Below are 264381 nucleotides of genomic sequence, written 5' to 3'. Positions count from 1 at the left end.
TCTCACTCTCATGTGTCACCCCCATGCCTTCATCCATTCACTCATGTGCCACCCCCTATGCCTTCACCCATTCACTCTCATATACCACTTCCTGTGCCTTCACCCATTCTTATCTCTCTCATGTGCCCCCATGCCTTCACCCATTCTCTCTCTCTCATGTGCCCCCATGCCTTCACCCGTTTTCTCTCTTTCCCTCATCTGCCCCCCCCCCCGTGCTTTCACCTATTCTCTCTCTCTCTTTCACTCTCTCTCTAATGTGCCACGCCTCCCCTCCCGTGGCTCTCTCTCAAAGTCTTCCCCCACTCACCCTTCTGGTTGGTCCAGCATCTCTCCCTCCCCTCCCGGACCAACAGTGGTTCTCTCTGTCCCCTCCCCTCCCTGTTTACCTTTTTTATATTTTCAGTAAATCTTTGCTTGGCAGCAGTGTTGAAATGCTGCCTCGGCCTGCATCAGGCCTTTCCTTCTGACCTGTCCTGACCCTTCTGAAAACAGGAAGCTGCGTCAGAAGGGTGCAGGATGGGTCAGGGGGAAAGGCCCGGTGCAGGCTGAGGCAGCGTTGCAATAACACTGCCATTGCAAGGCGAAATATTTACTGAAAACAAAAGATAAATGAGGAGGGGAGGGGAAGGAAGAGAGAGCCACTGGCGGACTAGGAGGGGAGGGAGAGATGCCAGACTGACCATGCTTGCATGAGTTTGGGCGGGCAGGGCAGTTAATAATTAACCATGATTAAAAATTTTAATCGCAGTTAATGATTAACTCGTTAATCATAATTAACATGCAGCCCTAGTAAAATTGAATCAATTTTTTACTCTTTCATAAAGTACAAAGACTAGGGAACACTCAATGAAATTACATGGAAATATTTTTTCACTCAAAGAATTGTTGGGCTTTTTCCACTGAATTTGTCCAAATAGCAGGGGGGCCTGTCGAAGAGGTGTTTTGGGTGGGACTAGGGCAGGCCCTAAATTAGAACATCTTTCTCTCTCTCATCCAACAAAAAGGTGCACTGATTGACCAGCTGACCACTGGAGGGATTTATTTCATTTACTTTATTTGTATCCCACCTTTTTCTAAAGCAGGTAACAAAATCAACATACATAATCAATAAAAACATAATTAAAAATAAAAAACAATCATCAATAAAATTATTTCAGAATGAGAAAAAAAACACTTCTTATAATACTCTTCATTCCTCCAAGAAAGCGTTTACAAAAAAAAATACATCTTCAAAAAGCGTTTAAACTGTTGAACACATGACCATAGATAAGCAGGCAAGGCATTCCATGCAAATGGACTGGCAATCGAAAAAGCTCACATCTTTGTCTCTACATAATGATATGAGTAATGATACGATTTTGGTAGAGGAAAACAAAGTTGAGTAGATGTCTCAGATCTTAATACTCGTCCTGGTTTATATAATTGTAAAGTATTACGAAAATATAATGAATTCTATAATTTACTGGAAGCCAATGTAATGTTTTCAAAATTGGAGTAATATGTTCAGTAACTCCAGTAAGTCAAGTGGCTGCATGTTGGACAACCTGCAGAGCTTGGAGCTGGGTAGATGACATACCCAAAAATAATTACAAAAATCTATTTTAGTTAATACCAACTCTGCAGTATCGTACGAAAGTCATAAAATGTTACCATATCTTTCAGTTTACTCAAAACTCGAATTAAAAAAAAAATGTAGAGATAATGTGATCTACATGTTTTTGCACTGTCAAATTGTTATCCAAAAACACTCCTAGATAAATGGTTTTACAATAACTTTTTCTCCTTGATATTCAACTGTAGTCAACAAAGATGAATCAAGAGTTCTACCCACATACATTATTTCTGTCTTTGCAACATTCAGGGGTCCTTTTACAATGCCGCAGTAAAAAGTGGCCTGCAGTAGTGTGGGCATGTCTATTAGGTGCATGCTGGGACATTTTTACAGCGGCTGGGAAAAAGGCTATTTTTTAATAGGTTGGGAAATGGGCCTGCGCTAATATTAAAACTAGGGCATGCCTATTTACAGCCTGAGCCAGTATTGCCATCCATTGAACTAGTGGTAAGGGCTCACATGCTATCCACAGAGTAACCGTGCAGCATGTGCCAAATGGGCATGCTGCCGGTTAGTGCCAGGTACGCCCAGCGCACACCAAACTAGAATTACCGCCAGGCGCACACACTACCCCAGCAGTAATGCCAATTGGGTGCATGCTACCCGTGCGTTAGCCCTCCTGCGCCTTTGTAAAAGGGCCCCTCAATGACATATTATGTTCTCTCATCTAATCTACAATTTTGTGCAGAAACATCTTTAACTGCAAAACTAAATCATGACTATGTTTTTTAATTGGAAAAAAGAATTTTGGACGTTTTCAGTGCAAGTACATCCTTCTCATGTATTTTTGAACATGGAACCCGACATGTTTCCTGTTCTAAAATAGATGAGAGATGGATGGGTTTTTTGGACATAATGAGCGTCCCAATTCTGACTTTGTTTTGAAAATGCCCCTCCACCTGTATTCTGCAGGAGTGATAAAAGTGAGGTATTCTGATAGTGCTTAGTTTCTGTGTAGGGATCTGTAGCAGTCTGACTTGTTCTGTTCTTCTAGCAGCAAGTATATTGGTATTCTAGGATGCTGCCCTTTAAAGGTAGAATTGTTGCTATTTGATTCCTGGATATTAGAGCTGTTTTATTATGTCACTTTTGCTATGTAGGTCTGGAATGTTTGTTTATTACGACTTTCTATACCATCTGGAGGTCACACAGTTTACACTTAAACAAAATGACATAAAACTAGTAAAAGAGGCCCGTTTCCAACAGAAAGGAAGCGGGCATTAGCAAGGTTCCAGGGCCCCCCCTCCTCACACACCCCCTCTCTCGTCTCAGGACCCCCTCCCCCCTCTTATCTCAGGACCCCGTCTTGTCTCAGGATCCCCTCCCACCTCCAGTCTCCCCTCCCCCCTAGTCCCCCCTCCCCACTCCAGTCTGACGGCCCCAGTGCCATCTGAGTTCTAGGCCCCCCCTTTCCTCCGATATCTGCACCCCCCTCTCCTCCGATTTCCGCCTCCCTCCCTCTGTCTCTGTGGCCTCCAAGTGCAAGGAGGACGTGTGCGGGTGCCCCAGACCTTCGTAAGTGGCAGCTGCGGTTTAAAAAGTTTTATCTCCTGAAACAGAAGCGAAACCACAGCCTGTCTGAAGCGGCGTCTGTACTTGCTGGACTTCAGTGTTGCCGGCGGAGCAAGAGGTAAAACGTTTTAAACCGCAGCTGCCACTTACGAAGGGCTGGGGCACCCGCACACGACCTCCTTGCACTCAGAGGCCACAGAGACAGAGGGAGGGAGGCGCTGGGCAGCGGAATGGGAGGAGGGGGGGCGTGGAACTCGAACGGGGCTGGGGCCATCGCGTGACATTATCCCCAGGGCGGACCAATAGGAACTGTAATACGAACCCAGGCAGCCAGACGGAGGTGCAACTTATTATATAAGATAAAATAAAACATAGGAAAGGAACTACAATAAAAATAGGAAAGACCTATGCATTCTTTCAAAAAAAAGGGAAGAAAACAAATTATAGTAAAACCAATAAAATTACATCAGTAATTAAATAGTTAGGTAATTATAGATACAACCCAACAAGCGACCTCAACCTCCTGGAGTCCAAAATGCTCCTGAAAAATAATGTGTTATGCAGGGATTGGTAACTGGAGTTTTGAAGGGGTCCCTCACCCTACCCTCATTAACGGGAAAGATGGAGTTACAGGGGCCAATCTTAATTTTTCCACCTGGGTCCCATTCAGTCCTAGATACACCAATACATGTGGTCACCTCAAGTCATGAAAATGTTGAATTAGTCACTGAAAATGTTGTTTTCACTGGCAAAATGCTATAATGGCTCAAAATCCCCCAAAGCAGGTGAAGAGACCGAAATGCTTTTTGTTTTGTGTAGGCGTCAGGTGTTCGAGCCAACTTTGAAGCACTGGAGTTTATATGTTTGTCAAGCTAAGTGGTCACTATTTTCATTCTTTAAACATTACTATGAAGTTTGAAGTTTAAAGTTTGTTGTGTTAACAACTCTTTCATCTTTTGAGCACACAAGAAAAAACAATAGGAACACTGAGGCAAATGATTGATGATTACTATAAAAAGCTTGGACTTGAAATAGCTATGCGCTATAAGAGGTTCGATAACTTGCCTTGTTGGCCATCTGATGCCTCTTTGTCCTTTTTTTTAATAATAAGTTAACAGAAATATATAATAAGAACATAAGAGTAGCCATACTGGGTCAAACCAATGTCTATCTAGCCCAGTATCCTGTATTCAACAGTGGCTAAGCCAAATGATAAGTACCTGGCAGAAACCCAAATCATGGCAACATTCCATGCTACCAGTTGCTTCCCCATGTCTATCTCAGTAGCAGACTATGGACGTTTCCTCCAGGAACTTGTCCAAACCTCTTTTAAACCCAGATATGCTAACTGCTGTTACTACAACCTCTGGCAAAGAGTTCCAGAGCTTAACTATTCATTGAGTGAACAAATATTTCCTCCTATTTGTTTTAAACGTATTTCCATGTAACTTCCTCTAGTGTCCCCTAGTCTTTGTACTTTTGGAAAGAGTAAAAAATTGATTTACTTCTACTCGTTCTACACCACTCAGGATTTTGTAGACCTCAATCATATCTCCCCTCATCCATCTCTTTTCCAAGCTGAACAGCCCTAACCTCTTTAGCCTTTTCTCATATGAGAGAAGTTCATCTCCTTTATCATTTTGGTTGCTGTTCTGCTTTAGGTTCTTTCAAATATATCTCTGTCAGACATAGACTATAGAGGCAATCAAAGGTTATTAAATAAACTTTATTCAAGTAAGTAAATTATAAACCATACATTACCCGCTTGAGGTGACAACATCTCCGTCAGTTGCTGGGGAGGCTTGAATTGCAGCCAGGCAGAAAGTCTCAGCGGGCACAAAGGGCCTGGGTAACATATCTGCTCCCATTCTGAAAACTTCCGCATGGCCACCCCTTAGCTCCCAGCTTTTATCCAGACCAATAAACACGATCTCATCCAATTGAATAAGGCTGACGTGTAGCTAAGGAGTGACAGTTTCTTAATGCATCCCTAGGAACTGGCCAGGTTTCCAGAGAGTCCTATGAAACATCATCCCTAGCCCTGAGCATGTTGTCATTCCATTTAGTTTAATATGATAACAATACTTAGGCAGAACTCAATATCAAGCACAAACATTTCCATTAGAGTCGCTCTTTTTGAACCTTTTCTAATTCTGCTATATCATTTTTAAAATACGGTGACCAGAACTGAACACAGTACTCAAGGTGAGGTTGCACCATAGAGTGATATAAAGGCATTATAGTATTTTCAGTCTTATTCACCATCCCTTTCCTAATAATTCCTAGCATCCTGTTTGCTTTTTTGGCTGCTGCCGCCACACACTGAGCAAAGATTTCAGCGTATTATCTACAACGACACCTAGATCTTTTTCTCGGGTGCTGACCCCCAAGGTGGACCCTAGCATCAGGTAACTATGATTCAGATTATTCTTTCCAATGTGCATCACTTTGCATTTGTCCACATTAAATTTCATCTGCCATTTGGATGCCCAGTCTTCCAATTTCCTAAGGTCTTCCTGCAATATTTCACATTTCACACATGTTTTAACAACCTTGAATAGTTTTGTGTCATCTGCAAATTTAATCACCTCATTCGTCGTTCCGATTTCCATATCATTTATAAATATGTTAAATAGCATCGGTCCCAGTACTGATCCCTGCAGCATTCCACTGTTCACTCTTCTCCATTGAGAGAAATGACCATTTAACCCTACTCTTTGTTTTCTGTCCAATTCCTAATCCACACTAGAACACTGCCTCCTATCCCATGACTCTTTAATTTTCTCTTGACTTTCAGCAGAGCTCACGGTCAAGATGGCCACCAGCGATTAGAGCTCCGCTTTTCTTCCTCCTGCTACTCGCCCCCAGCAGCCCCCTTGGGCAGATTTCACTTGCTCCGAGTGATGGCCACTCCCAGAATACCGGTGCTCCAGTGGCAGGGCGCAGGTGAGAATCCCGGATGCCATGCAGAGCAGGAGAACAGCCTGGGACCGTGTGGGGTGGGCGTGGCCGCTGAGCCGCAAATGCACAAGGCCGGAACGGTGTGGCGGTGTAGTCTGGATCTGGTACTGGAGAGAATGGTAGACAGTGGTGAGCAGAGAGTGCAAAGACCTCAGCCCTTGCAGCTGCAGGAAGTGTGGGAGACCTGCTGTGGCAGATAGTTTAGAAGCAGTGCTGCACAAGGCAGCTATAGTCTCTCTGCTCACCTCCTGAACAGTGAGCCCAGCCTAAAATCAGCAGAACTGTAATTTACAAAGTACTGTGTGAGGTCCGGTGCCAGCAGTCTGCATTGTATAAACTTTTTTTTTCAACTACACTGGATTGCTGCACTATTCGCACAGGCAAGGGTCCAGTAGTAAAGAAAACAGTCTGAGAAGCTATAAGTCAACCTTTCAGAGTATTGACTAGAGGGCACTGCTTATAACCTTAATCTTGCCAGTGAAGTAGAGCAGACACAGTTGAAAGGAGGCAGGGAAGCTCCTTCCCATCACAGTGAAGGGGACCTCGGTTTGTGCTTCCAGCTGCCTGAACCCGGAGTACCACCTGAACCAAGGGCTCTGCAGAGACACCAGGCAGATGTGGCCTTTCTCCAGGAGACCCATCTCTCGACATCTGAACACAAGAAATGTAAAACTAGATGAGTGGGGGACCTGTGTTGCAACCCCAGCCAGGAGAAAGAAGAAGGGGTGACAATTTTGTTGCAGAAGGGGAAGGTTATGATGATGTCACGATATACATCCCGTTCAAGCATGACCTAACAGAAATTGCAAAAGAAATCCAACATAGCCTCCAAATAATGAATTCATGGGCGGATGCATTTCAATTGAAACTAAACGCAGAAAAGACACAATCCAGCTTATAATCGAAAGAGAAAAACGCCTATATTTCGACCCAAATCGGGAGATGGGCGTTTTTCTCGCAAAGCCGCCAAAATCAGTATAATCAAAAGCCGATTTTGGGCGTTTCCAACTGTACTCCGTCGCGGAAACGAATAAAGTTGACGGGGGCGTGTCGGAGGCGTGGTGGAGGCGGGACTGGGGCGTGATTATCAGCCGAGGAGAGATGGGCGTCTTTATCTGATAATCGAAAAAAAAGGCATTTTTACCGCGATTTTGGGTCACTTTTTTTGGACCCATTTTTTTCACGAATAAGTCTCAAAAAAGTGCCCCAACTGCCCAGATGACCACTGAAGGGAATTGAGGATGACCTCCCCGGACTCCCCCAGTGGTCACTAACCCCCTCCCACCAAAAAAAACCCCACTTTAAAAACTATTTTTCCAGCCTCTATGCCAGCCTCAAATGACAGCAGAATATGTTCGATCCTGTCACAGCCTTTCCCTGGGTCAGCTGTGGCTCTCGGGTGCACTATAGGGTCACATCAGCATTACATTGTGGTGGGTGTAGGGTATTGGGCTCCGTGATTTCATTAGCTTCTGTTACAGTCTCACGATGTTGGTAGTTGGTAGGCTCTTCTCCCATGGTGCTTTTCCCCCTGCCCTGTTGTGTTTCCGGTAGTCCATGAGGTAGTGGCCATTTTTGTAAGCCAGTTTTAGATCCCTTCCATGTGTTAGCCACGTTAGAGAACTTAGTTCTTACCTTGAATGTGGCTGAAAGAGGGCATTGTACAACATTCTGCCAGCTCTGACCTGCTAATCTCACTACTAGGGAGACTCGTTGCCAGTGGTGGGGCACAACCTCTGATCTGCAGTTAACTGTGAGTAAGCGTGCTTATTCCAATAAAGGACGTTTTCAGAGAGATTAGTCTTCAGGTGTAAACTGGTGTGCCAATGTTATACAGCAGTAACAAGTCCTAGAGGCCTGCGTGTATGCAGGTCCCTGGAGCACTTTTAGTGGGTACCGCAGTGCACTTCAGCCAGGTGGACCCAGGCCCATCCCCCCCACCTGTAACACTTGTGCTGGTAAAGGGGAGGCCTCCAAAACTCACTGTACCCACATGTAGGTGCTCCCTTCACCCCTAAGAGCTATGGTAGTGTTGTACATTTGTGGGTTTTGAGGGAGGGGGGTTGGGAGCTCAGCACCCGTGGTAAAGGAGCTATGCATGTGGGAGCTTTTTCTGAAGTCCACCGCACTGACCTAGGGTGCCCAGTTAGTGTCCTGGCATATCAGGGGGGTGAGTGTACTACGAATCGTGGCCCCTCCCATGACCAAATGGCTCGGATTAGGATGTTTTTGAGCTGGGCATTTTTAGTTTCCATTATCGCTAAAAAAAAGAAACGCCCAGCTGAAAAACGTCCATTTTTTTTCGAAAATACGGTTCAGCCCGCCCCTTCATGGACCCGTTCTCGGAGATAAACGCCCATGGAGATAGGCGTTTCCGTTCGATTATGCCCCTCAAAGTCTCATCATATTCTCACAATACAACTCAAACAAAAACAATACTATATACACCCCAGACTATGCTCTTACGGTCTCCGATAGCTTGAAAATTCTGGGAGTTATGATTGATCGAAATCTCACACTAGAAGACCATGCGAAAAATACAACAAAGAAAATGTTTCTACGCCATGTGGAAACTTAAAAGAATCAAATCCTACTTCCCAAGAGACATATTCCGCAGCCTAGTACAGTCAATGATATTAAGCCACCTAGACTACTGTAACGCAATATACGCGGGTTGTAAAGAACAAATCATTAAGAAGCTTCAGACAGCCCAAAATACGGCAGCCAGACTCATATTCGGGAAAGCAAAATACGAAAGCGCCAAACCGCTAAGAGAGAAACTACACTGGCTTCCACTAAAGGAACGAATTGTGTTCAAAGTATGCACCATGGTCCACAAAATTATACATGGAGAAGCTCCAGCCTACATGACAGACCTTATAGACCTACCTGCTAGGAACGCTAAAAGATCAGCACGTACATTCCTCAACCTCCATTACCCCAACTGCAAAGGATTAAAATATAAGTCCATTTACGCAACCAGCTTCTCTTACATTTGCTCACAGCTATGGAACGCGCTCCCGAAGACCATAAAGACAACGCAAGATTTAACCATCTTTCGTAAACTACTGAAAACGGACTTATTCAAAAAAGCATACAACAAACAATTGTCCTAACTTCTAAACAACAACAATGAAGAATAAGATTGAAACGACCTAATCACTGCCCAACACTATTACTCTCACCATAATACCGTCACATGAGCAACTACATAAAGCTGACACCTACACAAGACCACAATGTATTCTTCTACCACATATATACGCACTTGATTGTAAAACCATGTGTTAACAATTATGCAAGTACACAATGCATTCTTCCACCATGTATGTACGCACTTGATTGCAAAATCATGTGCATATCTGAAGTCCAGAAATGGCAATCGCCATAACGGCAAATGTAAGCCACATTGAGCCTGCAAATAGGTGGGATATAAATGCTACAAAATAAATAAAAATAAATAAATATATCAGGTACAGAAGGACACGGAGGGGTGGCTCATTCTTTGCAAACTCTTTCTTGACAGGTAAGAGCAGGTGTTGTGCAATGTTTATGCTCCCAATCATTATGATGCTCATTTTTATCAGAACCAGTGGAATACTTTGTTGCAGTATGGTAACCTTCCCATTCTTTTGGCTGGGGTTTTTAATAGCCCCTCTGTTGATAAGTCGGCTCCAGTTGGCCATGTATGTTTCAACACTAACAGAGGTCTCCTACCCCTCTGTCAGGTTCTAGATCTTTTAGACATTTGGAGAGTTTTACACCCTCAGGAAAGGGATTATACCCACTTGTCCTGGACGCATGGAACACACTCTCGAATCGACTATATTTTATTGTCTTCCTCCTTAATGTTATTCGTTCAGGGGGCAGAGATAGGTTCATGCAAAATCTATGACCATGCAGTACTCTGGATGGATTGGGTGGATGCAAGCAACAAGAAGAGGCCTTTCATGTGGAAATTTCCCTTAGATCTATATGGCGATGTTAGGTTTCTTGACTATTTAATAGAATATTGGCATAGATATAAGACCAATAATACAGAGCACGAGGCTAACCCAATCCTTTTTTGGGAAGCGGTGAAAGTGGTACTTTGGGGAGATATAACTAGTTATTCTAGTTTAAAAAAGAAATCAAGAGATCAGGACATTAGCCGTCTTGAACAAGTCAGGACTGCTCGCCATCACCTGGGGCTTTAGCTACCAATGTCACGAAGCAAAATTTATTCACTTTGCAGGCCGCTTTAAATGAACTGTGGAGGAGTGGCCTAGTGGTTAGTGTGGTGGACTTTGGTCCTGGGGAACTGGGTTCATTTCCCACTTCAGGCACAGGCAGCTCCTTGTGACTCTGGGCAAGTCACTTAACCCTCCATTGCCCCAGGTACAAATAAGTACCTGTATATAATATGTAAGCCACATTGAACCTGCTATGAGTGGGAAAAGCACAGGGTACAAATGTAACAAAACCAAAGGGCCAAAAAGTCACTGAATTATTAAAATTACCGCCTATATAAACATGGCAACAGAGGGGAAGGTTATTGGCCCAGTTGGTATCTACTCACAAAGGACCCAGGCGGGTGGTTGGACTTAGGGATGGAAGGGGGAAGCTCCTACATAACGAGGCTGAGATTTATAAAATTTTCAAAAACTATTATGCTGCACTGTCTGCCACCTCTTCTGAGGAGGGACTTTGGAATTCCATTTATTTAGACAATATAGCTACTCCTCGATTATCTCAAATGGATAAGGAGTTTCTGAATTCCCCTTTAACATCAGATAAAATAGCTTGGGCAATTAAGCAGTCATTTGTTAAAGGCCCCGGGCTCTGACGGATATAGGGCAGAATTTTATAAACTTATGGGGGAGCATGTTATTCCGCCCTCAGTGCTATGTACAGAGCCAGCTTGGATTCCCAGAAGTTACCGGGAGAGTTAAATTTGGCCCAAGTAGTGGTTCTCCATAATCCTGGCAAAGATCCCCTGCTTCCGGAGTCGTACTGCCCAATATCGCTTAAACTTTGAAACCAAACTATTGGCGAAGGTGATGGTGAATAGATTAGCCAGAGTCCTCCCTGCACTAGTGCACAAAACCCAGGTGGGTTTCGTCAGGGTCTGGAACATAGCCATAAACATTAGGAAAATATTGACTTCTTTAGAACTGAGGGAGCGTACTGCAGTTCCATCGCTCTTGATCAGCTTTCATGCTGAAAAGCATTTGACAGAGTCAAATGGGACTTCATGTATGCCACGTTACACCATTATTGTTTTGTGGATTGGTTTTTAGATGCAGTTTGCATGCTCTATTCAGCCTCTCATGCCAAAGTGTGGGTTACTGGAAAATACTCAGAGGACTTCGTTATACATAGGGGGACCCATCAGGGCTGTCCCTTTTCTCCACTATTGTTTGTTTTGATCCTGGATCCTCTTTAAGAGATGTCCTTTCTGCCCCAGTGGTGAAGGGGATGGGGATGGGCAAGCATATTTTTTTTAAATAGCAGCCTTCATGGATGATTTGTTATTACACCTCACTGACCTTTAGAATTCTTTTGAATGGTTACTGAATATTTTCTGGGAATATGGGGATTACTCTGGCTTTAAATTAAACCTTTTCAAATTGGAGGCTCTGGCCACCGAGGCCTCGGTGCACCGGACATGGAGAGGGACCTTTCCTTTGAGGTGGGCCAAGGAATCCTTTAGGCATTTGGGGATTCTATTGCCACATTCGACCGAGTTGGTGTGCTCCCTTAATGTGGGAGAGCTCCTGGATGCAATGAGGCAACAGTTGGAGGGGTGGTCAGCATGTCCTTATCTGCCCGGATTAGCCTTTATCGAATTATTGTTTTCCCCAAGTGGTTTTATGTGCTCCAAGTTTTGTCAATATGACTCCTCAAGAGAGAACCATTGCAGATGACCAAAATGCTGACTAGATATTCCTGGCATGGGAAAAGGGCGAAAATACGCTTATCATACTTGTATGGTAATTGGCAAAATGAGGGCTTGTGCTTGCCAGATTTACAGCTATATAATTACACCTGCCTTTTACGAAATCTGGGTAATTGGTTATTAGATGGATCAGATTATACTCCTATTTTGTATGAACAGCTGCTCTATGCACCCTATAGCATTAGATCTCTCTTGCAGGTTCCTAATTGTACTTTGTCTTATTCACTGGGGAAAAGTGCACTATTCATCAGTGGCGTAGCTAGGTGGGGCGCCAGGGGAGCGGCCGTGCCCCCAAACGGAGTTCTGCTGGCACCGGCGCCTATTTTTTTCATTGTGTAGCACTGAAAATGTGTGCACCGGCGCCAGCGGAAGTCCGCTCTTGCTCCCCCTGCGTCGTCAACATGGCTCAACCTAGCTACGCTTCTGCTATTCATGACCCTAAAAGATACTTGGAATAAGTTGACTCAGTTGGGTAGTGCTCCCACAGATACAAGTCAATTGCCGATTAGGGGAAACCTGCAGTTCCCACCTGGTATGGAAAATATTGTATTTGAACATTGGGAAGTCTGGGGTTATAATTTGGTAGCAGATGTGCTCAAGGGAGAGAGTGCATTGATGAACTTTGAGGCATTCCACTGCAATGCAATGGGGGGACCAATTTGAATTTTGTCAATTCAAACATTATGTTAAATCCCTTGACCCCAAATCGAAATTGGGAACCAAATTAAGGATTTTTGTTGAATTGGTGGAGCAGTCCGGCGGGAGGGAAAGACTACTGGGGAGTTAAAGCTAGACGGAAATCTGACCTGGAGAGATCATTGTTAGAGTGGAATGTAGCCAGTTCCATTCATAGATTGCCCCAGTTGGTCCAGGGGACCGATTTGAGACAGTGTGCTTTCCAGATGATCCATCAGGCATATTTCACCCAGGTACAGATGCATAAAGCAGGAAGATTGGCTTCTTTGACATGTGTTAGGTGCAATGGTTGTGACAATATCTTTTTATCACGCAGTGTGGAACTGTCCTGTCATCCAGCAATTTTGGTCTGCCATTGCTCTATATTTGGGTACTCTATTTCATACTCATATTTATTTTACAGTGGACTTGGTTTTATTTGTTATTTATACTGTTATTTGAATATTTTTACTGCTGTAATTGCCTATTGCTCATATTTGATTTATTCTTACTGTATACCGCCTTGAGTGAAATCCTTCAAAAAGCCGGTAAATAAATTCTAATAAATTAAATAAATATTTGATCTAATGGGGGGGGGGGGGGGGGATGGGCAGCTTGGGCAAGACACAGAAGGCACTAATTCAAAAGTTTATTATAGTGGGGAAAGATTCCTTGGTGACTCCAGAGCCTCCAACTATTTGGTCATGGTGTGCAGGGGTTCATTGCCTGGCATTGTGGGAGGTGAGAGATGCAGCACTTTCTGCAAAACAGAGAAGAATTATCTTTCTGTTTGGGATCCGTACTTACAGTCTCTCACCCAGGTAGCAAGGAGCTTGATTCTGAATCACATCTACTCACCTAGTAGAGGATAGGAGAGTTTGGTGTTGTTTTATAGTTTCCACTTAATTGGACTATTATAATCTTTGGGTTTTGGGAGGGGTTCAGGGGGAGGGAAAGAGGGGGTTCAGTTGGGGTAATGATTGTATTGTTTGTACTTCTAATAAGGGGCTATAGGAAACCAAGTTTTTTCCTTCTTTTGATTTTGTCTTGTCCTCTCAATAAATAGATTTGCAATAAAATTTAGTACTCCTAAGTTTTTCATTGAGATATTTCCAAAAGTGTGACACTTATTAGTTGTTTTGATTTTTTTTTTTTTTTTTGTTGTTGTTGCCACATTGGCATCATTCCTGAGGAGTAGCCTTTTTTTCCCTCTTATGTATTTTCAATAGTATAGCAAATGTTAACAAAGCATAATACATATACATTTTAAGGACTGTCCAAACCATACTTCTTTTATTTGTGATGTTTTAGACTCCTGATGCAGGCACTTTGCAGAAACACGGTGCTGTGTCCATTTTCAGTATTGAATAAAGATACTACTTCCTCATCACTCTCCTTGATTTTTTGGAAGAGTCCTGTTGATCACGCTACTTTCTCTGCTTCTACAAACCATACCTAGAACACATCTCTTCGGATCTACATAGGAATTCATGAGTTAAGTGGCAATTCTTTCAAAATTGTTATAATAACTTACACTTATAATCAACTTTTTATATGTGTATGTAGAATGCGCTCAGGTTCTGCAATCTAAAAACAGCACAACAGAGACCTCTGGTGACTCTATTAGGAACAAATATGTGACCTTTTGATTCTCACAGCTTCTGGAATGAGGGATGATCCTTCCACCTGTGACTGACAGTGGTGACAAGAGCCACCTTTTGGAAGGAAATTGTATTAGTATAAATACCAAGCCTGAATGAGGTAGCTCTGTCCTATTCCCTGGCCATTGTACTGCTTTTCCTATGGGATGAGGTTTGGCTCTTACCTCCCTCTCCAAAATACACCTACTAAAGGGAGGAGGGTCTCTGGCTACCAAAGCCACTGCATCTAGATAGAGTAAGAAGAAAGTGCAACTTGCAGAGCACATGCAACTGTTGTATTTGTACCAAATGATAGCTAGAATGGGGAACCAGCTCAACACCCTCCTTAAACAAAAGAGGAGAAAGAGTAGAAAAGGAAGCCTAAAAGAACGGGAGGATACCAGAGGAGGGTCTCAGGAGAAACAATAGGACAAAGAACCTCAGAGCCCATCAGGGAAGGAACCACCTACAAGGATTTTGTTCCTGAAGGCTCAGAGAGCCCTACAACTACATGTAGACTTACAGGAGCACCTCTTCTCTGGAGGAAGATCCAGCTGTAAAGGACTTTTACCAAGAACATTCACCAAGATAAAGTGTTCTTAAGGCAACCTACTAAAGACTGTGAGGGTACTTCATTCTACTACTGCTTGTATATAGTTAATGCTGAGAAGTTATCCTATGTTTTTCCTGCATCATCCCAGTTTAAGTGAACCTTTTGATTCAGAACTGCAACTTCTGGCCTGGACTGACTTATTAGATGAAAGCAGAGTGCTGAGCAGTAGCATAGCCATGAGTGGGCACAGGCCTACCAGCTTTGGGCTCAGGTCCACCCAGCAGTGGCGCACCTCTGATGTGGCTGGGAGGGCTCCCCAAGCCCCCTCACCCCCCGCTGAAGACTCCCAGCATCTCTCTGTCCCCTCCCTTGCAGGCATTCTGGTGTCCGTCAACCCCTCCCCCCCCAACCCCTCTGTACCTTTTAAAGCTTTCATTTCTTTGCCGCAATGAACAGCGACTTATACCAGCTGCTCATGTCGACTTTGAGTCTTCCCTCTGATGCAACTTCCTATTTCTGCATAGGCAGGACCAGGTCACAGAGGGGGCTCGGGGCTGGCGAGCGCAGTAAGTAGTAATCACTGTTCGCTGCCGGCAAAGAAATGAAGACTTTAAAGGTACAGAGGGGCTGGGGGAGGGGAAGAGTCAGATTCGCCGAGACGAGAGGCTGGGGGGGGGGGGGGGCAAAATTCCCCGGGCCCTGCAAGCTTCTTTCTGCCTGCTTCTGGGTCTGTCCTCTCCTGCTTCAGTGTGCCGCCCAGGACCTGGATGATTACATTAACACAATATCGCATTCATGCAATCATCCGGGTCCCGACTCACGGCACACAGGAGCACTGGACTGGAGCAGGAGAGGACAGAGCGAGGGAAGAGCACAACAGTGACTGAGAGACAGAAAGGTGTGGGGGTGGGCCGGGGGGGGGGCGTGCATGCAACGGTCCAGTCCTGCCCCAGGCCCGGCTGTGTCTCTCAGGAGCCCTGGGGAGAGTTGAGACACCTAGTTGCCTGGTGGGGGGGGGGGGGGGGGCAGAGGAGGGAGAGATGCTGGTGGGGTAGGGGTGTCTGGCTATGCCCCTGGTGCTGAGTGAGTGGATTAGTGTGCCAACTAGTCTCCCAGCTCTTGTTGGTTTTGCCATCTCCCCACCAATAAACTTAAAAAATACTAAAAGTAACTAGCCTGATGCTCACTGGGCAAACAAGGGTTACATTTAAGTGGCAGCTAACCCTTCTAAAATGACCTCCTAATAGTATTGCTGAAAAAACATGTATAAATTTATACAGAACATATGCATCCCTGTGCTGATCAAAAATTACTTCTAGGTTTACAGTAAACTTTTTTAGCTAATTCTTGATCATTCCATGCATGTGCTACACTCCAAACTCTCAGGGTGAAAATGAGGATAAGGTTGGCATGGTCCTCAAGGGTGCTTTAGTATTAGAACATAGTACTGCACACCCTTAAACAGAGAAAATGCTACTCAAATGTTATTTTCTTCTTTAATACTAAGGTTATATTGAGGGCCAGCTTAAGGGGTTGTGGCACCCTGAGCCAGCTTTTGCTTTGGTGTCTCCCACCTCCATCTTTGGACAATGAACCATGCAGATAGCAGGACTTAGTGGCAGCTCAAGACAATCTGTTGTCTTAGTCAAGGGATGAACTGTCATAACATCCTCCCCCACCAAGGCTTCCAAAATTGAGAGGGCCTCGTCCCCTCACTAATGTCAAGTGGTTGTTCTAAGAAAAAAGAAAGCAACATAGCGGAAGTGACATCACCCGAAGAAAATGGTCACTTGACAGTAGAGCTCCTTTGGGGCAGTGCAAAAATGTATCCTGGTTTGATATTTAGCACTTCCACGATGACAAGAGACTGAGAAGTGTGTACCAGATGGCATCTTGAAAATGCCTAAAAAAGTTTAATTATGTACCCGGTGGCAATCAGTGGCGTTGCTCGCATGCAGGAATGGTCGACTCGGGCACTCTCAATTTGGCGCAGAAACAGACAGATTTGGAGGAGGATGACCTCATGGCAAGCACCAGGGTGATGGAGAAATCATAAAGCAAGATGTGGCGCACTGGTTTTAAGCATTAAAGGAGGAGATGAAAGCTGTTTGTTGATATGTGCAGGCTTATTTATCCAACTTCAAAAGTGATGTGTGAGAGATTGGGCACTGAATTGAGAAGCAAATTGATGATCAGGAGGTTCAGGATCTCCGAAAGACTCGGCAACATCATCAGCAGGGGCACTTTGACTGCTTGAGGATCTTGAAACTAGATCTAGATGGTGCAACCTGTGTGCCTGAAACAGAACAGTGCAAGGGTTGTGTACAGGTGGTTACTTGCATTTGTGAGTTTCTTTTGGGGGACAATGGCAGTGAGTTAGCTAGGAGCGGCCCGCGGAAGATTCAGATAAACTATGCGCATCGAAGTTTGGCTCTGTGCAAAGACGCTGTTCCCAGGGTCATTATTGTATGCTTCCATAATTATGTATTGAAAGGAGAGATTTTGCATAAAGCTCAAAGTCAGAAAGTCATTGTTTGGCAGAACTGTTAAGTTTCAATATATTTATTATTATTTATTTAGATTTTGCTCACACCTTTTTCAGTAGTAGCTCAAGGTAATTTACATTCAGGTACTCTGGATATTTCTCTGTCCCAGGAGGGCTCACAATCTAAGTTTGTACTTGAAGCAATGGAGGGTTAAGTGACTTGCCCAAGATCACAAGGAGCAGCAGTGGGATTTGAATCAGCCACCTCTAGATTGCAAGATTGGTGCTCTAACCACTAGACCACTCCTCCAATATGCCAGAACTTGGCATGCACGACGTTGCTCAATTGCAAGGCCCTGAGTGAGGTGATGAGCACTTGCAATCCGGGAGTATGCTGTACAAATGGTTGTTTCCATTTGACATGTTGGTCGCTGTACATAAACACTGCCACGCTGGGAAAAGACCAAAGGTCCATCAAGCCCAGCACTTTGTCTCCAACAGTGGCCAATCCAGGCCCCAAGAACCTGGCAAAAACCCAAACTTTAATAATGGTCAATGGACTTTTCCTTCAGGAGTCTGTCCAGACCCCCTTTAAACTCAGCAAGGCCAGCTGCCGTCACTACCTTCTCCGGCAATGAGTTCCAGAGTCTAACTATGCGCTGAGAAAAGAAAAACTTTCTCTGATTTTTTTTAAACCTACCACATTCTAATTTCATCTTGTGTCCCCCTGGTTCTATTATTGTTAGAAAGTGTAAACAAATGCTTCGCTTCACATCTGTCTGCTCTACCCCATTCATTATTTTGTAGACCTCTATCATATCACACCTCAGCCACCTTTTCTCCAGGCTAAAGAGTCCTAGCCGTCTTAACCTCTCCTCATAGGGTAGGTGTCCCATCCATTTTATCATTTTTGTCGCCCTTCTCTGCACCTTCTCTAATTCCTTCATATGAGATGAGGCGACCAGAGCTGAACACAATATTCCAGGTGCGGTCGCACCATGGAGTGATATAACAGCATTATAACATCCTCATGTTTGTTTTCCATCCCTTTTCTAATAATACTCAACATTCTGTTCACCTTCTTAGCCGCCGCAGCACATTGAGCTGAAGATTTCAACGTCTTATCCATGATGACTCCCAGATCCCTTTCTTGGTCCGTAACTCCTAAAGCAGAACCTTGCATGACATAGCTGTAATTAGGGTTCCTCCTTCCCACATGCATCACTTTGCACTTGTCAACATTGAACTTCATCTGCCATTTGGATGCCCAATCCCCCAGTCTCATGAGGTCTTCTTGCAATCTTTCACACTCCTCCTGCGACGAGACGACTCTGGATAACTTTGTGTCATCTGTGAATTTAATTACCTCACTAGTTACTCCCATCTCAAGGTCATTTATAAATATGTTAAAAAGCAGCAGTCCCAGCACAGACCCTTGAGGGACCCCACTAACTACCCTTCTCCATCAAAAATAATGACCATTCAACCCTATTCTCTGCTTCCTATCTTTTAACCAGCTTTTAATCCATAATAATACACTGCCTCCGATCCCATGACTCTCCAGTTTCCTTTGGAGTCTTTCATGAGGCACTTTGTCAAACGCCTTCTGAAAATCTAGATACATAATATCCACCGGCTCCCCTTTGTCCACGTGCTTGTTCACCCCCTCGAAAAAATGCAGTAGATTTGTGAGGCAAGACTTCCCTTCACTAAATCCGTGCTGACTTTGTCTCAGTAGCCCATGCTTTTGTATGTGCTCTGTAATTGTATCTAAGAGGGTCCAAACAGTGGCTGTACTGATTTGCCTGCAGTTCACGATAACCCTCAGCCGTCATTGGTGGCAGTGTCACTTACCACATAGAGAAAAGTTCCATACATATGTTCCAAATCCGAAGTTTTAAAGAACAAACTGGGCACCTGAATGCTAGTGTAACTTTTGATCATTCTGTTCTGCGTGCTCTCTTGTTTGATTACTGGATGGAGGGGGATAGAGGGCAGGAGTGGGGTTGGTTTGGGGCTACTGTTTTTTGATATTACTAGTCTTTTAGGCAGGTGTAAAACTGTAAAACCGTGTTTAGAGGAAATGAAGAAGAGGTCAAAGGTGATCCTGCCTCTGTGTTGGGTGTCTTCCTCAGTATGAAGGGATGACTGAGCAGGTGGGCAGCCAGCATGATGGGGGGGGGGGGGGGGTTGGAGCAGGAGGAGGGGGATCCTTGGGTCAAGGGCGTAGGGTGGATGTTTGGAGAAATGGGGGGAGGTATTGATCAGTTTAAGGTGGGAACTTGAACTGTTAAATGCCTTAACGATCCTGGTAAAAGCTTTGGAAGCTGCACTGAGACATAGTGCTGCTGAGGGAAACACATTTGCACCACCAAGATTTTCATTTGTTGCAGCATGGGCATTAAGCAGTAGCAGTAGCTCATGGTCCATCAGGAGAGGGGCGTTCAGGTGGAGTGGCAATCTTGGTTCATGCTAGATACCCCTATGGAGAGATGTGCAGCATTGCGGGGCTTATTGGGTGGTTGGGAAGTCATGATTATAAATGTTTATGCCCATAATCATCAGCAGGGAGACTGTTTTCGTGCACTCCAACAGCCATTGCTGGATTTTGTTAAAGGAATGCCTATTTTGGGTAGAGATTTTAATTTTGTGCCAGATCCTGTTTTGGACCGTTCCAAGGGGGTCTGAGGATTATAGTAGGGTACATCGATGAACTCTATTGGCTTTGATTAAAAGTTTAGACCTCATAGATGTGTGGAGGTTATATCATCCGCACCAGAAGAATTACACTTTTTAGTCTTTCCCTCGGGATACCTACACTAGATTGGATATACTTTGATCCCTTCGAAATTTATGGGGACAGGTAGAGAATGCGCAGATTGAAGCAATTGAGGAGTATGGGGCAGGGTACATTTTGAAGGCTCAATAAAAATGTATTGGGGGATCAACATGTATGTGAGGATATCAAATGGGTTATTCAAAATGTCTTAGCAATCAATGATATGGGGGGAGTGTCAGATGGTCTCTAATGGGATACATTAAAAGCAGTTGTTAGAGGTCACTTGATAAAATGGTGGGCCCGTTGGAAGAGAGAAAGGGATCAGTACACTTTACGGTTATAGGAAAAATTGGTAATCTCTCTTTCTCTTTTTCTCCTAGAAGCTCCTGTTATTGAACCTGAAGATTTGCATTTTGCTATAATATGTATTAGATTAACACTGTTACTTGTTGTTACTTTCGCTTTTATAACAAAACCAATAAAATATTTAAACATAAAAATAAATAAATAATCCCTGTTTTTATGTTGTGGCACCCACTCTCTGGAATGGCCTTCTACTCTCATTTAGATCAGAATCCTCATTTTAGAGATTTAAAAGTGTCGAAAAACATATCTTTTTACCCAAACATTTCCTCATTTTTTTGTACATCCCCTTCATTTGGTCTCTATTACTTTTCTAAGTATAGCACTGCATCACCTCTTGTTTCTCCCTCCTCCTTTCATTCCTTTGTAGATAAAATTTATACATTGTAACCAGGTGCTTTTCCTATTTTTGTGTTCCTCCCCCTTTCCCCTCATTTTTCTATTGTCTTGTACTTTATTTATTTTTCCTTTTATTAACTATGTGAACCACTTAGATAGTTTTTATGACTTTGTGGTATATCAAAAATAAAATGACTTTTTGACTATGCTGCAGTGACCCAAAGAAATAGCATAGCAGCAGCTGGAAGAAGAAACATCAAGGATGGTCAGGTAGGCTCAGAAGAGTCTACTAGGACATGGGGGGGACACCTCTAGTTGGGGGGATTGAGTCCTGTTGGGAGGGTGGTCTGGATGGAGGGGCGGAGAGGTTGGAAGGGGGTAGTGTCCTGTTAAGTGCAAGGTACAAATCAATCACAGATCCTCTTTACTTCAAAAAATATGAAACAACTCAAAGCTTACAAGTGAATATTAGAGCAAGCACTCACATTTTTTTGCAAAAATAAAGGAGAAAAAAGACCTCATAATACTGTGACAAATCACCATAAAGAATTGGCGGTTATATTTGCCCACAGTAAAAAATTGTTAATCATGAGGACTGATAAATACATGGCATTAATGTTTTTTGTCAATGAAGTTTTTTGACCCATGATTAACAATTTTTTACTGTGGGCAAATATAACCGCTGATTCTTTATGGTGATTTGTCACAGTATTATGAGGTCTTTTTTTTTTTTTTTTTTGTAACAAAATGTGAGTGCAAGGTACAAGCCAGTACCCAGAAGCTGTGCAGGTATCAGTAAATATTCAGTGCCAGCACCTGCATAGTTAAGCAGACATAGTTAGGACTGTTTTTTGTGTGGTTCTATCTGCCTGCTTAGCTATATGGGTATGACCCTGAATATTGCTGATACCCACATAACTGCCGGCTCCTCCTGGACTCTGTCCCCACAATGCCCTTCTTCTTCCCAGTTTCTAGATGGCCAATTAGTGCCGATATTCAGTGGCACTGCCCAATTAAGTGCCGCTGAATATTGGCACCTTGCCCACTGAGCATGATTTAAGCCAGTAGGAGTCTCTCCTGCTTGCTTAAATCACTTTGAATATTGACACTTTAGTGTATAGTTTTATATACTTGCCAGAGAATGTGGTAAAGGCAGTTAGCTTAGCAGAGTTTTAAAAAGGTTTGGACGGCTTCCTAAAGGAAAAGTCCATAGACCATTATTAAATGGACTTGGGGAAAATCCACTATTTCTGGGATAAGCAGTATAAAATGTTTTGTACTTTTTTGGGATCTTGCCAGGTATTTGTGACCTGGATTGGCCACTGTTGGAAACAGGATGCTGGACTTGATGGATCTTTGGTCTTTCCCAGTGTGGCAATACTTATATTGCTTGCTTTTTAATGTTTTGTACATTTTTTTGATGCTTGATCAAATCCAATAAACAGATAGGTTTAGATTCGGTAAATGGTGCTCAAAAATCGGAGCACAATGCTATTCTAGAATGGGCACTCAAAGATAAGTTCTCATTACAGAATAGCACTGGGTGCCAATGTCAGACCTCAAATTTTGGCACCAGGATTTGCATTTGCTGAAACCAGGTGTAATTCCTGGCGCCCAATTTGAGTGCACATCCCTAGTATTCTATAATACTGCGTGCAAATATTAGGAATGTCCCTGTCCTGCCCATGGCCACAACCCCATTTTGGATTGAGCACTATAGAATTTGGCCACACATTGTTACAGAATAGCGTGTAACAAGATGTGCGCAGAAATCCAGATTAGTGCCCGTTAGCCCCCAATTACTGGCACTAATTGGCTCATGAGCCAGTGTAGTTGGGTGCGTGTCTTGGATCAGTGCCCAAATATCAACCAAGGGTGTAGCTACTTGGGGCCACGGGGGCCTAGGCCCCCGTAGATTTGGCCCTGGACCCCCCTGCCGACAACCCTCTCGACCCCTCCACCGTTAACCCGCCGTCGCCGTCTGCTACCTTTGCTGGCGGGGGACCCCAACCCCCGCCAGCCGAGGTCCTCTTCTTCCTTCGTTCTATTTCTGAGTCTGATGTCCTGCATGTACAACATGCAGGACATCAGACTCAGAAACAGAACGAAGGAAGAAGAGGACCTCGGCTGATGGGGGTTGGGGTCCCCCGCCAGTAAAGGTAGGCGACGGTGACGGCGGGGGAGGGTTGGCGGCGGGAGGGGGGTTGAGCGGGTCATCGGCAGGGGGGGGGGTCAAAGTTGGTGGTGGCAGCGGCGGGGGGGTCAGCGGCGCCGGGTGGGGGCTAAAATGTGCCCCCTCACCTTGGGCTCTGGACCCCCCTCCCGCCGAAGTCTGGCTACGCCCCTGATATCAACACCCAATTTTGGGCAGAATACTAGTGTAAGTCCACATTTACATTCATAACTTTAGGCACAACCACATATGCCATGTCAAAGGCTGATGTAAGTGCTAGTGCCTAAATGCATAACTGGCAACAGGGGTGGCCCAAGGCAGGGATGAGATGCCACCCCTGCTCCCTTCCCTCCTCAACCTCCTTCCCCAAGTTTACCTTATTTGTTTCTTTTCCAAAAGGCGTGAGCGGCAGAAAATTCCATAGACTGTCCTTCCACGGTGCCTCTGGCACAAGCCTCTTCGCTCTACTGTGTCCCGCCTCTGAGAAAACAGGAAGTTACATCAAGAGGCGGGCTGCAATAGGGAGGAGAGGCTGGAGGCAGGGCAACCTATAGGAATCACTGCCGCTGCTGCATTTTGGAAAAGAAAAAAATAAGGTAAACATGGGGAAGAGGGTTGAGGAAGGAAGGGGAGACTGCCGCTCCTGGAGAGTACCGCCTGAGGCCCCCGTCTCAGTTGGCCTAATGGTAGGGCTGCCACTGACTGGCAGTATTATATAACCTCAGCATGACAGTGCTGGGCACACCCCTGACCCACCCATGCCCCTCCCATATCCACACCCCCTTGTAGTTGTGCGCTACAGAAATTGCCAACTAAGTGCAGTTACGTGTATAACTGCAAATAATTGTCAATTAGTACCAATTATTACCGATTGGCTGTTAGTGCCAATTAGCAGCTAATATGTCAGTTAAGTTACGCATGTAACTATAGGTATTCTATAAACTATGCACTTGATTGCAAGAAATCTTTTCACTCAGGGGCTGTGAATGCAGCATTCGCAGGCAGCCCAAGGAGCAGAAGCTGGATTACCATATGGCAGTGCACATTAGCCTGCCTTGAGTCAGGTAGTAGTAGTACTTTTGGGTGTCTTTTACTAAGCCACAGTAGCGTGTTTAGCTTGTGGTAGAAATCAGCTGGCAGTAAATGCCGAGATGCCCATTAAATTCTTATGGGTGTCTCAGCGTTTACCGCCAGATGATTTCTACCTTGAGCTAAAAACACTACCGCAGCTTACTAGGAGACCCCTTTTGACATTAGGATGTAGGACCCAGAGAAGGTGTCTTGCTACTTGGGTTAAGTGCAGACCCATGAAGATGCCTGCACAGGAGGAACATTAAGGGGTAAATGGCAGAGAGAAGAAATTATTAGAAGATGGAAGTCTTAACAGTAACCATAGAGAAAATAATCTTAAGTGTTTTCATTTGGATTTTTTTCAGGTGATCTACACCCATCCAATTATATGGAAGAAACTTTGGCTAATGATATAAATGAAATCCCTAGCTCCTGTAGTGACAGCCCAGCTAATGGTGCAGAAGGATTGCCTGTAACACAACCTACAGCAACATGGCGTATTAAATCCAGAAAGAAAGATCCAGCTGGTGTTACCGGTACATCTGCCTTAAATCATCTAGAAGCAGGAAGACCTTCTCGTTCCAGCAGCAATGACCCAGCTGGCAGAATGAATGCATCTCTTATAAGACCACCAACCTTCACTTTTGATAGGGAAAACCTGCCTCTCAATAGCAAGCTGCCTGAAAGTCCATAGGCCCCTAGTAGCGTCTCCTTACATCTCAGCTTCAGTTGTAGTGACATACGTCAGACCTTGTTAAAAAATTTTTGGGATCTAGGAGCCAGATTAGAAATATAGAAGCCTATGGCTGAGACCTCTTTCATTATCCCCCAACACCCCCCATTATCTCCATCAAAATTAAAAGGCGTGTGGTAAGGAGACAGTGGGACATTTCTTCCAAAGCCCATTGCAACTCCCCCTAGGGCCAGTTTCCTATTCTGTGTCTATGGGAAAAGAAAGCTTAGTAAATCAGGAACTTACTATAGAAGCCAGCAGCTTCCCTTTTCCCCCACCTTGAGCATCACCTCAATAGCCTTCAGGCTTGCAGGTATAGTAGATATATCTCTGTTTCTGGAGAACTAATGATGGTAAAAAAAAAAAAAAAAGTATTGGAATAGGGTTTGAACCTGGGTCCCCTGGTCTACAGTCCACAGCCCCTAGGCTACCCTTCAGACCTGCATATAGCTATGTTCAGAATGTTACATAAGTATTGCCACACTGGGACAGACCAAAGGTCCATCAAGCCCAGTATCCTGTTTCCAACAGTGGCCAATCCAGGTCGCAGATACCTGGCAAGATCCCAGAAAGCTCAATACATTTTATGATTTTATGATGCTTACCCCAGAAATAAGCAGTGGATTTTCCCAAGTCAATTTAATAATGGTCTATGGACTTTTCCTTTAGGAAGCCGTCCAGACCCTTTTTAAACCCCGGTAAGCCAACTGCCTTTACCACATTCTCTGGCAACGAATTCCAGAGTTTAATTACACTTTGAGTGAAGAAACATTTTCTCCGATTCGTATTAAATTTACTACGTTGTAACTTCATTGCATGCCCCCTAGTCCAAGTGTTTTTGGAAAAAGTAAACAAACGATTCACATCCACCCGTTCCACTCCACTCATTATTTTATAAACCTCTATCATATCTCCCCTCAGCTGTATTTTCTCCAAGCTGAAGAGCTCTAGATGCTTCAGCCTTTCCTCATAGGGAAGTCGTCCCATCCCCTTTATCATTTTCGTCACCCTTCTCTGTACCTTTTCTAATTCCACTATCTCTTTTTTGAGATGCGTCGACCAGAATTGAACAAAATATTCAAGGTGCAGTCGCACCATGGACCGATACAAAGGCATTATAATATCCTCACTTTTGTTTTCCATTTCTTTCCTAATAATACCCAACATTCTATTTGCTTTCTTAGCCGCCACAGCACACTGAGCAGAGCATTTCAACGTATCAACAACGACGCCGAGATCCCCTTCTTGGTCGGTGACTCCTAACATGGAACCTTGCATTACGTAGCTATAGTTCGGTTTCCCACATGCATCACTTTGCACTTGCTCACATTAAACATCATCTGCCATTTAGACACCCAGTCTCCCAGTCTCGTAAGGTCCTCTTGCAGTGGTGTAGGAAGGGGGGGCGGTGGGGCGGTCCGCCCTGGGTGCGCACCACTGGGGGGGGGGTCGGGGGTGGTCCACCCTGGGTGCACGCCGCTGGGGGGGTGTCGGCTTCCTGTTCCGGGGCAGAGAGAGCAGGGAACCAGCGGAGCCAACGCAGCTCCCAGCGACATGCACTAGGGGCAGTTCGGCCCTCCCGCCCATCCCTTGCCGCTTTCCCTCGTAAGTATGCACTCCGGGGGGGTGCGCTCCGGAGGGGGGAGGGTGCGCAGCGGCGACCCGCCCCGGGTGTCAGCTGCCCTCACTACGGCATTGTCCTCTAGTAATTTTTCACAATCCTCTCTCAATTTAACAACTTTGAATAACTTTGTGTTATCAGCAACTTCAACTACCTCACTAGTTACTCCCATCTCTAAATCATTTATAAATATGTTAAAAAGCAGTGGTCCCAGCACAGACCCCTGAGGAACCCCACTATCTACCCTTCTCCATTGAGAATATGACCATTTAACCCTACTCTCTGTTTTCTATCCTTTAACCAGTTTTTAATCCACAATAGAACACTACCTCCTATCCCATGACTCTCCAATTCCCTCTGGAGTCTTTCATGAGGTAGTTTGTCAAATGCCTTTTGAATATCCAGATACACAATATCAACTGACTTGCCTTTATCCATGTTTGTTCACCCCTTCAAAGAAATGTGATAGATTGGTGAGGCATGATTTCCCTTCACTAAATCCATGCTGGCTTTGTCTCATTAATCCATGCTTTTTAATATGCTCTGTAATTTTGTTCTTTATAATAGTCTCTACCATTTTGCCTGGCACCGACGTCAGACTCACCGGTCTATAATTTCCCGGATCCCCTCTGGAACCTTTTTTAAATATTGGAGTTACTTGGGCTACCCTCCAATCTTCCGGTACCACACTCGATTTTAAAGATAATTTACATATTACTAACAGTAGTTCTGCCAGTTCATTTTTTAATTCTATCAGTACTCTGGGATGAATACCATCTGGTCCAGGAGATTAGTTACTCTTCAATTTGTCAAATTACCCCATTACATCCTCTAGGTTTATAGAGATTTCATTCAGTTTCTCTGACTCGTCAGCTTCGAATACCATTTCTGGCACCACTATCACTCCCAAATCTTCCTCGGTGAAGACCGAAGCAAAGAATTAATTTAATCTCTCCGCTATGGCTTTGTCTTCCCTGATCACCCCTTTTACCCCTCGGTCATCTAGCGGCCCAACCGATTCTTTTGACGGCTTCTTGCTTTTAATATACCTAAAAAAATTCTTACTATATGTTTTTGCCTCCAATGCAATCTTTTTTTCAAAGTCCCTCTTTGCCTTCCTTATCAGTGCTTTGCATTTGACTTGACATTCCTTATGCTGTTTCTTGTTATTTTCAGTCGGTTCCTTCTTCCATTTTCTGAAGGATTTTCTTTTAGCTCTAATAGCTTCCTTCATCTCACTTTTTAACCATGCCGGCTGTCGTTCATTCTTCCTCCCTCCTTTTTTAATACACATAATATATTTGGCCTGGGCTTCCAGGATGGTGTTTTTGAACAGCATCCAAGCCTGATGTAAATTTTTGACCCTCACAGCTGCTCTGTTCTTCTCATTTTATCATAGTCTCCTTTTTGAAAGTTAAATGCTAATGTATTGGATATCCTGTATATACTTACTCCAAAGCTAATATCAAATCTAATATTATGATCACTGTTGTCAAGCGGCCCCATCACCATTACCTCCTGCACTAGATCATGCGCTCCACTAAGGACTAGGTCTAGAATTTTTCCTTCTCTTGTCAGCTCCTTGTCAAGGAATTTTACCTTCCTAGCATGCCCCGATGTTTCATTTTCCCAGTCAATATCGGGGTAATTGAAATCACCCATTATTATCGTGTTGCCCAATTTGTTAGCCTCCCTAATTTCCAATAACATTTCTACATCCCTCTGTTCATCCTGGCCAGGTGGACGGTAGTACACTCCTATCACTATCCTTTTCCCGTTTACACATGGAATTTCAATCCACAGTGATTCCAAGAAGTGTTTTGTTTCCTGCAGAATTTTCAATCTATTTGATTCAAGGCTCTCCTTAATATACCATGCTACCCTTCCACCAATTCTTTCCACCCTATCACTACGATATAATTTGTGCCCCGATATGACAGTGTCCCACTGGTTATCCTCCTTCCACCAGGTCTCAGAGATTCCTATTATATCTAATTGTTCATTTAGTGCAATATATTCTAACTCTCCCATCTTATTTCTTAGGCATCTGGCATATGCATATAGACATTTCAAACTATGTTTGCTGTTCCTATTTACATCATGCTCAGTACTTGACTGTATTAAATTGCAATCTTTTGTCTAATTTTTTGTTTTTATTTAAGGACACCCGATTTACTACGGTCTCCTTTGCAACCTTACTGTTGTGAGGGAGCCTAGTTTTGATTTCTGGTGTCACTTTCAGGGGTGAGGGAGAGAGGCAATAACCACTGAGATATTAAGGAGGGGTCATGCCTTAATCCTTCCTGTGGTCAGCTACTCAATCCGGGCACCTTTTTATATCTTGGATGTGATTGAAACAGGTCTAACTGACACCCTTCTGTTCTGACTTGGATGTTTCTTCTCATTCGATTATCACCATTGGACATCCTATATTTGAGCCCTCCGTAGTCTCGCCCTAAACACCCCCACAACACATCCCCTTGCTAGTTGGACAAACTGCAGCGTAGGATGTCCAAATTCTGCCTTTTGAAAATTGCAGTTTAGACAGTTGTGGCAGATGAATGTTTTGTAAGCATTTTGAGATGTCCATCTGTTTCAAAAATGTGCACCATAACATCCCAGTTCAATCAGCTCCTTCATGACAGTGAAGAGTATAGATGCATTACAGCAGAAAAGGCTTGGAAAGAGGTAGGATGTCGGTTTTCCCCTTACCAATGGGAGTGTATTTGGAAATTCCCTAATCAGAATTTCCCAGTTGGCCTGTTTGAGGTTTTTGTTTTGTTTGTTTGCTTTTGTGGGGGGGGGGGGGGGGGGGCGTTGTCCAAAGGGCACTTTGGACACTAGTGGAAGCAGTTAAGACCACTAAAGATGGCAGCCTCAATTGCTGGTCCTGTAGAATGAAGAAGGGTATAATGACACATGACCTGGAGGAGAGGAGAAACAGGGGTGATATGATACAGACGTTCAAATATTTGAAAGGTATAAATTTGCAAACAAACCTTTTCCGGAGAGTGGAAGGCGGTAAAACGAGAGGACATGAAATGAGATTGAAGGGGGGCAGACTCAAGAAAAATGTCAGGAAGTATTTTTTCACGGAGAGAGTAGTGGATGCTTGGAATGCCCTCCCACGGGAGGTGGTGGAAATGAAAACGGTAACGGAATTCAAAAATGCGTGGGATAAACATAAAGGAATCCTGTTTGGAAGGAAGGGATCCTCAGAAGCTTAGCCGAGATTGGGTGGCAGAGCCGTAGGGGGAGGCGGGGCTGGTGGTTGGGAGGTGGGCCTTGTTCTGGGCAGACTTCTACGGTCTGTGCCCTGAAAATGGCAGAAACAAATCAAGGTCAGGTATACACATAAAGTAGCAAATATGAGTTTAAATTGTTGGGCAGACTAGATGGACCGTGCAGGTCTTTTTCTGCCATCATCTACTATGTTACTATCCAGCTCATAATCGAAAGTGATCGTCGGCCATCTTCCGACACAAATCGGGAGATGGCCGGCGATCTCGGAAAAGTAGCAAAATCGGTATAATCAAAAGCTGCTTTTTTTGACAGCATCACCGCTTTCCCGTCGCCTCACTGGTGAAAGTTCAAAGGGGCGTGTTGGCGGCAAAGCGAAGGCGGGACATGGGCGGGTATGGGCGTGGCTACCAGATAGCCTGCTTTCGCCGATAATGGAAAAAAAATACGGCGTTAAGCAGTATTTTGCCAGGTTTACTTGGTTCTTTTATTTTCATGACCAAGCCTCAAAAAGGTGCCCAAACTGACCATATGACCACTGGAAGGAAGCGGAGATGACCTCCCCGTACTCCCCCAGTGGTCACTAACCCCCTCCCACCAAAAAACCCCCACTTTAAACACTTTTTTTCCAGCCTGTATGCCAGCCTCAAATGCCATACCCACCTCCATGACAGCAGGATGTGTTCTGTCCTCCGACAGCCTTTTCCTGCTTGTGATGTGGCTCTGGGGTGAGTGTGACACCTTTTTTGTTATTTGCACTGCAGAGTCACATCAGCAATGCATTGTGGTGGGTGTAGGTATTGGTAGTTGGTAGGCTCTACTCCCCTGGTGCTTTCCCCCTGTTTACTGGGTCAGAGTGTGCCCTTATTTGTTTCCTGTTGTAGTCCATGCGGTAGTGGCCATTTTTGTAAGCCAGTTTTAGTTCCCTTTCCTGTGTTACCCACGTTAGTGAACATAGTTCTTACCTTGAATGGTGCTGAAAGAGGGCATTGTACACCATTGTGCCAGCTCTGACCTACTGCTAATCTTAGTACCAGGGGACTCTTTGCCAGTGGGGCACAGCCTCTGATCTGCAGTTAACTGTGAGTAAACGTGCTTATTCAAATAAAGGACTTTTTCATAGAGATTAGTCTTCAGGTGTCAACTGGTGTGCCAAAGTTATACAGCAGCAATAAGTCCTAGAGGCTGTATGCAGGGCCCTGGAGCAGTTTTAGTGGGTGCAGTACATTTGTGGGTAGTGAGTTTTGTGGGGGGTTTGGGGGTCTCAGCTCCCAAAGTAAGGGAGCTATGCATGTGGGAGCTTTTCTGAAGTCCACCACAGTGACCCCTAAGGAGCCCGGTTGGTGTCCTGCCATGTCAGGGGGGCCAGTGCACTAAAAATGCTGGCTCCTCCCACAGCCAAATGCCTTGGATTTGGCCGGGGTTTGAGATGGCCGACATAACTTTCCATTATTGCTAAAAAATGAAGCCGCCCATCTCAAACCCCGGCCAAATCCAAGGCATTTGGCTGGCCGGAACCGTATTATCGAAACAAAAGATGGCCAGCCATCTTTTTCGAAAATACGGGTCTGGCCAGCTGTTTACAGCACCGCCAAAATACATCGCCGGCCATGTATTTCGCCAGCGCCGTTCGATTATTCCCCTCTATGTTACTAACGGGCTCATTTTCAAAGCACTTAGCCTCCCAAAGTTCCATAGGTTTCTATGGAACTTTGGAAGGCTAAGTGCTTTGAAAATATGCCTCCATGTATGATCTTTTTTTGTGGTAAACTTACATCTCACTGGTAGGGGATGTGGCAGCATGGCAGCTCCATTTTTAAGCTGGATGTGTCTCTCAGTTACAAGTTAGTCCTATTCATATCCTTTAGAAGGTATTCTCAGATGTATGAGTGTCAGGCAAACTTTCTAGATATGTTGCTGTCTTTAGCATTAAAAATGTAAAATATCTGAAGGATAATTCCATACTAAATTTCAATATGTAGTAGATTTTGGTTAATTTAATATAATGCAGGCTTGGGGAGGGCTTTGATGGCCCACTAGACAATGGGTGGGTGGGGAGAGGAATCTGACAGAGGTACTTGGTCCCTTTAGGAGGAAGCTGCTGTATTTTTTCACGGAGAGAGTGGTGGATACTTGGAATGCTCTCCCGTGGGAGGTGGTGGAGATGGAAACGGTAACGGAATTCAAGAATGCGTGGGATAAACATAAAGGAATCCTGTTCAGAAGGAATGGATCCTCAGAAGCTTAGCGGAGATTGGGTGGCAGAGCCGGTGGAGGGAGGCGGGGCTAGTGGTTGGGAGGAGGGGCTAGTGCTGGGCAGACTTCTACGGTCTGTGCCCTGAAAATGGCAGATACAAATCAAACAATCACACTGGCTCCCTTAACTGTATATTGACTGTGGGGCCTCAGGTAGTATCCACTTATATTATAGATGAGCTCCCAGTATCTCCTCCTTCTGTCAGTCCAATTCAGACATTCATTTAGATAGTATATTTATCTTGGTGACCTCAGCTGTGCACATTGCCAATTTTACTGAATGGCAATGAGTTCTGCACACCTTTCTTCATTGGTTCACACTATTAGTGAATTTATTTTTATCATTATTATTATCGTTTAATTTTTGGAATCAAATACTCATCTTATATAGATGTATCGGACCCAGGGGTTGATGTTACTGTCCGACATGCATGTTTCGCCCTTATCAGGGCTGTTTCAAGGACTGCCCCCCTTTGCCGTTTAGCGCCAGCTCTGCTTCCAAATTATAGGGTCATATAATTTGGCGCTAAAATTGTAATACAGATATAATCTTTAGCACACTGAAACCATGCTCAAAACACATCTGGGCATCTACTTGTTTAAATAGTGGCATTCTGAGAACAGTAGTATATAATCTATACATGCAAATGCCACTGTTTACACATGCGGATGCCACACAAGGCTTCTAAAATGAGCTCCATACTTTACCAGCAAACTAATGCTCACAATCCTGTTCCCCCTCCAGCTGATACAACATCCACTGTCAGTAGTTCATCTTTCAAGGGTCTTTTTTCACAGTGGTATTTATTTTAACCTCCTAATTTTGTTGGATTCGTGTAGATAGATATGAACAGAGAATTTAATGCCTATATTTACCAGTGATATGATCAATGGAAGAGTTCTCTCCTGTATGCCAATGCTGTGACTGAGAAATCCCAGAAAATATGCCTATTTTCCATCATATTCAAGTGATTTATGTGACCAATATGAAGCCTGTTATTGAAAACACTTTAAAATGGGTGTGCATGATAAGTTTATGTGACCACTAAGGAGCCTCCTGAGATTTATCTACTTACCTCTCCATCACCAAAATCCACCATCAAATAATTCTAATAGATCAGAGATGAACTTTCTTCAAAATTCATAATGGCTCTTCCTCATTAAGCCACATTTATCCATATAGAACCAGAATCTGGCAACTGAAAAATCAGTACAGAAAAATAGGCACATTCTATAAACCGTGCCTAAATCTAGGCACAGTTTATAGAATACACCTAGGGGGTTTATAGAATACACCTTTCGGCCATGACACTGCCAAACTCTAGGCACATCCATTTACAACAAGTAAAACACCCAATTTAGGCTCAGAACAGGTGTATTGTATAACCCTGCGTCAGGGGTGTGCTGGTAAATTTTTAACAACGGGCTCTCTCTCCGGGCATAGCTGGCCCTGAAATTTGGGGGGGGGGGGGGGAATACATGCCTCTCCTCTCCCTTGTGCGGGCACGCTAGGCATACCTTTGCTGAGCCCCACTAGCCAATAAATGGACTGCCACCATTCTCTGCTGCTTGTTTCCGGCTCTCAGCAGCGTGATGGAACCTTCTTGCACTTGCATGAAAAGTCCCAGCCTGATGCTCAGAGTCAGAAACAAGGAGCAGGGAGCAGCAGCAGTCTATTTACTTGGCTGGTGGGGCCAGCATCACTGCCAACAAAGTAAAAGAGAATTCAGGAGGGGGCCCAAGCCCACATTTTGGGAGTCAGTTGTTAAAGTAGCCATGGGGAGGCCTACTTTAACAACCGGCTCCTAAAATTCTTAAAAACGTAACAAACGGCTCTCGCGAGCCCGTGAGAGCCCGCTCCAGCACACCACTGCCCTGCGTATAGTTTTTAGGAACACCACAACCTGCTCATAGACCTTTTGGGCAGTGCGCATTAGAATTTATGCTCACCACTTTGCAGAATATGCTTAGCAAGTAGTGCGTATAAATTAAGTAATGCCAATTAGTGCTGATAATTGTTTAACATCCAATTATTTGCACTGATTAGCTTGTTAACCAATTAGGTTATGAGCATTGTAATAGAATACACTTCAATTTCTGCACAGAAATCTCGGCACGATATATTGAATTGGGATAACCAGCAATATGTTCTTAGAAATTGCTTCCACCTTTTTTACTCATCGCTTATATCATACTTATAGTCTGTAGTTACTTGAGTTACTTCTGGAAACTCTTTTGAAAACTGATGTTACATTCATTACCTTCCAATCTTCAGCTTCAGAAGCAAGATTTGAATGATAGGTTACAGATGACCAGTAGCTGGTTTGAAATGTTATATTTGAGTTCCTTTAATACTTTGGAGTGAAAACTATCATGGCCCAGTGATTTGCTACTATTTCTTTGCTTTTGTTCTTTTATCTTTTGCAATTTCACACTGTTTTGTTTCAGTTCCTCTGAATTATCACCTACAAGTTTATTGTACTTTGTTTTGGGATGTTGATTTAAACCAAAAAAATAAAATTTAATAAATAAAATTAACGAATAAAGTAAAGTAGGGTTTGAGGATGTGTATCTTCCCAACATTCATCACCATTAAGCCAGAAGCAAAGATTTAATTTAGGGGCCCTTTAACTAAACAGCACTAAAAATTTGCAGTGTGCACATCAAGTCAAATTGACATGCTCTAACCACAAAATGAGAATGTCTACAAGTATCATGTGGAGGGGAGTGTGTTGTTATAGAGGTTTCTGCCTTCCTGTAGGCTGTGCTACTATTAACGCCACATTGGATAACACGTTTGATGATCCCCTGCACTAAATATATCTTTTCCCAAGCACAAAAGACATCTATTGCCACATGGTAATATTACCATGCACTAAATGAAAGGTTCTTGTTCATAGGAGTGGAGAACTGGGTGTGCTGCATGTGAATGATGATGGTTTGGAAACAAAAGACAGTGTAGCACAATGGCCATGCGCTGTCCGGTTACCACCAGGTTAGCATGTGAGCCCTTACCGCCACCTCAGTGGGTGGTGGTAAGTACTCCCCCACAAGGCCACATGGTAAGTGTAATCTTGGCCATTTCTTTTTTTCAGCCTTTTTACCCGCTGTGGTAAAAAAGGCCTCAGTGTGCGGCAAAAATGTCCACTGCCACTAGCGCAGGGCCTTTTTTTACCGTTGCGTAGTAGACGTGCCCCTTAGGGGCATACACATGGGCAGAGCCTGGACAAGGTCATAAATGTGTCCCCAGCAACATGCACAATTTAAACAATAATATTGGTTGCATGTATTCCATGGTGAACCCACATATGTCAGCTATTGACCTGTCATAAGTAGGCGCGCCTAACTTTTGGCATAGCATTGCATCTTTGCATTAGCATTCTAGAATGGCTTAGACACTTTGTCAAAAAAGAGTGAGAAAATAAAGCCTTGAATCTAACAGACTTAATAGAAGGAAAAGCCAGAAGTTGTTGATTGCAACGCCTAGTAGTCACGGTGGAATTTAGAATTATCAATAATTGAGACAATCCATCTGAATAGTTACCTTCCAAAAAGTTAAAGACTAAGCATTATACCTTAAAATGAATCCTAGCTTGTACTGGCAACCAATGCAGCTCCCTCAATAGAGGGGTCACATGGTCACTTATGGGACTTACAGAAGATATGTCTAGCAGCTGAATTTTGAATCAGTTGAATTTTATGAATCAGCCTAGCAGTTATAGCCAGATATAGTGAATTACAGAAATCCAGAATGATTGAATCAGTAACACCATATTTTTATAAACTTCATTGGTTGCCAGTGCTGGCGAGGTCTCATTTTGAGTTTTGTACCCCTAGCTCAACTCTTCATTTATAGTCAATTATTCTAATTAGGACAAGAGGGGAGTTTTCATTAGAGTTTTAATTACGTTTAATTAGTTTCTAAGAAGCAAACCCTAAATAAATTACAAATTACACCAATCTTAAGGCTCATTATATTCATCTGATATCCCTAGTACCTTAAGAAATTGTAATAAAACAACTCTATAATACTAAGATACAGATAGCAGTCCAGCAGTGAGAGGGGTGCTATCCAGACTTTTCCATTGAGTGTCGCATGTATGATTATCTCCCATTTGGTGATGTCATATGGTTGTGTACTTGAGACCTGTATTGGCCACTGTTGGAAACAGGATGCTGGGCTTCATGGACCTTGTTTTTCAGTCTTTGTATGGTAATACTCCTCTGTATTTGGCAGGGTTTCTTCCTCTTTTAAACAGAGTTATTGCAAGGCCAGGTTTTATTAAGATTTCCATCAGCAAGTTTGGTTAGACTTATTAGACAGTCGCCTTGGTCCTTGCTTTATCAGGCAGCTTCAGTTTGGAACTCTCTTCCCACTTTGTTGCGTTCTTTGAGTGATTACGAACTTAGAGCTTTTTTATTTAAGAAATGTGTGAGATGATTTATAGTCTAGAATTGGAAATCTGTTGTAATTCCTGGATAATTTGATTTAGTTATTTCTTTTGCGATCTGCATGGAACTGTAGAGGTCTTTGCGGAATATAAGACAAGAATGTAATGCAATTTATAGAATTGCCGCCATGATTTAATGGGTCAAAGTCAACATGGATTTAGCCAGGGGAGTGTTGCTGCATCAATATACTACATTTTTCTGATGAAGTGAATAATAATTTGAATGAAGGTGAACCAGTTGATATAATGTATCTGGATTATCAGAAGACATTTGACAAAGTTCCTCATGAGAAGCTCCCAATTTTCACTACTTCCACATACAACTGCTGACAACTCTATGTATACATAGGAACCAACTTTTCAAAATTATTAGGGGTGTTCAACACAACAAAAAACAAATTACTCTGGACAAAGTTAAGGAGTTAGCTCAATATTAAGGGTGCTCAAACATCCACTGCACCCACAGAGCTGGCACCTATGTATGTATAAGAACCATATTCCAGACAATTATACCTATAAATACAGCCAATTAAAAAGTAAAACGCTAAAAGGTTGATTTTTACATTTTAAAAGGTTATACAAAGTACTGGAGGCTAAGATAATTGCCCACTAAATCACTCATTTCAAACTCTGGATGAAGAAAGGAAAGGGGATGGGACTTGATATACTACTGTCTATCAAGTCAATCAAAGTGGTTATTATATACAGTCAATGGGGGGGGGGGGGGGGTTAAATGACTTGTCCAGAAGAATCACACGGAACTACAGTGGGAATTGAACCCAGTTCCCCTTGTTCTTGGGCCACTGCCCTAACCATTAGGCTGCTAAATATACACTGTGAAAGTAGCTCCGGATTTTTATCTTGTTGCCATTTTTGCAGTCTTAAAGAAAATGCTCAAGAGGAAGGGAAAGGTCAAAAAAACCTTCTCTGGCCTCAAATCCTACCTTGGCAGCTGGTCAGACTCTGACCTGGAGCTTTCTTGCTTCAAGCAATGTGGGTGTCCTGGCTTTGAGCAGCAAGCCAGAGACTAGCTCCTCTAAGGACAGCAAAGCGATGCCAAGCCCTGAGTTCTCTAATTCGCTGCCTGCGTAGTGCATCATGGCAGGACTATAGACATCAAATGCCTCTCTAGGTGGTTTTATTGCTGGGTGTGAGGGGAGGGGGCGCCCTGTCAAGAACATCCCACAAAGTATGCTGCAGGTCAGGGAGAGCCTTCCTAGCAGTTGGACACTCCCCCAGAAGAACTTGTGACTCAAGGGGAGAAAGAGTAACCGTGAGGAGTAGTATGGTTGAGTTTCCCCCTGTACCAGCAATACCTCATTGATCTGACAGAGATTACAATGGAAAATATTTGGTCCACAGTGGACTCAATTCACAATTTTCTTCTCACTTAGGGGGGCTTTTACTAAAGCTTAGCTCAGGTTATCTGCAGCAGGGCCCCTTTTATTCCTATGCGCCCTGCTGCAGAGAACTCAAGCTAAGCTTTAGTAAAAGACCCCCTTATTGGCAAGATCTTAAGCTGAAGAGAGAGTCTCAAGCTGTGGAAGTTAAAGTGGATAGTTTAGAGAAGGAACTGAACAGCATGAAGAATGTCCAAGTTAGTTTAATTTTGGACAAAACTGTGGTACATCATAAACTTGAGAATATGGAAAACACTTTAAGGTGTTTAAATATTCGTATTCTGAATTTTCCTCAAGTTTTGTCCATATCACCAAAGGATCTGTTTTACAGATATCTGAAGGCAACTGAGTTTTCCTGAATCCACAATGCCCCCTCTGAACAATGTACCCTTTTAAAAAAAGCACAGGGAGCAAATAGAATATCTGACGACTCATTGTTTGTTACATCCTATATAATAAAAAGCACCTCCAACATTCTGAAGCTGACTTCGTGGCACTGTGGCAGTGTAGGGTTCGTAAGTCTGTCATTCAGCGTTTCATTGGCTCTCACTGTCCCCGCCCTCACATCGAGGAAACGGAACACTGCATAGTTGCCAAGCAAACAAACGCGACATCACAGGAACAAAGAACCAATCAGACAGAACGGAACTTGGAGGAGGGAAGTGGAGTGGATTGAATCTCTAACAAACAATCATGTACAGGGAGGTACGAACATCAGTGGAGGCAAGTGCACAGAACGGAAGGGAAGACAAACATTTAATCACTTTGTCACTCACACACATCACACACACACACACACACACAATCACTCTGTGTATCTCTCTCTTACACTGTCTGTAAAACACACTGTCACTCTCAGTCTCTCACATGGGCAACTGTATGTTGCATTCTCACGAGTAAGGAGCTCTTCTGATGTGATTGTTAAACTGATTGAAGGGCCTGAACAAGGAAAACTTTTACCACATTGTAACACAGTTTACACAAAAACTATTGTATATAAAGAAATCTTACATATGTAAACAACAATTATATTCAGAATACAACCTTGGAAACAATGGCAGGAACTCATTACATTGCTAGCGCCCCTTTCATTGCGTTAAGAAACAGGCCTTTTTTACTAGTAGTAACATAATAGATGATGGCAGATAAAGACCTGTATGGTCCATCCAGTCTGCCAATAAGACAAACTCATAAACACATAGCATAAGGTATAATATGATACTAGATATGTATACTTGATTTTTATTTGTCCTTGCCATTTTCAGGGCACAGACCAAAGATTTATTATTCTGCAGGCTTCTTTGAGTCAAGATGAACCTCCTTCAGGTAGAATGCTATTTGACTTAATGGTCCTATCACGGTGAATAAAACAACTATCTCCTGGAAATCTTTTCAGGGAAAATAAAAAGACTGAGTTGTTAGACAGTTAACCGCTTGAGAATATTTTAAAACCTTTTGCAATTTGCAAACTGAATTCGGTTTTCAAAAATGTGTTTTTCCCTCAATATTTCCAACTAATCAACTGCCTTGGAGCTAATAAAATTCTTCCTGGTAATCTCACAGAGTACTGGGACCTGGAGGCATGCTGTAACAGAATCAGTTCAAGAGGCCATGTGGAGGGGCATTTTCAATATGATGCCCAAGTCTAATTGTAGACACTTTGCTGAAAACATCTACAAAACTCACTCCAAACATAACAATTTTTGAACTGGAAAAACATTTTTTAATTTCAAAAATCACTATTTTCTAGACATTTTGTGCTCTCTCTCTCTCTCTCTCTCTCTCTCTTTAGGTATCATTTTCAAAGAAAAAAAGTCCTAGGGAAAAACGAGCAAAAACAAACCATAGGGATGGTTGTGTGGCACTATTTCTAGTAATCTGGCCACACAGACATCCCAGCAAAGCAGAGGGGCAGCCTAGTGGTCTGTGCAGTGGACTTCACATAAAGGGACCAAGGTACAAATTCTATCTTCACATCTTTATTTTATGTTGTGAACCCTCCAGGAACACCTAAAAACCCATTGTACCTAACTGTACACCCCTACAAATGTACTAAGGTCTGGTGTACAGCACTGCATATGCCTTATAGCGCTATAGAAATGATAAATAGTAGTAGTAGTGCAGGTGTCTTCTATCTATAGGTACAGTTGGTATTTTGTGGGTTTTGGAAGGCTGACAATCTCCACCACAAGTGTACTAGTTAGAGTGGAATATGGACCTGGTTCCTTTCTTTGCAGTCCACTGCACTGACCACTAGCCTACTCCTGGGACCAGCTTGCTGCTCTAATAGGAATGGCCATAATATCTGAAGCTGTCACAGACAGTGTTCTGTACTGTGACTGTCACATCTTTGGGGGGTGTTAGGGGGTCAGTGACCACTGGGGAATTAACAGGGGTTATGTCTTAATCGCTCCAGTGGTCAGTTAGGGTACCTTTTGTGACTTGTCATGATTGAAATAGGTCTAGATAAAAACATCCCAATCTGGGCTCTAGACAGTTTTAATTTTGTTTCATTATCATTGAAACACATTCACATTGTGGGCAAGCCCAAAACACATCTTCAACACCCCCCCCCCCCCCAAGCGATTTAGACAAACTGCAGAGAAAAGTGTCTCAAATCTGAATTTCAAGAATCGTGACTTGGATGTTTTCCCATGAATACCACCCATCTGCCACTTTGTACCACTTACGGGTTGTTTTTCTCTTTTGAAAATGAGCTCCATAGCTTCACAGTTCAATTGGCTCCTTTATGACAGTAAAGGGTACAAATGCACTGGAGTGGAAAAGGCTTGGAAAAAGAGGCAGGATGTCAATGAGTGCATTTGTTTTAGGGGGGGGGGTGTCTCTAACCAGAATTTCCCATTCAGCTTCTATAATTCATCTATGGTGGGGGGGGGGGGGGCTTCCAGCCACTTTGGACACTAGTGATAGTATTTTTAACCTAGATTACTAGTCCTATTTAAATCCTTTGGAAGGAATTCTCAGATGTATGCGTTTCAGGCAAAACTATTAGATAAATTACCAATTTTAATACTAAAGGCAGAAACATATGTCTGAAGGATAATTCAGTACTAAATGTTAATATGTGGTAGAATTATGTTTGTCAAATATTTCAGTAGAGGTGGAACGTAAATGGGCATTAAAATCATTTTTGGATACGTGGGCTTTGTTGGAGGAACATTTCTTTCATATGTAGGTAGAGATGCGTATAATAACAAAAGGAATGTGGCAAAATGATGCGACACATAACAATAGTTTCTCTACAAATCTTAATGTGCAAGAAGGGCAATAAATTTGAAGAGACATTGCCAGTGACACCGAAACATTATTGTTTATAGCTCTATGAATTGAAGTTAATACTTTGATTTGTATACATCATTGAATTGCGAACCAGTGTCATCTTTTTAGCACTGAAACGCGAACGCCTATCTCCATGGGCGTCTATGTCCGAAAACGGGTACGTGAAGAGGCGGGACAGACCGTATTTTTGAAAAATTGGACGTTTTTCAGCTGGGCATTTGTTTTTTTTAGCGATAATGGAAACTAAAAACTCCCAGCTCAAAAACGTCCTAATCCGAGCCATTTGGTCATGGGAGGGGCCACGATTCGTAGTACACTCGCCCCCTGACATGCCAGGACACCAACTGGGCACCCTAGAGGTCAGTGCGGTGGACTTCAGACAATGCTCCCACATGCATAGCTCCCTTACCATGGGTGCTGAGCACCCAACCCCCCTCCCCCAAAACCCACTACCCACAAATGTACAACACTACCATAGCTCTTAGGGATGAAGGGGGCACCTACATGTGGGTACAGTGGGTTTTGGAGACCTCCCATTTACCAGCACAAGTGTTACAGGTAGGGGGTTGGGCCTGGGTCCACCTGGCTGAAGTGCACTGCGGTACCCACTAACCTGTAGCCACTAACCTTCTACATTCTGAACAGGAAAGGTCATTTTCAACAGACAAAAACATCTATCTTTTCCTTTTGAAAATACTGTTTGGAAAAATGTTTTGTGATTTGGACATTTTATTTATTTGGTCCATTTTCAAACAAATAAAGCATCCAAATGCAAAACGTACAAAATTCACAAGAATATCCACAATAGAGTGAAACCATTCACATGTTCTAGGTGTGGTAAAAGCTTTGGTTGTAATGTAAATCTCAAAGTGCATCAGAGAGTCCACACAGGAGAGAAACCATTTGCATGTATAGAGTGTGGTAAAACCTTTGGTCAGAAGGTAAACCTCACAATGCACCAAAGAATACACAGAGGAGTAAAACCATTTGCATGTTCTGAGAGTGGTAAAAGCTTTGGTTGGAAAGAAAGCCTCACATAGCATCAGAGAAGCCACACAGGTATGAAACCATTTACGTGCACTGAGGAGGTAAAAGCTTCAGTTGCATTGGGACAGATAATTAGGGAATGTACACTCTTGCTATGAAGTATGGAAAAAATAGCACTGATATTTAGATATATTGTAAAAGGTTGCTGGGTGTCGCTCAGCCTCTAGGGCTCTCCGCCCTTCTCAGCAGCCTCTCGCATACAAGTCTTTTCCAACAAAACAACATCAGGATCAACCACAAACTTTTCCCTTTTATTGTTCTCCCAGGCAGCTTGGTAGAACACAGCCCAGGCTTCAGCCGCTGGTTCCCCTTTCCCGGTTTCCTTGGGCGGAGCGGCTCCAAAAGAAAGAAAGTCTTATTTAGCCCCACCCAGGATTGTTATAACACAGTCCCCCATACCGCCTGGGTTCAAAACACAGAAAAAAAAACAGCTCAATACAGCTTGGCTTTTGAATTCACCATTCAGGTAGCCAAGCTCTCAAAAATAGCACTATAACTTGGGGTTTTTACTCCACAGTTCATGTAGCCCCAAGCTCCCAAAATCAGCAATATAACTTGGGGTTTTAAATCCACCGTTCATGTAGCCCCAAGCTCCCAAAATCAGCAATATAACTTGGGGTTTTAAATCCACAGTTCATGTAGCCCCAAGCTCCCAAAATCAGCAATATAACTTGGGGTTTTAAATCCACAGTTCATGTAGCCCCAAGCTCTCAAAATCAGCAATATAACTTGGGGTTTTAAATCCACAGTTCATCTGGCTTTGTGCGGGCTCAAAGCCTGGGATCCCACCCTCTTGGTCAGACTTCCTCTTACTCTTCTGACCTCCTCCCGCTTGATCCCTTTTCCTCTGGCCCGGGTCCCCTCTGAGCCAGAGACTGTCTTACTTTTGTGTCTTTCTTTGGGCCAGGGCTGAAATATCCATGGGCTCCTCCAGGGCCTGCTCCGGTACTGTCAGCTCCATGGGCCAAGACCCTAACTCCCCTTTCTCCCTCTCAGGAGCCCACTCCATACTCTCTTCGCCCCACCCTCTTCCCAGCTGCTCCTCATTTTCCTCATTAACCTTTTCGGGTTTTTTCTCTTCTTTTTCCCACCTGTTCCACCTCTCCTTCCCCCAGGTTGGAGAATTAGTATTTCTCCTTCTCCGGCAGCCCCCTTCTGGTGACTCCTGTGAATGCACCCTGGTTTGTCTCTCTTTTTCCCAAGGTGGCTGCTGGGATTTGTAGTTCCTGATCCTAAGGTGGCTCTTGGGAAAAAGCGGCCTGTAAGGGATAGACTCCTCTGTAGCTTTTTGGGTTTGTAGGATCTGTTTCCCTTTGTTTCCCCCAGGTTCCTATGGTTTTCCACATTTCCTTTACAATATGTAATGAGACCTCCTTTTTATCTATAGATCTGAATTCAAAGCCCAAATCTACTGATAAACAATAGACACAAGGCTCGGATGTTATAAAAAAATAAAAAGCTTGCCATCAGATAGGATAGTGGAAAAGTGCCATCCCAGGAAAGCAATAGGGCATCCTTAGGGGCACTGTAGTGGACTTTATAAAATGCTCCCAGGTACACATCTCACCATTGCTCCCTTACCTTGTCTGCTGACCCCCCAAAAGACACTACCCCCAACTGTACACCACTATCTTAGCCCTTACAGGTGAAGGGAGCACCAATATATGGGTACAGTGGGTTTCTGGTGGGCTCACAGTTTCCTCCACAAGTGTAACAGGTAAGGGGAGGTAGAAGCCTGGGTCCACCTATCTGCAGTGCATAGCACTACTACTAGACTACTCCAGGGACCTGCATGCTAGTCTAATGGACCTGAGTATAACATTTGAGGCTGGCATAGAGCCTGGCAAGTAATATTTCAATGGTTCAATGGTTTTGATTGAAGAGTTTTTGCACTATAAAAGTAATACATTGACCAGGAAGTTATATTAAGTGAATGATACACACCAAGCAACAGCAACTACATCACATCTACTGCCTAAGCTAAGTAACAGCTTTATTTATATAAACAATTTGTTTTGAAGAAAGTTTTGAGCTACAATTTTATTAGGAGGAGGCAGGGCGTGCTATGATGTCTGCAAAGGTGTTATAATATCTCAATCCCTGAGTCTGTGTATACACACCAAAAAAACTGAGCACATATCATTTAATTTAATTTATTATTTGGGGGGTTTGGTTTGTTTTATTTTTGAGTCAATATAGTTTCTGGTTTACATATATTTGATACAAGAGAAACTGAACTTAAAGAATACCTAGTGTTTGAATTAGTATAAGACTATCAAGGGTTAAGATGGCAACTGGTTGGAACTCCAAATCTGGTCTACCTGTTGAACGCATTCAGGAGTTAATGACTGGAGACAGATTATTCGCATCCACTGAAGAAAGTTTAACCCTAGACTGGTCAGATATAAGCAGAGCCAGTAAGCTCGCTATTCGCACAGAATTTCACATGAAAACCCTGGTGGAATATTGCCATGCTCAGCGGGTTCCTAGAGGACTGCGATGGAATAAAAAGCCGCGGTTCCTTGTGGACAAAGATTTTGTTACTCAGTGGAATGAGATCATAACACGCTGCTCATTAGACTTGATGCTCCTGACAATAGATAAACTGCAAAATGAACTTGTTAAGCAACAACAGGAAGTACAAGAGAAACTTGAAACTATGAAAGCTGTGAGCAGTGGTTCCAATTATGATTCTCAACTCCAAGTACATCTTAATAGTATGGATAAATATAAACTTGAAATATGTGGCCAAAAGATTGTGAAATACAAACGCGATGAAAGAGATTACACTAAGGGTTATATATACCCGTGGATGGATGTGACTAAAAGATCAAAAAGATTCTGCAAGATGAAGCGTGTTGGTTTTGTGAACACATCAAGTGATTCTTCTGGTGATGAAACAACTAGTGTCAATAAGAAGCCTCATTATAGTACAGCAATAGCTAGCACTTCAACTGACCCGTCATCTGGGGAATCTTTTTTACCAACAGAGCCTGCCAGTCAACTCACTGCGCAACAAAATCTGGGCAAATCAGGCAGGAGTCAGCGGCCAAAGAGGGGAGCGAAAGAGTAGTTTTCAATATATCTAATAGATCACTGAGTGAATCTGAATTGAGTGTTCTGGAATTAGGGTTGTCTTTTGTCCCTACATCCTGGTATGATGGGTTTACTAACCGCAAACAACTATATAGATTTTTTCATAAATTAAAATTACGTTCTAAAGGGGGGGGTGGGAAGGGAAGGGGAGGGAAGGGAAGGTTAAGTTCTATTTGTTGGGGTAGAAGTACTATGTGTTAGTTTAGCCACATGGGGGGAAAATATCAGAAGTTCATACATGATGATGTTAATTTTTCTTCTTAAGTTTTGAATAAAAATGATTGAAACATAAAATTACGTTCTTTTTTTGATCAACAAGATCAAGAAAAGGAGAATGCTGAAGAAGAATTTCAAACGTTCATGTCTTTTCATCGGTTACCATCTTCTTGGATGCCTCCGGGACCCCCTGATTCATTGCTTGATGCATTTCAGCGACTTGTTCTACAGGACCTTGATATGATGGAAAAGAAATTGGAATATGTACCTTCCAATCTGTCTAATATTCAACGGAAAGCAATACAGGATTTGAAATCTGATGAGAGCATTATGATCTTGCGAGCAGATAAAGGGGGAGGGGTGGTGGTTCAAAATACTGAAGACTATCGTTTGGAAGCATATCGTCAGTTATCTGACTCTAAATACTATCATAGTTTGGATCAGGATCCTGGACCTGATTTTCAACAAATGGTATATAACATCTTGTATACATCTGCTCAGGCAGGAGTAATAACAAATAAGGAATAACCACACCCCCGTACACCATTCATATATTTTCTCCCGAAGATTCATAAAACCTTAATTCAACCCCTGGGTCGTCCGATTGTCTCGGGATGTGAATCTCTTAATGAGCCTCTTTCTCAATATCTGGATTTTTATTTACAGCCAAAAGTACATCAGACACCTTCCTATCTTAGAGACTCTACTCATTTGCTACAAATTCTGCAAGAGAATCAACCTTTACCCAGTTCAGCTATTTTAGTATCTCTAGATGTTATATCTTTATACACAAGCATCCCTCATTTGGAAGCTTGTGCTCTTGTGGATTGGCATCTTCAACAACTGGGAGATCTCTTCAGAAAAAATAGCTTTACTGAATAACTTAACTGAGATTGTCATCAAGAAAAATTATTTTCAATACGAAGAAAGATTCTACCTGCAAATCCACGGTATAGTGATGGGTGCTGCTACCGTGGCGCCTACCATTGCCTGTTTAAGCAGAAGTTTCTATACTCATCTGAATATGCTTCTAAGATGTTGCTATGGAAATGTTACATTGATGACGTTTTCTTAGTTTGGACGGGGTCTTTGGATGAGTTACAACATTGTTTACAATATTTGAATTCAGTAGATCCATATATTAAGTATGAATCTATGATAGGTGATCAATCCATCAATTTTTTTGGACATTATGTTTCACTAGTAAAAAAGGCCCGTTCCTGTAGGCAAGGAAACGGGCCTTAGGCAGGCAATTCCCCCCCCCCCCCCCCCGTGCTACGGCCCCCTTGAACCCCCCTTCCGCGAACCTGTCGTTCCCCCCCCGTGCCAGCGAAAACTGCCGCCACCGCCGCCGTTGTTGTGCTACCTTCCCTTCCCGTAGGTTCTTCAATCATCTTCTTAGAAAGTTTAACTCCGTGCGCAGACGCACGGAGTTAAACTTTCTAAGAAGATGATTGAAGAACCTACGGGAAGGGAAGGTAGCACAATAACGGCGGCGGCGGTGGCGGCAGTTTTCGGCGTTCCAGGGGAGATCGACAGGTTCGTGGGAGGGGGTGGGTTTCGAGGGGGCCATAGCGCGGGGGGGTGACAGCTGATTCCGAGGCAGTAGGAGGAGTAGGGAAACACGCTGTGCGTGTTTCCCTACTCCTCCCCTTGCCTTGGAATCAGCTGTGTTGACGTCAGTGACGTCCGTGCGTGTCTACCTCGCAGACCACTTGCAGCCAGGGAGCCACGGTCCCAGGCATAGAACGTTGGAGGTGAGAATTATTATATAGGATATCCAAGAAGGCAAGTTTGTGACAGAAGTCTTTCGGAAAAAGACTGACTCTAATACTTTATTGCATTATCACAGCTTTCATCCAATTGCTTCCAAAAATGGGATCCCAATAGGACAATTTTTACGCATGAAAAAACTTTCAACATCTAAAGAGCTTTTTAACAATTCAGCGATGGATTTATACAGCAGATTTAAGACTCGTGCGTATCCTAATAAAGTGATTAAGAAAGCTTTAAGAGAGCTACCAATTTTGACCGTCAATGGCTGTTGAATTCGCCCCCTAAGTTTTCTGAAAAAAACGATCGGCTTGTATGTGTTCTGCCTCAATCTCGTCAAAGCAACTACTATTAGGAAAATTATTATCAAACATTGAGGTATGCTAGCAGAACTTGGTTTCGATCAAACCCCTACTTTTGCCTATACACGGGATCCTAATCTAGGAGAAATTTTTTCATTTACTAAACCATTTTCTCGATGTCATAGTAATCCTGGATTGGGTGAACATAAGAGCTGTGGCAAATGTGTTTATTGTCAATATGCTTGGCAGACTTCTGAGGTTACTAATCCTAAAACTGGCAAGGTGTTCCATTTAAAGGGCTGCACAGATTGCAATTCTGTGGTCTATGGTATTACTAGCCGTTAAGCCCGTTAAAACGGGCGCGTATTGGAATGTTTTTTTTCCCAAGGCCCCCCTCCCGTTGCAGCTGCAAGGCCCCCTGCCATCCTCCTTCCCTGCCAGCTCCAAGGCCCCCTCTGTCCCTCCCTCCCTCCCAGCTCCAAGGCTCCAGTCCTCCCCCCTTCCCAGCTGCAAGGTCCCCTGCCCTCCCTCCCTCCCTCCCAGTTCCAAGGCCCTCCCCCCAGCTCCCAAGGCCCCCTTCCCTCCCTCCCGCCCAGTTCCAAGGCACCCTGCTCTCCCTCACAACTGTAAGGGGCCCCCTGCCCTCCCTCCCAGCTCCAAGGCTCCAGTCGTCCCCACTTCCCAGCTGCAAGGCCCCCCGCCCTCCCAGTTCCAAGGCCCCAGGCCCTCCCCCCCAGCTCCCAAGGCCCCCTTCCCTCCCTCCCTCCCTCCCAGTTCCAAGGCCCCAGGCCCTCCCCCCAGCTCCCAAGGCCCCCTTCCCTCCCTCCCTCCCAGTTCCAAGGCCCCAGGCCCTCCCCCCCAGCTCCCAAGGCCCCCTTCCCTCCCTCCCGCCCAGTTCCAAGGCCCCCTGCTCTCCCTCACAACTGTAAGGGCCCCCCTGCCCTCCCTCCCAGCTCCAAGGCTCCAGTCCTCCCCCCTTCCCAGCTGCAAGGCCCCCTGCCCTCCCTCCCTCCCTCCCAGTTCCAAGGCCCCAGGCCCTCCCCCCCAGCTCCCAAGGCCCCCGGCCCTCCCTCCCTCCCAGTTCCAAGGCCCCCTGCTCTCCCTCACAACTGTAAGGGCCCCCCTGCTCTCCCTCACAACTGTAAGGGCCCCCCTGCCCTCCCTCCCAGCTCCAAGGCTCCAGTCCTCCCCCCTTCCCAGCTGCAAGGCCCCCCCACCCTCCCTCCCAGTTCCAAGACCCCAGGCCCCCCAACTCCCAAGGCCCCCCAGGCCCCCCAGCTCCCAAGGCCCCCTTCCCTCCCTCCCAGTTCCAAGGCCCCCCCGTGCCTTCTTCCCAGCCAGCTGGAAGGCCCCCTTCAGTCCAGCCCTCCCAGCTCCAAGGCCCCCCTCCTTCTGAGACCTCCCATGTCCCCTCCCCCCCCCCAAGGTAGCCGCTACCGCCCCCCCCCCCACCCCGGAGTCGCCACCACCCCCCCTTCACCCGGCCCGGGCCCTCTCTTCATTATTCAACTCACAGCAGTGCCAAAACAGCAGCAAGCAGCAGCTCCCGTTGGCCTTCCTTCACTGCCTATGCCTCGCCCTCGTGTGACGTCACGTCGGCGAGGGCGGGGCACAGGCAGGGAAGGAAGGCCGACGGGAGCTGAAGCTGAGCTGCTTGCTGCTGTAAGTTGAATAACGAAGAGAGGGCCCGGGCCGGGTGAAGGGGGGGTGGTGGCGACTCCGGGGGGGGGGCGGGTAGCGGCTACCTTGGGGGGGAGCGGGTAGCGACGTCAGCGGTTCCCTCCCTCCCCTTCCGCGCAGTTTCCCTCTCTGTCCCGCCCCCCTCCCCCGTCATCACGTCTTGACGCGGGGGCGGGACAGAGAGGGAAGTCTCTACTGCGCATTTGCAGGTGAGTCGGTCACTTGCCATTTATAGGTTTGATGTGTCCTTGCACTAAGTGGTACATAGGACACACAAATAGACGAATTAAGCAAAGAATTGCAGAACATTTGAGTAATCTGAGAATTAACAAACTTGAAGCACCTCTTGTAGATCACTGGCAGCAGATGCAACACAAACTTACAGATTTAAAGTTCGTGGTGCTGTTTCAGATTAATTTGCCTCTTGGGGGAGATGCCTCAGGTATTCTGCTTAGAAAGGAACAGGAATTTATTTTTCGCTGGCAAACAGTGACCCCTAGTGGCTTAAATCGAGAAAATGAATGGCAGGCATTTGTATAACTGGAGCATCGGGGGCTAGGCAATCAGCTGTTTTTTGCTGGCTCTGCTCTATATACTGCATGTGTGAGCGTTTTTTCATAGGACTGAGATCAATTTGGAATGGTTTCCTTCCAAAGCTGCTGCACTGTGAGTAATGAAAACTTAAAGTATGAAGAAAAATTGAGAGACACCTTAATGATTTTTGTGAAAAATAAGAATGCTGTAGTTTTATTGAATGTTGGATGTTTTTTGTTTTGTAGTTTAGTTCCCCTGAAGACGCCATTATGCTGGCAAAACATGGTCCATGTAGGGAACTTGGGAATTTGTTTTGTTCGTTTTGATTGAAGATCTTTTTCAACTATAAAAGTAATACATTGACCAGGAAGTTATATTAAGTGAATGATACACACCAAGCAACAGCAACTACATCACATCTACTGCCTAAGCTAAGTAACAGCTTTATTTATATAAACAATTTGTTTTGAAGAAAGTTTTGAGCTACAATTTTATTAGGAGGAGGCAGGGCGTGCTATGATGTCTGCAAAGGTGTTATAACATCTCAATCCCTGGGTCTGTATATACACACCAAAAAAAGTGAGCACATATCATTTAATTTAATTTATTATTTTGGGGGTTTGTTTTGTTTTATTTTTGAGTCAATATAGTTTCTGGTTTACATATAAGTAATATTTTTAATCAGAATTTTTGGGGGTGGGAGGGGGTTAGTGACCACTGGGGCAGTAAGGGGAGGTGATCCCTGATTCCCTCCAGTGGTCATCTGGTCATTTGAGGCACCTTTATGTGTGGAGTAGAGGAGTAGCCTAGTGGTTAGTGCAGTGGACTTTGATCCTGGGGTAGTGGGTTCAATTCCCACTGCAGCTATTCATCATAAAAACAGGTCTGGCTCAAAACGTCTATGTTTTTGTCCTGGGCATTTTTGTTTTGTTCCATTATGGCTGAAAAATGTCTAAGTCATAGGAACACCCAAGTCCTGCCTTGAACACGCCCCTGGCATACACCCTTGAGACTTAGACATACTTCTGACAGACTTCAGAGAAAAACATCTAAATAGAGGTTTCAAAAATACTGGATTTGGATGATTTGGATGTCCAAATGCAGACTTATGTCACTTTTTGGATGTTTCTCTCTTTTGAAAATGAGCTTGAAAGTCTAGCAGCCTTGCTCAACTTATTTCTGAATTCCCTTCTCAGCTCTGGCTTTTTATTAGCAACAATCAGCATGATAGCACATTCCATCACATGATCACACATTTGGTAAAAAATGTACTCCTTTCTCACAAATTGCTTGTACCATTTACAGCGCACCTTATTTTCTTTGGTTAGACTACACACATTTCTTCCCTTATGCCTGGTTTCATGTCGCGTCTAAAAGTCCTGTATAATACAATTTACCCCCCCCCCCCCCCCCCATTTACATGGCTTAGCGGCTACTGCACGGCATTGCCGACACAGCCCATTCAAAGTGAATAGGCTGTGTCGGCAGTACCGCACTGCCAGCATGGCTTTGTAAACAGGGGCCTTACTTTCAAGCAGTTACAGGTAACAGATAATATTCACAGCTCATTAAGGTTATAGCTCTCATTAGAAGAGCCTAATAATTCTTTTTCATATAACCGACACAAACTCTTCACTTTTCCTTGGTCCCCTGTGGACCCCTTCCACAGTCCCATGCCCCCTCTTATTTGCAATTGCCATTGAACCCTTAGCAGCCTGAATTAGGTTCTCACCCGACGTAGCCCTAATTTTAGTCCATGGCGAAGATCACAAAATCTTACTTCATGCTGATATGCTTTATTTATGTCTAACCCACTATATTCCTTACCATGTTTGCTGCAGGAGCTGACACAATTTAGGCAGGTATCAGGATTTATCATAAATACAGATAAAGCTTAAGTATTATTTTTTTAATATTGCTCCTGCAGATTTTCAGTAGTTTCCTTTCAGAGTAGCAGTGGATGGTTTTCAGTATTTGGGAATTAACATGTCTAACCGTTTGGCAGATTTATATCAGCTCAACTATGATCATCTTACAAAACAGGTCCCATATGATCTGTATGAGTGGAAAGTGCTTACATTAACTTGTTCGGATAGAATTGCTATGTTGCAAATGATTCTTCCCAAATTCCTTTTTCAATTTGCTCAATTACCAAAAAAAATTTTTTTTAATTAAAGCCTAGGATAGGATGCTTTTGTCCTTTGTATGGGGGAAAGACAACGTAAAATGCAATGAAACCTCCTAAAGAATAGTAAAATAACATGGGGGAGGGCTTCTCAATTTATGGAGATACTACCAAGCAGCAGTACTTAGAGCATTAGAGGGAACACCCCTCTGTACATTGGGTCTACCTGGAGAAGCATTTCATCTACCCAAATTTGGTCTTTGAAATATGCTTTGAGTGATGGCAGATAGAGACCATACAGCCTATCCACTCTGCCCATTCCATCATCTATTAAACTCTATGGGGTCTTTTACAAAAGTAAGCTAGTGTTTTAAGCATGTGCTAAACATATAGATGCTCAGTCAGGGGTGTGCTGGTAAGTTTTAACAATGGGCTTTCTCTCCAGGCGTAGCCAGCCTTGCAATCTGGGGGAGGGGCCAGGGGTGGACTGCAGGGACAACACCTGCACCTCTCCTTCTCCCCCTCCTGCAGGCACACTAGGCATACCTTGCTGGCAGGGATGCTGAGCCCCACCAGTCAAATGGACTGCCACCACGCCCTGCTGCTGGTTTCTGGCTCTAAGCAGAATGCTGGGACTTCTCTCACATGCAAGGGAAGTCCCAGCCTGCTGCTCAGAGCTGGAAACAAGAAGGGAGCGGGAGCCATCTATTTACTTGGAGGGCACAGCTCAGCATTCCCACCAGCAAAATAAAGAGAATTCAGGCAGGGGCCCAAGCCCTCATTTTGGGAACCAGTTGTTAAAGTAGCCATGGGGTGGCCTACTTTAACAACTAGCTTCCAAAATTCAAAACAAACAGCTCTCGCAACCTATGAGAGCCTGCTCCAGCACACCATTGCCCATAATATTCCTATGGGCGTCTACACATTTAGCACGCACTAAAAAAACTGCTAGTACACCTTTGTAAAAAAAAAAGGCCCCATGTGTTCCCCCCCCCCCCCCCCCCCCCCAACTTCTGATTCTCAGTGCTTGTCCCTAGTACTTTATTGAATTCAGATACTGTGCTCACCTCTACCATCTCTAATTAGATATTGTTCCACCCATTATTCTTTCCATGAAGAAGTAACATAGTAAATGATGGTAGATAAAGACCTGAATGGTTCATCCTGTCTGCAACAGTCACACTCATTATCAAATCATGATTAAACCAACAATGAATGTGATATAAAAAAATACTTGATCACTATCTCTTTGCCATTTCTGGGACATAGACCTTTGAAGTGTGCCCAGCCTTGTCCTTAGATTCCAGCTACTAAAGTTGCTGTTGAAGCCCACCCCCACAACCTCAATTCATGTGCTCTAATTTTATCGTTTTCACCTGTCTGGAAAATATTTGTTTCTATCTTAATACCTTTCAAGTATTTAAATGTTTGTATCACATCTCCCCTATCCCTCCTCTCCTCTAGGGTATACATAATCAGGTCTGCCAAACTCTCATTCATCTTGTGGGGCAAGCCCCATACCATTTTTGTCAACTTCCTCTGGACTGCTTCAAGTTTTATATCTTTATGATTCCCTAGTGTCACAGTCTCAGGCTCTAAGCAAACAGTCACACACTTAGGAATGTGAGCTCTTGGGCTGCTGTTGAACAGCGGCAGCAGACAAAACCCTCCAACCAGGACTGGACTGAACAAGCAGGACTAGAACAGACAGAGTGCAATAAGCACACAGACACTAAGACACAAACCAGGACTGGACTAGGAAGGGCTCAGGGCAAGGCAGACTAGGCAGAACACAAAGCTGGGCCACACAAACAGAACAAACAGGCAATAACTAAGACAGACGTACTAACCATAGCACACAAGTAGAACTAAAGCAGAAGTGCTAACCCTAGCACACAGACAGAAGAACCAAGGCAGAAGTGGTACATTAACTAGAAAACAGGACCAAAGTGCTATACAAGCACAACTAGGAAACAGGGCAGAAGTGCTAACAAGCACATCGACAAAGCTGGAGACCTTTGGCTTTGCAAAGGTCCTGAATGAATGTCCTCACCTTCCTTATGAGGGCCTTCACTGATGATGTCACAACTACATCATGAGTGCGGAAGCACAAAACTCAAAGTACTGGATTTCAGACATACCGATTTTGATAAAATGGGGGAATACCTGAAGAAGGAGCTGTTGGTGTGGGAAGGCTGCTATAAATATAGCGACTGATCTTTTTGTGAAGAAAGTAAACAAACATAAGAGAAGCAGGAAGCCTATATGGTTCTCCAAACAAGTAGCTGAAAACATAAGAGCAAAAGAGGCTTTGTTCAAGAAATACAAAAGAACGCAACGAGAGGATCACAGAAAAGATTATCAGATTAAACTGAAATAAGCGAAGAGGGAAATACGGCTAGCAAAAGCGCAAGCAGAAGAAAAAAATGGCTAAACATGTAAAGAGAGGTGACAAGACTTTTTTCAGATATATTGGAGAAAGAAGAAGAGATAGGAATGGAATTGCGAGACTGAAAGATAATGAGAACGGCTATGTGGAGAGTGATGAAGATAATTGTTTAGCACGTTCGCTTTTTCTCTTCGGGATTCACAGAGGAAAATCCTGGAGAAGGACCATGGTTGGCTGTTGAGGGAACATTGGGGAATGGAGTGGATACTGTGCTGTTTATGGAAGAAAGAGTTTATAAACAGCTGGAGAATCTGAAGGTGAACAAAGCTATGGGGCCGGATGGGATACATCCCAGGATACTGAAGGAGCTCAGAGAGGTCCTGGCAGGACTTCTTAAAGATTTAATAGATCTTTAGAGACGGGAGAGGTTCCGTGAGATTGGAGATGAGTGGATGTGGTCCCTCTTCACAAAAGTGGAGACAGGGAAGAAGTGGGAAACTACAGACCGGTAGGTCTCACGTAGGTGGTAGGAAAAATAATGGAGTCGCTGCTGAAAGAAAGGATAGTTAACTTTCTAGAAGCTGACGGGTTACAGGACCCGAGGCAACATGGCTTTACCAAAGGAAAATCCTGCCAAACAAATCTTATTGACTTTTTTGACTGGGTAACCAAAGACTTCAGCAAAGCCTTTGATACGGTCCCCCATAGAAGACTCATGAATACGCTGAAAGGGTTGAACTTAGGATCGAAAATGGTGAACTGGATAAGAAACTGGTTGGCCGACAGGCGGCAGAGGGTGGTGGTAAATGGAATCCGCTCGGAGGAAAGGAAGGTGAGCAGTGGAGTTCCTCAGGGGTCGGTGCTGGGGCCTATTCTGTTTAATATATTTGTGGGAGATATTGCTGAAGGGTTGGAAGGAAAGGTGTGCCTGTTTGCGGATGACACGAAAATAGCCAATAGAGTGGATACCCTGGAGGGAGTAGAAATGATGAGAAGGGATCTCCGAACGTTAGAAGAATGGTTGAGTGTCTGGCAGTTAAAATTTAATCTACTATCGGGAATATTTCAATTAACCGGAGTATCAATATTACAGATAATGGCCCATCAAGTACTCATATTACAATTGCATTATTTTTAATAAAAATTACTTTTTATTGTGCTTTTTTATTGTGGAGGACCAGGATGAGATAAGAAGAAACTGATGTTTGAATTTTCACCGGTTTCTCCAGTAGCCTAGCTTTGGCCCAACGCTGTGGCTCTGTTGTAGAGCAACCAGTTTATTGGCGAGAGGAATGTAATGTCTTCTTTATCCAGCATCTCATTGCACTGTTCATTACATTGAAGGTATTATGATCGGTGTTATACAGAGGACATGGACAATTAAGTGTTTTTTGGAACACAAGCTATAGAGTCTTGTTTGGCTCTATAGGGATTTAAAGTTACCATATCAAGATTGAATGTTAAAACTCTGAATATTATTTGTTAACATCATTGTGATCACTATTAATTAGGATTGAATGTATGAATATGGTAGTTGCGAGTGTGAGCATCTGTTGGACTAGTATGTAAGGATTTCTGGGGTTACCTGTTGTGGGATAGGGTAAGTGGATTTATTGATATAGCACAATAAAAAGTAATTTTTATTAAAAACTAGTAAAAAAAAGGCCCATTTCTGACACAAATGAAACAGGCACTAGCAAGGTTTTCCTCAGAGTGTGTATGTTTGTGAGAGTTTTGTTTTGTTACATTTGTACCCCGCGCTTTCCCACTCATGGCAGGCTCAGTGCAGCTTACATGGGGCAATGGAGGGTTAAGTGACTTGCCCAGAGTCACAAGGGAGCTGCCTGTGCCTGAAGTGGGAATCAAACTCAGTTCCTCAGGACCAAAGTCCACCACCCTAACCACTAGGCCACTCCTCCACTCAGAGTGACTGTGTGAGAGAGTGAGTGTGTTTCACACACAGTGTGTGCGAGAGAGTGTGTACAGACTCTGTGAGACAGAGTGTATGAGACCAAAAGTGTGAGTGACTGTGTGACACATAGAGTGAATGTGATACAGTGTGAGACAGAGTGTGTGAGAGAAAGACATTGACTGCAAGAGAGAGAGAGAGAGAGAGTGTGTGTGTGTGTGTGTCTCAGAGATACTTCCCCCTCCCTCTCTCTGGTGTCTGAGCATTACTGTGCAGGACGCTGAGCTCTGGCTGTGCTTCAAGGAACTGACCAATCCTATTTAATAGAATGCACCTCCAACATTCTGAAGCAGAGAAACCTCGTGCGGTTGGTCACTTCTGCTTGTGACGAACCCGGAAGTACGTGATGTCAATTCAGGAGATGGATACAGACAGCAGGAATGCCTCAGCCATGCAGTCAGCTTCAGAATGTGTGTGTTTTATTATATAGGGTAATGCAAGTACTTGATGGACCATTATTAGTTAAAATTTAATGCCAAGTGTAGAGTGATGCACTTGGGGTGTGCAAACCCAAAAGAGAGATACTGGATAGGAGGGGAGAGATTAGTAAAGCTCGACTCAGGAAAGAGACCTTGGGGTGTTGGTGTCGGAGGATCTGAAGGTGAAGAAACAATGCGACAAGGCGAAGGCCGTGGCCAGAAAGATGCTAGGCTGCATAGAGAGGGCATAACCAGCAGAAGGAGGTGTTGATGCCCCTCTACAAGTCATTGGTGAGGCCCCACTTGGAGTATTGTGTTGTTTTGGAGGCCATATCTTGCTAAAGATGTTAAAAAGACTGGAAGCGGTGCAAAGAAAAGCTACGAAAATGGTATGGGATTTGTGTTGCAAACTTTACCTTTACGAGGAGAGACTTGCTGACCTGAACAAGTATACCTTGGAGGAAAGGAGAAATAGGGGTGATATGATACAGATGTTCAAATATTTGAAAGGTATTAATCCGCAAATGAAGCTTTTCCGGAGACGGGAAGGCGGTAGAACTAGAGGACATGAATTGAGGTTGAAGGGGGCAGACTCAGGACTAATGTCAGGAAGTATTTTTTCACGGAGAGGGTGGTGGATATGTGGAATGTCCTCCCGTGGGAGGTGGTAGAGATGAAACCGGTAATGGAATTCAAACAGGCGTGGGCTAAACACAAAGGAATCCTGTTTAGAAGGAATGGTTCCATGGAATCTTAGCGAATATTGGGTGGCGATGCCGGTAATTGGAAACAAAATGGGAGCTGGACAGACCAACGGTCTACGCCCTGATCGTGACTGAATAGATAGGGATGGGCTGGAGTGTAAATTTTAAGGGGCTTCGCTGTTAGCTTCAGAACTTAGTACAAGCACAGTACTGGGCAGACTTCTATGGTCTATGCCCTGAGAAAGGCAAGGACAAATCAAACTCTGGTATACATATAAAGTGTCATATACCATGTACAGTGGGGGAAATAAGTATTTGATCCCTTGCTGATTTTGTAAGTTTGCCCACTGACAAAGACATGAGCAGCCCATAATTGAAGGGTAGGTTATTGGTAACAGTGAGAGATAGCACATCACAAATTAAATCCGGAAAATCACATTGTGGAAAGTATATGAATTTATTTGCATTCTGCAGAGGGAAATAAGTATTTGATCCCCCACCAACCAGTAAGAGATCTGGCCCCTACAGACCAGGTAGATGCTCCAAATCAACTCGTTACCTGCATGACAGACAGCTGTCGGCAATGGTCACCTGTATGAAAGACACCTGTCCACAGACTCAGTGAATCAGTCAGACTCTAACCTCTACAAAATGGCCAAGAGCAAGGAGCTGTCTAAGGATGTCAGGGACAAGATCATACACCTGCACAAGGCTGGAATGGGCTACAAAACCATCAGTAAGACGCTGGGCGAGAAGGAGACAACTGTTGGTGCCATAGTAAGAAAATGGAAGAAGTACAAAATGACTGTCAATCGACAAAGATCTGGGGCTCCACGCAAAATCTCACCTCGTGGGGTATCCTTGATCATGAGGAAGGTTAGAAATCAGCCTACAACTACAAGGGGGGAACTTGTCAATGATCTCAAGGCAGCTGGGACCACTGTCACCACGAAAACCATTGGTAACACATTACGACATAACGGATTGCAATCCTGCAGTGCCCGCAAGGTCCCCCTGCTCCGGAAGGCACATGTGACGGCCCGTCTGAAGTTTGCCAGTGAACACCTGGATGATGCCGAGAGTGATTGGGAGAAGGTGCTGTGGTCAGATGAGACAAAAATTGAGCTCTTTGGCATGAACTCAACTCGCCGTGTTTGGAGGAAGAGAAATGCTGCCTATGACCCAAAGAACACCGTCCCCACTGTCAAGCATGGAGGTGGAAATGTTATGTTTTGGGGGTGTTTCTCTGCTAAGGGCACAGGACTACTTCACCGCATCAATGGGAGAATGGATGGGGCCATGTACCGTACAATTCTGAGTGACAACCTCCTTCCCTCCGCCAGGGCCTTAAAAATGGGTCGTGGCTGGGTCTTCCAGCACGACAATGACCCAAAACATACAGCCAAGGCAACAAAGGAGTGGCTCAGGAAGAAGCACATTAGGGTCATGGAGTGGCCTAGCCAGTCACCAGACCTTAATCCCATTGAAAACTTATGGAGGGAGCTGAAGCTGCGAGTTGCCAAGTGACAGCCCAGAACTCTTAATGATTTAGAGATGATCTGCAAAGAGGAGTGGACCAAAATTCCTCCTGACATGTGTGCAAACCTCATCATCAACTACAGAAGACGTCTGACCGCTGTGCTTGCCAACAAGGGTTTTGCCACCAAGTATTAGGTCTTGTTTGCCAGAGGGATCAAATACTTATTTCCCTCTGCAGAATGCAAATAAATTCATATACTTTCCACAATGTGATTTTCCGGATTTAATTTGTGATGTGCTATCTCTCACTGTTACCAATAACCTACCCTTCAATTATGGGCTGCTCATGTCTTTGTCAGTGGGCAAACTTACAAAATCAGCAAGGGATCAAATACTTATTTCCCCCACTGTATCTTGTTGAGCAGACTGGATGGACCATACAGGTCTTTATCTGTTGTCATTTACTATGTTACAGGAAAGGTGCTTGAAACTCACAGGAAGTGGAAGTACCACAGGAAAGAGGCTTGAAACACACTGAACATCAAAGTGAGGCTTGGAACACACAGGAAGTGGCAGCAGAAGCAACAATGCAAAGAAAAGAACAGACTAGAGCCACCTGTAAAGCTGACCACCGGAAGAAAAGGCGAGACTGAAAAGTGGAGTCATGACGACAGTCATGACACCTAGTTCCCCCCTCATCTCATGAACAGTTGGATTAGAGCTTCCTTTCCACTGATAGCAGCGCTCCTCCCATGCATTATATCTTCAGATGTATTTTAAGATCACAATTTAATTGAATTTTAAGAAATGCCAATGACAAAATTTTACCCTCTCAAAACATCAAGCAATACAGGGATGGTCAACATATCCTCCCTCAATACAAGGTTTTGATACAAAGAAAATAGGTGTTTTATCCAATATTCCATTCCCTACCTTCCTCCACAAGTTCGCATGTCCTCCAAAATCTTGAGCCCTTTTAGGCTTTTATTTTTTTTTGCAGCTTCATACATAAAGTACAGGCAAACCATACTCCACCACATTTTCATACATGCTTACTAATCAGAAAGATATAGCTAGTTATCTCCCCTATTCTGCCTCTTCAACTATAGTTTTTATGACTTAGGATGGCTACATCAGCATAATACATTGTACATTACTTTCCAATTCCAGTGCAATCAATATGTAGTCTGGTACAGTTCACATTAACAGCATTGCTCCTATCCCATGTCTCTTGCTTTTACCCCCTCTCACACTTTGCTCAAACATTCCTCAGGCTTCTTTACCATACAGCTTCCAGCTTTGACTTCAACCATTAGTCCATACTTGCACCCCTCCCCACACACACAGAGTTAAGTGTTCACAATCTGCCCCAACTTAGAATGTCATTGCAGCTACCAGGGCAACCCCCCCCCCCCCCCAAAACCAAGTCATTGCAGCTGAAAGTGTGCCAATTCAGCAACATGGACTGCAGTACACTCTAGGGCTCAGTACAAGTGCAGTCTTATGCCAGCTTGTAGGTGTTGCTGTTCTGCAAGAGTGGCACTGCCTCTCACTTGAGAAGCTGCAACCAAACCCAGGTGTCAGATGCTGCTCCTTATAGGCTGGTCCTCTTTGATGCTTTCTTGGGATATTTGATGTCCTTTGTGGTTCTCTTTCCCTAAATAAGCCATATACTGCTTCCTAGGAGCAGTTCATCGTTCAGTCAACTGGAATTACATATACACAGTAAATAAAAGAAAGCAGATACAGTTTATATTAATATGTTTAATTTGCTGATAGAAACAGATCATGGTACAACCTTAAAAAAAAAAGAGTAGCAATATTGTTTTCTTTTCCCTTCTCCCCCTACTCAGTTATGGTACTAAAGTTTATTTCCTTTCATTCCTCATATGTAGCTAGTTAAAAAAGTAATTACAAAATATTTGTACAGAATGATACTGTGCATATAAAATTAAAAGCTTCAATTGTTAAGGACAAACTGATTCAGATTCACCATCTCTGTACTTGAAGAAATACGCCTATGGGGAAATACTGACTTTTTTGGCCACTGTGTAAACTGTAAGGGTATTTCTCCAATGCATAACTCAAGTGGTTCAGCAGAATTATTTTTTAAAGACTCACATATTTAATTTTGAAATGATTCTTAAAAAGCAGGACAGCTTTGGAAGAAGCCATCAACCTTCTTCATTATTGGAACCGTTACCAAGATTTAACTATTTCTTTCAATGAAAAAAAGAGGCAGTAATTTAGAATCAGTTATGTCCATCAGCATTGGTTTTCTTACTGTAAATCAAGTTTGCATTTCAGTTCAAATGCTGCATGTTAACAGCAAGCTTTTCCTTCTTAAGAAGCCCTTCTACTAAGCTGCGGTATAAGGGCCCCCTTTTACTACAGTGGGTGAAAATAACCAAAAATGAAATGGCCATGTGGTATGTTTGCACTTGCCATGCAGCCATTTCAGGGGGAGCACTTATCCCCACCCATTGAGGCGGCAGTAAGGGCTCCTGCGCTAACCCAGCAGTAACCCTCTGTTGAAATATTCAGGGCCGCCGAGAGACTGGGCCGGGCCCCCCCCCCCCCCCCCCGAGGTCGCCGCCACTCCCCCCTCCACCCCCCCCCCCCCCGAGGTCACCACCGCTCCCCCCTCCACCCTCCGTCTGACACCGGGCCAGGCCCCCTGCATTGAAATCACAGCACCTCTCACCTCAGTGTGAAAGCGCTGCAGGCAGTAGATCGCCTCCCTTCGGCCTTCCTTCCCTCCTTGTGTCCCGCCCTCGCGGCAGTTACATCAGATGAGGGCGGGACACAGGGAGGGAAGGAGGGCCAAAGGGAGGCGATCTGCTGCCTGCAGCGCTTTCACACGGAGGTGAGAGATGCTGTGATTTCAATGCAGGGGGCCCAGCCCAGTGGCAGACGATCGATGACTGAGGGCAGGTGGGACTGTGGCGCCGGGGCCCCCTTGGAGGCCCAGGCCCAGGGAATTTTGTCCCTCCTGCACCCCCCTCTCGGCGGCCCTGTAAATATTTCTTCAATATTTCCACTAGCGCTAGAAATGGCACGCACTGGGGGTGGAACGGCCGGCAGTAGTTCTAGGTTGTCATGCGACAACCCATTAGTAAAAGGGCCCCTAAGTTAACAGTACTACCGACATCATAAAAAAATAAATATAACTAGCAGCAGCCAGAGGAGACTAAAAACACCTACATGCTCCCTTCTCTGTCAGTCTTTCAGCATCATCCCTGAGGAATAATAGTGTTTGAAAACTCTCCATTTTCACTTCTACATTATGGCTTTCATGGAACCGAGGCATTTCTATGCTGTTCAAACTGAGAAACCTGCATTACTCCCATCTTGAGCTAGCCAAAGTATTGACATCGCTCAAGTTCAGCCTCAGAAGAGGAGTGATTTTAAACCAGACTACTACAAATCATAGTAAAAATGTGCAATTGTTTTTAAAGTCACAAAAGAATGTCAAGTCTTCAGAAATTAAATAATTCTCTTAAAAAAAAAATACAACACTTATATTGGTAAAACATGAAGAACCAGCGCCAGAAAAGCAGATGTGTGGGGAACTTTGAGGTTGCTTGGTAATCTTAGAAAAGCAGGACATCATGGATCCTGAGGTACTTGTGTAGCAAAATGCGGGCAGATGGTTAGTGCTCTTCATGGGAGCAGTATGAAGATGAATACCAAGGCGCAACCAATAGGAGGATCAGTGCTGAGTTATCGCCTCTACATCTCCACCTGAAACTTTACTTTTGTAATAGTGCTTACAGGCTGCGTTCTAAGATCACTAGTTACCCATAACAAGAAACACTAATGGTTAACTTTCTGTCCCGGTAGTATAGGTACAAGCTTCTCAAACCTCACCAGCAAGCAAGCATACATGGAGGGGCATAATCGAATGCGAACGCCCATCTCCATGGGCGTCTTATCTCCAAGAACGGATGGGTACGTGAAGGGGCGGGACAAACCGTATTTAAAAAAAAAAAAAATGGGCGTCCATCTTTTTTCCGATAATATGGTTTGTGCCAGCCAAATGCATCGGATTTGTGCGGATTTGAGCTGGGCGGTATCGTTTTTCAGCGATAATGGAAACCAAAGGTGCTCAGCTCAAAAACGACCAAATCCAAGGCATTGGGTTGTGGGAGGGGCCAGGATTCGTAGTGCACTGGTCCCCCCTGATATGCCAGGACACCAACCGAGCACCCTAGGGTTTTTAATTAAAAAAACAAAGCAAACTACCTCTGAAGGCCATAGCTCCCTTCCCTTGGGTGCTGAGCCCTCCAAATCCCCCCCCCCAAACCCACTCCCCACAACTCTACACCATTACCATAGCACTTATGGCTGAAGGGGGGGGGGCATCAAGATGTGGGTACAGTGGGTTTTGGGGGCAGTTTGGAGGGCTCCCGTTTACCACCACAAGTGTAACAGGTAGGAGGGGGATGGGCCTGGGTCCACCTGCCTGAAGTCCACTGCACTCACTAACAACTGCTCCAGGGACCTGCATACTGCTGTGATGGAGCTGGGTATGACATTTGAGGCTGGCATACAGGCTGGGGAAAAAAAAAAAAGTTTTTAAAGTTTTTTTTGGGTGGGAGGGGGTTAGTGACCACTGGGGGAGTCAGGGGTGGTCATCCCCGATTTCCTCCGGTGGTCATCTGGTGGTCATTTAGGGCACTTTTTTGGGACTTGTTCGTGAAAAAATAGGGTCCCAAAAAAGTGACCCAAATTCGCGCTAAAAACGCCTTTCTTTTTTCAATTATCTGCCGAGGACGCCCATCTCTTCTCGGCCGATAAACACGCCCCAGTCCCGCCTTCACCACGACTCAGACACCCCCCCGTCAACTTCGGCCGTTTCTGTGACAGATTGCAGTTGAAGATGCCCAAAATCGGCTTTCGATTATACCGATTTGGACACCCACGTGAGAAAGACGCCCATCTCCTGATTTGGGTCGAAATTTGGGTGTCTCTCTCTTTCGAAAATAAGCTGGATAACCAATCAGTTTTGCAGGATTACCACAATGTATATGCCTGAGATAGATCTGCATTCAGTAAAGACCTTTGTATACAAATCTCACTAATGCGTATTCATTGTGGTAATTCTGAAAACCCAACGGGATAGGTGTGCCTCCAGGAGAGGATTGAAAAGTAGTGGGCTAGTAGCTTGTGGTATTCCTTTCTGTTGTTCTAACTAGAAGTACTGTACTGCAACTACTTTTGGAACTGCACCAGTGTGACTGCAGGACCATGTGATCTCAAAAAACACCAAACACACACATCGTACAGCAGGGGTCCTCAAATCCAGGCTGAGGTCCACAATCCAGCCTGGTTCTCAGGATTTCCACAATGAATATGTTATGAGAACCAAACACACAATAGTAGTAGTGAATGCAAATAGATAAACATATTCGTTGTGGAAATCGTGAAAACCAGGCTGGGTTGTGGACTTCAAGGCCTGGACTTGAAGACCCTTATCCTATAGTGTCATCTTAAGGGGTACCATGCCCTTCTAGGATTCTAGTTTTCTCTGCGACAAAGACAGTTATCAGTCCTGCTCATCTGTCTCAGGTAACTAAGCATATCACTAATTTGTATGTAAAAGCCCCAAAATCTTCTATGCCTAGCAATACACAGAATAGATGGGTGAAACATAAGCAAATTGAATTTTTGAATTAAAAAAAAAAAAGATTTTAGCACTAAAAATTGGATCTTAGCATTAAAAACTGTTTCCAATGCATAACAATTTATGAGCAAACCAGGTGCAATAGCTTCCAGTAATAGCTCATAAGCAGGGTATTGGTGATGGGGAAGCAATGTGGAGACTGGTAAAAAGAAAACTAGCAACATATTTAGACTTATGGAGTGATTATCCTTAACTATCATGAGTTTTCCTGAAGAAAGGACCTTCAGTGAACCTGAAATGATTTATTTGACTTTTGATATACTAACATACTACTCTGATTTCTTTTGAAAGAAACTAAACTAGATCATCTTATTACGCATTTTTCTGTTAAGATTCAAAGCGGGTTACAATGAAAAAGACCTCCCACAAATGGAGTGAATTACAGCTCAAACCAAAACTACTCCATACCTTTACAGAAAATAAGTTTTTAAATTTTTACACAACAGCAGGTAAGAGCTAGATCTTTTCATTTGAATGGGCAAACTATTCCAAAGTTTTGTACAGTTCCAGATATTTTTTTTCATCTGACCCCTCTAAAACTTGGAAAAGCCAAAAGGTACATTTTGTGCAGGACGGGAATCATTACATTTATTAAGCAGCACGCAATATTTTGCCAATCTGTCCAAATTCTGACCCGTCAATATGATTTATCAACCATGGACGCTATCTTAAAATCTATTTTGGAATTTACTGACAGCTAATGAATGTTCCTTAATAAAGGAGAAAATTTCTCAAACATATTAACCCTAAAAAAAAAAATCAATCTGGCTACAGTGTTTTTTAAGCAGTTGTAATTTTGAAGCAGTTGTAAGTAACTTAACAACTTTACAGAAATTCCACCATATAATGAATTACAGTAATTCAAATAAGGCAATAATACTGCTTGAGCAACACTTCTGAAACTCTGAGGACTTAAAGAGTATTGAACAGCCCTCAACTGTCATAACCGGAATTTTATTTTATTTATTTATTTTACCAAAGCATTAACTTGATTCTTCAATGTCATCCTAGAATCAAGAATCACACCTAAAACTTTCTATCTGCAAAATTTCTCCTTTATCCAATATAAAATTGTGCTGCGGAATAGACTCAAAATCAAACGTTATTTTCTGTCTATTCAGTTTTAGAAAATTATTCTTAGTCCAGGAGTTTACTAAAGACTGTTTAATAGTTCAATGGTCTATCAAAATACTGGACATAGAAGAAAAATATCTTCTGCATATAATATCACTAAAATACCAAGTTTGATCAATAACTCTCCCAAAGATTTCATATAGATATTAAAAAGCAAAGGGGAGAGTGGTGAACCCTGTGGGACTCCACACAGAAATTGCCAAAGGACTGAAATAAATTCATTCTTCAGGACCCTATGTGATGATGATAACCAAAGAAAATTTTTCCAACAGTATCTAGTATTAATTACAACAATATGCACACAGCAGGGACCCAGGTAAACCTTTGATCTTCTGACCAGGCATCCACTAGAAAAATCACACCTCATCAGAAACAAATCTGGAGGGCAAAATTAACACAGGATCACAACTTTGCTGTTGTGGCCACAAATGCACCCTAGCTTGTCGGTTTCACATTTTTTAAAATTCTGATTTTATCTGAAGTCTGCAGTAATCATCCTGTGGTCTCTAAAGTTGATATCCTACAGAAGCCATTTGATGCTTGGCTAATCACTGGTATCACGACCTTTGTTCAGGGTTGATTTACTTACTACTACTACTACTTTGTAGACTCAATTTATTTCAGGTATTGCCTGCCTTGGACCCTGAACACTTTATAGTATTCTAGTTTTCTGCCTTGGACCCTGAACACCTTATAGTATTCTAGTTTTCTGTAGGACCAAGACAGTTACCAACCTTCTTCTCCACTACCCCAGGTATCTAGGCATGTCACTAATGATGAGCAATTTGAAACTGAAGCACAAAAATCTCCTATGCTTGGTAAAACAAACTCTGAACAGATGGGTGTAATATAAGAAAGTGGCATTTTTGCACTAAAAAGTGAGATTTTAACATTAAAAGATGGATTTTAACATTAGAAGACTGCTTTCTAGCACAAAAACAGCCTGTGAGCAGAGACTGAGCCCTTATTTAGGGTATAAGGCACTGCAGACTGTGGGTTTTTCTTTGGTGGTCTTCCACTTAGATTAAGGCAATGTAGATTACCGTTAGCAGGTTTACCATCTAAAGTACTACACAAATTACAGCTTGTACAGAATATGACAAGGATCATCTTGGGTAAGGCCTACAGTCATGTCAAAAACTGTACCCCCAATTCTTTGGAATTTATATACATCTATTTAAAGTAGTGTACCATAATCTGCGTTAGTGGTACAAAAGATTATTTAATTAAATTGGCTGTTGGCCAGTGAAAGTTACAGCACCAGTTGCAACGTCTCAACCTGCTGCAGGCCTCTTCCTGATTGATACAGACATCCCACCCCACCTGTTCCTACAGGATCAATATGCATACAAAGCACTGTCCAATCCTAAAATGATCATACCCTGTTTTTTTTTTAACCCATTCTTGACCTCTTTTTGATTATGATCCAAATGCAAGGTCTCAGCCATAAGCAGCAGACATCCCTTTCTGACCTGCTGGCTGAGACTCAGAACCTGCATAATATAGGGGAAGGGTTCAGCCCTCTGCTACCTGACTCTCTCAATGAGACTGTTCCAACCATTACCAAAAAAACAGGAGGATTCTTTCATTACTTTTTGACTTGTATTTCTGGATAAATCAGAAATACAAGTCAAAAAGTAATAAAAAAGAAGCCTACAAAACTAAAACTGTAAAAGAAATGCTATCTTATGCTTTGCTGCTGCTCTGTCAGTTGGGCTGGGGGATGTCATGTACAGGAAGATACACTTCACAGTGCTGTTCTGTTCATCTTAGCTTAAATTTAAAAAAAAAAAAAAGTATTTGAGCAAAACGAACTTCAGCTTCAAATGCAAAATTAATTCTGAACAAAGGAAATTACTCCATTTTACACAATTCTCTTTTACCTAACCTCCCAAACAAAGAAGCCATTAGTGTGTACTGGTCAATCCAGTGAGCTATTCCACTATGGTTAACAAATGAGTGCTAAATCTGGAGCAGCCTGAAATGGTCTTGATTTTACCCAACTGCATCTTTGGATTCAAAGCCCTGCTTCTTCTAGTTACACTAAGCCCATTATTCGGTCAGCAGAGGGTTTGCTGTCCACCGTTGGTGTTAAACCTAAATATGTAATGCTGGGCCGTTTCCAGCAACCGGCACTGAATATCCAGGTTTATTTTGGCCACTAAAATGTTAACCGGCTATGCCGATATTCAGTGCTAACCAGTTAACTTTTTAAGCAGTCAAAGACAGGCCTGCTATTTAAGCAGCCTATTTTGACCACTCAACATAGCTGGTTTGGTGCTGAATATTCACACCTAACCAGCTAGTAGCTAACTGGGATATTCAGCGGTTAGGCGCTTACACTCTACTTAACCATCCAGGAGTCGTTCCTGGTCAGTTAAATAATTTTAAATATTGGGGAAGAGGACTATGTTTCAGCTTGCAATGGGGCATAAGAAAAGCAGCTTCCTGATGACCCCACATCCTCCTATAAACCTGCTTTCTAAGACCTGCAACAGTGTGATAGAGGAAAACCTCAAGTTAGATCTAGTTTCTGAATCTTCAGATAAATGAACCGTGAAATCAGTGATTTCTCTCAGCATTACAGATACCATATCAGGAAGAAAAGGTGTGTCACAAAAAAAAAAAATAATAATAAAATCAGAGGCTTAACCAAAAGCCTCCGCTCCAGCATCTGGATCCCATTCCATCCATGATCTATACCCCATATACAAAAGGTGCATTTGTTCTGTTAATATTCTAATGTAAAAAGGACCCTTTGTTCATATTCTACCACTGGGGACTTAAAGCCTTCACTTTTGGATACCCCACAGTTCTTTGTACAATTTCATCTTACACAGTATTTTAACAGACAGCTCTTGGTTTCCTCATATATTATTTAAAATAAATCTTATAAAAATTTGCAAACCATCCTCTCAAGGTAAAAATTTGATGAAACAGAGTCCTGTGGTCAAAGCAGGTCAGCAGCATGAACTAAAATGTTATAAAATTTTGTTTTTAGTCAATAAAAAATGTAAAAACCTTAAAATGCTACTGTCAGAAAATGTGATCAGTATAATTTGTAAAAGCCTTGGAAAATTGTAGAAAGTCACACATTAAAGATCAGCAGCCTTTGGAAATGAGGCCAGTGTCAAAAATTCTTCACATCCAGCTTCATCTGTTTGCCTATTAAAATGGGAAGAAATGCAGATTAGTTTTAGCCACCCATGTAGAAAATAAGACAGATAATATCATAGAAGAGTACAGAGTGTAGCACAGCAAAGTTAGTTACAGATACCATAGGCATTTCCCTGTCCCTTAAGAGCTTGCATTTTAACTGGAGCTTCAACCTCCATTATCAGCACTTTTTCTTGCTGTGGCAATCAAATAATCTCTAAATATTCAGTGCCACGATGTGGACAGTGACTGGTGGCGAATATCCAAATAATGTGGTCTTTGATAGAACTTATCGGCAATATTCATATTGCTATCCAGCAGTGGCGTAGCCAGACAGCCAGTTTTGGGTGGGCCTAAGCCCAAAGTGGGTGGGCACAAAATTTTCTCTGCTCCGCCCTCCCTCCACCACTATACCCACCATTTCTCCCTCCTCTCCATAACCCCTGACTTCTCTGCTTTTGAGCTCACTGTATTAACCCTTAGGCTGCTTTTCCTCCTACAATATTCAAAAGGCTTTCTGCAGCTGGTGATAACCATATTAGTCCTTGTGACTGATTTTCCCATTCATGAGATGTCAAATGGGGGATGAACAACGCAATTGAGGAAATTTCAGATAGCTGTCTGGAGATTCCTGTCTGCTTAACGATTGGCTGCTCTGCGCATGCTCAGCTGACCAACTAGCTGGAAGGAAATCACTTGCAAATGAGCTAACAGTGAGCAGCTCATTTGCATGTGATTTCCTTCATGCATGCCTGTTTTCAAAATCGGTAAACAGCAACCTGGGATCGGTAAGGGAAGGGCTTTTAATGTGGAGTTAGTGCATCTGGGCCTAGGTGGTATTAGAAGGTGAATTGATTCTTTACTATGTGGATTTGCTGACTGCCAATTTTAATGTAGGTGAATCTCTTGCTAATATGCTTAACTGTATCAGAAAGGTAGAACACCAGGCCACATCTAATATGCTAAAACCAAATACTACTAAAACTAAAATTATAATGGCTGGATAACACCCTAGGCTAATTAGCAATACTATTGATTCACTTCAGTGCCATAGCGAGGGCGGCTGACACCCGGGGCGGTTCGCTGCTGCGCACCCCCCCCCCCCCCCCCCCCCCCGGAGCACTTACCACTACCATAGAAAATGCGGCAGGCGGGCGGGAGGGCCATTCCACCCGGCGTGCACATCGCTGGGAGCTGCAACGGCTCCGCTGGTTCCCTGCTCTCTCTGCCCTGGAACAGGAAGTAACCTGTTCCAGGGCAGAGAGAGCAGGGAACCAGCGGAGCCGACACCCCCCCCCCCAGCGGCGTGCACCCGGGGTGAACCGCCCCACTGCCCTCCCCCCCCTTCCTACGCCACTGATTCACTTAAAATTGAACATCCACCAAAGTATTAGAATTCATAGTAGACTCCTCTGACTTGACTCTCAGGTTAAGAATTTATATACAAGATGTTTCTTTTAAAATTAACTTGATTTTTTTTTTTATAATCAATTTGCTATATTGATGCAGGTACTCTCAGCTGGATTATTGCAGTGATCTCTATGCTGGCAATTCTGCTACTTTAAAGGTTAAACTAGGTCCCGATGATCAAAAGTAAATGCAGGAACTAGAGGCCACTAGTACCAGCATTTATCCAGCACCCATGATCAGAGGGTGTCTGAGGTGAGTGAGCAGGGAATACCACAGAGCTCATTTAAAATATATTTACATGAGCTCTCCAGGATTCCGCTTGTATGATCAGAGCGCTGTGCTCTGATCTTGCGGGTGTTAACCCTAAGCCAGTTGGAGCTGGTATTAGGGTTAAGGCTCTTCTTCCTTCCTCTCCCCCCCCCCCCCCCCCGCCCAAGTCCATGCCAGGCAGCCCAGGCTGTCACTCACTTGACACAAGGGCATAGAGACTGGAGGTCTGGTCAACCTCTAGGGCCCCCTGTCCCAAGGGTACAGGGGCTGGAGGTTCAATGGACCTCTAGGCCCCCTAACCCCCCCCCCCCCCCCCCCCGACACAAAAAGTAATTCCTGGTGGCCCAGTGGGCTACATACCCTCACCTCCCATTTGCCCTGGTGGTCTAGCAGCCCCTCACGCTCTGTACCTTGGTTGTGATGAGAAGGGAGTAGCATTCCCTCCACCTTCAGTGCTGCCTCCTGGGATGTGCTGGGCAGGAATTCCCTACTACATAAGGGAGAAACTATCAAACAAGTGCGGGACGATTATGCCTGAGTGCATGTTCAGGCACAATCCTCCCGCACTTTCCCCCAATGATAAACAGTAATAACGTGACTAAATTTTCATGTTATTAGCATTGATCATTGGGGAGTTAGTTCCCCGCACTGTTCTGGTGCTATTTTTAAGGAGCAGTTTCGGAACAGCATGGGGAATTGATCAGAGCCCTAGTGCTGTGTTTTGTAGTAGTTGGAGACAAAAAATATATATATATTACACCTCTTGTGTTCCCTTCATTGGCTGCCATTGAGAGCCCATGTGGAGTTTAAATTATCTTGTTTTGTTTTTAAGATTAAGGATGGTACAGCTGCCGAGCTTCTCTCTAATCTGATCTTTCATTAGTCTAGATTAAAAGAATTCTATATTACATTTTCCATCATTCAAACCTATTCAATATAAAAGGATTATGAAAGGTCTTTTTTAAAAATCAAGCGGTTCATATTTGGAAAGCTTTGCCATCTTTTCTAAATCAGGCATCTTCTTATGTCATTTTTCATAAACAATTAAAAATGTATTTGGTTCAAAAATATCTAATCTATGCAGCGGGAGCTTGAAGACTTATCTAATCAGCTGAGACGGAATAATATTCGCATATTAGGGGTGCTTGAGCAGTCTGAAGGAAAGGACAGTTCAATTTTAAGCTCGTTCCTTGTACAGATCGCTGCTTTGCCAACTGACACCAGCTTTCAAATTGAGCATGCTTACTGTATCGCACTGAAGCTGGTTCCTGGGAAAAACTATCCACGGCCCATAATTGTTAAGTTTCTCAGACATGATCAACTGATGTTCCTAATGAGCGCTGTTCACGCGAGATCTCCTTTGATGTTTGCTGGAACAAAATTTTTTAATGCCAGATTTCTGTAAGCCGACTGCTAAGAAAAGGAAAATGTTTCATGATATGCGCCCTAAGCTCAAAGCTCCTGGCGCTCAATATGGTGTTCTGTACCCTGCAGTCATGAGGGTTACTTTTCAAAATAATACCAAGCACTATAATGATCCTGCTGAATTACAGAAATTGTTGGACATGGGACTTTCCGACTTCATGGGGTAATATGCTTGTTTCAGCACTGCTCTGTTCCTGTTGAATTTCGCCTCAGTCTCCTGTGTCAGCTGATTATAACAGCCTCCTCAAGTTAGCTCATATGTTGCTGTTTTTTTTTTCTTTTTTACTGCTTATGCTGGCTTAGGCTCTCTCTGTGTCCGATCTGGCGCATGTGCCCCGCAGTTGTCTCTCACTTTTCTCCACTCCGGATTCTATCCTCTTTTTCTGCTTTTTCTTACCCACTTTATTTTTCAATGTGATAAGCTCATTGGGTTTTTTGTCACTTTTGAGGATTCTCGATCTGTTTGCTATTTGTCAGCTTATCAACATGCATTTTTACGCTACATCGCTTGTCTGGAAGAAGAGCTTATTTAGTATAAACGCTGAAGCTACGTATGTTATCTCTCAATATTAAAGGGATTACCAATCCCATCAAGCGTAGGAAGCTCCTGCTGTACCTGGAGGAAAAAGTCTGATATTTGTTTCCTGCAAAAGTCTCATCTGGATGCGCAAGAAGGTTCCAAACTTTCCGGTAAATGGTTTGATCAATGCTTTACAAGCCCAGCTAATGGCCACAAGAATGGTGTTATTTCGCTCATCAGGAAGTCCTTGCCCTTCCAGCTTGTTTCTCAGGCCAATGATAGTGCTGGTAGGTGGTTGCGCTGGAAGGTACTCTAGAGGGCAAACCTTTAATATTAATTAATGTCTATGCTCCGAATGTCGATGAACCCAGCTTCTTTCATGGCATTAACGCTGCTGGACCTTGTGCTCTTAACTGCCACACTATTATTGGAGGTGACTTCAATTTCCCAATTGATCCTTGCCTAGACAGGTCTTCAAACTGCAGACCCGCTAAACAAAGTTCAGAACTCACTGAATAGTCTTATGCAGTCCAATGGATGATCTGACCTATGGAGGTTAATTTACCCAACTTCTAGGGAATACTCCTCCGCCCCGCATCACATATATTCAAGAACTGATTATCTACTAGGTACCAAAGACTTGATTCCTATGCTTAATGCTGTGCAGGTGCATGAAATATCGATCTCTGACCATGCAGCAATATCCTATGACTTTAACTGGTCCCTTGGCAAAGCAAATTGTTCTTTTTGGAGGCTTAATAATTCTTTGCTTTCAGACTTAACTTTTCTGCAGCACCTCACTTAAAAGTCAGCTGAATTCTTCACCGCTAACAACGACTCTGTGCCATCATACGTAACAATATGGGAGGCGTACAAATCTTGGCTAAGAGGTGAAGTAATTAGTTACACATCTCATCTTCGCAAAACCAACCATGCTAAAGCCGTCAAGCTTGAAGAAGAAATCCGCCAACTTGAAATGAAATGACTTTATATGCGTCTTCATCTACATCCACGCTTCGAAAACTCAGGCATCTTAAAATGCAATATAATTTGATCCTGTCCAATATTGCCAACATCATCGCCTTTAAGCAAAGTGCCACATATTATGCAGAATCCAACAAAGCTAGTAAATTACTGGCATCTTATCTCAAAGGCAAAAGAACGAAGCAACACAGTCACAATTGTGTCACCTGCTGGAGCGATCTTGACTTCGTCTTCTCAAATATTAGAAGCCTTTGAATCATTTTATACGTTGTTATACTCTGAGTGTGCAGCTTCTAACTCTGACATCTCTACCTTTCTCTCCTCATTGAATCTCCCCTGCCTCTCTGAGCAACAAGCATGTCAGCTCAATCAGCCCATTTCCCAGGGCGAGATACTCTCGCAATCAATCAAGATGCTACCCTCGTCAAAGGCGCCTGGCCCTGGTGGCTTCCCAGCTGAGTTTTATAAGTCATTTCTGACCCTCGTTTTAACACCTTTGATACTCTATTACCAAGACTTACTAAATTCAACTTTTGCAGGACACTTTCTGGATGCTGTCATTGTAGAGCTTCCTAAAGCTAACAGAGACTGCACGCTTGTGGATAACTATAGACCAATTTCACTGTTAAAAGCAGATTACAAAATCTTTGCAAAAATATGCTGCAGGTTGGACACCATTATACAATCTCTTATCCACAGAGATCAAGCTGGTTTTGTTAAGTCCAGATATGGTGCTGACAACATTAGATTACTGCGTCACCTTATCCACTCCGCTCGGTCTATGGCTCAACCTATCTTGTCTGTTTCTCTAGATGCTGAAAAAGCCTTTGACTGGGTGGAGTGGAAATATCTATTCATTGTGCTTAAGCATTTTGGTTTTCCAGACTTCTTTATACATATGTTGCATCTCTTTTATTCTTCGCCGACTGCACGCATTGCCGCCAATGGTGAGCTTTCCGCTCCACTCATGCTGCACAGAGGCAATAGTCAAGGCTGCCCTATGTCTCCTTTACTATTTAATTTAGCGCTGGCACCCCTCCTGACAGCTATACGAAATTCAAATGAGGTTGCTGGTGTCCTCATAGGCAGCAATGAGTTCAAGCTTTCAGCGTATGTGGACAACATCGTGTTATACCTTGCTAAGCCTCAGGCCTCCATGGATGCATTTATTAAGCTAATCTCCTGTTTTTCAAAATTATCTGGCTATAAAGTTAATTGGGACAAAACTGAGCTGATGCCCCTAAATGTCGTTTGCATCCCCTTCACTATCCCAGGATACCCCCCTTCAATAGGTAGTTTCCTCCATAAAATATCTAGGTGTCTTTTTTGATAGGGATCTCCCCACCACCATCAAAATCAACTCAGATAAAGTCATAGCCAAGGTTGAAAATTCTCTTTCGTTTTGGTCCCCACTTAATATAACTTGGTGGGGCACACTTGACACTATCAAAATGATGATAGTGCCTAAAATCACATATGTTTTAAACATTATCTCCCTCCTCTTTTCTGGCACTTTTTACAAAAAGTTGGAAAAAATGCTCTCTAGCTTTCTGTGGAACTCCAAGTCGCCAAGAATCTCTTTAGGTAAGTTAAAATGATCAAAGTTACAGGGTGGGGTAAGATTTCCTGATCTTTTATCCTATCATAAAGCGTTTATTATTCGTCAAGGTTTGGACTGGTTTGCTGCTACACATATGCCAATATGAAACAACTAAGTTTTTAATCAACAAAAAGCAAGTCTCTTGGTCACATTGGCAACGCATAGGGATATGGTATCTTAGCAATTTTATTGATTCGGGTGACCATGGCTGGAAAACCTTTTCTGTCACGAAAACTAAATTTTCTTTAATGGACACTCAATTCTTCCAGTGGTTACAGATTAGTTCTATGCTTAAAAAAAAAAAAAAAAAAAAGCAAGTGCTATCCCGCATAATGCATTGTATTCCCGATATCCTCGAATTAGCTAAGAAGTTACATTCTGTAGGGCATGTCACATCTCATATCTATTCTTTCCTCATAAGTAAATCTTCTGTTAGATGTGCTGGCCTACGCAGATGCTGGGAAGAAGATATCCAGCAAGCTATCACAGACCCAAGTTGGGAGAAATTATGGTGTTCTTTATTAACTCTTCTTCGATAACAGAATCCCTCTATTTCTTAACACACGTCTCTTTGGACTCCTCTCAGGTCGCACACAATTGACCCTCACATCTCCAGCCTGTGCTGGTCTTGTCATGCGCAGCAGGGTACCCTTAAGCATCTCATTTTTGACTGTATGTGTATTCAAGAATTTTAGAGAGATGTATGGCTCACTTTGACAGATGTCTTTCATTTTACTGGTCCAATGTTATATAAGTATCTGCTGCTCAAGGGTCAATGTTTTAGTAATATGCTAAATCCTGATGAATGTGTGCTTGTCAATACTATGCTTTCTTTAGCTTTGAAAGTAGTTTTTTCACACTGGAAACTGGAAAACTTTGCATCTAGCTTCTCGTCAAGAATGGTGGTATTTGTTATTTCAAACTTACAAATTTGAAATGTATCTGGCTAAAAAAAAAAAATCACCACGCTTTGTCAGATATAAGAAAAAATGGTTTGCACTAGTATCATATCTGTCAACAGCAAGATGAGCAGTTTTTCTGTTGCAGACTGCTTTGTATTTGTGTTATATGCATGAATTATTCTGTGTGCTAAATATATCCTCAATTAATATATATTTTTTTTCTCTCTCTCTTCTCCTCCTATAAGCTCCTGTTAATGTACCTGAAGACTTGTATTTTACCACACTATGTATTAGATTAGCATTGTTACTTGTTGCTTTCTCTTTTATAACAAAACCAATAAAAATATTTAGACACAAATAGATTCAGACAACATTACGAAAACTTATTTAAGATTCAGTAAAAGGAAATTGTGAAGTCTAAGCTCTATGATTAAATTTTGCAAATAAAAAAAAAAAAGATTCAGGATGGTACAGCTGCCGAGCTTCTCTCTAATCTATCTTTCATTAGTCTAGATTAAAAGAATTATATATTACATTTTCCATCATTCAAACCTATTCAATATAAAAGGATTATGAAAGGTCTTTTTTAAAAAAATCAAGCGGTTCATATTTGGAAAGCTTTGCCATCTTTTCTAAATCAGGCATCTTCTTATGTCATTTTTCATAAACAATTAAAAATGTATTTGGTTCAAAAATATCTAATCTAAATTTAGCTTTTTAATATTTTTTTTCTTTAGTGTTGGGATTAAGTGGTCTATAAGTAGATTACATTAGATGTCACTATTGGAGTCACTCTAAAGTAGGTGCCCACAATTACAGAGGGTCCCATATATTGCTCTCGCCTTCGTGAAAAATCTGGGGACTTTACTTTATTTGGACTTCCATTAAACAGCAGAAATACCAATTCTGCTTTTAATGTCCTTTTAAAACATGCAACCTCCTCTTGGAATCTGTCATTGGAAGAGATTATAGGGTGGCTATAATGTAGAACAGTGGTTCTTAACCTTTTTTCAGTTGGGACACACATGACAGACGATGCTCAAGTGTGACACACTGTGCCAGGATCCAAGATGGCGCTGGCTTGAGTTGCTACGCCAGACGTGTTCCCGTGACTCACCTTAGTTGGAGCTGAGTAAGGTAGCTGATCTCCCTTGGACATGGGGAAACAGCGAGGCAAGGTGAGGGAGGCTCCTGTTACCCCCGCTAGTGCCGCCTTATCGAGGCAAATGACTTTGGAAAGTTGCGGTATATCGCTGGGCCCTAGGGCTACATCTTCTCCTGCTACCCGACCGGGTCTTAATAACTCGGCCAGCAGTGTAGACGGGGCTTCCTTGAGCCCTGACCTCCGCACAGCTCCACCACAACCAGGAAGTGCCCGAGAGGCTAGAGATTCGCGAGCCCCGGAGCCTGAAATGGAAGGGACTACCGAAGAAAGGAGCCCAGCCGAACGTGGAGAGAGTGAAAGAAATCTGGTAGGACAGGAGTTTACAAATTTTTCCTTAACAATGAAAGAAAGTTTACAACGGATTTCCGACACCCCCCTTCCTGAGATTAATATCATAGCGGTGAAACCAGCTGTAGTGACTGTTGAATCACTATGGGATCTGACTTTTTCAATGCATTCCTCGCTTCAGACAGTTTTGAAAAATAATGCAGCAGAGATTAAGGTATTGTCTGAAGCCCTGTTAACTCAGGAGCAAATTAATGCCCAGCAGTTGTCCGAAATTAAAACATTTCACAGTAAAATTACAAAACTGGAGAATTTGAATAAAGCCACAGTTAAGGATAGTAATTTCGTTAAAAAGAAGTTGGAATATCTTGAAAATCAACAGAGGAAACTTAATTTGAGACTTGTCAACTTCCCCAGATCTCCTGTTATATCAGCGGTTGAAATGGTTAAAAGATATCTGAGAGAGGTTCTGGGGATGCCGGGCGAAGCCCTGCCACCTATTACAAGAGTGATATACCTCCAGCAAATAATACCATCTAAAATTGGAGGAGAACAGGAGGTTGTAGATGGAGGACTGAACCTAACATCCTTTTTGGAGTCCTCTCTAGAAATTGTTACGCAAAGGACAACAGCGGTAGTGACTTTTGCACTTGAGATTGATAGGGAGATGGTGTTAAAATTATTCTTTAAACATATGGACTCGATGTTTTTTGGTGCAAAAATTAGGATTTTTCCAGATTTAGCTAAAGAAACTCAGGTTAGACGCAGAGCTTTTTTGGCTCTGCGCCAAAGAGTATTAAATTTAGGGGCAACATTCACTCTTAAATTTCCTTGTATTTGTCGTTTTATTTATTTACAAAATAATTATCAATTTTCTGATCCAAAACAACTCGAGGATTTTATTAATGCTAGAGAAGCTGAGAATGTTATTGTAAAAATTTAAATTCCATGCGGACACTGTATGGTAGATTGAGAATGCACCTAGTGCAAGTAACAATTTATTATTATTTTCCTTTAAGTATATAATTATATCTTGGATCCATTTAAGTATTTCCAATTTTTGTGGTCGATGTTAAAGCAAAATTATTTCTGTTATTGTGACAAATGGTTGTCCCAACAATGTGTTTATTTTTCTTGTTTTTTTTTTATTGTTTCCTTATACTTCTTTGAAAAGATGTGTAATTTTGAAATTATAAATAAATAAATAAATAAATAAAAAAAAGTGTGACACACTACATACATGACTCTCACGGACATTTGGTCTAATACAGTATAGCATTTTTTTCTTTTTAGTAAAATGTAAACATGCTCTGCATCCATAAAACCCATACTTCCCCCCTTATCTCATGTCATCTGATATAACAGCAACATAAGTCTTTCCACATTGTTAAAATACAAAATCTGAAAAAATCCTAAGATACATGTAGAAAACCTGCCATAAAAAGTAGACTAATTCCTACGATTCAAACAACTTGAACCCTACCTTTGAATAGGTAGCACTACAAATATTACATGGGCCCTAGAACATCCATACACCTACTACAGTACTGGTAGAACACAACATGCAAACATAACACAGACAGACCCTCACCAAATACAAAGCAAGGGATCACAAATGAGAAATAGAAAAATAAAGACAAAAGCTGAACTAAGCTTGTACCACATCATGGGAAAAACAACAAAAATGCATTTATTATTGAACAAAATAGAAATATCTATGATACACATTTCCAAAAGCTAACGTATTCCACTTAAATTCAAAATAAAGCACTTTGTTCTACCTTTGCTGTCTGGTCAATTTGTTTTTCCAATTATGGTGGTCCCAGTTTCTCTTTTCTGCTTTCCTGTCTTCTCTTTTTTTCCAGGAATGTGCTATCCATTTGTCCTTTCTCCAATTTCCGCCTGTCTTCTTCCAGTCCCTCACTTCCCCTCCATCCATATGGTTCAGCATTTTCCTATCTCTTCTCTCTTCCCCTCCACCCTTATGGTCCAGCATTTTCCTATCTCTTCTCTCTTCCCCTCCACCCTTATGGTCCAGCATTTTACTGTCACTTCTCTCTTCCCCTCCACCCCTATAATCTAGCATCACACTGTCTATTCTACATCCTATGGTCTAAATGGTCCTGCAGCTTTGTGTCCCCCTCCCCCCCCCATAGAGTCCAGCAGTGCCCTGTCCTCTATAACTTATGATGCAGCAGCTCTGTGTCCCTTCACCCCTCCAACCCATGATCCAGCAGTTCAGTGTCTCCCTCTTCCCCCACCTACTATAATCCAGCAGCTCCATCGTCTCTTCCCACCCCATCCCTATGGTCCATCAACCCTGTCCCCGCTCCCTTAAGGTCCTGCAGCTTCATGTCCCCCTCCCTCCCCTATAGTCCAGCAGCTCCATGTCTCCTCTCTCTCTCTTTCCTTCCCACCCCCATTTGTGTCCCCTATACCTTTTGGCACAAAAACTGTGTCCTCCCTCCCCTCCAACTCAAATCTAGCAGCTGTGCCCCCTTTCTTCCCCCACCACTATAATCCAGCAGCTCCCTGTCCCCTCTCTCAAGGCCCTACAGCTTCATATCCCTCCCCCCCCCCCCCACCCCTATAGCCCAGCAGTTCTATGTCTCCTTCCCCACACCACCCTTATAGTCCAGCAACTCCCTGTCCTCTCTCCCTTCCCCTTTGAGTCCAGAAACTACGTGAACTCTCTCCCCCACACCCCAGTAGTCCAGCAGCTCTGTGTCCCCTCCCCCCTCTCCACAGTCTAGCAGCTCCATATCCCCCCTCCCACACACACCACAAGTGCAGCCTCAGTTCTCAGGGCAGTGGCTGGGAGAAGAGTGCAGGCAGCAGGAAATAGCTCAGTGGAGACATGGTTACACTAACCCTAATCCCTTGCTCCTTTCCGGGCTGTGCAGGCAGCAAATTGCACTTAGTAGGGTTTTCAGTTCAAGTGAAAGCCTATAAGAGCAGTTTGCTGACTGCACAGCCCAGGAAGGAGTGCGGTATTAGGGTTAGTGTAGCCGTGTCTCCTCCGTCAGGCTGTTTCTTGCTGCCTGCACTCTCCTCTCCCAGCTGCTGTTTCTGCTGGCACACCAACCAGATGCCTCGTTGAGAACTACTGATCTAGAATGATAGAACACTCATAACTACATAAGTATTGCCATACTGGGACAGACCAAAGGTCCATCAAGCCCAGCATCCTGTTTCCAACAGTGGCCAATCCAGGTCACAAATACATGGCAAGATCTCAAAATAGTACTAAACATTTTATACTGCTTATCCCAGAAATAGTGGATTCTCCCCAAGTCCAATTTAATAATGGTCTATGGACTTTTCCTTTAGGAAACTGTCCAAACCTTTTTAAAACTCCGCTAAGCTAACCACCTTTACTACATTCTCCGGCAATGAATTCCAGAGTTTAATTACACGTTGAGTGAAGCAAAATATTCTCTGATTTGTTTTAAATTTACTACTTTGTAGCTTCATTGCATATCTAGTCCTAGCATTTTTGGAAAGCATAAACAGACGCTTCACATCTACCCGTTCAACTCCACTCATTATTTTATAGACCTCTATCGTATCTCCCCTCAGCCGCCTTTTCTCCAAGCTGAAGAGCCCTAGCTGCTTTAGCCTCTCCTCATAGGGAAGTCGTCCCATCCCCTTTATCATTTTCATCGCCCTTCTCTGCACCTTTTCTAATTCCACTATATCTTTTTTGAGATGCGGCGACCAGAATTGAATACTGGATTTGGCGCATCTTTCTCCTAAATGATCTTTTGCCTTAAGAGGGTAAGGGTAAGAAATTTTACATCTAGGGTGCTGGAAACACTGTACCATGGAAATATCCATGCGTTTTGGAGAACATCTGCTTCGTGCATATCTCTGAGATCCACCTCTCAGAAAGAAGCAAAGCTACAAGGATGGTGGAAAGGGGCAGAGTTGCAATGTAGCTCATACTGTGTTTTTCCAATATAAGGCAGGCCTATATCAAGTTATTTGTGTTCATTAGGATTTATTTACCACCTTTTTAAAGAAATTCAACCAAGGTAGTGTACACCAATATTAAGCCAGATCTAGGAAACAGACAATTATAGCAGTAAAAAATATGCAAATAGTACACATTGGCAAAGTGTATTACAATACACGTTGAACCATCTTAAAATACAGCATACAGAAGAAATGTCAAACTCATGACTAGTGATTGGCCACAATGGCAGCAGCAAATTTACATTATGTAATTAAGCAGATGTTAAATTTAGAATGTTCATTACATACTATGACGCAGGGCTCATGTTTGACACACCTGGCATGCAAGGTAAGTGGAGGTGGAATATATAGACAGATGGGATAGAGCAATATTAATTTGGTAGAAAATAAGAGTGACTGACTAACTTAAGGAAAAATTGCACATGAACTTTAAAAAAATGAATGAAATGACCTCAAGTAAAGTAGGAGTGGATAAGCAAGCCCTGCTACAGTATGTGCAGCTGGTGTTGGTGTGCAACTTGCTACATAATTGCCTCTTCCATTAAAGCTTTCACTTGCTTCTTCAAGTAGAAAGTCTTGCATTAAGCAAAGCCTTTCTGAGAGTTAGTTCTAGAGAATGATATGGGGATGGGGAACCGCAGTAACCGCAGGGGTGGGGACGGGGACAAACTTTGTCCCCATGTCATTTTCTACATTGAAGCCTGTTAATGAACTGGACTGTTATTTATGTTTAAGTGATGCCTACAAAGATATTTTGAGTTTTTGGGAAAACAAGCAAACATACTGGCCACAACTAGCAAAATTTGCATGAGGAATCCTGTACATCCTGGTACCAGCACATTTTCTAAGAAGACAATTTCTATTCCAGGAACAACTGTGATTGTTGTTGACTTCTTATTTATCCACAGATTAAAAAACCATAACAGTGCTTCATAGGGCATATTTTTCCCCTCTAGGGCGTATAGAGCGGGTTATATTTTATACCCCTGGACTTTTAACAGTGTGAATTAGGATTCCTTGATGTAGCAGAATCACCTATTGTTGCGGTTGGAAGAGTAGAGGGTGGTGGTGGGAAGGAGAGTTATTATAGCTGCTCATTGTTATTATTGTTTTCTATTTGTAATTTATACACAACAGTTGCACAGCATATTGTTCCTTTTTATACTTTAATAACAAAATTTAAATATAAAATAATAAGTGTTCAAGGCTTCTGCAGATGAGGACAGAGCCCACGGGGCGGGGACAGAACCTGCGGGGACAGGGCAGGGACAAAGACAGAACCACGGGGATGGGGCGGGGACAAACTTCCCCGTGTCATTCTCTAGTCAGTTCCACAGTGTTGGTCTAGTCTGGAGAAGGCTTGTTGATAGGTGCCTTAAAGGAACCTCTGGAATGAGAAGTCACAGGATAGACTTTGCAGTAATTTAAGGAAATATTTCTTTTATGGAAAGGGTGGTGGGTGAATGGAACAGCCTTCCTGCGTATGCCTTGTAGCGCTTTAGAAGTGATAAGTAGTAGTAGTAGTAGAAGGTCACAGAAATGAGACCCGTAGCTGGGGAAATGGATTGTAGAGCTTAGTAGTTGGTATGGATGGGCAGACTGGTTATGTAGTCATGTTTTTTTTTAATTGAAAAACAAAACAAAATCACAATCAAGAACATTTTTCTCTAATGTAAAAAGGGATTTTAGATGTAATCCTTATCAGGAGATGTTAAAGAGACAAGCTTACCTGCATCTGTTCATAAATCCAGCTCAAAAAGTATGTCACATTGCCATAAACGCCAGGCTTGTTTACATTGGCACAGCCAATTCCCCAGCTGGTGTCACCTACCAGCCACCACAAGGAGTTCAGATCTGTAACCAGGGGCCCTCCACTATCACCCTAGGCAAAGCAAGAGAGAGGAATTAAAGGCACTTGTCAGTAAAAGAGTGACCAGGACAAACATATCTAAAGCTGATTTCCAGTCTAATGGATATGAGCATCCTGACTCCCTCTCCACCCAACAGAAGACAATTTGGAGAACTAATACTGGCAAAAGCAAAGTTGTTGTCTAAATCCTTTTTAAACCCAGCTATGCTAATTGCTTTGACCACATCTTCTGGCAACAAATTACAGGACTAATGTAAAGTACCTCCAGTGGCTGGATCCCATTCCATCCCTGTACCTCATACAGGTTCCACTTGATGAGTTGATCTCTGTTTTGTTAATGTTTCACCACTGGAGACTTAAAAGCCTTCACTTCTGGATGTCCCACAATTCTTTGTCAAAATACTATGTAAGATGAAATTGTGCAGACAGCTCTTGGTTTCCTCATACACTAAACAGCATGTACTGAGTAAAATAAAAGATACTTTCTCTAAATGCACTACCTGTTAAGTTTCATTGAGTGTTTCCTTGTCACACATTTAAAAGGGTACACAATCATGCAAGCCCATCACTTTCATTAGGCAAATTAGACGGTTGACTAAAATGCTGAGATTCTGGGGGATAGCAAAAGTCAACAACACACAAGCAATTCTACCTCGTGCACAATTAGTTTGAGGGCAAAAGTCCACAGGCAGGTCAGACAAGTATTTACGTTCTCCCCCTCCCAGTTTGCAACATATGAAACAGCCAAAGCTGAGCAGATAGATCAGCAGCTCAACAACTAAGTGTGGAGCCTTAGCCCCATACATGCTGAAGGTCTGCCATGTCCCTCCCTCACCCACCCACTCCAAAGCTGACTTCCTGTTATAGAGAAGGTGAGGATGTGGCAGGTTTTCAGCATACGTGTACTGAAGCCCTGTGCTTCCTTGTTGTTTAGCTGCTGCTGTGCCCACAGTGGCACTGACTCAGCAGCAAGAGACTGGGGCAGGGAAAGGAGAAAGGGGAGCTGACCACCAGATGAAGAGATAGGGTATGATGGACTATGGGAAGGTGTTCAAGTTTAGCGATTGTCTAGAGTGCCTTGTATTACCAGTCCTACAACCACGCCCTTTTTACCTGTTGCACCTCATTCATACTTTTATAAAATTTGATCATATATACTTTCAAGCCTACCCTTGCACTGACCCTGCAACCATGCCCTTTTTACCTGTTACACCTTACTCATGCTTTTATAAACCTTCAATCATATACACTTCCAACCATCTCTTCTCTAAACTAAGAGCGTAACCTTAATAGGCCTTTTTTCATTTACCATTTTGGTTTACCTCTCTCCCCATACCTTTCCTAATTTTGCCATTCATTTGTTCAGTTGAGGTGACCAAAACTGCACACAGTAGTTGAGGTGTGGTCACATGGAATGATACAGAAATATTACAATAGTTTCCATTCCATTTCTAATACTACATAAACTTGACTACAGACCAAGATTTTTTGGCTAAAAAAAAATGGCAAAAAAATTGTCTCTCAGTTTATATTCAAGCCTTCCTGTGGATTCCGGCATTTCTCCCTTCCCCCTCCCTATGTGGTGTCTAACATTCCTCCCAACCCCCATGGTGTCTCTCCTCTGCTGCCCCCCCAAACCAAAAGAGCACTCACTTCCTCTCTCCTCCTGAACTGAGAAGGCCCCACTCCTGGACCCACCCGTAGACCCCCCTCAGACCTACCATATAGTCCTGGAGCTCTAGTGGAAGATCGGGGCAGGAACAATCCTCACTCACTCATGCCCATGCTATCTTCCTTAGTCAAAACAGCTGCTATGACCTCCAGCAGCAATCTTGCGAGACTGCTGCTGAAGGTTACAGCAGCCATTCTGGTTAAGGATCACGGCATGGGCAGGAGCGAGTTAGACCAACAAAACTATATACAGTAGGCCCCGGGAGACCTACTGGTAGGTCTACGAGGGGGCTTCCTCAGTTCAGGGGGAAGAAAGGGAGTGCTCTTTTGGTTTGAATGGGGGGGGGGGGGGGAGAAGAAAGACAGCATAAGGGAGGGAGGGAAGAGAAGTCAGACACCACAGGTGGGGGGAAAATCCTTGAATATAAGCCCCCAGTTTATATTAGACTTAACATTGTCCCCCTTTTTTATGTTTAAATCTTTTTATTGAAGTTTCAAAACAGAACAAGAGCAAGCAGTAACACAATGTGTATTACAACTTATTATCCAACTCCCCCCTCCCCCCCCCCCCAGCTCACCAACCCCCTCATCCCATCCCTCCAGTGTCTCCTGTTGAGGTCCAATTCTAGATATTTAATAGATAGCTCTTGGCTTTAGAAGGCAAAGTGAGCCAAAAAGGCTCCCAAGTCTCCCAAAAAAGGGCGCCCAGCACACTATCCAAAATCATAATCCCTTGTCTGTCTAAGCGCATTTGGACCAGTAGAAGTGATCTCCAGCGTGACACTGTTGGGCCAGAGTCCATCAGCCAAGTTAATAAAATTGACTTGATTCCAAAAAGAACAACTTGCTGAAAGAGAATCTTAAAACTCACAGATGGTGGACCTGTGTAAGTACAACAGTTAAAAAGAAGCCCGTAGAACCTGTTTCCAAAAATTGCTTATTACAGGTCAAGCCCAAAACATATGGCCAAGTGTAGCTAAAGAAACTCCACATTTAACACAATTGGCACTGTGTACTAGGGTTGCCTTGTACGCCCGGAGCACTGAGAAATGGAGTCATAGCATGAATTTATAAAGCATTTCTCTCTGTTGCACTGACAATTGTTGGGAGTGGAGTTACTGTATGTAACGTTACAATGTTCTGCTGTTACCACGCACTGAAGATCCCGAGACCAGCAGATCGCCAAGAAATGATAGTCTAGATCAGGTGTGGTGTCTTTCAAATAGTGATGGCGGTATTTTAGAGGCACAGATTGTTGTGAACCTAGAGTGTAAGGCTCTGACAACGTGTCTGCCACATCTTCAGTTAGATCAGTCCAAGTTAGGGAAAAAAAAAAAACATAATGCCAAAGTAAGTAGGCAAAGTAATGATCAGGAGGTAACCTGCGAGTTGGAGAGCTTCAAATGACTGAAGCTTCCCCTCCTTAGTTACGGCTTGAGCCAGGTATTTAAGTCCACTCATAGCCCACTGGGCAAACACACTTTTACCCTGTCCCGGGGGGAAGGCTGGGTTATTACAAAGGGATAAGTATGGCATTACTTTAGATAAGAAATGATACCTCCTGCAAATCCACCGCCACACATCTCCCTTAAAGTTTTGAGCATGGGGTAACTCTTGAAAACATCAGACGGTTACTTACTTGATATATGTAAAATATGGCTAAAGTGTACCCCAGGAATGAGCGCTGTCTCTACAGAGGTAATGGAAAACTCCTCCATACCTCGAAACCAGTCATTGACATGACGCATGCCACAGGCAACTGTCAGATATTTTAGGTTCAGGAGACCCATCTCACTGTGGCTTTTAGGGGTTTGTATCAATGCCAGTGACAACTTAGGCTTTCTACCTTTCCATAAATAATTTTGTAACTCACTGTGGCTTTTAGGGGTTTGTATCAATGCCAGTGACAACTTAGGCTTTCTACCTTTCCATAAATAATTTCGTAAAAAAAAAAAAAAATTTAACATTTGTTCTTCCCTAACTCTTAAATATAAGGGTAACTGCTGAAATAGGTAAAGCCATTAAGGGGCGAGAATCATATTAAATAGATAAATCTGACCCCACATGGAGAGTGGATAAACTTGCCAAAGAGTGAGCTTTTTTTTTTCATCTTTAAATTTTTTATTATGTCTTTAAATAAACAGTATAAAACATCCAATTCAGCTTCCAACCAGCCTCAATTTCTTTGAAAATGCACAAAATGTCCTAACAGGGTTATATCCTTACAGGTCTTAGGAACAACATCTGCTAGATTAATTATTACATCAACATCATGGATTCATCTTTTCCTCTATATATCCCACGAAGCTACCTTTAAGCATACATTCCACTGTATTCCAAACTATTTATAACTGCCTATCTTTTATCCCAATAAGAAAAGAAAAAAAAAAAAGGGAAAAAGAAAAAAGAAACCCCCCCCCCCCCATGTCTCAATTGTCCCTCTTCCCCTCCCCCCCTCAATCCCCCCCAACCCCTATACCCCCCCCCCCCCCCTTTTCCTTAAGGCTTAATTTTCTCCAGGCTATTCAGCAGTCTAGACCAACTCCGCCTACGTCTCAACTCCCCATCTCGGCGATATGCCGTGAGGCGTTCCATATTTATAAGTGATTCCAACCTGTTCTTCCAATCTCCCATTGCTGGTGGGTCAGGAGTTCGCCATCCGCGTGCTATAAGGCATTTTGCCGCGGCCAGTCCCCATCGGAGTAACTTGCTCCGTTCCCAGGAGGTGCCCTCATTGTACAATCCCAACAAACACGCTTGAGGACTACACACTAGGGACTCCCCCGTCATTTTTACTAAATTTTTCATCACTGTCTGCCAAAATATTCCCAATTTGGGGCAGAACCACCAGATATGAATAAAAGATCCCTTCTTCTGCCTACATCTCCAACAAAGATCAGAGGCATTGGGAAACATGCGTTTTAGTCTCTCCGGTGTATAATACCACCTGGTCAAGACTTTGTATGCATTTTCTTGTACCAAAGCACACGTGGACGCTTTTTGTACCTCTCTGCAAATCTTCTCCCATTCCTGCTCATCAAAGCTACATCCCAAGTCTTTTTCCCACGCCGCCTGAAATCCATAAGGGGCAGGGTCATTACCCCTCATAAATCTATAAATCACTGATATGTGCCTAGGTACTTTCTGTAACAACCCCCACAAATTCTCCAGACTCTCTCTCTCCTGTGGGTTCTCTCCTTTCCACCCCTTTGTCTCCAAATAAGACTTAATCTGCAAATATGAGAAGAAATCTTCTTTTGGGAGCCCATGTTTATCCCTCAACTCCTCAAAATTTTTAACTCTGTCCCCCAGTAATACATCCCGGAAACTCACGAGGCCTAAGTGTGCCCACCTCTTGAAGACCCCGCTCTCCCTCCCCGCTCTGAAACTCGGTTCCCATCGTATCTCTGCCCTTGTGGATACGCCCTTACCCTGTCCCATCTGAGCCCGGAAGTCTCTCCAAGTCCCCAACAGATGTCTAAGATAAGGGTTTTCTATCCCCTCCAACACCCTCCCTGCCCCCTCAGTTGTCCATAATAATGATTTTAATGCTCTTTGTGGGAAATAGGATTGCTCCACTTGACCCGCTGGTTTTAACCTATCTCGTTGCCATTCCGCAACCATCTTAATTTGCGCTGCCATATAATACCACTCGATCCGTGGCACTGCCCTTCCCCCCCTTTCTACCTCACCCCACATCACTCTGCCTGCCAAACGTGGATGTTTATCTCCCCATACAAATTGTAAAACCTGTCTTTGTAACTGTCTTAATTTTTTCCTGGGGACTGCAACAGGTAAACACTGAAAGAGAAATAGTAACCTGGGCAACACATTCATTTTTATCACTGATATTTTCCCCCACCAGGATAACCACATCCCCTTCCACCTAGAAAGGTCCATCTTAATCTTATCCACTGTCTTCCCGTAATTAAGATTGTATATCCTACTCAGATCTTTAGGGATCTGAACCCCCAGATATCTAATGTGAGACTTAGCCCACCTAAAACCGAACAACCGTTCCAAGAGAGCCTCCTCTTCCTGGGAGACAGATACCCCCATCCCTACACTCTTATCCATGTTTACCCGCAACCCCGCAAATTGCTCATACTCCCCCAATACCTCTACCACCACCGTCAGCGTAATCTCTGGTTCCCTGACATAGAGTAATAAGTCATCTGCATAGAGTGACAAACGATGTTCTCTCCGTCCCGCCACTATACCCCGATATTCGGGGTGAGTTCGCAAAAGTTCTGCTAAGGGCTCTACATATAAGGCAAATAATAAGGGCGACAGGGGACATCCCTGTCTTGTCCCTCTTCCTATTGGGAAAAAGGAAGTGTATTGGCCATTAACGCACAGACATGCCCTGGGCGAGGCATATAACGCCATGACCCACTTGCAAAAATTTTCCCCAAGGCCCATTCTCTGCATCACGGCCTTCAGAAAACCCCATTCGACTCTGTCGAAGGCCTTCTCCGCATCAACTGCCAAAAACACCACCCCTGGACATCTATGTTGCGCCTCCCACTGTAAATGTAATGTGCGACGTATATTGTCTCCCACCTGCCGGCCTGGAATAAATCCTGACTGGTCGTCTCCTATCAATTTCTGTAAAACCCCCCCCAGCCTATTGGCCAAAACCTTGGCCAAAATCTTGACATCAGTATTTAAAAGGGAAATGGGTCTGTAAGAACCACAAGATGTAGGATCCTTACCTGGTTTGGGCAACAAGGAAATACCTGCCTCCATCATTGAGCTCGTACATCCCCCCCCCTCTAATATTCCATTCCCTAAGCTAAGAAGCCGGGGCCCTAGTTCTTCTATGAAGCACTTATAAAACCGGGCCGTATACCCATCCAAACCCGGGGCTTTCCCGTTCGGTAGATTCTTAATGACCCTCTGCACCTCTCCCAATCTTAGCGGCTCTCCCAAACGGGCCTTTTCAGCCTCATTTAAACATTTCAATTCTATCTTGTCAAGATATTGGGCAATTTCCCCCATTGTCTTACTCCCCTCCTTTTTATATAGCTCCTTATAGTAGGCCTCAAAGCACCCCGCAATATCAGTATCAGTATGGTGCCATCCACCACTACCATCCCTCAATTGTTGAATCAGCGCCTTGGATCTTCTAGCTCTTAACATCCGAGCCAGATAGGCCCCTGCCTTATTGGCAGATTCAAAGGTCTGCTGTTTCAGTCTGGCTCGCATATGATCTATTTCAATCATCTGCCACTGAGCCAGTGCTCCTCTTATCCTTTTAAGTTCCTCTCCCAACTGTAGCGTAGGACGCTGCTTATGTTGCTTTTCTACCTTGATCAATCGCGTTCGCAAGTCTAATAACTGTTGTCCCCGCTCTCTTTTCTTCCTCGCCCCCCACTTTATCAACACTCCCCTAATGACTGCTTTCATTGCATCCCAGAGCGTCTCATCCTTAACCTCCCCATTATCATTAAAGTGATAGAAGTCCTGCATTGTTTGTCTAATTTCCTCCCTTACCACTTCATCCCCCAATAAGGTGTCATTTAACTTCCACACCCCTCTGCCTGACTTACCTCCCAATCCCTTTAGCTTTATCCAGATGGGCGCATGGTCAGAAACATGACATGGTTCAATTTCGGCTGCTTCTACCATGGGCCAGCTATTTCGATGGACCCATAAGCTATCCAGTCTCGCATAGGTCTGAGCCGCATGCGAGAAATGTGTGTAATCTCTCTGTGTCCCATGCATTAATCTCCAGCAATCAACCACCTCGTTTTCTTTCAAAAATCGCTTCATAGCCCTACGCCCAACACTCCCCGCTTGCCCCATACCCTTGGACGAATGGTCCAGCACTATGTCCGGAACCAGGTTAAAGTCCCCTCCTATAATCACCTGACCTCTAATGAACCCCTGTATTTCCTTCATCAGGTTGTCAAAAAATTGCCTCTGATCTTCATTAGGTGCATACAGATTGAGAAGCGTGATCTCCCTACCCTGCCACAGTCCCCTGATACCCAAGCATCTGCCACTCGAGTCCCGAAATTCCTCTTGTATTATCAACCCACAGTTGTGCTTCACTAATATCGCCACTCCTCCTACTCTCCTGTTCTCCTTACCCTGGTGGACCAGAACTTCTCGATATGACCTGTGTCGTAACAAATGTGCATCTCTTGGCCTCAAGTGTGTTTCCTGAAGCATCGTAATCTCCCAATTTAATCTATTTAGTTCTTTGAATATTCGACTGCGTTTCCCCTGGTTGTTAAGTCCATTCACATTCCATGAGCCTACCACAACCCTCCCTCTGTTCCCCCCTCCCCCTCCCACCTTACCCTTCCCCTTTCCCTTATCCCCACCCTCCCTACCCATCCCCCCACCCTTTGCCGATCTCTGTGCATGATCAGCCATTGAGGAACAAGTACGTAGCCGCCCAGAGGCATGGATCTGTATAAAGAAATCAACCACCCTCTGTTCACCGCAACCCCCCCCTCCCGGACATAACACTTTAACAGTCCCGACTTACAATGTCAGTTATATCAATCCCCAAAATACAATCAGGGCTCTGTATCAGATCAAAGACTCCACTGACTAATAATAGTAATAAAGGTAAACTAAAAAAAAAAAAAAAAAAAAAAAAAAAATGGGGGGGGGGGGGGGGCCTTACTTAGTGAATTACCAGACATCTCTCTCTTCCAGATACAGCCCTCCCACCCCCTCCAATCTGGCTGCGGCCCCCAATTGCAAGTCGTTCATATCTTCCCATCAACCTGAGTTTAACCAAACCCAATATGTTCTCATACAGGTCTTAACTGTTTGTCAGTCATCTCTCTCTCAAAAGATGCAGCGTGTAGTCTCCACTCTCCCTCCAGCTTGTTCTTTTCCAGTCTGGTTAGGCATCTCAGTTCGCAAATCTTTCATAGCCTCCCAGCTCCTTTTGTCAACCACCTGCTCTCTAATATCAATAGATGAGAAGAAAGGAAAAAAAACAAAAAAACAAAAAAAAAAAACAAAAAAAAAAAAAAACACCCCAAAAAGGGGGGGGGAGATGGTGGTACAACCACCTTATCTCTCCACTTGTCAGAGTCAGTCCATTCCAGACCCAATTAGGCCTCAAGCTATTTGTTTTTCTCCCTTTTTCCCGTGTTCCACTACAACCTGCCATGCAGAGTCTCTCCTTGGTGCTACTTCTTCTCTTGATTCCCGGGTCTGTGCTGGTATGTCCTTGCATCCCATGGAACGTAGTGCCGCCCATGCTTCCGTCGCTGTTGTAACTTTGCGGGATTTTCCTTCCACTGTAATCCACACCGCAAAGGGGAAAAGCCATCTGTATCTGATCCCTCTAGCTCTCATGAAACCGGTGACTTCTCTGAAGCTCCCTCGTTTTTGCAGCGTGACTCGAGCTAGGTCCTGGAAAACACCTATCTTATAGGTTTTCCATTCAAATTCTTTACTCAGCCGTGCTCTCCTCAGAATTTGCTCTTTTATAGGAAAGTCTAGGAAACAGGCCACCACATCTCTTGGATTCGAATCTCTCCGCGGTCCCGCCGCACGATGGGCCCTTTGTATTCGAATTTCAGGAGGGGAACCCACCGAATCTGAAGCCAGTATGTTTTGGCAAAGTTCCCGAACTACCGCCTCACAGTTATTAAAGAGGTCCAGTTCGGGGATCCCCTTAAAGCGTAAATTATTTCGGCGGGACCTGTTCTCGAGATCCTCCACTTGTTCTTTAAGCTGTTTCAATTCCTCCTGTTCCACAAACACTCGTTTTTTAACTGACTCCAGTTCTGACCGCATGGTCCCCATCCCCTCCTCCACCTCACCTATGCGGGAACCTAGCTCCGAAACTTCCGCCCGTATATCTTTAAGGGCACTTTGGACGTCCTTTCTGACTCCCGCAAACTCTGCCTTCAATTCTTTCAATAGCTCGGCCACTGCCGCCGGCATCATGCTCACTTCCTCCTGGCTGTCCTCCGTTCGTTCTGCATGCTCCGGGGATTCCATTACCGGCGCCATTTTCTTTCCCCGCAGCTCCGAACTCTCCTTCCCCTTGCTCGCCGTGCCGCTTCGCTCCGGCGTGAATCGGAACTGCTCCAGCGATTTTTTGGGCGGCATATCCCGGGACCTGCGCTCCAATGCGTTTAATACAGTCCTCTCTCCAATAGGGTAAGTTTTCTAGCGCTTTTTCACATTAGCCCCTTCGGAGCTCCACGATCACACCACCATCTTGGGCTGTGACGTCACTTCCTCCTCCAAAGAGTGAGCTTTTGTCTAATTTCTTCTAATAGTGGTGTAACATTGATTCTGTACAAGGTAGAAAGATCAGCAGATACAAGAAGCCCGAGATACCACAGCACTGTATCCTCCCAAATAAATGGAAAAATCACCCTGCCAGCCCTATCTTATTGTTAGGTCTAGTGCCAGTGCTTTAGATTTATCATAATTGTGAACCCTGAAACAGCACCGAATTGTTGAAGCATAGCAAGCATGGGGAGCAGTGAGGTTTGTGGCGAGGTGAGAACTACCAGAATGTCATCTGCGTAAGACAATACCTTAATTGATTATTCATGGATCTGAACTCACGCCACATTCAGCGCTTGTATCAGTGGCTCCAGGGAAAGGTCAAATAGTAGATGTGATAAGGGGCAGCCTTGACAAATACCTCGTATCTCAAACCCTAGGAATCTACCACCATTTACTAACAACTGGGCCTGTGGACTAGTGTATAGAGCCTGTACTGCATGTAAATAGCAATTGGGGAGTCCCACCCATTGCAACACCTGAAAAAAATAGGCCCAGTTCACCTGGTCAAACGCCTTTGCAGCGTCCAGACTAACCAGCATGGCTGGTATATTGTGCGCCTGACAAACAAAAGAACTCTGCGGATATTATGTACCAAATGCCGTTTTTGAACAAACCCTATTTGGTCAGTTTGGGTAGGAAATGAGTTATAAACGCCAACATCCGAGCCAACAGTTTGGTATCAACATTTAGTAATGAGATCGGGCGGTATGACCCCGGGACCTCTTTGGGCTTCTCCAGCTTCCAAGACAAAGTGATTAACACAGTGTTTTCATGCTGCAGAAATGTGCCAGATTCCACTACTGATTGATAATAGGCTAAAAGGGGTCCAAGAAGAGGAACTTGCAGATCTTATAAAACTCCCTGGAGAACCTATCTGATCCAGGCGCCGAAAAGGGTTTGAGATGCTTAATCGCTTGTAGAAGTTCTTTAGGATGTAATGGAGCTTTCAACGCTAATGAAGCCTCCTCTGACAGACGAGGCATCTATGCCTTTGACAAAAAAGCCTCCACCTCCTCAGGGATGGTCGCCCCTGAGTAAAGGTTTTGAAAATGAGCCCGTAAATGCCGCATCATCCGGTCAGGATGATTAACTATATGGCCTGTATCATCGCACATGGCACCAATCATGCGATTCCCCTCCCCCCCCCAAGACTTCACCGCCCAGGCCAGCATTCTCCCAGGTTTACTGTATCTATCCCCCCCCCCCCCAACCACCCCCACACCTCTCTGACCCTTCACTGTCAATTAAAACGTTCTACTACATATTGTGTTGACATTGTAAGTAGTATACTATCCAGCTTATAATCGAAAGACAAAAACGCCTATATTGCGATCTAAATCGGGAGATAGACGTTTATCTCCCAAAAACGAATAACGCGGTATAATCGAAAGCCGAACTTGGACGTTTTCAACTGCACTCCATCGCGGAAGAGTACAAAGTTGACGGGGGCGTGTCGAAGGCATGGTGAAGGCGGAACTGGGGCGTGGTTATCGGCCGATCAGAGATGGGCGCCTTTCGCCGATAATGGAAAAAAATATGCGTTTTTAGCGAGAATTTAGGGCACTTTTCCTGGACCCTGTTTTTCCACGAATAAGGCCCCAAAAAGTGCCCTAAATGACCAGATAACCACTGGAGGGAATCGGGGATGACCTCCCCTGACTCCCCCAGTGGTCATAAACCCCCCCCCACCACAAAATATGCCGTTTCACAACTGTTTATTTTCACCCTCAAATGTCATACCCACCTCCCTGGCAGCAGTATGCAGGTCACTGGAGCAGTTATTAGGGGGTGCAGTGGACTTCAGGCAGGTGGACCCAGGCCCATCCCTCCCCTACCTGTTACAATTGTGCTGCTTAATGCTTATTAGTCGTCCAACCCCCCAAACACACTGTACCCACATGTAGGTGCCCCCCTTCACCCCTTAGGGCTATAGTAATGGTGTAGACTTGTGGGCAGTGGGTTTTGAGGGGGATTTGGGGGGCTCAACACACAAGGGAAGGGTGCTATGCACCTGGGAGCTCTTTTACCTTTTTTTTGTTTTTGTAAAAGTGCCCCCTAGGGTGCCCGGATGATGTCCTGGCATGTGAGGGGGGACAGTGCACTACGAATCCTGGCCCCCCCCACGAACAAATGCCTTGGATTTATTCGTTTTTGAGCTGGGCGCTTTCATTTTCCATTATCACTGAAAAACAAAAACGCTCAGCTCACAAATTGTCGAATAAAACATGGACGTCTATTTTTTTCGAAAATACGGTTCGGTCCGCCCCTTCACGGACCCGTTCTCGGAGATAAACGCCCATGGAGATAGACGTTTTCATCCAATTATGCCCCTCCATGCCATATTTTGTATTATTTGAATATTTTTACTGCTGTAATTGCCTATTGCTTATGTTTGATTTATTCTTACTGTACACCGCCTTGAGTGAATTCTTTCAAAAAGGCAGTAAAATGAGTCCTTTCATTTCAATAAGTTTTATTGGTTTTATATAACAAAATTACAAAGTGTAAGCAGCCAATGGTGACAACAAGTTATAACATGTACTCAGCTAGGCAAGATACAGTAATGAAATTAACTCAAGAATAGCAAATATGATACAACAAAGGAAAATGGAATAACTAATGTTATCCACATCAGTCTTGATAATGTTTGAAAAAAAAAAAGTATACATAAGGAATATAGCTATAGCACCCAACATCGTAATACTGTTAGTGTTGAGAAATATAAGTTTGCATTGGAGACCATACTTTCTTAAAAGAAACGGTAGACCCACAGCTTTCGGCAGCTACATGTCCATATTTGACAGTTAAACATACCGTATTCCATCATCTGTCATATGATAACTGTGTAAAGTCTTTCCAGCTATGGCAAATCATCTTGACTGCTATGTGCAATAATATGCGGAGTAATTTAGTATGGCTTCATAGAAGACCTCAGACCAAGCTCTCCAGTTATAATGATAGTGTATGATAAAGTGTCCTTAATATCCAGAATATTGGAGATAGTTTTCCAAATTTGAGACCAATATTCTTCCAACAATGGGCAGAAGTAGAGGAGGTGGTCCAAAGTGTCTATAAAGGAGTTACACGACCAGCAACGATTTGATGAACATTTGTCAATTTTAGATAGTTTATTCAGAGTCCATAAAGCTCTATGAAGCACAAAGAAAAATGACTGAGTGTATGCTGCTGATTTAGAGGACTTGTATAGTGAAGACCAAACTTTTTCCCATTGATCAGAAGTTAATGAAGTATTAAGTTCCTTATTCCATATGCTTTCTAAAGCGGACGGTGCAAGAAAAGACCAGTCTTGTAGCAGCTTATATCAGTTAGAAGCTATTTTCTTTACATTGAAGAATCGATGTCATAGATCCCAGCAACTTGGTGTAGCGTTTAACTTGTCAAGATCAGTACTAGTAGATATGCAATGTTTTAATTGCAGCCACTGAAAGTAGCATTGGTGGTTCAGTTTATATGTTGATTGTAACGTTGTAAACGGAATCCACTGACTTCGATCAAGAAGTTGGTGTATATACCAGACGCCTGCCCCCATCCATTTAGGCCATGAAACACATTTGTCATTAATCTTGAAGTTTGGGTTATTCCATATGTGTGAGTTAATGGTCGAATAAAAAGGATACTGAACTCAGGAGTCCAAGGATTTGAAAGCTGTCTGGGAAGCAGCTAATATTGGATTATTGTCAGATTTAGGCAAGTATGACCAAGCTAATAAATGCAAAGGCACTGATTTGTATTTCTCCGACTCCTATTGTAACCATAGTGGTTCATTGGTGGTTACAGTGGAAGTTATCCATTTACAGCTCTGTCTCAGCATAAAAGCCACGTGGTAATCCAAAAAGCTGGGGAAATTAACCCCTCCATGTTGTTTGGAGCATTTGAGTTTCTTTAAGGCAATGTGTGGAAGTTTATTCGCCCATAGAAATTTGACCAGTAAGTGTTCCATACGTTTATATGTACAGGTGTCAAGCAGTATTAGGAGCATACTAAGAATATAATTCACTTTGGGTATAATCATTTTAATGGTATCCAACCTGCCCCACCACGATAATTAAGTGGAGACCATTTGGTAGTCAGTTCAGTAATACACGTCAACAGATACACAGTATTTTGTTTAACAGACTCTGACAAAGTGGTACAAAATAACACACCTAGGTATTTCAGACCTGTAGGAGCCCATTTAAAGGGGGATTGAGTGAAGTCATATTGGAGGCTGGCTGCATTTAAAGGTATCATTTCTGTTTTGGTTTAGCTTGTATCCAGAGGCTTTAGAGTAGCTATTAATTACCTCCAGAATGTGTAGAATGGATGAGGGTGTTGTGTACAATAAGACATCATCAGCATAAGCTGATAGCTTAGCCAAAATATTACCTAATTCTATACCTTTAATCTGATCTGAGCGCAGTATTGTTAATAATAGGGGTTCAAGCGCTATATTAAATAAAAGTGGTGAAAGAGGACAGCCTTGTCTAGTTTCTCTTGTTGGGGAAAACGAGGGTGAGAAAAGGCCATTTGTAAATATTTTAGTGGATGGTTGGGATTATAGGACTTGGATCAACCTAATGACAGCAGGTGCAAAACCAAACCACTTGAGTACTTGAAACATATCATTCCACACGGTCAAAAGGCCTTTTCCACATCTAGCCCAATAGCTACAAGCGGGGTAGTTAAGGCCTGTGCTTGTAAGATTACATTTGAAAACAATCTAGTATTGTCATAGGAATATCTATCCATGCATAAAGCCCGTTTGGTTAGTGTTTATAATTTTGGGCAAAAACACTTGCAGTCTCTCTGCAATTATCTTGGCATACATCTTAGCATCCAAATTAATGAGTGACCGTGGTCGATAGTTCTGTATATATTGGGGGTCTTTGCCAGGCTTTGGGAGAACTATAATTGTAGCCTCAGTGAAACTCCCCCCAACCTCACCAGGTATAATTAAGCGATTATAGAATGAACTTAATATGGGAGCAAGTGCTACCTGAAAGGCTAGATAAAACTCCAATGAAAGACCATCTGGGCCAGGGACCTTTTTTTTTGCCATAGATTTTATGGCAGATAATACATCCTACTTAGTTATGGGAGCCATCAATGCTAAATTATCATTATCATCAAGAGTGTAATGGTCAAGGTCCTTAAGAAAAGCCAGAGTTTTATCATCTAGGCTAGATTCTGACTTGTAGAAAGACGCATAAAAGTGCTGACAGGCTTTTAATATATTTTGTTGATCTGTAATTATTGCCTTGTCTTCTCCTCTGATAACAAAGATATTTGTTTCCGCTCTCGATTTCAAGTAACTAGCTAGCAAATGACCAACTTTATTGTTAGCATAATATTGGGTAGATTTCATAAATATCTCTTTACTAGCATTATTAGCTGATAATAGGTTGTATTTATATCTTGCTTTTTGCAGTTCTTCCAGAGTGCCTAAACCAGAAGGTGTTTTCTGATGTATTTTCTCTAAACATGAAATAGATTTTTCCAATTCAATGTTCATTTGCTTGTATCTTTTATTGTTTGGCGGAGAAACGTATAATAGAGCCACGTATATAGGCTTTGAAGGCGTCCCATCTAGTTATCCAGTTAGTGTCGTCCAATGTATTAAGTTGAAAGTATTCAATAATGTCATCATTTATGTCCTCTATAAATTCAGGGTGGGCTAGTAAACCAGCATTAAACCGCCAAGTTTTTGCCTGCAACTTAGTTGGAAGATCAAAGAGTTGCAGAGAGATGTGCGCGTGATCTGATAAATGTATAGTATCAATGTGAGTATCAGAGACTTTACTCAATAAAGCTTTCGAAATTAGGAAGTAATCGATACGAGAGTAAGAATTATGTGGCAGAGTAAAATGTTTAGTCACGTTCTTTATCGTGCAAAAGGCGCCAAACGTCGCATAGCTTAAGCTGTTGCATCATGTCTTTCAATGTAAACCAGGCTCTGGTCTTCTTGTAAGAGAAAGTGGATTTTCTGTCTAGTTCAGGGTTCAGGATGAGATTAAAATCGCCTCCTATGATACAAGGCTTATCACCTTCAGATTGTAGTTAGTTGCTTATAAAAGTTTGATAATCCAATTAATTGTAGGAGTCCTAGGGAGCTCAGCGATTATATTATCGTCTCAGTCGGTGCTCCACAGCGCCCCCCCCCCCCCACCCCCGGCAGTAAATGAATCCTAATAAAATAAATAAATAAATAAATGTCTGTTTTTCCAGGTAGGATTGAAACCAGTGATAGGTGGAGTTGATGATACTAATTGAGTGCAGACAAGAGAATAAAGTGGCGTGATCAATAAGGTCAAAGACTGAAGAGAGATCTAAAGATAGGAGGAGACCTGAGCGAGATTTACCTAAGTAGTAACAAATGATATTGAGAAGTGCTAGTAAAGATGTTTCTGTACTATGGTTTTGGCGGAACCCAGTTTGATTAGGGTGTACGGCATTAGTTTTGGCTGTGAAGTGGTGAGTTGTGAATGAACTATGGTTTGAAAAATCTTTACTAGAAAAGGTAAGTTAACAATAGGTCTGTAGATAGAAGGGTCAGTAGTTGAGAGCTTGAGGTATTTAATTCTATGGTAGATGATAGCATTCTACCAGCTTTGACTGACTTGTCCAGTTGATAAAAAAAGTGTGCGCTCACAGAATGGAGAAAAGGAAGTAGGAGTACTTGGTGTGTTTTTTTTTTTTTTTTGCTAAAGTGGAAGATAAGGGATCCAGACAGGTAGAGAGGTAGGTCCCACCTGAGAAATAGTTCTAGCAAGCTCAGACAAAGAAGGGATATGGAAATCTGACAAGGTATTACAAGATGAAGAAGGACATAGATTAGTAGCTGAATATGTAGAAGGTGAGGAGGAAGATGGTGTGGAGCAGGTAATGAAGCTGGCACAAAGTGTTTCAATTTTAGATTTGAAAAAGTTAGCCACTAGTTGAGCTAGTGGGGTAAGACTATCTACTTCACTGGAGCCGACTCTGTGGGTGCTTGAGCACCCCCAATATTAAGAAAGTTCCTTGTATGTGTCCTGGGATGGATTATTTTCATTGGGTTTAGCACCCCCAATAATTCTGAGCAGTTGGCTCCTATGATCTACTTGACCTATTAAATGTAGTTAGGGACTTAAGGGTTCGGTTCAAAGTTGCAGTATTAGGAGCTTTTGTGATTTTATTATAGTAAGACTTTTGGCAGCAAGAATTGCTTTCTTACAAGAACGGGCCAATAATTTGTAAATAGGGAGAGTAACACTAGTTGGCAAACGAACATAACTTGTAGTACCTTGTGGAGGAGTAGCCTAGTGGTTAGTGCAGTGGACTCTGATCCTGGGGAACTGGGTTCGATTCCCACTGCAGCTCCTTGTGACTCTGGGCAAGTCACGTAACCCTCCATTGTTCCAGGTACAAATAAGTACCTGTATATAATATGTAAACTGCTTTGAATGTAGTTGGAAAAACCAAAGAAAGGCGGTATATAAGTCCCATTCCCTTCCTTTCTGTTTGACAAAGTTGACGTCTTAGATGCCATAGGTCATATGAATACTAAGGTTCAGTGCGACAAAGAGCAGGGAGCAGAGAGTTCTACTAAAGGGGCAAGTGAATTATAAACCCTAGTTAAATCAGAATTCCAAAGAGCTATTTGTTCATCCAATAAAAGCGTGGTGAAAGATATGATTTCTAGATGTATCTGATGATCAACATTGAATTTTCAGTTTCATTTTTGCCCGCCGGAACTTAACCAGTTCTCTCAACTCTAGACTTAAACTCATTACTACCTGGTTTACTAATACTAAACTGGCTCTTAATCCAGGTAAATCTAAAAGTACTCTTATTTCCTCTGATCAACCCGGTATGCCTATCTTCTCCAATTCTTCAAAATGGCTTTCCGATTACTCTAACACACTCTACACACATTTTGAGGTTTGTATTTGACTCTTCACTCTCTTTCCATGAACAGATCTCAAAGGTTGTCCAACGATCCTTCTACAAGCTCCGTCTTATCAGATCTATTCAACCTCTTTTGCATCCACCTATGCTCAATATTTTAATACACTCCTTTATTATCTCACAGCTAGATTACTGTTAACTCTCTTTACTTAGTCCTTCGGATCAAGGATCTTCATTTACAATTAGTTCAAAATACTGCCATCAGAATTATCCATCATCTCAAAAAATATGATCATGTTACTTCACATTTTAAATCCTCTCATTGGCTGCCAATTTCTCACCGTATTACTTATAAAACCCTTCTGTTAACCTTCAAAACTCTAAGCTCCTTATCTCTTGAGAAATCTCACCCCTTACACACCGACTAGAGCCTTAAGGTCGTCCCAGCTTAACCTTCTGTCTATTCCAACACATAGAGAACTATATCATGAATACAGTAGGCGTCCCATGTTTTCATTTCAAGGTCCAAAGTTACGGAATTCCTTACCATCCCATTTTAGAAAAATTACCTCATTACCTCTCTTTAAAGCTGAGCTCAAGACCTTCCTTTTTCGAGATGCCTATGCTTAATTTTTCCAGATAAAGCTCCTTTTACCTGGATGACAGATTTCCCACCCTTACTGTTCTTCCCCTCCTCCCCTCTTGAAAATCCAGATACACAATATTAACTGGCTCCCCTTTGTCCACACCTTTGTTTACTCCTTCAAAGAATTGAAGTAAATTGGTCAGACAAGATTTCCCCACACAAAAGTCGTGCTGACTTGGTCTCAGTAATCCATGTCCTTGGATGTGCTGTTTTTAATAATAGCCTCTGCCATTTTCCCCGGCACCGATGTCAGACTCACCAGTCTATAATTTCCCGGATCTCCCCTGGAACCTTTTTTAAAAGTCGGCGTTACATTGGCTATGTGATTTTAAAAAACTGCTGAAATAGCATGAGGAGGGGGGCATGGCATCTGTGACAAAAGGTATGGTGGGAGAGAAGTTTCTAGTAGGTGGGTGAAGATAGTATGACTGACTCATTCAGGTGGGGTGGAGTAACTGCTATTCTAAGAACTGGGGTATGAACTGATAATTGATAGGATAGAAGTCAGATATGTTGGAATAGGAAGGTAGACGATTGGTTAGTGGGATGTGCTAAGATGGTAATTAGTTTCCGTAGTATTGTATAACTATGTACTATATCAAACTGTATAAAAATGAGAGAAGTCAATGTTCAGGGGGCTTCCTTGTTCCCAAGGCAATGAACTGGCTTGGAGACAAGGGGGTCTCTCTAATAATTTCTTTTCTGTTTTTCAGACTTGCTATAAGGCTCTGCTTGAGCCACTATTTACTGGTTTCTAGAATAAACTTTTCTTTTTATTTCACTTCTAAGTAAGTATTATTTGTTTTATTAGTGTAAGAAACAAACCCAAGAACGTGGGTGCTCCAGCAATAGTCAGTTGGGGTAAGCTCTAACAGGGGTGATAATGTGTGATAATCATAAGCAGACCCCAACACTAGCTCTCCCTATATAAGAAAACCAAAAGACAATTATCTTCAATAAACCCTACATTGGACAATCTTGCTTATTGATATCCCTTAACATAGTACATCTTCTCACACATGTGAATCATATCAACATGACTTTCATTCAATGCAATACATATTGTGCCTTAGTCCTAAGGAAAACCATCTAGAACCTTACAGCTTGTCCCATCTATATCAGTTATGAAAGACAAAATCAACTCAAGAAGGAATTGGCTGCAATTAAGGGTGCATCCAGGATTACCTATTCCCAGCCAATTTACCACTAGCACAGACACAGAGAATAAAGTAACAGAGGAATAGATGGGTCACAGTAAGCTCAAGTAGATTATGACCTGTGTCACAGAGTCATTCACCCACCCAACCTTTGCCCCTATATAATTCCTGTGCTGCACTGCAGCACCTTAATGCTCAGAAAAGAAGTACTGAGGTGGAGCAAGATACAAATAACATAACACAATCCAAAAGACATTCCCAAAACAACCAAAGATCATCTCAAAACAGAAAATTCTTACTGCTAGAAAATTTCCATTATAAGAGGCATTAACTTAGGAACACAGCTCAAAGGTCCCAACCTAGTTGCCTTCCATGATCCTCTGCTACCAACCAAATACTGAATGTGATCCGAGAAAAGAGTAAGGATTCTAATAGTGATACTGTAATCCACCTGGAGACAAATGACCTGGCCAACGTTTACAGCACAGAGCGTTCCAGAAGCTTGAGGAGGGCATCAAGTCTTTCGTAGAGACTGCAGCTTTTTCTGAACTTAGTCTTACATATGGGTGGAGGAGTGGCCTAGTGGTTAGGGTGGTGGACTTTGGTCCTGGGGAACTGAGGAACTGAGTTCGATTCCCGGCACAGGCAGCTCCATGTGACTCTGGGCAAGTCACTTAACCCTCCACTGCCCACCGCATTGAGCCTGCCATGAGTGGGAAAGCGCAGGGTACAAATGTAACAAAAATAAAATAAAATAAATATGGGAAGAGAGAGGAAAGATTAGATTCTTGTTCCAGCTTCTGAAGAGGCTGCAAGGATCATGTACAAGGCATGCACTACACAAAATTCTACTTCCCAACCCTGTATGCTTTATGGTGTTTGCATGTTTCACCTACTTTCAAAGTGCTGTGTCACAAAAGATTCTGAAATATCACAGAGTTACAAAAGAAAAATGTGAGGCTGAGAAACAATCCTCAGGAAGCATCACTGCAGCAACAAGTAGTAGCCTGGCAACACAGGGCAGCAAAGTAGGTTTAGCTCAGACTCGGGAACTCAAGGGACTGTTCCCCTTCAGCTGAAATATTATGCTGTAAAAACTTTCAAATTTCATTTTGATAGAGCTGCAGAGTGCCAGAGAACTGTTGTAGGTACACAGAAGGGCAGAGGGTGCTAAAGAATTGTTAAAATATTAGAGGCAACCCAGAGGGGGCTAGCTCAATGAGATTATGTCTACACTACACCAGACTACTGGCATCAACATTTAAAAAGGAGCTAGAGCATCTTTTAAACTAGAAACTGGGGGGGGGGGAACACCGACAGTCGCATATGGTCCAGTACAAGGTATCTTTAAATTTATCTTTAAAATCAAACATGGTACCGGAAGATTGGAGGGTGACCATATAATGCAATTTTTTTTTTTTAAGTGTTCAAAAGAGGTGATCTGGGAAATTATAGACCGGCCTAAAGTAGGTGCCGGGCAAAACGGTAGACCCATATAAAGAACAAAATCACAGGGCATATACAAAAGGTATGGATTAAGACAAAGCCAACATGGATTTTTCAAAGGAAATCTTTCCTCACCAATCTACAACATTTCTTTGAAGGGGTGAATAAATATGTGGATATAGGTGTGCTGGTCGATATTGTGTATCTGGATTTTCAAAAGGCATTTGACAAAGTATCTCATGAATGACTCCTGAGGAAATTAGAAAGTCATGGGATGGGATGTAAGGTCCTACTGTGGATTAAGAACTGGTTAAAAGATAGAAAACAACTTCCTTATGAGGAAAGGCTAAAGTGGCTAGAGCTCTTCAGCTTGGAGAAGAGAGAGCTGAGGGGAGATATGGCAGAGGTCTATAAAATACTAAGTGGAGTGACACCCTTTTCAAAAATACTAGGAGGCATAAAATGAAGCTAAGTAATAAATTTAAAACAAACAGAATAAAATATATTTCTTCACTCAATGTGTAATTAAACTGTGGAATACATTGCTAGAGAATGTGGTAAAACAGTTAGCAGGGTTTAAAAAAGGTTTGGATAATTTCCTAAAGGAAAATTCCATAAGCCATTATTAAGATGGACTTGGGAAAATTCACCGATTATTTAGAGGATAAGCAGCATAAAATCTGTTTTATGCTTTTGGGATCTTTCCAGGTATTTGTGACCTGGATTGGCCACTGTTGGCAACAGGATACTGAGCTTGATGGACTTTTGGTCTGTCCCAGTATGGTAACGCTTATGTTCTTATGAACCCTGTGAAGTGAGATTTAAGAACCAAATATGTGTGCCCTAGGAACAGAGAGGCAGAAGGATTGTGATAGATGTATAAATGATGCATAAGAGCCATTTTTCAGTGCAAAGGAATTTTAGAACAGGTCCTGGTGTGGAGCTTGGAAGAGGTAGACTCAGGAACGTCTTAAAATATTTCTTCCAACATCATTATCCAGTGTTAAAGGGATTTGATATGCCAATTTCTGTAGTACAAATCAAAGCAGTTTACATTTATTATATGTAGATACTGTCTCTGTTCTTACAAAATTAGGTTATTTGTTGATGATGTGATATAATGGTGACCTATCCTAGGTTATAAAGGATATTGAAGGGCATGTAAGGTGTCAGGATTCAAAGTTAATTACACAAGTTTGAGGCCCTAAATGGGTCTGTAGGAAAGGAATTAGCTGCTATATCGGGGTCCATCCCATTTCACTGGGCAAAAAGGAGCCTTAGATACACTGGAGTCTAACAGCCTCTGCTAGCAAATTATATGGTTAATCATTCCATGCCGAAACAAGGGATATGCCAAAATCTGGAGATATGGAGTAGATTGTCTCATGAATTGGAAGGATTCATGTTGAAAGAAATAAATATGTTTGTTTTTAATTAGATTTTGCTTATGCAAGGAGGAATTTATTATGTGTTGGGGAATTGCACTAACCTGCACTGTACAATGTTTAAGAAAATATATTCAGAACATTAGGACTACATTCTTATTCTTAGGTACAGATCAAGTTTATTTACAATACTGTACAGGTAATGCAGTAATTTTAGCTTCAGTTTAGGGATCTTATATAAGGGAAATGTACCACAAGATAAATGGTTAGAAAGCGTGAATTATTAATTATGCTGGATTGATATGCACTCACTTTGATTGTGAGGATCTGTCTCTGTGTTGTGTGTGTCAAAAAGGTGCAGTAGTCTGCTAGTATGTAGTTTCTATGTAGAAATCTTGTTAAGAGTCCAGTTTGTCCAGCATGGTGTAATATTTACAAGGTTGTTGCTTTTTAAGTCGTTGGAGTTAGTGCTGTTATGGTATGGTAAGTTTGAGTGTGTTTTTGTACAAGTTTGTGCATAGTGTTTTACAGTGGAGAGACCATGTTGGCCTTTATTGGAGTGACATCAAAACTGTAATATAATTTTAGTTTGTTATAACACCAGATAGGGTTTTAGAACATTTTGCAGGATTTGAGGATTTGATATGTGTTGAGGTGATTACTTTTATAGCATACACAGTGTCTGATCAGATTGAAATTATGAAACACTGCCTCTTGAGGGATCTTTAAATACAGTTGAATTGTTTCCATAGATGCAAATGTGGTTCAGTGCTGTTTAGTGCTTGAAATAACTGAGTGTTTAAAATAAGATAGAAATCCATTTTTAGGTGAACATAAAGATGCTACTTGTCAATAAGAGTAACTAGCAGTTTTTCCCTTAGGCCTCAGTCCTTTTACCACCAAGCCAACTTTTAACCCAAATGAACCAAGATTTAAAAAATCCTTACTCATTGGTCTTCAATCACTGGGAGTGATAAGTCTCTTTTTGGGATGGACAACCCTTTGAAATCTCTGTACTCTGGTCCAGCATCTTCCTTACCACCTGCCCCCCCCCCCCCCCACCCCACAGTTTCCAGTAATAAAAGTGGCTCCTCTCTAGCCCATTACACTGATGGCTTTGCTGGTCCCATTCCATCTGACATGGACTTCCTGTTGCTGAGGGTCAGAATCAATATAGCCATCAGTGATGCGGCCCAGACAACAGCTCTGCATCTTTATATTGCATTTTGTTTTTGCAGGAAGTGGTTTGGCTGGCAGAGGACTAAGGAAGCTGCACCTCTAAACTGGACCTGGGGGGAGCACTACTGGATTTGTATATGGGCCCCCCAAAATTTACCCAGACCCCCATGAGTGGTTAAAGTGACCCTTCCTAGATGTTCTACAAATGCTTGTAAGCTCTTGTAATAATCAGCAGAGACTATCCTCAAAATTATTCTGCTCAAGAATAGATTAAAAATACCTCAATAATGATAACTCCTCAGCACCATATCACTACAGACACCATCCTGCTTATTTTTGAAGAAGGCCGGCCATCTTCGGACACAAATCAGGAGATGGCCGGTCATCTCCTAAACCCGGCCAAATCGGTATAATGGAAAGCCGATTTTGGCTGGCTTCAACTGCTGTCACGGAGCCGGCCAAACTTCAAGGGGGCGTGTCAGCAGAGTACAGAAGGCGGGACAGGGTGTGGTTACGAGATGGCTGGCTTCGCCCGATAATGGAAAAAAGAAAGCCAGCCCTGATGAGCATTTAGCCAACTTTACTTGGTCCCTTTTTGTTCACGACCAAGCCTCAAAAAGGTGCCCCAACTGACCAGATGACCACCGGAGGGAATCAGGGATCATCTCTCCTTACTCCTCCAGTGGTCACCAACCCCCTCCCACTCAAAAAAAAAAAATTAAAACCATTTTTTTGCCAGCCTCTAATGTCATACCCAGCTCCATGACAGCAGTATGCAGGTCCCTGGAGCAGTTTTAGTGGGTACTTCAGTGCACTTCAGGCAGGCAGACCCAGGCCCACCCCCCCCCCCCACCTGTTACACTTGTGGTGGTAAATGTGAGCCCTCCAAACTCCCCCCCCCCCAAAACCCACTGTACCCACATGTAGGTGCCCACCTTCATCCCTAAGGGCTATAGTAGTGGTGTACAGTTGTGGGGAGTGGGTTTGGGGGGGGGGGGATTTGGGGGGCTCAGCACACAAGGTAAGGGAGCTATGTACCTGGGAGCAATTTATGAAGTCCACTGCAGTGCCCCCTAGGGTGCCAGGATGGTGTCCTGGCATGTCAGGGGGACCAGTGCACTACAAATGCTGGCTCCTCCCACGACCAAATGGCTCCAACCGTATTATCGAAACAAAAGATGGCCGGCCATCTTGTTTCGATAATATGGTCGGGATGCTGCTTTACGGGGCCGGCCTTGAAGATGGCCGCCCTTGTAGATGGCCGGCCCTTTTCGATTATGCCCCTCCATATCACCAGGGTGTGGCAAAGTTAAAAGTTTTGTAATAACCAGTACCAAAGTGGTTATTACCTGGCAGGAGTCTATCCCTCCCTGTAGGTAACCAGCGCAGATCATGGAGGCAGTGATGGCGCCATTGTACACAGATTTTGTATTACATCGTGAAGAGCTGATCAATGGTACAGAGACTGTCATCAAAGTAGGTGAAGATTTCCCTGTGGGGATAATTCAGAACTATCAGCTGAACACCACAGCTACACTTACTAAACACAATCCAAACCAGCCAAACTGGTAAATTTTGCCTTTTTTTTTTTTATTTAGAAAAAGCCAAGAAATGAACATGAACTATGATCATGGATTTTTACTGTTCAGTAACACTGAGACTACCAATTTTCTAGCTCAGAAAGGTGAAATTAGATCTTACCTGCTAATTTTCTTTCCTCTAGACCCTCCAGACCGGTCAAGACGCGTGGGTTATGTCCTCCTACCAGCAGAGGGAGACTGAGAAAACACTAAGCTTTTGAAGCCTGTATATATAACCTGTGCAGAACCTCCACTAGCCAGTATAACCCTGACAAAGCAGAGAAACAAAAAACACTAACAACAACTGGCAACCCTGTACGTGGTCACAGTAAACTGCAAAAACAAGAAACATCTTCCGCTTGCTCTTACGGAAACATGTTCCTTTGCCTTTGATAAAACAGTTGGGCTTCTACAGGTGGACTATCAAAGAAGAGCCCCACCTGTCCCGGACTCCTATCACAAAACAGAAATAAACAGTCTGCAATTAGAGAAACAACAATCTACAGCAGCCAAGAATTATCCAACAAACACACCTCCTGGCCTCCAATACAGACAGGGCGGGCTCTTGACCGGTCTGGAGGGTCTAGAGGAAAGAAAATTAGCAGGTAAGATCTAATTTCACCTTCCTCAGCGACCCTCCAGACCGGTCAAGACGCGTGGGACGTACCAGAGCAGTAACTAACTTACGGGAGGGACCTACTAAGGCCAGAGGTCAAAACTGCTGCCCCAAAGCGCACCTCGTCCTTTGCATGCACAGGAATCCTATAATGCTTCACAAAGGAATGCAACGAAAACCAAACCGCAGCCCAACAAATATCTAACAGAGAAATCATACTATTCTCCGCCCACGAGGCTGCCATTCCCCTAGTGGAATGAGCAGACCAGCCCCTAGGCACCACAGGACCCTTCACCAAGTAAGCAGATGCAACCGCCTCCTTCAACCACCGTGCTATGGTCACCTTAGGAGCCGCTGCACCCTTCTTTGGGCCACCATGAAGAACGAACAAACGGTCAGAGGCTCTGAAGTCCTGAGTTCCAGAGAGATAACAACTCAAAACTCTCCTGACATCCAGCTTGGCAATACCACGCTGCTCCGAATCTCCAGCCATATCACCCAACACTGGCAGAGAGATGACCTGATTAACATGGAACTCGGAAACCACCTTGGGCAAAAAAGGAAAGCACCGTCCGCAACGAAACCTTTCCCTCAGAAAGGACAAAAATGGTTCCCTACAAGACAAAGCCTGAAGCTCTGAAACACTCCGTGCTGAAGTAATCGCCACCAACAAGACCATCTTTAAAGATAAATCCTTACAAGATGCCGATACCAGCGGCACAAACGGAGGCCTGATCAAAGCATCCAAAACTAGCTTCAAATCCCACGGAGGCACCATCCGTCACTGAGGTGGACGCAGCAACTTAACACCCTTCAAAAAACGCACTACCTCAAGCTTCCCACGAAAACATGACAAAGCTGCCACCTGAACCTTCAGTGTAGACAAGGCCAGACCCCTATCAACACCATCGTGCAAAAATTCCAAAACTTCCGCCACCGAAGAGCGAAACGGCCGAACTCGATGGTCTTCACACCAGTGCTCAAAGATTCTCCAAACCCGGACATACGCCAAGGAAGTGGATCGTCTACGGCAACTCAACATCGTAGCAAAGCCACTGGACGAAAGCCCCTTCTTCTTCAACTTGTGCCGCTCAAGAGCCAAGCCATAAGCGAAAACCGAGCCGGATCCGGCATGATTATCGGGCTTTGACACAGAACTGATCCCAACAAAGGCAGGGCCGCCGCCCCTGCCAACCGCACCAGGTCTCCGTACCATGGTCGATGCTGCCAATCCGGAGCTACCAGAATCACCCGACCGAAGTGATGTTCGATGCGCTATATTACTCGACCGACTAACAGCCACGGAGGAAACACATACAGTCACTCCCGAGGCCAAGGCAACAGAAGAGCGTCGATTCCCTCCGCTCAAGGGTCTCTTCAGCGACTGGAAAAAAAAAAATCTCTGAACTTGCGCATAGCGAGCCGTTGCCCTAAGATCACCGAAAGTCCCCAGACCGACACAACTCACTGGAACACTGACCGAAGAAAAGACCACTCTCTGGGATCTAGAGTGTGCCTGCTGAGAATCTGCATCTATGTGACCTACCCCGGCCACATGCGCTGCCAAGAGAGCCTGAAGATGAGTTCAACTGCGCCGCCAAGGCTCTTCGTCCCCCCTTGACGGTTGACATATGCTACTGCCATGGCATTGTCACAGAGCACTCGGACTGCCTTGTGGCGAACCACCGACGTCAAGGCCTGGAGCGCCACCCGAATGGCCCGAGTTTCCAGCCGGTTGATGGACCACTCTGCTTCTGCCCGAGACCACCGGCCTTGAGCTACCTGACCGAGACAATGTGCCCCCCAACCTTGCAGACTGGCATCCGTGACCATTACCAGCCCCTGTGGGGACTCCAACGGCATTCCTGTTCCCAAATTGCGCGGGTTGAGCCACCAGCGGAGACTGAGACGAGGGGCCACCGACAGCGGACAACACATTTCCAAGTCCTGCGACAGAGGGGACCAACGACTGAACAGAGCTGACTGTACCTGACGCATGTGCGCCTTGGCCCACGGAACTACCTCTATGGTCGCCGCCATCAGGCCCAGGACCTGACGATAAGTACGGGCCGTCGGCGCCTTCTCTGCAAGGAACCGACAAATCGGACCCTGTAACTTGGAACCAAAAGGCTGCACGAAGGAAAGTGAAGATAAGCTTCCGTCAAATCCAGGGAAGTGAGAAACTCTCCTTTCCGGATCGCACCAGTGACCGACCGCAACGTCTCCATCCGGAAAGAGGGCACCTTGAGTGCTGCATTGACCCTTTTGAGATCTAAAATGGGACGAAAAGTGTCCTCTTTCTTGTGGACCACAAAATAGATCAAATAGCACCCTGAGCGTTGCTGATCTGAAGGAACAGGAACCACGGCTCCCAACGCGAGCAGCCACCGCAGAGTGTCCCTCACTGCTGCCCTCTTGCTCCAAGACCGACAGAGGGATTCCAGAAACACTTCGGGAGAACAGCTTTCGAATTCCAGCGCATATCCGCCTCGAAACACCTTGAGAACCCACTGATCTGACCTGATTTGGGCCCAGCTCTGGTAAAACAGACTCAGCCGAGCCCCAACATGCACCAGAGCCTGAGCCCGCACACCTTCATTGGGAATTGTGGCGTGAATACTAACCTCCTGCGGAAAAGCCACGCCCTCCGCGACGACTCTCACGAAAGAACTGTGCGCGCTGGAAAAACCGACCCCTAGAGGTCCTACTACTATTAAACATTTCTATAGCACTACTAGACTTATACAGCGCTGTCCAAATTAACATGAAAAGACAGTCCCTGCTCAACAGAGCTTACAATCTAAATTGGACAGACAAACAGACAGCTAGGGGTAGGTCCCACTCGATCTGCCCGGCCTATACCGCTGAGCCTCCCTAAACCGTCCCGAGAGGAACTAGTTCTGGCCCCTGCCTTGAACCGAAAATCTGGAAGCCATAGAACCTTGGTATCACTAAGACCTCACACTAACTTGTCCAAATCTTCTCCAAAGAGCATAGCTCCCTGAAGTGGCAGAGACCCACAACCATAGCCATATTTTTTGTCTGAAGTAGGCAACAAATCATAAAAGCCTCAGACAAAAAGGATGAACCCATGTCCAAGTCGGCTAACTCCTGACCCCCAGAAGAACCAACATCTACCGAATCATCCAGGAGCTTCTCGGCCCAACGAAAACATGCCCGAGCTACCAGACCCCCACAAACCAAGGCCTGCAGGGCTAGAGCCGACAAAACAAAACTACGCTTGAGAAAAGATCCCAACTTCCTATCCTGAGGATCACGGAGGGCCGTTCCTCCATCAACCGGGATAGCCGTAGCTATAATTACTGCCGTCACTACTGCATCTACCGTGGGAGCATTAAAGGAATCCCTATCGTCCTGAGGGAGGGGATAAAGCCTCGCCATTGCCTTTGCCACCTTACACGGCAAATCCCATTCCTGACAAATCATCTCCCGGAGATCCTTGTTCATAGGGAAGGATCACGCCTGACGCTGAATGCCCTTCCCCAACGGATCCTGGACAGTTTCCCCCAAAGCCACCTCAGGACCAAACTGAAGGGTGGACGACACCTGATCTATGAGTTCTGACAGCTCATCTCTATGGAAAATCCGCACTATTGAAGGATCCTCTCCAGGAATCCACCAATCCTGCTCCTGAGAGCCGTCAATTCCATCTGACTCCCCCAGATCACTAAGCACAGCTTCTGCAGCTACAGGAGAAAAACATTGCCTGTCCTCTGACCACTCTAACCGTGGTCTCTCAGCCAAGACGGAAATAGCCCCCTCTTCCAATTAGGGGGGGGGGGGGGGGTCCCGATCTCCAGTCCTGATACCGCGTCCAGACAAAATCTGGAGGAAAGCCCACCATTCCTGGACCGTCATTAGGCCCTTTTGTGCCAAAAACGGAGGCCGCAGGCCCAAAAACAGCTGGCTCCACGGGCCGCGTCAGACTCAAGATGGCGGCTGTTCCCGCCGAAACTGTTCCCGCTGACAGCGGCCCTGCCTACGCTCCCGCTGACCCGGAGACTCCCGACACCATCGATCCCTCCGCGGTCAAGTCGGGGGGTGCCGCAGCCACCTTTATAGGTGCACCGTAAAGCTACAGTGAGCACCCGGCGCCTCTACCCCTCGCCACGAGCACGCGCGACATCGGAGGAGCTGGGCCGCCATAAACCACGAGGGAAGGGAAAAGCTGTTCCGCAAACGCGCCAAACCAAAAACTCACTCACACTGCAAAAGCACTGAGGAAAGCGCTGCTCTCTCGTTCCAGCAAGGAATCGAAACCCCCGTTCGGTCCGCTGAAAATAAAGAAATAAATGCCCTTAAAGGCACAGTACTCCAACTCTGGCATCTGGAAATTGTAAGGCACTCAAGGCTACAATACTGAGAAAGCAGCCGAGGCACAAAGCTGCCAAGCAAACAGAAATAGAGAGCAGCACAGGGGGAGGGACCCAAACATAGGTGTAACACCCCAGGGGGGAAAACTGGGCCCCACCAGACCCAGGGCCCCAAAGCACTTTTTTTTTTTTTTTTTTTTTTTTACACACACGTACAGGGTACTGCAACAGAATAAAGTTTGGAAGGAAAAAATCCTACGACCCAATGACAAACTACCTCACCAGATTATTGGAGACTGCACAGGCTGTCAACTGCTACCTCTGCTGAGACTGAGAAAATACTGGCTAGTGGAGGTTCTGCACAGGTTATATATACAGGCTTCAAAAGCTTAGTGTTTTCTCAGTCTCCCTCTGCTGGTAGGAGGACATAACCCACGCGTCTTGACCGGTCTGGAGGGTCGCTGAGGAAGTAGACTCAGTTTTATTTGGTCATTAGAATTATCACTTAACCATTTTCTGCTACCTAAACTTTTCCTGCCTGCAATGCACCTACATCAGATGAAAAGCAAATGTGGCTCCTTAAAAATTGCTGATCTTAGCTTCCACTTCAGGTGCTAGATTGGAAAAAACAAAATTTGCTGGTAATTTCTAAACTGTAGCTATATCTTGTGTTCCACAACCGAAGACACTAAAATTCTCAGCAAGTGATTTAAAATAACTAGAAAGATTTCCAGGAGGCCTACAGATGTATACAGTATATACAGTAATTCCTCTGTAAGAGCTTTGCTGACTAATATGTGAGAAAGCTCAAACCCTGTCAAAGGTCTTTATGAGCGGCAGCTGGACACCACTGAACCTTGAGTCTCCATCTCCGAGGGGCCCCTTTACCAAACTAAGTTAAGTGCATGCTTACACAGGTCATTCCCACGCACTAAGGACATGTTTAGCACATAGGTAACATGGCTGATTTTTCTATTTGTTTTAAATTGATGGCTATGCACTAATTTTCTCATTTTGTAGGTGGTAAGGGTTCACATCCTAACCACGCACTAATTGGTTAGCGTGCTGCAATGTAGCTGCGCTAACCAATTAGAATAGAACACGCCCATTCTCTGCCCCCGTGCAAAAAAATAAAATCTATTTTTTAGTGAATGGGTAGTACATGCACATGGAAAAATTCAGGATGCTTGCACGTGCCCTACGGAAAGCACTGTTAGTGCTTGACACAGCTTAATAAAAGGACCCCTGAAATTGGAAAGTGGGGGATTCAAACCTACAGAAAACAAACTGCTTTTCATACTAAAAGGAAAAATATGCCTTGTAAGGTCTTCACGCTCCTGTACATTTTTCATTTTCTCTAAAAAATATAAATTACAATGCATTAAAAAGTAGGAGTTTCACCCCACGTAGGGAAACTGACAATCCATTTATAGGGCACTTGTTACACACATGGGAGGTGCTGAAACGCAAATTTAAAAAGGGAGTTAAAACCTCAACATTGGCTCATATTATTCATGAGGTAGAGTTCCCAGGGGGAGAAGAGGGGGGTACGTTTCATGAATGGTATAGAAAGGGCTTGCGGAGATTTCGAGATTTGATGTCAGAGGGTACAATAAGGACATTTGAGACACTAAGGAGGAAGTTCGACCTGCGGGAGACTGACAATTATGCATATTTGCAAGTCAAACATTATATGAGTAAACAGGGGTGGTTACATGCGGACCCGAGGGAAAAGGAGCCCCTAGAAAATATATGGGTTACACTGGAGGGGGGGAGGAGAGGCATATCCAGGTTATATAACTATATTAGAGGTAGCGCATTGAATAAATTACCTTATATGAAAGCATGGGAGAGCGATTTGAACTGTGAAATGAGTGTGAAAGAATGGGAGAGAGTATGCATTGAGGTAAAAAAGGCATCAGTGTGTGTATTAATAAAGGAAAATGCCTACAAAGTTTTAAGCAGATGGTACTATACGCCAGAACGGTTAAAACGAATGTATTCTAAAGCCTCAGACAGGTGTTGGCGCTGTGACAATGATCTGGGTAGTTTTATACATGTGTGGTGGTCTTGCACTCTTGTACGCTCCTTCTGGGACAATGTTACGGTGTGCCTGACCTCTATTCTGGGGGTGCAGTTTCCTGCAGAACCAAAGTGGTGCTTACTGGGGTGGGGAAATAAAAGGGGCCAGAAATGGCAGAAGCGGCTAAAAAGACTATGTTTATCAGCTGCGAAGCTAGAGATAGCAGCCCACTGGAAACAGAGAGTGGGCCCTACGATGGGAAAATGGAAAACGAGGCTCCGAACATTAATGGGACTTGAACAACTGACAGATAGAAGGAGGGGTAGATTTGACCCTGACGCGGAGGAATGGATGCATCTAGAGCGTTTATGGACTGCTGCAACTAATATATAGGGAATTCAGCCATAAAGTGAGGGAGGGGGGAGGGAGGGGAGGGGGGGGGAAAAAAAAATTCATTACGTTTTCAAATGTATATATTGTAGTCCATTCTATTTGCACTGGCTGTACAGCTGTTAGCTGAATAAGTGTATGTACTATGGAACAAAGTGACGGAATAAAAACATTTTTCAAATAAAAAAAAAAGTAGGAGTTTGTTTCACCAATTACTACTACTACACAAGATACTCTAAATTTTCCACATGAAATAATCTAGAAATTAGGGAGCTACCGAATTTGTATTCGATTTGGCTCTGAATATATGTTATTCATATTTGACCAATAGTGATTTAAATTTGAATGCTAATAAATCGAGTCTCATGTGCTAAATCCTACTGAAATAAAACATTTGATCTCTGATTTTACATTATTTTATTGTTTGTTATGTAAAAGCTCAATGCCCATTATTCGTATTCAGTATTTGTATTTGGCCTAATAATATTTTTCATTATTCATATTCTGTCAAACAGTAAAATATGCTGTTCAGTACAACTATAATAGAAATATTTTTAAAAGTAATACAAAGCCAACATCTTAACTGAATTTGTTTTCATGTCCTTTATCATAGAACAGATTAGGTCTCTTCAAAATGCCTTAATAAAGCCATAAGCTAAATAGAGTCCACATGTACCCACAGTAGATTCAGCTAAATTTGAATTTTTCTGGATGAAGAATGAAGCAGTTTCTGTTGTAGGACGTGAATCTGAAGAGAAAGTGTATGCATGCCAAATAAAGGCTTTTTGGTCTCTTATTCCTAATTCCTTTCTGAATATTTCACTAATTGTTCTTTCACAATGAAAGTATAGAGCATGTGTAGATCAGTGAAAAACTTCAATTTTAATGATTTTGAACAATTTTTTTAAACAGCAGAATGTGAAAAATGTACAAGGACATGAAGACTTACATGACACAGTAGTACAGTATACAATGAGCCCAGTTTAATCACCTCTAACTATATAGCTTTAAACCTGAGGGCCCCGTTTACTGAGATATGCTAGCATTTTTAGCGCGTGCTGAAAATTAAGTGCACGATAATGCTAGAGATACCCATAGGAATATATGGGTGTCTCTAGCATTAGCATACGCATAAAATGCTAGTGCGCCTATAGCGTGGCTTAGTAAACAGGGCCCTGTGTTAGCTGAGCACTTCTTTAAAATATCCCTTTGACTTCAGGAAGGGAAATTTTACTCTTAGAATCTTGTTTTTTACCTTCTTCATAGGTTGCTCCCCATCCAGATATCCAACATTGTTTTGGTGCTTCCCATGGCATCCCAAAGTTGGGCAAGCAAACCGGTTTTACATTACCTATCAAAGAAAAGACTATTATTAGGTTTGTACTGACCATTGGAAATATTGACCTTGGAACAATCAGGGTTATACAAACTATCGGATGCCACCGTCAGTGCCACCAATACAAAACACTAGTAACTAGACATTTCCTGAGGGAAAACATCTTGCTTGATGCCTATACAGGGGAATAATTCTATAAAACAGCCACCAAAATTTACAAGTGTTAAAACATGTAAATGGTTTTTTTTTTTTGTTACATTTGTACCCCGCGCTTTCCCACTCATGGCAGGCTCAATGCGGCTTACATATTGTATACAAGTACTTATTTGTACCTGGGGCAATGGAGGGTTAAGTGACTTGCCCAGAGTCACAAGGAGCTGCCTGTGCCTGAAGTGGGAATCAAACTCAGTTCCTCAGTTCCCCAGGACCAAAGTCCACCACCCTAACCACTAGGCCACTCCTCCACTAGCATTTATATGCATATGTGCCAGATTGCTTCCATTCTGTAAATGTGTCATACAAAAATTCCCAGCGCTGTTACTAAATTAAATTCACTAATGATAGCCTTCATCATAACAAATTAAATATTTCTGGACCTCAAAGGTAACTCGTTTCACATGGGCAAATCAGGTCATGATCCACTACTTGTCATAGGTCACATTAATTTTATTAGTTCAGTTTCTGGTACTTTGTCATCTTAAATTAAAATTGTAGGCACTTAAGATGTCAAATGTACCAACAATATTAAAACAGACTGAAATAATGTAAAATTAATGTAACCTATGACAAATAAGGTGATTCATGACCTGATTTGCCCATGTGAAACGAGTCAACTCTGAGGTCCAAAAATATTTACATTTGTTATGGTGAAGGCTATCATTAGTGAATTTAATTCAGTAACAGTGCTGAGCATTTTTGAAAGACTTCTTGATTGAGAGCTCCCAATGGATTAGATTGGATAAGCTTGACCTTTTTAATATTCATTCTGTAAATATGTACATATCATACATTGCGCATATTTACATGGGGGGGGCGTATTTACATAGGAGGCATACACAGAGGCTGAGCCAGGGCAGGACCCTATCCTACAAAAGTAACTTATAGAATACTATATAGTCAGTGGTTCTCAACTTTTCTTCTGTTATGACACACCTGACAGTGTTCACGTGTGACACACTGAACACATATACACAAAAAAAAACACAACCCTAAATATGTCATTGTTAAAAATGATGAAAGGGAAATATAAATATAAAATATTCTTAAACAGAATTTACTTTAAGTTTAACAGTTTTGATCTTCATCAATGAGAAATCTGGGACTTATGAGTTGCATGCAGTTTTTCCCCATAAGGGACTGTATAGTAGAGAAAATCATAATAACTTTACTGTCAAGTCAAGAAACTTTTATCCACTCTAGAGTCTATACAGCTTATCATACAAAACAAATATATTTTCAAATTCTGGTGTCACCTCAGTTAACAGCAACACAAAATTCTTCTACCGCCAGATGCTATGCAGTAACACACAAAACCCAGCAAGTACTCAGAAACTATGTAGCAAACAGAACATACGGACAGCGGACCTGCAGCATTTCTATTTGGGATTTATTTCAGTAGGATAGTCAAGAAGCAGAAATAGGGGCCAATTATGGATATTCCAAGGGGCACACTGGTTGAGAACCATCGCTATAGGTTATGCATGTATCTCTGGAATTTAGGCACCAACAAACCACCTCTATGGCACATATCCTCCAGAATAAGCCAGTACTCTGCAAAGAAAAGTAGACACCCGTTATAGAAAACAAGAGCGCTCACTGTTAAATGATATTGGAATGCGAAGCTTCATGAGGGCAATGTCATGGTCCTTGGTTTCAGAATCATAATTCTTATTGGAGATGATCTTATCCACCGCATACCCTCTGGAGGGTATCATACTCGCCGTATTCAGCATACCTGGGTAAACTATCCAGAAGTATGCAATGCCATTATTTCTACAAGAAAGAGAGAAATAAGTCCAAAACCGTATCTGCAACTTCAACATTCAGATGGCAATTCTATAAAAGCTACACACTATTTGCACTTGTAGAATCAATATCAGGCTGTCCAAAAGCTGGAAGCATGCTCAGTTGTATTCTATAACATGAAAACAGGCACATGCATGTGCAGTATGTCGTGTACATATACGTGCTCTGAAAGGGGGTGTTTTTGGAGCAGAGTGTGGGTATGCACTGGGTGGGACCAGTAACCTAGTGTGCAGAACATTCTATAAATGTCAAGTGCACCTAGATACACACTTCCTATAAACAGTGACTAAATGGCAGATAAAATGTCTTTTGACCCAGAGTATTGCTTGGTATCTTAGTGAGGGGTCAGGCCTGGTCTTCCCCTAACCAGCTACCTCTTTGTCCGACATAAACCTCTACAGCCCCACTAATTCCCACTCTACTCCATATTGCCCTTTTCTACCAGCAATGTTCTGCAACTCTCAAACACCTGTCCTCCTTCCCCAGCTCCCCTCTCTGCACCTCCTCTCCATCTTTCTATGCAACAGTGTGTGTGTTTGTTTGTTTGTTTGTTTGTTTGTTTATGCATTGTGTCACAGTCATAAAACATCGGTACCCGCTAATACAGTTCCATCTCCTGGTTGACAGTACTCAGTAACATTGCACAAACCTTTAACAGTTATAACTCTAGACATTGAATACTAACCATTTTGCAACCCCCTTCCACCCTCAATCTCTTCCCTCCCTCCCACCTCTGCCCTACCCCTATAACCATCCATATAAGAAGTACTTATAAGCTCACTTTGGTGGATGACCATGTATCATACAAGTCCCAGATCTTCTGATATTGAGCTATTTGTCCCTTACGTAATGCGGTAAGCTTAGACATCAGCTGAATATATTTCAGTTTCTCCAACACAACTGATAATTCCGGCAGTCGGGGCCTCTTCCAGGATGCCGCTAGTAACAATTTGCCTGCAACAAACACTTGCGTGGCAAACTGGTGAACATGTTTTTTCACTTCTGGCGGTCTAAAGTGTAGGAGGCAGTAGTCCATTTTCATCTGATACTTTATAGCAGTTACTGAATACACAAAATCCACAATTTTCTCCCAGTACCTTTGTGCCTGAGTGCATGCCCACCATATATGACACGTCTCCCTCCATCCCACATTCCCGCCTGCACATAGCCGAGCCTGAATTGAATATTTTAACCAGGCGGGTGGGCGTGTAATACCAGCTATATAGAATCTTGTATCCATTTTCTACCATTGCACTGGATACCGACACTCTAAACAGGGATTTAAAGGCTCGTGCCCATTGTGTTGCGTCGTATGCGGACCCTAAAGCCCTCTCCCATTTTTGTGTGTAGTGTTCTACTGGGTAGGTACGTGCTAGTAATGCTTTGTATATTCTGGAGATACCTCCCCTTCCTCCACCTCCCATTAAACCCTTTTTTAATTGTGTTTCTTCTAGGCTTAGTTCCTCCGCTGCTTTACATCTAATGAAGTCTCGTGCCTGGTAGTATTGAAAGGCCTGTAGTGGTGAAAGTTCATGCTCCTGGCAGAGCTCTTGGTATGAGGGGACCTGGCCTTCCTCACACAAGCCCATATCCTCCCAGTCCTGGTATGCTGTATCCAGCCTGCCTGGGCCAAACTGGAGGGCGAATCTAAGGAATGTGTGTCTAAAGTATACCCGCTCTGGAAAGAACTGCTCTCGTATCTTGCACCAGATATTCAGTGGCCACCGAAGAGTTGGGGGACTCTTCTTGATTAGCTCTTTAATTATATGTTTTGGTAGCCAGGGTATTGCTCTAAGAGGGAATGGTTCTAGCCAACTTTGTTCTATACAGGTCCAAATTTTCCCTGCATCCTGCAGCCAGATAGCCAGAATTCGCAAGTGAGCTGTGCAATAGTATGTATAAAAAGATGGGACCCCCATGCCTCCCCTGTTCCTAAGCTGGTACATCGTTTATCGCCTTACCCGTGGTGGCCTTTTCTTCCATATAAACGAGAACACTCTACTTTGCAGGCCCCGAAAAAAGGCATCTGGAATGTCAATTGGCAAGGCCATAAATAAGTATAGCAATTTCGGGAGGACTATCATCTTTATAGCGTTAATCCTTCCCACCCAGGACAGGGTCAGACCTTCCCATCGCTCTAGATCCAGAAAAATACCTTGTACTTTATTGGGGAAATTAGTACTGAAAATATCTTCCATCCGACATGTTATATTAACCCCAAGGTATCTGATATATTTACTTGCCCATTTATAGGGGAACTGCTCTTTCAACAATTGTATCTGAGAATTAGGTAGATTCACATCCAGTGCCTCTGACTTATCAAAATTAATTTTGAATCCCGAGACCACCCCGTACTTTTGTATTTCTTCTCCAATGACCGGGAAGGCTGTCAGGGGATCCTTTAAGGTAAGCAAGTCGTCTGCAAATAGGAGGATTTTGGTTTCTATTCCCCCTCCTCTCAGTCCCCGAATACCCGGGTTTGCTCTGATTGTGGCTGCCAATGGTTCCATCACCAGAGCAAACAATAACGAGGACAGCGCGCACCCCTGCGAAGGGAGACGGGGCGAGTGAGTGTCCCATTGATCCGCACAGCTGCTGCCGGTGTCTTATATATTAAATGCAGCCATTCTGCAAACTTCCCCCCTATGCCAACCTTTTCCAGGGTTGCAAAAAGAAATGGCCAGCTAACCCGATCAAAGGCCTTCTCTGCGTCCAGCGACAATATACACAGGGGGGTATTAGTTATTTGCGCCCCCTGAATTACTTGTAATGTTCGCCGTATGTTATCAAAAGGCTGGCGGTTCTGTACAAACCCAGCCTGGTCTTCGTGGATGAGTAATGGAAGATATTTCTGCAGCCTAGTGGCCATAATCTTAGAAAATATTTTGTAATCCACTCCCAAAAGAGAGATAGGCCTATACGAGCTGCACAGCTGCGGGTCTTTGCCCGGCTTAGGCAGAATAGTTATCGTCGCCAGGTTCCACGTCGGGGGCAAGCCAGTGGTCTCATCTAGCGAATTGAATACTTTGAGCAGTAGGGGGGCTAGCAATTTCCCAAAAATTTTATAAAATTTGTTTGTAAACCCATCGGGTCCCGGGGCTTTATTGGGAGATAGTCCCCCAATCACCCACTCCACCTCTTCTAACATAATGGGAACCCCTAGGTTGTGGGCTGACGTCTCGGGGAGTCTCACAAGTTCAACACCTGCTAGGTAGTTTATAATCGCCTCCTTTCCACAGTCAGTCTCTGGCCTATAAAGCGTTTTGTAGTATCCCCTGAATGCTGATTCTAGGAAGTGAAGGTCTAAGTGTATAGTCCCTCCTGCGTCTTGAAGACCCCCAATCATATTTCTGCTAACATGTTGTGACAGTTTATGGGCCAGAAGCCTAATAGGCTTATTGCCAAATTCAAAGTGCATCTGACCTACTCGTTGTAGTTTTTCTGCCAAATCCGCTAATTCAAGATCATGTAATTGAGTGCGAAGCTCATGTGCCCGCTCCCTGAGACACGAGGGGGCCCGAGCAGTCCCCTGCTGTAGTCGCGCCTCAGTCTTAGCCAATTGCTGGCGTAGTTCGTTCTCTTTGGCGCAGCGCTTCCTCCACACCTGTGATCGCAATGCTATCAAGTGACCCCTTAGGACTGCTTTGAAACCCTCCCAGACTGTGATAGGGGAGACCTCTCCATTGTCATTAAAGTTGATATATTCTTTAATGTGTTGTTCCACCTGGGATACGTTACTTGGATCAGCCAGCAAGGCGTCATCTAGGCGCCAAATACGCTTCAGTTTGTCAGGTCCTAGACCTTTAAGTTGTAATATCACCGGGGAGTGATCTGACCACGTGTGAGGGAGAATTTTATGATCCCCAGCCACTCCCAAAAGAGAGGTGTCCCCTAGCCACATATCTATACTGGATGAGGTTTGATATACTGTAGAAAAAGTAAGTGTATGTGCGCTGTGTGGGATTGTCTTTTCGCCAAAAGTCTATTAATTGCCAGCGTGTTATAAATTACTATGGAATTTCCGCCTATCTTGTTTGGCATATGTTGTGTTGGATGATGAGTTGCCTACAGATGGATTTAGTGTAAGATTAAAGTCCCTTCCCACTAGTAGGGATCCCTCGATGTTTCTGGTGAGCAACTGATCTAACTTTGTAAAGAAATCTCCCTGGTTTGCATTAGGTCCATAGACATTTACCACAGTATATACTCTTCCAGCGAGTGCAAAAACAACTAACAAATACCTCCCGCCCTTATCCTTCATTACTTTCCTTATCTCCCATGGTTTCGTGCCACTGAATGCTATAAGCACTCCCTTACTTTTCGTATTATCGCTACTAGACACAAAGTAGAGGGATGTTGCTTATGTTTGCACAGGCATTCATATCTTGACTTAAGATGGGTCTCTTGTACAAACCCTATATCCACTTTGAGCCGCTGCAGTTCCCGGAATAACAATTGCCGTTTTCTTGGTATATTTAACCCTCTTACATTGAGTAACATACATTTAATATCCCCCATTATTACTTAATATTCGTAATGCCTCCTTGTCAGCCCCACTTACATTTAGGACATTTTCCCTCATCTTGCACCATACATAGTACATTTCCATCCATTCCCATCCCCCGTATAGAAATCCCCACCCCCCTCCCTTTCTACCCTTATTTATTATAGAGCACTACTGTGTGTACCAGTGAGTGTCTAGATTAAGAGAAGGAAGCTGCTGTTCTGCTTCCCACATACCCCGCCACAACAGCATAACCCAAACTACCTTGTGCCCATGGCTGGAGAGTTGCTCAACAGGTGCCTCTCTGAAACCAACAATAACAGTAACTTTAGTAACAGTCCCAACAGTTAGGTCTTTTCAAATTCAGGTGATTCGTGTAGCTGACTGCTGGCCCTGCAGCCTCTTCTGACCTTTTCCCACTCTTTGCCATTTTGGGGGAAGGGACCTCTGAGTGGGCTTTCTTCCAGTGCCAGCCGCTGTTCTGTCTTCTGGTTCCACTGCCTCCGGACATATTACCTTCGCCTCGGTTACTGACTTGACTTGGTGTTGCTTCCCATCCTTATAGAAGACTAAGGCAAAAGGGTGTTCCATCTTTATTGTATTTTGAGCTCTCTCAGATGCCTTGTAAAGGGCTTCAGTTCTCCTCTCCTCTGGAGAGTCGCCGCCGCCAGATCTTGATATATTTCAATTGCATACGAGTCCCATTTGAACTCCTGGGTCTGGCGCGCCAATTTCAATACCTTTTCCTTGGTCTTGTAGCTGGAGAAACACACGATAATGTCCTTGGGCTGATTGTTGCGCATCTGACCCAGCGCCCAGTGCGCTCTCTCTATCTGTATTGTTTCTGGCTCCACTGTGTCTCCATTGAGTGAGAACAGTTCACAGACCATGTTTTGGATTACTTGCTCACAGTATTGATATGCAGGAGTTTCTGGCAGGCCTCGAAATCTTAAGTTGCAGCGCCGGCCTAGGTTCTCTAAATCTTCAATTTTATCCAGCAGCTGTTGTTGTTCGCCCTGTATTTCTGCCATCTGATGGTCTAATGCTCCCAGCGTTTCGCCATGGGCTTCCACCTGCGCCTCAGTGTCTTCCAGGCGTGAGCCTAGCTCCCCAATTTCCCCTCGCAGGTCAGCTCCCAGCGTCGCTACTTCAGCCCGTAAAGCTTTTAGGTCCGCGCTGATGTTTTGTAGCCAGCTCTGCAGATTCGGAGGCTCTCCCCCTTCTAATTCTGCATCTTTCAGTTGATCCTGTGGGTGCTCTGGAGGCTTGGGTTTCTCCCCATTCGCCAGCTCTCTAGTCTTCTGAACCTCCGCCATCTTGTTATTCGCCGCCGTCGCTCCTCCGAGGAATGCAAACCGCGATAGGTCCCGTTGCCGCTCGAGTTGAACTCATACGCTGCTGCTGCCCTTTCTTCTGAGCAGTGCCAATTGTTAATTTGACTCTCCAGCCATGAATCGCTCTACCTTAATGCTCATTATCGCCGCGGGGATGTCGGAGCTTCACTCTCAAGCGTCCATGCAGCTTGGTGACGTCACTTCCTCCCCCTTGTTTGTTTGTTTGGATGTGTCTATCTACCACTTTCAGTCTGTGTGTCTGTATATTCTTGTACCATAGTTGGTGGTATTAACTGGGTGTTACCGGTGGTCAGTATAAGCATGTGTGGAAGCAGGGTGTTGCTCCCATAGGCTCTTGCTCGCAAGAGAGAAAGCAAACAGAGGAGAACTTCAGTGTACAGGGTATACAGGCCCACAATCCTGTCATGTCTATACCATAAACATGACAGAAGAGCAGTGCATTTGCAGGTTCATGTTTCATAAGGAGACTATGGTACATCCATGCAATTAGCTAGAAGAAAACCTAGCAGCCAATGCATGGAGGAGACCAGCCTTGCTATAATGCACCTGAAGGTTACCATAGCCCTAGCAGTTTTTGCCACTGAAACCTTCCAGACCACCCCCCCTTGGAACAACAGTAGGCACCAGCCAGCCACCTCATATTGTAGAGCTCAATTTCTATAGGCCTTTCTCTGGAGAGACAACTTCCTGACATTAACAGTGGCAAACAAACACCAAACTATGACAAACTTTTCTGATCAAACTGAAGTAGAGGTTGACCAACAGACACACCAACGCAGGAATTAGTGCTTATAAGACGCTTTATTAGCTGCTTGGACAAAGGGACCAGACACAGTCCGTGTTTCCGCATAATCAAATGCCTGCCTCAGGGGTCACATTAATGTTCTAAAGAAAAACAAGAAGCCCAAAAGGTTCCATGCAGGAGAAATACAGGATGTGCAGTGTTACCCGAAGGTGTCAGCTTAATGTATGAAAGACACCTTTGGGTAACACTGCATGTACAGCAGGCATTCGATTATGCCGAAACATGGACCGTGTCAGGTCCCTTTGTCCAAGCAGCAAATAAAGCGTCTTATAACCACTACTTCCTGCGATGGAGTGTCTGTTGGTCAACCTCTACTTCAGTTTGATAGAAAATGTTGTCATAGTTTGGTGTTGCCACTGCTCATGTTCAGGAAGTTGTCTTTCCTGAGAAAGGCCTATAGAAATTGAGGTCTACAACATGAGGTGGTTGGCTGGTGCCTACTGTTGTCCCAAGGGGGGAGGTCTGAAAGGTTCCAGTGAAAAAAAAACTACTAGGGCTATGGTAACCTTCAGGTGCATCATAGCAGGGCTAGTCTCCTCCATGCATTGGCTGCTAGTTTTTCTTCCGAGTTGGCACACTTCCCCTCAGTACTAGGGGGCCATAGACTGCACACACATTGCTATTAGACCGCCTGCTGGCAAGAAGGTAATTTAGAAGAACCATAAGTCCTATCATTTTCCTTAATACGCAGATGATTAATAATGCCTCTATCATAACCAATTTGTATGCCTGCTACCCAGCCTCCTATCATACCTACATTCTGTCACAACCTGGCACTCAGAACTGCTTTGAAAGTAGCAAAATCACTAGGAAATGGTGGCTAAGTGAGCACCCACCACCTGCCCAAACCCTTAGTAGCGTAACCCTGTATTGGCATGCCCAACATTTAGGCACCTGCAGTTACACCAGCCGTAGACTGGCAAGCCCCTCAATGCAGCAGTCCTGAGCATTAACTGGGAGCCTTACCATGCTCTGCCCATGTGTACACTCCCTTGCAAAAACCTGCTTAACTTACCTAGTGCACATTTACAGAACAGCGTTTAGGTACCATGCTAGCACTTATATACTAGTAGTCTAGACATTTACATGTGCAATGGGTGCATAATTCAAGCACCTAGATTATAGAATTGCCCTTAACACTCAAGACATGAACACATCATGGATCACTGTTTTGTTCTTTATTCCTTTCCAAATAATTCCTACCCTTTTCTATTTGCAGCCCTCTAGAATTCCTACACCTGTATCGCATAAAAATAGGCACAATACCTAATCACTGCTAAGCTTGTTTGGTTCCACGCCTTCTATACAGGGTTCCTTTGTGTTTATCCCACGCATTTCATCCCCATCACCTCCCGCAGGAGGCATTCCAGGAATCTACCACCCTTTCCGTGAAAAAGTACTTCGGGACATTCCCGAGTGGACTCCCCAATTCGTGTCCTCTAGTTCTACCATCTTCCTGTCTCTGGAAAATGTTTGTTATACCATCCTATACTACATGTACAGAAAAACCTCTTACTGAAAACAGGCAGAGCAAAATCTGTATCAAGAGCTCAAGAGACAAGAAAGGGGCTTTTTTCCAGCAGACTAAGCTTCGGTATGAGTATCCTTTGTTCAGCAAATTTCTGAAATTCGTTTTGGGTCATCCTAGTTACATTCAACAGAGTTGTATTTCATACATTACTGTTTCTGATGCCTCTCCTAATGCTAAATAAATTAATGATACCAGCATGCAGAATAGGAGGATAAGGCCTCAGTCCATGATAGCTCCCTGACTGTGTTATGTCTCAGGGTTAGCAGGCCATTCTTTCATGTCTTACCCTTCCACACAATGAGCAGCTGTTAATATCCAGTTTGGAGTAATGATGGAGCCGCCACACAGGTGTTTCCCATTGTAGTGGAGGCTGACCTGCCATGGCCACTGCCCAAGAGTAGCTTGTGATCCACCCACAATTCTGCTACTAGCGCTCTGAGATGACGTGCCACAATCTGTAATTAGCAAGAGCCAGTAACAATGGGTTAATAAGGCAGAAAGGTACCAGCTGTTCCAATACTGGGTACCTAGAGTATAAAAGTTTACTCAGCCTTACCCAGAGAGCAAGGGGGCTGTTATGTATTGAGCCTAACTCATATCTCAGTAACATCTGTGCCATTAGTTATTATCCTGCCCTGCAATGGTGTGAACACTAGCTATTAACACCTATGACAAAACCGTTCAAGATAGCTTTTCAACCAAGATATACATATGAAGGAAGGCTTTTGATATCTTTGGAACACAATTAGTAGTAAAAATGACTATCAGGCTTATTTTCGAAAGAGGATGCCCATACCGGCATAATCGAAAGCCGATTTTGAGCGTCCCCAACTGCTTTCCGTTGCAGGGATGACCAAAGTTCACAGGGGCGTGTTGGAGGCATAGCGAGGCGGGACTTGGGCGTGCCTAACACATGGGCGTCCTATACCCATAATGGAAAAAAGAAGGGTGTCCCTGACGAGCACTTGGACGACTTTACCTGGTCGTGTTTTTCTTACCACCAAGCCACAAAAAGGTGTCCGAACTGACCAGATGACCACCAGAGGAAATCGGGGATGACCTCCCCTTATTCCCCCAGTGATCACTAACCCCCTCCCACCCTAAAAAAATATCTTTAAAATTTTGTGCCAGCCTCTATGCCAGCCTCAAATGTTATACTCAGGTCCATCACAGCAGTATGCAGGTCCCTGGAGCAGTTTTAGTGGGTGCAGTGCACTTCAGGCAGGCGGACCCAGGCCCATCCCCCCCTGCCTGTTACACTTGTGGTGGTAAATGTGAGCCCTCCAAAACCCACCCGAAACCCACATCTAAGTGCCGCCCTTCACCCGTAAGGGCTATAGTAATGGTGTACAGTAGTGGGTAGTGAGGTTTTTTTTTTTTTTTTTGGGGGGGGGGGCCTCAGCACACAAGGGAGCTATGTACCTGGGAGCAATTTCTGCAGTGCCCCCTAAGGTACCCGGCAGGTGTCTTGGCAAGTGACGGGGACCAATGCACTATGAATGCTGGCTCCTCCCATGACCAAAAGGCTTGGATTTTGTCATTTCTGAGATGGGCGTCCTTGGTTTCCATTATCGCCGAAAATCAGAAACTAACAAATCTAGTGACGACCATCTCTAAGGACGACCTAAATTTCAGGATTTGGGCATCCCCGACCGTATTATCGAAACAAAAGATGGACGTCCATCTTGTTTCAATAATACGGGTTTCCCCGCCCCTTCGCCGGTACATTTTGCGAGGACGTCCTCAGCAAAACTTGGGCATCCCTTTCGATTATGCCCTTCCACATAAGGCTGCTTTATGGCTTAATATCTAGTTACCTGCTCAAATAAATGATCAAAAATAACTGGTCATCAATACCAAAGCAGTTAAATACCCTAGATCCTAGGATGGTTCTTCCAAGAGCTGACATCCCATCACAGGTAACGTTTCAGTTTAGCCATCTTGTCTTAAGAAACGTTAAGATCAGCCTCTCTCCACAAGCATAATATTGAATATATTATCTGTCTTTTTGCCCTCATTTCCTTCAACAGTATATAAATCCCTTTTCCCCTATCTTCAACCTACTCACTTACCTATGCAACGTAGTGTGACCACAGATCTGGAGGCACAGGTTTTACTATAAAAAAAAAAAAACACACACACACAAAAGCAGAGCATTTGTCAGTCATATTTAAAAAAAAAATCTATTTTGTCACCTAGAGATAATGCAGAATTAATCTTAAGTAACATGTCAGACTCAAGAAGGAATAAGTACATGGCAGCCTCTCACTGAAAAGCATTCAATAGCTATTTAGGAAAGATGAGCCGTTACAATGAAGCTGCATGTGTTGGACATTCCTTAACAGCCTGCAACACTGTGCATGGAGTAAGCGAGGTGGGCGAGTGGAAGTGGCACTCAGGTTGCATCAAGTCATGCTGGCCTGGGCCTTTCTGCAATAAGAAATCAGCTGTGTGGGATTTTCTTTTTTATAAAATATTTCTAATATTAAAATCACGCTGGTAGAGGCAAGACTTTTAATATCATTTGAAACCAACAAGAGAAAAAAAATGTACTTTCAGTTTGGAGTCTCTCTCTAAAAATAAAAATAGAAAAAAAATAGGAAAAAGAAAAGCAGCCTTGCAAGATCATATTTAACCAGGTCTAAGATGCAAATTCATCTATATTTCTCCTTGTGTTTCCTGCAGTTTGCTGCTCAAGTTTATAAGTTATGCTTACCTCTGCTTCCATTAGAGCTCCCCCACATTCAGGGAACCCATGTTTACCAACACCCTTTGATGAGGTCACTGTAGGTCAGTTTTCAAAGCAGTTGCATGCAACTCCTCTCAAGTCTCCTTGAGACCTGCTTTGCTCATACCTCAGCCAAATTAACCTTTGGCCCTATTGGCCAATTCCAGGCTCCCTATCATCTTGGGTTATCCTCCGCCTCCCTTCCCTCCTGAAAAAAATCTTCATCTGGCTTTGGCTTTAGCATGGCAAGACAAAGTCATGGGCCTCTTCCTCTTTTCCCTTTCACTGCTGTGATTTTTTTTTTTTTTTAAGTAAGTTTGACTTTTGTCAACAGTATCATTCATCTCCATTCATTTTCTATGGAGGTCTTTCAGCCAGTTCAGCAGCACTTCCTGTTAGTGGTTGTTGAAATGGGACAGTCAGACTCTGCTACACCCTGGTTTCAACGCTTTTTGTTTATCTGTATAAAACTTTTGGAAACTAAGGTCTCCTTTTGCCAAACGGTGGTAAAAGGGGTCCTGTGGGGGTGTCCGTGCCAAATTTCCACATGCCAAGCCTGCACTTTTGTAAAAAGGCCCCTAAGAGTTTTGAGTCTCCTCTATGAATGTTAAACTGATAGCTATCTGATTTAAAATGAGTAGAGAGATGTGGTAGCCGTGTTAGTCCACTTCTAAAGGCAAGTTGATAGAAATAGAATAAAATAAGATACCATTTTTATTGGACTAACAATACATTTTTTGTTTAGCTTTTGAAGGTAGCCCTTCATCAGATCAGAAATAAGCAAATTTTGATAAGTAAGGAAAAATTCATTCTTACCTGATAATTTTCTTTCCATTAGTCTCAACAGATCAATCCAGAGACTTGTGGGTTGTGTCCCTCTACCTGCAGGTGGAGATAGAGAGAACCTCCAAGGTTTGCTATATGTGGACCTGTGCAGCCAACTGGACCTCAGTATGAACGATGCCAAAGCAATGGAATGGAAACAATAGAAAACTCTCCCGACATTGTCAGAATAATTGCCCAACATACTTCCACCACTTCTATATTATTTTTTTTTTTAATCAAACAAAGGAACATTCAGAATGGAATCCGAAAAAAAAAACACAAAAAAAACTAACCAACCGCAACAAAACCGCAGACAGTAAAAACCCGGGGGGGGACGGGGGAGGGGGGGGGGCCTCTGGATTGATCTATTGGGACTAATGGAAAGAAAATTATCAGGTAAGAATTTTCCTTCCATGGCATCCCACAGATCAATCCAGAGACTTTTGGGATGTACCCAAGCATTCCTCAAGTACGGCAGGACACCTCCAACCTGGCAGAAATCACCGACGAGCCAAACACCGCATCTTGACAAGCTGCCACATCCACCTGATAATGACGAGTGAATATATGGACCGAAGCCCATGTAGTTGCCCTGCAGATATCTTCCAGAGAAACCAAACGGGACTCTGTATAGGAGGAAGCTTGAGCTCACATAGAATGAGCACAAACTTGCAAAGGGGCTTGCTTGCCCAATGCCATGTATGACAAAGAGAAGGCCTCCCGCAACCAACGGGCTATGGTGTCCTTGGATGCCATATGACCCTTCTTACTGCCTCCAAAAAGGACGAAGAGATAGAAAGACAAAATTAATTAGTCACCTCCAAATACCTGAGAAGAGCCCATCTAACGTCAAGGCAGCGAAGAGCCTGGAATTGCTCAGGGTAATCTTTCCGGCAGAAGGCCGGCAAATGCAGGGACTGCCCCAAGTGGAAACAAGAAACCACCTTGGGCAAAAACGAAGGAACTGTCCTAATCAATACCCCCGCCTCCGTACAACGCAGGAAGGGGTCTCTGCAAGAAACGGCCTGCAACTCTGAAATTCTCCGAGCGGAAGTAATGGCTTAATCGTATTCCTTGATAAGGGTTCGAAAGGAGGACGCTGAAGTGATTTGAGAACTAGAGTAAGGTTCCAGGATGGCAGAACTGACACGTGAGGAGGGCGCAAACGATTTACATCCCTGAAGAAACTAAGCACATCTGGGTGGGAGGCAATGGACACCCCCTGAAGCCGGCCTCTAAAACATTCGAGAGCTGCCACCTGCACCTTAAGAGAACTCAACGAGAGTGATTTTTATACAGCCTCCTGAAGAAACGCGAGGATAACCGATACTGAAGCCGAAGCCGCTGACAATCCCGAAATCGCCACACTCTAGCATAAGCTATCGAGGTGGATCTTTTCCGAGCCTACAGCATCATAACGATAACTGCGTCCGGATACCTTTTTCTTCTCAAACTAACCCTTTCAAGGGCCAGGCCGTAAGACCAAAGGGGGAAGGATCCTCCATCATGACTGGCCCCTGCAGCAGGAGACCGTCCTGCGCCAGCAGCAGAACAGGACGATCGAACAGAAGCCTGATCACATCTGCGTACCAGGGTTGTCTGGGGCAATCTGGGACCACTAGGATCACTCGACCGGGATGACTGGCAATGCGACTCAGTAACCTGCCCACCATTGGCCACGGAGAAAAGGCATAGAGCAGGCCCCTGGGCCAAGGTTGAAGAAGGGCATTGATGCCTTCTAAGCCCAGCTCTCATCCCCTGCTGACATGGGGAACCTTCGTATTGAATGCGGTGGCCATTAACTCCATCTCTGGCATCCTCCAACGGGCAGTTATCTAATCTGAAGGGCAGAAGGAAGCATGTCCACTCCCCCAGCTCCAACTGGTGGCGACTGAGAAAGTGCGCTTGCACATTCTGTGACTCCGCTATATGAGCCACTGTCAAAAAAAGAGAGATGAGTCTCTGCCCAACGGCAGATCAGAACCACCTCGGGTGCTAGGGGTGCACTGATGGTTTACGTAGGCGACCGCAGTCGTATTGTCTGAAAGAACTCGAACTGGGCAACTGCGGAGAAGAGACAGAAACTCCCGAAGGGCCAGACAAATCGCCCGTAACGCCAAGCGGTTGATGGGCCATGACATCTCCATCGAAGTCCAAACGCCCTGGGTTGTCTGCTGCAGGCAATGAGCCAGACAGTGACGCATCCATGGTCACTATCTTCCAGTCCGGGGTTGCCAGAGGAATGCCCGACACCAGATTCTTTTGAATGAACCACCAGTGCATGACTGTGTGAAGACAGGCCGAACATGGCACCCGAACCTCGTATTCCTCAGAGAGCAGAGACCAACGGCTCAGAAGGTGCCACTGGAGGGGGCACGTGAGCTCTTGCCCACTTTACCACGTCCAAGGTGGAGGCCACGGTAATTAGAACTTGTACACAGTCCCAAGGCCTCGGGTTCGGAGTTTGAAACAGCGCTCAAAACAGAGCCTGTAACCGCTGTGCTCGAGCGAAAGGAAGAGAAACTATCCCTGTTCGGGTATCAAAGCACACCCCCAAGTATTCCAGTGTTTGGGAAGGCGTTAGGCTGCACTTCGGGAAGTTGATCACCCAACCAAGCGACTGAAACAACCCGACCACTTTGTCGGTTGCCCGCCGACTCTCCTCAAAAGAAGACGCCCACACAAGCCAGTCGTCTAAATAGGGATGGACCTGAATCCCTTCCTTCCCGAGATAGGCACCACTACTACCAGGACCTTGGAAAAGGTCTGAGACGCTGTGGCTAGGCCGAAGGGCATTGCTTTGAATTGAAAATGATGACCAAGCACTGCAAAGCAAAGAAAGCGCCTGTGGGGAGGCCAGATTGGAATGTGTAAATAGGCCTCTTTGAGATAGAGAGAGGTCAAAAACTCACCTGGCTGTACCATGCAGAAAAGCCAAACCCGTAAGGATCTGTTGATGCACTTGAGGTCTAAGACGGGTCACCAAGAACTGCCCTTTTTTTGGCATAACAAAATTAATGGAGAATCGACTGCACCCTCTTTCTGCTGGGGTAGAGGCTGGACGGCATGCAGCCATTGTAAGTTGAGGAGGGTGTGTCGAATGGCAATGCTTGGCCTCAATTGCCGTCTTTTATGCACATTCAATGATCTAAAAATATTGAAATTAATATTCACTTTGTTAAAAAGTAAGAATCAGTGGGTTTCCATGTTCTAATAGATAGCAACTCAAATCAATACAAAGTACCTAAAAACATCATACTGTTCTGTGACAATCACATATATCCTGATGATATCATTAAAAAGAACTCCACAGTGGCCATGAAAAAAACTGATTACAACTCACAGGCATTGTGAGATTTTATTTATTTATTTTGTATTTTTTAGGTGGTTGTATGTCTACTTTTAGGGGTTCACTTTGCTTTTTACCCCTATTAGGTAGGTGATATTTAGTATGTACGGTCATTCAGTTATTTTAGTGTTGTATATCTCCACCTATCTGTCCTATGCAGTTCTGTTTGATATACATTTAGTGTTGATATTTTTTTGTTGATATCATGTCTTGTATTAAAATTATTTTATTGCATGCATATTTAATCTGAATGTTTTTAACTGATATTGATTTGATATTATATTTTATTGTATTATGTTTTTAAATTTGATCTGTTTTTATTTTATATGATGTGATAGTGTTTTTAGATATGTTTTATTATCAAATATACAATGTGATGTTTATGTTTTATTCATTATGTATTTTTATTTTGTAGTTTTTTTACCCCTGACGCAGCCTGAGGGCGAAACGTGGCCACGTCGGGTAACTTGTAATAAACCACTTCTTCTGTTACCCTCCTGTTCTATTTGTTTGTCTTTTTTGATCTGCTTTTTTTCTTTTGATTTGGTGAAAAATAGAACAAGATAACTCCGTCTTCCAGGAACAGCTACTCTATTATTAACTTTTCCAGTAAATACTAATCAACTCATTACCACAGCCAATCAGTGTTAACCATTAAATTAGAATATATCCAATAAATGAGATAATGTCAGATTACCTATGTATGACCGGTTATGTTAATGAACATATATAAGTGATTGTACTTCCTACTTCAATTGAGTGAGACAGTCACAGCCAGTACCTTTGTGCAAGCAAAGAAACCAATCAATTGGAATAAATCTTATTGCTTTCTCATAAGTAATCTTGAGTCTTTTATGTCTGTAAATTGGCTATACCTGGTGATTTGGGGTGAGGGCGAAAAAGACCCTAAATAAAACATTAGAGACTCAGACCCAGAGAACACCTATGTGTAGCTGTGGTACTGTATTCCCATAAGCAATTGATTGTGCATATATATCTTCCAATGTAGTATATGTCATCCAGTGTAAAAAATGTGAAGAAGGATGCTATATTGGAGAAACAAGCCAGATGCTGAAGAGATTTAATTTACATAGACATCATATGAAAAATGCCAGTGCCAACCAGGATATTACCTCTGTGGGACAGCACTTTATAATACCAGAACACTGTACTAATGATTTTATGGTGAGAATACTTAAGGGAAACTTTAAACTAATACAGGAATGCAACACCTTTGAAGTCAAAATGATTAAATATTTTGACACCCACCAGACAGGACTTAACAAAGATCTGGATTTTCTAGCCCTCTGATCTCCTTTGGAAGCCAAATAGGACCCTAAAAAGTGGAGTGGGTTAATAAGTTTTAAGGGACTGGATGCATTTCTTACTTTTTTTTTGAACACACACACAGCTTGGGATGCCTTGATTATATATCTTTTTCTGGGTGAACATTATTCTGATTTTAGATTTTAAATATCACCAAGATAGACAACTGCTATTTAAAGAGCGGGATACTTGAAGGCAAACATGCTTATTCAGGACACAAAAAAAAAAAAAAAAAAACTACTAGAGTATTCCCCATAGCCATATTCTTGTTTAATAATAGAGGAAGGAAGAAGTACATAAAAGCTTGACTATATTCAAAGTGTCTCAGTTTATTCAAAACTTCCTACCCCTGCCCTATGGAAAACCGTCAGGGCAGTTTACAATCTAAAAATACAGAGAAAAACCGAGAGGGAGGACATGGATAAAAAGAACAGGGAGAGGGGGAGAACTACAATATTTGTGATACATACATTTAAAAGATGTGATTGTTCATGATCAAGTGCTTCCTTCTACAAATACATATACTCCTAATGTAGATCAGACACCTTTTAATGAGATAATTAACACTTGCCCAAATCCAGAAATCAGTTCATCCAGGAATATAAACATTTCAGGATCTTATGAGATTCATTTCATACCTTTTTCTCAGATCCACATGGGGCATACTTCCATACTGAATATATATACTTTTGGATACCTCTATTAAAGAAAGGGTTTACACAACCCAAATAGGTAGCACTTCCAGACCACAACCCTTGTTGGATCTAGGTGTAAGACATGTAGGAGGATAGTAGAGAGAAAGATGGTTGGTTAATAATAGTTTGTTGAAAGAATGGATTTTGATAGCCTATAAAGTGGTATTAAATGAGTACACTGAAAACAGTGTTCAACTCAGTTATCGCAACAAAAGTGGTATAGGATGCCCACAACCAGTTACTAGGTTTTTTTCTTTTTGTTTTTTATTTAAATTATTTATTACTAAGGTAACAGACCAGCAGAAACATGAGGAGTTGAGTAGAAAATGAAGGGTCCAAATTTAGAACTTCCAACTACTGCATAAAGCTACAGGAAGAATGGCTTAGCCTAGAGAGCCTGAATAAAGAAGATAGACTTAAAAATTGCCAGACTAAAAACAATTATAAAAGAGGTATCAGAACAGACAGACTACGAACATTTTGTCTCAGGCAGACTGATCTATAACTAAGATCAAAGATAACAAAAGGTGTAATGTTGAAGTGATCCTTCCAAATTAGGAAAACGTTTAGGACCTTTCTGAAGAGTTTGTATGCTTGCAACTCAGATTAAGAGGGAAAACAGATTCTTATCTAAAGAGAATAGTGATGCCGAACCCTAACCTTAGAGCAGAGTGATCCTCTGGATGAATCAATAAGAGCTACAGAGATTGACGCAGCTAGATGACATGCTCTATACAGATGACAGAAACAATGATATTGAAGATAAATTGGATAACAAAAATAGTAAGGTTGAAGATGTCTATGCCAATGGCATTACTGAGGCAGACTTTCATCTTCCATTTGGATATTCTCACGAGTCATTTTGATGGATTTGACTAGGCTTTGTAACTTACACTAAAATAAAAACTACTATTTTAAAAGTAGGGTATGTAACATTTGCTGACTTATCCTAATGTCAGTACATATTATGAATGAATCCTTAATTTTTAACCTCAACTTATGACTCAAAATCGCTTATCTACTTATATGCGAGAATCAAAATACACAAACGTATATGGTAAATATTTTAATGGATGGTGTCATAGTGCACATTTTGTAAGGAATCTAGTCCCTTCACTTCACTAAAAGTTTAAAGTAAACAATCTTCATGTCCGATATAAGATGCCTCTTTGAAGCCTTTTTTTCCTTCCAGCACAGTGCAGTATGATTTCTTACTTATAGCACTTTTCGTAGAGTAAATTGATTTGGTCATTTTTGGTAAGTGGAAATTTTTGGAGCTAGTTTTCTAGCGAATTAGCATTTCCACACCCCACTAGTTTCTAAGTTTTAGTGGTTTCGACGTTTGAAAAGTACATACACATGTACACTAATTAATCTAGAAAATCTGCATGTACTAAGCAGTTGTAAATGTAACCATACTAACGCCTTGTAATAATTTTTAAAAAATGGGAATATATACATACTTTCATTTTAAAAACTGGCCAGTAGCAGCAGAGGGAAAAATATGTGCATACTATTTTCACATATGCTCAATTATAAAATTACCTTAAAAAGAGGGGAAATGTTCAAACTGCCCATATTGCTGCAAAATTTGTGGTCTTTTTTTCCAGTTGTGGAAATGAATATAAAAATATCATTTCAATAAAATACATATTATGAATAGCAAAAAAAATATTTTTGAAAACTTTGACTACATCTCCTATTAATGAATGCTAATTTTGTGAATACCCACTTTATGCTGAACATTCATATCTATGTTCCATTGAACACAGTGGCAACTGGCTCGTGCCACCTGAGACCATCCTAACTGAAAGCAATTGAATCTATGGACTTGTACATTCAATTTTTCTGAAGACAAACAGGACTCAAGGAATAGATTTGTAGATGCATGAAAAAGGAGAAACAGTAAACTCTGTTCATTTTACATGTATCAGTTGGTGATTCCGACACAGGTTTAGAGGCCTTCTGCGATGAGTCCCACACATATATCTGGCATTAACTGCAATAAACCGAACTCCAAGTCACAAGCTGGTTGCCACCTGGGTTTTACTCAAGTGAATCTACATATACGAAGTCTGTCATTTGGTACCAAGTTATTGAAGTCCCTGCAGGTTTGATCACTCCATTTCAAGAGCAGTGGAGGTGCAAGGTCACATGATTTAGATTATTAGATTTCAAAGCTGCTGTCCAAAAGGGCAGCAGTGTTCCAGTGCATTCTAGAAGTGTTGCATTTTAGGCTGGGGGAAGGGAAGAAAGCAGCTGCCCCTACTGCAGTAACCGTTATCAGCTAAGGAGCATCACTGACATCTGATACCTCCTACCATTCTTCAGGCCACCAAGGGTACTTGTGTTGCTTAAGTATGCCACCAGGAGTAATTATCTGATGGTTAAGTTGATCCAAAATATATAAAATGATGGAAACAGCAAGTGCAGCCCCTACCTGTTGTATAGTTTCCGATATAAATCCGCATTTACAGAGCTTGTATTCAACAGCATGAAGTCTGAAGCAGCAGAGGCAGACACTCCTTGACTCGTATAGTATGTGTTTCTGTAATAAACATCCACAAAGCAACAGGGATGAGGGTGCTAGAGTATTTTTCAACTAGTAGTCATTATTCCTTCACAAAACACAGTATGCTTTAACACAGAATACAAAGAAAGTCTGTTAAACTGCTATAGTTTTAATAGTTCAGCTGACGTATTTAAACGATGTTTGAAATCTTTATGCTGTTTTTTGAAGCCATGTATCTACAGAATTAATATACAGTTGTGTACTGTGTTTCAAAATGTTAAAACCATAAATAAATATTAAAAAAAAAAAAAACTGCTATAGTTTTTATTATTTGGGATTCCATCTTTATACACAGTATACAACATTTCCTCTATTCAGTGTAGCTCAATCATCACACAGTCACCCCCAAAATTGAGAAAATTCCTTGTATGTGTCCAGGGAGGGTTATTTCCATTGGACTTAGCACCACCAATAATTTGGCAGTCTGAATATGGTCACTAACTAAATAACTACTGACTCAGTCCTAACTCTGCTCTGACCAGATAGTGCACGGCGGTCAGAGTCTATATTCAGCAGCACTGTCCAGTTAGTGTCACTGAATATCCACTCCTGGCCCACTTTGTGCAGTTAAAGTGGGTAAGATCTACCCCACAATATTTATAAAAGCTAAGTTTAAAATGTTCCATGGAACAGAGCTACTAGTACATGCTGTCATATGGGAGGCCCAGGCTTATTTCCCTGATCAGCTTGCCTCGGGACTGGGTATCTTAAGATGGAGATACTGCCCAGATACAAGACACCCCAAATCACTGCACAATAGCAACACTTAATGCCTAGTTTAGGGAACCACAATCTGTACCTATCAGCCACAGGACTGTCTCTACAGCAAGACACCGAACATAGGAGCAGTGGAGACCCTCCAGGTAACTGCAAATAAAAACTCATGGTATACTGAGGCAGGATCCAACTGAGGTGGAAACCCAAGAGGAGTGCAAGAAAGCCATTTTCATGCCTTTCCTCTCCTCTTCCCCCCCCCCCCCCCCCCAAAAAAAAAAAAACAAAAGTGGAAGCAGGACTCTGGGAAGGGATGGTGGAAAGAAACAATCTTCACTTACGTGTTGTATCCAATGGCACTACATGTTTGCTTCCCATAGGCATCGTTCCAGTTGTCCTGGCACACAGGCAACCAGTCTGTGTTCTCCGAGGAGTACGCCTGCAGCGTGAAATTAGGTCCATAGAGTCGCACTGCAATGAACAGAGTAACTTACAAAGCTGCTCGTAAAGAGTGTACTGATCCTAAACTTCAGCAGATGGTTGGGGTGGAGGAAGGGAGCATTTGAGTGACTTAATTTTTGCAAGGGGGTGGGGAACAGCAGGAAGCAGATCACTAAGATCATGGAGGGCAGAAAGGCATGATTGCTGGGATCATCCCTGAAGGGGATATTTATAAATGACCTAGAAATGGGAGTAACTAGTGAGGTACCAAATTTGCTGATGACACAAAGTTATACAAAGTTGTTAAATTGCAGGAGGATTGTGAAAAATTACAAGAGGAGCTTACGAGACTGGGAGACTGGGCGTCTAAATGGCAGATGACGTTTAATGTGAGCAAGTGCAAAGTGATGCATGTGGGAAAGAGGAACCCGAATTATAGCTACGTCATGCAAGGTTCCACATTAGGAGTCACGGACCAAGAAAGGGATCTAGGTGTCATCGTTGATGATACGTTGAAACCGTCTGCTCAGTGTGCTGCTGCGGCTAAGAAAGCAAATAGAATGTTAGGTATTAGGAAAGGAATGGAAAACAAAAATGAGGATGTTATAATGCCTTTGTATCGCTCCATGGTGCGACCACACCTCGACTATTGTGTTCAATTCTGGTCGCCGCATCTCAAAAAAGATATAGTGGAATTAGAAAAGGTACAGAGAAGGGTGACGAAAATGATAAAGGGGATGGGATGAATTCCCTACGAGGAAAGGCTAAAGCGGCTAGGGCTCTTCAGCTTGGAGAAAAGACGACTGAGGGGAGATATGATAGAGGTCTATAAAATAATGAGTGGAGTTGAACGGGTAGATGTGAAGCGTCTGTTCACGCTTTCCAAAAATATTAGGACTAGGGGGCATGCGATGAAGCTACAATGTAATGAATTTAAAACGAATCTGAGAAAATTTTTCTTCACTCAACGTGCAACTAAACTCTGGAATTCATTGCCAGAGAATGTGGTTAGCTTAGCGGAGTTTAAAAAAAGGTTTGGACGGCTTCCTGAAGGAAAAGTCCATAGACCGTTATTAAATGGACGGGGAGAATCCACTATTTCTGGGATAAGCAGTATAAAATGTTTTGTACTTTTTGGGATCTTGCCAGGTATTTGTGATCTGGATTGGCCACTGTTGGAAACAGGATGCTGGGCTTGATAGACCTTTGGTCTTTCCCAGTATGGCAATACTTGTGTACTTGTGGGGAGAAAAGTTATATGTACTTTTCCAATCTTCTCCCAATCAACAGCCTAGCAGGATAACCACTATTCAAAAGCTCCCGTGTATAAGCTGGCAGACCCAGCAGGAGGGAAAGATGCTGGTTAAGGACATGGGTGCTGCAAATTACACATAATGGGTGCAGATCTTTATGAAATGCATGTGTGACAGTTCATTTGGCTTTCTGCGTTGTACTGCCTTTAGGGGCTATACTATTCTGCACTTAGTGAGACTATCATACATGCAGCACATGCTCCATATGCTTCAGGAATGTGAACCATGCAGTCCCTAAGTTCTGTACTATACTATAGACTACAGGGACTTTGGAAAAAAAATCTCTCTGCTTGTTACAATTCATTTATATTATTTATTAGCCAAAATATAGCCTCTATTCTTCAGGGCATTTGGCTCAACTTCTGGAATGCATTTGTCCAGCATTCACTCCATCTGCCCTCAGTGCCTAAGCCATAAACCTGAAAAATCAGCAATTCTGGGAGTGCTGCTGACTAGCCCTGAAATCAGGGCAGGCAGTGCGCCACAGAATATCACCACTGGAAGGCTTCTGCTGGTGGAGCTTGGGGACCCCCGCCAATCCAGGTATGTGGGATTGCAGCGGGGAAGCGGGGCAAAATGGACCCCTTTACTTTGGGCTCAGCTCCCCACAGTCAAAGTTTGGATATACCACTGAGACCCAGTGAATCATGTGCACATATTTGAGAACCCCCATGGAATGTTCAAGTAGACCTGAGCATGATCTGGGCGTTCAAAAAGGAATCTCCAAGAGACACAAAAGAAGAAGCAAATTTGCAGAAAACAGATGCTGTATTTAGGGCTGCCAAACTGCTAATATTCAGAAAAACTGGCCAGTTTTCTGAAAGAGGTCGATAACTAGCAGAACAGAAAACTGGCCAGTGTATTTGCTAGCTTCCTGCTTATTACCAAACTCTAAAATTTGTGCTCCACTTTCCCTGTGCCATACTGTCTATCCCTTGCACATCCTACCCCTCCTCTGGGTCAGCAGCATGAGCAACACTTAAGCCAGTGGTTTCCAAACTGTGCGCCGCAGCACCCCAGTACACCACAAGTGAACGCTCAGGGGTGCCTTTGGCATGTTTCCCACACTTCTCCAGCTTGGGAAAAAGAACACCCTCCGTATCCTCAACCCCACCCCCGGAGCAGGGGCGTATCTGTGTGGGGCCACAGGGGCCTGGGCCCCCGCAGATTTCGCCCTGGACCCCCCTACCGCCGTCAACCCTCCCCTGCCTACCGCCGTCACCTACCCCCGCTGAGGTCTGGTTCCTCCGGTCCGGTGCCTTTAAAAATATTACTTCAGCTGGCGGGGGGCCCCCAACCCCCGCCAGCCCAGCCAAGGTCTTGTTTTAAGAAGTTTTTCCATCCTTGTGCTATTGAAAACTGCCTGCCTGCTTCCCTTCCAGTTTCGGACTGAGTCTGACGTCACAGCACGTTTTACATGCAGGACGTCAATGTGCTGCGACGTCAGACTCAGTCCGAAACTGGAAGGGAAGCAGGCAGGCAGTTTTCAATAGCACAAGGATGGAAAAACTTCTTAAAACAAGACCTCGGCTGGGCTGGCGGGGGTTGGGGCCCCCCGCCAGCTGGAGTAATATTTTTAAAGGCACCGGACCGGAGGAAGCGGACCACAGCGGGCGTAGGTGACGGCGATAGGCGGGGGGAGGGTTGACGGCGGTGGGGGGGGCGGCGGCCGGGGGGGCTATAATGTGCCCCCTTCACTCTAGCCCCTGCCCCCCCTACCGCCGAACCTCAGATACGCCCCTGCCCCGGAGACCAGGATAGCATTGTGGAACCTAGTTGAAACCCATGCGAGTGCTTAGTCAGTGTCTGCTGGTCCCAACTCCATGTGACCTCAGAAACTCTGTCAGAGCGCAGGACTGAAGGAGGCCTACCATGCACTGCCATTTTCAATCAAACTGGCACAGAAAAAGGAAGATGGGGGGAGGGGGACATACTGGATACAAGAGGCAAGGTGAACAGGATGAGTATGGAGGAAGATGGAAAAGGGAGATCGGGGGACATACTGGGCAAGGAGGAAGGTGGGAAAGGGATATCAGGGTGACATCCTGGACAAGGAGGAAAGTGGGAGGGGAGATTGAGGACGCATCCTGGGCACAGAGGAAGGTGGAAAGGGGAGATTGGGGAATACACTACTACTACTACTCATTTTTGTAGCGCTACTAGACATATGCAGTGCTGTACACATTATGTGCACGTACTTTCTCTGTTCCTAGAGGGCTCACAATCTAAATTTTTGTACCTGGGGCAATGGAGGTTTAAGTGACTTGCCTAAGGAATCGAACCCAGGTCACCAGGACCAAAGCCCGCTACACTAATCATGAGACTACTCCTCTACTCGGTGCTGGATATGATGGAAGAGGAGGGGCTGGAGAGGAGGGAAGGTGGAAGGGAAAACCTGGGAGAGATGCTGAGCAAGAAATAATGGAAAAAAGGAGAGATGCCTGGAATCAATGGAAAGGAAAGAGAAAAGAGGGGAGATGTTAGAAATGGGTGGAGAAAAGAGAGGGCAGAGGCTGGATGGAAAGAGGGAAGTGAAGGAGGGCTTGCTTGGGAATGCTTGGATCAGTGGCTGAAGCATGTCGCCAATTTGCTTGCTGCACAAGCAGCATGGAGCTCGGGCCTCAGGCAGTGGACTTCTTCAGCTGGATGGGGCTTGGACATCCTCGCCAGCAAAGTTAAGACTCAATGCAGTTGTGGGGGGGGGGGGGGGGGGGGGAAGAGACCTGAGAGGAAATGCGGTGCCTAGGGGTGCTGTGACCCAAAAAAGTTTGGGAACCACTGACTTAAGCCCTGCCTTTTTTGTGCTTTTTAATGTTGTACATTTACTGTAAACTGCTGCAATATTTGTTATCCAGATAATATAGCAAATTTGAATAAACTATAAACAATTGCAAATCCAGCCCTATGACAACAGATTACAAGAGACCAAATGCTATTCCTGCTGCTGATCAGGGGAAGGGGCAAGATGTGCAATGAGGAGGCTAAGTGGATTGGTTTGGTCCCTTTGCTAGCCCCTGAGGAGAAAGCTGAGCATACTTCACTCATACTCCCCAACCTCATTCAAACTTTAATCCATTCTCTCTCCAGTGTTACCCACATAATTAACCCCAGACCATTGCCTCCAGTTTTCCCCAATATTCATGCCAAGTGTCATTTATTCTCTTAGACTGAGTGATGCTGTAATGAGGGATATTTTCCCAGTGTTTCCCCCAAAGTCTCACTTATCCTCTCGTACATCCCAAGCCTCACTCATCCTGCTGCCCTGGGAGGGTGGGAGGATGAATTGTAGCTGCATGTCAGCCCTCTTGAGTCTGCTCAGCTTTCTCCTCAGGGGCTAGCAAAGGGACCAAACCAACCCACTTAGCCTCCTCATTGCACATCTTGCCCCTGGGTGAGAAAGAATGAAACTTGGTAAGGATGTATAAGGCTGGGATGTGGAAGGGCACTAATGGAGTCAAACTGGGTCTAGTATGTGGGAAGCACTGGAGAAAGGATGAATGTGGCTGGAGAAGCACTTGGCAAAGAATAAATGAAGCTCAGGAGAACTATGAGTGAGATGACAGAACAATGGGGTAAGGAAGATAAGAGAAACTAAGAAGGGAAAACAAGACAGATGAATATGGGGATGGAATGAAAAAGGGAAGATGGAAGGACTGAAGTTCACTGGAAGCAGGGATCTCCAAAAGGCCACACTGAACATTTCAATCCAGAGAGCATGGTCTCTTTCGAAAAGTTGCTGAATAGAAATCAAAGAGGAAAAGGGACTAGGAAAGAGATGAGAGGTGAGCAAGTGAATGGAGGAAGGAAAAACATAAGAGCAGTGGCGTAGTCAGACCTATCTTTTTGGGTGGGCCCAGACTTAGGATGGGTGGCCCTTCCAAACCCCTCCTTGTGCTGCATCTCTATCTCCTCTGACCCCAGATCTAGCATTAGCCACTCCCCACCCATGGCCTGGCAATCCCCCGGACTACCTCAGCATCTTCGCTGGCGCAGCAGCAATGCACTTTCGTTGCCTGCACTGGCCTCACAGGTGTCCCTCTGCCGCATCCAGAAAAAGGATGTGACATCAGCGAGGGTGGGATGCAGCAACATTGAAGATACTGAGGTAGATCAGAGAGGGAGGGGGAGGTAACAGGCCACAGAAGGGGAATACCAGATCCAGGAGTGGAAAAGAGCAGAGTGAGGTGGCTGCCACTGAGCTTTCTTGGTGGGTCTGAGCCAAGACTGGATGGGCCTATGCCCACCCATAGCTACTCACTGCATAAGGGACAAGGTAGTAAGGTAGAGGAGAAAGGCAAGAAGTATGATAGGAGACGGCTTGAAAAGAGATAAAGGGTAGAGGGAGAGGTGAGGGATTTGTGACTGGTGCAGTATGAGTGTTGGAGAAGGGCAAATGCTAGAGGAGTAGGGATGTGTGTGAGAAAACCACAGGGCAGGATAATCTGCCTGGGCCCACAAAAAGGCAGCAGGACAGCTGCAGGCTGATTAGATAACATGCTCAAGTAAGAGGACTGCTAGGGAGTCTAGGAGGAGGAAAGTTGCTGAATATTAGTTAGCTTGTAATGCTCTACTGTGGGGTTTCTGAATTGGTGATGGGGGAGGTATTGCATTATCTGGTGGCACAGAATTACAAACTCTACCAAAGTCAACAGAACAGGTTATACAGTCCTAGTTTTCTTCTTTTTAATATATAGAGTTATAGTTCTGTCCCATCTTAGTCAGAACTACAAATCACTGAATCCAGTGCATCAAAACCAGAAGTTTAGGGAAGTACTGTATTTGAAGGATGTGGGGTGATGGTCTAGGGACACAATCTACACTTCAATGGGGGCTTAAGAGTATAAAACTTTACACCTCCCCCTTCTTCAATATGGCCTAAAGGGACTGAAACCTATACAGATGTCACCGAAGTCACTGACTGTAGGCAGGGCAGAGCAGAAGGCTGGCTTTACTCTGAAGAGTTGGCAACCCTAGTACATAAGTATTGCCACACTGGGACAGACCAAAGGTATATCAAGCCCAGTATCCTGTTTCCAACAGTGGCCAATCCAGGTCACAAATACCTGACAAGATCCCAGAAAAGCTCAATACATTTTATGATGCTTATCCCAGAAATAAGCAGTGGATTTTTCCAAGACAATTTAATAATGGTCTATGGACTTTTCCTTTAGGAAGCCATCCAGACCCTTTTTAAACCCCGCTAAGCTAACCGCCTTTACCACATTCTCTGGCAACGAATTCCAAAGTTTAATTACACGTTGAGTGAAGAAAAATTTTCTCAGATTAGTTTTAAATTTATTACATTGTAGCTTCATCGCATGCCCCCTAGTCCTAATATTTTTGGAAAGAGTAAACAAACGAGGCCAGCAAACTAGCAGAGAGCTTATAATTCATTATCCAGCATCCTAACTGTGCAAATCCCATTTGCTTCTAGGGAGATTCGTGCAGGACAAATAAGATGTATCTCCTGGATCAGCTCCCAGAGGTGAGAGAAAATGACCTTCTTCCTTAGCAGAGGTATAAAAGGGAGCAGCAGTTTAACTTCAATCAAGGAGAGTGGAGGGAAAATGATGTTTGAATATTTAAAAGGGAATGTAAGTTCATCATGACAAGGACAAAGTCAAACATGCTGTGACTGAAGGTTTTATAAGTTTAAGTTGATTTATTTTTAGAATTATGCTTTTTGTTATGGGTGGGTATGGGGTTTTAGTTTAACATGACTACACACTTTGTAATGTACACATTGTAAGTTGTTGTACACCGCTTGGAATAGTTAGTAAAGACAGGACAGGCAAGTTTTATAAAGTAAGAAATGAAATGAAATATTCATTATGCTCCAGAAGAAATGGAAGAAGGGTACATTCAATGCTTAGGGGTGTTGGTAATTTTATAAACTGGTGTTTCTGTTGCTCCTATTCACTGGCTTCCTGTGAAGTGCAGGATGTACATAAACTTTCCATCTAAATAGTTCATTTGGGAGTTAAAGTGGAAATGTGGTTGAACTTCATATTGAGTGTATCAATTTGTCTCAGTTTGCAGACATTGCAGAATACAGCAGCTTAATATTTAGATCCTCAAGATTTGAAGTGCTATGCCACTGATTTGTAAGCTACATTGGTTGCCAGTGGTGATCCATTCAATTTTTAAGTTGTAGTGTGCATTTCCTGTCTGTGCCTCAGAGACAGGAGTAGCCTTCTGGAGGTCTTCCGGGGGGGGGGGGGGGGGGGGTGGACCCTCGAGTAAACAGCTATGTTTGGTGTGGCTCCACAGTACATGGCAACTTTTATTATCATGCACAGGAAAAAACTATGTAAGCAATTCAAGACACTGTCGCTTCAATTTCCCTCTGAATTTTCTTGTTTATTTTCATACCCAGCAGCAAAATGGTGGAATAGCCTACCTTTGAATGTACGTTTCAAAACTAATTATATGCGCTTCCAAAAATTGTTAAAAACTTGACTGTTTCACAAATTTGTAGAATTATGAATAAGGCTTAATGTTAAAGTGTTAATATGATCTAGGGTTTGCCCTACTCTTGGTATGCAAGCAGCTCTGAACTAATTTTTGGCATGTTAAATGTATTATAATGTATGGTCATTAATTTTGTTTGTTGTTTTTTCATTAAGTGGAACATAAGCTCATTGAAATAAAGAACTGTTGACTAGCAGGGTTATGTGCTGCTTCAAAGAGGAATGGTCCTCCTTTGCAGGTGGTGCTGTTCCTCCCGTTGTTCAGTTTACATTCTAATTGAACATCTAAAGAATCTCAAGTTATTCAGGACAATGCCCCCTAACTACATTGTTACATACAGCATACGTGATGGGATCATGCCTTCGTGGCATGCAGTCGTGAGTGAAATTAAACTCTGGAATTCATAGCCAGAGAATGTGGTAAAAGCAGTTAGTGGGGTTAAAAAAAAAAAAGTTTGGATAGCTTCCTAAAAGAAAAGTCCATAAGCCATTATTAAGATGGAATTGGGGGAAATCCACTGCTTATTTCTAAAACGTATTGTACTGTTTTGGGATCTTGGCAGGTACTTGTAACCTAGATTGGCCACCGTTGGAAACAGGAGCTGGGCTTGATGGACCTTCAGCCTGTCCCATTGTGACAACGTTTTATGTTCTAACATTTTCATATAAAAAGTAGAAACAGCAGCTTTCCCCTTTGGAATTTTTCTCTCAAAACCAGGGTGGCCCTAGGAGGATGTGGAGGGATGTGAAGCCATGTAAAGATGCAAATGAGGCCTCGCAATGCATTTAAGTCAATAAGGACTGAAAGTAGGAAAGAAAAGCCGGCCTATGTGCAGGAAAAACACATAGCCCTACTAATACACATAGCCCTACTAATTGGTAGGGCTAGTCCTGCCGAACACAAATGGTCTTTACCTTCTACAACAGTACAGAGGAACATTTTAAATGACTGATCCAATCTGTATCTAAAATTGCATTATTTTCACAAGATTTTCCTGTGATTCTGACATCGATTAATTCTGAAAGATCTCACCAGAGAATTTTGCTGATAAATATGGTGGCAAATGTTCTCACAAAAAGCCTACGGGGTTGATATTCAACGTGATTTAACCAGCCAGAAACACTTCTGGCTGGTTAATCAGAGTTAGCACCCAACTCTAAACCAACTATTTTGGGGGCATTCTGGGGGAGAAGTCAGAACTTGCCCAGTTAACTACAGCTATTCAGAACTTACCCAGCCAGGTTATCATCATAAATAGGACCGCATAAAAATTGGTTTTATCTTTATATAGTAACCCATAGCCGGTTAAATGCTGAATATTGCACATAACCACAGCTAGCTCCACAAACCAGGAAATTCAACGTCAGTGCCCAGACACGGCCTGGCATTGAATTTCAGTGTTGGTGGTAGTCAGCAATACATTGATCACCGCCGGCTGAATTTTGGGCCCTATATTAATAAATGTCAGTCAGCTTCTTCACAGGGTATGAAGTTTAATGCTTGATGAAAGTGCTGTCCTACTTACTGCACTGGTTCTCATCCTCCCCATTAGGGCACTGAGGAATCCCATCGCACCACTGAGACGCTTTGATGCTCGAACCCGAAGAAGAGCATATCATCAGGTTGCTGTTTGTAACTGAGAAAAAGAAGACAAGGCTCAGTGTACTGTATCATGAGACAGATGGTTCCCCAGCAGCCTGCGATTATGTTTCCACGTCACCTAGGTCTGGTGAGCCACTACTAGTTTTTACCTACAACATGTACGGCAGTATAGTTCTGCTAAGGAAATCCAACAAGTCAAAAACTAGAAAGCACTAAAATATAAATACATATACAACCATCCTTACACCTAGGGATAATTATTCCGCTGGCAGTAGTCAGAAATTTTTTTTTTGGGCTACTAGCTGTGTTATACCTGGATATTCAGTGCCTGGCCAGGTCTGGGCACCAAATTTGAATATCCAGGTTAGTGTGGCCATCTATCCCTTATCCCTGGGGGAATAGCCTAATGGTTAATGCAGTGGACTAAACCTGTTGAACTTGGTTCAATTCCCAGCTCGGCTCCTTGTGATTCTGGGTACATCACTGAACGCGCCATTGCCCCAGACTGTGAACCCACTACAGACAGAGAAAATACCTGCATATAATAAATGTAAACCACTTCGGTTGTACCACAGAAAGGCAATATCAAATCCATGACCCTTTACTGGTTAAGGGCCATATTCAGACCTCAATCGCCTATATGAAACCGGATAAAGACAAGATTGAGTTTTATGCAGTTCGATTTATCTAGTTAACGTAAGACGACTGCATAAGTGCCGAATCTGCCCCAAACTGCCCACAAAAATAGCTGGCTACAGTTTTAATGGTTAGTGCCCCTAGTGTGATTTGCTGTCCTATAAAATATTGGAGTTCTTTCCTTTCTTTCTTTTAGCATTGTACACCCACACTGCTTCGACCTACTGAATGAAGTGGTTTATCAAGTGGTGGTAAACTGAACTATTCAGCAGCATTATCCGGTTAAGTGCCTCACACAAGCAATATAACCCAGCAGAAGCCTCTCCTGCCTGGTTAAATTGATTTGAATATCAACCCCTTACATTTCTACCACTGTTTTATCAGATCTCCATTTTCAAGATTTATTCAGGTAAATTTAACTTTTACCTGCCTATATCTGGCCCTTTAAAATATTTGGTCAGCTTGGCCGGTTTTGTACATGGGAGGCCAGTGGCCAGCAGGACAGAAAACCATCCCAATGTAAATGCAGACTTTCTGCTGACTGCCCAGCTCAGGGGGTTGCTCTCTCAGGAAAAAAACAGGTATATCCAGCATCTGCCTTCCAACCTCTATCCCCCATCACCAGTTCCTTCTTCACACTCCCAACCTCCCCCCTCCCACTCCAGCATTTTCCCTCTAAGTGCTCCACACTCCCACCCCCCAAGTCTGGCAACTTGCCTTCCAGAAAAAGTCTACATTGGAGGTGGAGTGGTACAGCTGAGCCTTCAGTGCAGACACAGGGTCAAGGCCCCCACACTTCCCTTCTATGTTATTGCAACTCCTACTGGTCAGGGAATAATGTAGCTGCCTCCATTCTATACAAAATTCCTCTCATGGATATTGTGATAGGGCAGGTAAGCAGGGATATAGCCAAAAGCAGGGCATCGCAGAACTACAACATCCATAATTCCCTAAGGGATGAGGAGAAAGGGGTGGGCCCAAAAACCTGGGAGGGATTCTCAACAAAAGCGGAAGGGAAGGCAGCCCAGGGACTAGGGAGTAGTGTTCCCCAGTTACCAGCAGGGGGAGGAATAGGCATGAGGATGCCCAGTTCCCATGGCTGCGTAATCAATACTGGATTCCTCCCAGCTGTGAAGGGAGGAGGGGAGATTTTCTGAATGCTCTGAAGCAGGGGGAGGGGAGAGAGGAAGGAAAATAGGAGGAAGCTGAGTTGCCCCAAACAGATGGATTACAAGGAGAAGGAGCAGGACATGACTGCTGAATTGCCAGTCCAAGGGGAGACAGCCAGCATGGACTGGGAAAATATTCAAGGTTAACCTCTCCAGCACAAGAGCACGTGGGAGGCCACAGATGTTTGTACTGTGAAGAGGGAGGTGTGCTGCCAGCCCTGATTGGGAAAAAGCTGGTTTAAGTGCTGGAGGAGGTATGATGTTCCTATTTCATATAATTTCTTCCTCTTCCTTTTGAGAGTTTTTTTTTTTTTTTTTTTGTGGAACTGAATTTTGCAAGACAGAACTGCACTCGGCTAAATGCTGAACTGAACTTTGCTAAATGCTGGGTGAAATTTTGCTAAAAGTAGAACTGAACTGTGCTGAATATAAACCCGAATAAATAAGGGAAAGCAGAAGTTTGCTACAAAGTGAAGGGGGCAGTGTGGATAATTAAGACTGTGTCCCAATAGTGAGAGGATTTTGTTTGTTTTGTTTGCGGATGGAGTTGGTATTAAATCTTTTTCGGTTCTGATCTGAGTCATGCTTCAAGAGTACTGCACAAGCGTGGAGGCAGAGGTCTAGATTGCTGCATACATTCCCCAGGAAAGGGAGGCGGTATTACAATATTATTTATGCATATTCTGAAAACCCAATTGGTCAATTGTCTCCTAGGCCAGATTTGGGAAACATTGGTATGCATCAGGGGATTGGCAATCCTTCACATGTGTGAGTCCAGTATACCATAAGAAATTGTGGCAGACATCAGAATGAAGCTCTATTCAGCTTCCACTGCTGGTAAGCCTCCAATCGCTTCTTCATATTTTATTATAGCAGTGGTCGTACTAAAATTATAAATGAGTGTGACTATTAAGACACAGGCTATGGGGATCAGAATGTCCACTGTTGCCATGCTATGAATGAGAGAGGTACTGGAGAACTTTTGTGGCATAGGAACTAAAGGCTTGGAGGACCACAAGAGAAGTGTGTGTTTGAAGATAGATTTTAGCAGGGATGACTTGGGCTTCACAAGACAAGTGTGTGTTTGAAGATAGATTTTAGCAGGGATGACTTGGGCTTCACAAGACAAGATTATAGTATGGGCTGACCATTTTCCACAGGCACGATTACATCAGGAAGATGGCCACTCCAATGGTTCCCCTCTAGCTCCATACCAGATTATTGGGGAGGGGGAAAGGGGGAAGAAGTTTCTATTTGTCAGGTATGCAAAGGCCTCTTTTAGGAGATGTAGCAGGTTGGATTGCCACCTAGCTGAAAAACACTGCTAACCCCTGGTGTAGACAGATACAATTTTCTCTGTTATACTGCAGGTCACTAGTCAGTAAATTGAAGTATGTTTATAGACCAACAGCTACCAGAAAATAACTTTCCTACCCCACTCCCAATCACAAATGATTAAAAAGGCCAAAAATCTTACCAAAGTACCAAATGAGCACAGCTGCAACAATGATAGCAGCAAGTATTACCACGATCGACACCACAATGCAAACAATCTTCCTGGTCTCTGTAATTCAAGGGCCAAGCAAAGGTTTTGTTGTTAATCATGTTAGTTGGTGGAATGGAAAACAACTGGCCTAGTGCTAAAGCTCATAAAAGGTATGGGGGCTATCTGAGGAGGAAGTGAGCAAGAGGAAGGGTCTAGAGCTAGATCTAGGACAGGCACTAAGAGGAAGGGCCATTCTCACGTGTTGCCTATTGACACAGAAATGGCACGTGAAATTGGAATGGACATAAGAGCACAAAACAATTGCTCTACTCCCTTTTCAGCTTCTGCTCTTCCTCACATTCAGTCTGCAGTGTCTACTCCACCTTTTCTGCCTCCACTGTAGGTAGATAAGTAAAGCTGGAGCAGACAGTGCAGTGCAGAAACAGAGTGGTTGATAACCAGCCAGTATTTGGCCATTCTGACCAGTTTTCAAACAGGGAGGACAGTATCACAGATGGCCACTGCAAGTTCTGATTTTCTGTTGGCAGCAGAAGAGGCAGCTGTAGCCCCAGCAAGTCGATCCAAGCAACATCCCAACTTGGTCTCAGCCACCACTAGCAGATCACTCTAGGACTTGCGACAGTTGTGAAAAGAGAGAAAGGAAGCATGGGGTCTTCAGTCCGTATGCATGCCGATGACTCTGCTGCATCCCACCCCCTTCAACAGAGGACCTCTTTCTTCTGTGGGGGCAGGATGCCACAGGGCTGCCAGCTTGTGCATGGGCTGAAAGTTACGTGCTTCCTTTCTGTCTGATCACAACCCCAGAAGGTCCCAGAGTGAACAATAGCAACAGACCATGCAGAAGGAAACTGCTGGAGAGGAAAGGGGACTGAAGGAAGATCATGTAGATATGGTGGAGCCATGGGGGAAAATAAGGACCCAGAGGGAGATACTGGACAACTAGGGAAGGGGAGGGGAATAGGGACACAGAGGCAGTAGGAGGAAAGGTAAATAGAGAAGGGAAGCTGTACACAAGGAGAGGAATAGGAAGAAAGAGGAGACACTGGACACAATGTGGGGGAGAGATGAAATGCTGGACACAGGCAATAGGGAGAAAGGGGAGATGCTGAATGAGAACACTGGACATGAGAGAGAGAGAGACTCTTTGGAAAACAGTGGAAAGCCATGACAATCTTTAGAGGAATCACAGGGAAGGTATGAGAGGATGGGGAGAAATGTAGAAAGTAGACTTTAGTGGGGTATATTAAGAGAGATGAAAAAGAGGCCTGGGGGGGTGAATACTAGGAAGGATGACTAGAGCTAAAATGACGGGAAGTGGCACTAACAGGAGGCTGGGGAGATGTTCAATGATCTAAAGGAGCCCAAGTAAAGAAGAGAGTCAGGCCTTGGGGTGAACCCTAGGAAGAATAAGTGAGACTTTGGGGACTACTGGAGGGGAGTATAAGTGAGGGTTGGGAGAAGTATGAGTAAGTACTAAAGGAGGGAGATAAGAGATATTGAGAAAGGGAAACAGGTGAAGTGGGAAGGGAATGAAAGAGAAAGATGGGGAACAGTTCACCACAAACAGGGGTCCCTAAACCATTGACAAAACAAGCACAAAAATTTCATATCTCAGAGACAGCCTTAGTCCCCCTCAAAGAGTTTGTTGAATGGTAGGCAAGAAGAGAAGTTAGCAGTCTGACCCTCAATGACAATACCATAAAGATTACTGTAGGAAGGTTGAGCTCCTGCTCCTCTTCCCCAGGGCGGGGTAATCAGGGATAGTTTTTTTATTTTTAAACAAAAACACTAGACCAGCCTTTGTAGAGAAAATGGACACAACTTGGTGCCCTCTATTTGTGCTGCTACAGCTGGGAGCATGCAATATTCCAAGCTGCAGCAAGACAAAGACAAAAAAATAAATTAATGTAGGATTCATCAAATATATTGCATTTTCAGTCTATGCTAATTTAGTTTCATGCATAGTCATTGTGGATATTCTGACAACCTGATTGGCTGTGGGGTTCCCAGTATAGGTTGGAGAACTCTGTTTTAAAAATATTAGTCAAATCCCACAGTTGTTTCACAAAGATTTAAGTGACCTATTGTAATAAAATCTGAAGCACCAGAGACTGCCTCTAACATGTACAAATATACATGCTCCTTGCTGTCTTACTGGAAACAATGAGGTCCATATTCAAAAGCACTCATGCTATCAAGTATCAGGTGCAGGCCATGTTAACGGCTTTGATGTGAAAATCATCTACTAGTAACTAGATACATTTTTGCAATACAGATGCCCAAACATCCATGTAACTTAAGGAGGGGCCAGGGGCATATCAAGGGTGGAGCTGCAATTTATGCAGATTTAAAAACTTATCCATTTAAGTCTGAATGCAGAAATTGCAATCACACCTGTAAAGTTATAACTGTCTGGCTTATACAGATAAAGGGTATGATACATACCTGTAGCAGTTGTTCTCCGAGGACAGCAGGCTGATTGTTCTCACGACTGGGTGACGTCCGCGGCAGCCCCCACCAACCGGAAATAAGCTTCGCGGGACGGTCGACACGCAGGGCACGCCCACCGCGCATGCGCGGCCGTCTTCCCGCCCGTGCGCGACCGCTCCCGCCAGTTGAATGACTAGCAAAAAATATGAAATACACAACTCCAAAGGGGAGGAGGGAGGGAAGGTGAGAACAATCAGCCTGCTGTCCTCGGAGAACAACTGCTACAGGTATGTATCATACCCTTTCTCCGAGGACAAGCAGGCTGCTTGTTCTCACGACTGGGGTATCCCTAGCTCTCAGGCTCACTCAAAACAAGAACCCAGGTCAATTGAACCTCGCAACGGCGAGGAAACAACAGAAATTGACCTACGAAGAACAACTAACTGAGAGTGCAGCCTGACCAGAATAAATTCGGGTCCTGGAGGGTGGAGTTGGATTTACACCCCAAACAGATTCTGCAGCACCGACTGCCCGAACCGACTGTCGCGTCGGGTATCCTGCTGGAGGCAGTAATGTGATGTGAATGTGTGGACAGATGACCACGTCGCAGCCTTGCAAATCTCTTCAATAGTGGCTGACTTCAAGTGGGCCACTGACGCTGCCATGGCTCTAACACTATGAGCCGTGACATGACCCTCAAGAGTCAGCCCAGCCTGGGCGTAAGTGAAGGAAATGCAATCTGCTAGCCAATTGGAGATGGTGCGTTTCCCGACAGCGACCCCTAGCCTGTTAGGGTCGAAAGAAACAAACAATTGGGCGGACTGTCTGTTGGGCTGTGTCCGCTCCAAGTAGAAGGCCAATGCTCTCTTGCAGTCCAATGTGTGCAACTGACGTTCAGCAGGGCGGGTATGCGGCCTGGGGAAGAATGTTGGCAAGACAATTGACTGGTTAAGATGGAACTCCGACACCACCTTCGGCAGGAACTTTGGGTGGGTGCGGAGCACTACTCTGTTGTGATGAAATTTGGTATATGGAGCATGAGCTACTAGGGCTTGAAGCTCACTGACCCTACGAGCTGAAGTAACTGCCACCAAGAAAATGACCTTCCAGGTCAAGTACTTCAGATGGCAGGTATTCAGTGGCTCAAAAGGAGGTTTCATCAGCTGGGTGAGGACGACGTTGAGATCCCATGACACAACAGGAGGCTTGATAGGGGGCTTTGACAAAAGCAAGCCTCTCATGAATCGAACGACTAAAGGCTCTCCAGAGATGGCTTTTCCTTCCACACGATAATGGTAAGCACTAATCGCACTAAGGTGATTCCTTACTGAGTTGGTCTTGAGGCCAGACTCTGATAAGTGCAGAAGGTATTCAAGCAGGTTCTGTGCAGGGCAAGAACGAGGTTCTAGGGCCATGCTCTCACACCACACGACAAACCTCCTCCACTTGAAAAAGTAACTCTTTTTAGTGGAATCCTTCCTAGAGGCAAGCAAGACCCGGGAGACACCCTCAGACAGACCCAACGCAGTGAAGTCTACGCCCTCAACATCCAGGCCGTGAGAGCCAGAGACTGGAGGTTGGGGTGCAGCAACGCTCCGTCGTTCTGCGAAATGAGAGTCGGAAAACACTCCAATCTCCACGGCTCTTCGGAGGACAACTCCAGAAGAAGAGGGAACCAGATCTGGCGGGGCCAAAAGGGCGCGATCAGAATCATGGTGCCGCGGTCTTGCTTGAGCTTCAGTAAGGTCTTCCCCACCAAAGGTATGGGAGGATAAGCATACAGGAGGCCGGTCCCCCAATGGAGGAGAAAGGCATCCGACGCTAGCCTGCCGTGTGCCTGAAGTCTGGAACAGAACAGAGGCAGCTTGTGGTTGGTCTGAGAGGCGAAAAGGTCCACCGAGGGGGTGCCCCACGCTCGGAAGATCTTGCGTACCACTCTGGCCTGGAGCGACCACTCGTGCGGTTGCATGACTCTGCTCAGTCTGTCGGCCAGACTGTTGTTTACGCCTGCCAGGTACGTGGCTTGGAGGAGCATGCCGAACCGACACGCCCAACGCCACATCCCGACGGCCTCCTGGCACAGGGGGCGAGATCCGGTGCCCCCCTGCTTGTTGACGTAATACATTGCAACCTGATTGTCTGTCCGAATTTGGATAATTTGACAGGACAGCCGATCTCTGAAAGCCTTCAGTGCGTTCCAGATCGCTCGGAGCTCCAGGAGGTTGATCTGCAGATCCTTTTCCTGGAGGGACCACAGACCCTGAGTGTGGAGCCCATCGACATGGGCTCCCCACCCCAGGCGAGATGCATCCGTCGTCAGCACTTTCGTGGGCTGCGGAATTTGGAATGGACGTCCCAGGGTCAAATTGGTCCGGATGGTCCACCAGAGCAGTGAAGTGCGGCAACTGGTGGAGAGGCGGATGACATCTTCTAGATTCCCGGTGGCTTGAAACCACTGGGAAGCTAGGGTCCATTGAGCAGATCTCATGTGAAGACGAGCCATGGGAGTCACATGAACTGTGGAGGCCATATGACCCAGAAGTCTCAACATCTGCCGAGCTGTGACCTGCTGAGACGCTCTGGTCTGCGAAGCCAGGGCCAAGAGATTGGTAGCCCTCGCTTCGGGAAGGTAGGCCTGAGCCGTCTGGGTATTCAGCAGCGCTCCTATGAATTCCAGAGACTGAGTAGGCTGGAGATGGGACTTTGGGTAATTTATCACAAACCCCAGCAGCTCCAGAAGTTGAATAGTGCACTGCATGGACCGGAGGGCTCCTGCCTCCGAGGTGCTCTTGACCAGCCAATCGTCGAGATATGGGAACACGTGCACTCCCAGCTTGCGTAGATACGCCGCCACCACCACGAGGCACTTTGTAAACACTCGTGGGGCAGAGGCGAGCCCAAAGGGCAGCACACAATACTGAAAGTGCCGTGCGCCCAGGCGGAATCTGAGATACTGTCTGTGAGCTGGCAGTATCGGGATGTGAGTGTATGCGTCCTTTAAATCCAGGGAACATAGCCAATCGTTTTTCTGAATCATTGGCAGAAGGGTGCCCAAGGAAAGCATCCTGAACTTTTCTTTGACCAGGAATTTGTTCAGGCCTCTCAGGTCTAGGATGGGACGCATCCCCCCTGTTTTCTTTTCCACAAGGAAGTACCTGGAATAGAATCCCTGCCCTTCCTGCCCGGGTGGTACGGGCTCGACCGCATTGGCGCTGAGAAGGGCGGAGAGTTCCTCTGCAAGTACCTGCTTGTGAAGGGAGCTGAAAGACTGAGCTCCCGAAGGACAATTTGGAGGCAGGGAGGCCAAATTCAGGGCGTATCCGCACCGCACTATTTGGAGAACCCACTGGTCGGAGGTTATGAGAGGCCACCTTTGGTGAAAAAATTTTAACCTCCCTCCGACCGGCAGATCGTCCGGTACGGACACTTGTAGGGCGGCTATGTTCCCGTGGATCCAGTCAAAAGCCCGTCCCCGGCTTTTGCTGTGGAGGCGCAGGGGGCTGCTTAGGCGCACGCTGTTGACGAGAACGAGCGCGCTGGGGCTGTCCCTGTGCCTGGCGAGGCCTTCGGGCCGGCTGGTTGTACCTACGCTTTGCAAAAGAATAGGGTGCAGCCTGCCGTGCCCGGGAAAAACGCCCACCCGTGGGGGCGGGTGCTGAAGGCGCCCGGTGGGAGAGCTTGTCGAGAGCGGTTTCCCGCTGATGCAGTTGGTCCACCATCTGCTCGACCTTCTCACCGAAAATGTTATCCCCCCGGCAAGGGACGTCAGCCAGTCTCTGCTGGGTGCGGTTGTCCAGGTCAGAGGCACGCAGCCATGAGAGCCTGCGCATCACTATACCTTGGGCCGCAGCACGAGATGCCACGTCACAGGTGTCAAAAATCCCCCTGGACAGGAACTTTCTGCACGCCTTCAGCTGCCTGACCACCTCCTGATAAGGCCTGGACTGCTCCGGCGGGAGCTTATCGACCAGGTCCGCCAGCTGTTGCACATTGGTCCGCATGTGGATGCTCATATAGAGCAGGTAAGATTGGATGCGGGTCACGAGCATGGAGGATTGGTAGGCCTTCCTCCCAAATGAGTCCAGAGTGCGAGACTCCCGCCCCGGGGGCGCCGAGGCGGTATCCCTCGAACTCCGTGCCCTCTTGAGAGCAGAATCCACGACCGCTGAGTCATGGGGCAACTGGGGCCGCATGAGCTCTGGGTCAGAGTGGATCCTGTACTGGGACTCTGCTTTCTTGGGAATGGTGGGATTAGTTAGTGGTCGCACCCAGTTCCGGAGCAGCGTCTCCTTCAGGACATTGTGCAGCGGTACCGTGGAGGACTCTCTAGGTGGTGATGGATAGTCGAGGACCTCGAGCATCTCGGCCCTCGGCTCTTCCACAGAGACCACGGGAAAGGGAATGCTTATAGACATATCCCGCACAAAGGAGGCAAAGGAGAGACTCTCAGGAGGTGAGAGCTTCCTCTCCGGTGACGGCGTGGGGTCCGAGGGAAGGCCCGTAGACTCCTCTGAGGAGAAATATCTCGGGTCCTCCTCTTCCCCCCACGAGTCCTCATCCTCGGTATCGGACATTAGCTCATGTAGCTGCGTCCGGTACCGGGCCCGGCTCGACGTCGAGGCACCGAGGTCTCGGTGTCGTCGAGCGGTGGACTCCCGCGCCGGCGGGGACGGAGCTCCCTCCATCGACGTCGACGGGGACTCCACCTGCGTGGCTGTCGAGACCGGCACCGCAAGCGGCGGCGGTGTCGACTGCCCCGGCGCCGGGCTAGAGCTCGCCGGCGCCACAGTCATCGGCGCCGAGGGCGCAAGCACCCCCGGCGCCGGCACAGCCTGGCGCATCAGCCCTTCCAGGATCCCCGGAAGGATGGCTCTGAGGCACTCGTCCAGGCCCGCTGCCGGGAAAGGCGGTGGGGCCGGTAAGGGTGTCGGTGCCGGAAGCTGCTGGGGGCCAGGAGACGGCACCGAGGTGCCGGAACCCCGACGCGTCGGTACCTCCACCACCGACGGAGATCTCTCCTCTCTGCGATGACGCTTCGGCGTCGACTCCTCTTCAGGGTGCACCGAGGGCTCCCGGTGACGGCGCTTCTTGTCTTTTTTCCGGTGCACGTCACCGGTGCCGGAGGGCATGGAGGAGGAGGAGGTCGATCCCCCTCGGTCTCGGGGTACCGGGTCCGACAGGGTTCGGTCCCGTGGCTCACGAGTTGAGGGAGTGACCGGGGCCGACTGCCCACGCGGTCTCTCTACCCCACTCTCGCCGGCGGACCGGCAGGCCGACGGGACCTGTTCTCCTGGGGTCGCTGCCATCGGTGCCGATGTCTCGGGCATCGATACCGGTACCGAAGAACCGGTCTTCGATACCGATGCCGTCGAGGTCGACGTCGAGGGGCCGGCGCAAGTTCCAAAAAGACGGTCCCGCAGAACTTGCCTCGCAACCTGAGTCCGTTTCCGGAGACCGAGACACAAAACACACGACTTGAGATTGTGCTCCGGCCCGAGGCACTGGAGGCACCAAGCGTGGGTGTCGGTCTGCGAGATCGGCCGGCCGCAGCGACCACACTTTTTAAATCCACTCGGGACCTTCGAGGACATCGACGGAAAAATCGCGTCGGCGAAGTCAAAGTCGGCAATGGTGGCTAAAATCACACCACGAAAACTGAAACCGACCGAGCGGCCACTAGGCCGCAACGAGGCGTCCCCGCTAGAAAGCGAGGGAAAAGAAGGAGCGCGTGCTCCACACGCGCAAAATTCTTTTTTTTTTTTTTTTTTTTTTTTAATAAAAGAGAAAGAAGAAGAAGAAGAGGCCGAACAGGCCAAAAGCGACGATCCGCGTAAACGCGGTCGAAAAAATCCGGCGGCTGAAACGAGAGAGAGGGGAAAACACAACTCTCTCAGTCGCGGAAAAAAAGTAACTGGCGGGAGCGGTCGCGCACGGGCGGGAAGACGGCCGCGCATGCGCGGTGGGCGTGCCCTGCGTGTCGACCGTCCCGCGAAGCTTATTTCCGGTTGGTGGGGGCTGCCGCGGACGTCACCCAGTCGTGAGAACAAGCAGCCTGCTTGTCCTCGGAGAAACTGTCCTTACATCTTTAAGCAGCGGCCATTGTGCTGAATATTAACCTTGATATTTTTCTTTATTTCTTTTCTTTACTTGGATTTTGCTCATACCTTTTTCAGTGACACTTTCATAAGGGAGTGTAGCTAGTGAAAAGCAATTTTTCCTAAAGCTAGGTCAAAGTTGTCACTGGGTACTGCAACAAAATGGAGCAGACATGAACAAAAAGCACAATTTAGTCAGAAAACTTGGTTCATGATCAAAACCAGGAAACCTAAGGCCTGAAGTCATTCCAAAAATACAGCATTAGAATCTTACTTGGCGTGCATACAGACTTGGAGTCGACTGGCTCAGCAGAAGGCACAAAGTGGTGGTCAGACACCCTAGGGAGGGAGGCTGGCACTGCAGAAGAGTATGGTGGGGCTACATGATTCACATAGTAGTTGACATTTCCAGGATGTCTGTAAGCATTGATGTACTCTGGCTGAAAGCCACGATTATCATAGTATGGGCCACCCTGGGATCCCTAAACAGTGAGAAAAGAGGAATGCAAAAGAAATGGATACCGTTAACCAAAATATTACTAAATCAACACATCCATAATTGTCAAAGCTTGCATCCTTAAGAAATGTCCTGTCACTAGTACCAGAATTAAGAGTAAGGGGACAGTTAACCTTCTATTAAACTTTTTAAACCAAAGAAATATATGTTGGCAAGCTCTCAGCAGGGACGGCAAGGCTCACCACCATCTGTGATACGTATAGAAACACAAAGCCTTCCCTGCCTGTTCCCCTACCTACTCAGCCATCCTACCCTGTACATATCCCTTCATCAGTGTCTGACCCACTTCCACACCCACTCCTCCAGTCTCAGATCCATTTGATATATTTTTTAATTACTTTATATTATCTATTAATTACACTCAAATTTCATTTTATAACCAGTATTTCATTGTTTATCTGATTGGACCACAATGATTCACATAGAAAAAATTCTAATTCACTATGGGCTCCTTTTACTAAGGTGCTCTAATGATTAGCGCAAATTAAATGCAAAGAAGCCCATTAAGTCCCAGCTGTAGGGCTGGGGATAGTTGTTTAATGGGGAGTTGGGGTAAGTGGAGGAGTGGTCTAGTGGTTAGGGTGGTGGACTTTGGTCCTGGGGAACTGAGTTCGATTCCCGACACAGGCAGCTCCTTGTGACTCTGGGCAAGTCACTTAACCCTCCATTGCCTGCCGCATTGAGCCTGCCATGAGTGGGAAAGCGCGGGGTACAAATGTAACAAAAATAAAATAAAATAAGTAGGTAAGGGGACGGTTTGGATGCTCCAAAGTTTGCTAATATTAGGACCTCGCTGTAAAAAGTGAAGGTAACTGCTGGGATAGATGGTGCAGTAAAGGTGTTTATGAGTGAAGATTGGTTGTTAGAATCTTTCAAAGTATTATCTGGTGAACAAAATACTTTGACTCACCGTAAAAGACTATGCTAAAAAGGTGAGAATGGAAGCATTAATGGAATAAAATGTGTAGGAGGAATATAGTGCACCATATAGGCAATAGGTAATTAACTTATTGTTATACAGTACTTGTTTCACGGTCTCAATGCTTAGTAGAGGAAGGGAATGGATTTAAAAAAAAAAAAAAAACTTACTGGAAACAGGTTATAGTATGGACAACCCTCTATGAAGGGGCATATGCTTGTTTTAAAGTGGAGGAGTTGATATATGTATTTGTAACTGTTTTCAATAAAAACCATTTGAAATTAAATGCAAAAAAGCCCATTTTAATCCATTTAAATGTATTTATTTTGAATTTTTTATATTTGTGGACATGATTAGATCTAAGGAAAATTTGCTCAAATTTAAAATTTCTTCTTTATATTTTAAATTGTTTATATTGCTCTACATAGTTGGTTTTGGAGATATTGACTGTGATTTGTTCTGATTTTCTGCTCCCTTTTTATAGCTGAGCAATTGGTTTTGTGATACTGGTGTGCTTCAGGACGCACTGTGTAATTTTATCCTTCCCCGGATGCTATTATTTTCTTAATCTAGTTTTGTACTTAATTATTATTTATGTTGCCTCATATATATCTCTACCAAGCACTTAATCCAAAATATTTACATTCTCTCACGATATTTCAGGTGATTCTAAAAAGATTTTTTTTTTCTATTGTGTTTTATGTTTTTTTTAACTGGGTTAATTAAAAATATTAAAACAAAAGATGTATTTTTGTTTTGACTTAATCACATCAATCATAAGTTACCACATCCATGGCACCTAGCAGAAACCACAGTTACATGCAAACCAGGATGAGATGCAGCTTATTGGGAACAGATTACAAAAATTATTACGAAAATAAGTACGTAAGTGTTGCCATACTGTGTATCCTGTTTTCAACAGCGGCTAATCCAGGTCACAAGATCCCAAAACAATACAATACATTTTATGCTGCTTATCCCAGAAATAAGCAGTGGATTTTTCTCCAAGTCCATTTTAATAATGGCTTATGGACTTTTCTTTTAGGAAGCTATCCAGACCTTTTCTAAACCCCACTAAGCTAACTGCTTTTACCACATTCTCTGGCAACAAATTCCAGAGTTTAATTACACTGAGTGAAGAAATATTTTCTCTGATTCATTTTAAATTTACTACTTTGTAGCTTCATTGCGTGCCCCCTAGTCCTAGTACTTTTGGAAAAAGTAAACAAGCGATTCATGTCCACCTATTCCACTCAGTATTTTATAGACCTCTATCATAGCTCCCCTCAGATGTCTTTTCTCCAAGCTGAAGAGCCCAAGCCATTTCAGCCTTTCCTCATAGGGAAGTCGTCCCATCCCCTTTATCACTTTTGTCGCCCTTCTCTGTACCTTGTCTAATTCCACTGTATCTTTTTTGAGATGTGGTGACCAGAATTGCACATAGTATTCAAGGTGCATTCGCACCATGGAGTGATACAAAGGCATTATAACATCCTCATTTTTATTTTCCATTCCTTTCCTAACGAAAATGTGGGATACAAATGCAATAAATAAATACCTAAACATTATATTTGCTTTGCTGCTGTAGCACACTAAGCAGAGGGTTTCAAAGTATCATCAACAATGACTCCTAAATCCTTTTCCTGGATGGTGACTCTTAACGTGGAATCTTGCATCACGTAGCTGTAGTTCGGGTTCCTCTTTCCCACATGCATGACTTTGCACTTGCTCACATTAAACGTCATCTGCCATTTGGATGCCCAGTCTCCCAGTCTCGTACAGATGTCTTGCAATTTTTCACAATCCTCTTATGATTTAACAACTTTGAATAACTTTGTGTTGTCGGCAAATTTAAATTACCTCACTAGTTACCATATCTACATCATTTATAAATATGTTAAAAAGCAGCAGTCCCAACACAGACCCCTGTGGAACCCCACTATCTACCCTTGATCCAGCTGGTAACAGATTTTGAACATCAGGCTTATCCGATTTGGAAACATTCTTATGAAGGTCGGAAAAAAAATTGGTAGAGAGTATTGCGGCAAATTCCATTACTTTGTACTACGCTTGGGACAATTTTCTAAATGAGCAGGAAAAGCAAAGGTTTCAGGCATCCATCTTGAATGGCAGCTCAACAGCGCCCCTCACTGCTAATTTTTTTACATGTGAAAGATGCACCTAACTACATGCACCTAGGGGCTGATGCCAAAACTCCGGTGCTGTACAAAACACCATGGCATAAGAGCTCCCTACTGCTCAACGCTAAAGGCATGCAAATATAGGCGCACTGTTAGCAATCAGCATTAGGAAGTAAAGGGGGGGGGGGCATGCCTAGTACTGACAGACAGTATCACTGACCTAATGGGAAGTTAATTTTGTACAGTAATTACTATACTATGATTCACCATCAAACTGCAAACTGAACTGTGCTAAGAGTAGGATCTTGGACTTCAGGAAGCTGACTTCAAAGACTAACAATAGTGCTGAGAGGATATCTGTAATCCTTAGAGTTGAAAGATGCAGAATTTTGTCCAGCAACAAGACAGACTAATGTGGTTCTAAAAGGAACTAATGGTTAATGCCCCTGTCCAGTCACCTAACACCCGCTTTGAGCTGGCGTTAGGTTTCAAGTGGTAAGGGCTGTGAGGTTGAGTACCTACGAGGAGACATGGGCTGTAATGGGAGAAGGGAAAGGTGGGAAGGGGACATGATCTGGGAGGAAGCAAAACAGAGAGAGGCAAAGGACACAAAGCTGCATAAATAAAATGAGATGACTAGGACTGGGGAGTAGACAAAGCAAGACAGCAAAAAGGAAGTCATGCCTAGAAGAGACATGAAGTTGAGAACAGCGATAAAAAGGGGCAGAAAGGGTGAAACTAGAATGAAGAGAGAGAGAGGAGTTAAGTTAAGCTGAAAAAACTATGGACAGAGAGATATGGAGGAAAGAAATTATAAGGTGAAATTATAAATAAATAAATAAAAAGGAAGACAAATCAGTTCTTAAAAGGGAAAGAATGTGAAGTTAAAAAGGAAACTTAAAAGAAGACTAAAAACAAACAGAGACAGAGAAATGAAGTCAAACCATAGACACAAAAGTTAGAAAATTGTCTGTGTTTGGTAAAGATTTCTGTACTAGCTAAGCTATGTCAAGGGCAGGGAGCAGCTGGCATTCTACTTACCTTTCTCCAACCCTATGGTCACCATGATAAATGTATTTTATTGGAATGACATGGGGTAATAGGAAGAGGCTATTGCACTGGGCAGACCATAGTATCACATACTACATGAGAGAGTAGACAGTCAGAAGGCTGCACTTGATAGATCTCTGATCTGCTATTATGTGAGCCCATTAGGGACAGTGCAAAGTACCTATTATAGTAATTGTAAACCGCATAGTTGCGTCAGGGATAATTTGCGGCATATCAAGTGATGAAAATAAATCGTAAAACAATTACATCAATATGTAAAAAGCAGAAAATATGTTCTCTAATGTTTTCCACTAATCCATCCTTATGTGGGTCTTAATGACTTTTCAACAAACTATTTTGCCATGCAAAATAGTCCTAGCCATGCACACCATGTCTCAGAAGATAAGAGGTATCATGAAAAGCAATAGAGTGGAAAACAAATTTTCAACAGAATGACAACTCATTCTTCAACAGCTGTGGTCACACTTACAGGGTTTATTGACATCCTCTATTCACTGGTAACTACTGGATGGCTTGGAAGCTCTTGAGACTCTAGTGACCAGGCAACCTAGAGATAAAAAGCGGCAGATCAAAAAAGGTAAATGGTGACCAAATTCAGACTCAAAGTTCATTGGTAACACTTGTAAAATAACAAAAGGCTGAAATACATCATGGCTGTTTTCAAACATCTCTCTTAGGTGCAAAGTATGCAGGTACAAAATCAAATAGGGAAAGCACATATTTGCTAGGGATGTGCATTCATTAACAAGCATGGGGTTGATTAAGGCACTTTAATTTTAATTCAGACAAATTTGATTTAAACTACATTAGCATATGAAATGTGCACAATTTCTATGCATTAAAAGTTTTAATGCAGGTTAAAAAAAACATTTTATTAACAGAAGTGTGTGAAACTAACTTAAAATAATAATGAAAATCTTGGGATAATACAAAATTTTCTAAAAAAAAAAAACCACAACATTTTTGTCTGTGTGCATCCTGCCCTTTGAGAACTGCCCATCTGAGTACAAAGGTCCTGCAGACTTTGCACCTGCTCTTTCTGCAGGCACACTTTTAATGGAAAAGGTTTTGGTAAATTGGAATATGTGTGATGGTATTTTCCAACCCTGTTAGCAGTTAACAGCAAAATACATAGCTGACAGTAGTGGACATGTAATTTAGGAAAGGGCTGCAAGGGTTTCATTAATCCGTTAAAGGGGTGCAAGAACCAAAACAGGTTAAGAACCCCTGCTATATTGCCTTGAAAATGGTCTTCAAAGTGAGTACAAATAATAAAAATAAACATTACAGCAGCTCTGAAATCATACAGTAAATACAAGCAATAAAAATGGAGAAATTAGACCTTACCTGCTAATTTGCTTTCCTTTAGTCCCTCCGGACCAATCTTGGGCCGGTCTGGAGGGACGCTAAGGAATTAGCTATTATTCTACCAAGGCCTCAAAAAAGGGGAATGGAGATATTCAAGAGCAATTGTGAATAGATTCATTTAATGCCAAGGAAACTTTTTCTGACCAGCTGGAAGGATAGTTCCCACATAGATTATAATGTTTTGGGGGAATATAATTTGTATTAGAAATAAAAATGAATCTGTGTCTGGTGAGAAATTTAACCGGTTAAGGTCCTTCCATAAGATTTAGCAATGCTATATAGATGAGAAGCGTACACTTTTTTCAACTACCTGATCATTCTACTGTTACATACAAGTTGGTTAATATTCATAAAAGCTGTTATGTATGTTGTATTGGTAAAATAAAATTAACAAATAAATTGCACTAAGGGTAAGACTTCAAGGCTTATAACAAATCAAGCCTCAAGACCTAGAGAAACTTTGTCGAGAAAATTCCTAAAATGCTTAGGGTCAAAAGGTATGCTAACCACTAAATCAAACAGTTTTTTTTTAATTCTTAATTTAAAATATTTGTAACATAATTCATAAGTAACACTTGTTTAAAGCAACAGTTATGTTCACAAAGTAATAAAAAATTCAATTTAAACAGGAAAAAATATGCTCTTCATTAGACCACAATAGGGGGCAGAAAAAGGAATAAAGTTAGAACATAAGCTATAACATGACATAATATTAAATTCTTCTTATTGCTTGAACCAGAAACTATGAAGATCTGTTTCATGTCCAAAAATGACTTCAACTGCTCTGCTCTAGTATAAAAAAACACTCAACTCCAAGATACTTTATCAAACATTTACAGGGTAATTTAACATAAATAAGGCCCCCAAATCTTTAACCTGCTACTGATGAAAGTTACCGAAAGAAGAAAAGTTTTTCTCATTAGTCCGGAAAAATCCAGTCCTTTTGACCAAAGAAAAACTCATGAGATCTTCTAAATATAATCTTAAAGCTAAAGCACTTAAGTCCTGCTCAAATACAAATACAGCTAACAGTGTTGATCCTTCCACAATCTCACAAGTAGAATTTTCTAAAAAAGAAGTTACTATTACTACTACTACTATTTAGCATTTCTATAGCGCTACAAGGCATACGCAGCGCTGTACAAACATAGAAGAAAGACAGTCCCTGCTCAAAGAGCTTACAATCTAATAGACAAAAAATAAATAAAGTAAGCAAATCAAATCAATTAATGTGAACGGGAAGGAAGAGAGGAGGGTAGGTGGAGGCGAGTGGTTACAAGTGGTTACGAGTCAAAAGCAATGTTAAAGAGGTGGGTGTTCAGTCTAGATTTAAAGGTGGCCAAGGATGGGGCAAGACGTAGGGGCTCAGGAAGTTTATTCCAGGCGTAGGGTGCAGCGAGACAGAAGGCGCGAAGTCTGGAGTTGGCAGTAGTGGAGAAGGGAACAGATAAGAAGGATTTATCCATGGAGCGGAGTGCACGGGAAGGGGTGTAGGGAAGGACGAGTGTGGAGAGATACGGGGGAGCAGCAGAGTGAATACATTTATAGGTTAGTAGAAGAAGTTTGAACAGGATGCGAAAACGGATAGGGAGCCAGTGAAGGGTCTTGAGGAGAGGGGTAGTATGAGTAAAGCGACCCTGGCGGAAGATGAGACGGGCAGCAGAGTTTTGAACCGACTGGAGAGGGGAGAGGTGACTAAGTGGGAGGCCAGCAAGAAGCAGATTGCAGTAGTCTAAACGAGAGGTGACAAGGGTGTGGATGAGGGTTTTGGTAGAGTGCTCGGAAAGAAAGGGGCGGATTTTACGGATGTTGTAAAGAAAGAAACGACAGGTCTTGGCGGTCTGCTGGATATGAGCAGAGAAGGAGAGAGAAGAGTCAAAGATGACCCCAAGGTTTCGAGCTGAGGAGACAGGGAGAATGAGAGAGCCATCAATAGAAATAGAAAACGGGGGGAGCGGGGAGGTGGGTTTGGGGGGGAAAATGAGAAGCTCGGTTTTGGTCATATTTAATTTCAGGTGGCGTTGAGACATCCAGGCAGCAATGTCAGACAAGCACGCTGAAACTTTGGTTTGGATGCAAGGTGAGATATCAGGGGTAGAAAGGTAGATTTGGGAGTCATCAGCATAGAGATGGTAGGAAAAGCCATGGGATGAGATTAATGAACCAAGGGAAGAAGTGTAGATAGAAAAGAGGAGGGGACCAAGAACAGAACCCTGAGGTACGCCGACAGGCAGAGGGATAGAAGTAGAAGAGGATCCACCAGAGTGAACACTAAAGGTGCGGAGGGAGAGGTAGGAAGAGAACCAGGAAAGGACAGAGCCCTGGAATCCAAGTGAGGACAGGGTATCGAGAAGTATGTTGTGATCGACAGTGTCAAAAGCAGCGGAAAGATCAAGAAGAATGAGGATGGAATATTGACCTCTGGATTTAGCCAGTAATAGGTCATTGGAGACTTTAGTAAGCGCAGTTTCGGTTGAGTGGAGAGGGCGAAAACCAGATTGAAATGGGTCAAGAATAGCATGTGAGGAGAGAAAAATCGAGGCAGCGGCGGTGAACAGCACGCTCAAGTAATTTGGAGAGAAAAGGAATGAGGGAGATGGGTCGGTAATTAGAGGGACAAGTAGGGTCAAGTGAAGGCTTCTTAAGGAGAGGTGTGACCACAGCATGTTTAAAGGCAGCAGGGACAGTCGCAGTGGAAAGTGAGAGGTTGAGAATGTGACAGATAAAAGGAATAAGAGTAGGAGAGATGGCATTAAGAAGGTGGGTGGGAATGGGATCAGAGGAACAGGTGGTACATTTTGAGGAAGAAAGGAGAAGTGTAGTTTCCTCAATAGTAACTTCAGGAAAGGAGGAAAGGGAATGAGGGGAAGGAGAGAGAGGGGAACGGACTAGTGGAGGGAGAGCTGGTGAGGTAGAGAAAGCAAGGTTTATCTTTTGAACCTTGTTGTGAAAGAATTCAGCAAGGGTCTGAGGAGATAATGAAGGGGGAGTTGGGGGAGGGGGCACCTTGAGGAGAGAGTTCAATGTGGTGAAGAGAAGTCGAGGATTAGAGCCAAGAGAGTTGGTCAGTTGGATATAATAATCCTGTTTGGCACGTAAAAGAGCAGATTGGAAGGAGGTCAGCATGAACTTAAAGTGTAAGAAATCAGCAAGGGCCCGAGATTTTCGCCAGAGGCGTTCGGCGGAGCAGGTACAGGAACATAGGTAGCGGATATTAGAATTCAGCCAAGGTTGGGGTTTTGTACGCCTTACAGGGCGGGTCATCAAAGGTGCAAGAGTGTCTAAGGCAGAGGATAGAGTATTGTTGTAAGAAGAAACAGCCTCGTTGACAGACGTGGATGGTGCCACAGTAGAGAGGAGGTTTGAAACATGGGAGGATAGAGATGAAGGGTCAATATCGTGAAGATTCCTAGATAAATTAGATAGGATAGGACGGGACTGGGAGGGAGGAGATTTAAGTGTGAAAGTTATAAGATGGTGATCAGAGGAGGGATGATCAGAGGCAAGGAAACTAGAAGGTGAACAGTTGGAGGAGAAGATGAGATCAAGAAAGTGACCATTTTGATGAGTGGGGAGGTGGAGCATAGTTGGAGATTAAAGGACGACGTTAAAGCGAGTAACTTGGAAATATAAGAGTTGGAAGGATCATTAGCAGGAATATTAAAGTCACCAAGGATGAGAGAGGGGGAGGAAGGATCATGGAAGAAGGCAAGCCAGGCGTCAAAGTCACTGAGAAAGGATGAAAGGGACTTATCAGGGGGACGATAAATGACCGCTATTCGAAGAGGCAGAGGAGAGAAAAGGCGGATAGAGTGGACTTCAAAGGAGGAAAAACAGTGAGATTGAGGTGGAAGAAGGGGTTGAAATCTGGAGGAGGGAGAGAGAAGTAGTCCAACACCGCCCCCACGGCCAGCAGGGCGAGGAGTATGTGAAAATAGATAACCGCCATGGCACAGGGCTGTGACTGAAGAAGAGTCATCAGGGCAGAGCCAGGTTTCTGTTATGGCGAGCAGATGGAGGTGACGCGAGATAAAGAGGTCCTGGATATAGGGGAGTTTGTTACAGATAGAGCGGGCATTCCATAGGGCGCAAGAGAAGGGCAGAGAAGAGGAGGGGAGTAGAGGAATAGAGATGAGGTTAGAGAGGTCACGGTGAGATCTGTAGAGTTTGAATAGTTGGTGAGGAGGGCCAGGATTGGGATTGATGTCACCAGCTGAGAGTAAGAGAAGGAGTAAAAGAGAGCGGAGGAGAGTAGGAGAGGTGTGGCCACGAAGGCGTCGAAGCGAGAGGTATTTAGGTGGAATGGGGAAGGCAAAATGGAGGGAAGAAAGAGACGGAGATTAAAAGCCAAGAGGGAGGAAGAGGGTAGGAGAGAAGGTGAGGTGATGAAGTCAATGGATGGGAAGTGAGTTCCTGTAGCGGAGAGAGGTAGGGGGTGAGGGAAAAGATTAGGAAGGGACAGAGCTAGGAAGAGAATGTGAATAGGGGCCATAAACGATTAAGGTACTTTAGCAACTGGAAAAAGATTAGATACAAAGAGAAAAATGCCCCGCACGCCCTGGGAAGATCGGGGTGGAACTGGAGTCACCCCGGATACAGCTGTGAGGAAATGCAGAAGGGCTGCAAGTCCTCCACAGCACCTGGTGGGAGCGCTGGGCACCTAGAGCGGAGGCCCTGAGTGGATCGGGGTGCACCTGGGTGTCACCCCGGAGAAGGCTGTAAGGATATGCAGATGAGCTGCAAGTCCTCCACAGCACCTGAAAGGCAGCCGGTGGTAGAGGTGGGCACCTCTCAGCTGAGGAAAGGCTTACCAGGGGTTAGGCCGAAGCCAGCATTCCTCCCCCTGAGGGTCGCCTACCAGGTTTAAGTAACACAATTAATTGTGCTTCAGTGAATTTACCTTGATCATTGGGGTGAATACAGAAATAAGTAAACAGGTCACATAGTATAGGTGACAAAGATAAAGATAAAGAGGAGATGGGTCTATGGAGACCCTGGTAGGGTCCCTACCAGGTTTAAGTAATACAATTGTGCTTCAGTGAATTTACCTTGATCATTGGAGTGAGAATACAAATAAGTAACCAGTTCACATAGTATAGTTGACAAAGATAAAGCAAAACCTTTATAGAATGCAGCAGGTAAAAACCATCTGGACCTGGGCTTTATGAGAAAACAACAATTTGATGGCAAATTGAATCTCAACAATGGAGATAGGAGTATTGAGAATACCTTTTAAGAGTTCGAAAAAGTTGGATGTGGAAGACTTTGTAGAAAGAAAAGATTTGTGCTTCGCTGCTGTAGTGGCTGCTAAATCTGGGATGACCATGATTTTGCAACCTTGATGAATAAGTGATACTTTACTTTTAGCAGCCATGAGGATCTATAGAGCCTGAGGATAATGTAAAAGCTTAGCCACAATACGACGTGTATGTTTTGCTCCAGGCTTGCATTCTAGATGAGAGTACGGGGATCTCTCTCTATTTCTAATACTGGAGAGAATTCTATATCCAGAAATTTAGAAAGTCAGTTGGTTAAAAAAGTGGTGGTATCAGAGCTCTTGTGTTGTTACGACGATGCCAATTGAGAATGGATTCCAATTCCTGTCTCATATCCCATGATTTGGCTATATAGTAGATGACGGCAGAGAAAGACCTGTACGGTCCATCCAGTCTGCCCAACAACATAAACTCATATGTGCTACTTTATGTGTATACCTGACCTTGATTTGTGCTATTTTCAGGGCACAGACCGTAGAAACCTACCCAGCACTAGCCCCGTCTCCCCACCACTAGCTCTGCCACCCAATCTCCGCTAAGGTTCCAAAGATCCATTTCTTCTGAACAGGATTCCTTTATGTTTATCCCATGCTTTTTTGAATTGCATTACCGTTTTCATCTCCACCACCTCCCGCGGGAGGGCATTCCAAGTATCCACCACTCTCTCTGTGAAAAAATACTTCCTGGCATTTTTCTTGAGTCTGCCCCCCATTCTTCTAGCTTCTGCAGATCCTTTTTCATGTTTTCCACTCCCTTCAGGGTGTCCACTCTGTTACAAATCTTATTATCATCTGCAAAAAGGCAAACTTTACCTTCTAACCCTTCAGCAATGTCACTCACAAATATATTGAATAGAATCAGCCCCAGCACCAATCCCTGAGGCACTACACTACTCACCTTTCCCTCATCCGAGTGAATTCCATTAACCACCACCTTCTGGCGTCTGTCCATCAACCAGTTCCTAATCTAGTTCACCACGTCGGGTCCTATCTTCAGCCTGTCAAGTTTATTCAACAGCCTCCTGTGGGGAACCATGTCGAAAGCTTTGCTAAAGTCTAAGTAGATTACATCCATAGCAAGTCCTTGAGTCAATTCTCTGGTCACCCAATCAATGAGATTTGTTTGGCACAATTTACCTCTGGTAAAACCATGTTGTCTCGGATCTTGCAACTTATTGGCTTCCAGGAAATTTACTATCCTTTCCTTCAGCATCGCTTCAATTACTTTTACAATAACCGAAGTGGGGCTTACCAACCTGTAGTTTCCAGCTTCTTCCTTATCACCACTTTTGTGAAAAGGGACCACATCCGCTCTTCTCCAATCCCACGGAACCTCTCCCATCTCCAAGGATTTATTAAACAAATCTTTAAGAGGACCCGCCAGAACCTCTCTGAGCTCCCTCAATATCCTGAGTGGATCCCGTCTAGTCCCACGGTTTTGTCCACCTTCAGATTTTCAAGTTGTTCATATAGCCTAGTGGTTATATATAGCCTTTGATCCTGGGGAACTGAGTTCGATTCCCACTGCAGCTCCTTGTGACTCTGGCCAAGTCACTTAACCCTCCATTGCCCCTGGTACAAAATAAGCACCTGAATATATGTAAACAGATTTGAATGTAGTTGCAAAAAACCTCAGAAAGGCAGTATATGAAGTCCCATTTCCCTTCCCTTCCCTCCCCCCCCCCCCCCCTTCTGTGAACGGTGCTATATCCACTCCGTTCTCATATGTATTTTGCCAATCGTGGTTCTTCTCCAGGATTTTCTTCAGTGAAAAACAGAACAAAAGTATTCGTTTAGCAAATTTGCTTTTTCTTAATCATTATCCACATAGTGGTTCGCAGCATCTTTCAGTCTCACAATTCCAATTTCAGTCTTCCTCCTTTCACTAATATACCTGAAGAAATTTTTGTCACCCCTTCTTACATTTCTAGCCATTTGTTCTTCCGCTTGCGCTTTTGCCAGACGTATCTCTCTCTTGGCTTCTTTCAGTTTCATCCGGTATCCCTCCCCATGTTCCTCTTCTTGAGTTTTTCTGTATTTCTGGAACGCCAACTCTTTAGCTTTTATTTTCTCAGCCACTTGCTCGGAGAACCATATCAGTTTCCTTTTTCTCTTGCTTTTATTTCTCTCCTTACATAAAGGTTTGTGGCCATATTTATAGCTTCTTTCAGCCTGGACCACTGCTCTTCTACTTCTCGTATATCCTCCCAGCCCATCAGCTCCTTCCTCAGGTATTCCCCCATTTTACTAAAGTCAGCATGCTTGAAATACAGTTTTGAGTGGCCGCCCTCCACTTTGTTATATCAAACCAAACTATTTGATGGTCATTGCTGCCCAGGTGGGCACCCACTCGGACATTTGACACACTTTCTCCATTTGTGAGCACCAGATCCAGCGTCGCTCCCTCCCTCGTGGGTTCTGTCACCATTTGTCTGAGCAGAGCACTTTGAAAAGCATCCACGATCTCTCTACTTCTTTCCGATTCTGCAGATGGAACTTTCCAATCTACATCTAGCAGATTGAAATCACCCAGCAACAGCACCTCTTTTCTTTCCCAACTTTTGAATATCTGTAATCAGATCTTTTATCTAGTTCCTCCGATTGTGTCGGAGATCTGTAGACAACACCCATTTGGACAGAGGTTCTATCATCTCTTCTTAAGGTGATCCATAGCGCTTCTTCCTTTCCCCAGGCCCCTGCCATTTCAGTCACTGCAATATCACTTCTCACATACAGAGCTACTCCTCCACCTTTACGACAATCTCTATCCTTCCTAAATAGATTATAACCTGGTGTGTTTGAATCCTATTCTTGTCATTGAGCCATGTCTCCGTGATTACAACAACATCTAAGTCTGCCTCCAACATCAGGGTTTGCATGTCATGAACTTTATTGCTTAGACTGCAAGCATTTGTGGTCATTGCTTTCCATCTACATTTCAGTGGCATTTTTATCTTCTGTTTAGTATTTTGTTTAGTCTCACATCCTGCTGTGTTGGTAAGAAGTGATTTGCTAAGATTGTTTTCATTGCTTTCTTTTCTACTGTCACATCTTGCCTTTAGCTTTAGCTGGGGGTGAGCACTTGAAGTGACCTGCCTCCATATGCCACCCCCGCCTTCTAGTTTAAATGCCTAGAAATATATTGTCTAAATTTCTCCCCAACGATTTTTTTTTCTGCCACAATGAGATGCAGCCCATTGTTACAATATAGTCTTTTGTTTTTCCATGTGTTGCCCCATCCTCCTATGTACTTAAATCCTTCTTGTTGACACCAGGCTTTGAGCCAGCTATTGAAATTTTCAGTACTTCACAATCTTTTCTCTCACTTTCCAAAGGTAGGTAGTATGTAGTACTTCAGAAAAAGCTATTGTTTGTACCAAAGGTTTTAACCCCTCCCCCAGCTCCTGAAAAGCTCTCTGCACGGCAAGTGGGGTATTACTGGACAAGTCATTTGTTCCCAGGTGGATGTTTGACTCCTTAGTTTCTTCTCTGATTATAAAGATTATTTGCTTGTTACTCCTGGTAGCTGAGGAGCCTGGAAGGCATTCACTTTGCATGGCCCCTTGAACTGTGTTTCAAAGTTAATGCCTCTGATAATGGAATCCCCTAATAGCAACAGTTTTGTAGTATGAGTTTCAATATTAGTGCTTTGGGTGTGTCTTTTCTCTTTGGGCACCTTCATATCTTTTTGTTCCGCCTCAGTTCTATTTTCAGGGACATCACAGTGCTGTAATGGAGCAAAAGAATTCTGAAGAGGCAACACTTGTGAGGGCGGATGCTTCTGTGCAACATAACGTAGTCTGCCTGAGCCTACCGTGAACCATCTATTCTCTTAGGTGGTTTTATCCTTTGAGGCAGTGGTGAGAAGTTGGTATGATTCTGTGCAGTCATAGAAGCTGCTTTAAGTGCATCCAATTCCTGTTTTAGTTTACTGAGCTCCTGTTTTAAATTAGGAAGCTGGAGACAGACAGGCAAGCCTTAAGTCTCCAGATGATTTGCCTTGAAACTAAAGCACCACTGAGACAGCATGGGCATAATTATACATATATAAGAAATTATATTAAGTGTTAATTCTGTTTAAAAATCTGGGGTTTAAAAGTTTGGTGTTTGAATTCAACTTTTTCACCCTGCAAGTGAAGGAATGGCAGCTGGATTTAATTACTTAGAAAGTCTAGCTTTGGCTAAGCTAAAGGTTAGAAAGGTCAGAGACAGAAACTTTCTTTGACACCTTGTGAGTGATGCATTGCTAATGCTAGCTAGCACATACAGTGGTGGAAATAAGTATTTGATCCCTTGCTGATTTTGTAAGTTTGCCCACTGACAAAGACATGAGCAGCCCATAATTGAAGGGTAGGTTATTGGTAACAGTGAGAGATAGCACATCACAAATTAAATCCGGAAAATCACATTGTGGAAAGTATATGAATTTATTTGCATTCTGCAGAGGGAAATAAGTATTTAATCCCTCTGGCAAACAAGACCTAATACTTGGTGGCAAAACCCTTGTTGGCAAGCACAGCGGTCAGACGTCTTCTGTAGTTGATGATGAGGTTTGCACACATGTCAGGAGGAATTTTGGTCCACTCCTCTTTGCAGATCATCTCTAAATCATTAAGAGTTCTGGGCTGTCGCTTGGCAACTCGCAGCTTCAGCTCCCTCCATAAGTTTTCAATGGGATTAAGGTCTGGTGACTGGCTAGGCCACTCCATGACCCTAATGTGCTTCTTCCTGAGCCACTCCTTTGTTGCCTTGGCTGTATGTTTTGGGTCATTGTCGTGCTGGAAGACCCAGCCACGACCCATTTTTAAGGCCCTGGCGGAGGGAAGGAGGTTGTCACTCAGAATTGTACGGTACATGGCCCCATCCATTCTCCCATTGATGCGGTGAAGTAGTCCTGTGCCCTTAGCAGAGAAACACCCCCAAAACATAACATTTCCACCTCCATGCTTGACAGTGGGGACGGTGTTCTTTGGGTCATAGGCAGCATTTCTCTTCCTCCAAACACGGCGAGTTGAGTTCATGCCAAAGAGCTCAATTTTTGTCTCATCTGACCACAGCACCTTCTCCCAATCACTCTCGGCATCATCCAGGTGTTCACTGGCAAACTTCAGACGGGCCGTCACATGTGCCTTCCGGAGCAGGGGGACCTTGCGGGCACTGCAGGATTGCAATCCGTTATGTCGTAATGTGTTACCAATGGTTTTCGTGGTGACAGTGGTCCCAGCTGCCTTGAGATCATTGACAAGTTCCCCCCTTGTAGTTGTAGGCTGATTTCTAACCTTCCTCATGATCAAGGATACCCCACGAGGTGAGATTTTGCGTGGAGCCCCAGATCTTTGTCGATTGACAGTCATTTTGTACTTCTTCCATTTTCTTACTATGGCACCAACAGTTGTCTCCTTCTCGCCCAGCGTCTTACTGATGGTTTTGTAGCCCATTCCAGCCTTGTGCAGGTGTATGATCTTGTCCCTGACATCCTTAGACAGCTCCTTGCTCTTGGCCATTTTGTAGAGGTTAGAGTCTGACTGATTCACTGAGTCTGTGGACAGGTGTCTTTCATACAGGTGACCATTGCCGACAGCTGTCTGTCATGCAGGTAACGAGTTGATTTGGAGCATCTACCTGGTCTGTAGGGGCCAGATCTCTTACTGGTTGGTGGGGGATCAAATACTTATTTCCCTCTGCAGAATGCAAATAAATTCATATACTTTCCACAATGTGATTTTCCGGATTTAATTTGTGATGTGCTATCTCTCACTGTTACCAATAACCTACCCTTCAATTATGGGCTGCTCATGTCTTTTTCAGTGGGCAAACTTACAAAATCAGCAAGGGATCAAATACTTATTTCCACCACTGTACATCTGTATATTATTATGAACAAAGCATGAGCCAGACATGCTGTAGTTTAAAAGTAGTTTAAAGCTGGTTAAATAATTCTAGATATTCTTGAATTCTGATTTCTGTGTATTTTAGAATATGTCTTATAAGGATGCTTACTTTAGAATATGCTGTATTCTGTGTAAATTAATAATTCTGTGTGGAATGTCTGTTCAACTCTCTGTCTGACTTTCTAAGTAAGACTGCAGTGAAAAGGTCAGCATATGGTTTGAGTTTTCTGCAGTCCTGGCTGGTTTAATGTATGGAGCTGATAGGTGAAAAGGGGTCAAGAAAAGTCTTGATTAATTATAGGTAAATGTAGGAATGGTCCTGAAAGTAATAACAAACTATAGCTGTATGCCATTAAGTAAGACTGGCCCTTGACCCCTTAATGAATGCCAGAGTTCAGTTAGCAGTTAGTATGAAGTTGACTAGGAATATGAGAAATTAATCATAATAAAAATGTAAGAGACTGGTGCTATATTGTCTGGTTTGAGGGGCCCCAGGTCATAGGTCAGTTTAGGATATGTCTGGAACCTATGTAACTGATATTTTGAATATATGTATGGTAATAATTGGTTCAGACAGGGTAATCAATCTATTCTTTACCATCTGGAAAGTAAGGGGGGCTAGGAGGGGGATAGAACGGTATATAAGTGGGAGTAGAAGCAGCTTACGTCAGAAGGAACAGACAGAAGAGGGAGAGACAGCAGAAGAGAAGGAGCTGAGACAGAAGCCACAAAGACACAGAGAGCTGAGAAAGAGAAGAAGAGACTTAATGCTGATGTCCTACTTTGTTTGCTGGCAAATAAAGAAGATTTCTCCCTCACTCTGGTGTGTGCTGTTTGACTCCTGAAGTACCACAGATTCTGCTAACAATAGGGGTAATTCATGCATCAATTCCTGCAACACCACAATTATTACAGAGAATAAAAGTCATCCTGATTGGTTGAAATGGGTATGAACAGGTGTACTATGATAGGGTTGTCTACAAAGATGTCCTGTGTATGACTGAGGAGTAAAAGTTAATGAGTTCTGACTTGTCTATGAGTGGAAGACCCTGGGGTGGGTCTATGTCACAGTGAGTCAGCCAAGTGCTGTATAAAAAAAAAAGTTCTCTAGGTGTGACCAGAAACGATACAGTCTGATCAAACAATTTCTGTTGATTCAACGCTCAATTTCTACTAGAATATAACTTTCCTTTAGTAAATCTAAATATTCCCAATAATTATAGCAGTTTCATCAATGTAAAATGCAAATTTATAACCAGTTGGGAGACTTGCCTAGGACTGGCAGAACCTGTCCACAAAGTTAGAATGCTACAGGACAAGAAGCGGTTAGAAATGCCTATCCTCTCGACTATCAGAGCTAGGCAGGAAAGGAAAGAGGTTTTTTTTTGTTGTTGTTGGTCTGTCTTTTTGGGAGGGGGGGGGCAGGGTTAGAAGACAGAGAAGTGCACCACAATACAGATTCACAGGACAAATTAATTAAGCAATAAATTCAAGAGAATAGATATATCAGGTAGCTAAACCTATAGCCAAAAAGTTGAGAAATTAGAATAAAATAATCAAAAATCACCTAGCAGTATTTTGGTTCAGGTCCAGCACATGGAAAGCTACAAAGTGATCTGTCTCTCCCTACTCAGAGCCCAGCCCGCCCCCTGCTGTGCAGTGATTACCTCATAATGAGTCAGCCAAGTGCTGTATCCAAAAAAAGTTCTCTAGGTGTGACCAGAAATAAGTCTGATCAAACAATTTCTGTTGATTCAACGCTCAATTCAAACCATAACCAAAACAGAAATTTCAGTCAGCCTCTAACAAAGGAGCAGAATCAGCCCAGATAAAACAAACCACGCAGCTTGGTGCATTCCCAACTTTTGCGCAACTATAGAAATTTTATCAAATGTCTGGCACAAAACCACAGCAACAGGTAAACAGGAAGTAATGCAGATGTAAAATCTGAAGCAAACAATTCTTGAGAACTGCTGCATTAAGTATTTTCCACTGTTACCTTATATAACTTAATCTAAATCCAACAGAAGAGCTGATCATCCAAACTCCATTTACGCCAAATCCTTCCTAGGGCTTTGTTAATATGCTTCATCTTGCACAGCTAAGCTGAAAACTAAGGCGCTGACCTTGTTTTTAACCCCTTAGCTCTCATCAGAGGCTAGCACACTATTTCAAAAGGCAATTTGTTCAAATATAAGTGGTCATTGAAAGCCAATTACACACTTAGCAGCTACATCCAACAAAAAAGTCCTCAAACTAAAGTTATCTATGCTGGAAATGGAACATTATAAACATTAGCATTAAATACTCCACAACAAAAAGCCTGGGAAGGAGTTCTTTAATATACTAGAATGAGATTCTAAAGTAGAATTAGACCTGGCAGAGCTATGCAACTGATAGGAATCCACAACACAAGTGTATCCGGGAAGGGGACATAGGGAACTATTGTTACTGCACCTGCTGTTTATTTGCCTGCAAATTCTTTCCACAGCAACTAACCTTCTAAACTTGTGCCGGTACCTGCCCATCAGTCCATAAGTTGTAATTGCTTAGCTTGTTCATGACCCTGTTGTCATTAGGATATGACTTCAGTATATTTGGTTGACTATTTTAATCCTTGCAACTGTGCTGTTGCCTAGGGTGGCCAACTCTTTAGAAATGAAAAAACGTTTATTTACTGCTGCACATGTTCCTCCCCTGCCCTTCTCCCAACAAAACTGCAGTGAGGAGGCTTGGAGTGTGATCCAAGATGGCGTTTGTGAAGGTCGCATGAACGCCAGCTCCTGTTGCCCATTGCGAAATTTCTAGCGGAGAACTTACCTATCTTACAATGGGTAAGAAAAAGGGGAAGCTTGGAACACCCTGCTCCACGGGTCAGGCGAATCCCCTAGCCGCTCGTCAAATGACGCTAGAGCAATCGGGTCTGGTTGTTCAGAGGACTCAAGCCGGCGCTTCGAGCGGTCCAACGGAGATCTTGGACCTTAGTACAGAGGGAGTGTCATTGAGCCCCCCTCTGTGGATAACCCCCTTAAGACCCGGAGGAAATCTGTTGGCGACGGCGAACCAACCGACGGTGGTATCCGGAAGTGTGACCCCTGCGGCTGGCAGTGGAGACCCCGTAGCTACCTCGTCCCCGATCGGAATATCATTGCAGGCAGGCTTGATGCCGAAGGCCTCTCAGCCTGTATGGAATCGGGACGAATCCTCTGTGGGAAATCGGGAGATAGTGAAACCAGCGGTTATCACCATGGATTCCATTTGGGAGGCAATTCAAGGGTTGAACGCCACGCTACTCCAGGTAGCAGGTTCTTTAGAGAAGCTGTCACAGGCTCAGACTGATACATCCAGAAAAGTAACCGAGCAAACATCTAGGGTGGACTCCATTGAAACTGAGGTAAACTCTAACAAGAACTTTATTCAAGCTTTAATGAAGGATAATAACGTTCAAAGGAAAAAAATTGAATATATGGAGAACCAGCAGAGGAGAAATAATCTTCGGTTTTTGAATTTCCCCAAGTCCCCATTAATTCCTGCCAAAGAGATGTTAAAAAAATATTTCACTGAAATTCTGGGGATTCCCTCAGAAGCTTTTCCTCAATTAACCCGAGTTCTTTACATCTCTGGGGCAGGTAAGGGGATAATTCACTCTCCTCAGCTAAACTTAACTCAGTTCCTTGAAAATTCAATGGAGGTTATCACAGAGAGGACGACACTCCTGGTAGCTTTTGCTCTGGAACTGGACCGTAACAATATTTTTAGGTTGTTTTTCCGCCATATTTCCACACCCTTTTTGGGTTCGAAAATCCAGATATTTCCTGATCTCTCTCGAGAGACACAAAGAAAAAGGAGATATTTTTTATTATTAAAAACAAGGGTCCTACAATTGGGTGGGACCTTTAATCTTAAGTTCCCATGTAAATGCTGTATTTCCTTGCAATCAACTAATTATATTTTTTTCGAACCTGAAAAACTTAAAACATATATTGCTAGCAAAGAGTAATTTGGCGTTAACTTGAATTGTAATTTTCGGCTGCCCTGACTTGTGTTCTTGCCCTTTCCTGTTAAATTTTCTTATATATTTTGAATTTAAAGTGTACCTATATCTTGGATCAACAATTGTAGTCTAATATAATATATCCTTTTTTCTTTCCTTTTCTTTCTTTTTTCCTTTCCTTTTTGGATATATGTCTATGGAAATTAGACTTTTGTAATGCCATTTATGTTTATGATGTAAATGTAATGGAAAATTAATAAATAGAATATTAAAAAAAAAAAAAAAACTGCAGTGAGAGCAGCAGTGGAGGCTGCAGGCTACTTTGAGGACTGGGGAAAGCTACTACAAATCATTTCTATAGTGCTACCAGTCGTGCGCAGCACTTCACAATTGAACATGAAAGCTGTTGCAAAAGGCTGCACTCTTCAGCTGCCACAACCACAATCCACCTCAGTCCCTCAACATACAAAGCATTCCCCATATGAATCCACAGAACCCCGCCCCTCCCCCACAGTGGAAAGCAAAGCTAGTGCATTTCCCATGAAACAAAAAAATGTATGTTGCATCAGTAAAAGCAACATAAAACTTCTCAGTACTAGGCATATTGAGAAGTAATACAAAATTACAAAAAACACACCACCATCATACCACTCAGGACCTAGAACAAAACAGTGTAAAGCGAAGATACTTACCTGTAGCAGATGTTCTCCGAGGTCAAATTGCGTGCTCAAATTTGGGCACGAACGCAATTTAATTGAATAAGCTAATTAGCAACAATAATTGGCCTTTTAACAAGCAATTATTGGTACTAATTAGATTAAATTGACATTTACATGCAATCTGAAAAAGCAGGCACAGAAATGGGAGGGTAATGGGCATAACATGGGCGTTTTTTAAATTAATGTGTGCTGTTATAAAATAACAGGGATACGTTCCAAATGTAGGCGTGTACATTTGCACCATGTTTCAGTTGGTGCAAATGGCCACACCTAAAGTTAGACATGATTCCCAGGCATAAGTGCCATTCGATAAACTACGCCTACATTTAAGTGCGGCCTCTAGAAGAGCAATATTTTGGTACCATATATAGAACCTAGCTCCTACTGTGAAAATCGAACAAGTCAAATTACTACAACTACCTGGCTTTGGTCATACACAGAACTCAAGAAAGACCCTCACCATAGAAGTTATCAGACTAAAAAATAGTGTAACACTATTTTCATGCAGAGTGGACTAGAAGTCCAATGGTTAAAGGAGCAGGCTGGGAACTAAAGGCCCAGGTTCAAATTCCACAGAAGCAACTTATGGCCTCTGGCAAGTCACTTACCACCCCCCCCCCCCCCCCCCCCCCCACCCCCGTTAATGGGCTGAGTCAGCATTGGCGCACTGCCAGCCACTAGCACAGCTTAGTAAACAGGGAAGTTAATCTTCCATACCTTGGGAGAAGGTAATGGCAAACCACTCCTGTATCATACTAAGAAAACCACGAAGAGGGTAGGGGTCTTATATTGTGTGGTCTTCAGGAATCAATTTGACTCAAGGGCACATTGGGATCTGGATTTTTGTGCAGGTACTTATCAGGTCTGTAGGAAGTCAGGACCAGCTTTAGATGGGATGCTACTGGCACTATTAATCCACTCTTATCACACTCCTCTAGCATCTGAACTCAATCTAGGCAAGAATTATTTTGTTCTGAACCAAAAAGGGTTTACTTAAATATGGTGCTTTAAGTTACAGGGACAACTATTACAAGCAGACTGTATAATTATGGTACAGCTAGAGACCCCCACTGGAATGGTGATGGGCTGAGCCTCAAAGCTCAAGCTGTTAGAAACTCTGGTTAGGTCAGAAATCTGATGGCTAACTTGACTCTAGGAGCTTGCTGAATAGTATGGCCTAGTTGTTAGCCCAGATTGAGGTCTGATGGAAAGGCAAAGTGTAGTTATCAAGCCTAGAATGAGGCTGGAATGGCTTGAACTGGAAAAGTTAGGTCAATAGATATGGAAACAAAATGGATGATTTGAGAATTAAGATGGAAGCTGTATCTGTTACAAAGTGGACTTTTCTCTAATCTAAGTTAGAAAAACAAGTTGAGAAATGAATGCGTCATGCCAGGTGCAAGGAAATGATTAAGAAAAAGGGGTGTCAACTTTCCAATTAAACAAGATTGTGGTCAGCTAGCTCGGGGTGAACAACTTAACATGGTAGCTTATGGGCCCCATTACTTAGAATGGAGATATGAGGCTATATAAGGTGGGTAGATTTTGGGCGTGCCAGAAGACCTTTTGACTTGCTACACGAAGTGCTGTCCGACTGGACACCCATCTGGTTGTATTCCTGATCCTGCTGTATTGTTGTGGTAAGCTATAATAAAGGTAATTATCCTTATAGCCTCTCCTCTCACTCCTTTCTATAGAATGTCTAGAGAATTAAATAAACTTCTGGTTAAAATGCTTGGTAAGAATACACATATGTTAGTGGACATTAGAAATGAGTCAGATACGCGCTGGCACTCTATAGATGGCAGCCTTGTGAGGAACCTCTCCGGTGTATGGCTAGTTTGCCAACCCACCACAGAGGGTCTTTGTGGGTCTAACAAACCCTAATTAAAAACAAGACAAAGCAAAACTAGCCTTCTGCACTTAGTTTCACAGGTACTTCAGTGGTCCTCTCTTTGGAGGTTCCTAACAAAGTTTAAAAAAAAAAAAATCCTGCTACTCTCCTTCTAAACTGTTTCCATCACCAGACGGGAACTCTTCTGTTGGCTTTCAAAGACTTTCTCTTGGTTCCATGTTACTTATCAGGTTTAGATCTTTTCTTCTGAAGGATGTGGTGGGCAAGTTCCCCATTCTAGCTAACATCTAACGCTAGTGCTGCAGCCTAAATAGCTCTGGTACTGCTTTCTACGCCTTACATCTCCAGGTGCACTGGTTGGGCTAGCTAGAGACCCTCTTCCCTTTGCTGTGTGGTGTAACAGCCAGGGAAGCAGGTTCCAAGAGACAAACCCCCTGATATTCAGTGCTGCTTAACAGTTAAATAGCACTTAGCCAGCTAAGCTCTAATATTCAGCATGAGATAGACAGTTATCTCCACTGAATATTTACAGTTAGCACATAGTGGCTAACTGGCAAAATTGTGCATTATAGCTGGCTACACACAAATATTCAAGCACTGGCTAGCTAAGTTTTGCGGACAAATCGGACCGTATATAGTGGTCCTATCTTTGACCGCTATTAACTTAATTGGCCGGTGCTGAATATTCATACATACACAGTAAGTGACAGCAGATAAAGACCTGAATGGTCCATCCAGTCTGCCTAACAATCTGTCATGCTTCTTACGAAACACTGGGTCTATGAGCCCCTGGGCCACCGCCGAGTGGCAGCGGCAGGCAAATCTCCCAAACAGGAGGCAAGGCAGACCACAGACAAGACAGGCGCAGGCCGGACTGGAGCAGCTGGACTGGAACAGAAGCACTAAGCAGCAGGGAAACCAGGAACCAAACAGGCTATAGGCTGGCGGCAATCAGTAGAAAACCAGGAATCAAACAGAGACTTGGCCAGGCAGCAAACTGTAGAATAAACCAGGAAACACACAGGTACTTGGGCAGGCAGCAAACTACAGAATAATCCAGGAACACAAGCAGGGTCAAAAACAGGCAAAGCAAGCATTCAGGGCTGGAACCGCAACAGACCAACAAGGACAAGAACACAACTGAAAACCTCTGTTGCCAAGGCAAAGCCTGAAAGTTCCCAGGTACTTAATAAAGGCAACATACAAGGGAGTTCACCAGGTAAGGGTGCTGCTAAGATCCAAAAATCCCAAGACAGTCTGGAAGGCTGGAAGATCCGGACCGGACCACCATGACTTCTGGAACATGGGAAACAGCAAACAGACAGTCCATCGCAGCCACCAGGTGGCGAGATGAGTGAGCGCATGAAACAGGGGCACAACCGTGACAGTCCCATTCATTATCAATTTAAGATTGTGTTCATCCCACACCTTTTTGATTTCCGCTACAGTTTTTTTTTTTCCACCACCTCCCTCAGGAGGGCATTCCAGGCATCAACCACCCACTCCATGAACATTTAAAATAAATCACTTAAACAGATTTAAAAATAGTCCAGAATACTTGCCAGGAACGATCCTGGAATCAAGGAGTAGGAAGGGTCTTCCTAAATTATACTTTCTAATCAAAACAAAATTATGCAGCAAACCGAGAATCAGGGGAGCCCGATTCAAATCCCACTGCTGCTCCTCGTGATCTTGGACAAGTCACCTAGCCCTCCATTGCCTCAGATACAAACTTAGGGGGTCTTTTACAAAGGCGTGCTAAGTGTTAGTGCACGCTAAATGCTAGTGACATCCATATATTCCTAAGGGTGTCTCTAGTGTTAAGCGCATCCTTATTTTAGCGCAGGTTAAAAACACTAGCGTGCCTTAGTAAAAGAAGCCCTTAGATTGTGAGTTCTCCAGGGACAGAAAAATATCTGCTTCGATTCTTCCAACTTGCAGGCAGTGTATAAAAGTAAATAAGTAAAGCTTTGTTATTTTTTGGATTTAAAAAAAAAAACACAAGTGGAATAACACTCCCATGTTATGTGGTCATAGTACACAAATACATAGGTGTGTACATACCCAAGGCATATCAATACATATGACTTCACATCATGTTGCGTTATTCCTATCTGCAATCTGCAGGGAGGGCTATAGAAAGCTATAAGTTACAGCATTTTGACCAGCTGAGCCAGCATTCTCTGGACCTCGCTCAGAAGGAAAGTCGGTATTTTCCAATCAATGCAACAACAACGCAGCCTTGAAGAGCAGCATTTGAACCTGATTAAAGCAGTTTACATGTTTTTGAGTGAACTGGATTGTGAAGTGATGTTGTGTGGGACTGGAGGGTAATTGATTCTAGAATACATCTTTATATGTATGAGATCTGTTTCATCATATTGTATGCTATGTCTTTAATTGTGCACTGCCAAGGACTGGCTAAGATACATTGTTCATAAAGTTGTTAAAACAAGCAAAACTGGAGCAGTACAAAGATGACATCAGGGTGACGATCAGAAACTGAAAACATCCCTCTTACAGAAGACTTTAGTATACAAGAGTTTGAGCAGGAAAGCATACATAAATAGGAGTGAAAAGCAACTCACAATCCAGTACAGATTACTGAGAGAAAACAAATCAGCAAAATACTACTTTAGACTGAAACAGATGTACAGGCCATATAGATTCTACCTGATAGAAGCATTAGTCACAGCCAAGTTGTTTCTACCAGTGTGAGGTGTGTAAACTTTTGACTTGGAACAATCTCAGTTTCCAGAACCAGGGCTGACCCTCCCGCCTAAGTTACAGTAGTAGAAAACACCCTTTTGGAGGGAAATCTATGTGGGTATAAATACCATGCCACAGGAAGAGCCTTGTCTTTTTTGTTTGTTTGTTTCCCTGGCCAAGGGAGCGGTGACTAACACAGCCAGACACCCAATTTTGGGCAGGCCTGAGCCCAAAGTGGGTGGGCATGAGAAGCCCTATCTCCCTCCTGGCATCTTTCCCTCCACCCAGCTCCACTTTTGTCAGCAGCAACTCATGTGCTGGGCCCAAGCCATCTATGATGCAACTTCCTGTGAGCAGGAAGTTGCGTCAGAGGGAAGGCTTGGTGCTAGTACGTGCAGCGGGTACGATTTACTGATGTTTGCTGGCAAAGAACTGAAGGACTTAAAAAGGTTCCAGGGGGCTGGGGAAAGAGATCCCCAATCGTCTGATAGGGGAGAGAGAGATGCCGGTAGTCTTTAACTGCAGGGTTTGAGGATCCCCGCCAGCTACATTACAGCTGTCCCACTGCTGGGTGGGCCTATGTCCACCAGTGGCTGTGTCACTAAGTGAGGGAATACTAACAGAACCTAGACAGTTACTGCACAGATTCTAGGTGGAACCTGGGGAAGGACCAGACCACAAACACTACCTTTGTAAGAGGAAAAAATGGAGCAGCAGCAGATACAATCATCCAGGAGCAGCACCAGGACAGAGAACCCCAGTATCTGAATTCGCAAAAGGCAAGGGAACTCCTACAGGGACTTTGTATCTGCAGGCTCAGAGCCCAGATCTCAGAGATTTGCTACAACACAGGGAAAAAAGGTCCAGAGAGAGAATAGCTGTAATGAACTGTTTACAAAGAAACACTCTACCAAAGCAGACTATTCAGCACACTAAGACTAAGGGTTGGATATTACCTTTAGTCTACTACTGACTGTATGTAAGTAATGCTGAGAATTGTCTCATGTTTTTGCCTACATCATCCAAGTTTAAGTAAACCTTCAGTTAGGATTTTTAGTTTCTTGCCTGGACTGACATAGGATGCAAGGAGAGTGCGGAGTAAGTGGATTTGAAGTGCCTTTAGGCTTCCCAGCTTCCTAGGCTTGACCCTGACCTCAAAAACATTCCTAAAAATACGTAAAACTAATCCCTCCTGATGCTCACTGGGCAAACAAGCGGTTACACAAATATTTAAAAGTGCTTTTGACAGCTTGGACTAAAACCAACAGGCAGAGAAAAAAAGAACCACACTGTCAGAGAGTCAGTCTGAAAATTTTTGTTTTGTATCGTTTCCTACATCAATTACAGGAATTTATTTCATTTGGGGTATTCAGTTTTGTATTTTTTCGTTATAGAAGCAAGGTCATTAAGAGCATGCACTCTTTCCCAATTGGAACAATGGTTCTCACTCCACACACTATCGCCAAAGTGTTCTATCTTTGCAATAAGCATGCACTATTAATGACAATGAAAAAAAAATCCAATTTCAGTTTTTTCCTATCAGTTTGGGGGGGGGGGGGTGACATTTCCAAGTCTTTTCAAACAAATGTTCAGATATCAAAGAGGTCTTTGGGGTCCAGAGAACACAGAGGAAGGTGTTACAAACTGAGGGCGGGTGAGCCCTTGGGCCGCAGCCGAGTTTATGCTGCCTAACTGACCCAGAGGCTAGATAGGTCCCAACAGGCAGCAGGCGAGTCACATCCAGGCTATGATCAGGGCTCACCAAGTTTTGAGATTCACTAAAAGAGTAGACAGGATGACTAGGAGTGGCCCAGAAGTGGTGAAGCTTTGCTGAATAAGGTCCAGGGATGAGTCGGGTTGAGGTCGGCCAAGACTCCCACATTGTATGTTGACCAGCACAGGTAGTAGAAAGTACTTTAAATGGAGGCCAACAGCAGGTGAGCTGGACTGGATACCAACAGTGGTACTAGAGAGGCCCAAGAAAGTCCAAGCAATACTGGATATCAGGGCTGGCTGTGATCAAGGCACGGTCAGGCATGCAGGAGCCAAGGCAGGCAGCAGTCCAGAAGAATGGAAGAGACAAGCTGGTGTCAAAGTCAAGAAGTCAACCCGACGAAGGGAGCAGGGTCAAGGGCAGGCTGGCTGGAGACACTGACTGGAACAAGGGCAAAGGCAGGAACGGAACTGGGACCAAGGCAAAGACTGGAACAGCGAATAGGAACCAAGCGTAGCAACTCATACCAGGCAAAAGCTAGGAGACCTGTTGCATTGGCAGTCCAAAAGAGACCCTTATAAAGGCCAAAGTTCAATGAACAGTATGGGCTGTTAGTCACACTTAGGTAATCTAATACTATAAAACTGAAAAACAGCCAAACCCAATCTCAAAGGGTCATATGTGGTGAATATACAACAATAAATGACAAATGGGAAATACCCTCAGAAACCAAGGTCACTGCCAAGGTCTGACCATGAAGACACTGATATCTATATAAGATTTGTGGGCCTGTGATCTTATCTCTTTCATGGGGTATATTTTCCCATATCTTGTCAATAGAACTGATTCACAATGAAACCATTACTTCCAAATATTGCTGAGTACAACTCTCCAAGCTGCAGCATTACTTAAATAAACAAACTTAGCTGTCTCATTTACTGGCTTAATACCCCACACTCCAACTGGTGACTTTCAACGGGGCCCAGATCGTTTCGCCCACTTCAGGGCTTCGTCAGGAACCACTCAACTTAAGCATAATTGTTGGGGTATGAATTTCTAGCTGTCCAAACTTCTTGGAGACCAGCTCTGACTCTGAAAGAATAGTTCTTTGACCTAATATACTTTTCCTAACTTTTTTCTATTTGTAATATAATTTAGGGAAGTTGACTAGTAAATATGTTTTAAAGAAAAATAACCACCACTTCAAATCAGTTTTTTTTTCTTTAACAGAGAATAAATCGAGGCATTTTGAAGCTTGTCCACTGGTGAACCTTTGGGCTTGCCTTCCCTCACCCCTTTCCTTGAATTTTTCTCAGTGACAGCTGAGAGGGAAATTAAGCACCCCTCCCCTACACACCTCTTTACTGCTTTTCTACACCCTTCTCTCTGCATTATGTACCTTTTCCAAACCTTCCTCGTCCCCCTCCCCTGCCAACACACACACACAAACATCCACTTCATCTTCATGTGCAGTTATCCGACTCCTAACAAATTGGATTCTTGTCCTCAAAAGGCTCACGCCTCAATATATGTTGGTTTGTGTATTAAGGTGCTACCAACCTGTCAAAAGTTTCGTTCATGTTTCTATCATTTTCCAAATGAAGTAAAATGGGAAATAGCTACAATTTCTTGTTTTATTATTTTAACCAAAGCACATCACTATAAAGTTCTACAAATATGCCCAATGTGTATACACTTCATCTCTTGAAAACCCGACTGGGCTGTGGGGGTCAAAAGGATAGGTTTAGGAAATTAAAATATATCACCACCATGTTCATTGTGCACACATTTACAAAAACAGCCCATTCAAATTTGGCTTTTGAAGTTTTTTTTTTTTTACTGGTGGTTCCTGCTGCTATATTATGTAGTTGGTGTTGGGCCTAATAAGAGTACATAGGCTGTAAAACAAAAAGGAATTTAGAAACATCGCAAATCGGAACAAATGGGAGGCTGCAACTCCTTTTTCCCCATTCCTGGTCTGCTCCCTGCCTTGAAAGCAAAGAAACCTTTCCCAAGCCATCTCTCCATTGCCTCCAGGATCCTCTTACCCTAAGTAGCATGAAAGAGGTGAAGAAACAGTCTCTAGTCACTCCTGCCCCACCAGTACTTGTTGTAGAATATTACTAGCTGATATCATTTTGAATATTTACCATGCAACTAAAAGGCGCCATACTATCCCCCCTTCTCTCTTATAATTTGCAATTGTATTATAGGAGTCCTTACATTTGTACTCCTGTTTTTCCATTCCCACCCCAATTTACCTGGATTTTAAACTGCTTAGATTTTAAGCATATGTAATATAACAAAGCAAAATATTAAATGTATAATCTCCTCAAACCTCCATTCATCTGATATTACAGTTAATTATTTGAAGGCCTAGTCAAATAAAAGTGCTCTATTGATAGTACATCCACATCAACTACAGAAAACATATGTTCATAAGCTTCTGCCAACTGAACAAAAAGAACTGATCTAAACATTCTGGGGGGAGGCAATACATCGTGAGGACAAAAGAAATGCAATTAGTGCTTTGTGACTTCAACATAGGATCTTTTACTCACCTTATCACTAGCAACACCAATGTAACAAAAACAAAAAAAAAAATCAGTGTGGTGTGTTCAGATCATCCTATTCCTACCAAGCCACATTTTGGACCAACTGTAAGGCCCACATCACAATTTGGCAAACCCAGATAATGCATCATTACATTGTTCCCAGTCTGTGATCACGAATGCCTGTGCCACCATCCTGAAATTCTGAGTGTTTAGAAAAAAAGAGTTCAACCTACATATCGTCCATAATTTTAAACATTTCTCTATTTACAACTGTCCTTATTTGCATTTCCACAGGCAGGCGCCAGTGCGCCGAAACATGGCCCGTGTCGGGTCTATCCGTCAATTAATAAAACAAGAGACTTTGATTATCTCAATCCTGAAACAGTTTAATAGCCTGATATTCAGCCAGAGGGGTCACGTTTTTCTTTTTTGAGGGGTTTTTTTTTCACACACCAGCACAGAATATCCAGGTATCAGACCGGAGCTGGCCACCAGGAATTATGCTGGTCCTGGCCAATATTCAGTTGGGACCCACATAAAGGTAAGACCACTCCCCCCCCCCCCCCTCTCCAAGCAGTGTGTCCACTCTTGGATCCCTCATACTACACCAGCAGCCCATGTGGAAATACCCCCACCCCTTGTAAACCCCTGGCACAACAGTGGTGGCCTGGGAGTGACCTTTAGCAGAAGTCTTTTGGTAGTACTGCAGTACCATGATCAGAGTTCTGCTAGTGTTTGCCCATGACATTTTGAAGCAAGAGCACGGCATAGCAAGAGTGACTGGGGATCCTTCTGCCTAGAAGATCTCCAGGGAATATAAAGGTAAGCCCAGTGCTAGTGGTGGTGGAGGGGGAGGGGAATATTTCCAGAGGGAGTGCTGTTCTGGGAGGAGGGTCTGGTAGCGAACACTGTGCTTTGGTGGGGAGGAGGTTTGGAACCATAAAACCTAATTCCAGTAACAACCTGGAAGCTATACAGGTGCTGGCCAATATTCAGTGCCAGCACCTGCATAGTTTAAGTGACCAACATTAAGATCACACAATAGGTTGCCCTATTTGATTGCACAGATACGTGCACACTGGCAGTGAATATGTCTGGTGCCCACATATTTCCCAGCCCCTCCACTGCCTGGTTTCCCTTTCAGCAGTTAGGCTTTAAATTCAGCAGCACTGTCATTACCCTTCACTATCAATTAAAATGTTCTATTATTTATTTATGTCAATTTATATACCATATCTTATTGCTACTGCAAGACAGAATGGTTTACAATTTATAAAGTAAAAGAAACAATACAATATGTACAGGTTGGACAAACATTAGAACTCCAGTCATTACAGGAAAGCACAGCAAAACCACAAACTAGCTACATAAGATGAAAAACAGTATAACTCATGATTTAGTATACAGGAGAGCACCGCAAATACAAGATTAAGTACATAATATAGTCTACACAGACAAACAATACAGTTTTGATTTAATATATATTACAGATGCCCATTTATAACCTTTCTTCCATTATTCTAAATTCTGTTCTACATAATTGATAAAATAGAAGTATTTCAAAAGTTTCCAAAAATGAAAGTAAGATTTCTCAAGTCTGATCTCTTTTGGAAGGCCATTCCAAAGAGAGGGGGACAAATAGAAAAAAGCCGTATTGTGTTGACATTGTAAGTAGTATACCATGCCATACTTTGTATTTTTACTTCTGTAATTGCCTATTGCTCATGTTTGATCTATTCTTACTGTATACCGCATTGAATGAATTCCTACAAAAAGGTGGTAAATAAATCCTAATAAATAAATAAATAAAATAAGTGCCGCTTAATATCAGCAGCTCCCAATCAGCTTTCTGACCCTTCCCTCTCCTCATGCAATGCGTGCTTTTCTTGTCTCGTTCCCTCCACAAATACCTTGCCTGAATGTTTGCTGGGAAAGCATTCTTGCTTAAGCTTTAAAATGGGTAACCTAGTTCTGTTGTTCCCAAACCTGATCCTGGAGGCATCCCAGCCAGTCAGGTTTTCAGTACAGCCAAAATGAACATTCATGAAAGTCTGCATGCAGTGCCTCCACTGCATGCAAATCTCTCATGAATATTCATTGTGGGTATCTTTGATTGATCCTCTGGTTTTTTTTTACCAGATTGCTATTACTTTTCAAGCTTTTATAGCTGTTGCTATACATTTGTTTTGCAATACAGTTCATTGGGTTTCTGGTATTCAAACTGAGGTGCTGTTTTATCACCCCCTCCTGTTTCTGGTTTGAAACTATTATTGCTTGTTTTGTGTACCTGATTTTGACACCGATGTGAAATTGTATAGCTCTCTGGTATAATATACTTTGGGAAGGGTACTATTATTTATTTATTTGGATTTTTGTCACAACATTTTCAGTAGTAGCTCATGGTGAGTTACATTCAGGTACACTCTGTATTTCCCTGTCCCTGGAGGGCTCACAATCACTGATTAAATAAACAAACATGACTGTGGTGCTCAGGATTTAGAAATCTACTCAGCAACATTATTTTTGTTTTCTTTACGTTTAAGAACAACCTGTCCTTCAACATCCATGATTGACTATGTTCCCACAGCAACCTGTCCCATTGCTTTTTCACAGGGGCTACATGAAAAGATTTTTATTTTTGTTACATTTGTACCCCGCGCTTTCCCACTCATGGCAGGCTCAATGCGGCGGGCAATGGAGGGTTAAGTGACTTGCCCAGAGTCACAAGGAGCTGCCTGTGCCGGAATCGAACTCAGTTCCCCAGGACCAAAGTCCACCACCCTAACCACTAGGCCACTCCTCCACAAGTCAGCCCTGGTTTTATGGTTAAGTTGCAAAGGCAAAAATACATAAGTTAGAAATCCCAAACCAGAGGTACTACATTATCTCATTAATACCAAATAAGAAGTATTACAATATATATCTAATATAATAAAACGCACCGTGAACGTTCTAATGAGGACAACGTTCTGAAGCCATCTGACGTCACTCCCTGAGTCCCTGGCTGTAGGGTTCGTGGCGTTCGTGGTGTTCAGCCACCCAGCCGTCTCTGCCCCGCCCTCGCGTCTAAACAAACAAATCCGGAAGCGAAGCGTCAGGGAAGGAGGCGGCGCTCCCGACGTCTAGCCTTCCCTTCGCTGTGTTCCGCCTTCAAAAAAAGGCGGAACACAGCGAAGGGAAAGCTAGACGTCGGGAGCGCCGCCTCCTTCCCTGACGCTTCGCTGCCGGAAACGCCACGGAGGTAAGTTAAAAAGAATAAAAAAAACAAAAAAGGGATGCATGGATGCGAAGGGGGGGGGCATGGATGCGAAGGGGGGGGGGGAGAAGAGGGCGGGCCAGGCTGGGACATGGGAGAGAGAGGAGCATCGAGGAGGGGCCATGGAAGGGAGAGAGGGGACTTGCTGGAAAAGGATGAATGGAGGCAGCAGGGGACAGAGGAGCATGGATTGGGAGGGCAGGGCTCAGGGAAAGAGGGAAATTGCTGAAAAGGGATGAATGGAGGGGGGCAAGGGACAGAGGAGCATGGATGTGCATGGATTGGGAGGGCAGGACTCAGGGAGAGAGGGAAATTGCTGGATAGGGATGAATAGAGGGGACAGATGGGCATGGATGGATATGGATTGCAGGGCAGGCCTCAGGCAGAGAGGGGAAAGCTGGATAGGGAAAAATGGAGGGGCCAGGTGACAGAGGAGCATGGATTGGAAGGGCAGGACTCAGGGAGAGGGGAATTGCTGGATAGGGATGAATGGAGGGGACAGATGGGCATGGATGGATATGGATTGCAGGGCAGGCCTCAGGCAGAGAGGGGAAATGCTGGATAGGGAAAAATGGAGGGGGCCAGGGGACAGAGGAGCATGGATGGGCATGGATTGGAAGGGCAGGACTCAGGGAGAGGGGAATTGCTGGATAGGGATGAATGGAGGGGACAGAGGATTGCAGGGCAGGCCTCAGGCAGAGAGGGGAAATGCTGGATAGGGATGAATGGAGGGGGCAGGTAACAGAGAAACATGGATGGCCATGGATTGGGAGGGCAGGGCTCAGGGAGAGAGGGGAATTGCTGGAAAGGGATGAATGGAGGGGCCAGGGGACAGAGGAGCATGGATTGGGAGGGGCAGGACTCAGGGAGAGGGGACTTGCTGGATAGGGATGAATGGAGGGGACAGATGGGCATGGATGGATATGGATTGCAGGGCAGGCCTCAGGCAGAGAGGGGAAATGCTGGATAGGGATGAATGGAGGGGGCAGTGCCCATGGAGAGAGGGGAATTGCTGGAAATGGATGAATGGAGGGGGCAGGGGACAGAGGAGCATGGATGGGCATGGATTGGGAGGGCAGGACTCAGGGAGAGAGGGAAATTGCTGGATAGGGATGAATAGAGGGGACAGATGGGCATGGATGGATATGGATTGCAGGGCAGGCCTAAGGGAGAGAGGGCAATTGCTGGATAGTGATGAATGGAGGGGCCAGGTGACAGAGGAGCATGGATGGGCATGGATTGGAAAGGCAGGACTCAGGGAGAGGGGAATTGCTGGATAGGGATGAATGGAGGGGACAGATGGGCATGGATGGATATGGATTGCAGGGCAGGCCTCAGGCAGAGAGGCAAAATGCAGGATAGGGATGAATGGAGGGGGCAGGTGACAGAGAAACATGGATGGCCATGGATTGGGAGGGCAGGGCTCAGGGAGAGACTCACTCTCTCTCTCACACACTCACACTTTCACTCTGACTCTCAAACAGTCACTCTCACATACACTCTCCCAAACATACACACTCCGAGGAAAACCTTGCTAGCGCCCGTTTCATTTGTGTCAGAAACGGGCCTTTTTTACTAGTATATATATGTTGTAAACAAAATGTTGACAAAAAAAAGATAAGAAACTTAAAAATAAGACCAAAGTGAGGATTTAATATTTTTAAAGTCAAATTGTAACCCTGGTGGCAACTCAAAAGTTCTGGAGAGAGAGTGAACTGAAAACTTGTAGCAATGCAGTTGCAAGATCGTCCCCAAAATACTGTTCCTCAAAATGTAGTATATGTAAAAAATGTGAGAAAGGGTGCTAATTAGGTCAGTGGGCCAAATGCTAAAGACAAGAATCAACTCATACAGGCAGTGGCGTAGGAAGGGGGGGGGGCGGTGGGGCGGTCCGCCCCAGGTGCACGCGCTGGGGGGGGGGGGGGGGTGTCGGCTCGCTGGTTCCCTGCTCTTTCTGCCCCGGAACAGGTTACTTCCTGTTCCGGGGCAGAGAAAGCAGGGAAGCAGCAAAGCCGACGCAGCTCCCAGCGCAGCGACCCGCCCCGGGTGTCAGGCACCCTCGCTACGGCACTGCATACAGGTCCCATATCAGACACCACAAAGCAAACCAAAGTGATACCTCTAAGGATGGGGCATTTTTCAAGGCCAGGGGACTGCAATGAACTTAACCAAAATACTAAAGGAGATTTTTTTTTTTTTTTAATCCAGAAACATAAAATGTGAAGTTAATAATTCAACACCCACAAGAAAAGACTTGGATTTGGGTTTCCTATCACATTAAAACCATAACATGATACTGCTTTATCACTTCTACTCTGTACCTGTTCTTGGTACGTTTAAGCTGCACAAGCTGGAATGTTTCTAAATATAACGGAGATAAAATAGCAATAAATAACAACAACAACGTGAATGCAGTAGCTGCTAGTTTGTTTTGGAAGTACTAAGATGGGAGCTGCTGAGGGGGAACCAGCTTTGGCTTTTTTGATGTCATGCATCTCCTGTCATTAAATCTTATTGGTCTTATGTCTTCTGACTTCTTGTGACATCTTTAGGAGGTTTGCCAGCAATAGATTTAACCATTCCCCCCTTTTTTTTTTTTTTTTTTTTTTGAAAGCCCTAAGACATGGGTTTCCAACTTACAACATTATTTTTAGTAGATTTCATTCAAAACAGAATGCACCTTAATGGGAGATCTGGGAATGCTGCCAAATATTTTGGATGTATCAAAGCTATATAGCGGAGATTGGGTGGCAGCACCAGTGGTTGGGAGGCGGGGCTAGTACTGGGCAGACCTCTACAGTCTGTGCCCTGAAAATGGTAGATACAAATCAAGGTCAGGTATACATATGACGTAGCGCATATGCGTTTATCTTGTTGGGCAGACTGGATGGACCGTACAGGTCTTTTTCTGCCATCACCTACTATGTTACTATGTAATCACCCATCCATCTCTCTCTGTTTCTAACTCCCACCCCCTACCCTTCCCCTTGGGAGATGTGTCACTGGACTGCTTTTATGTTTCATGTATATATTCTGATACTGACACCTTTTCCTTGTACTGTTTATACTTTCCTGACCTGAGGAAGGTGGTTGTGGCCTTCAAAAGCTAGTCAGAAATATATAAAGTTAGTTCAAATGAAAAAATGTTTAAAGTTATTTTTCTTATTTTATTTGTATTAACCTTTAAAAAGAGGTCTAAACACGCATTACTTTGTCCAAAATCGCAGCACTAATCACTGATTACTGAAGGTCTTATTAAATTAAAATTAAACCTGACCTGTATGGACACATATTCCACTTCAATGAGAAACCAGCTTGAGGTGGATTACGGAACAATGTCTGCCCAATATTCAAAGTGATTTAACTGGGTAGGAGAGGCTCTTTAATCGAACAGCGTCACTGAATATCACCACAGATTGCCCCTGCTCGGTCTAGTTCGTACCGAGGTGGTCTGTGGTAGAGTATGAGAGGAGCCTGGACATAACCAGTTAGCAACCATATTCAGACCACTAACTGGTTAGATAGGCGACTAAAGTTAGGACAGCAGAAAGGCCGTTCTAACTTTTGCCGCAAAACTAACCGGGCACCAGTCTGAATATTGTCTGGTGCCCAGTTAGCTTTTGGATTGCAGCACCAGCTTTCCTGCAGACCCCTCCCTCTTCCCACTCCAGACTTAGGCCAGTTACCCTTTACCCTGTAAGCCCCCCCCCCCCCCATCTACTGTTAATTGCCTATCCTGGCAGCTACTGCAAGATGGTTGCCATGATGAGCAGGAGCAGGTGGGCTGTTATTGCTGCTCATAAGACACTACTGCACCACCAGGAATTTAGCTGGTAGGCTCGGGGGGGGGGGGGCCTTATCCAGCCCTTACCTATGTCCAAGGGTAGGAAGGGGAGGACAGGGGACACCTTATGCAGGTCCCTGCTAATATTCAGCTGGGGCCTACATAAGCCCTGGTGGCTTCCTTATCTTGCATGGGCACTGGAATTGAATATCCAGGCCTAACTCATAGCCCAGCATTGAATATCTGGGGCTAATTCTGCTCTCAGCAGTCAGCATAAAAAAAAAAAAAAAAAAAAAAAACACTGACCGCTGCAGGCTGAATCTCAGCTGGTAAGAATACAAATCCATCATCAAAATAAAATTACAGAGAGGTCATCGTAAGTATCATAATAAAACTTTTGAAATCAAGATCTGTTATAAAAGATCTAAGGAGGAAAATAAATCATATTACTTGTTAATCACTTATTTGTCAACTATTTCATAAAAATCCAATCCCCCCCCCCCCCCCCATTTACTAAGCTGCGCTAGCGGATGCTGCATGGTAATGCCGACACAGTCCATTCAAAGTCACAGGCATTAGTGCACTGACAGCCGATAGTGCAGCTTAGTAAACAGGGAGGGGGGGGGGGGAGTTTTAAAAGTTTTCATGTGATGATAGAGCTCTAAAAGCTATCAAGTACCAAAATTAAGATCCAAAATCTGAAAAGTCTTTTTGTGTATATCTGGTATATTTGTTTTGTTTAACTGGTTAGTGGTCTAGCACTTCCCAAGCAAGAAGACGGGGACACACATGGGAAGTATCCTGCAGGCCATAGTTTGGCCAGTTCTGTAATAAGAGCTCAGGAAACCTTTGTGGGAAAATGTTTTGCAAATCTTGGACTTGCCGCTCACACCTAAAAAAAAGGTTTGAAGTGGATTACAATGCAGGAAGCCGGCAATAACAACAGGGAACATAATACAGAATAAAACAAGCTAACAAAGTAGTCTGATATGATAACGCATAGCCAATTTCCTAACAGTGAAAATATATGCTTGTTATTATAATAAATACATCTCAAATAAAATAAGCTTTTATGGCCTTACGAAATAGAGCATAGCAGGTAATACAACGCACAGATGTTGGCAAAGAGGGGCATAATCGAAAGGGGGCACCCAATTTTTCCTGAAACAAGTTGGGCGTCCATTTTTCGTTTCGATAATACGGTCGGGGACGCCCAAATCTCCACATTTAGATCGACCTTGGAGATGGTCGTCCTTAGAGATGGATGTCCCTGATTTTCGGCGATAATTGAACCCGAGGACGCCCATCTCAGAAATGACCAAATCCAAGCCGTTTGGTCGTGGGAGGAGCCAGCATTTGTAGTGCACTGGTCTCCCTGACATGCCAGGACACCAACTGGGCACCCTAGGGGGCACTGCAGTGGACTTCAGAAAAAGCTCCCAGGTGCATAGCTCCCTCACCTTGTGTGCTGAGCCCCCCAAATCCCACTCCCCACAACTCTACACCACTACTATAGCACTTAGGGATGAAGGGGGGCACCTAGATAAGGGTACAGTAGGTTTGTGGTGAGTTTTGGAGGGCTCACATTTACCACCACAAGTTTAACAGGTTGGGGGGGGGGGGGGGGGCTGGGTCTGCCTGCCTGAAGTGCACTGCAGTACCCACTAAAACTGCTCCAGGGACCTGCATACTGCTGTCATGGACCTGGGTATGATATTTGAGGCTGGCATAGAGGCTGGAAAAAATATTTAATTTTTTTTTTTTTAGGGTCGGAGGGAGTTAGTGACCACTGGGGGAGTAGGGGGAGGTCATCCCCGATTCCCTCCAGTGGTCATCTGGTCATCTAGGACCTCATGATCAAAAGCAAACTCCGGCGCTAAAGGCTGTTAACGCCATACTAGCGCCGGAGTTTGCTGCCGACCCGTGCATGCATGCTAAACAGGGCTCTTAGCGCAAGTAGCCTGCAAATACATGCTAATCAGCACTTAACGCATTCATCCCCAATGATCAGCGTCCAGCGTGCCAAAGATTGGGTCGCTGGCCTCGGCAAACTCAACGCCAGCTCCGAGCTGGCATTAAAGTTTGCCGATCATTGGGGAGGAATGGTGAACCCTATCCAGCATGCAAACGCAAACAGGGGGCTGGAGGTGTGGTGGACCTCCGGTCCCCCCCCCCCCCCGACAATCCCACCCCCCCCATGTTCAGGGAGGGCTGGAGATCCGGTGGGTCTCCAGCCCCCCCCCCCAACCCAAAGAAAATGTCAAGTGGCCGCCGCCTGCCAAACCCTCTCCCACCCTCCCACCCAGTGACCGGGGGGGGGGGGGGGGCTGGAGGTCCAGTGGACCTCCAGCTCACCCCAACTACCCCCCCCCCCAGCATTGTCCTTCCAATCCCTGGTGGTCCGTGAGGATAAGTAGAAGTAGTACTAATAGTAGTAGTAACAACCCCCCTCCCGGTCCCCCTACCTTTAGTTGGAGGAGGGACGCAACCTGCCTCCCTCCTTTTCCAGTTGACGCATCCACAAACTGGCGGCGCCCAGCCCCCGCCCATTGCATCCTGGGATGCGCCCGCCCAGCGCGGGGCTTTAAATCATGAGGGCCCTAGGGCACATTTTTGTGGCTTGGTTGTAAATAAAAAAAAAATAAAAAAATAAAAAAAAAAAAAAGACCACGTAAAGTCGGCCAAGTTTTCGTCAGGGACACCCTTCTTTTTTCCATTATTGGCCGAGGACACCCATGTGTTAAGCACGCCCCAGTCCCGCCTTCACTATGCTTCCAACACGCCCCCGGGAACTTTGGTCGTCCCCGCAACGGAAAGCAGTTGAGGGCGCCCAAAATCAGCTTTCAATTTTGCCGATTTGGGCAACCCTGGGAGAAGGACGCCCATCTCCCCATTTGTGTTGAAAGATGGGCGCCCTTCTCTTTTGAAAATGAGCCCAAAAGTGTTCCAGATCTTAGCGGCTTGATAAGAGAATAAACTGGGAAAAAAATTCTCTAAGCGAAATCCCTTAAAGGATGGATATGATAATTTAAGGTAATTTCTTGTGCCATGGCCTGAATCCAAGACTGAAATCAGAGGGAACATATAGGATGGAGCAAATCCCTGAATAATATTTAAAACAAAAACAAAGTTTAAAAGTTATTCTTGCCTCTATGGGCAACCCATGAAACTGGATGTATAGATGAGAAACCCTATAAAACGTTACCAAACCACAAATAAGCCTAATAGCTATATTTTGTATAGTCTGTAGTTTCTATAATAATAAGTTTTTAGAACCAAAGTAAATTATATTACAATAGTCCTGTTTAGTTAAAATCAAAAAGACTGAACTGTCATTCTAAAATGCTCCTGTATAAAATACTTCCTAACTCGTCTGAGATTATGCATTAAAAAGAAACATCTCTTTACAATCCCATTCACCTGAGTTCCCAAGATAACCAGTTATCAATATGTACAGTGCTTTGTATTCTTTCCAACCTAACTGAAGGTGGAAAGAATTATACAAAAATGGTAGTGAGATACATCTGTCCATCTGACTGGGGACAAAATAACTCTCCAAAAATGTAATGAGATGAACGTGGTACACTAGAAAAATCCGTAAAGACATCAGGTTCAAAAATGGGCCAAATCAGACTAAGAGTTCATGAGAAATACCACCCCCCCCCCCAAAAAAAAAAAAAAACAGAAAAGAAAAACACCTTTTTCTATGAGAGGAGTTCAAGGTTCTGTACCACAGAAAAACTTACAAACAGTGAAACACAGCAGTTAGGGAATTCCTCCTTTCCCCTCTCAAACCTCAAAAATTACCCCCACTCAAAGAAATACCCCCTACACAAACTGCCCCACCCCCTAAAAAACTACCCTCCACAACTGCCTTGCCACCCCCTAAAATTGCCCCACCCCAAAAAAAACTACTCACACAACCCCACAGACTGTTGCCACCCCCAAAAGCAACCACTGCAATTGCCTCACTCCCCAAATCACCACCTGACAACTGCCCCCTCATGCAAACTGCTCCACCCCCCAAAACCCTGCAAACTGCTCCCACCCCTACAATGTACTACTGCTAACTACCCCACACTCAAAAATACCCAACTATCCCTCTATCCAAACAAACAGACCATCTAGAGAATGACACTGGGATGGGGGACCCGTGGTAACCACGGGGAGAGGAACAAATTTTGTCCCCATGTCATTCTCTACTTTGAAGGCTGTTAATGAATTGGACGATTATGTACAAGTGATGCAGACGACAATGTTTTTGATTTTTTAGAAAAACAAGCAAAAAGATGCTGACCACAACTGACAAAATTTGCACAAGGGATCCTTTGCATGTCTACTAACAGCACATCTGACATTTTCTATTGCAGGAAGGACTGGGGAAGACTAGACTGAATCCCGAGATTATTGATGACCTATTATTCATCCACAGATTAAAACATCATAACAGTGCTTCGTAGGGCATATTTCTTCCCCGAGAGGGCATACATAGAAGTTGTATTTTTGTACCCCTGGACATTTTAACAGGGTGGATTAGGGTTACTTGGGGTAACAGAAGTCAGTTATTGTTGGGGTTGGAAGGGTTGTGATTTAAACAGTGAATCATAAGCGTTCGAGGCTTCTGCAGATGAGGAGAGAGTCCGTGGACATGAGGCAAGGACAGAGCCTGCAAGGACGGAAACAGGGCCTGCGGGGACAGGGACAAACTTTGTCCCTGTATCATTCTGTAGTACCATCCACAAAAAGTGACCCCCTCCATGCCCTACTACATCACAAACTGACTCACTCCAAGTAATACACCTGTCCCACAATCGGAATCTGCTGAATCCCACCCCTCAAACACTAGCTTCTACAACTGTCCCACAGCCATAAAATACTCTGATGCAACAGCCACCCCACTAACTGCACTATGTGCTTTGAAAATATCATGAAGGTACTATCTTGAAGTTGTTAGTGCAATAAAAAGGGTATTTCCTTATTTAGAGGCTATGAATTTAGCGGAATCTTTCATCCGTCAAACTTCATTTGGCAATTGCTTGCCCTGCATATTTATTAATCCACTCAAAACGAAAGGCAAAGTTCATAGTAAGAAAACTTCCTGGATACACACAACGAACCCAGCAACTATTCAGAAGATAAATACGTCAAGATTATAACAAAGTGTACACAACCCATTAACCAATGCAGAGCTCCTGCTTGCCTCCATGGCCAAAATGCACTATGCGGACCTTTTACTAAGGCCCAGATGCATCAACCAAACGTAAAAAAAGCAAAATCGTAAAAGCCATTACTGAATTTTTAAAAACGAACAATGCTCCAAAAAAACAAGTCGCACAAGTCCGGTGCGGTATTGTAAAGAACCATGCATCAATGCCCGTCGGTAATTGGCTCCTAAAGCATGCGCAGAGCAGCCAAGCGTTATGCTGGCTGCTCTGCGCATGCCAGAAACGTCAAAAAAAAAAAAAAAAAAAAGAAAACAATACAAACACGTGGCTCCCCCTTTCCCCTGCATAAAAAAAAAGTCTCCACAAACATTAACAAAGGATCGGGAGGGGGCAAAGGCGCTCATCAGGAGCGTCCTGTATGGACGGCCTTGCCTCCCCCCCCCCCCCCCCCCGAGATCGCCGCTGCTCCCTGCTTCTCCGTTCATGAAATACAAAATGTTAAAAATCTAAACTTCTGAATCGCCGGGCCCCCCCCCCCCCTTCCTGTCTCTCTCTTCTGCTACTGTCGGCAATGCTCTGCCTCCGGCCCCACCCCCTGAGTTCGTCGTCGCCGCCGCTCCCCCCCTCCACCAGACCCCCCCCCCCCCCCCGCCATAATGGCCGGTGCAGCGCCTCTCACCAGAGTGTGAAGGCGCTGCAAGGATTGGATCAGCTGTTCTCGATCGCTTCTGTCTCCTTCTTCCTGTGCCCGCCCACCCTCCTCTGACGTGATGTTTGCATTCCGTTTTCGTTAGCTGCTAGCCTTGTCGGAAAATGTCCTTTAATGCATGCTACGGTTTAAAATTTCCTCATTAAAGGGTCATTAAAGTTTTGTGCATCTGGGCCTAAGTGTGCTAAGTTTTTGAACTTAGTATGCTTTAACAGCAAAAATTTAAATGCACAGTATAAAGGCTGTGCACTAATTGTTGAGTGTGCCCAGCATGTCCTCTGCAATTAATACGCTGAAAACTGCACTAGTGTGCGTAAACTGATTGCAATCACGGATTAACTTTAGTGCCTCCTACTAAGGAGGTGTTAAATGAATGTGCACTAAATGCAGTAAGGGAAAGTGTGAAGCACAGTGCACTAACTTTAATACTCAATCCATGCCCATTTTCCACTCATGACCTGTGTAGATCCCACCACTAACACGACAGAGTTAATGCATGGATTAATTTACTAACAGCCAGCTGTTACAGCAGTGGCATGGCAAATTCACAGGTTAACTGCTTAGGACACTTTAGTAAAAGGGCCCCTATGAGTGAACACCAACAAGGAAACATTTGTGCTTATCTGATCATTTTCTTTCCTTTAGTTCCAAAGGATTAGTTCAGAAATTTTCAACCTTTTTCATCTCACGGCACACTGACAAAGGAACACCATCAGGTTTTTTTTAACAATGTATACGTTATCTAACAAATGGATTTGACAACTGTTTTCACGGAATTACCTAACTTTTCTTAGACAGATGGTAGTGGAGTTGGATCAATGGGAGGGGTTGCGAATTTCTTGGGTGGGATGGGTTACTGTGGTTAAAGATGTTTGTGCTATCTTGCTTTTTGTACTTGTTTACTCGTTTTCCCTTGCCCATCCTGAAGCAGTTTTTGGTGAAATTACAGCAGAACATTTTTACGTGGTATGGGTGTGCTCGATTTCTTTCTTTACTATCAAGCAGCACAGTTGCAGGCTCTTTTTGAACTGGCAGCTTTCCCAAATAAGTGGTGGGTGCAGCTGGAGCAGAGTTTCTTTGGTGATCTTTCTTTGCGTTATGTGCCTTGGGTGCCTCTGACTCAGTTGAAGTCGGGTGAAGACTGCACCTTCTGGGGCGTCCTGTACCTTGGCATTATAGGGAGCTGTCTGTTCCCCTCCCCCCCCCCCTCATCATCAATGCTATTTTTACGATACACCTATAAAGCTGGCTTCAGGGTTTGCACCTTCCTCTGTTACTTCTGTGTATCACAGGTGGGAGGGTAATGGTTTAAAGGCCTTGGGTCAATTGTATCTGCAAGGTTCCTTGATTTCCTTTGAGGCCTTGCGGGATGCATTTGATTTGAGGGGTGGCCCCCCCTTCCTCCCTCCCAGTTCTAGAGTCGGCCCCCCTCCCTCTGTGCCTCCCAGTTCCAGGGTGGCCCTGCGTACCTCCCTCCCTCCCAGTTCCAGGGAGGCCCTCCCTCCCACCCAGTTCCAGGGTCCCCTCCCCCTTCTCCTCTCCCTGCCAGTTCTAGGGCGTCCCTCCCTCCGTCGGGCGCGGAGAGCCAACGTGGTGTAGCAGCAAAAGTGACCTTTGAAACAGAGTTCTTTTTTATGTCCGAATGTTGAAAGATGCCGTGTGAAGTTCAGTGAAGCCACAGTCAGCTTCCGAACGTTGGAGGAGGTGTCGTCGTGTCGTGCAATTACCCGCCCTCGACGTCATAACATTTTGACGCGACGCAAGGGTGCCGCCCTCGACATCATCACGTTGTGACGCGAGGGCAGGGCAGAGACAGATGGCCAGAGACGGAAGTCTACACCATGACGAACCCACGAACCCTGGTCTCTGCACTGAAGCCACGGAGTGAGCTTCAGAACGTTGGAGTTGCGAATTATGTCAGGGGCGGGCGGGGCAGGCTTCAGGAGGGCTTCAGTCTGGCACGGAGTGAGCTTCAGAGGTGGGAATTATTTATATAGATAATCCTTGTTCATTATCAGAAGAGTCTCATCAATTGATGACCTTTGTTGTGTCTGTGGCCTGGATATGCTTGGCCTCGGCAGGCTGAGAACATCCATTACTTAAGCTGGACCATTTATATATGATGTCTAAACTTACCGCTCTAAAACAGGACCATATGGGCCACTTTCATGCAATACGGAGGCCGTGTCACTATTGACGTGGCATCCCCTAATTTCACCCATTCTTCTTTGGCGGACACTTGGCCTGGTCTGTATGGGGGGTGGGGAGAAGAGTGGTTTGAGTGTTTTTGTTACTGTATATGTTGGCAGCCTGTGTGAAAGACAGACAGAAAAAAAGACAGATTATCATGAAAAGCAGAACCACTTTATGTAAAAAGGAAGGGACCGTATTGACAGACATACCAGCTTCAATAAACAAAAAACAGGAGTCTCTACAAAATAAGGCCGAAAACATAACTATTAAGAAAACCATTTTCAAAGTAAGATCCTTAAAAGTAGCTTTGCGTAGGGGTTCAAAAAAGGATTTTTTTATAGGCCTTAAGAATGAGATTAAGGTTAGGCCTAAAGTGATTGACACCCTCAAACAATACACAACACCTGAATGTGCAGCTAAAGAAAAAAACTGTTGGATACAACTACAAAAACAAGCCAGAGCTGCGGCCTGAACTTTGAGGGAACTGAGGAAAGTCCTTTAAGCCCTACCTGAAGAAAGGCTAGAATTTGTGGCAGTGACTCTTCAGAAAGAAACCTTATCTAAACATCAAAATTCAAGTTCTCCTGGACTTGCCAACATAGAGTTCTGTAACAAAAAAATTTCCACAAATGAAGCGAGGAAACCTTTGTGTTTTGTTTTTTTAAATAACTGCCCTCTGTTAAACAGTGGACTCGTACCTTTCTAAATAAAAGGTATACAAGAATACATGGAAGCACTAAATAGGAACATCCAAAAGGACCTAACATGTATGGTACACTGCCCTGATGCTGTTTGTTGGCTCACAAACTGGGAACAGCATTTAACCACCTCTGCAACCATAAAATCTGAACAACTCACCGCAGTGAAAAGGCGATTTCTGGTTCCCATACATAAAGCACTGCAGTAAAAATTCCTTGGCAGAGACTAAGCCCCAAATAAAGTTTCTAAAAAAGAAAAACCGCAGACTGAAATTTTTTTTTTTTTTTTTTTGTAAAGAGGCAGGAGAAGCTGCGGAGGGGAGAGGTGATGCTGGGAGGGGGAGAGACCTGGCACCACCAAGATTACACCCAAAAGGCTAAGAGAAGAAGCCTTTGCCCCAGAAACTCAACTGAAACCCACTACAGGAACCTGAGATAGAACTGTATAAAAGGTTGTACCACCTTCCTGGAGATAGATATTTTGAATGGAACCTAGCACACAGCAGGAATAGGGGCCCTTTTACTAAGCCGCATAAGCGCCTACGCATGCCCATTCCGAGTTATCGCCTGGCTACCACGTGGCCCTTGAGGTAATTTCATTTTTGGCACACATCCGCTATGGGTGTCTGAAAAATTTTTATTTTCTGGTGTGCATCAGCTACGCACGCCTAGTGGCATTTGATGCACGTAGGTCATTACCTCCCGGTTACTGTATGAGACTCTATCACTAGGTCAATGGCTGGCGGTAAGGTCTCAGACCCAAAATGGACGCATGGCAATTTTCATTTTGCTGCACATTCATTTTTGGCAAAAAAATTTTTAAAGGTGCACTGAAAAATGATTCTGCGTGCACCCAAAATCCGCGCCTACACTATTGCGGGCCATTTTTCAGCACACCTTAGTAAAAGGATCCCTTAGAGAGCAAATTAGAACTTTGCCATATATCTCCACCTGCTGGCAGATGGGGCACAGTCCACAAGTATGGGCTAATCCTTTTGCGTTACAAGACGTATGAGGAGAGACTTGCTGACCTGAACGTGTATACCCTGGAGGAAAGGAGAAACAGGGGTGATATGACGTTCAAATATTTGAAAGGTATTAATCCGCAAACAAACCTTTTCCGGAGACAGGAAGGCAGTAGAACTAGAGGACATGAAATGAGGTTGAACGGGGGCAGACTCAAGAAAAATGCCAGGAAGTATTTTTTCACAGAGAGAGTGGTGGATACTTGGAATGCCCTCCCACAGGAGGTGGTGGAGATGAAAACAGTAACAGAATTCAAAAAAGCATGGGATAAACAAAGGAATCCTGTCCAAAAGAAAAAGATCCTCAGAAGCTTAGATGAGATTGGGTGGCAGCGCCAGTGGTTAGGAGGCGGGGCTAGTGCTGGGCAGACTTCTATGGTCTGTGCCCTGAAAATGGCAGATACAAATCAAGGTCAGGTATACATATAAAGTAGCACATACGAGTTTATCTTGTTGGGCAGACTGGATGGACCATACAGGTCTTTTTCTGCCGTCACTTACTATGTTACTATGAGATGCTAAGGAAATAAAGTTACCAACCAATACCGTTCTTAAGGACAGTCTGGCCTGGTCCACTTTTGCCGCAGTGAGGTAAAACCAGGACCATGTAGCCACTCCTGAAACTAGAGGAACAAGTTCACATCCTTATACTCAAAAGGCACCTGCAGGTAAAGCGTTAAGATTCACTGGCATTTGACTTAAAAGGTATAAAATGTTCACTATTACCATGCCTTAATGTACCAACACAAAAGGTCACAAGCTCAATCCAAAATTTGGATACTCAGCTGTACACTGGTAACAATCTGATACTTGCTTCACTTGCAAGAAGCCTTCTGAAGGTCCAAGCACCAGGACTATTCTACAGCCTATTCAATACTCACCGAGGTGGCTACATGTATATTCCAGAGCCACCTGGTGACCAGCTGTGCAAGGGGGAACCTGAGTCAGATCCTGCAGTTACAACTTAAAACATAAGGATGAAGCAGGACTACAAAAATCACAGTGTCCTGGGGTTTATTTGGATTTAGCTCGCACCTTTTTTAGCAGTAGTTCAATCTGAGTTACTTTCAGCTACACTAGGTATTTCCCTATGCACAGAGGGCTTACAATCTAAACTTGTACCTGAGACAATGGAGGATTAAGTGACTTGCGCAAGATCACAAGGGGCAGCAGAGGGATTTTAACCCTGCTTCTCTGATTGAAAGCCTGGTGCTAATTGTTGTTGTAACTGGTAACTCGCTGATTGGACTCTTAAGGGGGATTGGGGAATAGTATTCTTGCATTTGTTGTTTACAAGGGGTAGTGTGGCATTGCATTTCTTTTCTTTGTTCTATAAAGTGTAAAAGATTATTAAAAAAAAAAACCCTGGCACTTTAACCATTAGGCTACACCTCCACTCTATTTACATTTCTGTTTCACCCAATGATTACAGTGGCCTGAAAACCAGGTTCAAATCTTACTTCAGCTCCTTGTGACTCTGGGCAAGTCACTTAACCCTCCACTGCCCCAGGTACAAATTATAGAATATGTACACTGATTTTAAGTGCAGAAAGGAAGTATATCAAATCCCATCCCCTTGGCAAAAAGGTGGTAAAGCTGTTTCAATCCAAAAATAGCTCTACATGTACCAGAATCCATTATAAGGCAGTGTGAAGGACCAGCACCTGCTATTTCTGAAAACACAAAACACTAGGGAAGACCCATTAAGGGGAGAGAATTAGAAGAAAGCACAGAACATATAGTAACATAGTAAATGACGGCAGATAAAGACCTGTACGGTCCATCCACTCTGCCTAACAAGACAAAACTCATTTTACATGGTATGTGATACTTTATACCAGAGTTTGATTTGTCTTTGCCATTCTCAGGGCACAGACCGTAGAAGTCTGCCCAGCACTGTTCTTGTACTACGTTTAATTTTATTTGTTACATTTGTACCCCACATTTTCCCACCTATTTGCAGGCTCAATGTGGCTTACACAGTACTGTAAAGGTGTTCGCCAAGTCCGGTTGAGAAACAAATACAAGGTTATGTTGTGGTCGAATTAGGAAGATTGTGTATCAGGCATCATGAGGGTCAAAGGGAGCGGAGATTGTGTATTGTCCAGTACGATCATTGGTATTGCTGTGTTGCCTAGTGTGGAGGTTTACATTGGATCGGTAAACCTTTTTGAAGCCTTTTTGAAGAGGTTGGTTTTTAGTGATTTCCTGAAGTTTAGGTGGTCATGGATTGTTTTCACAGTTTTTGGGAGTGCGTTCTATAGTTATGCGCTTATGTAGGAGAAGTTAGATGCACAGGTTGTTCTGTATTTGAGTCCTTTGCAATTTGGGTAATGTTGGTTTAGATATGTTCTTGATGATCCGGTTTTGTTTCTGGTTGGTAGGTCTATAAGGTCTAATGTATCCTGGGACTATGCCGTAGATAATTTTGTGGATCAGGGTGCAGATTTCGAAGATGATCCGTTCTTTGATTGGGAGCCAATGCAGCTTTTCTCGGAGAGGTTTAGCACTTTCGAATCGTGTTTAGCCGAATATCAGCCTGGCTGATGTTTTGGGCGGTTTGGAGGGTTTTTTTGTGAGTTGTTCTTTACATCCCGCATAGATACCGTTGCAATAGTCTGCATAGCTTAGGACCTTTGATTGTATCAGGTTTCGAAAAATTTCCCTCAGGAAGAAAGGTTTTACGCGTTTAAGTTTCCACATTGAGTAGAACATTTTCTTTATTACGGAGTTTACTTGGCTCTCAAGAGTAAGGTTGCGGTCGATTGTGACGCTGAGTATTTTTAGGCTGTTTGAGGTGGGGAGGGTGTGTCCTGGAGTGTTTATGGTTGTGGGTTTGTACTTGTTATGTTGAAATGAGAGGATGAGGCAGTGTGTTTTTTCAGTGTTCAATTTCAGTTGGAATGAGTTTGCCCAAGGGTCCATGATGTTCAGTCCTTCATTGATTTCTGAAGCTAACGTTGAAACCCCTTAAAATTTACACTCCAGCCCATCCATATCTATTCAGTCACGATCAGGGCGTAGACCATAGAAGTCTGCCCAGCACCAGTTTAGCTTCCCAATTACTGGCGTCACCACCAAATCTCCGCTAAGAGTCCACGGATCCATTCCTTCTAAACTGGATTCCTTTGTGTTTATCCTATGCATGTTTGAATTCAATAACCGTTTTCATCTCCACCACCTCCCGTGTGAGGGCATTCCACATATCCACCACCCTCTCTGTGAAAGAATTAGCCTAGATTTTGTGCCAGGCTCAGTTCCTGCAGTACATATAAGTACATAAGTAATGCCACACTGGGAAAAGACCAAGGGTCCATCGAGCCCAGCATCCTGTCCACGAGAGTGGCCAATCCAGGCCAAGGGCACCTGGCAAGCTTCCCAAACGTACACACATTCTATATATGTTTTTCCTGGAATTGTGGATTTTTCCCAAGTCCATTTAGTAGTGGTTTATGGACTTGTCCTTTAGGAAACAGTCTAACCCCTTTTTAAACTCTGTCAAGGTAACCGCCATCACCAAGTTCTCCGGCAACGAATTCCAGAGTTTAATTATGCGTTGGATGAAGAAACATTCTCTCTGATTTGTTTTAAATTTACTACACTGTAGTTTCATCGCATGCCCCCTAGTCCTAGTATTTTTGGAATGCGTGAACAGATGCTTCACATTCACCTGTTCCACTCCACTCATTATTTTATATACCTCTATCATGTCTCTCCTCAGCCGTCTCTTCTCCAAGCAGAAAAGCCCTAGCCTCCTTAGTCTTTCTTCATAGGGAAGTCATCCCATCCCCGCTATCATTTTACTCGTCCTTCACTGCACCCTTTCCAGTAGTGTGGCAAGCATGACTTTCTCAGTGATCAGGGTATGCCAAAAAGGTTTGTTATTCATGATATAGGGAGAGGCTGATGGACAAAAGGCAAGAACAAAGGACTGCAGAATGAACACATACCATTTGAAAAGGTAGTAATATTTGAGGTACTGACTCAGGCCCAGATGCACTAAACAAAACGAGCCTTTAACGACCCTTTAACGAACAAATTTTTAACCGTGGCATGCATTAAAGGCCATTTTCCGACGACGCTAGCAGCTAATGAAAACGGAATGCTGATCAATTCGTGTAGAAACCCTATTGAAATGAGATGCACTAAAGTTTTCCGCTTGCCTTAACGGTGGAAATCGCCGGAAAATTTAACGAGAGGTTGTACCTCTTGCTGGGGCTGCCCGGCTAAAAAGTTAAATGTAAAAACAAAAAAAAATTGCGAAGGGGGCAAAAACACGCATCTGGAGCGTCCTTTGACGCCCGAGGTCGCCGCTGCTCCCCGCTCCCCCTGCATTAAAAAGGGGAAAGAAAAAAAAAAAAAAAAGGATCGGGAGGGGGCAAAGGCGCTCATCAGGAGCATCCTTTATTGATGTCCTTGCCCCCCCCCCCCGTCCTGCCCAAGGTCCCTGCTGCTCCCCGCTTTCCCTCGCTTCCCAAAAAATCAAAACTTTAAGCTGCCCCGGCCCCCTCCCTTCCTCTCTTCTCCCCAGCTCCACCTCCCACCATCCACCACCCCCCTGAGGTCGTCGCCGCTCCGCTCCCCCCCCCTCCACCGGGCCCGTGCAGCGCCTCTCACCTCTGTGTGAAGGCGCTGCATGGGCAAGAACAGCTGATGCCTCTTCGCCGATTCTTCGGGCGGGGGCAGACCCACCCGGTAAGAAGGAGGGGGGCAGAGGATGGTGGGAGGCGGAGCTGGGGAGAAGAGAGGAAGGGAGGGGGTCCGGGGCAGCGACATTGGGCGGGGCAGGGGGGGAAAGGACGTCGATAAAGGGCGCTCCTGATGAGCGCCTTTGCCCCCTCCCGATCCTTTTTTTTTTTTACATTGTGGATTAATGCCGATAATGTGTGCTTTCTGTGCGCATACGTTTCCTACTCCACTACGGGGGATTGCACCAGATTAGCGAAATTTTCATGCATCCGACTTTTGAATACCGTTCCGAACATTTCCGAGGTGTGTTTTTAGTGCATTCTTTGTTTTTTCAAATTCAGTAAGCACTTTTACGTTTTAGATTCTTTTACATTTGGTTGATGCATCTTGCCCTCAGAGTAAAACAAAGCCATAGGCTCCCACAGGTCAGATTCCAAGGTTAATGGCATAGTGTTGATTTCTAGCACCTAGAAGCCAATGTTTACATTTTCGCCCTTGGCTTCCTCTTCCCTCTCCCATGGGCTGATGCTCAAAACATTAGTGCTAGACTAGCACCAGCATTAGTGAGCGCAAATAGCATGCAAATGTAATTAAATGGATGTTGAGGTAATTTCCTATTCCCTCCCAATGCTCACAGATCAGCGCACAAAACAAAGCCACCCTGAAAACCTAATGCCAGCTCAGAGAAGGCATTAAGGTGTTTGAAAAGGATTTCTCATGATTCTCTCTTTAAAATCTGCCCAATTTATTTCTTTTGGAAATGGAAGGAAGGATGCAAGTCTATGCGCCGATACTAAGAAATAAATGTGCATGAATATAAACAAACCCGAACATGAAAGCACATGTTGATATCCGTTCCCTGCGCTTAAATATAAGCCTTCCAAATAAAAAAAATTAAAAAAATTGAAAGCTTAGGTTTAAAGGGCACAGAAAACAGGTGCTAATGTGTGCTTTGCTTTCAGGTTTGCCTGGCACATACACACAAGACCTGAGCTTACCACAAAACTCTACTGCGTATGCACCGAGCATGTTCCCCCCTTGCTTTTGCATTTACAGCATGAATATAATTTGAATACCATTTCCTTTGCGCTGTTCTGGCAGTATGGGTTCTACGATGTTAGCTTTACCACGGGAATTCTGAGCATCGGCCTGCCAGCACTAATCTGCCTAAGGAGGTTCCCAGCCCAGACCAGTTGATACTCTACAGATTTCTATTATGCACCAGAAGCAGCAGCAGTGACAGAGACAGCAAGTAAGAGAAGCACCTTACCTCCCATGCTATCAACTCCATTTTCCTCCTGCTGCCAGCAGAGTGATAAGACATGCTATACTGTACTGGTTCACAAACCTGATCCCGGAGGCACCCCAGCCAGTCGGGTTTTCAGGATAACCACATTGATTATTCATGAAATCAATTTGCATGCAGTGAAGGCAAAGTCAGCCATTGTAAAAGCACTGTTGCTTTTAGTTTCAAATTTTCATTAGCTGCATGGTCCATGTGTGTGGGGGTTAAATTATATTCTGGCTTGGTTACTATAGGTTTAGTTTAGCAGAGGAATGCAATTCTGACAATCCCCAGCAGCCCTCACTAGTTCACATTCACACAATCAAAACTTTGAGTTTTTGGGTTTCAGTTGAAACCAGGAGATGAGTTTCGACTGAAACTGGAAAAAGTAGTTTCAGTAAGCCTCTACAAGCACCCTCTCTTTTGCCTCCCAACACTGATCAGCCTGCATCAGCACCCCTCCCCCCCCCCCCATCAAGTGGTCTAGCAGCCTCTCCATGACCCGATCCAATCCCCACTGCAGGTATAAAGATTCCCCTGGTGGTCTAATGGCCCACCCCCCTCAATCACTCCCAAGGCCTAAACCCAAACCCCTTGCCTCAAGTAAAAAATTTAAGTCCCTGGTGTCTAGTGGCACCTTCCCATCCCTGACCTCTCCCCCACCTCACCTTAACCCACCTAACCTACCTAATAGGAAAGGCAGGAGCAATGCCCACTCTGAATTCTCACTTACATGGCAGCAGGCCCTGCCCAGCGCACCCCCGGGATGCACAGTGAAGGGCAAGGCACCGCTATTTTTCAAGGAGGAGGTGGCAGAGGCAGAAGTGAGTGGGCATTGCTCCTGCCTGTATTAGGTATGTTGGGTGGGTTTGAGTGGGTCACTAATCAAAATTTTTTTTAAAAACCTATCACTTTTCCTGTTAGTGTTTGAGCCAATCACAGCTCAGGTACTGACAGCAAGGGTGATATTTGGCAATGAGCTGGAGATTACTGCCACAATTTTAATATGGCAGTAATTTGCATGCATTACTGCATACCACGGCAATTTGCGGGAACCCCGTATGCTGTCAGCGGCTCTAACATGCTGTTTTCTGTATCAGCCTCACAATCTTTAGGGAAATGAGTGCAAAACAAATCTGGGGGCCTATATTCAGGTACCACTAAACACTTATATACTGGCTTTGGAGCCCACGCAGAAATCTTGCATTAAAGATATGTACCAACATTTATAACACTGCTTCCTAATGCAAGAGTAATGCCAAAATTTTGATCATCAATTAAGTAACTACTACTACTACAAATCATTTCTACAGCGCTACCAGTCGTACACAGCGCTTCACAACCAAATAAATTTGAAAACTGACCCCAAGCAAAAATCATGCAACATGGGAGAGCACAGCAGATGAATGTGCACACCGTTCTGCACCACCAGCAGCTACATCTTGCACACAAATCGGAACCCAGAGTTGCACGCTAACACATCTGCACAGGCTGGAATACTATTCTTCCACAACAGTTTTATGATACCAACATTAATGCACAGAATAGCATTCCAGTACATGCACCGATATATACATATGTTAACTTGAGTGCTGATACAATGTTCGTGCACAAACCTGCGTCTCCTCGTGATCTTGTACCAGCAAACCTCCCATATACTCCAAAAAAACACTGTGGTTCCTACTTTTCACAGTAAAGGAAATAAAACAGGCATAAAATCCTCATGAACACTGCTGCAGAAGTTCCCAAGCTTTAACACCAAGCTCAGACCTAAAGCCCCAGCATTGTGATCAGCCTTTTAGTTTTCTGTGCACTTCCCTTACATCTGTGCCAAAAGCCTCATTAGCATGTATTTAAATGGGCTGTGAATTGTACATACAAGCCCAGTGCCCACAAAGCAAACTACTGCACAAACCCCGTTTTTGCGTAGGATGGCATCAGCTTGTGTGCAGAAGACAAGCACACTTCCACATAGGCCCCTTTGTCTCTAGCCTGGGAGGGGAATATCCAGAGCTGGTCAATGCGATTATATTTCAGCTTTAGACTAAATCAAATAAAAAGAACAGTGATTGCTCACTGTGAAAAAAAGATCTTCAAGAAGGTTAAAGAATTTGGAGAAAACCAATCATGAATGTTTCTGGTCATACCTGCATGGTTTAAGGCTTTTGTTTAAATAAAGGATTTAAATTCTTTGTTCTAAGGAGGAAAAGGGACTATTTTTATTGTTGTGGTTGTTAATGAATGAATTTCCCGGCATTTGAGTAAGAGGGGGAAAAAAAGGCATACTGATTTTATTAAACACCAGATCATATACACCGTTGAGGGGTCTAGCAAACAAGTACACCAGGCCTTAGTGCAGATAACATGCAAATGTAGTCATGCTCATTTAAATGAGGTTATTTTATATTCCTCCCCAATGATTTGAAGAGTGCGCCTGAAATAAATTACCACTGTAAAAAATAACTCCATGTCCAAGCAGGCGATAGGGCGTCGGAGGAGAGGATTTCTCATGCTTCTTTCTGCAAAATCTACCAATTTTGTTTGCTTTTGGAAGCAGAAGGAAGCCCGAGTGCTGGGTGTCAGAAACAGCAGACTTGAACGTGAAGCACACGTTGGTGTTCTTGTCCTGCGTCTAAATTTAAAGCAGCCATGCTTAAAAAAAAAAAAAAAGAAAATGGCATCTATTACTTGCATCTAAATATAAGAATGCAGAAAAAATGAATTTAAAATGCTTCTGGTCAGTCTGCAGAAAAGAGACATCAATGTGTGCTTCACGTTCGTGTTTTACCAGACGTATGTGCACAGGAGCTGAGCTTATCGCTAAACTCTTCTGCGCAGGCGCCAAGCACAATCCTCTCGCCAAACTCCTTAATGCTCAAAGATAGAGTGCGCCTATATTTGCATCTCATTAGCTTTGAGCATTAGAGCACTGTTCTTATGCGTTGTTCCTGCGCTATTTAGAATAGCACCACAGTTTTGATCATCGGTCCCTGTGTGTGACTGCTAGGATCTGTTTTGCTCCAACTGCTTTTCCCCACCCCTCTACAGTCTTTCACATTGTTGAGCCAGCTCTACTCCTCTACAAAAATTTAATTAGATGTTATCTCTAGAGACACCTGGAATAGGTATTAATGTTGTGGAATAATTCCACTTTAAAAAACCTTAAAGCAATAAAAGCACCTAAAACAAAACAACTCTGATGGGAGGGATCTGCTTAGTGAGAAGTATAGAGTTAATAAATTATTACCAGGGGAGGAATGTTATTTGCTTTTCAGGTGCCTTAGTTTGCAACCCTGGACAGAGTGCAGAGGTTAGCTAAAGAACTGTGAAAGGGAGGTGATCTGATATAGTCATACACCTAGCTAAAAATGACTTAGAAAATGAGCTCATAGGCGCAGACTCCGTGGGTGCTGTAGGTGCTCGAGCACCACCAATATTTTGACCCGCCGGAAGTCAGAAGTTCCCTTCCCAGCCAGCCCGACCTGCCCTCTTCTCCCTCAACAGTCCTCCACCTTCGCCTTCCTGCGTGCCACCCAGAATTTAAAACTCATCTTACCTCGGGGTCCCGGTGGCAGCAATGAAAGGCGAGTAGGCTCGGCGATTCAGCCTTCCCTTCTCTCTCAGCCAGGACCAGAGCTGAGAGAGAAGGGAAGGCTGAAGCACCGAGCCTGCTCGCCTTTCACTGCTGCCGCCGGGACCTCGAGGTAAGATGAGTTTTAAATTCTGGGCGGCACACAGGAAGGCAAGGGCGGAGGACTGTTGTGGGAGAAGAGGTTGGGCTGGGGTTGGGACTGGCACTCAGAGGAAAGAGGGCAGGTGGTGTTTGAGGCGCGTTACTGGACATGAAAGAGAGGGCAGGGGAGAGATGAGACTTGTTGAACATGGATGGATAAGGGGGCAGTGGAGAGAATTGCTGGATGTGAAGAGGGGGGAGGTGAGGGTGAGGGAGGGGGAGGGGAAAGGGGAGGAATGCACCACCTGTAAAAAAAAAAAAAAAAATTTTCAGCACCCCCAATCCATTTTGAAAACTTGGCACCTATGAAGGAGCTTATAAATATTCAAAAGAAGTTCAAGGAGCTGGGAATGGACATCAGACTGGAAGCTACATCTGATCTTTACAGAAGTTATGTTTGTATAAAGCAGAGGATTAAAAAGGAAAATGGCTTCACAAAGAACTTTAAAAATTCATGCTGAAAGAATGGTGCAGGAAGATTTGGGGTATATGAGCCACTGGGTATGTACTAATGACATGGCTCACAACCCATAAAAAGAAGGATATTGTTCCAAGTCCTACTTACACCAGGACTGAAACTAATCAAGGGAAGAGGCATAAAGTGCCCTCCCCCACAAACAAACACAGGAGAGGTAAACAAGATAAGCCCTGAAAGGATAAAAGCACAAAGCAAATCAGGCACCTGAATACAGAAGACAAAAAGCTGCTAAAGAAAAGTAGTTAATGGAGAAATATGAGAACAAAAGGAGGTGGTAGATACCTGGAATGCCCTCCTGCAGGAGGTGACAGAATTCAAAAATGTGTGGGATAAACACAAAGGAATCCTGTATAGAAGGCATGAAACCAAACAAGCTTAGTGGTGATTAGATGGCAACACCAGTAATTGGGAAGCAAAGCATGCATTGGCAGACTTCTATGGCCCCTGCCCTGAAAATGACATGGACAAATCAGCATCAAGTATAGGTATCATACCTTATACTATGAGTTTATCTAGTTGGCCAGACTGGATGGACCGTACAGGTCTTTATCTGCTGTCATCTACTATGTTACTATTTAAATGGGTAGATGCTCAGAACTGACACAATCTGGAACAGCAGTTCCCTAATGCTCAACAGTAAAAAGATGTAAATTATATGCACATGGTTTGACTGAAAGCAAGGGAAAGGAACATGCCTGGTGCATATGCACAAGGATTTGCGATAAGCACAGCTCTTGTGTGTATGTATCAGGCAAACCCAAAAGCACAGCACACATCGGCATCGTTCTTCCGAGACTTTAAAATATAAAAGCTTTCCAAATTTATTTTCCATCTGACAAGCTTATATTTAAGTGCAGAAAACAAGCGCCAATGTGTGCTTTCAGTTTTGGGTTTATTCTGACTTGTATACATTCATCTCTCACTACTAGTGCTTAGAAGCTTGCACAAGCTTTTCTGCTTTCAAATTAAATAAACCAGCAGCTTTTAAAGAAAAAATCGTGGGAAATCATCTCTTCAAACACCCTAATGCATGCTCCGAGCTGGCAATAGGTTTTTCAGTGATAAGGGAGGCTTTGTTTTGTGAGCTGTTCTATGATAATTGGGAGGGAATAGGAAATAACCGCATTAACATCCATTTGACTACATTTGTGAGCTATTTGTACTAATCTAATCTAGGATACAGACATTGTCTCCTGTGCCAGAGTCCCTTAAGCATTCTGCATTCACTAACGCCAGCATTCATCTGGCATTAATGGGCTGATGATCAGATGCAAACGCAGGCGCTAGAGGCTGTTAGCACCATAACAGCGCCTGCATTTGCTACCGCCTCATGATCAGAGCCCCCGAGCGCATTTCACGCGCTTGCAGGCTCTGAATGCAACCAGCATGCAAATGCATGCAAAATAGGGCTCTTAACGCAAATAGCATGCAAAATGTATTTCTCCCCAATGATCAGTGCGCCAAACCGTACGTCAGCTCGGAGAGGAATGGTGAGCCCTGTCCAGCCTGCATTTGAATGCTAGCTGCCCCCCCCCCATTCCCCCCAATGCAGCAGCAGCCCCCCCCCCTGCAGGAGCAGGAACCCGGACCCCCCCCCCAGCGACACGGGGGCTGGAGATCCGGTGGACATCCACTCCCCTTGACCCAAGTTCAGGGGGGGCTGGAGATCCAGTGGGTCTCTAGCCCCCCTAACCCCTCAAATGGCTCTGGTGGCCCACTGGGCCATGAGTCAACCCCCCCCCCGACCTGGTGGTCTAGCAGCCCTCTTCCCCACCCCGCTACCTTCCATCGGTGCTGCCTTGAAAATAGTCTATTTGCCTTTATAAAACAGCTAAACCCACTTTGAGGCAGAGGGAACTTTATGCATGAAGGAGCCTGTAAGAAGAGACACATTTTATCAAACACCTACTTAAGGGGGCAATTCTGCAACTAGGCACCACCACTGAGGCGCCCTGGGCCTTCATGGTAGGTATCCAGTCTATCATGGAGACTAGTTGCTTAGGTTCATGATAGAATCCAAACATAAACTGGTATTAGTGCACCTAACATGTAGGTGCTCACAGTTATAAAAAGGGCTGGCATTAAGTGCAGTCACCTAACGTGACAGGGATGAGCGTTAATGTTAGTGTTCTGTAAGTTAAGCAAGTGGGAGCCTTACACCCCCTTGCAAACACCCGCTGTCAGTTAAGCACCCTAGCACCTGTGCAGGTATGTGTGCACACAAACACCAAGTACTAGTATTGTAAACATTTATGTGCATAAAGTGTGCATAAAACGTGGGCATCTCAGTTTTGAAATGGCACTTAAGTGCCAACCTGCTACTACATTGCCCATTCGCACGCTTGAGAATACCATTCCAATGGTCTGCCGAGGCTCCATTAAGGAAAGATTTACTATGATTTTTTTTCCACTATATAGATGCAGAATGGGAAAAACACATAGGGCCCCATTTACTAAGCCACAAAGAGACACCCATTATATTCCTATGGGTGTCTCTAGCGTTAGCGCACGCTAAAAAGTCTATGCGCCTACAGTGCGGCTTAGTAAACAGGCCCTTATTGAGGCCTTTAAAATGTATTGTCATGTCCTCTTACTCTCTCTCAATCCTCTCACCTGTAACTGATGGTCTCGCCCTGTCTTTGATCTTCTTCCCTCTCCTATGCTAGCTTCCACCAATCCTCCTATCTTACCTCTCACCTCCATTCCCAGTCTAAACCCCCACCTTGCCAATCCCCCACTAATTCTCCCTTCCCTCACCCCCCCAAGTCAATCCTGTACCTATGCTTTGCCAGCCATCCTCCCTAGCTAACCAGTTGCCTACCCATCAACCCTAGGAAGTCATCCCACCAGCAACTTGCCCCTCTGTCAACCTTCCCTCTCAACCAGCCTGACAGTCAGCATCACCCATTAACTGGTCTGTGTCAGCCACTCCTCGCTTGTGGGCTTTTGATGGTAATGTTCCATGCACGGCAGTTGCTACTTATTAACTATCTTCCTTCCTGTGCCTGCATGACTCAGGTTTGAGCTTAACAGTACCTGAAATCCCATGATGGTCTCTTGAGACTAGTGTGAGAATCCCAGGTACCACAGCAACCTGGCACCTGGGAGTTCTTGAGTTTTAATGTAATGACTAGTTTGCAAGATGAGCTTTGAGTATCTTTTTCCACAATGCTGTGTTACATCAGTGTGCTTGGCAGTCAATGTGACAGCTGAATCTGAAAATATATTTTATACAGTGAGGTGAGGGGCAACATCATAGCTCTGCTGTGCACCTGTTACACATGAAAGGCAGTGTTACAGAACTAACAGTACACAATTCATATACTGAGGTTCTGTTCCACCCTATACAAAACAGAGTTCAATCCCATATAGGAGAATTAGTTGCAAGCAGGGCTGTGGAGTCAGTACACCACACCTTTGACTCAGCTCAGACTCCTCTATTTTCTCACCAACTTCTACTGATATTAAAGCTTTAAAGCTTTACATTTTCTGTTCTGGATCTAAAAGTACTGGTAAATATAACTTATTTTTACCAATACTTTAGATCCAGGACAAAATATAGATATATATCATTTTATAATTATATATTTATATATAAAATTTAACATACTGTAATTTTTTTTTAATTTTGAAGCTAGAGTTAGAGTCGGTACATTGTTTACTGACTCTGACTCCACCCAAAATTGTTTTGACCAACTCCACAGTCCTGGTTGCAAGGGTGGAAAAATATTTAGAAAAGGTAGGGCACAGTTTCACAATACCACTGAAAATATTTTGAGGGAACACTTAACATGTAAATGAGAGCAGATAAGGGTCAAAATGTCCCATCTTGTCTACTTTAGGTAGATGCACATTAAATTTCCATACAGAGCCCAACATTCACTCTTTCACCCATGGCTGTCCAGACAGGCCTATTGGTTTTTATCTGCTGACATCGATTGTCTTACTATAGGAGCAAAAGGGCAACTAGAACATGTTGAATATGTTGTGCTTTAATTAAACCAATAATTTCCAGCAGAGGTCTGTATGGCCATCACAAAGGAACCACAGGACAAACATAAAAGAAAACAGCATTCTCTGCAAGAAACTAATATGATGGCCAGGAGGAGCAGTAGGAGTACTAGAGGCAGAAACAGCAGCAGCCAAAACATTAGGAGCTTACAGAGGCTGCCTGGCCTGAAGCAGGAGAAGAGGGGGCAGAACAACAAATAAACAGAATAAAGCAGTGGGGTCCATGCAGGCTGCACAGTCTAAGGAATTGGGAATGGATGAGGCCAAAACAGCAGCAACCACCTGGGCCAAAGCAGGTCACATGGTTCGAGGCAGCAGAAGTTATAGGATCAGCAGCAATGATGGCATAGGCCCGAACCAGACAATAGCACAAGCAAGAGCAGTGCAGCATAATGAGGTAAGCAAGAGTGGGGAGGGGTGGGATGGATTGGTTAGGGAACAGATTTTCTGTCCCAACCCCAACAGTAGCAAGACTAGGAGATGGGGAGAAAGAGAAATGGGGGCAGGCTTGGGGTGGAATGTGTAGGGGCCCCTGAACAGTTCGAAAAAGGGATTTTGTACAGCCAAAAAATGTTGTAAACTCTCAATCTAAAAGATCACACTTCTGTTCCAATTTGTCATTCTTTCTGCCTCTTCCTTTTTACAATGCACTTTGCATTACTAGACAAAACATTAAAAAAAAAAAAGATAGTGCCTCGCAATCAGGGCACTAAGTCATGAGAAACGTATGGGGCTGCTATTTCTGTGATGTTTTTTTGGTGGACTAATAGCAGGGTGGTTTGCTATTGCCTTCTCCAGTCATTTTTACACCCCCAGCCTTTTTGCTGTCCTATGTTATTCACATACAGGACTGAATATCAAAGTTAGCTCAAACCACCTTCTAAATTACTTTGTCTAAAAAAAGTTGGACATTCATTTGAACTTCTCAATTCTGGGTAGAGGCCAAATGAATTTCAGTTTTGGCTTCGGTGACAAAACAGCTGCTTGATCCATCAGCTACAAAATGCAACAACTAGCCTGAATGAGGCAGGTATAATGGGGAGATCCAGAAAAGCAGCCACTAGGCTCTTGCCCCTTATATATCACAGCTCTGTATGTGTACCCCCCCCCCCCCCCCACCACCACCACCACACACACACACACACACACACACTTCCTTATCATAACAGTTCTCAATAATTTCATCCCAGAGTGACCTTACAAAGGGGTAGAATGTGGCGATGCCAAATGAGGTCAGGATGATCTTAATCTGATCAGCTAAGAGCAATGTGGACAGTTGTGGACTAAAAAAAGAGTTAGGTCAAAAATAGGGGCAGTCGATCATCATTTTGGTTGCAGTGATACCAAATAAAAAAATTTTTTTAAAAACAAACTATATTTTGCTGATGCCAGCTGGGGCAAAAGATAGGTTGGGCTACACTCTTGGTGGCAAGCCCTGATCACTGCCTATAGTTAGGAACAAACCAAAATTGTCTAATATATGTTTTAAGACAGTAAAGTTGGCAGCTTGCTTACTTTATTTTTTGTCTCTTAGATTGTAAGCTCTTTGAGCAGGGACTGTCTTTCATGTTTGTGCAGCGCTGCGTACGCATTGAAGCGCTATAGAAATGCTAAATAGTAGTGGCAGCTGACCCCGTGGCCTGCACAGTACTTTGAGACATCTTGGTTCAGTTCCTTAAATTGGCTAGGGTAGAGGATCCTATGGAAGCAGTGCTCACAGCTCCCTGGGGCAGGATGTATCAATTATTAACAGTGACATTTGGTGAAGAGGAATAAGGTATGTGTGTACTGGGTTCCATATGCTCGGAGCGGTAGCCCCTAGCCAGAGGGCTATCATTGTGATGGCTTGGCTATGGAACTACAGACACTATAAAATAGGAACTGTAGATGAGCTTTCTATCCGCATTCAGCACAGCACTAATGTGGTTCCTCCTTTTTCTCACACTTAATAAAAACAAAGTGCACACAGTTTGCAGTTACTTAACTCATTAGTATTCTGGCTGATACAGCAGCCTGTCCAGATGCACTTGAACAATTAGGCACATTTTTTTTACATAGAAATTATATGCTGGTTAAAAATCTAGCTAAACCATAATTTAAAACATGCTACTATTTTTAAAGGATATTGTGTAATACAACAACATAGTAAATGACCGCAGGAAAAAGACCAAATTGCTTTTATGTCTATACTGTATGGTTGGTTGGGTTTTGTTTTGTTTTCTGTTTTGTACACCTCCTTGAACGAGTTCATACTAAAGGCAGTTTATAAATTACTAAGGCGGTCTTTTACTAAAGCTTAGCTCGAATTATCTGCAGCAAGAGCCATTTTATTCCTATGGGCCCTGCTGCAGATAACTTGAGCTAAGTTTTAGTAAAAGACCCCCCTCTAAATGAAATGGAATTTAGAAAGTACAAATTTTTTTTGAAACATAAAACTAAAAGTGTATTACTAAATAAATTCCAGAGCGTATCATGATTTGTCAGCGCCTAATAATGAGCTGCCTTGGGGTCCCTGCCTGAGTGGCAGGGGGAGGGGGGGATATGACCATGTCAAGTAAGATGGCCTGGAGACATAAAAACTCCAGACATCAGCCAGTTACAGCTGTATTTTCAAGGGATTAAAGGTCATGGGGATGGGTGCTAGCAGGTTCATAAAAATTGGGATCATATATTTACATAAGTACATAAGTAATGCCATACTGGGAAAAGACCAAGGGTCCATCGAGCCCAGCATCCTGTCCACGACAGCGGCCAATCCAGGCCAAGGGCACCTGGCAAGCTTCCCAAACATACAAACATTCTATACATGTTATTCCTGGAATTTTGGATTTTTCCAAGTCAGTTTAGTAGCGGTTTATGGACTTGTCCTTTAGGAAACCGTCCAACCCCTTTTTAAACTCTGCTAAGCTAACCGCCTTCACCACTTTCTCCGGCAACGAATTCCAGAGTTTAATTACACGTTGGGTGAAGAAACATTTTCTCCGATTTGTTTTAAATTTACTACACTGTAGTTTCATCGCATGCCCCCTAGTCCTAGTATTTTTGAAAAGCGTGAACAGAAGCTTCACATCCACCTGTTCCACTCCACTCATTATTTTATATACCTCTATCATGTCTCCCCTCAGCCGTCTCTTCTCCAAGCTGTATAGCCCTAGCCTCCTTAGTCTTTCTTCATAGGGAAGTCGTCCCATCCCCGCTATCATTTTAGTCGCCCTTCGCTGCACCTTTTCCAATTCTACTATATCTTTCTTGAGATGCGGCGACCAGAATTGAACACAATACTCAAGGTGCGGTCGCACCATGGAGCGATACAACGGCATAATAACATCCTCACACCTGTTTTCCATACCTTTCCTAATAATACCCAACATTCTATTCGCTTTCTTAGCCGCAGCAGCACACTGAGCAGAAGGTTTCAGTGTGTTATCGACGACGACACCCAGATCCCTTTCTTGGTCCGTAACTCCTAACGTGGAGCCTTGCATGACGTAGCTATAATTCGGGTTCTTTTTTCCCACATGCATCACCTTGCACTTGCTCACATTAAACATCATCTGCCATTTAGCCGCCCAGTCTCCCAGTCTCGTAAGGTCCTCTTGTAATTTTTCACAATCCTGTCGCGATTTAACGACTTTGAATAACTTTGTGTCATCAGCAAATTTAATTACCTCGCTAGTTACTCCCATCTCTAAATCATTTATAAATATATTAAAAAGCAGCGGTCCTAGCACGGACCCCTGAGGAACCCCACTAACTACCCTTCTCCATTGTGAATACTGCCCATTTAACCCCACTCTCTGTTTCCTATCCTTCAACCAGTTTTTAATCCACAATAGGACATTTTGTTTTATCCTTATCATGTAACTGATTGTTGACTTTGCCTTGTATTATTGTTCAGCAGTTTGCTGTCTGTTCTTTTGATCCTGAATAAAAACTTAAAACCAAGAAGCATAAAACTAAAAGCTTCATGATGTACCACCTAGCATGTAAGGAGAAATTTACCTTTTCCTGATAATTTCCTTTCCTTGAGTCCTGCTAGACTAGTCCAGATTGATGGGTTATGTCCCCCGTATCAGTATATAGAGGCAGAGACGAAGATTCTGATTACGTTATTGGTATAAGAGGTGTGGCCAGGAATATTCCCAGTATGCCAATGCAAAAGCTAAAAATTAACTAAAAAGAACCTATATACACGATGGACCCATTTATCAACCAGGAAACCCTCTGCAGACCCCAGAACATTGAAATAAAAGTATGTATAATGAACAGGATAGAGCAGTCTGAAGCTAAGGACTACTAGGATTCTGCTGTCTTTCTGAGTGGGTCCTGGACTAATTAGCAGGATTCAAGGAAAATAAAAAATTTATTTTATTTCTTTGTTTGTTTGTTACATTTATACCCAGTGGTGTGCTGGAGCCGGCTTGCACCGGCTCGCAAGAGCCGCTTGTTAAATTTTGACAGCTCTTGCGAGCCGGTTGTTGTTGGGGGCGAGCCGGCTCCATTGCGGGAGGTAAGCATGGCAGGAGGGCGCCATCACAGACCATGCTTACCTTCCCTGCCGCTCCGAAGCATATCCAACCATCTCCTTCGCCCCCACCCTCCCCTCCGTCTTTTTTAAATTACCTCCGTCGAAGCGCACGCCATTTAAAGCCCTGCTTGCTTCGGATGATGTTCATGCCTTAGTCCCGCCTTCATTCTGACGTCATTTCCTTTTTTCGCGAAGGCAGGACTAAGGCACGAACATCATCCGAAGCAAGCAGGAGAAGCCTGGAGACGGCCAGCAGGCAGCAGGGCTTTAAATGGCGGCGCTTCGACGGAGGTAATTAAAAAAAGACGGAGGGGAGGGTGGGGGCGACGAACATCGTTGGACATGCTTCGGAGCGGCAGGGGAGGGAGGAGAATCGCTGGATGGGTAGAGGGAGGGCAGGGGAGAGAGGAGAGTTTCAGGACATGGATGGAGGGGAGAGCAAGAGAAATTCTGGACATGGATGGAGGGGAGGGAAGGGAGAGAAAAAAAATGCTGGACATGGAGGGAAGATAGAGGAAGGAGATTAGATGAGGGAAAAGGAAGTGAGGAGAGAAACTGCACATGGATGGAGAAAATAGGCAGAAGCTGGATCCACTGTACAGTCAAGTATGCGGAGGATCAGAAATGAAGAAGAAAGGAGGAAAGAAAAGAAATAAATGGAAAGGAAGCCCTGGAAACGGAGTCAAGGGAACAGATAGAGAGCAGCAGAATCAGATACTGGACCAGCATGATCAGAGAAACAAAGTCATCAGACAACAAAGGTAGAAAAAAAATAATTTTATTTTCATTATAGTGTTTGGAATATGTCCACTTTGAGAATCAGGTGCTGAACGTTAAAAGTTTATATTTATTTACTTATTTATGGCATTTTATCCCAAATTAAACACGAATTAGATTGGAACCTGGGATCATTTAATTTTTTTTTCCTGGAGAGAGTAATGTGGGGTTTTTTTTTTTTTTGGGGGGGGGGGGCGCCGAGGTGGACCAGGGAGAGAGCCTGTTAAAAATTTACCAGCATACCACTGTATATACCCCACATTTTCCCACCTATTTGCAGGCTCAATGTGGCTTACAAAGTATCATAGTGACGATTGCCACTACAATACTTAAAAATTAAAACAGAGTAAATTTCTCTCTCTTTTGTAATGTTTCAGAAGAGAATATAGCAAGGACCAAGAGACTGCTCTGTAGATGACCTCAGGACTGACCCCACTTGAACTTCTGCCCAAGAAGTCATCCTGTGACTCCTTTGGTTTTTGAGGAGCATTGTCTCCCAATTTTGTTTAAAATTTAATTGAAAATCCTCATAATTGCATACTAGGTCTTTCATATCTTTGGATCATATGTGAAAGTATTTAAATTGAACGTAAATAAGCCACTGCAAAACATCGCTAATACTCCAAAAACAGGCTTTGCAGGTCATTAATCTAAACAAACAACATCATAGTAACGTGGATGGGCATAATCAAATGGCGCCGGCCAAATAGATGGCCGGCCATCGTCAGGGCCGGCTGCGCAAAGGAGTGGAGCAAACCGTATTTTCGAAAACGATTGCCGGCCATCTTATCTTTCAATAATACGGTTGGGGCCGGCTAAATCTCAACATTTAGGTCAAATGTTGAGATTGCCGGGTTTAGAGATGGCCGGCTTCGGTTTTCGGCCATAATGAAAACCCGGCCATCTCAAACCCGGCGAAATGCAAGGTATTTGGTCGTGGGAGGAGCCAGCATTTGTAGTGCACTGGTCCCCCTGACTTGCCAGGACACCAACCGGGCACCCTAGGGGACACTGCAGTGGACTTCACAAATTGGTCCCAGGTGCATAGCTCCCTTACCTTGGGTGCCGAGCCCCCCCAAATCCCACGCCCCACAACTCTACACCACTACCATAGCCCTAAGGGGTGAAGGGGTGCACTGCACCCACAAAAAACTTCTCCAGGTACCTGCATACTGGTGTCAGGGAGCTGGGTTTGACATTTGAGGCTGGCAAATAAATGGTAAAAAAAAAGTGTGTGTGTGTGGGAGGGGGTTGGTGACCACTGGGGGAGTAAGGGAAGGTGATCCCCGATTCCCTCCCGTGGTCATCTGGTCAATTGGGGCACTTTTTGAGGCTTGGTCGTAAAAATAAATGGACCAAGTGAAGATGGAAAAATGCTCATCAGAGCCGGCCATCTTTTTTCCATTATCGGGCAAAGCTGGCCATCTCATAACCGCACCCCCATCCCGCCTTCTGTACCCTGCTGAAATGCTCCCTTGAAGTTTGGCCGACTCTGCTACGGAAAGCAGTTGGCGCCAGCCAAAATCGACTTTCGATTATACCGATTTGGCCAGGTTCAGGAGATCGCCGGCCATCTCCCGATTTGTGTCGGAAGATGGCCGGCGATCTCTTTCAAAAATGGGAAAATTAGGTTCTTACCTTGGTAATTTTCTTTCCTTTAGTCAAAGCAGATGAAGCCATTACGTATGGGTTGTGTCCATCAACCAGCAGGGGGAGATAGAGAGCACTCAACTTTTCACAGTGCCTCATGGCCAGCCAGCTCCACTGCCTCTTCAGTATTTGAAGCTTCCAAAGCAGTATGGCAAACCGCAATGGGAATAACATGAACTTTCCTCACAGCGAACGATGGCCCCTTAACAAGGGCATGAACTCAAAAGGAGGGAATAAACTCGTCCTCCTTATTGTATAACTGGAAGGGATACACGCAACCTCCTGGAGGGAATAAACTCATCCTCCTATAAGTGAACATGAATCCTGAAGACTGTTTTCCAACTTTCTCCCAAGGAAGGAACTTCAGGAAACAAGAACAGAACCTGAAACAGATTCACAGCATACAGACAATCATACAGGGAGGGCTCATGGCTTCATCTGCTATGACTAAAGGAAAGAAAATTACCAAGATAAGAACCTAATTTTCCCTTCCTTGTCATCAAGCAGATGAAGCCATTACGTATGGGATGTAACAAAGCAATCCCTACATAGGGTGGGAACAGGTCACACCACGCGCTAGCACTTGTGCTCCAAAACGCGCATCCCTCCTAGCAGCCACATCCAGCCTGTAATGTCGGGCAAAAGAGAGCTTAGAAGCCCATGTTGCTGCACTGCATATCTCTTGACGAGAGAGTGCTCCAGTTTCAGCCCAAGAGGAAGAAATCGCTCTGGTAGAATGCGCCTTAAAGGCTACAGGCGGAGACCGGCCGGCAAGCAGATAAGCTGAAAAGATAGTTTCTTTGAGCCAGCGGGCAATAGTGGCTTTAGACGCTGGAGACCCTCTGTGAGGACCTGATAGCAAAACAAACAGATGATCATAGATCCTGAAAGAGATAGTAACTCACAGATACTGCTGCAGAGTCCTGCGCACATCCAACAGGTGCAACTCCCCAAAAGATTCTGGAAACTCCTCCTTATCAAAGGAGGGCAAGAAAATAGGCTGGTTTAGGTGAAACGCTGAAACCACCTTAGGCATGAAGGAAGGCACGGTCCGAACCGTGACCCTGGACTCTGAGAATTGCAGAAATAGGTCTCTACAGGATAGCGCCTGGAGCTCTGACACCCGTCTCGCCGAAGTAATGGCCACAAGTAAAACGGCCTTTAGTGTCAAATCTTTCTCCGGTGCTCGCCGAAGCGGCTCAAAAGGGGAAGCCTGCAGGGCCTTCAAAACTAGCCCCAAGTTCCAAGCTGGACAGGGTGCTCGCACGGAAGGCCGGAGCCGAAGCACCCCACTAAGAAACCGTGCCACATCTGGATGAGCAGCTAAAGACACGCCCTCAACATTACCACGAAGGGAGGCCAACGCTGCCACTTGCACATGCAGGGAATTATAGGCCAAGCCTATTTGTACACCATCCTGCAAAAAGTCTAGAATCGGCGAGACAGGAGCCCGCATGGGTGTGATTGCTTTTGAAGCACACCAAGACTCAAACTGGCGCCAAATCCTGGCATAAGCCATGGAAGTGGAATGCTTGCAGGCCTGCAGGAGAGTGGAAATGACTGTGTTTGAATAGCCTTTGTCCCTCAATTGCGCCCTCTCAATCGCCATGCCATAAAACCAAAGGGGCAGGCATCCTCCATGGCTACCAGGCCCTGTGACAACAGGTTCGGTACCAGAGGTAAAGGAAGGGGAGCCTCCACTAGTATCTGTCGGAGGTCCGCATACCAAGGCCTCCTGGGCCAATCCGGGCGATGAGGACCACTTCTCCTGGGTGCAGCCGAATCCGCAGGAGCACGTGCCCTATCAAGGGCCACGGAGGAAACACATATAGTAGGCCCGGAGGCCAGGGCTGAGTCAAGGCATCCAACCCTGCCGAGCGAGGATCTCTCCATCTGCTGAAGAAGAACGGGACTTTGGCATATGAACTTGTCGCCATAAGATCCATCACGGGCTTGCCCCATTTGGCACATATCTGCAGGAATACTTCGTCTGCTAGTTCCCATTCTGCTGGATCGATCTGATGCCTGCTTAATCGGCTTGCACGTTGCTCTGACCTGCAATGTGAGCTGCCAACAGAAACTGAAGATGCAGCTCGGCCCAGTAGCAAATCTGTTCGGCCTGTGCGGCCAGTGCTCTGGACTGAGTGCCGCCTTGTCGATTTATGTAGGCCACTGCTGTCGTGTTGTCCGACATCTCTCTGACAGCCAATCCTTCCAGGGTCACTTGAAAGGCCAGAAGCGCCTGAAACACCGCTTTCAACTCCAGGCGGTTGATGGACCACTCCGACTCCTCGGGTGTCCATAGACCCTGGGCATGCTTCCCCTTGCAATGTGTGCCCCAGCCCTTCAGCCTAGCATCTGTCACTACTAGACACCAATCGGGGAGCGCCAGCGGCATTCCTCGCCACAGCATGCTGTCTGAGAGCCACCATTCCATGCTGAGTCAGGCTGCAGGAAGCCAAGAAAGTCTGCATTGATAATCCTGAGAAACTGGAGACCATCTTTGAAGTAGGGAATACTGTACAGGTCTCAGGTGCGCTCTCGCCCAGGACACCACTTCCAATGTGGCTGTCATCGATCCCAGCAGCTGGACAATGTCCCAAGCTCGCGGGCGGGGCAACCTCAGGAGCAGACGGACCTGATTCTGAAGCTTGCACCGCCTTAGCTCGGGTAGGTATACATATCCCGAGTCTGAAGGGGAATTAGCCCTTCTACGCTTTTCTTTATGCCAATTATCAGGGAAAATAGCCTCAGCGGGCAGTCTCAGGCCAGAATCCACCGGGGGGGGGGGGGGGAACAATAGAAGGGGCCTCAGATGACCCCTGAGGGAGAGCTCCTTTCAGCATGTATGCTTTATGCAATAACAACACAAAATCAGGGGAGAAAAACTCGCCCTGGGCACCCAGATCCCGTCCGGGGCTAGCCGCTCCCTGAATAGCCTCAATTCGAGGTGTCCCCCCCCCCCCCCGGGCTCAGGGCTCTCCGTCTCTACGGAGGCCGCGCCATGCGGAGAATTCAAAATGGCGTCCGCTGCCAGCTCTGAGCGGGAAGAATCATCGCTCGCCATGCTCGGGCCGGCTCTTACACCTGTACAGCACGATTTACAGAGCCCCGCTGCTGATTTACGCTTGCCACACCAGGAACAGCGCTTTACATTCTCTGCAGCCATCGCCGAAAACGGTGGGAAAATTCTAAATGGCGGTTTCGTGCCAAAAACGCCCCGATCGCGGGCCCACCCCAGAGGAGTTAGAAAATACTCTTACCTCACCGGACCGAGTATCACAGCTCCGGTCCCATAGAAGAATCAAAGGAAAACCTCTGTTCCATTTTTTTTTTAAACACTGTGAGGAAAGCAGAGGTAATAAGAACTCCGGAGGCTCAGATGAGTGGGAAAGGCAGGGAAAGGCGAACCAATGTGCCTGCATCCACTGAGTGGGAAAGGACAGGGAAAAGCAAGCTAATATGTCCACATCCACGGGGGCATGGGTAAGGCAGGGAAAGGGCTAACCTATGTGCCTTCAAAGTGAAGCTGCTATAGCCTCTAACACCCCAGCTAACAACTGGCAAGCCAGGAGCCACCCCCGGGCAGATTTTTGATGGAGCTCGAAGAAGCTGCTGCCACCCTGCTTGGGGAGACAGAGAATACTGGAGAGGCAGTGGAGCTGGCTGGCCATGAGGCACTGTGAAAAGTTGAGTGCTCTCTATCTCCCCCTGCTGGTTGATGGACACAACCCATACGTAATGGCTTCATCTGCTTGATGACAAGGAATCTTCTTTGTTGCCCAGTGGGGCTTCTTCGTCCTGGATTGAGGACCAACACACTAGTCTACTACTCAAATCAAAGAGCAGCCAAAAAGTCCAAGTTCATTAAAGATTTGCTGTCCTACCCATGAACAACTATCTGCGCGGCTTACATTTTAATTTAGAGGGGGAAGTAAGGAGACTAGACAAGACAGAATATATGGGGTGAGGATTTAGCACTACAATGTATGATATGGAAGCAAAAGCATAGTGCAATGAATATTCATGAGAGATTTGCATGCAGTGGAGGCTGTGTATGCAAGTCTCTCTCATTAATATTCATTGCCTATCACTCTATTATGACCTAATCACCATTTATCAAAATCAATACTAAATATTGTTACAAACAACTTACTTTATTCAAATCAAACATAGTCACTAGTAAATATTTAACAAACTACTAATACAAGGATTGTGTTCTGTATTAACACTTATGATACTCGATGTAGTTCTTCAAACTTTCATAATCTGTTAAGAGGTACATCATCATAAGAGTCAGATGATTTATTTTCATTCCAGACGACGAAATGTTAAATATTCCATCTTATAGTTCACAGACGAGTATCAGTCACTTGTCCATCAATAAACAGAAAACAGAATCCAAAAAAAGAAGAAGAAATTCGCAGTATCCTCGGGGTGGGTCAATATCCTCTGAAGCCAATGACTCCACTCACACCGGATCCTTATATCAAAATTCCTTCACAACGATGTTTAGTTTCACATTCATACATATATATATCCACAGATCTCAACACAGGCCGTGTTTCATTATAACTTCTTCAGGAGATCCTACATACAAATATACAACATCACTAAACACATCATCAATCTCAAACAACATTTTCTTAAAACTCTTACCAGCCACATTAGAACACTGGGCATGTTTGCAGATTATTGAACGTGCTTTAGAGCAGCAAGATTTATCTCAATCTAAGATCCAGTTACTGTTACAGATGGCGACTTTTGTTGTAGAAAAAAATTATTTTCGATTTATTGATCAATTTTACTTACAAGTAAAAGGAGTCGCCATGGGGGCTACTGTTGCCCCGGTGGTTGCTTGTTTATATATGGCGATGTTTGAATCCTTACATGTGTATACGTCCATTTATAGTGTGTCTCATTTAGTCACTTGGAAAAGGTATATCGACGATATATTCATTATTTGGTCGGGGACTGAAAATGAGTTACATGCTTTTGTGGAGTACTTGAATGAGTGCGATCCCAACATTCGGTTTGTGGTACAATCCAAAGGTTCTAAAGTACAGTTTTTGGATATAGATATACAGTTGGTGAATGGTCAGTTTATCACAGGAGTGTTTAGGAAGACTACGGATAAGAATGCCATTTTACATTTTAATAGCCATCACCCGAGGAAGTTGAAAGAAAGTATTCCCATAGGTCAGTTCTTAAGAATTAAACGGCTATGTTCTAGTCCAGTAGAATTTGATCAACAAGCGATATCTATGGCTAAGAGATTTCAAAAGCATGGTTATCCACAATATGTGATAAAATCAGCTCATAAACGGGCAAAATATGTACAAAGATGTTGGCTGAATAACGAGACACCCTCTGTGAATACATGTGCTTCCCAGGTTAACTGTATTCTCCCTTTTTATAAGCAGACACGAGCGATACAAGATATCATTCTTAAACATTGGTCAGTGTTATCCCTTCATCATAGTTTACAAACTAGACCAAGATTTGCTTGTAATCGTGAGAAAAATATAGGTGAAATCTTATCCAAGAAAAAATTTTACCGACGTGATAGCCAGCAGGAAGTGGGTGGGCACACCTGTTGTAATTCTTGTGTGTACTGTAAATATGCTTTATGTACGAATCAGATTTGGGTACAATCCTTAAATAGATATTTTGTGTTACGATCTCATACGGATTGTAACACACAAAATGTAGTTTATGCCATATGCTGTCCTTGTCGGCTATGGTATATAGGAGAAACTACAAGAAAAATCAAATTGCGCATTGCTCAACATTTGAGTAATATTCGATTACAGAAAATAGAAACGCCATTGGTTAGCCATTGGCTACAATATAATCAGTGGATGATTTGCAGTTTGTTGTCATTAATTGCTTGCAGGGAGGTTTTGGTAATGTTGAACGTGAACTCATTCGAAGGGAGCAACGTTTTATCTTTAATTGGGGGACTGTGCACCCATATGGCCTTAATAAGGAGGTTGATTGGGCATTATTGATGTCTGTATAAGAGCAGTAGTTCACATAAAGTTAGGTTATTCAATCTAATTATGACGTTATATGCTATCGGAAGGGGTTTCCTGTTATGAGCCCAGTGTTCTAATGTGGCTGGTAAGAGTTTTAAGAAAATGTTGTTTGTATTGTTGTTTGAGATTGATGATGTGTTTAGTGATGTTGTATATTTGTATGTAGGATCTCCTGAAGAAGTTATAATGAAACACGGCCTGTGTTGAGATCTGTGGATATATATATGTATGAATGTGAAACTAAACATCGTTGTGAAGGAATTTTGATATAAGGATCCGGTGTGAGTGGAGTCATTGGCTTCAGAGGATATTGACCCACCCCGAGGATACTGCGAATTTCTTCTTCTTTTTTTGGATTCTGTTTATTGATGGACAAGTGACTGATACTCGTCTGTGAACTATAAGATGGAATATTTAACATTTCATAAGTACATAAGTACATAAGTAGTGCCATACTGGGAAAGACCAAAGGTCCATCTAGCCCAGCATCCTGTCACCGACAGTGGCCAATCCAGGTCAAGGGCACCTGGCACGCTCCCCAAACGTAAAAACATTCCAGACAAGTTATACCTAAAAATGAGGAATTTTTCCAGTCCATTTAATAGCGGTCTATGGACTTGTCCTTTAGGAATCTATCCAACCCCTTTTTAAACTCCGTCAAGCTAACCGCCCGTACCACGTTCTCCGGCAATGAATTCCAGAGTCTAATTACACGTTGGGTGAAGAAAAATTTTCTCCGATTCGTTTTAAATTTACCACACTGTAGCTTCAACTCATGCCCTCTAGTCCTAGTATTTTTGGATAGCGTGAACAGTCGCTTCACATCCACCCGATCCATTCCACTCATTATTTTATACACTTCTATCATATCTCCCCTCAGCCGTCTCTTCTCCAAGCTGAAAAGCCCTAGCCTTCTCAGCCTCTCTTCATAGGAAAGTCGTCCCATCCCCACTATCATTTTCGTCGCCCTTCGCTGTACCTTTTCCAATTCTACTATATCTTTTTTGAGATACGGAGACCAGTACTGAACACAGTACTCCAGGTGCGGTCGCACCATGGAGCGATACAACGGCATTATAACATCCGCACACCTGGACTCCATACCCTTCCTAATAACACCCAACATTCTATTCGCTTTCCTAGCCGCAGCAGCACACTGAGCAGAAGGTTTCAGCGTATCGTCGACGACGACACCCAGATCCCTTTCTTGATCCGTAACTCCTAACGCGGAACCTTGCAAGACGTAGCTATAATTCGGGTTCCTCTTACCCACATGCATCACTTTGCACTTGTCAACATTGAACTTCATCTGCCACTTGCACGCCCATTCTCCCAGTCTCGCAAGGTCCTCCTGTAATCGTTCACATTCCTCCTGCGACTTGACGACCCTGAATAATTTTGTGTCATCGGCGAATTTAATTACCTCACTAGTTATTCCCATCTCTAGGTCATTTATAAATACATTAAAAAGCAACGGACCCAGCACAGACCCCTGCGGGACCCCACTAACTACCCTCCTCCACTGAGAATACTGGCCACGCAATCCTACTCTCTGCTTCCTATCTTTCAACCAGTTCTTAATCCATAATAATACCCTACCTCCGATTCCATGACTCTGCAATTTCTTCAGGAGTCTTTCGTGCGGCACTTTGTCAAACGCCTTCTGAAAATCCAGATATACAATATCAACCGGCTCCCCATTGTCCACATGTTTGCTTACCCCCTCAAAAAAATGCATTAGATTGGTAAGGCAAGACTTCCCTTCACTAAATCCGTGCTGACTTTGTCTCATCAGTCCATGTTTTTGTATATGCTCTGCAATTTTATTCTTAATAATAGCCTCCACCATCTTGCCCGGCACCGACGTCAGACTCACCGGTCTATAATTTCCCGGATCTCCTCTGGAACCTTTCTTAAAAATCGGAGTAACATTGGCTACCCTCCAGTCTTCCGGTATTACACTCGATTTTAGGGACAGATTGCATATTTCTAACAGTAGCTCCGCAAGTTCATTTTTTAGTTCTATTAATACTCTGGGATGAATACCATCAGGTCCCGGTGATTTACTACTCTTCAGCTTGCTGAACTGACCCATTACATCCTCCAAGGTTTCGTCGTCTGGAATGAAAATAAATCTGACTCTTATGATGTACCTCTTAACAGATTATGAAAGTTTGAAGAACTACATCGAGTATCATAAGTGTTACTACAGAACACAATCCTTGTATTAGTAGTTTGTTAAATATTTACTAGTGACTATGTTTGATTTGAATAAAGTAAGTTGTTTGTAACAATATTTAGTATTGATTTTGATAAATGGTGATTAGGTCATAATAGAGTGATAGGTAATTGGAATTGACCGATAATTAAGAAATTTAACCCGTATTAGTAAATTAATATTCATTGTGGATATCCTGAAAACCTGAATGTCTGGGGTGCCTCCAGGACCAGGTTTGGGAATCACTGATTTAAACGGTTTACAAAACAGCAATAAGGGGAGAAAAACAAACAGAACAAGGTTAAAGAGTAGTTTGCATACAATAGGGAAGAAAAGGAGGACAAGCAGGTAAAAAAAAAATTTTTTTTTTTAAGGGGTGCGTTTTTAGCGATTGTTTAAAGACAGACAGCAGCAGGTAGATTTCAGAGGTGACCGATTCTGGTCACTGCATCTCAAAAAGATATAGTGGAATTAGAAAAAGGGTACAGAGAAGGGCAACAAAAATGATAAAGGAGATGGGCCCGACTTCCCTATGAGGAAAGGCTAAAGCGGCTAGGGCTCTTCAGCTTGGAGAAAAAAAGACAGCTGAGGGGAGATATGATAGAGGTCTACAAAATAATGAGTGGAGTGGAATGGGTAGATGTGAATTGATTACCCTTTCCAAAAATACTAGGACTAAGGGGCACGCAATGAAGCTACAAAGTAGTTAAAATGACTCCAAGAAAAGATTTCCTTACTCAACGTGTAATTACACTCTGGAATTTGTTGCCAGAAAATGTAGTAAAAACAGTTAGCTTAGCAGGGTTAAAAAAAAAAAAAAAGTTTGGATTGCTTCCTAAAGGAAAAGTCCATAGACCTTTATTAAAATGGATTTGGGGAAAATCCACTGCTTATTTCTAGGAAAAGCAGCATAAAATGTATCGTACCTGGATTGGCCACTGTTGGAAACAGGATACTGGGCTTGATGGACCTTCGGTCTGTCCCAGTATGACAATACTTACTTAAGTGGCAATTCATTCCAGAGTTTGGAACCGAGGTACCTAAAGGCAGATTCACATGAGATTTTGAGATGTAGCTGTGAGGGAAAAGGGAGAATGAGGTAAGTGGCAATTCATTCCAGAGTTTGGGACTGAGGTACCTAAAGGCAGATTCACATGAGATTTTGAGATGTAGCTGTGAGGGAAAAGGGAGAATGAGGAGGTTATTGGCAGAATGGAGGCGGGGAGGGGTTGTATGAGATAAGAAAGTTGTTCAGATAAGAAACAAGAAGCAGAAGTTTTAATTTTATATGAGCCATAATTGACAGGGAGTCAATGTTCGGTACAAAGGAGTGCGGTGTGCAAAAGTTTCACAGCAGGTTCATTCCTATCACATTATGCCCCCAGGAGTCACAAAGCTAGGGCCCAGGGGCTGGCCTCTAACACAAGGTTCTGATTAGGAGTCAGCCTCCTCACTATTCAGATCACTACCACCATATCACCACCAATGCTCACTAAGGTCTCTGACTTATAAGGGGCGGGCAATACCACTGATGTCATCCCTGAAAGAGGGACACTGTGAAGGCATGGAATGCTCCTCCTCTCTACTGAAACTTAGTACGGTCCCAGGGGCAGAACATATGGAATTACTGAGGGACCTGCAAGGATCCTTATATATGTACTATAAATAAATAAATAAATATGTTCATTTCATGTTAGTTATGACAATTTGTAACAACAATATTGTAAAAGGATATAACTATATTGTGTTAAATTGCCAAAAAAAAACAAATAGAATCTAAAAACAAATTTTCTATTCACCCATGTAATCTGTATTTTGTCTTCTATCATGCCCTACAATATTAAATTAACTACTTTCTTGTTAGAATCCCAGGATATTTAAAATGTTTAAAGGCTCATTTTCAAATGTAGACTTGAAAGTTACATAGGTTACCATGCAACTTTGTAAGTCTATGTACTCTGAAAATGAGCACCTAAGTAACCTGCATCCAGTGAATTGCAAAATCCAAGAGGAAGAGTACGTCAAAACAAATCTGATTTTTAAATGAGGTCAGTCTTAATCAACAGCATGCACCAAGTGTTGTTCACTTGGGGCAAGATGCACTAAACAATCATTAGAGCCCTTCCCTTACCGATTCCCTTAGCGAATTCCATCGTTAAACAGTCAGCCAATCGGCTGGTCAAGCATGCGCAGCCAAGCGTTATGCTGGCTGCTCTGCGTATGCCAAATACGCCCGAAGACGCCGCGCCGCTCACCCCCTCCGATGCGGCTCAATCCAGAGGACAATGCAGTTGAGGATGCCCATCCCATTAAAAAAAAAAAAAGTCCATTTTGGCCATGCTTCACTCAGCTGAGAGACCTGGAAGTCTCTGAGCCAATCACAGCGCCAGAGACTTCAAGGTCTCTCAGCTGAGTGAAGCACGGCCAAAAGGGACGTCTGTTTTGAAGCGGAGCGCTATTATTATTATTTTTTTTTTTTTGAGTGAAGGACGTCCATAAAGGACATCCCTGACGAGAACTTGACTTCCCCCCCTCCCCCCCCCCCCCCCCCGATTTTTTTGTTTTTGTTTCTTTTGTAGCAGTTTTTCAATCCCGCACAGCCCCAACAAGAGGTACAGACCTCGCGTTAGATTTTCCAGCGTTAAGGCAATCAGAAAAGGTTAGTGCATCTCATTACAATAGGGTTTCTACACAATTTGCTCATCTGCATTCTGTTTTCGTTAGCTGCTACCGTCATTGGAAAATGGACCGGAGAAGTTAGTGCATGCCAGGGTTTACTACTTGCTCGTTAATGGCTCGTTAAGTTTTAGCAAAGGTTTCAATATTATCCATAAGGTATTCATTAATCTGCACAGCCTAGGGTAGATTCCAAGGTGGTGAACAGAATTAGAAACAAACTAATAGGGTGCAAAAGGGTAGTGGTAAATACAGGTCACTCCAAGGAGAGAAAGGTGATTATTGGAATGCCTCAGGGATTCATGTTAGGGCTAGTTCTGTTCAATATGTTTGTGAACAAATGGCGGATAGGTTAGTTACAAGACATTTCTATTTTTTCCAGAAAACTCAGAGATCTACAATAGAGTGGGGACTCCTAAGGGAGTAAACTAAGTCACCTCACCAACTCACTCAATTATGAACGCTTACCTTCTACAACTACCCTAATCACTCTCTTCCTTTCTCTTTTTCACTTCCTAATCGCTACACATTACTAACTGTATCTGATCTGATATCCTAAAATGACAATGTTAACAAATCTATGTAAGCCACATTGAGCCTGCAAATAGGTGGGGGAATGTGGGATACAAATGCAATAAATAAATAAACAGAATGAGAAGAGATTGATAAGCAGCTTGAAGGCAGTTAAGATTCAATGTCAAAAAGAACTGTCAAACATTTAGGGTACAGACACCCAAAGAGCTATATACAATGGGGGCTGTGAGGCTGATATATATCAGACCAGAGAGAGACCTCAGGGTGAATGTGTCTAGATCTCCAAGTTGCAGAACAAGGTTACTAGGGAAACACAATCAAAACAAAATAAATGGGAATTTTTTTTTTTTTTTTAAAGAAAAGTGTGTCTGTAAACTGAATACTTATTGAATTTTTCAGACTTAAAGTGTACATCCAATATTGTTAAAAACTAGAAGACTACTAACATTTCCAATTGTTAGAACACAGTATGCTGCATCTTAATTGTTGATATCTGAAAAGTTCCTTCATTAACTTATCTTAAGCGTGTTTATGTCAAGGGAGTCCTTCTGGAGAAAATATTCTCTTTATCCCCTAGGGACCAGGGCCAGAGAGATGCTAGGCTGCGCAGAGGCATCACCAGAAGAAAGGAGGTAATGGTGCCCTTGTACAAGTCATTGATGAGGACTTCTAGAGACCATATCTCAAAAAAAAAGGACAGAGATTGGCTAGAGAGAGTCCAAAGAAACACATTCAAAATGACATGGGAGTCTATACCAAAACATACATACACAAGATGAGGGCCTAAACATATACATCATGGTGGGAGGAGGGATATGATCTGATATTTCAGTACCTAAAAGAAATAAGTATGCAAGCAAAAAAAACCTTTTCCAATGGAAATGAAACTAAAGAATTAGGAATCATGATATGAAACTCAAGAACGTAAGAAAATATATTTCCACAGAAAAAGTGTTGAATATCCTTCCAGAGGTGGTTGTGGAAACAAAAACATCAATATTCAAAAAGATTAAGATTTAGTATACTTTATTGAAATCAGTTTACATATGAAGACATTTCTGTCAATTGATCCTGGTGTCTAATCTCCCCCCTTCCATTCTCACCATTATGCTTTATTATTGAATTTTTTTTATATATTTACGATTCTTTTCTTATTGATATATTTTGTTTCATATATTGTAATGACTTCTTTTTAGCTGGTTAGCCACATTGAACTTGAAATTGTGTTGGAAAATGTGGGGTATAAATGTCAAACAAAAGGAAAGGGGGGGAAAAAACCTTACAAAAATGGTAACAGGACAATCCTCATGTTCTAATGCTGGTTTGCACTGTCTTTGGTCAGACTGCATTTCTTGCCTGGGAGAGGGTGCAATATGCTTGGCTGCTGTAGGATAAACACAGAAGACCCCTAGTGGCAACGGCTGACAATTAAGTGCCGGGGTATCCTACAGGGAATGATGGGATAATTCGGCCCAAAAGGTCAGTGAAATTAATTCATTATGCTTTATAGAAGGCATGGCAGTAACAGCAGTTATCTTGCTAGACAAACAGAGGGGTTGATACAGAAAGGCTCACAGTACAGCTGCATGCGGATGTGATCGTGTGGCTTCTACCACCAATGTAATACTATGCCATACAGAAAATTAAACAAATCGTATACTTCCACTTAAATAGCTCTTAGAAAAAGTGTCAGATTGTCAGAAGATTGGCTGTACTTGAATTTTAAGCCAGCACCATCATACTTCCTTGTTGATCCTTCAGTCTTTCAGCAACATCTCATCCCCACAAAACCAGAAGTGGGAGTCAGGATGGGGTAGGATGCTGCAGAGCTGTCAGCACATTCACAGATAGAAGGCCCTGCCTTTCTTATATAATTGTTGCTACTGCAGGTCTCAGTGTGATCTGGTAGCAGCTGAAGTGGCCATGGAAGAGAAAGGCGATTGGGAGAGCCACCCCTAAATCCAGGGAAGGCACATCAGGTATGAAAATGGGTCAGCCTGGATTAAGAGTGCCACTGAAGAAAAGTTCCACCAAAAATGATCCAATATCTTTCTATGAGAGGAATTTCCAGCTGGGAATTGTTCCTTTCAATCTACTTTCCCCTCTCCTAGTCATAGGCATGACACAGGCATAAACACTAGATATATCTACCGTAGAAAACAAAGGAGTTTGGAAATTAACTCCAAGAGAAATGCTCTGCATGCTTTCCTTACTCCCAGCCCGCTTCCGCTTAAAACCATTTCCTTCAATCCCTGTTGGGCTGGCTTTTAATGATTCCAATGTGTATTTGTTGTAAATTCTACAGTGAAACCTAGAATTTGTGTGTGCTTCTTAACAGTTGCTTGTATGAGGGTAGCTAGTGACTGAAACATGTAGCTGCTGCCTTGGGACAATGGCACCTTGGGAATAAACTGTAAAAATGCATCCTTTTGAAATCTCCTGACCAGTGATATCTAAAGGTTAGATATGACACATGGAGGGGCATTTTCAAAAGAACACCCTAGTCAGAATTGAGACATCCTGCTCATGACATCCATCTCACAGCCATTTTCAAACAGGAGAGACATCGGAGTTTCCTGCACTGACCACTAGACTCAGACCTCTTTTCTGTTTTGTTCAGAATGGCTATAATACCTGTTGCTTTCAGAACCTGGTATTCCTCTCTCTTAAAAGTGAAACCAGAAAGGGAAGGGACAGCAATCACTGAGAATGCATGAGGAGTCATGTCTTAATCCCTCCAATGGTCAGCTGTTCAAATCAAAGCACATTTTTGTACCCTGAATGTGACTGAAATAGGTCTAAGTTAAAAAACAAAACAAAAAAAAAAAAAAACCATCCTTTTCAGACTTGGGATGTTTCCTTTCATTTGATTATTGCTAAAGGATATCTTAATTTTGGGCCCTTCCTAGTCCCGTCCAAAACATGCCTCCTTGCTATTTGGGCAAACTACAGAGTAGGAAGTCCAAATTTTACTACTATTAATTATATGCAGGTATCCCTAGAGGGCTTATGATCTAAGCTTTGGCACCTGGGGCAACAGAGGGTTAAGTGACTTTCCCAATGTCACAAGGAGCTGCAGTGGGAATCAAACCCAGGTTGGCAGGATCAAAGCCTACTACACTAACCATTAGGCCACTCCTCTGCCACAATTTGGATGTTTTTGGCAGATGGACATCTCAAAATGGCCACAAAAACATCCATGTGTTTTGAAACAGAGTCCCTTGGTTTCAATTTTTTTTTTTAATTTGTGGAAGAAAGAAATGAAGAATACAAAGCAGAGCAACCACAAAGGCCATAAAATACAGAGCATCTTTGACCATAGCAATACAAAAACTGACCAGCACAGTACCAGAGTAATATTCTCTCACTATAAATTAATTCCTCCCCCCCATTGTTTTAAATGGAAAATGAAGCACACAACCCCCCCCCCCCAAAAAAAAAAAAACTCCAACCACAACAACCACCCCCAACCCAATCACCTCACCCCATGAAGTCCAAGTCAAAAAGAAAGAGAATAATCATATAGTTCACCAGGAAGCCACAACAAAATCACAGGCTTCAAAATCTTCTCCCACTTTCAAACTGCACATATATACTCGGGGATTGAGCCATGGTTCCTTACGATGTCTTGGTGTGTACACCACCTTGACTGAATTTCTTCAAAGGCAGTAAGTAGATTCCAATAAATTAAAGCACATAAATTATACTGGAACAGAACCAAGGTCCATCAAGCCTAGTATCCTGTTTCCAACAGTGGCCAATCCAAGCCACAAGTACCTGGTAGGATCCCAGAACAGTAAAAGATTTCATGCTGCTTAATCCCAGGAATAAAAGAAGTGGGTTTTACCAAGTCCACCTTAATAATAAATTTATGGAGACTTCTTTTAGGAACTTATTCAAACCCTACTACACTAACCACCTTTACTAGATTTTCTAGCAACAAATTCCATAGCTGAATTGCACATCCAGTGAAGAAATATTTTCTCCAAATCTCTTTTAAAGGTACTACTTAGTAGATTCACTGTGCCCCCTAGTCCTTGAACCTTATGCTGGGATGGCCCTGGGAAAGCACTGAATAGCTGTCTCCTTTAAGGTAATTGTTCTCTTTGGCTGGACTAACAAAGACAGTCAAAAAGTGTCTTCTTCCCTCCCTTCACTGGGATCAAGTATCACCTCCACAGGGCATCCAGCCTCAGTTAACCCTGTTCACAAGTACAGTACTCTGAGCCACAGGGCTGGCCCGTTTACATACCCATAGGGCCAGTTAAAAAAAAAAAAAAGGACTTTAGCCTTGTTTGGAATATTTATGTTAAAAAGCCCAGATGTCCATTATCAGCATCACCTTCTTGATTTAATAAAAGATGGTATTTGCCATTCAAATAAGAATATACAACAGTCATGTGGAGCCACAGACTAGTTACAATGATCCACTATTATATGCCTTGACAAATGCATTGATTGATGCCTATGATAAAATCATTCACTATTCGCTTGCTCTACTGCTTTGGAACGGCCTACGGTACCAAAAGAAATTTGGGCCAAACTGAACTTTTAAGAAGTTTAAGGGCAGCTAAAAAAAAAAAAAAAAAAAAAAAAAAAAAAAAACTTACTTTTGAGGTACAGTTAACTGGATAGGAGAGTTCAGTGAACAATCCTGGGGATGTTAATTGTCTTATGTAAATCATATGTATATGATAGCTGATAGGCCTACAACACTCACAGAAGAGTTATAATACACCCAACTTTCTCCTTTTACTTTATAGAGTTTAAGGTTTTGTTGTAATTAAGTAAAAGTTATGTTGTAAACCACTTAGCTCTTGAAAAATAAGTGGTATATAAAGTTTTAAATAAACATTTTTTTATTTTTTACATTTTTTGCTTGGTAACACAGCTACTGACTTTACTGTTGGATCAGTGCCCTCTCATGTTACCCACCCTGGGGAATATGATTGACAAGCTTGCAAAATATGATCTGGGCCATAGCTGACCGCACACTCCCTAGGCATTTGGTACCATGGCAAAGAGCCATAGGGTGTTGCAGTTCACAACACAGCAGTCGGAAAGGAAGCAAAAAGCACATGCTTACAATTTACAAGCGTTTTTCTACATGCTTACAATTTACAAGCATTTTTCTAATGCTGGGAGGGCAGTGACAAATCATGGGATACATACGTAGGTTTGTCTAATCTGTGAGAACTGCACTATCCAAAGCCCCTTCTGAAACATTTTAAATACAAGCCACAGTCACTGCTATAAAACACACGTATACTAAGGTGGCCAAATGAACAGGTTTTGTTCCCACTGTTCCACTATTTCCCTTAAATATTCAAAATTACAAATCTAGGCATGGAAAGAGGCAAAATAAAGACTGGATCAACCTTTTCAGTTGACTTGGGGTGAGCCTGCACCACATTTTTTTATAGGAATGACCAATTCATTTTTAAAAGGGAAGGGAAAGGGAAATAGGACTTAATATACAGCCTTTTTGTGGTATTTTGCAACTACGTTCAAAGCGGTTTACATATATACCTGAGCCGGTATGTCAAGCTCCATCTATGGCCGTCTTCAAATCTCAGATAAAAGCCCACCTTTTTGATGCTGCTTTTAACTCTTAACCCTTATTCACTTGTTCAGAACCCTTATTTTATCATCCTCACTTTAATATTCCCTTATCTCTTGTTTGTCTGTCCTAATTAGATTGTAAGCTCTGTGGAGCAGGGACTCTCTCTTCATGTTCAAGTGTACAGCGCTGCGTACGTCTAGTAGCGCTACAGAAATGATAAGTAGTAGTAATACAGGTACTTATTTTTGTACCTGGGGCAATGGAGGGTTAAGTGACTTGCCCCCAGTCACAAGGAGCTGTAGTGAGAATCGAACCCAGTTCCCCAGGATCAAAGTCCGCTGCTTCAGAAAGTCATTGGGACAATGCAACCTTCAAGAACTTGACAAACTCTGGCTTGCACACCCCCAGCAGTCCAATAATTGCCCTCTGACCCAGATGGGCACAGACTGGTTTCTAAACAAAGTGGTGGCAGGCACAGAGAGCTCTTCGGGCAGAGGGTCTTTGAGGTGAGATTACTACCAGGTAGCACAGGAGTGGAGGAGTAGCCTAGTGGTTAGTGCAGTGGACTTTGATCCTGAGGAACTGAGTTCGATTCCCACTGCAGCTCCTTGTGACTGTGGGCAAGTCACTTAACCCTCTATTGCCCCTGGTACAAAATAAGTACCTGAATATATGTAAACCGCTTTGAATGTAGTTGCAAAAACCTCAGAAATTTGGTATATCCAAATCCCATTTCCCTATATATCATCAACTCGTTCAAACATTTCTTGGATGATAATAATAGGCTAGCAAAAAAGGGGATTGTTTTTAGATTAAGTGTCTTCAGGAAGAATAACATTGGTGTGTAACAGAAAATGAACAGTATGAAAAACCGCCAACCTTTCTCATCGGTAAGAGCACTTTCTTCCCTTACCCAGGGACCTCGGGCAACCCCCAAACATCCTTAACTACCTATGAAGCACAAGGCAAGAACTCCTATCAACCTGTATCATAATCATAACCAGGTGTACTCCCACTGCCCCCCCCCCCCCCAACCCGCCTTTACGGCTTGAGGTAAGAGAGCCCCTGGCCTCAACCACATTCCTACCTCCTCACAAGACTTTTTACCAGTATAGAACCGAGGGCTCGCCCACTTAAGTACCTCATATCTGCCGTCAACAACCTCTACAAACATATTACAATAAAACCATCTTCACTGCAATAACGAACGCTTTACCTGAGGATTAGAGGGAAACCAGTCCTCTTAGCCTGAAGCTGCAGCGGAGGAAAGAAGAAAGGTGAGTGGGGCGAGCCCACGTTTTGTTGTCCTCTGGCCTGGAACACACCTTTCTTTACACGAGCAGGGCGGGCAGCAACTCCAGATCCCAGCCAACCGAAACACAACGTCTCTTTCTAGGACTAAGAAGAACAAAGTCGTGATTTTGCATACTACCTGCTTCTTTTCACAAGGTTTTGTTGCCCTATGACAGCCCCTCCCCTAATCCCTCCTCTTTCACACTGCAATCTCTGCCACCTAATTAGTACAGAATTTCCTCACAGATGTAAATGCCGGAAGGGAGGAGAAAACAAAAACAAATCTGAAATTCAAGAAACCCCGGCACTGGGGGCTATTGCCAGGCTTTGTATTGGTTATGAGTCCTTTCCCCTATCTTTGGTTATACTGAAAACGCGACATGGAGTGAAGTGACCAGGGCTTACAGATGAACCTGGAACAAAAGTTCTACCACTTCATTTTAGAGGCAGAGTGGCACAGAGGAGGTCCTATCCCAGACCCTCTCCTTTAGGGAACAGGAAAGAAGAGAAGAGCCAAGAGTAGCCTAGTGGTTAGTGCAGTGGACCTTTGATCCTGGGGAACTAAAGTTCGATTCTCACTGCAGCTCCTTGTTACTCTGGGCAAATCACTTAACTCTCCATTGCCCCTGGTACAAAATAAGAACCTGAATATATGTAAACTGCTTTGAATGTAGTTGCAAAAACCTCAGAAAGGCAGTTTATCAAATCCCATTTCCCTTTCCCTAATAGTTCTGTCCCTCCTGTCTTCAAGACCAGAAATAAAGAAACCCATGTAATAATGTCTGTCTGCTAACTTGCAGGAAAGAAGACAGTTTATTCACAATGCATCAAACTGTTGCAGATTACTGCAGTGGTATTCACTGTTTTGTGTGTGTATTCCAGGGCTTTTTTTCAGGGGGTACTTGAGGTTACTGAGTACCGGCACCTTTTCCACTGTCTGCTAAAATTGACCCATGGTTCTCATATTTTAATGAAAGAGCTCAGGTTCTACATACAAATTCTGCCTTGTCATAGATTCTGTGTCTGGTTGCAGGGGGCCTGGCTATTGTGGGGTGGGTCCCTCAATGATCACTCCATCCCTGAAGGGTGTCCTGGCATTTGAGTACCTGCACCTTTTTTGTTAGACAAAATGCACTGCTGTTAGCGCACACTTTTTACAGCCAGTAGTTTACAGCACTGGAAGTTAAAAAAAAAAATTAAGCACATACATTAGAATGTTGTGCATTGAAGCTTAAAGGGGCTGTTCTAATGTACACTTTATTCATCAAACCTAAGAACATAAGAATAGCCATACTGAGTCAGACCAATGGTCCATCTAGCCCAGTATCCTATTTCCAACAGTGGCCAAGACAGGTCACAAGTACCTGGCAAAAACCCAAATAGCGACAACATTCCATGCTACCAATCCCAAGGCAAGCCGTCACTTCCCCATGTCTGTCTCAATAGCAGACTATGGACTTTCCTCCAGGAACTTGTCCAAACCTTTTTTAATCCCATATATGCTAACTGCTGTTACTACATCCTCTGGCAAACAGTTCCAGAGCTTAACTATTCGTTGAGAGAAAAAATATTCCTCCTATTTGTTTTTAAAGTACAGTGCAATCCGCTTAAGTGCAAGGGTCTGGGACCAAAGAAATACATGCAGTTAACCGGAGCATGCACTTAACTGTTGTGACCCAAAGAAGCTTGACATCTGATAAACATATGTACAGTACTGTTTATTATACATACAGTAACATAGTAGATGACAGCAGAAAAAGACCTGCACGGTCCATCCAGTCTGCCCAACAAGATAACTCATATGTGCTACTTTTTGTATATACCTTACCTTGATTTGTATCTGTCTTTTTCAGGGCACAGACCCTAGAAGTCTGCCCAGCACTAGCCCCGCCTCCCAACCACCGGCTCTGCCATCCAATCTCGGCTAAGCTCCTGAGGATCCATTTCTTCTGAACAGGGTTCCTTTATATTTATCCCACGCATGTTTGAATTCCGTTACCGTTTTCATCTCCACCACCTCCCGCGGGAGGGCATTCCAAGCATCCACCACTCTCTCCGTGAAAAAATACTTCCTGGTATTTTTCTTGAGTCTGCCCCCCTTCAATCTCATTTCATGTCCTCTAGTTCTACCGCCTTCCCATCTCCGGAAAAGGTTCGTTTGCGGATTAATACCTTTCAAATATCTGAACGTCTGTATCATATCACCCCTGTTTCTCCTTTCCTCCAGGGTATACATGTTCAGGTCAGCAAGTCTCTCCTCATACGTCTTGTAACGCAAATCCCGTACCATTCTCGTAGCTTTTCTTTGCACCGCTTCAATTATTTTTACATCCTTAGCAAGATACGGCCTCCAAAACTGAACACAATACCAGGTGGGGCCTCACCAACGACTTATACAGGGGCATCAACACCCCTTTTCTTCTGCTGGTCACACCTCTCTCTATCATAGGCGGTCGGTGGCCCAACTGTTTGGGGAGGCTAAAGGGGGCGGGGTTAGGGGATAGGGCTTAAATCCATAATTGTCTGATAACACACAGAAAAATAAATAAATAAAAATAAAAGTCACAATTAATACCTTTTATTAAATTTAGATATTAGATATGTATCATATGTCAAAGAATAAAGTGGTTGCTCAAAGCATATTCTAAGCACAATCGCTCAACTGCAAAACATTATGCACAACTTTGTGCAAAAACACACTCAGAACCTTACTGTACCATAAATATTACACTGGGCAGAACCTAATACACCAATATACCACCCATATGGAAAATGCAGACCATCAACAATATGAAACAATGGAGCATAATATCACAATTCTCATGTAAAGCCACAAAACACCCTAATTCATGTTTAATGTGGGATAAAATGCCATAAATAAGTAAATAAATATAAACTTTTAATGTTGAGCACCTGATTCTCAAAGTGGACATATTCCAAACACTATAATGAAAATAAAATGATCTTTTCTACCTTTGTTGTCTGGTGACTTTTTCTGATCATGCTGGCCCAGTAAGATTCTGCTGCTATCTGTCCTCAGTGCAGGTCAGGAAGTCATCCTCCTTAAATATCTCCCTGGCAACCAAAGAAACCTCCAGCCAACCCCCCTTGCTCTCCCAGCAGTAAGGTAAACAAGCCATAAACCAATTTCTAGAACTGGTTACACAAGGCTAGAGGGCTTTCACTGCAGCTCCTGCTATGAGGATGGAGGTAAATCAACAATTTAAACCCCTCAGAGCACAGCAGGGGAGGCTTAGCCTCTCCAAGCCTCTTATACCGGGCGCCTATGCTCTCTATACAGCCTAGCAACCTTCTAGCTACAGCCACCACCTTGTCACACTGTTTCGTCGCCTTCAGATCCTCAGATACTATCACCCCAAGATCCCTCTCCCCGTCCGTACCTATCAAACTCTCACTGCCTAACACATACGTCTCCCATGGATTTCTACTCCTTAAGTGCATCACTTTGCATTTCTTCGCATTGAATTTTAATTGCCAAACCTTAGACCATTCTTCTAGCTTCCTCAGATCCTTTTTCATATTTTACACTCTCTCCCGGGTGTCCACTCTGTTACAGATCTTAGTATCATCCGCAAATAGGCAAATTTTACCTTCTAACCCTTCGGCAATGTCACTCACAAATATATTGAACAGAATCAGCCCCAGTACCGATCCTTGAGGCACTCCACTACTCACCTTTCCCTCATCCAAGCGAATTCCGTTAACCACCACCCTCTGGCGTCTGTCCGTCAACCAGTTCCTAATCCAGTTCACCACTTCGGGTCCTATCTTCAGCCCGTCCAGTTTATTTAAGAGCCTCCTGTGGGGAACCGTGTCAAAAGCTTTGCTGAAATCTAAGTACATTACGTCTATAGCTCGTCCCTGATTCAATTCTCCTGTCACCCAATCAAAGAACTCAATGAGATTCGTTTGGCACGATTTCCCTTTGGTAAAACCATTTTGTCTCGGATCTTGCAACTTATTGGTTTGCAGGAAATTCACTATCCTTTCCTTCAGCATCGCTTCCATTACTTTTCCAATAACCGAAGTGAGGCTTACTGGCCTGTAGTTTCCAGCTTCTTCCCTATCACCACTTTTGTGAAGAGGGACCACATCCACCATTCTCCAATCCCTCGGAACCTCTCCCGTCTGCAAGGATTTAGTACACAAATCTTTAAGAGGATCCACCAGAACCTCTCTGAGCTCCCTCAATATCCTGGGGTGGATCCCGTCCGGTCCCATGGTTTTGTCCACCTTTAGATTTTCAAGTTGTTCATACACACTCTCTTCTGTGAACGGTGCTATATCCACTCCATTCTCATTTGTACTTTTGCCAGTCGATCGCAGTCCTTCTCCAGGATTTTCTTCTGTGAAAACAGAACAAAAGTATCTATTTGTCAAATTTGCTTTTTCTTCATCATTATCTACATAGCGGTTCGCAGTATCTTTTCGTCTCACAATTCCCTTTTTAGTCATTCTCCTTTCACTAATATACCTGAAGAAATTTTTGTCACCTCTCCTTACATTTCTAGCCATTTGTTGTTCCGCTTGTGCTTTCGCCAGACGTACGTATCTCTCTCTTGGCTTCTTTCAGTTTCATTCAGTATTCCTCCCCATGTATACAGGCTCCGTTAACTAACCTTATACAGTCTCCGTTAACTGACATTAGGCTTACTTGAAGTAATCAGTCATAGTCCTCTGTACACTCTTGTGTCTGTGAGTTCCATAGACTATGAGGCTCATTTTCAAAGCACATAGACTTACAAAGTTCCATAGGTTTCTACGCAGCTTTGTAAGTCTAAATGCTTTGAAAATGAGCACCTATGTCTGCCAGACGGTAAAAACTGTCATAGCACTGACATCCAGTGGCCTCCAGATAGGCCCGCACGGTGTTGAGACTCTCTAGCGCTTTTGCAAAAGTGACAGGAGGTTGTTGAATTTCGTCAGCATGTGCCTCGCTGCTCATTTCATCATCTGTTTCATCATCAGCCGTTGCCTGCATGTAGGCGCATATCTAGACATCAGTGCTGTCGTCAGCTGTTTGTAGATCGTAAGCAACAGCTATGTATTGATTGAACTTCTCTTTAGTAACACAGGCTGTGATGTCAATAGCCTGTTCATCTGACGCGTTTGCAAAAGCTGCATCTGTTTCATCCCTTTCCACATCCCTAACAAAGCTTGTCCGCTTGTAGCAGTTCACAATGGTTGCCTGTGTAACATGATTCTAGGCTTCTTTCTGCATATGTAGGGAATCCAACAGTGATAGATTACGAGCCAGTTCAACAGTACGTTTATCCTTTCCAGTCTGGTCATCCATAATGCTCATCAGACGACGTAGCACAAGAGCCCAATAATGTTGTTTGAAATTGGCTATTATGCCCTGATCCATAGGTTGTATCAAAGAGGTAGTGTTTGGTGGCAGGAAAACCACCTTGACGTTAGACAGCCTGGAATCATCACTGTGTGCAGCACAATTATCACAAAGCAACAAAATCTGACACTTTTGTGCCCGCATTCTAATGTCTAACTTCTTTAGCCACTGAGTCCAAATTTCCCCAGTCATCCATGAATTTGCGTTAGCCTCGTATGGCACAGGAAGTCACTTAACATTCTTGAAGCAACGGGGCTGTTTGCTCTTTCCAATGACGAGTGGTTCCAATTTCTCACTCCCATCCATATTGCAGCAAAGGAGGATCGTCAGTCGGTCCTTCAACGTTTTACCTCCTGTTGTTTCGGCTTGTTTGAATGCAAGTGTTCCATCAGGAATCGCTCGCCAGGAGAGACCGTTTTCATCAGCATTGAAAATGTCACGAAGTGCAAACTCGTTCAAGATGGTAGGAAGGACTAAAACAACCCAATTTTCAGCACCAAAGTCATCAGCGTCTTGTTTTTCACCATGCTGTTTCTTGAATTTTATGTTATTCCTCTCCTTCCATCTTACCAACCATCCAACAGTGGCTTTGAATTCAGTTAGTTCAAGACTTTCAGCTAGCTGGTTAGCTTTCTTCATAAGCAGCGAACCACTGACAGGAAACTGTCTGCTCCTGACTTGAGAAAACCACTGAAGAAGAGCATCTTCTACCTCCTCAGCTTTTCGTTTCCATTGTGGATTTGTAGTATTTTGCCAGTCTTCCAGAAGCTGGTCTTTCTGCTTCAAGATATGTGAAATTTGACTGGGATTGACACCATATTCTTTAGCAATAGATGCTTGACTGTTTTCTAATTTTTTAAGAACTTCTATTCGTTCAGCCAGTGTTAAAGTCTTACAGTTGCGCGGCGACGACGACTTCATTGTACACTCTAACAACATTCTTTCGCTTATTCTGCCTGTGACAGTTAAAGAGGTGGTAAATTTGAAATCTCGTTGGTTGTCACGCGCCAATCGGCTTCCATATTCCATGCGCGCACTTATGCGGAGTCTTTCCTGCAGAGGAGCGGTCTTAAACCATGCATATAAGCGAATCTTGCACTTATCAGTGGTGCGCTAAACCGAAGTTTGTCCCCATAGAAACTGATGGCACCAAAAATGAGACCAAAGTACGGCATGCAGTTAAACAGAGCATGTGCTTATCCGACGTGCACTTATATGGAGTGCACTGTTTTTCCATGTAACTTCCTTGAAGGTCCCCTAGTCTTTGTACTTTTGGAATGAGTAAAAAATGAATTCACTTCTACTCATTCTACACCACTCGGGATTTTGCAGACCTCAATCATTTCTCCCCTCATCTGCCTCTTTTCCAAGCTGAAGAGCCCTAACCTATTTAACCTTTCCTCATATGAGAGGAGTTCTATTCCCTCTATCATTTTGGTTGTTCTTCTTTGAACCATTTTTAATTCCACTATATTGTTTTGCAATATGGCGACCAGAACTGAACTCAGTAGTCAAGGTAAGGTCCCACTATGGAGCGTTACAGAGACATTATAGTATTTTCAGCCTTATTTACCATAACTTTCCTAATAATTCCTAGCATCCTGTTTGTTTTCTTTAGCCACCACACACTGAGCAGAAGATTTCAGCGTATTATCTACAACGATACCTAGATCTTTTTCTTGGGTGCTGACCCCCAAGGTGGGCCCTAGCACCAGGTAAATATGATTCAGACTATTCTTTCCAATGTACATCACTTTGCATTTGTCCACATTAAATTTCCTCTGCCATTTGTATGCTCAGTTTTCCAATTTCCTCGCGGAAAGGAAGTTACATCAGAGGAAGGCGGGACGTGCTGAGAGGGAAGGGAAGCGACGAGGAGGCGAGCCTGCCTGCCAGTGCCTGCCTGCCTGCTGCTTTTACTGCCATTTGCCGCGACTTCGGGTAAACTAAAGATTTCAAAGCAGGGAGCACGGGTGCACGAACGGAAGGGAGCGGGCAGGTGAGCTGGACCTCAAAAAAAGGTGCTGGTACGCTTTACCGGCGCGTACCGGCACAAAAACAGCACTGCCCCTTGTATACAAAAGTCCCATCGGCACCCCAGGTCGCCACATCCTTGTTCCAGAATAGCTTATTGAGCAAAACTTTGCCATTTTTCCTATACTGCGCACCAATTCCTTTTAATACTTCCTGAAGAACAGGGTCAGGAAGTCCATCGTTATCTTACTTCGCATCCATCTGTTTAGGACTTTGCTCGGGGAGATACAGGTTTATTTTTTCTCTTTCCCTTTCGCCCTGTCTGGCAAATGACAGGTAGCGCTGTGATATGGCTGAATAAGGTTTGGCCTTTTCATAGTCAGTTAGTCCAGTACTTTGAAGAATACCACTCATTTCTTCATCGAGCCTTTGAACAGCATCCATTCTAATATTTTCATGGGGTGCCAGTGGACCTCTTAAACGCTCGACCTGCCAGCTAGGGACCAAGTACATCTTTTCAGTGTACTGCATTACCGATAAGACTCATGATCAGTGGTAAGGTGAAAATTACAAAGGGTCCGATAAAACCTTCAGACTGCGTCACCAGCTTCTTTAAGAGGTATCCTTTTGTTCCTGTGACTCTTTATTGCATGCCTTTGTTTTTTCAGAATGCTAGTTTGGTGCTGTGATAATGATATGTTACCTTTCACAGTGTTTAGGGCTATCTCCACTATAGCCGCTATTAAGTAATCTGAAGCGATACCGAGGATGGCCTTTCTCTGGGGTGCAAAGCCTGAGCTAAACGTTTTAAAAGCTCCAGGTTCCTCTTCAGATGGCTAGACATGTTCCTATGAGAGCGCAATTACAGCATGTGGAAAAAGCAATGACTCATCACTTCTGTTTTCTCACTGTATACGACCGTCAAAGCGGGGGGAGGGGGAGATGTCTGTTCTCAATCTGTAAGCCTCGGGTGTCAATGCGTCCAAATCTATGATGAAATAACCATACTGTTTTCTGGTAGCGTCTTCGAAGGCCTCGAGAAAGAAACATGTCTTGCCTGGATACATTTCTCTGGCGAGAACAGCTATCTGCTGTTTATCTCTTGGATTCTTAAACAACACCATGTATTTGTATTTAAGCTGATGATGCGGTTTGTTCTGCCTTGACAAAAAATATTTTGGACGATATATTATAATACTTAACGTTCTGTGGTTTGTACGTTTGGTAAAGGCTTTTTCAATCTCATCATTTTTATAACCAGTCGCCATAAAATCATTGATGATGACCAGGTTTACTTTATAGGGTGGAAGCAACAGGGTCATCATTAAACATCACCGGCAGCAAATCCATAAAATGTATAAACAGGTAATGGTTTGACAATTCTTCATATATAGGTTGCCAACAGGTGTAAAACCATATGATTTGATCAGGTTTCACACTGAACGTAAGATCGACGTGTTCTAACAATCTTTTAACAAAGAAACTTTTACCATATGATGCATGACAAGGGGTTGCAAAAGTGCACATCAAACTTGTCAGTAGCCATAGCAGAAATGTGAACTCCCGACTGCCTCTGATTCAAAGTAAATTCTGCTTAGGGTTTTTTGTACATTACTTCATAGGGTGGTGTACATTTCAACACTAGAGCTGTGTGGGTGGGGGGAACCATGTAAGGGGAGTGGGTAGGTGGGTTGCATCTCTCGCGCTTCTGGGAGGGGAGGAAAATATTACCCAACCCCTATAAGGCTACAGATTATTTTAAACTTTGTATGCTTCCTAAAATTAATACTGTTATTCTGCCATTTTGTTTTTTTGTTTTACTTATCTGCTAAAAGAAAGTAGAAGCATTGCAAAGTTCAGAACTGCGCATGCTCGGTGCCACCTCCACAGGCCGACACCGGCCATTCTGCAACTCGCGTCTGGCCAGGAAACACCACTCCTTGGCCGGGCAGCGCCCGGTGAGGTCGCAAACAGGTGACTCTCCCAGGAGACCCCGATGGGCACCAGAGCCCCCCTATAAAGGCCCAGAACCACCTCCGGAGCCACAGGTACAATAAAAAGAACCCACCGGGTTACATCACACAGTTGTCTCTTGAAAACAAGAGGGGGGCAAGCTCTTGCAGGCACAGCCCACGGGCTTCTGCCCCTTGTTTTGAAAACTAAAACGACTGTCATTCAATAAAAATAGCTTTAAAAGTAAGCACAAGGCATCCTTTTGAAAGAAAAAAAATATAAGAAAAAGAAAACAAAATGTTTATTGTCTTTCCTGTGAGAAAAAAAAGTTAAGCTGAGCATGCGTAACTAAATTCTACTGTGGCTGTAGGGGGTGGTGTCAGGTTTTTCTTTACATCACTTCCCGTCACACGACCCCCATCCAAGATGGCGGCTAGTAGTGGAAACAGAAAGTGACGTGATGCATACAGTATTGACAGCCATCTTGGAAAAGGGTTATGACACCCCATGTGACATCACCAAACGTTGTGGTGTTTGGGGTAGGGCTATGCAAAAAGGGATGAGGTTTGGGGCAGTGTTATGCAAATAGGGTGTGGCAACACAAAAGAGATGGGGCTTGGAAAGGGTGAAGATGTCATATCCGGTGGCATCATCTAAGGGGGTGGGGAGTGGGTGTGGTTTGGGCATGTCCTAGATTCTGATTTGCTGAAAACCCAGAAATGTGCATGTCACCTTCAAAATCAATCAATTTTAACAATTGACAAATGAGGTACATTACTTCTGTGCTTACACTCTGCCAATTAATTGTGGTTTTTTTTCTGTTGTCTTGCCACTGAAAACCTGGTTCAGAACATACATTAGACTTGTGGTTTGTGGAAGCAGGTGTGAGTGGCCAGGGCCACCCCAAGAGTATTTGACACCTTTGGCTAGCCTTCAGCCATAGTAAAGTAGAAAAGCATGTTAAAAAAAAACATCCAAGTCAGAATTGGGACATTTAGATCATTAAATCTAAAAAAAGGGGCCATCTTAGAGCCATTTTCAAATAGGAAAAACATCTGGGTTTCCGTTTTGAAAATGGCTCTAGGATGGATGCATTTGCACAGAAGACATCTAAAAAGAAGACCCATTTTCCTAGCTGACACGTCCAACTTATAAACACACAAAAAAAAAAACAAGCACAAGAATGGTCTGGTCAGTGCAGTGGACTTTAAACAATGGCACCCAGATACAATTCCCACCATAATTATTTTATTTTGTATTGTAAGCCCTCCAGGAACAGAATATAACCTATTGTATCTAACTGTACATCATTACAATTGCCTTCCACCTTGCAGATGTCTCCTATATTTTGGTACAGTAGGCTTTGGAGGGCTCACAATTTCCACCACAAATGTACTAGGTAGAATAGAATTTGGACCTGGATCCCCTTGTTTACAGTTCAGTGTACTGACCACTAGGCTACTCCTGGGAGCTGCTTGATACTCTGTTGGGTATGCCTATACCATAGACGTCGGAACGGGAGGAGCCACAAGTGCCACGGCACCCAAAAAATTTCTCAATGCTGCAGCAATTGAGTCGTCTCCTTCCCCCAGCTTCAACAATCAGCCCAATCCGGCATCTCCTTCCTGTGATTTGGCAGCACCTCCCCTCCCATGCTCCCGCTGTCCAGTAGCTCACCACCGCGGTCTACCTTTAAATAAGTGCCTCTCTTCTCTACTGGTGGCTGGTAGCATTAACAGTGTACTTAAGGCTGCCTGCACCAACCTGGAGGAGCTTTCACTTTGCCACATCCCGCCCCCTTTGATGTCATTTTCTGTTTCCACAGAGGATGAATGCGGCAAAGTGAAAGCTTCTCCAGGCATGGCACAGGCAGCCTTAAGTATGTTGCTAATTCTGCTGGCCACCACTAGAGAAGAGAGGCGCTTATTTAAAAAGCATGGGTGCATTAGATGACTGTTTTTTTTCTCTTTCAAAAAGTTGGCAACTCTAGTGCCCACCCATCCAACCTGTTGGCCCACCTAACAATTGCGTTCTGGCTATGCCAATGACACAGACATCCCAGCGGAGCAGTGGGGCACTGCAGTGGACTTCACAAAAAATGGTTCCAGGTACACAGCTCACCATTACCCCCTTATATTGTGAGGTGAGCCCTCCACAACCTGCTGTACCTAACTGTGGGTTTGTCATGGGTTTTGGAGGGCTCACACTTTCCACCACAAGTGTAACAGTTTGGGATATGCACCTGTGTCTCCTTCTCTACAGTGCACTGCACTGACCACTAGGCTACTACATGGACCTGCTTGCTGCTCTAATAGGACTGGCCTTAACATCTGAAGCTGCCATAGAAACAGTATGTACTGTTTCTTTCACATCATTGGGGGGGGGGTGGGAGGGGATCAGTGACCACTGGGAGAATAAAGGGGGTCATGCCTTAATCCCTCCAGTGGGCATGTGGTCATTTAAAGTACCGTTTTTTTTTTACTTAATTGTGATTGAAAGAGGTCTAGACTAAACCTAACTTTTCTGGATGTTTTTGCTTTGTTCCATTATGGCAGAAAAATGTCCAAGTTTTGGGAATGCCCAGACACCTGCCCCCAACACGCCATCTTGTGATTTGGATGCACTACATATGAACTGCATAGAAAACCATCCTAAAAATGTTTTTTTGAAAATGGCGAGTTGGACATTTTGGCAAGAAAAAGTCCATCTGCTGCTTTGTATGGCTTTTTGGACTTTCTTCTATTTTGAAAATGAGCCCCATAGTAACTACGTAAATGTAACTAGTTTCTGTACTTAAGTAAAAGTTTTGTCACTTTTACTTACAAAGAAGTACAGGGTAACATTTGTTACTTTTACTGAAGTAATAATTTTGCCAGGTTTTACTACTTGTATGCAACTATATCTGATGCTTGCAGATAAAAGTAAAAAAGTAAAAGCGGAAGCAAGATGTCAATGACAATTCCTCAGCAAATAAAACAGCAAAAGCTGGAATAGGATTTTGCTATTAAAAACCTTTTCATGCAAACAGTGGATCATCTCATGTTAAATTTTGCTGTTCTGTGAATGTAGCCTACAAGAACTATGGAGTTCCTGTGTTTGTTGAACTGGTTAGTGGTCTCCAGCCAAAGAGAACAATGATGAGTTGGGTCACTCAGTGGCATAGCCAGACCTGACATTTTGGGTGGGCCCAGAGCTAATATGGGTGGGCACTATGGGCTTGATATTCAAAATTATTTAACCAGCCAGGAACGGCTCCTGGCCCGTTAAATAGCATTTTAGCACATAACCATGGCTATTCAGCAGGAGATAACCTGTCATCTCCTGCTGAATATCCACATTTAGCAGCTAGCCACTAACTGGCTATATCATGCAACATAGGTGGCTAGGCACAGGTATTCAGTGCCAAACCAAGTATGTTTAGCGGTTAAATTAGGCCGCATAAATAGCAGGCCTATCTTTAATCGCTAAGCACTCAATGGGTTAGCATTGAATATTGACTTAACCAGTTAAGTTGCCACAGTCAAAAATGAAACTGGATATTCTATGCCAGACGCCGGAAATGGCTGGAAGTGAATATCTGGGTTTAACACTGACTATCAGGGGGTCTATATATAGGTATGTTTCTTGGGATAGTACTAAATAATGCCTTAGAGTACACTTGATGACGGATTTCTAAATAAATAATCTGCCCAACTGTCCTGCATCAACATAACCACATACATACTTAATGGAAACACTGACATTTTAATATATAGTTACATTATCCCATAACTTAAACTTGACCAGTCTATTATAATGAAAATACCCTGCAAAATAATTACAGCAATGGCACATATCCTTCAAACTTTGCTTTATAGCAAATGTTCATGTTGATGGCACACTGAAATTTGCAGTCTGTGGCAGAACTTAAAAAAAAGCCCAAATATAATTTATTTACATTTTTTTTAAGGGAAGCAAAGGGAAATATAAACTGCTCTTGACAGAATTTACTTTCATTTCAATATCAATTCATTTACACACGTTAATAAATTTACATTTTTCACAAATGTTAACCTTTGTCTACACCAACACATCAAAAACTGCATGAAGCAAAGCCCAGATTTCTCACTGATGAAATAAGCAAAATTACACTGTCAACGTCAAGATTTTTTTCCCCACCTATTGTGGAATCTGTAGCATACAAAACGTTTCCTCTTACAGCTTTCTATAGGAAAAATATATTCAAATCTGGGAGCACCTCAATAATAGCAACGCAAAATTCCTTCACTGCCAGATACTTAGTGAAGTAACACTAAATCCTGCAAAGAAGCTTCTCAGAGCCTATGCTGCAAACCTAAACAACAACGATTCTGAACTCACAAATACCAATGACAGTATCTTTAAAAAGGAAGCAGTGAATATACACAACAGCGCCAGACAAGTCACACTGGGATATAGATCCTGACACTAACCACATGCCAGCAGAATCTCTCACCTCAGTCACATGCAGAACACAGATCCATCCTGATCAATTACAAAATAAAGGACTCCCCCCCTCCATTCATCCCTGTTTTCACAGAAGAAAATCCTGGAGAAGGACCACGATGGACTGGAAATAGTACAAATGAGAATGAAGTGGATAGAGCACCATTCACGGAAGAAAGTGTGTATCAACAACTTGAAAAGCTAAAGGTGGACAAAGCCATGGGACCGGACGGGATCCACCCCAGGATATTGAGGGAGCTCAGAGAGGTTTTGGCGGATCCTCTTAAAGATTTGTTTAATATATCCTTGCAGACGGGAAAGGTTCCAAGGGATTGGAGAATGGCAGAGGTGGTCCCTCTTCACATAAGTGGTGATAGGGAAGAAGCTGGAAACTACAGGCCGGTAAGCCTCACTTCGGTTATTGGAAAAGTAATGGAAGCGATGCTGAAGGAAAGGATAGTGAATTTCCTGGAAGCAAATAAGTTGCAAGATCCGAGACGACATGGTTTTACCAAAGGGAAATCGTGCCAAACAAATCTCATTGAGGCCTAGATGCATCAACCAAACGTAAAAAAATCAATGTGAAGGCGCTGCACGGGCAAGAAGATCAGCTGACGCCTCTGTCTTCGCCCATTCTTCCTTCGCGTCTCTCTCCTTTGGGCCCGCCCCGTCTGACGTAAGTAACCAACGTAGGTTACTTATGTCAGACAAGGGCGGGCCCAAGAGGAAAGGACGTCCTCCTTTGCTCCTGGGCCCGCCCTTGTCTAACGTTAGTAACCAATGTTGGTTACTTACGTCAGACGGGGGCGGGCCCAAAAGGAGAGAGACGCGAAGGAAGAATGGGCGAAGACAGAGGCGTCAGCTGATCTTCTTGCCCGTGCAGCGCCTTCACATAGAGGTGAGAGGTGCTGCACGGGCCCTGTAAGAGGGAGGGGGGCCCGATGGAGGGGGGGAATGGCGGCGACGACCCGCGGAGGAGGCGGGGCACAGGGCGGAGGGTGTCAGGAGGCGGAGCTGTGGGGTTGACAGAAGAGTAGAGAGGAATGGAGGGGGGCCGGCCGGGGCTTCTAAAGTAAGGATTTCTTTGTTTTGCTTTTTAAATTTATAATGCGGGGAGCAGCGGCGACCTCAGATGGGGTGGGGGGGCAAGGCCGTTCAAACAGGACGCTCCTGACGAGTGCCTTTGCCCCCTTCTGGTCCTTTATTTTTTAACTTCTGGATTGCTTGGAGAGGGAGCGGGAGCAGCGGCGACCTGGGGCATCAATAAAGGATGCCCCTGGCGCGTGTTTTCACCCCCCTTGTTCTTTTTTTTTTTTAAGTTCTACATTAGAGTTTTTAGCTGGAGAGCCCTAACGAGAGGTACAGACCTCTTGTTAGATTTCTCGGCGTTTTCCTTCGTTAAACCAATCGGAAAACGTTAGTGCATGTCATTTCAAAAGGGTTTCTACACTAATTGCTCATCTGCATTCCATTTTCGTTAGCTGCTACGGTCCTCGAAAAATGGACTTTAGTACATGCAACGGTTGGCAATTACTTCGTTAAAGGGTCGTTAAAGTTTTGTGCATCTGGGCCTGAGTTCTTTGATTGGGTGACAGGAGAATTGAATCAGGGATGAGCTATGGACGTAATCTACTTAGATTTCAGCAAAGCTTTTGACACGGTTCCCCACAGGAGGCTCTTAAATAAACTGGATGGGCTGAAGATAGGACCTGAAGTGGTGAACTGGATTAGGAACTGGTTGACGGACAGACGCCAGAGGGTGGTGGTGAATGGAATTCGCTCAGAGGAGGGAAAGGTGAGTAGTGGAGTGCCTCAGGGATCGGTGCTGGGGCCGATTCTGTTCAATATATTTGTGAGTGACCTTACCGAAGGGTTAGAAGGTAAAGTTTGCCTATTTGCGGATGATACTAAGATCTGTAACAGAGTGGACACCCGGGAGGGAGTGGAAAACATGAAAAAGGATTTGAGGAAGCTAGAAGAATGGTCTAAGGTTTGGCAATTAAAATTCAATGTGAAGAAATGCAAAGTGATGCACTTAGGGAATAGAAATCCACGGGAGACGTATGTGTTAGGCGGGGAGAGTCTGATAGGTACGGGCGGAGAGAGGGATCTTGGGGTGATAGTATCTGAGGATTTGAAGGCAACGAAACAGTGTGACAAGGCGGTGGCCGTAGCTAGAAGGTTGTTAGACTGTATAGAGAGAGGTGTGACCAGCAGAAGAAAGGGGGTGTTGATGCCCCTGTATAAGTCGTTGGTGAGGCCCCACCTGGAGTATTGTGTTCAGTTTTGGAGGCCGTATCTTGTTAAGGATGTAAAAAGAATTGAAGCGGTGCAAAGAAAAGCTACGAGAATGG

At 43.9% G+C, this 264381-nt stretch overlaps 1 protein-coding gene and 2 long non-coding RNA genes across 3 annotated transcripts; 2 read left to right on the top strand and 1 right to left on the bottom strand.

The window, feature by feature from the left end:
• The first annotated feature begins 33596 nt into the window (after positions 1-33596).
• On the top strand, positions 33597-52703 carry LOC115471397. The gene is made up of 3 exons (XR_003942318.1): positions 33597-33639; positions 45185-45190; positions 52602-52703. It is a non-coding gene; the product is annotated as an uncharacterized LOC115471397 (long non-coding RNA).
• A 15206-nt stretch (positions 52704-67909) lies between these two features.
• Positions 67910-248349, bottom strand: TMPRSS2 (transmembrane serine protease 2). Its single transcript, XM_030203820.1, has 14 exons — positions 248189-248349; positions 166352-166429; positions 161509-161716; positions 152680-152766; positions 149321-149431; positions 139912-140041; positions 138725-138832; positions 129434-129477; positions 127648-127816; positions 118958-119133; positions 117061-117156; positions 108212-108354; positions 83077-83229; positions 67910-68820 (listed from the first exon to the last, which is right to left on the bottom strand). The coding sequence occupies exons 2-14, from the start codon at positions 166364-166366 to the stop codon at positions 68809-68811; spliced, it is 1452 nt and encodes a 483-aa protein (XP_030059680.1). The 5' UTR covers positions 166367-166429; positions 248189-248349; the 3' UTR covers positions 67910-68808.
• Positions 225603-244215, top strand: LOC115470561. Its single transcript, XR_003942222.1, has 3 exons — positions 225603-225612; positions 235969-235973; positions 244131-244215. It is a non-coding gene; the product is annotated as an uncharacterized LOC115470561 (long non-coding RNA).
• Positions 248350-264381: the final 16032 nt, after the last annotated feature.

The sequence above is a fragment of the Microcaecilia unicolor genome, chromosome 5, assembly GCF_901765095.1.
Source record: "Microcaecilia unicolor chromosome 5, aMicUni1.1, whole genome shotgun sequence".
Classification (NCBI taxonomy): Eukaryota; Metazoa; Chordata; class Amphibia; order Gymnophiona; family Siphonopidae; genus Microcaecilia; species Microcaecilia unicolor.
This window is presented reverse-complemented; position numbering and strand designations above follow the sequence as displayed.

Coding starts and splice junctions, on each gene's coding strand:
- TMPRSS2 (XM_030203820.1), bottom strand. Junction 140,042..149,320: donor GGAGGATGAGAACCAGTGCA/GTAAGTAGGACA, acceptor TGTTCATTGCAG/TGCGACTCTATGGACCTAAT. Junction 108,355..117,060: donor GGGAGCAACCTATGAAGAAG/GTAAAAAACAAG, acceptor TTATCCCCACAG/GGAAATCTTCACCTACTTTG.